Source organism: Ceratotherium simum, chromosome 22 (genome assembly GCF_057802395.1).
Source record: "Ceratotherium simum simum isolate JZ-2026a chromosome 22, ASM5780239v1, whole genome shotgun sequence".
NCBI classification, from domain to species: Eukaryota; Metazoa; Chordata; class Mammalia; order Perissodactyla; family Rhinocerotidae; genus Ceratotherium; species Ceratotherium simum.
The window spans coordinates 41,838,254-42,115,682 of NC_141921.1; the positions used below are offsets into that span (position 1 = coordinate 41,838,254).

General features: G+C 53.5%; 11 protein-coding genes and 1 long non-coding RNA gene across 34 annotated transcripts; 6 read left to right on the forward strand and 6 right to left on the reverse strand.

Annotated features, from left to right (window-relative positions):
• Positions 1-22,422: 22,422 nt before the first annotated feature.
• Positions 22,423-27,921, forward strand: NPPB (natriuretic peptide B). Of its 4 annotated transcripts, none has more exons than XM_087446808.1 (4): positions 22,423-23,264; positions 26,255-26,535; positions 26,782-27,037; positions 27,603-27,920. In XM_087446808.1, the coding sequence occupies exons 2-4, from the start codon at positions 26,401-26,403 to the stop codon at positions 27,617-27,619; spliced, it is 408 nt and encodes a 135-aa protein (XP_087302934.1). In that variant the 5' UTR covers positions 22,423-23,264; positions 26,255-26,400; the 3' UTR covers positions 27,620-27,920. The 4 variants fall into 4 exon arrangements, with proteins under 4 accessions (XP_087302934.1, XP_087302935.1, XP_004426146.1 ...); XM_087446809.1 differs by lacking the exon at positions 22,423-23,264 and adding an exon at positions 25,441-25,826; XM_004426089.3 differs by lacking the exon at positions 22,423-23,264 and having other exon boundaries at positions 25,909-26,526; positions 27,603-27,921.
• Positions 27,922-33,461: 5,540 nt separating this feature from the next.
• CLCN6 (Cl-/H+ antiporter 6) lies at positions 33,462-71,468 on the reverse strand. Of its 10 annotated transcripts, none has more exons than XR_015555855.1 (26): positions 71,246-71,468; positions 70,406-70,465; positions 65,554-65,619; positions 65,124-65,189; positions 61,954-62,020; positions 59,802-59,908; positions 59,035-59,161; positions 58,350-58,417; positions 57,084-57,142; positions 56,101-56,233; positions 55,412-55,525; positions 54,975-55,141; positions 54,287-54,413; positions 51,499-51,625; positions 51,070-51,223; positions 50,762-50,921; positions 50,567-50,673; positions 49,293-49,479; positions 47,991-48,148; positions 47,656-47,812; positions 45,824-45,931; positions 45,548-45,673; positions 40,470-42,882; positions 37,802-37,966; positions 37,560-37,599; positions 33,462-33,630 (listed from the first exon to the last, which is right to left on the reverse strand). XR_015555855.1 is itself a non-coding variant. In XM_004425587.3 (23 exons), exons 1-23 carry the CDS (start codon positions 71,330-71,332, stop codon positions 42,802-42,804), a joined length of 2,613 nt encoding a protein of 870 aa, XP_004425644.1. In that variant the 5' UTR covers positions 71,333-71,468; the 3' UTR covers positions 39,819-42,801. The 10 variants fall into 10 exon arrangements, 4 of the variants coding, with proteins under 4 accessions (XP_004425644.1, XP_087302936.1, XP_087302937.1 ...); XR_015555854.1 differs by having other exon boundaries at positions 37,560-37,602; XR_015555853.1 differs by lacking the exon at positions 33,462-33,630 and having other exon boundaries at positions 36,207-37,599.
• Positions 36,102-37,189, forward strand: NPPA (natriuretic peptide A). Its single transcript, XM_004425596.3, has 3 exons — positions 36,102-36,227; positions 36,329-36,655; positions 37,178-37,189. The coding sequence occupies exons 1-3, from the start codon at positions 36,105-36,107 to the stop codon at positions 37,187-37,189; spliced, it is 462 nt and encodes a 153-aa protein (XP_004425653.1). The 5' UTR covers positions 36,102-36,104.
• Positions 71,469-71,527: 59 nt separating the features above from the next.
• Positions 71,528-87,652, forward strand: MTHFR (methylenetetrahydrofolate reductase). Of its 3 annotated transcripts, none has more exons than XM_087446813.1 (13): positions 71,528-71,710; positions 72,072-72,246; positions 74,106-74,351; positions 75,510-75,748; positions 76,545-76,655; positions 79,158-79,351; positions 80,090-80,340; positions 80,619-80,753; positions 80,958-81,138; positions 81,421-81,603; positions 82,604-82,705; positions 83,588-83,707; positions 84,068-87,652. In XM_087446813.1, exons 3-13 carry the CDS (start codon positions 74,119-74,121, stop codon positions 84,284-84,286), a joined length of 1,968 nt encoding a protein of 655 aa, XP_087302939.1. In that variant the 5' UTR covers positions 71,528-71,710; positions 72,072-72,246; positions 74,106-74,118; the 3' UTR covers positions 84,287-87,652. The 3 variants fall into 3 exon arrangements, with proteins under 3 accessions (XP_087302939.1, XP_087302940.1, XP_087302941.1); XM_087446814.1 differs by having other exon boundaries at positions 71,573-71,710; positions 71,899-72,246; XM_087446815.1 differs by lacking the exons at positions 71,528-71,710; positions 72,072-72,246 and adding an exon at positions 72,325-73,831.
• On the reverse strand, positions 85,663-107,319 carry C22H1orf167 (chromosome 22 C1orf167 homolog). The gene is given in 16 exon segments (XM_087445762.1): positions 85,663-85,742; positions 85,745-85,802; positions 86,711-86,843; positions 87,060-87,216; positions 88,211-88,316; positions 90,432-90,705; positions 91,326-91,739; positions 98,859-99,045; positions 99,531-99,706; positions 101,205-101,355; positions 101,822-101,937; positions 103,087-103,223; positions 103,905-104,112; positions 104,567-104,619; positions 104,822-106,050; positions 107,153-107,319. Coding segments are annotated over 16 exon segments (3,549 nt in total). The 5' UTR covers positions 107,223-107,319.
• Positions 107,320-118,080: 10,761 nt separating this feature from the next.
• AGTRAP (angiotensin II receptor associated protein) lies at positions 118,081-131,835 on the reverse strand. Of its 2 annotated transcripts, none has more exons than XM_004425594.3 (5): positions 131,749-131,835; positions 124,687-124,721; positions 122,368-122,473; positions 121,308-121,482; positions 118,081-119,935 (listed from the first exon to the last, which is right to left on the reverse strand). In XM_004425594.3, exons 1-5 carry the CDS (start codon positions 131,773-131,775, stop codon positions 119,820-119,822), a joined length of 459 nt encoding a protein of 152 aa, XP_004425651.1. In that variant the 5' UTR covers positions 131,776-131,835; the 3' UTR covers positions 118,081-119,819. The 2 variants fall into 2 exon arrangements, with proteins under 2 accessions (XP_004425651.1, XP_087302942.1); XM_087446816.1 differs by having other exon boundaries at positions 121,287-121,482.
• LOC147914149 (uncharacterized) lies at positions 131,818-139,183 on the forward strand. The gene is made up of 3 exons (XR_015555857.1): positions 131,818-132,039; positions 133,186-133,300; positions 136,671-139,183. It is a non-coding gene; the product is annotated as an uncharacterized LOC147914149 (long non-coding RNA).
• A 1,211-nt stretch (positions 139,184-140,394) lies between these two features.
• DRAXIN (dorsal inhibitory axon guidance protein) lies at positions 140,395-167,914 on the reverse strand. Of its 2 annotated transcripts, none has more exons than XM_087446817.1 (7): positions 167,731-167,914; positions 154,855-155,315; positions 152,051-152,241; positions 150,668-150,779; positions 150,177-150,266; positions 148,529-148,618; positions 140,395-144,739 (listed from the first exon to the last, which is right to left on the reverse strand). In XM_087446817.1, exons 2-7 carry the CDS (start codon positions 155,303-155,305, stop codon positions 144,627-144,629), a joined length of 1,047 nt encoding a protein of 348 aa, XP_087302943.1. In that variant the 5' UTR covers positions 155,306-155,315; positions 167,731-167,914; the 3' UTR covers positions 140,395-144,626. The 2 variants fall into 2 exon arrangements, with proteins under 2 accessions (XP_087302943.1, XP_087302944.1); XM_087446818.1 differs by lacking the exon at positions 167,731-167,914 and adding an exon at positions 155,585-156,224.
• Positions 167,915-168,078: 164 nt separating this feature from the next.
• MAD2L2 (mitotic arrest deficient 2 like 2) lies at positions 168,079-179,691 on the forward strand. 4 transcript variants are annotated; one of them, XM_087446825.1, is made up of 9 exons: positions 168,079-168,181; positions 174,929-174,980; positions 175,077-175,195; positions 176,489-176,560; positions 177,097-177,197; positions 178,013-178,107; positions 178,420-178,493; positions 178,990-179,082; positions 179,342-179,691. In XM_087446825.1, exons 2-9 carry the CDS (start codon positions 174,941-174,943, stop codon positions 179,381-179,383), a joined length of 636 nt encoding a protein of 211 aa, XP_087302951.1. In that variant the 5' UTR covers positions 168,079-168,181; positions 174,929-174,940; the 3' UTR covers positions 179,384-179,691. The 4 variants fall into 4 exon arrangements, with proteins under 4 accessions (XP_087302951.1, XP_087302950.1, XP_004425641.1 ...); XM_087446824.1 differs by lacking the exon at positions 168,079-168,181 and adding an exon at positions 174,368-174,434; XM_004425584.3 differs by lacking the exon at positions 168,079-168,181 and adding an exon at positions 174,424-174,504.
• LOC101404958 (F-box only protein 6) lies at positions 179,084-188,579 on the reverse strand. Of its 4 annotated transcripts, none has more exons than XM_087446820.1 (7): positions 188,468-188,579; positions 184,112-184,402; positions 182,130-182,256; positions 181,541-181,636; positions 180,463-180,598; positions 179,826-180,225; positions 179,084-179,645 (listed from the first exon to the last, which is right to left on the reverse strand). In XM_087446820.1, the coding sequence occupies exons 2-6, from the start codon at positions 184,374-184,376 to the stop codon at positions 179,986-179,988; spliced, it is 864 nt and encodes a 287-aa protein (XP_087302946.1). In that variant the 5' UTR covers positions 184,377-184,402; positions 188,468-188,579; the 3' UTR covers positions 179,084-179,645; positions 179,826-179,985. The 4 variants fall into 4 exon arrangements, with proteins under 4 accessions (XP_087302946.1, XP_087302948.1, XP_087302947.1 ...); XM_087446822.1 differs by lacking the exon at positions 188,468-188,579 and having other exon boundaries at positions 179,826-179,995; positions 180,137-180,225; positions 184,112-188,072; XM_087446821.1 differs by lacking the exon at positions 188,468-188,579 and adding an exon at positions 187,716-188,070.
• Positions 188,580-189,429: 850 nt separating this feature from the next.
• On the reverse strand, positions 189,430-195,245 carry LOC101392870 (F-box only protein 44). The gene is made up of 6 exons (XM_087446827.1): positions 195,187-195,245; positions 194,007-194,294; positions 192,483-192,609; positions 192,241-192,336; positions 191,998-192,133; positions 189,430-190,567 (listed from the first exon to the last, which is right to left on the reverse strand). The coding sequence occupies exons 2-6, from the start codon at positions 194,269-194,271 to the stop codon at positions 190,424-190,426; spliced, it is 768 nt and encodes a 255-aa protein (XP_087302953.1). The 5' UTR covers positions 194,272-194,294; positions 195,187-195,245; the 3' UTR covers positions 189,430-190,423.
• Positions 195,246-195,672: 427 nt separating this feature from the next.
• FBXO2 (F-box protein 2) lies at positions 195,673-201,044 on the forward strand. The gene is made up of 6 exons (XM_004425582.2): positions 195,673-195,760; positions 198,799-199,167; positions 199,583-199,712; positions 199,781-199,876; positions 200,262-200,400; positions 200,618-201,044. The coding sequence occupies exons 1-6, from the start codon at positions 195,739-195,741 to the stop codon at positions 200,750-200,752; spliced, it is 891 nt and encodes a 296-aa protein (XP_004425639.1). The 5' UTR covers positions 195,673-195,738; the 3' UTR covers positions 200,753-201,044.
• The last annotated feature ends 76,385 nt before the right edge of the window (positions 201,045-277,429 follow it).

Consider the following 277,429-nt stretch of genomic DNA (forward strand, 5'->3'; position numbering starts at 1 on the left):
AGTACAGTATTAGCATTAGTCCCTCTGGTCATTTCAAGCCTTGGCACCCCCTTCTGGCTGAGTAAAGGCCCCCTCTTCTTCCTGCTCCTCCCTCTAGCCCCACGTGTGTGCCCACCCACCTGGCACCAAGCACTGACTCTGGAGGTGGCAGCATTTAAGAAAGATGCCCGTCTCTGGCTCCCTTCAGAAGAGTGGCTCTTTATCCACTCAGGTAATAAATTGCACTTTTCTATCCTGACAGTCAAAGGCTGCTTGGACGAATCTAGACAGTTGGGGGTTTGAAGGAGCTTCCCAAGGCCCTGATGCTCTGGCTGGGTGGGCGCAGCAGGCCAGTCCCATCTGACTGAATGCACTGCTTGCCCCATCCACTCCATCTCTACGTCCCTCCACCCCACCCTGGTCACCGACGAGCGTGGTCAGCGTGATCAGACTCTCAGGATGCAGGCCAGGAGCCCACCGCAGGAGCCAGGCCTCGGGGCACCAGGAGGGAGCTCCTGCCACTCACAATCCCTGCGGGGAGCCCCTGGATATGGGGTTCGGGCTCTGACTGCAGCAAGAGGAGGCTTGGGAGGGCCCACTCTGGCTTTTCTCCTGTGTGATGTGTCCATTTCCCAGCAGGACTATGAGTCCCGATGGGCAGTGTCCCTGGGCGCCTGCCGAATCTGCTTCCCAGCCACCAATCACTCAGCCTGCTGGTGGCCCCTTTAGAAAGGTTTTCTGCTGCTGAGGACATGGCCCATTAGGGAAAGGGCTGCTGGCTGAGCCTTCCCAGGCTCAGATGCACACGCCCGGCTGTTTCCTGGAATCACCTTCTTTGTCTAGGTGTGGGCCGACACACGACTGTCCCTCAGACTCATCACTTCTAGGCAGAGCTGCAGCCTTCTTCCGACTGTCCCTCAGACTCATCACTTCTAGGCAGAGCTGCAGCCTTCTTCCAGGAATGCCGTCTGGATCTTAAGACATCGTTGTTGGGTGTCTTCATCCGCCACTAGTGTGCTGTGTGACCTCAGGCAAGCAGGACGAGCCCTCTGGCCTGCTTGCTTAGGAGGCCTAGAAGAATCTGAGAGGAGTCCTCTGGGGAAGGGGCTGGACAGAGGCTGTGGAGAGAGGGCTGCGTGAGGATCACAGGTGACACCGTGTGAACAGTGAAGTAGAGGCTGCGGGTCAGATTTCCTGAGTCCAAATCCCAGTTCCACCCCTTGGTGGCTCTACAACCACGGGGACAATCAAGTTCCCACCTCATAGGGCACTTGAGAGAGTTAAATGAAGTCGTGCATGAGAAGCACCTGGCACCATGTTCAGTGCTCAGAAAAAGCTTAGCAATTGTTATTATTGATGCTAGAATGACACAGAACCTGCAAAATGGAAAATAGCAGCTCCCCAGGGGCGAGGTGTCAGCTGACCCGGGATTCCTACAGTGGAGGCTGGGGTTGGGCCTGATTTCCAGAGGTGTGGGGACCTGAATGAGAGTCACGTGAGTGTGTGCCGACCTGAGCGTGGCAGATGACAGGGAGGAGGCGGGGCGAGCTCTGGCAGCTGCTGCTGCTGCGGGACCCCTGGCATGGCGGGCACTGTGCGCTGCCCTCTCCCGAGCCGAGTCCTCTGGGTCTGGTCACCCGGAACACACGCAGGGACACGGGTCCCTCCACCGAAACCCATACAAGGCCTTGGGCCTGTGCTCGCCAGCTCAGATCATGGGGACGCAGGGGGTTCACCTTCTCCAAGGAAGGGGCAGGGACTAGAGGGAAAACAGGGAGCTATTTTGAGAAGGTGTCGAAGGCCGGAACACTAAAATTAAACCCTTGGTTCCTAAAAAGACATTGGCGCCAACCAAGGCCTTGGAGAGGGGCTCTTCAGCACGGAATGTGACCCCAGGAAGGGCTCCCGCGGGCCTGGGCAGTGAGGTCAGCCTGCAAGACCAATGGGGCTGCCCAATGGCTGGTGGTCATGGGCACCTCTCCCCGGGCTGGCCCCGCCTGCAAAATTCTGGAGCTGGTTCCAGCCGCTTCCTGTCTGCGCCAGGCGAGCGGGAAGGCCAGGGGGCAGAGCCACCCATTCCCCACGCGGTCTGACCTTCCCGGCTGCGTTTTGCCTTTTTTGACTGTCGTTTTGTCTCCTGTGCCTTCTGCTCCATTCTGGGTGTGTGTGTGTGTGTGTTTAGGGAGGAGGATGCTCAGAAGAAGCTGCTGTCTTGGGGCCTGGCGCTCCAGGGGCTGGCTGAGAGTGTGAGCCAGTGAGGGGACAGGTGTCCCAGCCCAGAAGGCCCCCCAAGGTCCAGCCCTGCCTACCTTTCACCGCACACCCCAGACACACACCATCTCTCCGGGTCTCCAACATGCCAAGTTCTTTGACCAAGGCCTGTCCACCTGCTGCCCTCTCCTCCTTGCCCTGCTGAGCCCCACTCACTCAGTTTCAACTGAGAAAGGCCTGCCCAGGCTGACACCAGGTCAAGTTTCCTTCCATCTATGTCCGTATGACCCTTTGCTAATACTCATCACGCTGTATCTGTGGATCCCCACTAGGATGGAAGCTCCTCACTATTCTAACTCCAGGCCTTGGCACATAGTAGGTGCTCGAAAACACACGTTGAGAGGAGCTGAGATAGAACCTGTGAGGGCAGGGCCCTGGTCACTCTTGGGCAATGGGGCCTGGAAACCCGGGGTAGTAGCAGTGCCCCTCTGCAGACAGGCCGCCTGGGCAAAGAAGGATGGGCCCACCAAAGGAGGCAGGATGGGAGGTGGAGGGGAGCAGCGGGAAAGGGCCTGGGGGCAGTGTCCATAGTGCTTACCCACAAGGTGACTCCTTGCTTACTGGCCAGCCCAAGTGGGCTTCCCGTCCCTGTCATTGCTCTGTAGCCGGGCCTGCTGGAGACTCTGAAAGACTAGGAGCCTGCTGGAATTCTCGAAGCAGAAGTAGGGGAAAGCCCTGAGGAAAATGATGTGCATGTCTTCCCCAAAGCCTGGCGCATTCGGCCCCCCTGAACCCCAGGCCGTCTCCCTGGGAGTCGCTTGGATGTAAGGATGGATGGCTCAGAGCCTGTGGGGGCTCAGAGCCCAGCCTAAGGTGTCTCTCACGCCCAGGCCTCCTGTCACACACTTAGAAGACGCATGGAACACTCAGAAAAGATGTGCTCAATTGTTGAGCTGTGTTCAACTTCCTCCCAATTCCTCCTAAGACACATGTGTCTCGGGGGTCCTGGCTTATATCCACTGCCTGGATTTTGACACCACCCCCATTTCATGCTCAGAAGCATCCTGGTTTGGACTTTGTGTTACATGATTATGCTATTAGGTCTATACATGTTCACATAGAACTGTCACTAAGATAATTTAATTTAGTAATTGAATAGCTTAATAACGTAAGTAAAAAAGGTGAGAGATGCAAAATACCGGATGCATCATCAGGCACAGGCACAGGCACGTACGCGCTTGTGTGTGGACGTGAGGCCCGTGGAAGGAGATGTCGGAAATGGACCGGTGTGCGCCGGGAGGGGAGCAGACTGAGGCATGGGGTCCAGATGGGTCACCCTCTTCAAAGTTCAATTTCCTTTTCATTACTGTGAGCATGTGTTACTTTTTCTCAAAACATAAAATTAAAGGAAACCGAAGGCTGGTCATCTACCACCCCCTTCCCCTAGCCTGCACTTGCGGGTTTTTGTTATATGGCTCAAACTGTCTCTTCTGTTACTTTTTTTCTTTCTTTTTTTTCTTTGTGAGGAAGATCGGCCCTGAGCTAACATCTGCCAATCCTCCTCTTTTTTTGCTGAGGAAGACTGGCCCTGGACTAACACCCGTGCCCATCTTCCTCTACTTTATATGGGATGCCGCCACAGCATGGCTCGACAAGCAGTGCGTCGGTGCGCGGCTGGGATCCGAACCTGCCAACCCTGGGCCGCTGCAGCGGAGCGCAAGCACTTAACCGCTTGCGCTGCCGGGCCAGCCCCTCTTCTGTTACTTTATGATCACTTATTTCTGGGTTTTGGAGGAAAACTTTGTGAGGTCTGGCCTTTGTAATTAATAACATAGCAAAGCAAAATACAACAAAAAAGTGTGTTGGTTTTTCCCTCCTTCTCCACTGCAAATTCCTCGAGGGCAGGGACATTTTGGGGTCCCCTTTGCCCAGCAGAGTGTCAGGCTCATGGTCGGTGTTCACTGAGTCCTGGGGAGTCGGGGGAGCCCCAGCCTGTCTCTCAGAAGCAGGAGGGCCCAGAGGATCTCTTAGGGGCGTCCGTCCTGGGCTGCCTCCCTTCTCTGAGCGGTTTTTCTAGCTCTCCTACCAGGGCACACACACGGCCAGTCTTGTGACAGATTCTGGGGGGTTGGTGGAAGTGGCTCCAGGCATGGCTGGCAGTGCCCGCTGGGACTGGGATAGGAGGACCATGGAGCCACGTGTGGGGTATCAGTCGCTCTGCACCGGGGCGAAGACGTCCTGCGTGATGGCAGCCCAGGCTCTCACTGCAGTCGCATGCTCGCACACTCCCCTTGGTCCTGCAGGGGTTGAAGAATTCCCGGAATGTGGCGGGGCTGCTGACAGCGCTTCATGCTCCGCGTGTGACCGCCCATGTGACTTCCTCTGGGAACCGCGTGAAGAAAAGTATGCCCCGGCAGGCCCCAGCACCCCTTTCCTGAATCTCCAAGGTCCTCTTAGCGCCAGCTCTGAGAAACACAGCAGGTGCCGAAAAACAGGGCAGGGAGGCCCCGGAGACAAAATTCAATGATCGTCAATAGCCACCCCCTGACCGATCTTCCTGGGACCATAAGATAGAGTCACAATAATAGTAATGATCATAATAACAGCTAGTAATTGAGGAGATACAATGTGCCAAGAGTTGTGCTGAGCAGTTTACAGGCATCTTGTCACTTAATCTCCATGAAAACCCATGAGGTAGACACTATTGTTACACCCATTTTATAGATTGGGAAACCTGAGGCTGGAAGATCTTGAGTAATTTGCCTAAGATCACACAACTGGAGGGTGGTAGTGCGGGATTTGAATCTGAGTCTGCCATTTGGACCTCCAGGGCCCAGGTTCTACTCCTAACGACTCACCTACTCACCAACGCTGCTTAATGATGGGGCCCAGCCGAATTATTCATTAGACAAGCACCACACAGCCTGGGATGGTGCTTGCCTATACTGATTAAGTGTGTTATTTAGCAGCGTTATTTTAGGTATTATGAGCAGCAACAAATGAAGCTTCTGGAAGCTGAAGCCTTACTTGAAGGGACCTGTTAAGTGTTAGGATTCCTACCCCAGAAGGAGTAACAGAACCATGGTCAGAGGCTGTCTGGAGTTGGAAGGTCTGAGCTCCGCTTGGAGCCCAACCTCAGAGCTTTGCGACTCTGTGAGTTGCTGGGGCTCTTGTACAGAGGACCACAAACTGGGGGCTCAAACAACAGAAACTCCTTGTCTTACAGTCTGGAGGCTGGAAGTCCAAGATCAAAGTGTCAGCAGGGTTGCTTCCTTCTAAGGACTGCGGGGGAGAGTCTGTTGCATCTCTCCCAGCCTCTGGCAGTTTGCTGGCAATCTTTGGCATTCCTTGGCTTGTAGAAGCATCACCCTCATTTCTGCCTTCATGTTCACATGTGTGCATGTCTCTGTGTCCAAATCTCCCCTTTGTATAAGGACACCAATCATATTGGATTAGGACCCACCCTAATGACCTCATTTAAATTTGATGACCTCTGTGAAGCCCCTATCTCCAAATAAGGTACTTCTGAGGTCCTGGGGTTTGGAGTTTCAACATGAGCAAAGCAGTGACCTTGGGTAAGCCAGTTAACAGCTCTGAGCCTCAGTTCCATGTCTGTAAAATGGGGTTGGTAACAATCCCTCCCTCCTGGAGTTGCTATATAGAAACACTAGGAGGCAGAATAACACTCGGCACAGTGCCCAGCTCACGGCTGGCGCTCAGGAAAACAGCAGCTATTTCCCATGTCATTCCTAGGATGAGCATGGCCAAGAGGCTGCCTGGTCAGGAAGTACCTGCATCTGATGCCCGAGGGAAGGGAAGGGCCTGCTGGGCGCATAGGGAGCCAGCCCGGGTGAGATGCTGGCATGGTCTGGCCTTTCCTGAGCCGTTTAGAGCTGAGGGCAACCTCTGGTCCACGCCCAGGCTCCTGGGCAGTTCTTGGACTTGGCTTTGCATCTCCGCGTGGGGCATTTGGAGGCCTCACTTCCAGGCTTCCTCCTGTGCTGTCCAGCTCGGGGTTTCTCAGCCTCAGCCCTGTTGACATTTGGGGCCAGAAGCTTCTCTGCTGTAGGGTTGTCCTGTGCATTGTGGGATGGTTAGCAGTTCCTGGCCTCCACTCTCTCCCTAGTTATGACAACTAGGAATGTCTTCGGCATTGCTAAGTGTCTCCAGGGGTCAAGATCGCAGCCCTGGTCTAGCTGCTGCCTTAGGAAGGGCTGGGGTGCTGCTGAGGCTCCGTGTACAATCTGAACCTCACATGGACGAACCTGGAAATAGGGGCCTGAACAGAACTCGGAGCAGAAATTCTCCATCACGGTGGACCCACTCCACAACCTGAATGGACTGTCCTTCCCAGTCCTGCTGCTGCAAGCCTGGCTCCCTGGGTCACCTCAAGGTGACTGTGGCCTGGCCTAGGCACGGTGGCCGGGGCTTGGCTGAAAACAGGCAGCCGGAAGCCCAGAGCAGGGGTGGGCTCGGGGAGGCCCGGCCAGGAGCAGGTGTGGACACGGTGCTGACAGGCCCAGCTTATCAGGCCCAGAGGCCCAGGCTCCAGGCAAGCAGGTCCTGGGGCTTTATCAGCCGTTAGAGTGACAGAGTTTGCAACAATCCTGCTGGCCGCGGGTGCTGACAGCCAGGAGCCAGGCTGGGCGCAGCTTCTGCTCAGGGCCTCCCGGTTCCCACCGCAGGCGGGCGGCGCATGGTGCAGGAAGATCTGAGGAGGGGAGAGGATGGCCGGGAGAAGGAGAGAGAAAGGGAGGAGCGCGGGCTTGCTTTTCTCCCATGTTTCTTTCCTTCGAAGATTTAAAAATATGTTTACAGTTTCAAAGTGGAGGCCTGCTTACTGCAACAAATTATTTTACAAGGGGTGGGGAGTGTTGCGGTGCACATTAGAGGGAGAAGGGAGGGGGTGAGCCAGAGAAGAGGTGCAGAGATGCACCAGGAGCAAAATCCGAACTCCGCACTTCCGCCGCCGCCTCCCTGCCCCGTCTCTGTGCCTTTCCTCCTTCCCTCGCTGTCAGTGTCCTGCAGCTGCTGGAACAAATCTCCAAAAACATGCTGGCTTCAAACCACAGAACTCTCCCAGTTCTGGAGGCCGGAAGTCCAAAATCAGTATCACTGGGCTGACTGATGTCGGAGGCCACACTCCTTCTGGAGGTTCTGGGGAGAACCCGTTCCTCACATCTTCCAGCTCCTGAGGGCTGCACCACTCCAACCTCCACCTGTGTGCATCAAGACTCCGGGAGCGGCTTAGCTGGGGGGTTCTGGGGCAGGGTTCCACAGGTGATCACTCTCAGGGTGTCAACAGGGCCTGCAATATCTGAAGGCTTGACTGGGGTGGAGGATCAGTTTTCCTGGCCCCCAAAATGGGTACAACTGATTTCTTGGTGGAAGTTATATCTAATAACTGTATATTGTATAGTTATATGTAGTTATGATGGGCGTGATTGCTAATTTGTTTTGAGCACTTACTTGTGCCAGGCCCCGTGATAAATTCTTTGTGTATATTATCTCATTTAATCTTTCTCCACGAGGTGGGTGCTGTTATTACAGATGAGGCAAAGAGAGGCTACAGTAGCTTGCCCAAGGAACACAGCTAGCATTCAGGTATCAATTGCTCTGTAACAAATCAGCCCAAAACTTAGTAGCTGAAAAGAACAACAGCAATCATTTTATTCTCTCATGATCTCTGCGGGTAGGAAGTTTGGGAATGGCTCATGTGGTTTCTGGCTCAGGGTCTTCTGTGCCACTGTCGTCAAATGGTGGCTGGAGCTGGAAGAAGGGGGGCAGGCCAGGCATTTCTCTCCCTTCCTGTGGCCTCAGCACTCCTCCAGGTGGCTGGTTTGGGCTTCCTTGCAGCATGGCGGCCTCAAGGCAGGCAGACTCCTTACAAGGTGGCTCAGGGCTTCAATGCAAGTGTTCTGGTGAGCAAAGCAGAAGCTCCTAGCCTGAGAAGTTCCAGAATGTACTTCTGCCATAGTCACAAGCCCATCCAGATTCGAGAGGAGGGAACGCGGACCTGCTTTTTGATGGGAGGAGAGTCACAGACCCCTTGTAGGAAGAGAGTCAGGTGGGAGATCCTGTGACCATCTTTGGAGATTTGTCTGCCACAGCCAGTAAGAGGTGGGACTGAAGTTTGAACCCAGGCAGGCTGACCCCAGGACCCCAATCTCTGCCTCACTGCACAGTGTTGCCCCATGAAAGGCTGAATCCCCCCGAGACCTGAGACATAAACCTAAGGACATGGAAGGCCCAGACCAAAGACGCTCTGCAAATGCAGGGTGCCTGTGTTCTTTCCTGTGCCTGCCGTAACAAAGCACCGCAAACCGGGGGGCTTAAAACAACAGAAATGTCCTCTGTCACAGTTCTGGAAGCTGGAAGGCTGAGATCAAGGTGTGGGCAGGGCCGTGCTCCCTCTGACGGCTCTAGGGGAGGATCTTTTCTTGCCTCTTCCAGCTTCTGGCGGTTGCCAGAAATCTTTGGCGTTCCTTGGCTTGTAGACACGTCACTCCAATCTCTGCCTCTGTTTTTGCGTGGCTTTCTCCCTGTACGTCTGTCTGTCTCTGTCTCTCCTCCGCCTATAGGGACACCAGTCATATTGGATTTAGGGCCCACCCTACTCCAGTATGACCTCATCTTAACTAATTATATCTGCAAAGACAATATTTCCAAATGAGGTCACATTGTGGGGTTCTGGGTGGACATGAATTTGGGGGGACACTATTCAACCCAGGACAATGCCCCTTTCTGATTTTCCTGTCACACCCTGGCTACCTTCCCAGTCCCTCACACTGTTCCACACAGCCTTTTAGATGAGGGAGCACAGCCTCGGGTCCCTACCACGCCCAGGAGATGCAGACAGACCTCTGAGCCCACGCGGGATGGCCGCCTTCACTGGGGAGTAACGTCCGGGGAGAGGAGCCAGCCGGGGCCTTCGGGGCCTTGCCAGGCCACCCCCACTTCCCGCGGTGGGGTGGTCACAGGGCCTGCTTCCCACACACTTGGCCCTGCTCCTGTGCTGACCCTCCCCAGGCACAGACTGTCCTCTTCTCCAACAGCTCTATTAATATCCCTCATGCGGACGTTCTGGGACGGCCATTCATGAGCTCGCCCTCACGTGTGTCCCCCACTCCAAGCCATTCATGAGTGTGGCCCTCCAGGCTTGCTGGCTCCCCCACTCCTGTGCCCTCTCTCTGATCTCTGCTCCTTCCCTCCCTCCCCTACTCCGTTTCCAGAGTCCGCAGGATCTCAGCCACTATGTGCTTATTCTTCACAGCGACCCCCACCCAGGCGGAGGCGGCTGCGTTCACAGCGTCGCCTGAATGAACTCGGTCTGCCTGGAGACGTGCTCTGCGCAGCCCCTCCCAGGGTCTGTGGTGTGAACGGCGCACCCGCAGGTGTGCCAGCAGCAGTGGAAATGCACTCTCTGCGCCGGGTGTAAGGTCCACTCTTTCACAGGCGCCCCCACCGCTTCCACGAGGGTCCCTGACTCCCTTCTCCTGATCCCCGTGACAAAGGCTGACCTGCTACAGTCTGTTGGAGGTCCAGCGACGCATCAGCATTGAGACCCGTAAACACTCTCATACCTTTTAATTCAGTAAATCTCACTCTTGGGCATTTATTCTGGGTAAAATATCTAAAACAGTGCTTCTCAACCAGGCGCATTTTTCCCCCAGAGGACATCTGGCAATGTCTGGACACTTTTTTGGTTACTACATTTGGGTGAGGGGGTTCCTGGCATACAGTGGGTAGAGGCCAGGGATGCTGCTTAGAGTCCTACAATACACAGCACAGTCCCCCTGGCCCCAGTAAAGATTTATCTGGCTCCAAATGTCCATAGGGCCAAGATTGAGGATCCCTGATTAGTGGTTGCTTAGGGCTGGAGGTGATGATGGGGGTAGGGGATAGTGGCTAAAGGGCATGGGGGTTCTTTGAGGGGAGGAAAATGTTCCAAAACGGTCTGATGATGGTTGCATACATCTGTGAACATACTAGAAGCTATTGAATCATACACTTTAAATGGATGAAATGTATGGTATGTGAATTATATCTCAATAAAATTGTTTTAAAAATGCATATATATATGGATTAAAAGATGTCAATGCAAAGAGAAAAGTAAACATATTTATGCATTGCTCAGTCAATACACATCTGGTGAGGCCCCCTCCACGCATCAGGCCTGCACCAGACATTCCAGGTACGAAGTCTGACTCCTGCCCTTGAGTAGCTCCCACCACAGCGGGGGAAACAGACAAGCCACTGAATAACTACGCTACTGTCAGTGGAGGTTCCTACATGTGCTCTCGGAGACACAGGAGGGCCTCGGGAGGCTGGATAGGAAGTTTGGGTTAAGATGAGCAGAGAACGTGGATGAATAAGACCAATAGTTGGCAGTGGGGGATGGTGGCCTCTGGAAGCCTAGGTCCATGGCCTAACCCCTGGAACCTGCAAACGTGATCTTACTTGGAAGAACGGTCTTTGGAGATGTAATTAAATTAAAGATCTTGAGATGAGGCCATCCTGAATATGGGGTGGGCCCTAAATCCGACGACAGGTGTCCTTATAAAGGAAAGGGAGAAGGAGATTTGAGACTGACACAGAGGGGAGAACGTGATGTGAAGACAGAGGCAGAGAGTGGAGTGATGCATCTACAAGCCAAGGAACACGTGGAGCCACCAGAAGCTGGAAGAGGCCGTGAAGGAATCTTGCCTAGAGCCTTCAGACAGGCAATTTTGGACTTCTAGCCTCCGGAACGGAGAGAGAATAAATTTCTGCTGTTGTAAGCAGCCAAGTTTGTGGGAACTTGTTATGGTCGCCCCGGGGAACTACTGTAGGGGTGGATAGGAAGGAAGGCGTTTTCTTTCCCATCACCTTCCCGGTCATCCTCGAAGCTGGGGACCAGGTCTTGTTCACAGCGGAAGGCCCACCACTGAGTGTTGGAGACAGGAACTGTACCAATTATTTTAACTGAGAGAATTTAATCCATAAAATTGTTAATTGGTGTTGAAAATCTGAAAAGACAAAAAAAGACCAGTAGGTGTCAAGAAGGGAGAAACCGCAAGAAGTAACTCCCCCCCTACCCAGACCGGGGTAAGAAAGGGACAAGGTTGCAACTATTAAAACTTAGAAGTCAGGAGGAGGAGCCCACAGGGCTGGGACCCAGACTGCTGAGAAGGATGGAAAAGCAGCAGAAGAGGGCTGGGGCCAGCTCTCCAGAGCAGGCATGGCCACACTTAGGCCAAGTCATAAGTCAGATCACATCCCTCTTGGGCCTTAAACACTCCAATGGCCCCCAGCTTACTCGGGGTAAAGTTAGCCAGGGTCCTGACTAGAAGGCTCTGCTCTGTGGGACCCTCACTACCTCTCTGGGTTCATTTCCCATCACTCACTCTGCTCCCCAACGCTGGCCTCTTTGCCATCCCTGGACACTTCAGATGCGCCACAGGGCCTTTGCACTGGCTGTTCCCGTTGCCTGACCCATTCTTCTCCTAAATATCTTTGAGGCACCCTCCTCACCTTCTTTGAATCTTTGCTCCATTATCACCTCCCTAGTGAGTTCTTCTCTGACCTTCCTGCTAACAACTCAACAACCCCTACACGCCCCTCCCTCTTCTCTGGTTTATTTTTCCTCCTTAGCATCATCCCCTTCTAATACATTAAACATTTTAGTTGTTTGGTTTGTTGTCTGTCTCCGCTCCATTAGAACACAAGCTCCCCAAAGACAGGGATTTTTTTCTCTTTTGACCATTTCTAGGTCCTCAGAACCTAGAAGAGAGTGGGCATTCCATAAATGTTTGTTGAATGAATGAGTGAATTAGAACATTTCCCAGCTTAAATGCAGCTACTAGAAAAAGAGCCCATGGTTGCTCACCTCTGAATGGCCCGGCCTGCCCTCCCTGTCCCTGTCAGGGAGCAGACCACTGGGCTGTTCTGTCCTGGACGGAACTGGAGACTGGCCAGTCACTCCTGACCTGTGGTCACCTAGAGCCTCCAAGCCCCCTCCGGCCTCATCCAGCAGGAAGGGGGTGTGGTTTCCTGATGGACCAGCCCCAGTGCCACTGGCCGGAGCCAGCCGGGCCAGGGAGGAGAGCTCGGCACCTGTCACCCTCCCAGCCTGCAGGTCCTGGAAACTTTGCGGGAGATAGTGGCTGAGAGCAGGTGACAGGCCGAAGCGCTGTCTCTGGCAGGGCCGTGTGACTGTCCCGCCTCCTCCCTGCCCCATTTTCAGGCCCGGAATGCCCCCGTCTCCCTCACACAGAGGGCTCAGCTCAACCAGCCCCGACCTGGACAAACCATGAGAATCATCTGAAAAGCAGGCACCTCAGCCGTAACCAGGAGGAATAAGCACCCACGCGCAAAAACATTCTATAATGATGACGATGATGACGATGAAGATGAAGATGGAGGGCATCAGTGAGGGTCGTAGCAGAAAACAGCACCGTCAGAATAATTCAAGGAAGTTTAATGAAGGGGCCTGTTTATGAAGGTGGGCATAGAGTATAAAGGCGTGCACAGAGAGAAACCACTGGGAGTTGCGCCCAGGGAAAGCAGCAGCCACTCTACTATCGCTCCTGAGCCAGAAGCATCCTGAGACAGAGAGGGCTGGAAGAGGCAGGTGCCAACCCCAAGTGACAGGGCAGGGTGAGCTGGCATAAAAAGCACCCTGGCCCCCCTCTCTCTTACCCCCTCCGATATTTTGCTTCCCGCCTCCATTGGTTGAATCCAATGTGAAACCAGGGAGCCCATAAACCAGGCCATATAAGCCATGAAAGTCAGCCTTCTGGGGCACTGAGCAGAGTGAAGGATGAAGGGTGGATTTGCGAGGGCAGACTGAAGATTCCCAGCGCAAAAGGCAACACCATTTATCGAGGAAATGTATCCATCCAAGGGACTGAGTTAATACACCTGAAGCGTCCTGGTGAGGATAAAGTTGACCACCTGAATTCATATCTCTGCACACATCCTCTCCTAGAGATGCAAAGTCAACAAAGGATGCAAGTGAAACCACACGTGACCCGCGCCTTCAACGTGCTGGGAGACGGAGGACACAACAGACGGCCAACACCTGTCAGCCCCAAACACCCGACTCCCACAGAGCTGCCGCCGCCATGGTGAGTCTGTGGTGTGGAGGCTTAAAAGATTCAGTGAGAAGAAGAAGAAGGAGGAGGAGGAAGGAAGGAGAAGGAAGAAGGAAGAAAGGAGGCGAAGGAGAAACCAGAGGTCATAGACAAAGTCATTCCCAGAAAGAGTCCGTCCACCTAAGTGTCCATGTACTGAACACGGGTCTGGGACTCACTAGTTCACAGCTCCAGCCACAGGGAAGGGGCTTGCAAGTGAGTAGGTCAAAGGTGGCGGCCTCCATAAAGCTTCCGGGAGAGAAGCCCAACAGACACGGTGGCTTATCTCCAAGATGGTGGCCTCCAGTTCCTCCTCTTTTTACAGATTCCCGCCATTCTGCCGTTGTACTGGTTTGCTAGAGCTGTTGTAACCAAGTACCACTGACCAGTTGCCTTAAACGAAATTCGTTGTCTCACAGTTCTGGAGACTAGAAGTCCAAGATCAAGGTGTTGGCAGGGAGGGTTCCTTCTGAGGGCTGTGAGGGAAGGATCTGTTCCAGGCCTCTCTCCTTGGCTCGCACATGGCTGTCATCTCCCCATATCTCTTCACATTGTCTTCTCTCTGCGCACATCTCTGTGTCCAAATTTCCATATCCCGTATTGGCATAGGACTCACTCGAATGATTCCATTTTAACTTGCTTATCTCTGTCAAGACCCTATTCCCAAGTAACGTCACACACTGAGGTATTGGGGGTTAGGACTTCCGCATGATGAATTTTAAGAGGGACCCAATTTAGCCTATAACTCCCCCGCACTTCCTTTTTTCTGTTATCTGCCACATCTCCAAGGAGCCACACGACTTCTCTATTGTTTTGTTATCTTTTGCTACATAACAAACCACCCCAGAACTTAGGGGCCTAAATAACAATCATTTTATTGTGTCTCACGGGCCTAGGGGTTGACGAGGCTCAGCTGCCATGCTCTCACTCGGGGTGAGGGCAGCCTCATGTGGCTGTCATCAGATGGTGGCTGAGACTGGAGAACTGAAGAACGTCTGGAAACTTCTTCGTCCCCTGCCTGTTCCCTGGGCTGGGATGGCTGGAACAATGGAGGTCAGCCGATCACATCTCTCTCCTTCTGGGCCAGCTCGAGCTTCCTCAGTGGCGGCGGCTTTCCCACAGCAAGTGGGAGCTGTCTGCCCTCTCAAAGCCCAGACCTGGAACTGGCACTGTGCATCCTCCATCACTTTCTACCAGTTAAAACAGTCCCAGAGCCACCCAGATACAAGGGGCCAAGACACAGGGAGAGGACGGTCATCTGCAAGCCAAGGGGAGAGGCCTCAGAAGAAACCAACCCTGCCCACACCTTGATCTCAGACTTCCAGCTTCCAGAACTGTGAGACAATAAGTTTCTGTTGTTTGAGCCACTGAGTCTGTGGTATTTTCTTATGGCGGCCCTAGCAGACTAATAGAGGGTGGGGGAAATTCAGGACCCTGCAGAAAAACTGCAGAGAAACAAGATGTGCCACCCCCTCCCCTTTCCCCCACCCCATACCAACATCATCCACTTTATTTTTTTATTTTATTTTTTATTTATTTATTTTCCCCCAAAGCCCCAGTAGATAGTTGTATGTCATAGTTGCACATCCTTCTAGTTGCTGTATGTGGGACGTGGTCTCGGCATGGCCAGAGAAGCGGTGTGCCGGTGTGCGCCCGGGATCTGAACCCAGGCCGCCAGCAGCGGAGCGCGCACACTTAACCGCTAAGCCATGGGGCCGGGGCTGGCCCCCAACATCATCCACTTTAAAAACTGCACTATCCTGACAGAAAGAGGTGTTCCTGAACTAGGAATCCTCTCCACGTAATACTCAGGAATATGAAAAAGCAAACCTAGTTTATACAATTTTTTGAAATCCTAGAATCAGAAATTTTAAAACTAAGAAAAAAAATGGACACAAAACAGGAAGAAATGCAGTGAAAGTTGCTTGAATTCAGGAAAAACGTTGAATATAAATACAAAATAATATTGGAAATGAAGAATAAATAACAAGATGCCCAGGAAGGAATAGACTCGAATATTTTAAAAGCATATCGAGGAAAGGAGGGAGAGAGAGAATGAAACAAAGAGGTAAAAAGGAAAAAAAGTGGTTGAAATAGAGGCAGGCAGAGAAAGTCCAACACAGAGATCATTGTAGTCCCTGGAGAATAAAAACAAAACAATGTGGTGTGATTAATATTTAAAACTATAACACAAGAAAATCTTTCTGAAACAAGAGAAAACAAATTCCCAGAAAACTGAGAAATTGACTTGAAACTATCAACTCCAAGACATATACTGATAAAATTATTAGAAGGAAATCAGGTCACCCAAGCTAAAAAAAATACATCAAATTGTTTATAAGGGTAATAAATTAGGCTACGATCAGAGATCCCAAGGCAACAGCAGACAGAGCAACATCTTCAAGAGACTCAAGGAAATGAAGTGTGAGCCAAACACTTTCTATCTAGTTGAGTTGTCCTTCAAGTGTCAAGGGTGTTGAAGAACAGGTGTGAACTCAAGCAATACTGTTCACAGGTGCTTTTTCAGAGATATCGACTAGAAGATGAGCTTGATCCAGCCAAGAGGGAATTGGGGAAACGCAGGTTAAAAGGCTGATGGTGAGTATTTAATGTATTTAGATGCACAGCAAACACTAGAACGAAGTTGGGGATAGAGGTGGGAAAGCTGTACCTATTGACAGAGAGGAAGTTTAAAATATCCAAAGACACTATTTTGTAGACCTCTCTGCACATTAATGTGAAAATCTAGACCAAATAGATGAATTATTAGGGAAATACGGTTTTCCAAAATTAACTGCAACTGAGATAAAATGAAAATTTAAATAGACCTATTTCTGTAGAAGAGGCAGAAAAGTTTTCCAGAAACTACTCCTGCAAAAAAAAAAAAAAAAAACCCAAAACAAAACAAACAAAAAACCCATCCCAGGTGGTTTCATGGGGAAATCCTACCACAGTTTTAAAATCAGGTAGTCCCACCGCTCCATTAATTGTTTCAGAACATAGAAAATTAAGGGAAGCTGTCCAATTTTTTTATTGACATAATTCACCTCCCTTGTTTTAATCATACTTATAGTATATTCACAAGGTTGTGCGACCATCATGACCAATTCCAGAGCATTTTCATCACTCCAAAAAGAAGCTCTGTACCCACTAGCTTCCACTCCCCGTTTCTCCTCTCCCTCTAGTCTCTGGCAACCACTAATCTGCTTTCTGTCTCCATGGATTTGCCTACTCTGAACATTTTATATGAATGGAATCATACAACATATGGTCTTTTGTGTCTGGCTTCTTTCACTTAGCATAATGTTTTCAAGGTTCATCCACGTTGTAGTGTGTATCAGTACATTATCCTTTTCATGACTAAGTAATATTCCATCATATAGCTATGCCATGTTTTCATTATTCACTCATCAGTTGATGGACATGTGAGTTGCGTCCACTTTTTAGCCATGATAAATAATGCTGCTATGAACATTTGTGGACAAGTTTTTGTGTGGACATATGTTTTCCTCTTTCTTGGGTATATACTTAGGAGTAGAATTACTGAGTCGTATGGTAATTCTATGTTAAACTTTTTGAGGAAATGCCAAAGTGCTTTCCACAGCAGCTGCACCATTTTACATTCTCATTAGTGATGTCTGAAGGTTCCAATTTCTCCACGTCGTCACCCACACCTGTTATTTTCCTTTTTTTTATTATAGCCATCTTAGTGTACAAAGTGGTGTCTCATTGTGGTTTTGATTTGCACTTCCCTAATGACTAATGATGTTGAGCATCTTTTCATGTGCTCGTTGGCCACTTGTATCTTTCTTTGGAGAAAAGTCTATTCAAATCCTTTGCCCATTTTAAAATTGGGTTTGTGGTTTTATTGTTTGACTGTAAGAGTTCTTTATATATTCTGGACACTTAGATACATGATTTACAAATATTTTCAAATGTGGATTTTCTTTTCATTTTCTTGATAGTGTCCTTCGATGCACAAAAATTTTAATTGTGATGAAGTCTAACTTACCCATTTTTTTCATCGGTTGCCTGTGCTTTAGGTGTCATATTTTGACTAATCCAAGAGACAGAAAACAAATATGGCAAAATATCTAAAAATGGTTTTATCTGAGGAGGGGGTATGTGGGAGTTCTCTTAATTATTCTTGGAACTTTTCCATCAGTTGGAAAGTAGTTAAAAATAAAAAGCACCGGGACCCTAGAAAGCCTTCAGTCACTGAGAGTATGGGTGTCACCCCGGGTGATGTGTCCTTTGTATACACTGGTCCACGTAGTCCCTACAGCCACCCTGCAGCCAGATACTGGCCTTATGCCCAACTCACAGTCGAATCAATTGAAACACTGACCTCCCGTGTGGCCCTGGAAAAGGACCTGTATCTCCTCGGGCCTCTGTTTTCTCATCTGTAAAATAGGCAGAGGGACCAAGGGTCGTGTTTTTTAGGGCAAGGGCTGAGACGCCCTGGGAGAGGGGGAGAAGGAAGAGAAATACACCGCGGGGCAGAGGCTGGTCTAACCAGAGCAGCCCTGCACATCTCTCTCTTACCCACGGGGCTCTGGGTTAGAGTTTGTGTAAAAGATTCTGCTGCTAAAACAGAGCAAAACAAACCCCAGGAGAAACTCGCATCGTATGTGCCTCTCAGGACTCTCTCATCCATCCCTAAAATCCCAGTTCTTTGGGGCTGACCTGACCTGGGATCAGTTTTAAGGGAAGATGCGCTTGGACTCCATCCTGCCCTTTTTTCAGCGCTCAACCCATGACGTTTCCTCTGCCCGGTGGGAGTGGAACACGCCCCAGCCGAGAAGGTGACTGCGCAGGGCAGCGCTCCATCTTCCACGAGCTGAGCGTCTGCGAGAAAAGCAAACTCCACCCTCCCTGATGCCAGAACACAAAGGGCGCCAAGTGCCAAGGAGGAATTAAGCTGCTTGACTCCAAAACTTTCAGAGGATGCCGGTGTGCAAAAGGAGCCACCCTCGGACAAGGGCCAACCGTACTCTGCAGTTTAATAAACGTCTGGTGGTGAAGAAGGCAAGTCCTAATGTGAAAGGTCTCCAGGGAAAGATTCCACAGACTGTCCCGCAAAGTCAGGCTCCGAGTCCGGTCGCCTAAGAACGCGCTGCCCGAAACACGGGGCGCAGAGAGAAGAGGAAGAACGAAAAGAGCCGCCAAGATTTCTGAGAGCTCAGTATCTGCCAGGCGCTGTCCCCAAGCGCTGCATGCGGGTTAATTCCTGAACCCTCACAAAAGACCATATTGTTCCCGTTCTATGGATGGGGAAACAGCGGCACAGAGAGGTTCCGTGACTTGCCCGAGGTGGCACAGCTGGCAGCTGGTAGCTCTAGGGGAGGCTTGGTGCTAGAATCTCACCCATCCCTTGGCGCCCCCTCCTCGGGTTGGTGGGGAGACTGAAGCTCCAGAGCGGATGCGGCTTCCGCAGAGCAGGGAGCTCAGGGAAGAGGCAGCGCTGTGCTCTTTTCCCTGACACGGGAGGAGGGATGGGAGGGTGGCGAGCAGACCTGGGCGGGGGGGCTGCGGAGCCATGACGACCACGGGTGGGGGAAGGAGCGGGCCTGCGGGGCGGCGGCTGCGGCCGTCCGTGATTAGCCGCCCGGGCTGGGGGTCTGCGCCGCCAGGTACGACCCTCTCAGCCCAGGGCCGCGCTGCCCCCGCCCAGGGCGGCCGTGAGGTGGTCGGACACGCAGCCTCGGCGCCCCTGAAGGCGGGCGGCGGGGACCGGCGCAGCGACGGCGGGTGGCGAGTGCCTGAGCGCAGGGAGGTGGAAGAGGGGGCGCTAATGAAATTTGGGGAACGCCCCTCACTCTGGATCTTGCCTCCAAGTCCCTGCGGACAAGGCCCCTCTAGGAGGGAGAAGAGTGGGCTATCCCCGCCCAACCCTCCCCAGCGAAGGTTGCCAGATTTAGCACATAAAAATACAGGACGTCCAGTTAAATTGGAATTTCAGACAAACAGGGATTAATTTTTTTAGTATAAGTAAGCCCCGGCTTACTCGCCATAGATGTGCCAGCGTCAAGTGCTCTTGTGGCAGAATCCTTGAGCACAACCTGGCTCCAGGCGGATGCTCAGTAATTCTGTCTCTCCAGGCCAATCCAGGTAGGAAGAGACGTTAGTTAGGGAATCCCAGCCTATGGGAACAGACTCTCTCAGCTGAGGACCAGGGGGCAAGCCTGTCCAGGGTCAGCTCCTCCCTGCGAGGTCAGCTGCTTTCCCCAACTCAGCCAGTGTGGGCCGTGGAGCATCTCTCCCGGGGCTCCCCTACATGGCTCTGTCTCCACTGGAGCCCAAACCAGCTCTGTAGTTGGTGGCTTATGCTGAGTTAAGCCAGTGCCCCCCTGGCCTGCGGAGATTAAGAGCAGCGTCCCCAGGCCGGCTGTTGTGGTGGTGAAGTTTGCATGGTCCGCTTTAGCAGACTGGGGTTCGAAGTTTGAAATCCCAGGCGTGCACCTACACACCGCTCATCAAGCCATGCTGTGGTGGCATCCCACATACAAAATAGAGGAAGATGGGCATAGATGTTAGCTCAGGGCTGATCTTCCTCACCAAAAAGAGGAAGATTGGCAATGGATGTTAGCTCAGGGCCAATCCTCCTCACCAAAAAAAAAAAAAAAAAAAAAAAAAAAGAGCAGCATCCCCTGAGGTCTCACCACTACCCACCATGGGACGCTGCACACAGACTCCATCTCCCTCCTGGACTAGCAGCGTCAGAGAACGATTGTCACACCGTTTCCAGGCTCTGGGCTCCGAGCTGAGATGTGCCTCGGCCTCTTCTCCTGCAGGAAGGAGGTGAGATTCATGGACCAGGAGGCCCTTGGGAGGGAACCTCCTCAAGAGGCAGAGGGACCACTTTCTCATGGTGTCTCTGGCACAGCAGTCACAGGCTGCAAAATGCCCGACTGGTGGAGGGGTCTCGAGCAGGGGAGGGGCCCGACCAGGGGAGCGTGTGCTTAGCCTTGCTTCTTAAGGACCCCTGTCAGCCTGACGAAGGGGCGGGGCTATCGACCCAATTAGAGGATAAGCAACTTGAAGGCCAGCTTTAGACCTTCTAGTTCCTCCATCTCTCCGCACCGTGCCAGGACAGAGCCCCTGTAGGGTGTGGATTCTTGGGTGCACCTCTCGTCCTTCCTCCTGCGTCTCCCCCACCTGCTGATCCATGCCTGCTGTTTGGATTTGAAGAGAATCAGCCTTCTGGGTTTCTCTCCAGCTCTGATGGCCTTTAGGAAAGTGATTGAACACATGCTCTACTTCCTGTCTGACCACGGGGGATTAACTCACATTACAGGAGCAGAGAGTTAAATTAGGCAGTGTTCATAACATTCGTCTGCAAAGGCTCTGGATCTTGGGCTGTTACCAGGGGCTGAGATGTCTTGTTCTCAAGAAACATTTCATAATTTTATTTATTTATTTCTTTTCCCCCAAAGCCCCAGCAGATAGTTGTATGTCGTAGTTGCACATCCTTCTAGTTGCTGTATGTGGGACGCGGCCTCAGCATGGCCGGAGAAGCAGTGCGTCGGTGAGCGCCCGGGATCCGAACCCGGGCCGCCAGCAGCGGAGCACGCGCACCTAACCACTAAGCCACGGGGCCGGCCCCTCAAGAAACATTTCAAAGAAGAAGGCACGCAGTTTCTTTTGGGAACTGTGTCGGTTAGGAATCTTTGGGATGGAAGTGACAGAAATCTAACTTAAATTGGTCCAGGCAAAAAAAGGGGGGGCAGATTTATTGGCTCACATAACTGAAAAATCCGAAGTAGACTGACTGCAGGCACGGCTGGTTCTAGGGGCTCTAATGACGTCACGAGGATATGTCCCGCTATGGGGACAATAGGAGTCCAGTCCTTTCTGGGGGTGGTGGGAGGATACGGTGACCCTTTTGGAGTTCCTTTTTTTAAACATCAGCCCCTTAGTTCATTTGGCTTACACATATAAATAAGGACCAAAGTAAAATCAGATCAATTGTGTCCCCTCAAGTCCAGTGAATGTACATCAGAAGGAAAAAAGAAAGTATTCTGTGAAGTGTCTGTAGCCTAATAAAGGCTGACCATTCTGCCCAGGAAGAGAGAACAGCTCATGCGGCACTGCTCTCAGAGTTATATGAGATAAACCTTATGTATAACCTTATGAGGTTATAGCAGTGGGAGGAAGGGGAGGGGGAGAGAGGGAGGGATGGATATACATATATATATATAGAGAGAGAGAGAGAGAGAGAGAGATGGAGAGGGAGGGAGAGAGAGAGAGAGGGATGGATATACATACATATATATATAGGGAGAGAGAGGGAGAGAGGGGGATGGATATACATATATATAAAAAGAGAGAGAGGGAGGGAGAGAGAGAGAGGGAGAGAGAGAGAGAGGGAGAGAGAGAGGAGAGAGAGAGAGAGAGAGAGAGAGAGAGAGGAGAGAGAGAGAGAGGGAGAGAGGGGGATGGATATACATATATATAAATAGAGAGAGGAGGGAGAGAGAGAGGGAGAGAGAGAGAGGGAGAGAGAGAGAGGGAGAGAGAGAGAGAGAGAGAGAGAGAGAGAGAGAGGGAGGGAGAGAGAGAGGGAAAGAGGGAGAGAGAGGGGAGAGGGAGAGAGAGAGGGAGAGGGGGAGAGAGGGGAGAGGGGAGAGGGGAGAGGGAGAGGGAGAGGAGAGGGAGAGAGGGAGAGGGGAGAGGGAGAGGAGAGGGAGAGGGGAGAGGGAGAGGGGAGGGGAGGGAGGGGAGGGGAGAGGGAGAGGAGAGGGAGAGGAGAGGGATGGATATACATATATATAGAGAGAGAGGAGAGGGGAGAGGGGAGAGGGGGAGAGGGGGAGAGGGGAGAGGGGAGAGAGGGGAGAGGGAGAGGGGAGAGGGAGAGGGAGAGAGAGGGAGAGGAGAGAGGAGAGAGAGGAGAGGAGAGAGAGGGAGAGGGAGAGGGAGAGGGAGAGGGAGAGGGAGAGGGGGAGAGGGAGGAGACTATTACCCTGCAGCACACAAGCACCGCCTCCACTACACTCAGATGCTCCGGTTGCTGCTGGTGAGGCTGGACGTGGGGTGGGAAGGGTTAATAGCTACTTCCTTCCAGGCTGCCGAGCTCAGACCTCCGTTTGTTAACCATGCGTCTAGAGATTCACTTCAAAGGCAGAGAATATCTACGCACTCAGGCTGGTTTCCAAAGCACCCGCAACACACACACACGTGTGCCCGCGTGCCTGCCACAGCTGTGAAGGATCTGACGGCCCCTCTACAGGTGGTTTCTGGCTTTTGGAGGACGTCTAAGGGTCACAGAAGATGGAAGTACTACAGGGGGCTGGGGGCTGGCAAGCAGACCTGACCATGAACCAGGGGCAGCTGACTACAATAGAGCTGTGGTCCCTGGGAGAAATCCTGGTCTGATTTCTTCATTCTACACGAGAAGAAACAGAGTCCCAGAGCAGAGAAACAACTTGCACAAAGCCACACAGGGAGTCAGCAGTGGGCAGAGACTCACCACCTGCTGACTCCCTGTGCAGTGCTCCCTGCTTCCTCCTTCCCCTTTCCCTGTGTGCCCAGTGCTCTCATGCTGCCCCATGGCTGCCCAGGACTGGACTGAAGACCAGAGGGGGAGTGGAGAGCTCAGCACACCTGTGGCCGAGCCGTGCTCCCTGACTGGGCCTAACTGCCCCCAACTTCTCCTTTGCTGTATCTTCGTTCTTCTGCCAAGAGCCTGGGTGCTGTAGACTGAATGCTTGTGTCCCCCCAAGATTCATATGTTGAAACCCATTCCCCCAGTGTGATGGTATTCGGAGGTGGGGCCTTTGGGAGGTGATCAGGTCACGAGGGCAGAGCCCGCATGAATGGGATCTCTTTTATAAGGGATCCAGAGACCCAGAGAGCTCCCTTGTCCCTTCTACCAGGTGAGGACACAGTGAGAAGACAGCCACTTGTGAACCAGGAAGTGGGCCCTCACCAGACACCCAATCTGCAGACCTGTGAGAAGTAAGTGTTTGTTGGGTAACAACAGAGCACCAGGACTCACTGCTGTACCGGGGGACACATCATCCCGGGGGGCCTGTGATTGCATCTCTTTCTCCCTGCACTGTAAGCTCCTCAAAGGCGGGGTTTGTCTTGTCCATTGTGTATTCCCACCTCCTAGTAGAAAGCTTAGTTTTACCTGCACAGTCCCACTTCATCCTCATAACAACCCTACGAGGTAGACATGAAAAAACATGAAGAGAGATGAAGTAACTTGCCTGAGGTCACAGAAGTGGTGAAAGGCAGCGGTGGGATTGAATCCAGGCAATCTGATTCCAGAGTCTGGACTCCAGACCACTGTGAATCCAGGCCTTCAACGAAGGTTTGTTGAATGAATTAAGGGTCTTCTTTCTTTCTTTGCAGCCAGCACCTAGCACCCAGCACCTAGGGTTAGACGTGGTGAAAACCAGTACTTCCACCACAACCACCCTTACTGAGGGCTGACTAAGAGCCAGGCACTGTGCTCAGCATTTACACACACTGTTTTAGTTTCGTATTGCCACTGAAACAAGTTGCCACAAACTTAGTGGCTTAAAATAACACAAATTAATTTTCTTACAATTCTGGAGATCAGAAGCCTGAAATTTGTTTCATTGGGCTAAAAGCGAGGTGTCAGCAGGCAGGCCTGTGTTCCTTCTCGAGGCGCTAGGGCAGAATCCATTTCTTTGCATTTTCCAACTTCTAGAGGCTAACGACATTCCTTGGCTCGTGGCCTCTTCCTTCATCTTCAAAGCTATCTTCAAAGCAGCAGTGTAGCTTCTTCTCTCCTCTCTGACCCCTGTTTCCATCCTTCCATTTCTCTCTCTTCCTGACGGTCCTGCCTCCCTCTTATAAGGACCCTTCTGACTACATTAGGTCCTCCCGGATAATCCAGGATAATCTCCCCACCTCCAGATCCTTAACTTAATCACACCTGCAAAGCCCTTTTTACCATGTAAAGTAAATACTCACAGGTTCTGGGGATTAGGACATGGACATCTTTGAGGGGCTGTTATTCAGCTGACTACATCTACCGTCTCATTTAATCCTTGGATGGTAGTGCGGTGACATAGATGGTATGATTAGCTCCATTTATAGAAGTGGAAAGTGCATGGCATACAGTAGGCACTCAATAAATGTTTGTGGGAATAATCTGGTGTGGGAGCTGATTGATGATGCATCATCTTTCCCTGGACAGAAGGCCCTGGAGGATGTATTAAGTTGTGTGTCCTCCCTAAAGTTTTCTCCCACAATCCCCTCTGCTGGGGGCAGGAAGAGGCTCTGTCAGAGTGCTTAGCACTTAACTGTTTCCCCTGGGGCCACTCTGTCTCCCCAGTGAGATCACAATCTTCTTCGTGCACGCGCGCGCACACACACACACACACACACACACACACCCAATGCCCCAGCCCCCAGAATCTTCCCAGGACTGGCATCTTTACACAGCCCTTCCCCTTCCCCAATCTTCATCTGCAAAATGCTCATCTTAGCCGTACTTTACATCCTTCCCTGTGCACACACAACCACCAGACTTACACAGTCATAACTGTACAGCTCCCTGTAACTTCAGAGATGACAAGAGATTAATCTAATTTTTCTTTTAGTAGAAACACCTTGCAATCACCCTGGCAGTGATTAAAAGCTTCAGGTTTGAAATCAGACTGCCTGGGTGGGAATCCAGACTTCACCACTTGTCAATTGTGTGACTTTAAGAAAGTAGATTAATTTCTCTGAGCTCAGTTTCCTCATCTAAAAAATGAGGAACAAGAACAGTATTTTTCTCACTCCATGTCTGGCAGATGCTATTTTTTAGGTAAGATTTGCTTAGAGGTCACAGCTTCTGCCCTTTGCTTCCCCTTTCTCCGTTTCTGTCATAACTTATCTCCCTCCCTGGACAACCCTGCTCCCTCCTCCTGCTGCTTGTTAACACAAGTTATCTGGAAGGGGTGGTGACATGGGTCATGCACACTTTAGGGGGGATTTAATCTGCTGTGTCTCTTCCTAGGGTCATTTTTCTTTGGAGCCTCATTTGTAACCACAGATGGGAGGTCCAGACCATCTGCTAGTGGGAATTAGATCATGGATGATCAGATGAAGGAGGCACTCCCCACACCTCTGGTGTCCCACCAGATAGATAACCATCGTCCAGTCATCCTTGCTTTTTCTATCATATATTGGCTTGGTGGGAGAGAGGAGGTGTTGGCACCTGGAGGAGATTCGATAGAAGGCATTCCTGGATGACTTCATCCCTGGGCCTTGCCTCTCAAAATTCCAACCAAATCAACTCTACCCTTTTAGGGATGGAAGCAGGGTCAGCATTCCAGAAGTTCCTTGTCATACCCAGGCTTTTAATCAGGTGACATTGGAGAATTAGCATCCTAGTGCCGAGGCTTGTGAGAAGGTGGGGAGGGGTCTCAGATGTCTCTTGCCCCTGCCCCACTCTTGTCTTTCTGGCTAGACCTGCGTTGAAGGGAGCAAGACCTCTGGCGTTGAGTTTGCTCGCAGAGATCAGAACCACGGACAGCGGCCTGAGGCCCGGGAGACTGGGTGGGGAAAGTTACTGCGGGCGGGCGGGTGCTAGTGGCAGGCGGGGAGGGAAGACGCGCAGCGGTGGTGGGGTGTTGGCTGGGGCTGTTCTCACTCTGAGTCACCCTGTGCGTCCTGCACTTGCGTCGGGGCTCAGAACGCTGGAGTTCTCCCTGCCCTCTCCAGGAATGGTTGCGGGTGGGGGGAAAGGGGAAAGCGCCACACTAAGACCCCTGGATTTTTGCAGGGAAGGAGGAAACGGGAGGCGTCCCGTTGGTGTCCCCCGCGTGCTCCCGCCCCCGGCCAGGCCCATTTCTATACAAGGCCTGCTCTCCCCAGCCTCCACCCCCGGCGGGTACTAGTCGCAGGCGCGAAGGGGGGCATTCCCCCTCCCTGAGCTCAGCGGGGCGGAATGCGGCCGATAAATCAGAGATAACCCCGGATGGCAGGTCCGGCCCGGCCCCCAGACCCGGGATAAAAGGCCGCGTTTACCGGAGGATCCAGGAGAGCGCCCGCAGGCCGCCAGGAGGTGAGACGTGAAGCCAGACGTAGCCCAGCAGCCGCAGCCACGACATCTGCCCGCCCCTCCAACGACATGGCCCCGCAGACAGCGCTGCCCCGGGCACTCCTGCTCCTCCTGTTCTTACACCTGTGGCCGCTAGGAGCTCGTTCCCACCCGCTGGGCGGCCTCGGCCCCGCCTCGGAACCATCCGGAGGACAGGTGAGCCAGGTGAGCGTTGTGGGACTGCTTAAACTGGCCCGCCTGGAGGGCGCCGGCAGCAGCAATGAACCGGTCCCCACCTACCGTCCCAAGAGGCCCCCACCCTCCCTTGGGAATTAGTGATAAGGGAATCAGAAAGCAGCAGATTGGGTGCCAGGACCCTGTACCCAAGGCAGTCGGTTCACTTTGGCGCCATCGAGGGCAGCTGGGCCCAGGCGCAGGTTCCTGAGGCTCGGGCTCCCCCACCCATCGCAGGAGCTGCTGGACCGTCTGCGAGACTCGGTCACGGAGCTGCAGGCGGAGCGGATCACCCTGCAGCCTGTCCAGCAAGGCCGTGGCCCCGCAGAAGCCTGGGAGGCCCGGGACGCAGCGCCCGCGAGCGTCCTTAGGCCCCGCAATACCGTCCTCCAGGCCCTGCGGGGGCTACGAAGCCCCAAGATGATGCGCAACTCGGGCTGCTTCGGGCGGAGGCTGGACCGGATCGGCTCCCTCAGTGGCCTGGGCTGCAATGGTGAGCACCCGCCCATTTGGGAGGAACGTTCCCATTGCGTTCCACCATTAGAGTCACTTCTGGGTTTGAGGTCTCTGGGGACCACACTCTGAGAAAAGGACCCCTGGACATTACTCCCTCTTGCTGACAGTCCGTAGGGCCAAGGAGTGCCTTTCTGGAAATATTAAGTGTGGATGCCATTCATTACCATGCCCGTGAGTCCCCACCCACCTTTATCCACTCCCTGCCTCTTATCAAAAGGGGCAGAATCACCTTAGGGTGGAGACTAGTCATTGTCTGGCAGCCCCTCCTTGGAGCAGAAAGAGTCCAAAACATTTTTCTCCCAGTTTCCCCTAAACTGTCTTTTGCTGCAAAGGCAGACGGCAGGATCACTGGGGCAAAAATAATCCTCAGTTTACTGATGAGGAAACTGAGGTCCAGAGAAATGGATTATTCTAAAGCCTCAAACATCCAGATCAGCTGAGGATGGGGGGCGGTGGCAGGGACGACACATGGTGAGGGGAAGCTCAGATTCTGCCTCGGTCTCCCGCCCTAACCATCACCATCCTCTCCCCCTCCCCCACAGTGCTGAGGAGGTATTAAGAGGAAGTCCTGGCCGCAGACATCTGCATCTGATTCTCCATCAACTCTCTGATCCCCTTTGAAGCAACTCCTATTTATTTATTTATATTTATTTATTTATTTAGATTGTTTTGTATAAGATGGTTCTTACCTTTGAGCACGAATTTGCCATGGTGAAATAAAGTCAACATTACGGCTTTTTCTTTTGAAACTGATTTGTCTGAGTGCATTAAAAATAATCCATCATTAAAAAAAACAAAAACAAAAAACCTAAACCCTGTGTTTTCTTGAAGGTCCCAAAGGTGTCTTAATGGTGAACGGACATGGCCTCAAGGGCTGGTCAAGTGGCGGGTGGGGGGGGCTTTCTTTTCTTTAAGGGTTTTTCATGCTCTGAAATGTCTATAAGTACCTCAAGCACTTGAGACACTTTGCAGAAGCTGCTTTTCAAAGCCTGGCAGCTTCTCCCTGGGATTGGAGTGGGCCCTGAGGTACTCATGCAACGTGAGGGTGTGAGGGTGTGTGTCGGTGTTTGTCCCTCTGGTCTTCCCTCTGCCTGGAATTCTGCCCTTAAGGACATTCTCTCTGGTGATTGTTGTTTCCAGAAGGTCTAAGCTAAAATCTCAGAGGTTGGGACAGTGTGTGTGTGTGTGTGTGTGTGTGTGTGTGTGTGTGTGTTACACTCTGGCTCATGTGCATTCCTGAATGGGGATGAGCCCTCCATCCCGCCCTAAACCTCAGCTTCAAGCCATCAATTTCTGATGTCATCCTGGAAAAGAGCCTTTGAAACTCCGAGTTTAATAGCATTTTCATTTCCTGAGCCCACGAGTTTAGAAGTGTCTGACAAAAGGCCCAGCATTTCAGGGTGCCCCTCCCTGGGGCCCCACATCTCCACCTCCTCTCTGCCCCTCATTCTAAGGCAGAAAAGGAGACAACCACCAGAATCCTGCTGTGTTGCCTTGATCAGCAGGGAGTCCTGGCAGAGGTCACTGCCTGCTCTTCTATGGGCCCCCCTCCCCTCACAACAACGCTATGAAGTAAGAACTCTTATTACCTCCCATTTTCCAGATGGGGAAACCGAGGCACAGAGAGGCGATGTAACTTGCTCAGGGTCACGCAGTTAGTAAGTAGCAGAGTCAGGATTCAAGCCCACACAGCCTGGCTGCAGCACCCAGGCCCCTAACTACTACACCACCTGGCCTCTCTCAAGTCGGTAAATTAGGCTTGCTGGTGGGATGGAAGATTCCCCTCCTAAGGGCATCACTCAGTTCAACATTTGGTGCCACTGTCTGTTGGCAACGTTTCTCCTCTGCTCGGGTGATGAAGACAGACCCCTTTCAGAACGCCCACTCCCCCAATCCAGCCAGCACTTCAGAATTCCTACAGGTGAGCCTGGCTCAGCCATGAACAGGGCTCAGGTGGGGAGTCTGTACATTTGATACATCCTGTTACTTGGGCCTTTTCCCCAAGCAAATGTCCAGGGAAGAGAACCCCAGAATGAACTGCAAAGGAGCCAGATGTGACTGCTGGAGGATGGGGAGTGGGTGGACTGATGGACCCAATGGAATGACATCTCACTGACCTCCCCCTGTGTTTGGTGTTTGTGGCAGCATGGCAGCAGGTGCACTGTCTATGGATGCCCTTTAAAACCAGCCCTCTGTGACCTGTGACCCTGGCCCCTTCAAACACTCCCCACACAGCTGTAGCCACGGCCTTAACCTCCCCGACTTCCCTATGGTCAACCTCATCCCCCAACAAAGCTGCCAGATTATATATCTCTGTGGATACTCGTCACTGTAATCTTCCCAGAAGGACACGTGAGTGAACACAGACCCCGGAGGTCTGGCCACGGCTGCAGAGCTGGGAGGAATTTCAGGAGAGGGTGGGCTGCCTTTGCTCCGTCTCAAGTGTTGAGGTTACAGAAGTCAGGACAGCGCTGGGCCTGAATGCTTCATCTCCTGTCACCGATTCTGCACCTGGGACATTCCCACGGAATGCTGAGCCCCTCTCCCTCCCTCTTGCGGCAGCTTTGACCCTTCTGAGGATGATTTGTGGCAAGAAAAAAAATTCATTTCTCTTGCCACAGAGGCAGGTGTAAACAAAATCATGAACTTGGTCATTTGTTCATATTGTAGTTCTCAGCCTTCTATCCCAATCTCTCCAGGATTTTTTTTTCTTTTTCTTTTTTTGGTGAGGAAGATTGTTTCTGAGCTAACATCTGTGCCAGTCTGCCTCTATTTTGTATGTGGGTTGCCGCCACAACATGGCTTGATGAGCCGTGCGTAGGTCCACGTCCGAGATCTGAACCCGTGAACCCTGGGCTGCCGAAGCAGAGCACACGAAGTTAACCACTACGCCACTGGGCCAGCCCCTACTGTCTCTGTGGGATTTTTTCTATTCTTTTTTTTTTTGTGAGGAAGATTGGCCCTCAGCTAACATCTGCCAATCCTCCTCTTTTTGCTGAGGAAGACTGGCCTTGGGCTAACATCCATGCCCACCTTCCTCTACTTTATATGGGACTCCTGCCACAGCATGGCTTGACAAGCGGTGTGTCGGTGCACCCCTGGGATCTGAACCGGCGAACCCCGGGCCGCCACAGCGGAGCACGAGCACTTAACTGCTTGCACCACCGGGCCAGCCCCTCTGTGGGATTTTTATGCACTGCCTTAGTTTTAATAATCAGTGCTATTCCACTAAGTAACTTGTGTTGCCCGTGGGGTCAGGAGACAGCCCCATACAGCTGCCTGGATGTCCTGGAGCATTTCTAAAACCAAACTCGGTACCTGCCCTGGGACACTTGCTCCCACTCTCGTGCCCCAAGCTCTCCTGTCTCTGGCACTGCCGAGCACAGCCCCTGCCCTCGCCGCTTCAGGGCATGCCAGCTCTACTTCCATCCAGCAGCACCGCACTTTCCTGTCCAAGGACTCTCTCTGGCAGCTGGAGCCCACTTGGCTCCCCTTGGGGCAGGCAGGAAGTGCTGGGGAACTGGCGTCAACCAGGAGGAGCACTCAACCAACATCTAGCAGGAATCAGCATTTAAAGACCCCAGCACCCTCGATTCACAGGTGGCGTCCCTCTTACACTGGTTCCCAGAGTTCTCTGTGGGGGGCGGGGGGAGATTAAGCTCCAGTTGTCCGTGGTGGTCACTGACTTCCTTCTTTCCCTGGTCACTTTCTCACTCTCCTGCCAATGTTTCCTGGGATTGTCTCCAAAACAAGCTGCCTTGTACTTGAATCCTCGTCTCAGCTTCAGGAGAACCCAAACAAAGACACGCCCAAAGGATTAAACCTTCCCCCAGGGCCCCACCCTCGATGATTAGAGTGCTTGGAATCTTCTTGGACTCGGTTCTCTGGCTGGACCACCCAGGCTGGCACCGTATCCACTCCTCCTTCCTTCCCAGCACCTGCTGCACACAATCCTTCACTTCCATTCCTGGCTTCGAGCCTCACCACTCACGCCGACATTGACGCACTGGCTTCCTAACTGGCCTCTCCCCACCGGGCTCCCTGGTCTGGCTCTTTCTGCACCAGGGAGGGCAAGGTGCAGGGCGGACACTCACGTATGTGTCGTGGTGGGGTGGTGGGAGAGGCACTGACGGCAAACTCATTGATTCAATCATTCGGAAAATATTTTCCAAAGAATCAGTATGTGCCAGCTCTGTGCTAGGTGCGGGGGTATGGTGGGGTGCCTCATACCTGCTTGGCCTGCACCTCTGGCTTCCTGGAAAATGCGGCCTTAACAATGGCTGACCTGGTTCTCATGGCTGCTATCTGGCCCCGTCTCCACCTCCATATACCACCCCCCACCCCTGACTCTCCCCCTCCCCTCGCCAAGCAGGATCGACTGGCCAGGAGAGATTGCGAAGCCAATGCACGGGTTTCATGGGTGCGCTGGACAGCAGTCTCCAGTTTCCTCGGCCACTGCCTGAAGGAACTGGGTAACTCAGCCCAGAAGTGCAGGGGAGCTCACGGCCCTGTAGGAGTGGGGTGAGGGTGAAAGTGACGCTTTGACTAGCGAGAGACAAGCGGTGGCAAGGAGCCTACAGATGCAGCGCTTGTTACAAGTCCAGTTATGTTCCCCTAAAAGACGTGTTGAAGTCCTAAACATCCAGAGCCTCAGAATGTGACCTTATTTGGAAACAGGGTCATTATAGATGTGATTATTTAAGATGAGGTCATCCCGGAGGAGGGTGAGCCCCTAATCCAATATGACTGGTGTCCTTATAAGAAGAGGAGAAAGAAACACAGAGTGGAAAGACAGCCAGGTGACGACAGAGGCAGAGGTTGGAGTGATGCCTCTGCCAGTCGAGGGATGCCAAGGACCGCCGGCGGCTACCGGAAGCTGGAGGAGGCAAGCGAGGATTCTCTCTCACAGATTTCAGAGGGAGCATGGCCCTGTGACACCTTGATTTCAGACTTCCAGCCTCCAGAACTGTGAAACGATACATCTCTGTTGTTTTAAGCCCTCCAGTTTGTGGTACTTTGTTACAGCATCCCTAGAGATCTAAGGCAGTTCCCTCATCTTTTTCTCTACTCATAGGCTGTTCCAGGGTGCCAGGTTCCAGGAAGCTCTCTGGAGATGTGCAGCGTGACCAACCAACCACTAAGGTGTTTTTGCAAAGCTGTGGCCGGCTTGGTAACGTATCACTTTGTATCAGCTCTCCTCTTTCCCCACCTGTGGTGGGCAGCCTCTCAGATGGCCCCTGATAATCCCCATCTCCTGGTATTCATGCCCTTGGGTAATCTCCACCCTCTGGGTGTGGGCTGGATCCAGTGACTCACTTCTAATGAACACAGTACAACAAAAATGAGGGGATACCACTTCCAAGATGAGGCTCCAAAGAGACCGTGGTTTACATAATCTCTCTCTCTCTCTACCTAAAGGAAGTCAGTTGCATCTCTATGGAGAGGCCCTTGTGGAAAGGAACTGACATCTCCAGCCAACAGTCAGCGAGGACCCAAGGCTTGTCAACGGACACAGGAGTGAGCTTGAAAGCAGATCCCCCAGCTAAGCCTTGAGATGACTGCAGCCCCAGACAACACCTGAATGGCAGCCTCTGAGAGCCCTGAGCAAGGGGCACCCGGCCAAGCAGGGCCAGATTCCTGGTCACAGAAACTACTAGATAATAGATGTGTGTTGTTTTAAGGTGCTGAGGTTTGGGGCAACTTGTTATGCAGCAATAGTTAAATAATACACTATCTCACTTCCTTTTTCCATCACTCTTGCTTCCCTTGAACTGGAGCCCCCATAAAGCTTTAGCAACTTGACTTTTCCTCAGGCTTTTTTTCTAGGGAACCAGCCCCTGACTTCCAGTCCAGTGATCTCCATATTGTACCAAAGAAACACAACATCATTTTCAAAGTCAGAAACAACAGTCCCTAAGTACGCACCAGTGTCCTACCAGTTTCTCCCAACTGGGGCTTCTGCTTTAGACCATCTGGGTCTGACAGATTGTGCCATGAACATGGTGAGCTTTTCACACCAGTTCTGCACACGTGCAACATTGCTGGGACCTTGTGGTTCCCCAAAGCAGCCCCCAGCATCCCCATGGAGGGTTGTGAAACCAAAGTGGGCTAGAAACTGGAGACACCCCAGTTCTGGATTCATCCACCCATCTGCAACGCTCATTCCATCACACGACTAAGATGACTTCTTCCCAGCGATACGGAAAGAAAGGCTTTTGGTTTTTCATCTGGTGGGAGAGGTGGGGGTGGGGGCGGATCTGGCTTCCTGCGTCTTTTGCTTTTCTTCTCTCTCACTCCTACAGGCTGGCTTCTAAACACCCCTTTAAATATTAACTCCTCCACACACACCCCCCAAAGTTGAGCAGGGGCTTGGAAATGAAGAGAAACTTTACATCAAGTCATTTTCCATTTCAGGCTCAAATCAAAGGCTTTACTGGGATTTGGGGTAACAAGTATATTTGGGGGTTGTCTGTGTTTTCACTGGGTCCAGTTAGTGCAGGAGGTGGTGCTGGTTCTTCACAAAGTCCTCAGCAGCAAACCTGAATGTTCTTTTTTCTTGTCACCGCCCTTCTGCAAAACAAAAAACGGAAAACGAAAAAAACCCCAGCTAATAGAAGAAACTCAACAAATGACACTCACGGCCCACTCCGGTTTCACTCTAGAAGAGGAAAAGTGACTTTAATAAAAGGAGGTGGGCAAATTCTGAAAGTCCCTTTCTGGAACCTGGGGCAGGACTTCCGCTTCTCCTCAGGCCACCTACAGACTTCAGAAGTAGCTCAGGACAGAGGAGCAGCATTGGCCCTCAGAGGCCAAGCCACGGCAGGGGCCACCCGCCACGATGCCCTTCCGGAAGTCTTCGCCTGCATCAAAGGCCAGTCTCAAAGGGCATCTCCAGGAGACAGGCTGTGTGACGCAAGCAGCAAGGAGCATCGGTTCCCCGCAGCGTGGCTGCTCACTGAATCCTCTTTGCTAATAATAACCCTGCCAACCGAGCAATTAAGCTGTGAGCACATTCCAGGGATTCGTCAGGATACGATGGTTTTTTGCCCCGGGAGCGCTACCCAGAATTGCACCCACCTTGGATTTCAAGTTGAGTTTGGCTGACCCAAATCAGTGACTGAAGAGGGCTTCTTTCTCCTTTTTAGAATAAAATTGCCCTGGACACCTCTTGTGACCTCTGGCCACGTTCTGCCCTGGTTTCCTGCCCTCTTGCCGTATAACAGCCTTTCCACCTGATCAGCCAGGGAGTCAGCTCAGCTAGGGAGGGGTCTGGCAGGGGCGGAGATGGATGTTCCACACGCACACAGACCTGCCAAGTACACGAAGTTGCAGCCCCGAGGCAGGGGGCAGGAGAAGGAGCTGCTCAGAGTCACCCTGAGAGACTGGGAATGGGGGTGTGTTCAATCAGGGACTGCCAGAGGGCTTGTTAAGAGACCATCGCGCTACGCAGCAGCAGTGTCTGTGAAATGGGTGAGGACTGTGTGTATTGGTGTCATACCTGGGGTGCAAGTCCTGGTTCTGCCGCTTATGAGCTGAGTGACCTTGGGTAAGTGACAAAGCTCTCAGTCTCAGTCCTGTCCCTCTGTAAATGGCAACAAGACCACCAGCTCCTGCGGGTGGTGACGAAAATGAAGTAACCACATGAAGCTCTCAGCTCAGTGTCTGGCACGTTACAGCTGACCAATAAAGGCAAGCGCGATTACCATCTCGCAGTTACACAGCACTTCACACTTCAAAATGCATCCACACATTACTTCTGAGCCTCAGGATAACCTTAGGTTTTTACACTTTCCTCATTTTACAGATGAGGAAAATAAGGCCCAAAGACATATGCAGCTTGGTTTGTTTTGGGCTACAATGCAGGTCTCTCATCCCTTCAAATTTAGTGTTTCCCCCCAGCATACGCTCTGTTGAATAGCATGCTAGGGTTGAGTATGTGCTTAGCGAATGGAGGCCACTCATTAAATGTGGCCTCGCTGCCTGTTATTTCTCTTTTGGGGGCCAGGAAAATGGAGGCGTTAAGGGAAACAGTGTTACATTCGCCTCCCACCTCACTCCATCAGCCAACTGGCCGTGGGAGCTTTCCAGGAAAGGGCAGGGGAATTACAAGCTTCATACTCAAAGAGTCTGAGTTTCTATAAGCAGCAAGTTGAAGAAACGAAAATGCTGCATCCTCTCAGTGTCTACCTCCCTCAGCACCTTGGAGGGGGGTCGTGGAGGGGTCGAAGGAGGAGGAGCTTTGCAGAGGAATGATTGTGTTCCCAAAACTTTCCTTGGTGTTGAAATTTGGGAGCCGAATTCCTGGGTCATTCATCACATTTGGTTCCCGGCTGACTTAGTACTCTAAAACATAACGCCCTCTTCACCTGACTGCGGAGAGTGACTGCCAGAAGGCCAGCCCTTCTGGAGCGAGAGGGCTGCCGTCGCCGCTGATGAGTCAGGTGTGAGGCCGGCTAGAGCATCTGGACTAATTTGTCCCGAGCTGCCGGCTGCCTGCCATTTCCTCTTCTCCCGCCCTTATTCTCCTCTTCTCCCGCCCTTATTTGGAGGCCCTGACAGCTGAGCCACAAACCAACCGGGGGAGCTGGGTGCCCGCCAACTGTCACCCTCTGCTTCCCGGCATGAGTCCCGTTGCCGAGGAGAAAGGAGCCCGAGGCATCGCTGTGAGATAACCAAGGACTCTTTTTTGCTCTTCTCACACCTTTGAAGTGGGAACCTCTTGAGGCAAATCAACAAGAATGTGGCTCTTGCAGCCGAGGGTCCCGGGGGTTGTTGGGGCTGCTCAAGGCGGAGGGGCTGTGACAAGCTCCGCTGGACTGATAACTTTAAAAGGGCATCTTCTGCTGGCTCCTCACTCAGCTGCTTTATCGCTGCAAGTGACAGAATGGGGAGGGTTCCATCCCTCTTGCGTTCTCGGAGAGCCGGGGGCCTATAAAAAGAGGAGGCGCAGGGCAGCTGGGAGACAGAGACGGACGAAGGCCCAGAGAGGGAAACCAGGGAGGAGAGGGAAGAGGCGGCGAGCACCAGACCACTCTGTGACCAGCATGGGCTCCTTCCCCACCGTCACCACAAGCTTCCTTCTCTTCCTGGCATTTCAGCTCCCAGGGCAAACCAGAGCTAACCCCGTGTATGGCTCTGTGTCCAACGCAGACCTGATGGATTTCAAGGTAGGGCTGGGAAAGAGGGCACACTCTGGGACCAGGGGGCTCTGTGACATTGTGCCCGTGGGTGAGACCTCTCCCTTTCCCTGTGTTTTCCTTTTGTAAAGAATTTGCTGGACCGTTTGGAGGACAAGATGCCCTTAGAAGATGAGGTCCTGCCCCCACAAGTACTAAGTGAGCAGAGTGAGGAAGGTGGGGCTGCTCTCAGCCCCCTCGCTGAGGTGCCTCCCTGGACCGGGGAGGTCAACCCAGCCCAGAGAGATGGGGGTGCCCTCGGGCGGGGCCCCTGGGACTCCTCTGATAGATCTGCCCTCCTGAAAAGCAAGCTGAGGGCGCTGCTCACTGCCCCTCGGAGCCTGCGGAGGTCCAGCTGCTTCGGGGGCAGGATGGACAGGATTGGAGCCCAGAGTGGACTGGGCTGCAACAGCTTCCGGGTAAGAGGAGCCGGGGATGGAAATGGGATGGGGAGGAAGGAAGTTGTGGTTTTGTTGAGGCTCAAACCTTGTCAAAGTATACCACCAGGGGACGCCTTCTGCAGGAAGGGACCAGCATAGAAGCTTACTCCCTTTGAAATTTCTGCGCCAACTTGGTGGGTGCCCCATGAATCTTGGGACAATGACATCATCCTCAGCTACAGGCTGCTGAGAAAATGCTAAGAAAAAAAGTTATGCCACGAGCACTGAGCACTTTAAATGTTCATGGGGCAAGTTGCCTTCGTACTGCTGATTGGCAGTTCATGTTCCTCTCCAGATTCCAAATTTGTCAGATCCCAAAGGATTGAAATTGACCAGGGATGACCTTTGAGCTCCTAATGAGCAACTTGTGTACCAGTTCATGAAACTCAGGGAGTTTTCAGGCTGGAGTGGGGTCTATGGGAAGTGACCACAGTCCTACGAAGTTGATTTTTCCAGTAGAGCCAGGTCACCAAGTCAAACATGTCTGTGTTCTCTTTGTAGTACCGAAGATAACGGCCAGGGAGGACAAGGCGGGCCAGGCCCCGGGCAGACTGCGAGAGACCCTCATCCCCCGGGGTCTCTCACTCAACTTTGTCCCATCTCATTGCCCTCAAGCTGAGTTGTGACGAGCACCCTATTCAAGCTGCAGCCTCCTGTCCACATTTCTCACATTTTATGCTAAATGTAGATAAAGTGGCTTAATTGTGGCTTCCCCACTTCTCCCACCCTATGCATTAAATTTTAGGGCAGACCCTCACCTGTTAACTGGAAGCCATTTGAGAAATGAATAAACTTCAGCACCACGGACAGAAGCCGAAGGCTCGGGTTGGAGTGATTTGTTTCGCTTCCCGGGAAAGAGAATTCAGCCTGATTTTCATTTTACCTTTTGTCCCAGAGAAGAATGTTCAGTTTCTTTCTTCCTCCTTCTTAAAAACAATAAAATTTATTTTTTGGAGAAGTTTTAGGTTCATAGCAAAATTAAGCAGAAAGTACATAGATTTCTCATATACTCCCTGCCCCCAACACATGCCCAACCTCCCCCACTATCAACATCCCCACTAGATGGCACATTTGTTACAGTCTATGAACCTGCATTGACACATCGTCATCACCCAAAGTCCATACCTCACATAGGGGTTCACTCTTGGTGCTGTACATTCTGTGGGCTTGGACAGATCCTTCCTCCTCTCATTCTTTCCTCCTTCCTTTTTTTGCGGGGGTGGGATGGGGTGGGGCTCACACTGCAGTTCTCTGCCTGCTCTGACTCTCACTCCAGCTTCATCACAGATCCTGAAAAAGCCCCAGGAGACCAAAAGGGCACTTATTTTTATTCAGATTTGCTCACATTCAGGGCACTTATTTATTAAAAAGAAAACTTACAGACATCTTTTTTTTTTTTTTTTCTGGTTATATCTAATGTAGCTTGTACTCAATAGACAATTTTTGCACACCTAGTACTTTTGGCTACAGTTTTTATTTTTTTTTTTAGAAGCAACTTTTAAAATGAGGACACTAAAAATTTTCTGACACATTTTGAGAGAGTTAGCTGCTGCAATGGAGCGGCCTGCACTTTAGTTTTAAGAAGATGAGGCAGAGCATTAAAGCTGAGCAAAGTGAAGACAGAAATGTTTGCTATGCTGACAGACTGCAAGTTTATGTGCCTTTGGGGCACTAACATATGTTTAAAAAAGAGCCATCAGCTTTTTCTAATTCAGGTCCAAGCTTCCTGACTTGTAGATTTTACTGCTGTGAGAGCCACTGGAGGAGACTCGGTCTCTTTCTACCAGCTTCTGAGAAGGGTGCTGCCCTGAGCAGAAAACACCGGGCACTGAGTTCACCCACAACAGGGAGCAGTACTCTGACCTGTCTTCCCACCCCACACACTTCACTCTCCCCATCAGCCTCTGTGGTGCTTCCTCCACCAGCCCCCCACCCCCCAGCTCACTTTTCCATGTCTTTATGTTGTTCCTTCCACCTAGAACGTCCTTTAGCCAGTGCTACCCAGAACATTCTTATTCCTCAAGGCTCATTGAGAATGCCACTTCTTCCCTGAAGCCTTCCCTGATACCTCGTGCCTAGTGCATATTAAGCTCTTTACCAGCAGCATTCTGTATGTAACTATTAAGACACAATTTGCCTTGGTATGCAGTTGTGTCTGTGTCCCTAGATTGCAAGCTCCTTGAGGGAAAATGCCCCTTCAGCACGTGGCACAGTTGATGCTCTATATATTGTCAAATTGTCTTGGTCTCGTACAAAACTTGGAAACAGCGGTAGAAACATAGCAGTCTGCTCCTTGCAGAGGGAAGTGGAGGCCAGAAGTGAATTGACGGTTGGGGAGCAGACGTGGGCAAAGACTCCAATCAACCACGCCAGTGAACGTGTTCCTATGTGCATGCGGAACACAGAAGGGTGGAAACCCAAGAAGCAGAGAGGGGCTGACCAGGACGTGGGTGGAGGGACAGGAAGAAGTGCCTGTCCCAACCTGGCTCCTGAGGCCCGGCACTGGGCGAGTGGCCGTTGCTAGAAGGGGAAGAGCGGTCAGCTGTGTCACCGGCACAGAGTGGGTCCTCACTGAATGGCATCAGCTGAGAGTGCCAAATACACAGAAAATGCCCCTGGAACTTGGGGACGACTTGGGGTCAGGGGGAGGGGCCTGAACCCCACCGATGGAAGCCAGCCCCCAGTCTGAACGTCCACAGACTCAGCACCAGTTTCACTTCTTCCAGTTGGATATGAGGGGACTCTGCTGATGGGGCAAATTCCTAACCACCACACTGCCAGGGATACAAATGGATTCTCCCTCTAGTGCTGTAGATGGGAAGCAGCAGCTGGAAGGACCAGGTAGGTTTTTATAGGAGCAAAGGATCAGTAAACAAGATCTAACTGTTAATCTCAAGGGAGAAAGACAAGAGTGGTAACCTCGTGCCTTTTGCTCAGATCCACAGCACTACACTGATTCTCATTACGAAGGTAGTAAGTGGGCCCCTGTGAAGGAGAAGTCCTGCTGGGAGAGCTGTAAAAGGAGAGATGTGAGACTATAAAACCACTTTCTGGATTTGCAATTTTTACATATTAGAAAGAGAGGGAACAAAATAAACACCAAGCACCACTCTAAAGAAAGAGCACCGTGGAGACAAGAGACTCAAGAAGACAGATGAGGACATTTTATTCTGACATGTTATGGTTACAATGAGAACTTCCAAGTTCCAAAAGTTCAAATAAAAATAGAATTTTACAAATTAAAAAAAATACAATTTATATACACAGTGGAATTAGCTAACATTACTGTATAAACAAACAGTGCAAAGGGAAAAAAGGAAGCTGCTACTGTTGAAATGACTGAGGTCCACGGAGCTGTGGGGCAACACTGCACATCAATACTGCAGGCCCATGAGGGCGCTTCCCGCCTCCCCAGAGCTCTCGTCTCCGAGGGCCGCGTCAGTGCGCAATTTTGCATCAGAAATGTTGTATGGTCAGCTGGGTTCAAGCAAGCAAGTGTCCATTCCAGCAAAACCGTTAGCTAAACAAGGTCACGAGCACACCACCCCCCCGGGGCGCAAAGGCCCTGCAATCAGGAGGGACTCTCGCCCCACCTCCGGTCACCCTGGCTGGGGAACACAAACCACCCAGCTGGAGCTGAAACACAGAAAGCCGCCTCTAGCCCACCCCGACCTCCTCCGTGGGTTTTTGTTTATTGAGATGCCGTATCACTGGGAGGTGATGGGGCCGGTAATAGGCAAGATGGTGAACATTTGGGTTTCTACCTATCAGAAATCAGAGGAGGGAGGCTTACGGTTATTCTGTTACACGGGAGCAGTGGCTGTCTTCGGGTTTCTCCAGAAACGGCAGATGCCAACAGAGGACAGGAAACAATGCGCCTTTCCAGGGGGCCTGGGTTTGGGTCATCCTTGGTGGCCATCCAGTCAGGTCAGGTGGAGGGAAGCATTTGCATTCTACCATCTGTCTCTGAGCTACACCGATGGGAACAAAATATCTGTTGACTTAAACTCAACAAGCACGAGGGGTAAATTCCAATGACATTCACCCGGGAGGCCTCGAGGGCCCTGGAGGCCAGAGGTCCTCCTGCAGAACTTGAGTTCTGCCAATTTCAGTGAGGCTGGGGAGAGGGGATTCAACTTCTGTGACCGGCAGTCACTCCATTGTCCTGACTTGGGCAATTGGTTTCCTTCTTAGAAAAAGGAAGAATTTGTGTAGCCAAGCTCTGAATGCTGCCTTAAAATAAAGCGGCAGCTGGCTGAAGGCAATCACATTCAGGAAGGCTTGCCTTGTTGGTCCTCGTGATTTCCTGAACTATTTATTGGGAGTTTCATCCACATTTCACAAGTCAAGCGCATCCAGGGAAGCTGAAACATTTAGAAGTCAAAGTACTTTTGGTCAAAAAGAGAAGACAATGGGAAGAATGGAGGGGCCACAGTCAGTTGGGAAAGATGCTGACGCAGCCCTCACTTAAGAGGAACAGAGTGTTGAGCACAAAACGGAAGCTGGCGAAGCCGGGACTGACCGCCCCCCCAGGCTGAAAGGCAGTCTCGGCAAGCGAAGTCAGTGGGGGCTGAGGGGGGAAGAAGAGTGCTGCCAGGGCCAGGCAGAGACACCCTCAGGCGACTTCCATGATTAAAAAACCCACTAAACGCAAATGAAGGCCATCTTGAGTCCCAAAGCACATCTGCCCCAGGGCTGGCCGACGGGCCTAAGGTGCTGATAAAGCAGAGAGCACAGAAGTAAAGGGAAAGTCAGGGCCCGTGCCTGACTCCCGAATGTCCGCTGGGTGCTGTTCAGAGAGGACCAACCAGCCTGGGAGAAACTAAGTCACTGAAAGACAGAGGGAGGCCTCCTAGGTTTAATGCTGAAACCTCAGGGCAGGTGCTGGCAGGCGCCCCTCCCCACCCCAGCCCCTGGCAGCAGAGCAGACCCTGCTGAAGTTTCCATTTCTGAGCGCTCAGCAGGCTGGGGACGGCTGGCAGCAGGTGACTGAGAGACCTTTGTGAAGGCCAGACGCCTCTTCCTTGAATAACCCTCTGCTTTACTGTGACACTGCTTCTCAGGCCACATTACGTACCTGTGAGTGGTCACCGCTCAGGACTCACTCCTTTCTACCTTATCAATAGCTGCACTGTTCCCCAGAGCTAAGCGAAGCAGTGTTATCTAGCGGTGCCCTGTTTGCAGTTAACTCGGGCGGGGGGCGGGGATGGACACTGAGACCCTCTGGGCTGTGGCAGCTTCACCAGGAAGACGAGGTAAGAACTTAAGGAAAGTTTAGTCATTCATAGAGATGAAAAGGACCAGGGATGGATCACAGTACAAATGTGTCACTAGGAGACCATGAATAATTTGGGAAACGGAGAGAAAGCTGAATGTTAAAAGTGAAAGCAGATGCAAATCTGACCCTACTGTCAGACTTATCGTTCACAGATTATTAGTGGAATTTTAATGCTTTGTGCTTCTGGAGGGTGGTGATTCTAAGGAGATTCAAACCCCAGGGGCAAGAGCAGAGCGCTAGCTCACACCCAGGAAGCAGAACATTCTCGAAAATGAACTGTTGAAGACGACGAGTTAAGACTCAATGATGGAAGGCCTCCCTGAAACATGGACCATTTCCTCAGTGCCCAATTCCTAAATTTAGTGATTCACTTATTTTTGCAACTGGTCTCCCCACAGTGTTTGCCTTGCCAAAGTCCCTCCCATAATGGTTTAAGGCAACAGCTGGGCTCCCTAGGAAAGCAGCAAAGAGGGGGCAGGAAACCTGCTCTGGGTGTCCCCCCAGTGGGCGAGGCCTGCCTTCCCCCTCTGGTCCTGGCGCTAGCAGGGTGGAAGGGACTGAGGCCTGTGCCCAAACTGATGGCAGGAATGCAGGGAGCAGGAACCAGGAAGATATTTGCTGGGAAAGTCAGACCAGTCCAAGTTCTGATGGTTCAGAACCATCCTTGGGATCTCTGACCAGCAAAGTGTGTGATGATTGTAGGCTTTCCGAGCGAGCGGGTAACCGGGAATCTTCCGCGCCCCTGGACAGCCCCAGGCAGCTGTGACGGCGGACCATGAGCGAGCTGCCTGGGGAGGCAGCTCTGGGAGAGAGGGCCGGCCCATGGAGGGGCAGCGAGGCCGAGCCATCACATGGTCTGGTAGTGCTGCCGCAGCCGGGCCTGCAGAAACTCATCGGTCAGGTTGTGTCGTGTGATGATCCCCACGATCTAGGGCGAGGAGAGAAAGACCCACGTCACCTGCAGAGTAAACCCAGGGGCAAGAGCCCGAGGGAGCAGAGCTCGCTGGCCGGCACGGAGAGCAGAAGGAGACAGCACCAGGCCTGCACAATGCCGGAACTGACATGACAACATGATCAGGAGACTCATTTCAAAGGCCTAATTTCTAGGTGGGAACAAGACAAACAGATAACCAGAGCTCATAAACTGGAGGCCAATGGGACAAATTTAGCTCCAAAAAAGGCTTTAGTTGGGCCAGCTAAAATCTGAATTTGCATGTCTTATGTTTTTTTTTTTTTTGGTGAGGAAGATTAGCCCTGAGCTTTTTGCTGAGGAAGACTGGCCCTGGGCTAACATTCGTGCCCATCTTCCTCTACTTTTACATGTGGGACGCCTGCCACAGCACAGCTCGATAAGTGGTGCGCAGGTCCACGCCTGGGATCCGAACCTGCAAACCCTGGGCCACCGAAGCGGAGCATGCAAACTTACCCACTTAACCACTATGCCACCGGGGCCAGCCCCTGCACGTCTTTTTAAACAGGGCACACGCTCTCTAGCTTTGTCAGTTGCCACCACACCCAGCCTGCTTCATGTATGTGAGCGAGAGGCACAGCCCAGTGCAGGTTTCTCAGAAGCTGTGACTTTGCTATGGCTCATAAATACCAACTACCTGGGTCAGTGTGATAGTGTGGTTTATAGTAAGAAATATATACTTCGTCCTTGTCCTAGTCCTTGGCACAAGCTCTTAAAACCCTAAGTGATAAGAATAATAAAGTTGTCTTTCGTTATTTATAACAAGCCCCTTTCAACCACACCTGAATTTATGTTACTGATGTAACTTTCAGAAAGCCCCTAAGGATGGAGCCTGGAGAACCATGGGACCAGAGGGCTGGAACTATCAGTCCCACCTGATACCTGTGGGGGGAGGGGCCGGAGGCCGAATCCATCATCAACGCCAAAGACGTAATCAATCACGCCTATGCAGTGAAGCCTCCACTAGATCCCCGAACTACAGGGTTCAGAGAGCTTCCAGGCTGGTGACCGTGCAGAGGTGCTAGGAGGGCGGTACACCCAGAGAGGGTATGCAAGCTTGGCGCCCTTTCCCCACACCTTGCCCTCTGCGTCTCCTCCATCTGGCCATTCCTGAGTGACATCCTTTTATCACAAACCAGTAATCTACTAAGTAAACTGCCTTCCTGAGTTCTATGAGCAGGAGGTTGTGGGAACCTCTGAGGTATAGGGTACAGCCAGCTGGTCGGAAGCACAAGTGACAACCTGCACTTGCAATTTGGCATCTGAAGGGGGGAAGGGGGGCAGTCTTGTGGGATTGAGCCCTTAACCTGTGGGATCTGGCGCTGCCTCCAGGAGGATCGTGTCAGAATTGAGTTGAATTGTAAGACACCCGGCTGGTGTCCAGAGAATCAGAGAACTGCTTGGTGTGGGGAAAACGCCCCCCATCTGGTGACGAAGGACGGTGGAGTGTGCGAGAATGGAGAAACGAGTTTCTCCTGCAAGGTCATTTTTCACAGTCACTGCAGTGGCTCACCTTGGTCACCGACGTGGGTACCCCACACTGCAAACTGTGAGGACTGTCAGCGCAGCTGTGTTTCAAGGGACACAGTCTGGTCCACTGCAGCTAAAGTCAGGTGGGAACGAGCTGTGCTGTGCCAGCGTCCTGCTGCGGGTCACTTACTGCAGAGAGCTGTCGCTTCCTGGAGGGCAGTCTGGCGACATACAAGGGTGCCCGCTACAGGGAAATTGAACTCAAAATTCCACAGTAGAGGACTGCTGAATAACTGACTGGACAGCCACACAACAGAATGCTATAGAGCCCTTAAAATATTATAAGTGAATGTTTTCTGCCATTGAAAGTCATTGCCTATAGATTAAGTGAGAAATTAAGCTGTTGAACAATATAAATAGTGATAACATTTTCATTAAAACTTGATATATAAAACCTCCATTTCTAGATCCGAAGAAAAAAGACTGAAAGGATACACCTTGAAAAGTTAACATGGCTACTACCTCTGTGGAGATAAGGGTTTGTTTTTTCTTTCTGTTTGTTTTTGCTTATCTGTATTTTCTTATTTTTCTACAATCAAACAATAATATTCATGTAGTAAGAAAAAAATGAAGTTCTAAGAAACAGAAAAAATGGAAAAGTCTGTAGCAATAATTACTAGGTGTTGTATCTTTTAAAACTCTCCAAGTATTTTCCTTGAAATTCTCTCATATAATGTTACAAATTCCCATAACAGGAGGGACAGAGGAACACGTAACAGGCTCCTCCCCTCAAAGGCGAAGGGAAACCTTTTAGAAGAGTCTGCCCTAAGCTTTCCTGGCCTGCAGAAAGGAAGCCACTGAGACACTGGCGCCATCTGCTGGCCACGCAGGAAACAGCGTATAAGAATCAAAGGAGACACTAGGGCAAAGGTTCGGGGGCTACACCAGTCCCCATCCATCCACTCTCTCCCCTCACTGCTGGTGGGAGAACAGCAGAGCAGGTTTTAGTCTGAGAAACCTCCCTGCGGGATTCTGATGTCTCCTCCGGGTTGAGAAGCCCTGACTCACAAACGGCACCTTGATTAGAGGATCCTTTCCAGAAGGTGGGTAGATAGACAACCGCCTCCTTCCTCCACCTGAACCTCAGACTCACCTCTCCCACCGCATTCACCACGGGCAAGTGCCGCAGGCCCATCGTCCTGAACAGGTTGAACACTTGGGAGACGTGGGTGTTTGGTGAAACAGTGAAGGGCGAAGGGTTCATGTACGGGGTGACATCCTGCAGAGGAAGGGTAACACAAGTTACCTGTGGCCAGTTTTGCCCTAACCAGGATGAGACGCAAACGGTACAGACGAGCAGCAGTCCGTACAGGACGGGCCCTTGGCCTCCTTTCCCAGGGCCGTGTCCCAAAGGGGCAGCCCTCCTCACCACGATCATCCGCGGGTTCAGCAGTGTCAGGTCCAGGTCGTGGATGTCAGGGTACCGTGGGTAATCCTCGGCCATCTCGGCGTAGGAAAGGCGCGGCTGGCTGGCGCTCTGCAATCCCAACCAAGACACTGTCCTTGCACCAAGCACAGCAACTGGCAGGTCCCATTTAGAGGCCCCCCGCTCCCTTTGTGTCTGTATCTGTCCGGCCACGGCACCACCAAGAGCGAGGCGGTACAGAGCAGGGCCCAGAACAGGTGCTTTGGAGGCAGACATCGTGATCCAAAGTCAGTTCTCGGCTGATTCCTAGCTGTGTCTCCCTGGGCAAGTCCCCTAATCCCTCTGAACTTCCCTTTCTTCATCTGTAAAAGGGAAACGGGTCATCCTGCAGTTTAAACAAGAGAAGTGCTAACTCACAGTAGCTGTGTGGGTAGACCCACACAGACACCAAGTCCTAACCCCGGGTGCTTGTGGAGGTGACCTTATGGGAAACAGGGTCTTTGCAGATGGAACCAAGCTAAGATAAGATAAGGTCATACTGGATTAGGGTGGGTCCTAAATCCCATGACTGGTGTCCTTATCAAAAGAGGAGGGACATACAGGGAGAAGGTACGTGACGAGGAGGCAGAGATGGGAGCCACGTCTACAGTCAGGAAGGCCAGGACTGCTGACGACTGCTGCTACCACAAACCAGACCCTCCCCCGGAGCCTCCAGAGGGAGCACGGCCCTGCCCACGCCTGGATTTTGTACTCTGGCCTTGAGAACTAGGAAAGAATACATTTCTGTTGTTTGAAGCCACTGGTTTGTGGCGAGTGGATACAGCAGCCGCAGGACTCTCACACAGTGGCTTTGCTCCTCTTCCTCCATTCGGGGTCCCCTGGATCTCCCTCTGCTTCACTGCTGCTGGCCTTCACTGGGCACCTGGCCGCCACCACCAGCTCTCAGGCTGGGCACAGTGACCACAAGTGCTGGTCACTGCTCCGCCCCCATCTTTCTCCCTCAACTCCACCCTGCACACTGCTCTCCGTCCACTGCCTGCCAAGCAGCACCGACTGCCCGTGCTTCATCAGGCCAGCCCTGGCTGGTTTCTGGCCTTCTGGCAAGACCCTCTGTAATATGGCCCACTTTGCTCCTCCAACTCCCTTGTCCCCTGTGCTCCACTCACTCAACCCCACTCCAGCCAGGCTGGTCCTCCCCACAGAGCACACCCCCAAGCCCTGCCCCACCTTAGCTGCTCTTCTGCAGGCCAGCTGGACTGAGTGACCTCAGGCTGGCCTCCCATGGGCAGGACCTAACCAGGAGAGTCAGTTTGGAAACTAGGTCTCTGGGCAACTTTCTCAGGCTCCAACTAAAGGGATGAAGAGTGTGAGGGTGAGTGGGTCCCAGGTTGCTATAGGGACCGCTTTGAACAACATACCCCACCTACCCCTGCTTATCTCTACAAAAACCAAACAAAAGAGAAAAAAAGAACACTTCCAGGGAATCAGTGGGAAGAATGGTATTTCTTTTGATAACACATGTAAGAAAACTCATTCATACCAGAAATTAAAGTGTAGAAACTGTATTAAAAGCCTCCAGGCCAGAAGGACGCTTGACAACAGGTACAGAGACTAAGTGGAAAAAGACCCGAGCGAGACTCACCCCCTGCTTTGTGTCACCTGGACAGACGCCGTCAGAGGCCGAGGGAACTGTGGGGCTGCACATGCCACTCGACAGCAGCCTGCTGGCCCACGGACTCACCAAGTACCACCTCTCTCTCCCTGAAGTACAGGGAATGTGTTCCCACCACCCTCGGGCCCTCCAGCATCCCAGTGCGAACAAGAGAGAGACTCACCGATTGGCTTTCAGAATAACAAACCCCTCGCACGAGCAGAGTGACCAGTTGTGACCGAAGGATCAGGCCGTGGAAGGTCAGAGGGCGGAAGCGTTCCTCCATGGTCCAGTCTTCACTTGGGGACTGGTCAGGGTATAGGTTGGGGTAGGGAGTGTATCTGATACAAAAACCAGACGCTGCCTAGTATACCCTCAGCAGGGAGGCTTCTCGTCCGCGTCCCCAGCCCACTCCCCAAATTCCCAAGATGCTCAGCAGCAACATCGAGCAGAGGGCTGACCGTCCCCAAAGGCCGCAGGCAGCCGGCGCCTGCGTGGGGGGAGGAGCTGCGCTCTCACCTGCGCTCCAGCATCTGCTGCAGGAGGTCCTCCTTCTCGGCCGGCTCCTCGGAGGTGACGTGCTCATCGCACATGTTCCGCAGCTCACTCGACGGGTAGGACTTCATGGACTGGCTCCGTCTGCGCTGCTCGCCGGCTCGGGTGAGGATGCTGGACTTCTGTGGACGGGGAAGAGGTGACGATGACAGAGGCTTCGACCAGGGAGGCCATGGATGGCTGTGCGTGGGCACACCCACCAACACGGCAGCTACTTAGCTTAAGGATTTGGGTGACAGCGAGGGTCAAGACCCACACATGCGGACACAGGAACCGCAAGAAACCTTCGCAGCGGCTCAGGGGCTGGTGATTCAAAGGGGCCTCTCAGGGCCGGCCCCGTGGCTTAGTGGTTAAGTGCGCGTGCTCCGATGCTGGCGGCCCGGGTTCGGATCCTGGGTGCGCACCGAGGCACTGCTTCTCTGGCCATGCTGAGGCCGCGTCCCACATACAGCAACTAGAAGAATGTGCAACTATGACATACAACTATCTACTGGGGCTTTGCGGGAAAAAAATAAATAAAAAAATAAAATAAAAACAAAAAAAACAAAAACAAAGGGGCCTCTCAGAGCCCCAGGGCTCACTGGCGACCCCCTGGGTTTTGCCGGCCCAACATCCTACTCCTCTGATTTGGGACCAGCACCTCAGTCCTCCAGTGGGGAACAACCCCACCCCTACTCGTGTCTTGGTGGGACTGTCAATCTATGTGACCCCAACCCCTAAAGCCAAGGGGTAGGCACATGACCCAAATGAGGCAATGGGACTCTCTCTGCCTGGATTGCACATCGGGAGTGACCCAAGGGCACAGAACGGCCAGCGCCAAAGCCTCCTGGGACCCTTAGGGGTGCCCGTTAGCCGCCTGCTTGCCCAGAGCGCAGCACTTCCAGTTCCTCAGCTGTCCTGTCGGTCCTGTAACTTCCAACTGATTGCTTTTCCTTTTCAAGTAGACCAAAGTCCATTTCTGTTGATGGCAACTCTAGAACCCTCCTGGATACAGCCTGCACACCGTAAATGACAAATACTGAAACTGCCGGTTTAGAAAATGCTGTCCGTGTGCTTATGGGGCGGAATAGACGCACGTCCTGATGGTCTAACAAAGTCCACACTTGCTGTCGCGTCTACACTCACTGTCTCATACCGTGAAGAGTGCCGGTTTCCCTAAGACCCAGCCGGGGCCACCTACCTAGCGGCTGTGCCGGCACTAGATCAGTATGAGTATCAAGGACCACGTGTCTCGCACTTGCCTTTCCTCTGGGCTGTTTTCTTTACCTTGAATTTGATGTTGTTACTGATGAGCTGGTTGCCCTTCATGAACTCCTTCTCGTTGCCGCGGTTCTCTGTGACCACCGGGAAGGCGTGGTGGACCGTGGTGCGCAGGATGCTGACCAGGGACTGGATGCGGGTGTGCGGGTAGACGTAGGTCAGGTTGGGCTCCATGATGTCGCTGGCTCTCAGTCTGGGGGAGGGAGGGAAGCCGTCCGGCCTCATGATGGAGCCCACAGCACCCTGGAGCAAGCCGTAACACGGCTGTGCTGGCACTGCCTGGACCACGTGGGGCCCCTCTTCTGAACCATCTCTAGCAGCTCCACAAACACATGCATTCCTTTATACTTCCATCCCTTTGCACATGCCCTTCCCCATGCCTAGAACACCCTTCCCTGCTCTGTCAAATTGGTGGGCCTTTACTCATCCCTCAGCTCCATCCAAAATGTCCTCTTGCCACAAACCCCATCTGCTTTCCCAGGGTATTGGCCATCCCCTCCTCAGCACTCCACAGCACATTCCACGTATCATCATTGAATGGCTAATTATACTACTGGAATAAGAAGTGTGGGTGCCCCTTTAGCCCAGGGATGGCAACTGTAACCCACAGGTCGAATCTGGCCATGCTCGCTCGTTTACAATCGTCTTTGGCTGCTTTTGCAGAGCTGAACTGTTGTGACAGAGACCACATGGCCTGCAAAGCTGAAAACATTTACTATCCACCCCTTTACATAAGTCTGCTGACCCTACATTAGACTATAAGGGCCTTGCGTGATACCCAGACACAGGAGGCCCAGACCATCCATGGGCTGGTGGATAACATGGTGACCATGCCCAGCAGAATCACCACTGATGGTGTGACATTTTGTTAGGCTCACACAAAGGGGCTAGTTCTCACTCACAGGGCTCAGCAGACCCTTAGTTTAAACATTCCATCGTAACACAGTCTCTATCCAGAGACCTCACTTCATATCTAACCAGAACGCCACAGCAGCCAAACAAAACCAGGAAGCGGCCCTGCTGACCTTGGCCCCCATCCCTCCCCTTTGTCCTCTGCCCTGCCTCGAGCTCCCAGCCACACCGAGCTGCTCAACATTCCCAAACATGATTGGGAACAAACACGTTTGCTGTTTGAAGGACCTTCCTGTTGTTATTTACCAGTTCGCCTTCTTCCAACCCAAGAATCTGAATTATCGCTTCCTACCCTTATACAAAGATCCCCCGGGCCCTTAAGTTTAAAAGCACTGAAACCAGGACACGAAGAGAAATCACGGCCTCACTTGTCCATTTCCACCTCTGTCTCCCACTCCAGAAGCGGCACTCCTCGCAGCCCCACGTGGATATCATAAATGCCCTTACTGAAGAAGTCCCCTGTCCATTTGGCCACCTGAAACACAAAGCGAAACGGGAAAAGAGGCCGCTGTGGGATGAACTCAGCCCTGAACCTGGAAGAGGCCTAGAGGGGGAGTGCTCACCATCAGGGTGATCATAATGGGAAGCCCGTAAGTAATCTCGTTGGTCGACTCAATCAGGATGACAGTGAGACTGATGGTCATACGGACGACCCCACCCAAGAAAGCCGCGGCACCAATCAGGGCAAAGGTCCCTGAATAGACGTGGCCCAATCCAATGTAGCTGGTGGAGAAAGAAACCGGGAACATGGCTTAGAACGACACTGGGGGGGGGGGGGGGTGGGGGTGGAGCTGGGGCTATGGTTCACACACTTGTGCATTATGAACACGTGTGCACACTCAGCACGCATGCACGCGCACACACACGGTACCTTTTGAGGACATTGGCAACCAAACGTCCAAAAGCAGCTCCACACAGCAGGGAAGGCACAAAAAGGCCACTTGGAACAGAAATGCCGTAAGTCCAACACGCCAGCGAGAAATAGAGCACGAAGAACAAGGCCAAAGTGATGGGGCTGAAAGTACCTGCAGGGCAAGAGGCGACCTGAGGCCCGCTACCGGAGGCCCGTGGAGGCCCACCAGACCGCCTCGGCTCCTGCCAGGCCCTTCTGTACCCAACACTGGAGGACAAACTCTAATCTTGTCTGGCTGGTATTACAAAGGAACAGTCCCGTTCTTGCTCAGAATGAAGGGCAAGCCTGGCTGGGTCTGAGGACCAACAGAAAGGGTGGAGGAATAATCCTCATTTGTTCCCTGGAAACAAACCCAATCACCCAGGAATGGCTGGCACAGATACTCACCATCCTGGTGGAAAAGCTGAAGGATGGCAGACTCCTGGGGATTGAAGAAGAGTGTGGCCATGTCATTGTAGGTTTCATTGGGACAAAAAAAGGTCTTGATACTTGAATTCACATCTTCTGATGTGACCTAAGAAGCAGGAATCAAAATGTCAGTACAAGGTCAGTACCAAGTCAGCACAACTGCCCAGGCACTCGAGTCTTCGAGTGGGAGGTCTCCCGCTAGGCTGAAAAAGTCTGGCTTGCAAGCTTTACCCATAAATTAAACAGGTGGCAAAAAACAGATCTATACCCAAGAGCAGCCAACTGTGCTGTCACGTTTTCTGCATTCTGAGAATGGAAGCGTCAGGATGAAGGCCCTTTTCATCCACATTCATAATGAAAATGTACCTACAATTGTGATTCATCATGAACTTGGCTCTGCTTCCTTTCCCAAGGCTAATTTTGTAAGTCACGCAGCTGGAAGCCTGGCCGGAGAGCCCCATGGGCTGTGTAAAGAGGAGGCAGGTGACAGACAAGTGGCCAGGAGTGTACAGGTGTTCGCGGAGGAGTCCAGGGTACTGTTTGGCCTGATGCCTTAACTTTGGTTCCAAACAGAAGAAGCCTCCACCCCGAATTTGCTGAAGAAAACCCACTTCCACGTGAGGCTGGATGCAGATAACGTGTCCCTGGGCACCTCTCCCCCCGAGACCCACCCAGCTGAATAAACCCAAAGTGGGAAAAGACGAGATTATCTTTCCACACTTCAGACCTCTCACTCTCTCCACTATTTTGTGTGGGAAGTGAGACCCTGGTGGGGCAGGACTCATGAGAGGGCAAGGGTATGTGGAGGTCTTGTTTTCTGGCTGATGGTACAATAGCACAGGGGGTGGACTTCACATCTATCACCAGGCATACGATACAGAGTGTCACTACAAAGTTCATTAAGGATACGATCTGTCCAGATTCAATTCTATTGATGACACTGTAGAGATGCCCTTATGTGGACACTGTAACAAGACCAGGAGATGGGTCTGTGTAATTCTACCAGGTGAACCTGGCAGGCCATAGGGCTGGATGAAGGCTGCCGTAGGAAACAGGACAGCGGCCCCTATCCCCTACAGAGAGGAGCTGGCACAGGAGAACAATGAATGGTGGACAAGCTGAGACCAGATCGTAACAGTCAACATATGCAACGTTTCCCCAACTACGTCTAGAGGAACAGCTGGCCTGGAGGCTCCCTGGAAAGAGTCCTGCGGTCAGATGCACTGACAAGCACCACATCACTTGCTGCAAATCAGAGTATCTGCTAAAAGGGGCTCCATAACCAAACGGATTCGACTGTCACTCTGCCCCTCTCTAGGAACCGTGGGAAAGGTATTCCACTTTGTGAAGCTTCAGTTTCCTCATCTATAAGATGGGAATGATACCCCCTCATGTTATATATCACCAGCTGAGTGATCTTGGTCAGGACCTCATTTGCCCTCAGTTGTTTCATCTGTAAAATGGGGATAATAATACTAGCCAACATGGCCGTGGTAAGGATTACCAATGAGATCATGTGTGTCAAGTGCTTAGTGGGATACCTAGCACACAATACACATGCTAAACATTCATAACCCTTACTGGAATTTCAAAGGCCCTGTGAAGTCCTGTATTAAAGAAATATATTTAATTCTGGCTAACCCATTTGACCACAGAATCCTTTTCCATCTATTTTTGAATCATATATATGACTGTTCCTAGAACACATTTTGGAAAATACTGGTCTGGTAATGAAGTGGCCTTGAGAATCACCAGGAACAGGGCTCAGCAAATGTTCTCTGTAAAGAGCCAGACAGTAAACACCTTAGACTGTACAGTCTCTGTTGCATCTTCTTCTTTTTTTCCCAACTCTTTAAAAATGTAAAAGTCATTCTTAGCTCGGGGGCTACACCAACACAAGTGGTTGCCAAGAGCCAGATCTGGCCCGTGAACCGCAGTTTGCCAAGACCTGATCTAAAATGTTCTAGCTGTTCTGGACTGCTCCTGGGGACACTGAAGAGGCAGCCACCCAAGACAAAGGCCCCACAGGGGCCCTGAGGGACTCGAGGGGCTACTCAGGGGCAACAACAAGACCAGGCACTTAGTGAACACTCCCTAGCCTCCACTTAGAGGCCAGAACCACCACAGTCTAGATCTCAGACCCACTGGGTTGGACCAAAAACACAGAGTAGAGTAAGCTCCAACACCTACCTCATTGACTCTGCTCTTTCAGGGAAAGGTTCTGGAAAATACCACATTCTCCTAAGAAGGGGAAAGGAGAAACGCAAGAAGGACGTATGCCAGGAATTGACCTACACCCAGTAGAACCACAGAAAGACAGGAAGAGGCAGGATCACCGCTCGCCCTGAGGCAGACATTCCTTTCTCCTGGCTTACAGGAGGCTCTCACAATCTGGGGGCTGAGGCTGGAGGCGCCTTCCAGTCGTGGAAAGGTAGAAGAGCAAACTGGGGCTTGGAGAAGAGGCGGACGGTACGCTGCCTGAGCTTGTTTCCAATTGATTTCGTTCAACAGACAGAGAGAGAGAGAGAGAGAGAGAAGAGCTCCCCTCTATGATGGCCAGGACTGTGCACAAAAGGAAAAAGGTAGAGGGCACACACCCTTTCTTAGGTAAAAAGACTACTACACACTCCTCTGTCTCTTAGCAATCTGACACAGGTGTGGATCAATGAACCCAACACGTCTATTAGCTCTAAATAGAGGCAAGTCATACATTTCTGGATCCTTCTTTGTGGGCACAGGGCAAAGGCAGCAGGTGCGCTGGGGTTACCTGGAGCTGGAATGAGTCATTACCGATTTGACTCGAAGAAGGTATCTGTCGGCATTCTCCTAATACCATCGACGCCACAAACACCACCACGGTGGTTACCAGAGACACCAGGAGGCTCTCTAAGACTCTAGGAAGCAAAGCACAGCTGTTACTAGGTGAGAAAAAGACACCCTGGTCTTGGGAACGCGAAAACACAACACTGCCTACCCCCACCCTTCATTTCCCCACAGAGCATGCACAGCAGCCCCAGTCAGTCAGCTCATGCGCAGAATTTGTCAGCGACTTGCTGCGTTCTAGCAATTTGTACATAAAAAGTAGGCAGCCAGTAACGTGGGCTGTGCGTCCACATCATCTCTCTCCGAGGAATGGAATGGTCTTCCATTTTGGGTCCCAGAGGCGAGAGTCTCACTGACCCTTTGGACTTGATCACGTGTCCTAGAGGCAAGTCAGGAGAGGCTGGGCATCAACCAGCAACTCTCATATAAATTAAGCTCAGACTCAGCCTTTCGGCCTGTCTGACAAATAGAGATTTATGAGCCCGTCTACATTCTCGGTCTTAGACGAGACATCAAAGCTGGTGTGGGATGCAGGGTCTGCCCACATAACCGCCTTCCTCGGGAGAGATGGCCTGGTCCACACAAAGCTCAGGGAGCCACGGCAGGCTGGGGGGAGGCGACTGCACAGGTACCTGACGAGCTTAGGTTTCGGGTGCACGTTTCGCATACGGTACTTTGCAAGCCTCTTGTTCAGACAGTTGAACGTGGCTCCCAGGAGGCCCCCAATGACCCCCATCACGACGAAGAAACCCAAATCCATAGCTGTCCAGAGATGACATTTTTTATCAGAGTCAGAGCACTGAGAGAGGGGGCAAGGGAGAGAGAGAGAGAAAAACCATAGTGCCCATGAGAACAAGAAGGGACAGAAGCGGAGAAGACAGAAACAAGGGCCAGTGCAGTGCTGGAAGCCTGCCCACACCAAGCACGCGGCATGCACGGGAGACTAACGGGGCAGAGACGCCCCACTGGAAGCTGTACCTACCCTTCCGATCTCTTCTCTCTGGTACTTTGCTTAAGAGCAATTTTCATGGCTCAAGAAAGAAATTCTGGGGGAAAGGACAAAACATACCTTAAACTCGCCGAAGTTCAGCAATCCAGGGAGCTGGAAGGAACCCCAACTTCCAAACTGAATCCCAGAACGAAAGAAGTTGAGGGTGAAGGTGGCAGACATGGAACAAAAGAGCTGGGGGACAGGGGACAAAAACAAGAGCACTCAATAGTGACAAGTCCTCCTTTCTCCCCGACACATCCTCATAAAACCTACTGCTCCACACAGAAACCTGCAAACTCTAGGTTTGGGTACAGGGAAAAAAAGTGAGCAAACCTGTAAATGAGGCAATAAGAAGTTCTCATTCACCAGCCTCTTGTGAGAGCCTATTTATTTAGAGCCTATTGTGGACCAGATCCTGTGCCAAAAAGGAACAGTAAACACAGAAGGAAGAACACGCTACCCTGAGGTAGGAGACTGGGGTTCGAGTCTTATGACCACAGTGAGTTTCATGTTTTCATGTCAGATGGTTCATCAAGAGAGGATAACAGGAGTTTGATTTGGGGATGGGGAGGCCATTAATATGAAAAGTATAGAAAAGTCTCTAGTTTGGGGGTTAGAGGTGTCTAGAGAAAAGGAATTTCCAATAAAGTCAACCCTCGCAGTCTCATCAAAACAAAAGGTAAATGTATCGAGTAAGACACGTCCAATTTAAATTCTGGGGGTATGGTTAAGTTTAGGAGAAGCTTTTCACTACACGTCCTCCTCACCACTTTCCATGTGAGCCCTTGGTTCCAGAAGGATGAGCCCTCCTCCAGACTGAACAAGGTACCGCCAATGGGAGCCCCGAAAGCTGCAGCGACTCCAGCAGCCGCCCCTGCTGATACGAAGTCCCGCTTGTCTCTGAGGAGAGGAGAGAGAGATGGTTTATCTAAGAGCAGGCCCTCAGGCTGCAAAAGGCAGTTCTTCACTTCCTTATCCACCAGCACATCATCTCATGACCCACGAAGTCAGAGCTTATGAAGCGCAGGTCTCAGGTGAGGCAGACTCGGCAGCAAATATGGCTTCCCTAAGAGCCAAACCCTCTCCCCAATCGGATGTCCTCCAGGTGGAGGGTTCCTCGACGCCAGTCTACTCTGAACACGGAATCTCAGCCCCAGCTCAGGAGATGGATCCAAGATTTGTGGCAATCACTGCTGAGCCACATTCTCACCAGATCTTCCTTTCAGAAAGCCAGAGCATCAGAGAAAATGTCAAGGTGCTGGTGACATGCAGAGGTGCAAGTAACAATGACTTGCAGAAATACCAAGACAAGAAGGTGGACCACAACTCTGACCCTGGGCCCCTTGCAAAGTGTGCAGGACAGTCACCCACACAAATCCCACGTGGCGAAAAAGTACCCAGAAGAGCACTGTCCAACCCAGGAAGGCAGCTGACCAAGTGAATTGCTTTGGAACACAAAATACATTCTTGATAACATGCCTGTGGACTTTCTTGGTTATGTTTTTAATCTTGGACTGCCTTCTTCATTGCCTGAGATGCTTCTAGGCCTTATGTCACGACAAAACAGAAACAGTGATGCCAGCTTGGCCCTTGTGCTTATTTTCAGAAGAATAATTCAAAGCCCACCTCCTTTCCAACGGTTTGGTTTCGCATGCAGCCTGCCTAGATTATGAGCAAGTATCGGGTCTGAGCGGCTATAAATGAACAGGTTGTTGTTTTCAAAAAAACCCAATTCCTAACGTTTCCATACCTGTCACTTCGGAAATAGGGGAAGTTAAACTGGATCTTCCGTAAAGAGATGCTCTGAAACTAGAGCAAGAGAAAACCAAGTCAGAGCACGGTCCACAGGGACCAAATCTGCAGGAATCCACAGCCCTGGGGGAGTCCCCGTTGCTTGAGCACACCTGGGCAGACGTGCTGCAAGAAGGAAGAGTCCAGAATAACAACCTGGAAAGAAAGAAGTTACTTTTGGGAGGAACTTCTTTTCCTGCCCCCAAATTTCTAGGACCTTCAGCAATTGCATTTTGTACGTAGTCAACAAGTCAGACAGAAAAAGGGGAAATAGCCGAGCGAGGGGCTGGAGGAACTGAAAGCTGAGAAGACCGAGTCAGCTCTGCTCAGGGGAGGCGGGTAAGGAAGGGCCTGGGGCACCGCCTTCCAATCTGTCCAGCAAACCCTCACGCTGCGCCCAGTCCTTGCTTGGCCTCCCCCACCTCTTAGGTGACTTCTGGGAGGCTGCAGCTCGACGGGAAGGAGATGAGGCAGTAGCCAGAGAGAGATCAAAAAGCAGCTCTGGACGAAAGTCTTCTCTCCTTTGCTTCGACAACTCCCAGTCACAGGAACGCCCTCCCCTCCAAATATGAGAGGGAACCGTCTAGAAGTGACGCTTCACAAGGAATTGAGACTTCTCAAGCTTGCAGCCTGGGAGTCTGGGATAGCCCATAAGAAGGGCTGCTGTGGAGTCCTGAGCTAGCTCCTTAGCCTCTCTAAGCCTGTTTCCTCATCTGAGAATGAGGACGATGAGGACCACTAAACCCTTGGGGTGGCTTCAAGGAAGAAAGGAGTCGGTATACAGTCTGGCCCAGACAGTACTTAATGAACAGCAGCCGTTATTCCCGCGCTGCTTCAAACGGAATCCACACAGACCTGTGAACCTCGGTCAATGCTTCCAGCCTCTTGGGATCTGGCAGCACCGAGATGCTCCACCAAGATTCCGCATGTAGGGGTGCTCGGCAATCACTGAGGGAACCCCAGGTGACTTTCATTTGAACAGACTTTCTCTACGTCCCATTTCTGCTCCTAGGACACTGCAGGGCCTTGTTAAAACCTCGAGGTACCAGTTACCCGCTCTCCTGGGAGACAGACCACACAGTTTTCACGTCAAACCAAACTGACATCAGATTCCAAAGCCACGTTAGGGAGCTCCCAATGGATTTTTTCTGAATTCAACCACGGACATGCGCCTGCCAGGAGGCCCACTCTGATGGCGGCACCCTCCCAGCCCGTCGCCCCTTACCTGAGGGAGGCCAGCTCCCACCACTGCTCCACTGTGGATCATGGGGCCTTCCTTCCCCACAAAGAGCCCTGGGGACAGGGGGAAACGGGGGAGACCATCAGCACAGAAAAGTCTTTATGTCAGGAGACCTTTGCTATGCAGACCTTTCTCTTGACAACTATAAACCAGGGATAATCACATGACTTTATAAGAGAAAGAATGGGTGAAATTCCCAGCAAATAAGAGAAAATACTTTTTAAACTCTAAATCAGAGATCAGTAAACTATAGCTCGCTGCCCGTTTTTGTACAGCAGGAGAGCTAAGAATGGTTTTTACCTTCCTACATGGATACATTTAAATGGTTACATAAGTTTAAGTACCTACATAATATCCTCCATTTTGCCTCTTGGTCCACAAAGCCTAAAATATTTACTATCTGGCCATTTACACAAAAAGCTTGCTGACTTTGCTAAAAGCCAACTCCACAAACCAACTAGATGGTTGTTCTACTTCAAAAGGAAATGTTGTGTTTGTCAGATATCTCTGGATGGTAACTTACTAATAGTGTCTGCATTTAAAAAAGTGCAGAGATCTGTCTGACGGCAGGACCTTGAAATCCAAATCTACTTAATTTATATACATAATGCTTCTTGTCATCTTCACCCCTTAAACATTTGAAGGACAAAAGTCAGGAAACCCCCCTTACCTCCAGCCACACTGAATAGCACCCCAAAGACTTTGCAGAGCAGGGTCCGGAGACGGACGATTCCGGGCACCTTCACACCGTTCAGATAGCACTTGATCTCGGGTATCCCAGAACCTGCTGCCACTGGCTGCCAGGGGAGAGCAGGCACACCATGACCTCAAAATCCACTGGTTCTATGGCTTACCCTCAACAACCTCCCTAAAGAGGGCAAACCGACCCTCCTCATTAGCAGCATCAGCATCAGCTGGTGGGCCTGTTAAAGCACAGATGCTGGGCCCCACCTGGGTTTCTGACTCACTAGGTTGGGGGCAGGGGGAGATGGAGGAGTTGCATTTCTAATAAGTTCCCGGTGATTCAGCATCACCTGGGGGGCCTTTCAACACTCAACAAAGGCACCCCACTTCCGGAGATTCTGATCTCATTCGTCTGAGCTGGGTATCAGCCATTTTTAAAGTTATTTTAAAGTATTAAAAGTTTAAAGTATTTTAGAGTTATTTAAAGTCATTTTTAAAGTTCCCCAGGTGATTTTAATGTGCTGCCAAGGTTGAGAACCACTCTCCTAATCTAGGTTTTTCCTCTTTAATCTCATCAGAGGCTGAAATCTTTCCTTTCAGAGACATCTCTAAGTGAATGAGAGGCCACTTTCTGCAGGAATCTATCTTCTAAGTCTAACTCAGTTTCCTGACATGCCAAAAATGGAGATGGAGAAAATGAGTGCAGGAATCCAAAACCTCATAAGCGAAAAGGCAACACCCACACCACCTCACCTCGATGAGGACCAGAAGGCTCGCCAAGAAGGCAAAGGTCAAGTTGAAACCCAAAAGTTCAAGGAGGGACAGGGCGAGGCAGCCTTTCTGGCTACATTCCTCCACCGCTGAGGACTCTGGGTTAAGGACACAGTGCTCGCCAGCCAGGGGTGCTCCTGCAACCCCGTGAAAAGGGGCAGCTTCTCCTAAAACATGTTGGCCGCTTACTGCACATCTTCCTGTTCTCCATACAGAATTTTTAAAAAAACTGCCTGGGATGTCTTCTGCATTAGGAACCATTTGTAAATTATGAAATACTTCACACATTACAGAAAGCAACCAACACCATCCCTCCACAGCCCCAGCTTTAACAAATCTCAAGGTTATGCCATATTTGCTCCAGATATTTTTTAAATATTAAAACATCAGGGGCCGGCCCTGTGGCGTAGCGGTTAAGTGCCTGTGCTCTGCTGCTGGCAGCCCGGGTTTGGATCCCGGGGGTGCACTGATGCACCGCTTGTCAGGCCATGCTGTGGCGGTGTCCTATATAAAGTGGAGGAAGATGGGCACAGATGTTAGCCCAGGGCCAGTCTTCCTCAGCAAAAAGAGGAGGATTGGCATGGATGTTAGCTCAGGGCTGATCTTCCTCACCAAAAAAAAAAAAGAAAAAAATCAGATAACATTAAAAAAAAAAACCTGTTTCCCTCTCTTACTCCCCTGGGAGAAACCACTAACCCAAAATTATTGTGCATCCTTCCCTGTATATTTTCATATGTAGCCATACTGTTCTATATGTTTCTAAAATAAAACAATGGTATTGCACTTTATGCACATTCTACTACTTCCTTTTTTGCTCCCTCAATATTAACTTTTTGAGAATTAGCCATGTTGATACACACAGCCCTCGTTCGTTCATTTTAACTTCTGCATAAAATTATATCATATGAACATACTACATTTTTTCCATTCTCCATTTGATGTGATTTCAACTTTTCACAATCACAAGGCTGCAATGAACATCTTTGAACACGTCTAAGGCCCACATCCTGAAGTGGAATTCATGAGTCAGAGAAGGTGCACTTTCCTATGTATTTAATCTGCATTCCCCTGGTTAGTGGTGAGGTGAGCACTTTTCCACAGGTTTATTTATTGGCCGTTTTCCTCTTCTGAGAATTGCCTGTTCACTTCCTTTGCTCATTTTTCTATTGGGCTGTTTGGGCTTTGTTCTTATCGAGATGCAGTTCTTCCTGTATTCTGGATACTAATTATCTGTCTCTTAAATGCATAATGAACAACCTCGCCTAGACTAGGAACTGTCTTCCACTTTGTTTACGGAGACTTAATGTTGTTGTTCGGGGTTTTTTGCTTGTTTGATTAAGCAGAATACTTACTTAGATGTGGTCAAGCTTATTAATCTTTTCCCTTTCATTCATGCCTTCTGGAGTTTTAAGAAATTACTCCCTACTCTTGACATCATATAGTCTCTTAAAGTTTGGTTTTGCCTATTTACATCTTCAATCCGTCTGGAATTAACTTATAGTACAAAGTAGGAACCTAATTTTATATTTTTCCAGATGGATAACCCATGTCCCAGCATGTTTTATTAAATAATCCATCTCCTCCTCACTGATTTATAGCACTAACTCTGTCATTCACCGTACATCTGCAAGTGTACGGGCCAGTCTCTGCTTCTCTATTGTTTTCTGCTGGTCTAACTGGGTATTCCCGAGCCAACATGATGCTGTTTCAATGACTATATCTTCAATCACATAAGTCTTGACATCTACTGGAGCAAGTCCCCCATCTGTTGCTCAAAGCTGCCTTGCCTACTTTCGGCCCTTTACTCTTCCAAACAAATTTAGGAAGAGAATTTTCGAGTTCCACGAAAAATTCTATCAGAATTCTGATTGGAACTGCTCTGAATTTACAGATTAATTGGAGAGAACAGACATCTTTGTGGTATTTGTGTCTCACCAACCATGAACATGAGTCCCTCTCTATTTATTAAAGTCTTCCTTTTGTGTCGTTCAACGATAATTAAAAACCTTAAAGCCGAATGGCTAATAAATAGCTCTTCAAAGATCATGTCTAGCGCTAAACTCATTTCTAGACAAGAAAGCAAAGGCAGCGAGTGCTGACGGCCTGGGAACACCAAGAACCGTGAAAAGGATACACGCCTGTACCACTCCAAACTTGAGCTGGGTGAAGAGGCGCACGAAGAAGTCCACAAAGAGACCCACCTGTGAAGAGCAAGTGAGCGTCACATGCCTGTCTGTGCTGTGTTACAGGCACTTCCCTCGACAGCATCGACTTCCCCACTGCCTTCACAGGGCACTCGCACCCGTGTTACCAACAGGCAACGCATGATGGTTGGTCACTGACTCTCTCTGGGAGATCGTCCTCCAGCCTGGCCCCACCGCCCCTCCAAAGAACAAAGGAAGGGGGTACAGCTGAGTGAAGGAAAGTAAAACAAAGGGGGAAAAAGATGTGAGACCAAGGAACACCATCCGTGATCAGAGAGTAACAATATGGAGTTGTGTGAGGAACCCCTCAGCTCTTTCCCAAGGCAGTTTCAGAAGAAGAATTCCAAAAATGTCTTCAGTGATGCTTCGGTGGATAAGCATACAGCCTAGGGCATTACTTGGAAAGACAACATCCACTTAGGTGTATATGGCTTTTGCATGTTTGTTATTAGTATTTTATATTTTGTAAGTCACTATTTTGACTTATAATCATCTTATAGCTAATGATAACCCTGGTAAACAAGAGAAAACCACTCATGTTCCACTATTCTACTCTCATAAATTCTTGCTTGGGGCTTAAAGGAGAACTAGAAACACTTGTGATTTTGTGGATTCAGGATCAAAGGCTTCACACCTTTAACTCTGGCCTTTCCTCAAGCCAATGCCTGGAGGCTTTTCAATACTGAAGCAATAAATGGTGACAGATCAAAGGATATGAGGCCAGTAGAAAGAAAAGCTGGGTGCTATGTTATAAAAGCAGGTCTCCCTTCCTAGAACATCAGGGTGCGAGGTAAAGCTGCTAGTACTGATATATAGCAGTTCAAAGGAGTTTGATATGAAAGTAACAGAAAGACTAACAACTAGAGAGCTAATGACTATGCTTATTACAGGGAAATTTGCAACCAGAAACATATACAGTCATGTGCCACATAACAATGTTTCAGACAACGATGGACCACATATATGATGGTGGTCCCATAAGATTAGTACCATATAGCCTAGGTGTGTAGTAGGCTGTACCATCTAGGTTTGTGTAAGCACACTTTATGATCTTTGCACAACGAAATAGCCTAACAATGCATTTCTCAGAACACATGCCCATCGCCAAGTGACGCTTGACTGGATAGCAAAAAAAGACACTTTGAGACTTCAATAAAACGATTAAATCAAGCCAAGTTCCGCCCACAATGGTACCCATCAGAATGTTACCAAAGAAGCCTTCTGAATGTCATTAGTCTTAACTAGTAGGATGTTCTTTGACTTCTGAATTTACTACAGTAAAAATTTGACAAGCGCTGTGAAGACAAACGTTGTGGTCGCCTTTGTGGCTATATTATATTAAATAGGTATTTACACACTATGGGTATACCATGTAGAATTAAGTATGAGACTTGTAGTCAGTTGTAGACAAGAGTGATAAACAGGCTGCTGCTTAGGAATATACAGAACCCCTGTTACGGACTGAATGTTTGTGTCCCCTCAAAATTCATATAGTTGGAATCCTAACCCCCAATGTGATGGTATCAGGAGGTGGGGCCTGTGGGAGGTGATTAGGTCATGACGGTAGAACCCTCATGAATAAGATTAGTGCCCTTGTAAAAGAGGCCCCAGAGAGCCCTCTTGCCCCTTCTGCTCCATGAGGACACAGTGAAAAGATAACTACATATGAACCAGGAAGCGGGCCTTTACCAGACACAAATCTGTTGGCACCCTGATCTTTAACTTCCTGGCCTCCAGAACTATGAGAAATAAATGTCTCTTGTTTAAGCAACCCAATGTATGGTATTTTTGTTATAGCAGCCTGAATGGACTAAGAGAACCCCCTATTCTAACACGGTATTGATGGTGTGGGGGATCAGAATTGGCCACCTCAAAATATGTCTCTTTACCTTGATTATTTTCCTCTGAAAGAAACTTTGATCTCCCCCAGCCCCCTAACTGCCTAAAAGAATTTAACTCTGGGTATGGATAAACTGGGAAGGTCATTGCTAAGCCCATTCCAAGTAAAAGTAGAAGTTATCCTTTGTAAGAGACATTTACATTTATAAGAGAAATCTCCATTTGTAAAGGTTTCTCCCTCTCTGTAGCAGGAAGAAGGAGAGATGACCTTATCTCTAGAAACTGTTATCAGTGCAGAAGGTGAGGACTTAAATCTGAATACTCTTGTTTACTGTGCTTTCTGGTAATGTCCCATAGCTGACTCCCCCCACCCCCAACATCCTCCTTTGTCTTTACCTGAATATGCTATTTAAAGATGAGAACCTCGGCCATCTTGTGGAGATACTCAGTTTCCCTGGGTCTCTCCCATGTATACATGTTATAAAGCTTTGTTTGATTTTCTCCTGCTATTCGGTCTCATGTCAATTTAATTTGTAGCTCAGCTGGAAGGACCCAGAGTGGGTAGAGGATAGTCTTCCTCCCCTTCCATGGAAAATCAAATGTGACATATATCATTTTGACTTTCCCAGCTTCTCTTCTCCAGGTTTAACTGTGGTAAGTCAGCAGTTATGGTCCAGACCTCGTGCTACTACACTCTGGCAATGTTTCATAATCTTTTCTTGTCTGTGAGTCATCTGTGAACGTGCTGACCTCAGAACCCTGTGCGTTCAGGCACATTCTTCTACCCACAACCCCCAGCTCTGCCTTCTAAATACAATGAGCAATGTGTAGGGAAGAAGCCCAGGAGAGCACAATAAATCCACTGAGATCTACAGTGTCCTGTTTACTGGCATGCTATGCTAAAGGAAAGGGCAATGTTCACAGCTTTGTTCCCACTACTTTGCCTTTTCCCTACAGAGCGACCTCAATATCCACTAAGTACTCTCCCCACTGTGTATCTACCTGATGGGACCATACCATATCATAAGAAACTGGTTGTGACCAAGCCTTTAAGTGCTTTAAACAGCACTAGAGTCCATGGCTCACCATCATCTCATTAAGCGAAAGCAAAAGAAGTTTGAAAAGCAGTGACAGGATTATTACATTATAAAAAGAAAAGGCAGTCTGTTATAACGACAAACAACTTCTTTGCCAGGCTAGAGCTTGCCCTCTGACCCCCTCCACCCGAGGCCCACCATCTCCCCATGTCCCGCCTGCTCACCAGCCCAGTGCAGACTCCAATGGCAAACACCACCATCCACTTCACCGCCTCATACCTGCGACCTTTCTGTTCACACAGGAAAAGAATGACTCAGTTTGGTACCGGGTTATGATGGCAGCAGGGAAGGAACACATCTTGGCCAATCAGGTTTAGACTGAATTCCACCTGGACGGCAAGCATGGTGAAGATGATGGCTGGGATGGAGGGTCCTTTACGATGAAAGGATGATGAACTCTAAGGGGCTGGGCCAGGTGCACTGACAATGGGTACTCTGGTTGGCAGGGTGAAGGTCTAAGGAATAAATGCTGATATCTCACAAAACGGGTTAAAAGACCAAGGGTTACAAGGATATTTACTGGAGCATTTAGACCAGAAAAATAAAGCTTGCCTTCAGACCTACCCAGTCCTAAGAGATGGATAAGGAACTCACCTTATTATCCATGGTCTCCAAAACTTCCAGGTAGGGGTCATTGATACAGCGATCATAATCCAAACTCTGAAAGAGGGACATGGGAGTAAAAACGTCACAACCAGAGAGGGAGATTTACCAAACCTGGAAAGGGATAAAACTCTAGGCTGCTGCTACCAGAATTGTGGATGCGCAGTGTAGTGGCACCTGCAGTGCCCAGGAGGAGCTCGTGAGAAATGCGCTCAGACCTGCAGCGTCAGAATCTGCACTTTTTGTGCATTAACATTTCAGGAGCACAGCCTCATGCTTTAGGAAAAGCTTTAAATTACACATCTTTAAACGCCCTGTTTCTGCAAAACATTCAAAGACCTTCAACTATCACCAGAGTTACCCAACTCACTCCATTAGATGAACAAAAGCTTCAATTAACCAGAACCAAATTCATTTAGAAAGTCAATTAATTGTAAGTATCTTCTATAGTTAGCGTCTATGAAAAAGGGGGTGGTCACGAGACAAACTACTGTGGAGACTATTTTGAAACAACTTCCACTTTATGTTAGGAAAAGGCACAGATGCAGCCCAGCTCCTAAAGCTACGTCTACACCAGCGTTCTTTAAACCATGCTTCACAGAACACAGCTACGAGAGGCAGCAGTGTGGCAACAAAGGAGAACGGTCTGCTGTGTGCTCTCTCCTTCCCATAACCTGTTGCCACTTACACGTCAGCTGGTAAACAACCTGGACTCTGGGCCGGCGGCCACACTCCCAGGCAAAAGTCAGCAGTCAGCACACACCAGTGCGGCATGTGGCAACTGATTCCATCTATACGACTATCCCAAGTCCAAATTCTATCTTTAAAAGGGTCCTCGAGCATCAACAGGCGACGGATTAAATCAATTATCATACATCCAAATACGGAAGACTGCGTAGCAGGAAAACAATTATGACAGGTCTATACAGAAAGACGTGGAAAATGTGCAAAAATTATCAAGTAAAAACGGCAAGATGCAAAATCAATCAATCAAGCCAGATGCAGAATAAAATGTATAATATTATCCCATTTTGATTAAATAAAATTAAGATTATTTGTATGTCAGTATACACTGCAAAACATCTGGGAAAATTTAACAGTGGTTCTCTGAGGTGGTGTTTGAGGAGGTGTTCACATCGGGGTGCTGTATAAAATTCTCACGGCAAATGTGGTGTAGTTTTTATAATAATGTACAACTGGAATTTCAGTTATAAACTATTATGACATTAATAAAAAAATGTTTAGAACCCCAACACAAATGTTTAGAACCCCATTATAAATGTTTAGAACCCTGTCATAAGTGTTTAAAACCTTACCATAAATGCTTGAAGCCCACCAATCAAAAAAAAAAGAAATTACTTTTTTCTGATTACAAAACAAAAAACGACAGTCAGTAAAAAATACTTCTACTGGGAAACTAGACTCATCCATGAATGATTAAGTACATATGTATGTATATATACGTATGTAAACAAAAACGTTGAAAAACATAAATATCCTTCATACCAAATATGTACAGAATTACTGGCTAATTATTTGCTTGATGGTTTTGTTTAATAATGCTACGGCTCCACAAACATTTAAAAGGTTTTTAGATGTCTAGAATAGGCAAATCTCCAGAGGCAGAAAGTAGATTAGTGGTGGCCTAGGGTCAGGGGCGAGGGGAAAGGGCAGTGACTGCTAATGCGTATGGGTTTCTTTTTGGGTGACGAAAATGTTCTAAAATTGATTTGGTGATGGTTGCACAACTCTGTAAATATACCAAAAAAACACTGCACTGCACACTTTAAATGGGTCAACAGTATAGAATGTGAATTATAGCTCAATAAAGCTGTCAAAAGGGATATTTAGAAACAACTGCATCACCAGAACATCAATCTTTTCTTTTTTAAATAATTGGTTGAGAGTTTGACACTTTGTAAATATGTACCAATGGACTATATGATCTGTCATTAAAACCAGATACTGTTACTTCCCCTTTGCTGTGACTAACTTTCTTTTATTTCTGCTGTATATGTTGCTCTTTGGTTTGGGGGACTAACAACTTTGCTTTTTTTTTTAAATAAAATGTGTATAGGTGTCCTGCAGGGCTGCTGCCCATAGTTATGAGCAAAGTGGCACCTGGTTGTGGGGGCAAGTAGGGGCTGAAATGCAGCCCAAATTCAACCAGGAAGGGCCCCTAAGTGCTCACACAAAAAGCACCTTCAATGGGCCATGAGCTAGGGGCGTTGCTAAGGCCCACAGTGGGGAGGCCTTTTATTCTAAGTCTTCTGCTCTAAGGAGTGCCTTTTCCTAACTCAAAAGAGCAATACAGGCTCTGTGACCTGAAAACATTACTGTTTGGTAACGGCCTGTCCCCAGATAGGCAGTTATCATTATTCAAACCACCTATAATGAAAATGGATGTTGAAACGGGGATTCTAACATCTTGAAAGACTCCCAACTTATCAAAGAAAGAGTGAAGTATGTGCAATGAACTCTTAAAAAGGCAAGAAGAAGGAGCACATTTTAGAAAGATGTTCAACAGAAGGGTTTTCTAGTCGATCCCTAATAAAATGAGCAGACTTTTCTGAGTAAGTGCCTAGCTGAATTTGCCCTTACACAAAGCAAATGCTCTCAAGAAGCTCATATGAAAAGACAGCTAATTGAGAAATATTAATGCCTCACATGAAAGAACATTAACCCACAACATTTACATAAACATGCATATCAGCTGAAAGTAAATGCATTACAAATATAAGAGCAATTTAGTGAAAGGAGTGAAGGAACCTTGGGAACAGTAGGGTCAGTGGAGCAGAGAAGCCATGATGAGCTCCCAGGAGTAGGCTGAAGGCTGCGAGAGAGTTTCAGAAGTGGTTACACAGTCAGGATGATATCACTGGATTCAATGAGGGAGTCTTATATGTACTAATTCTTGCAAACTTCTCAACTATGTACAAGCAAACAAATATTCAAGAAATATGAGCAAATACATCAGTGGATACTTTTTGATGCATTAAAAATACTCCCAGCAAATTAGCACATTAAACTCTACCATGGTGTGGCAATTGGCAAATTCCAGAGTCCTGAAATTATTGTGTCAAGTAAATGGCAAGGGAAAAAAAAAAGATGGAGGAACCTTCAGACTAAAAGAGATTTAAAAGATATATCAAACAAATGCAAAGGGAGGACCTTATTTGGAACCTTATTGAAACAAACTATTAAAAAAATACAGTCAAGTGTCGCATAATGACGTTTCAGCCAATGACGGACTGCATATGACAACAGTCCCATGAGATTAGCACCATATAGCCTAGGTGTGTAGTAGGCTATACTGTCTGGGTTTGTGTAAGTACACTCTATGATCACATAACAACGAAATCGCCTAATGACACATTTCTCAGAGTGTATCCCTGTCGTTAAGCAATGCATGACTGTACATATGACATTTATAAGACAACTGGAAAATCTGAACGCTGGATATTTGCTATCAAGGAATTACTGTTAATTTCCTAGTTGTGAAATGGTATTGTTATGCTAAAAAAAGTCCCTATCCTCTAGAGATGCACGTTGAATTATTTATGGGTGAAATGATGTGACATATAGAATTTCCTTCCAAATAATATGAGAAGGGGGAAGTAGCTAGGAGCACAAATGAAACAGGGTGGGCATGAGCTGAATGACTCTTGAAGCTGTGTGATGAATACGGGGGGTTCCAATATACTATTCTGTCTACTTTTGTATATGTCTGAAATTCTCTATAATAAAAGTTTTTTAAAAATTTCATGCTACACTACAAATTTTAATAGTTACACTAAATTCTACAGCAAAAGATGAAACATAAAAAAGAAAATTAGTCTGGATATGTTATTGCTCTAGAATATTATTTTTGAAGTCTACATTAAAAACAAAAGCATGTAACATACATGATTAATTTCACTTCTTGGAATTAACCCTAAGGAAGCAATTAAGGATGAACAAGAAAGGATGGTCACGACTATGCAGTTTATCATACAGAAAAGTCAGACTAAATAAATTGTGGCACAATAAAATACTATTCCTCTACTTAAAAAGATATTATAGAAAAATATCTAGCAATACAAAAATTGTTATAAAGCAAGGGGAAAACATGTTAAAATAGTATATTTAATAAAATCTCACTTTTGTTACTTAAAAAAAGCATGTATGTAAGTATGGACAAGGATATTTAGCACAGTTAATAATCATCTTTTAACGAGTCGGGTTATGGGTTTTTCTCTAGCTTCTTTTTGTAAATAGTTTAAGAATTCTCTATCACAACCATGGCTTGTTTTCTTTTCAAAAGTCACAGAAATGTCATCATGAGCTGATTAAACGATAAAAAAGCATGCATGTTAAGTTTCACCCCAGGAGCGTTGGCCTTACTAAACATACACACACTCTAAGATGCCCATACTTGAAACCGGGAACTACAATCAAGAACGTTTCAAAGAGGAAGCTGCTCAGGTACGAAACAATCATCTGAAAACGAAGTTCTTTCAGAAGAGAAGCAAGGTCTCCCGGTTCACGCCTGTTATGAGCACACCCTGTCAGTGGCTTTGACTCAGGGTCTTTACAAGTGGTAAAAGCAAACAGTTTCATGGCAAATGCATACTCTAACCAGGTTAAGGTGCCATAGATCTATGAAAGCATGGAAACACACCCAGACCCTGTTTTGGGGTTCAGGTGAGAAAAGGGTTTGTTAAACAGACCCTTTCCCAGAGGGAAGTTACCTCTTACCCACTCACTCCCTGGGAGAGGTCAAAGAGCATCTCTGGTTGGACTCTCAATGCTTTGGTCTAAAGTGACCAGGTCAGGTTACCCAAAAAGCATCTAACAATCTCACCTCATAGTCTTTCCTTGGAAGGATCTCATCCTCCTCCTCCTGTGTTTCTCCAAGGATGGTCTAGAAAAACAGATCCACAGAAGGAAGATCCTTTTAATGGTTAAAAGTGGAAAGAGGCAGAAGTATTTACTGAAATCAGTTGCTAGCATCTAAGTCATCTGAAGCCATTATCATGAAATGGGAACAAGACTTCAAAAAAAACTTTTGGGATGGGGGTGATGTGGGTGGGGACCTACAATCATCCAGCTGAGCTCTTCATTTCTATTGGTACATTCTCCAAATAACTACTCTTGTCTCCAGAACAAGTCAAAGATGTCCCTTGCCAGCCTATGGGGAAAAAATTCAGGTTCCATCTGACAATATGCCGAATCTGCAATCAGAAGAGACCTGTCAACTCTGGGGACACAGCAACTCAAGTATTCCCAGGATGCTTTGCAGAGGGAAGCCGGATTGTCAGTGACCCAGGAAGGGTGAGGGACAGAGAAAGGGCTGGAGAAACTGAGCCAGCTGCATGATAAGCACAAAGTCCAGTGAAGGGGCTCATTCTGAAAACGCCTGTTTCATTCAAAACTCCTTTCAGGTAGAAATAAAAGAAAACATGGATGAAATTAACTGGAGTTGGCCTGGATTCTTCCTCAGATTCCAGGGACGGGTTATGAGAAAAGCGCCTAGACTTGGGCAGGTGAAGAGGGGCAGATGCTTCGAGAGCCAGGCTGCAGTCCCCAGACCCCACCCGCGGCCACCTGCGGGCCCAGCTCAGCCCGGCCCCACCCCCGGCAACGCCTCTCGCCATCCCTTAGCAACCGCCCCCTCCCCAGCCCGGCTCCGCCCGCTCCTTACCAGCTCCTCGGGGGTGCGGGTCTCACGCTCACCGCAGCAGCAACACCACCGGCAGCAGCAGCACAGGGACCCCCTGCACCCCGCCATCTTCCTCCTTTACTGCCAGTCCAGACCCCTCTGCCAACCCCTTTCCACCCAGGATCCGCGCCTCACGTGACTGGCCCCGGCAGAGTCAGGTGGTCCTCTCGAGCTTGGGGACGGAGACAGGGAGTGGCTGCAGACGGGTGAGGCGACGGCCCGCGTCACATGATGGTGGAGGAACGGCTTCCGACGAGACCTCTGGGCGCGGCCATGTTTGGGGCGGAGCTTCCGGTCGCCCGCATGGGAGGTTTCCGCCCTCTCGTCCCGCCTCCCTCAGCGACCTGAACGCCGCGCCCCTCCCCCGCGCGCCGCCTCCGCACACGCCCCTGCAGCGGCCACGCGGTAGCGGTGGCGCGCGCGTTCTCAGTCACCCGCGACCAGAGGGTAAGTGACAAGGCGTGGGGTCGCCGGGGAGGGAGACCGGGAGCCCGGTGCCACCCACCCAGGGGCGGGGACTTGCTTGTGGGCGGGGAGTGATGGAGGCCGCCCCGCCCCTTCAAGAGGGGGCTGCCACCCTGTCTGCGCGCGCCCGCCGCGGAACTAGTGTAACCCCCAATGGCTGTCACTCTCAGCGAGTCCCTCAACCGTGAAGCGAAGACTCACTTTCGACCCCCGGCCTGGACGGAGGGACCGCTGGGATGAGACGGCCCTGGGACGGGGATGGTGACCAGTCCCCCCACCAGCGGGCCTGGGCCCGCATCCCCGCCCCCGCCGGTGACCCAGTGACTCGATTCTCGGCCTTCAGCCACCCGGGCGCCGCAGGCGTCTTTCCAGCTCCAGCCTTTTAAACCTGCCTCCCTCCAGCCCCTGGAGGAGAAGAGCGTGAGCCGCTGGCGTTGCTGTTCCCGGTGCCCACCTGGACTCTTCTGGGAGTGGTGGGCTCCGTCTCCCCCGACTGCTCGGTGCTTGGCACAGATTAAGTAAGTGGGCAGTAAATGGCAGAGGGTTATTTTGAGAAGGGAGTGACAGCGCCTAGCCCGGTGGCGCTGGCTTTTATTACCCTGTGCCAGGCACTGGGGATACCACAGGCAGGGGACTGGGCCCTGGTCTCAGGGAACTGGAGCGTGGGAGGGGAGGCAGACCTGTGAGCCCACAATTGTAACGCAGGGTGCTATGGGAGCCTAGCCTAAAATGGATAAGTAGTGGCACGTGAAAAAAGGCTTGTGCCTGGCACGTACTAGGGATGCAGTAAGTCTTTATTGAGCAAATGAAAGAACAGTCTGTAGGTGGTTCAGCCCCCTCCCCCTCTCTTGGCTTGTCCCAGCAGATGGTTAAGGCACTCTATTGAATTTGGGACAAAGGCCAGCAACGCTGATCTTGACAGTCTCCCCCTTCTCACTTCTGATGGCCAACCTCGCTGAGAAACTGGAGTTTTAGGTCAGAATCAAAATGGGCATCTCTATGGGGAGAAAGTGTTCGCACAAGTGTTCTTAGTCTGCTCTTGACTCCTCGACTTCAGATGTACCAATGTGTGTTATGTGCACTTGAGCATGTTTCAGGGGAGAGGAGCAGTGGATTCCATCAGTTTCTCAAGAGTTTAGCACCCCAAAATGGTTAAGAACACCAGCTTAGCAGTCGATGTTCCCTGAAAGGAATCAACTTGGCAAGGTTGTTCCTCTAATGCTCCCTGTCACCACACACCTGATTTTCACTGCTAAAAAAAGTGTGTTTGCACATTGCTGTGCAAGACTAGTGTTTTGTTTTGATTGTAAGTATTTGTCTTATTTTCCCCACCAAACCGCCCAGTGGTACTGAGCCCTCTGTTGGCCTGCCTGTGGTTGCCGTGGTTCAGGGCTTCGTATACAGTGGCTGTGCAGTTACTGTAATTACTTTAACTGACCTCAGTGGTGTGTGTAAGGAGAACAGCCCAGAAGGCAGGCCCAGATGGGGCATCCTTTGTTCTGAGTTGGACGTAAATTCACGCCCTTACTGAACTTGGGTCTAGCTACTTTGGGAACCCAGCCAATGTCAAATTCTAATCATGACATGGTCTTTTTGGAGTAGCATGAACTCAGGAGAAATCTGGCTCTTTGTCGAGCCCTCACCCCATCCATCCTGCATGCAGACTGTTCCAAGTAACAGGAGATGTTCTAGGCAGGGCCACGCCAAGCTATTCCTTCTTTGGAGAGTGATCCAGTGACACTGAACGTCTGTTGGCCGCCTCTCCCCAACGCCTGCAGTCTCTGGCCCCTGAGTGCCCCTCCTTCCATCCGCCTTCTACAGCTAGAGCCTCAGCCCTCCCTCTCGCCTGGAAGCCTTTCCCCCGCCCCCTTGTGCTGCCTCCAGCTCTGGCTCTAGGCTCTTCCTTTGTCATAGCTCCGCCCAGTCGGGACACACTCGCTGGGGAAGTTTTCTGTGTTTCTTCCCCACTCACGCTGGGTCTAAGCTGGCAGAGATGGACCATCCAAAACCCAGGGTTTTCCTAGCCAGGCACCACTGCCCCTTCCTAGGAATGCGGGCCTTGGGGGCTGGCAGTGTGAGGTTCTCTGTGCCGCCCTCCATCAGGTAGATGTCATCAAGGATCCATGGGCTGAAGGAGCATGTTTTTGTGCCGGGTGGGGCTGTCATACATGGAGCCAGGCAGCAGTGGAGGGCAAAGCTTTGAGTGAGGCAGCACAGACAGTCGTAACTATGGCGTGTGGAGCCACTGGGTGGGGACATTTTCACCCTCACCGTCACCAGCCTTCTGCCTGCGTGGAAATGCAGCAACTCTCACTTGACTGTCACTCTGGAGCTTGGCTGCCTGCCCTCTGATGCCTCTTGCCCCTACCCCGTGCAGCAGGAACCCTGCCATGGTGAACGAACCCAGAGGGAATGACGGCCCCCACCCCCGCTCGGAGGGCAGCAGTAGTGGCAGCGAGAGCTCCAGGGATAGTTCGAGATGTTCCACCCCGGGGCTGGACCCCGAGCGGCATGAGAGACTCAGGGAGAAGATGAGGCGGAGGATGGATTCTGGTGACAAGTGGTTCTCCCTCGAATTCTTCCCTCCTCGGACTGCCGAGGGAGCTGTCAATCTCATCTCAAGGTGAGTTGATGTAACAGTAAGGAGGAGGGCCAGATTGGGGGGGGCTGGGGTTGGGGGAGAAGGTGCTCTGTCAGCCACGGGGGCTGGGCTGCACTTTGACCTGGCAGAAAAAGGCAGCCAGAGGGGCTGGAAGAGAGCAAAAGCAGGGTAAATCTTTTGATCCAAAGCTTCTCAGTTGTCTGTAAAAGTCTCTGCAAGCGTCTGGAACTTGTAGACACACTTCAGGGGGTTAAAACTGTTGATTCTCTCAAACTTGGGCGGAACTTGGGGCTGGCTTGTGAGTACAGTTAGGAAGTCACAAAGCGGCTTGGAGAACATTTTCAGCAAGTTAGGAATTTGGATTACGCCTCTTGAAATCTAGAAATGCCAACTGCATTACGTTAGCACACTATGAATTGCAGTTCCTTTTTTAAAGTTTATCCTTTTTGCTGTTTGCATGTCTCAGGTGTCGCTCCCAAGGTTTTGAAATTTAAAGGCACAGGGATGTTTAAATACACCATGTTACAGCTTGTAACAAAGCGGTGTGCACGTGCACACTCATGGCTCTAGAGTCTAGTTCAGGAACTGTGGCCTTGCTCTGCAAGACTGCTGGCTGCTGCACCGGGACTGGGGGGCAGCATGAAACAAACTTGTATCTGCTCACCCTCTTTTTTCCTGTTCCTGTAATGATCCTCTGCTTGCCACTCTGAGGCTTCCCCGAACCTTTGACCATTGAAATGTCTTAACTTACCCAAGATAATAAATGTGTGAGCACTTTGCAAAGTCTAAAGTGTTGCTGTCACACAAAATGGGTGCACTGTTGTTACATGTTATCTCCACAGTAATAGCAATCCTCGTAATAGCAGCTCGATTGACTGAGTGTCGACTGTGTACCAGGCACTGTGCTAAGAGCTGTGGAGCCATCTAGCGTACTATTTCTATAATGTATTATGACGTAGGTACTGTTCTCTGCCACATTTTAGAAATGAGGAAATTGAGGCTCAGAGAGATTAAGTAATTTTCCCAAGATCACACAGCTAATAAATAGCAAAGCCAGGATATGAATGCAGGTTGGTCTGATTCCATTCTGCATGCATCTCTAACTCGCAGACCCCATGGGAAGGTGGTGAAGGGTGTTGTGCTCCCGGGAGGCCCTCTTCAGAAAGAAATTCCCTACAGGTTTGACCGCATGGGGGCAGGTGGCCCCCTCTTCGTAGATGTGACTTGGCACCCAGCAGGGGACCCTGGCTCCGACAAGGAGACCTCCTCCATGGTGATCGCCAGTGCCGCTGTGAACTACTGTGGCCTGGAGACCATCCTGCACATGACCTGCTGCCATCAGAGCCGGGAGGAGATCACTGGCTATCTGCACAAGGCCAAGCGGCTGGGCCTGAAGAACATCTTGGCGTTGAGGGGAGGTGTGGAGCCAGCACCCTACTCTCGGGGCTCTGCCTTCCCCGAAGGCCTCTTCTGTCCCTGGAACGGTCCATTACTTTTCTCGGGGCCCACACTGAGCATGCTCAGGGTCTCCTCCCTGCCAGTAGCATCAGTGGGCATTGTGGGTAGTGAGTACCCTGGGCATTGCACAGATGGAGCCACCTCTTGACTCTTGACCTCGACGTAGGGGTTCAGTCGGGAAGGCAGCTGGTGACTGATAACCCTCTGCCCTGGCTATACTTAGCTTCATCAGTCGCTGGCTGCTCCCAGCTCCTGGCCCAGTCAAAGAGTGTGGTTCTGGCGTTTGTCCCAGGAGTGAGAATAGCTGCTTATGCCTCTGGTGCCTGCTGTCACCGAGCCACCCAAGTGTGGGAAGAGGGAGCCTGATGGGTGGGATCTTGTGGCCTCTGCTCCCCACCGCAAGACCACTTCTCAGTGGGGTTGGGTGAGGGTGCCTGAGCACATGCAGGTCTGAGTGGGGAAGGGATCTCAGAAGCTCCAGGCTAAACAAAGAGCAGCAGCCGTCCCCTGTGCACCACTGCCAGCGCAGTGCCCGCAGGGTTGGCACTCGGTAAATGTTTGACAGGTTGGCCGCTGTCTTCCCTCCCACTATTGACCAAGTGCTGTGCCAGGAAGAGGAGACACAAACTTAAATAATATGAAGGCTCTGCCCTTGAGGAGCTCACAGTCCTGGGTCTAAGGGGAGGGAGAAGGAGCAGAAGGGCTGTCTGGAGGTTGGGTGAGCCCCAGTGACTGTGACCTCCACCAACTCTGCAGACCCCATAGGTGACGAGTGGGAGGAGGAGGAAGGAGGCTTCAGCTATGCTGCAGACCTGGTGAAGCACATCCGAAGCGAGTTTGGTGACTACTTTGACGTCTGTGTGGCAGGTAAGTGGCTGGAGCATCCCGGTGGGTGGGGACAGAGAGGGGAAGGAATGAGACGCCCAGAGAGGCATGGGGAGCCCGCCGGTGTTCAGGTCAGGCCCTGGTAACCCAGTGCACCGTGGGCCTGAGTCTGTACCAGGTGAGGAGGGGCAGAGGTGAATTACACAATGTCCTTGCCCTCCTTCTATCACCACCACCCTCCCAGGCTGCCACCACCCCTCAAGTTTTTGTTGCTCTGCCTTATCGTGCTCTCAGCCTGCTTTCCAGCCCTATTCTGCTTCTTCTTCAAATAAAAGAGGGATATTTATTAAGATTCCGGGGGGCAGGGAATCTCAGAACCCAAGGTCAGGAAGTGGCATCAGACCTCACCAGGTGCTGGCACTAGAAACAGCCAGGAACCAAGGCCCCCTTCATTCTCTCTGGAGCCAGAGTTCCACATCTCTGCCTCCCACTGCACGTCTGCTCCATGCTTAGTCCAGTAGACGTGGGTACACATTCCCACACATGAGCTTCTGCCTGCTCCTGAGTATATGTGGTCAATTACAGCCAACAGTGCAGACTGCTTGACAGGTCTCAGTGTCAATTCCAAATTCTCAGGAGAGAGAATTGGATTGGCTCAACTCTAGTTCCATTGGCTACAGCCAGGAGGCAAGGCTCACCTTCTAGAAATGGATGGGGTGGCCTTCTCTCTTACCCCCACTCATGGGGATCCGGCCTTCAGCTTCTCAAATAGGGGCTTGCATATGGTGAGGCAGCATGTGCCAGGGACACAAAAAGTCTGGAGATTAATTTGGCACATCATCTTGGTGTGACAATTTTTCTCAAATATTTTGGGGAAAATCATATCATTTTTATATTAAAATAAACATGGCTACATTTATGGGATAGCAGGTCAAAGTGATCTGAATTAAAAAAAATAAGCCATGTGGCTTCAAGGAAATCACTTTTCTGGGTGACTTTGGGCTTAGTCCCAGGCCCCAGGTACGTGTCCACTCTCCTCAGTCAGTGGGGCTGTTGAGGTGGATGAGTCTGGGAGGCCCTGACGAGGAGTTAGGAACACAGCAGGCATGTGCAGCTGTTGGAGTGTCCATGGCTCGCATGGCCACAATCCAGTCAGTCACTTGGGGAACGTGCACGCGTGCAGCAGGCCGTGGATGATCGCGAGGGGCAGCCGGCAGAGCCGTGAGCGTCAGTGGCTGAGTGGTTTGGTGCTTTGCTGATTGTAAAGGGGGTGAGAAAGAGGATGGGGGCTTGGAAAGCACCGAGCTGACCAGGGCAGAACGAGAATATAGGAAACTGGGAAAGTCCAAGTGTGATCAAGTGCTAGACTTGTTTGGTGATATTGAGGTTTTAAAGCTATGGAGTTTCAGCTAGTAAAACTTCTTTGTTTCTGAAATTCCTGCTGGAAAAATGGCCTTGCTATTGAAAGTGTGAAATCCAGGTGCTTAATCCTCCCACCCCTTCACCCCTGGAAACAGTAGTTTTTACATCTATTTTTGATGACTTGGGGTTTCTTAAGAACGAAACTGCCTTATCATAGCAAAGCAGCTTGGCTTCCCAACAGCCTGGCCCTGGGGTCTACCCCTTCCTGGCGTGGGGTCCTGCCCTGGGCTCAGGCTGAGGAAGCCAGCACCCTGCCTGCAGTTTCATTAAGGCCTGCGGTCTTCCTGTGCAAGCAGGGCTGCTAGTAAGTTCAATTGTTTAGGGAAGTGGTCAGAGTTCATGGAGCCAGGGAGGAGCCTGCTTCCCCTCCCAGACGATTCCAGAATCCCACCTTCAGCATCCCCGGCGCGTGTCATCCTGGCTGCCCCGGTGTTTTCACACTCCAGGAGCTGCTTCCTTTGCGGGGCTCCTCGTTCTGTTGTCAGGCCACTGTCTGAATCTGACCCTGGTTCTGCCGTCAGAAGCAGCACAGTGTGACTAATAAGGAACTCGGCTGAGGTGAATCCTTTTCCCTGTGACAGACCTTGGGTCGTTCTTTCTGTTCTTTGTGTCAAACAAAAGGTCTCTGCTTTCTGCAGTTCTTCCTCGTGTAACATGGTTTCTAACTTTTCACTATCTTAGACCCCGGAGTAATTTTAATGCTAAATTAAAAGCCCTGTTTTAATCCAGTGCCCAGACTCGAGCCTAGCACCCGGATGCTGCCCAGCCAGTGCCGAATGTAGCATTTTCTCTTTTCCGTGGCCACAAAGTGCAGGCCTGATTGGCCTGGCTGGTTGCAAGGGGCGTGAGGCAGGACAGGGTGGGGAGTTTGGAGCAATCCATCCCCCCTACTCTTGGGAGGGTGGCTCCAACCCGCATCTTACCCAGGGTCATGTCCAGGGTGAGGGGCACGTCAGCAATGAGCCCAGCCACTCACCGTTCAGCCTGTCCACGCCGTGGGGGTGGAGGTACGAGTCCGGAACCCCCGAGGCAGAGAACTCTCTGTTCCCAGCTCTCTGGTTTCTTCATCACTCGCCTTGAGCAGGTGGAGCCAGCCTCTTGTACTGTCATCCCTATTGGCAGGTTACCCCAAAGGCCACCCTGACGCAGGGAGCCTTGAGGCCGACCTGAAGTACTTGAAGGAGAAGGTGTCTGCGGGAGCCGACTTCATCATCACTCAGCTTTTCTTTGAGGCTGACACGTTCTTCCGTTTTGTTAAGGCTTGCTCCGAGATAGGCATTACCTGCCCCATCCTCCCCGGCATCTTTCCTATTCAGGTGAGGGTCCCAGGAGGGCTAATGGACTCCCTCCAGCCCCGTCCTGGCACAGGGCAGGGCCCTGGGTGAAGTGCCGAGTTCATGGTAAAGTTCTTGGATGCTCGTTAGAGTCCCCTTCAGACAGATGTGCCAGTCCTTACAAAATGCCACCGAATTTTGGTTATCTCTAACTGCCCCCTAAGACAGCAGAAGTGCCTATTGGAGGGCCTTGTTGTAGTTTGGCTTACTGACAGATGTCACTAAAAGGGATTAAATCTCGCATTTAAATTTTGCTTAAATCAGTGTTTCCCAGACTTGGCTGTCTTCAGAATCATTTGATAAGCTTTCTTCAAAAGATGGATTTCCAGATCCCATGCCCAGAAGTTTGATGCAGTGGATCTGATGTGGGGCCTGGGAAGTTGTACATCACATCTTAAGTTTTGCAGGTGATTCTGATGATCTGTGAGGCTTGGGAACCACTGGGTTAGGTGACCACATGTCATCAATAAATACATCTAGGTGCTAAAGGGCTGGCTCAGACCGCTGGCAGGGATGCTACAGTCAGCTGCTGTACTCTGCAAAGAGCGGGAGAAGCAGGACTGGGCAAGGTCCTCGTACAATGTGGCCTGACTTTCCTGGGTCCCTTTGTGTTGCACTCCACTTGGCCAGGAGACCTGCTGGGGGACAGGGTGGGGAGTGAGTATTTAGGGTGAGAGAGGGCTGGGAGTTAGCCCCACAGCCCCCTCGTGTCTCGGACAGGGCTACCACTCCCTTCGGCAGCTTGTGAAGCTGTCCAAGCTGGAGGTGCCGCAGCAGATCAAGGATGTGATCGAGCCGATCAAAGACAACGACGCTGCCATCCGCAGCTATGGCATCGAGCAGGCCGTGAGCCTGTGCCGGGAGCTTCTGGCAAGTGGCTTGGTGCCGGGCCTCCACTTCTATACCCTCAACCGCGAGGTAGCCACCATCGAGGTGCTGAAGCGTCTGGGCCTGTGGATCGAGGACCCCAGGTGAGGCCAGTGGCCCGGATTCAGGCCCAGGAGCTGCGGTGGAAAGTCAGGTGGGCAGAGAAGTCAGAAGGAGCACGGCCTCGTGGTGCTGGCTACCACGGGGTACAGAGTGATGTCTACGCTGTGGCTGGTGGCTCACTGAGGATCCCAGTCTTGGGGGATCTCCACGTGTGGCTTGACATTTACGAATCAGACCGAAGAGCCAGGCTCAGTGGTGCCCTGCGCCTCCCTGCTCCCTCTGGCCGATCCCTTACCATTTCTGTCTCATTCTCATCCAGGCGTCCCCTGCCCTGGGCTGTCAGTGCCCACCCCAAGCGCCGGGAGGAAGATGTACGTCCCATATTCTGGGCCTCCAGGCCGAGGAGTTACATCTACCGCACCCAGGACTGGGATGAGTTCCCCAACGGCCGCTGGTGAGCTGCAGACGCACCATGGCGAATGAATCCTATTTCTTGGGAGGAGGGAGGCAGGAGATGGCATGCTTATGGTTGAGCCTTTGGGAGGAGCAACGGGGAAAAGGATTCCCAGGAATGCCCCCCAGGCACGTGGGTGTGACTGTCCTGTCAGAAGCCCAAGGTCAGGAGTATGCCTTGACCTCTGGACACCTCCTCCACCAGGGGCAACTCCTCCTCACCGGCCTTCGGGGAGCTGAAGGACTACTACCTCTTCTACCTCAAGAGCAAGTCCCCGAGGGAAGAGCTGCTAAAGATGTGGGGCGAGGAGCTGACCAGTGAAGAGAGTGTCTTTGAAGTCTTTGCCTGCTACCTCTCGGGAGAGCCCAACCAGAACGGCTACAAAGTGAGTGGGGCTGAGGCGGGATCCAGGTGACCTCCCCCGCCCTGTCTCCCCGTGGGCCAGACCGCGGGGCTGTGACTTCCCCACCCTGAGCCTCATCTTTCCGTGTCTGGACATGGCACCTCAGCAAAGGGAAGGGTGAGTTGGGACATCCCCACCTAAGGGTGCCTGGAAGGGGCTTATAGAGGCAAAGACAGGCTGGGTCTCTGACAGAGCCCATGAGAGGGAGACACCCAGGGCGCCAGATCTGATCGTGGCCCCCGCCCGGCTCACCCTCTCTCCCAGGTGACTTGCCTGCCCTGGAATGACGAGCCCTTGGCAGCTGAGACGAGCCTGATGAAGGAGGAGCTGCTGCGAGTGAACCGGCAGGGCATCCTCACCATCAACTCCCAGCCCAACATTAACGGGAAGCCGTCCTCCGACCCCACTGTGGGCTGGGGCCCCAGCGGGGGCTATGTCTTCCAGAAGGTATGGCAGGGACACACAGGGCAACCCCACCTTGGCCGGCACGCAGGGGTTCTCCAGAGATGGGGACAGAGAAGCCTTCCTCTCCGGGGGCTCTTTATTCTGAGTGGCAGTGGACCAGAGGGGACGGGAGCTCACACTTTAAGTCAGATAGACTTAGGTAGGCAGGACACTTGACTGCTCTGAGCCTCAGCTTTCTCTTCTATACAATGGGGCTGTGTCCTATCACGTTCTGGGGATGAAAAGTGACCAAGCGTGTAAAGCGCCTTGCACGTGGGAAGAACATGGAAGCGTTCACTGAATGAGAGCTGTTATTACTCATCTGAGCTGATGCTGCTCTCCTAGGGCTGCTGGAGTTAGTTAAGACTGCGTTCTCAACTGGAGACCCTGGGCTTTGGAGTTAGAGACCTGGGTTTGAGGACCAGCTCTGCTGTTTACCCTCATGCAGCCAAGTTGCTCAACTGCCTTGAACTTAGTTTCCTCATCTGTAAAGTGGGGATAATGGTGCCCACCCGGCAGTCTTATAAGCATTACTGCAAATGAATTTAAATGAACCCAGCTTAACCCCCATTTGGTGCTAGAGAAGCCCTCAGTGTCATTGTCACATCCAGTGCGGGGGAAGACGGGATGTGTCAGGCCTCTCTCACATGCCTGAGCTTGTCAGACTGGGCCTCCTGTACAGCTTTGGAAATGGCTTCTCCATGGAGCCTTCCCCAGTTGGATGAAGGGTGGCAGATGTCCCTCAGACCTGTGCAGACTGAGAGATCTCACATACCTGCTCCCCTCCCCTTTGCTCGTGTATTTGCCAGCTCTGCAGTTCATGATTCCATCCACATGGCCACCGCTAGTCCCGATGCCTTAAGTGTCTGCATGGGGGCCTCCCTGGCCGGTCAGGAGGGCAGGCGTCTGGCGTTTCAGAGCACACGGCCTGCTCAGAGCACACAGAAGAAGGCGTCTGGCAAGGACTTGGCTTATGTGACAGGTGCCTGTGTTGCTCCCCCAGGCCTACTTAGAGTTCTTCACCTCCCGCGAGACAGTGGAAGCGCTTCTGCAAGTGCTGAAGAAGTATGAGTTCCGGGTCAACTACCACATCGTCGATGTGAAGGTAGGCAGCTCCTGGTCCAGACGGCGCGTAGCAGGGCCGGAGCCCAGGGCTGAGGGCACCCGTGCTTCTGCCTCCGTTCAGTCACCGAGCACCTAGCTTCCAGCCAGGGACACGCAAGACAGATGTGCAGACAGAGCTAGGACCCTGCCTCAGAGAGCTCCCAGCCTAGTGAGGGAGACCACTGGGATAACTGGGACTCCGTGTGAGCAGACAGTAAAGTTCAGTGTACAGTGCTGGGGACCCCGGAGGGACGTCTAACCTGGGAGGTCAGGGAAGGCTCTTGAGGCCTGTGTGGCCTGAATCTTTAAGGCCAAGGAGGAGAAGGGCATTTCAGGGAAGGGGCAGAGGGCGTGCAAAGGCATGGGCCGCACAGCCTTTGGGACACTGCTGAATGGGGTCAGAGGGAGGCTGAAGTGTTAAGCAGGGGCCACGTCCTTGTCCTACTTGGAATTTGGGTTTTTCCCTAAGGGCCAGAGGGAGCCTTTCCCAGCCGTGGAGTGACTTGGCTCCGTGTTTTGTTTTAGGCAGGTCACAGGGGACAGCTGTGTGAATAGTGGGGCCGGGGAAGACTAGAGTCAGAGGCCCTCGTGGTAGTCCGAGTGACAGAGAGCAGGGGGCTAGACACAAGGGGACAGGTGGGAGAGTAAGCCGAGCACCAGATGTGGAGCTGATTGGGGCACAGAGAGGAGGAAGGAAATGCCCAGGATGGCCTCTAGGTTTGGGGCTCACGTGGCGAGTGCCACTATTCACATTGCTACAGAGTGGGAGGGGCGGGCAGGGGGCATGAGCAGAGCGCTCCCCCTGAGTTGAGCCCCTCAGGCAGGAAGAGGACTGCAATGTGTTTGCCCCAAGTCTGCTCTTGCCCCCACCCACGCCCCTCAGGGTGAAAACATCACCAATGCCCCTGAGCTGCAGCCCAACGCCGTCACTTGGGGCATCTTCCCTGGGCGAGAGATCATCCAGCCCACAGTGGTGGATCCTGTCAGCTTCATGTTCTGGAAGGTAAGGGGGCCGGGAGCTGGCCTGCCCTGCTCCTCGAAAACCTTGGGCAGGCAGTATGGCTGGGTCCTGAGTGTGGCTGGAGGCCACACCCCTGGGGCTGACGGACTTGGCCTTCCCACCTGCGCCTTGATTCTGACTCATGGTATTTATTTCTGGGGTGGGGGGTGGGAGGTGGCACTGGCAGTAAGTCTTGTTCTATTCCTGGAAATGTCCTGCTGGGCAACGGCAGAGGCCCTTGGGGCATGGAGCATGGAGCACGGAGTCCTGACCCGAGGGCAGCTCTGTTAACCTTGCGTGTGTGTGTGTGCGCGCGCATGCGCGTGCGCTGGTGCATGTGTGCCTGTGTGTGTGCATGTGCAGGATGAGGCCTTCGCCCTGTGGATCGAGCAGTGGGGCAAGCTGTATGACGAGGAGTCCCCGTCACGCATGATCATCCAGTACATCCACGACAACTACTTCCTGGTCAACCTGGTGGACAATGAGTTTCCGCTGGACAACTGCCTGTGGCAGGTGGTGGAAGACACATTTGAGCTTCTCAACAGGCCCATCCCGAATGAGAGGGAGATGGAGGCTCCGTGACTCTGCACCAACATCCTTAATTTGAGGCTGCTATGTCCCACCTCCCTCCTCCCCAGTCCTGGTTCTCCTGGGGACCCCTGTTCTCCTTCATTTCTCCCCAAGCCCTGGCCTCCACTTCCCCACATGATGATGGCAGCTAGACTGGTGTGAGGCTTCTGGGCTCTGGCTGGACCTGAGTCAGCCCCACGCGGAGCCCTGTGTTCCCTGCTCAGCCAGGACTTGTGCTCTTTTGTGGGGAGCACCTCCGTCCTGCAGAGGAGCACGGTGGGCGGAGCAGCATCCTCCCTGAGAGGGGAGACCAGCTGTTGGATGAGCCCTGGCACCAGGGCAGCCCCTGGGAGCCTGCCTGGGACTGCAGTGACCTTGCACTTAGGACCTGTGGAGGACGGGCAGAGTGAACACAGGCAGCAGGCACGGTGGTTTTCCGGGGGGACATGGCGAAGCGAAGGTGCTGCACCCTTCTGCCTCCTAGACATTGGCAGCTGGGCACTAGTTACTTGTGACTGAGGGGCAGACCACTGCACTGCCTACCTCCTGCCCTGCCGAGGTACCAGCCCCCGGACAGGCCTTGGGCTGAAACCTAATAATGCATTTCTTGCCCCCTTCTACCTGAGCTCAGCTGGGTTTCACCTTTCTGCAGTGCTGCTGCTTGAAACCGTCATCTCTGCGTCCTGGAGGCTGGAGAGGCGCGCCTCCCAAGGGTTAGAGGCGTCTGAAGCCTTGTGCTTGGTGGAGCCCTTGGCCTTCCCTGTTTGCCCTTTTTCCCCTGGCCATGAAGAAATACCCTGTCCCTTACCGTCAAGGGCAAAGATGGGCTCTCCCGAGCAGGGCTTCTTCCTGGCTTATGTTTTAGGTGGGACCCCCTCCTGCCAGCTGCTCCCTTCCTCTGTGCACCCCGTCCCAGAGCTGTCTGCCTGGCCTTGCTCCCCAGGAGTCAGCCCTCAAGGCTCCTGCCTAGGGGCGGTGACTGGCGGATGCACGTAGGCTGGTCCCTGCCTGCTGGTCTTTGCTGGCTCAGTGGAGGGGGCCGTGGTGGATGTCCAAAGAGCAGCCTGATGACAGGAGGCAGCAGCGTCGTGGGCAAGTTCTCTTCACTTCCTTCCCAGACGGGCGGGCTGGGGCCGAGGGGCCAGCCTGGAGGGGCAGCGGGGCAGCTTTAGGAGAGACTGAGCAAGAGAAGCAGCCAGGACTAAGGAGGGCGTTTTATTGTCCTTGGGAGCTCCTAGGATGAGCGCCCCTGGGGCCTGATAGCCTCCACTCCCCCTCCCCTGGTGGGTGGGGCACGGTTGCTTCCCTGGGAAGGCTGGGCTCAGTTTCTGTTTTTCTTTCCACGGGAACAGTCACAGCTGCAGCTGGGCCCCTGCTCTGCCCCAGGTCTAGCACACACGGGGGCCCTGGCAGCTTCCAGCCTGCTCCCAGGGCTCCTGATGGCCAGCTTGCTCAGGGGTCTCAGGCTGCTGCTGTCTCCTCTCCTTGGGCCCCTGGCTACCAAGCACTGGTGCCACTTCTCAAAGGCCTGGAATCAGAGGCGGGGGGGAGGCAATCTGGCTCCCTCCTGGGTCTGTGCTCTAAGTGCTGGGCTAACACCTGTGCCCAGCTCTTTCTGTCCCCGGGGGAATAGGAGGCACCTCCCTCCACTCCCGGCAGGCAGCGTCAGGCCAAATGCAGGGCTCAGAATAGACCTGACTCCTGATCTGGGAAGCTATGCTCAGAGCGAAGCACATAAGTGAGTGAGGGGGCACTCAGGGACCCACACCCTACACCGGCCAGCGTGGGCAGCAGATGTGCCACAGGCCAAGCCTTGTTCCCAAACTTGAGTGATGGGGTAGGACTTGCTGAGCACGGGGCCACCAATTAAATCAAGGGCTCTAGAGTCCAAGCTGTTTTCTCTAACTGAACTGACCCCTTCCCTGAAAATGAAGGGGCCCTGAGGGTGGTGAGCAGGGAGCGTGCAGCTCAGAAATGTCCAGGTGTGGCACTAGTTTTGGAAGAGCTTACTGGGAGGTGGGGGCTGCCCCCCCAGTACCTGGGAAAGGACCCAGCTGTCGTCTTGTTGCTGTAATCGCTGAGCCACCCGCAGCCGCAGGACCTGCCTCCGCCACGTTCGCCAGGCCCATCTCAGATGCCACTGCCTGAGCTATGGGGACAGTTGATGAGAGGGCCCTGAGCTGGGCCCGCTGTTGCCTCTGGCAGCCCCAGCCCCTCTGCTGCCTCTCCCGCCTGCAGCTCTGTGGCACCAGGATGAAAGGGATGTGACAAAGCAGGTATCATCTGAGGTGCATTAAAAATGCAGATTCCTGGGCCTGTTCCCCAAGGGTTCAGGTTTGGTCGTCCAAAGACCATACTTTGTGAGACTTTGTTTCTAGGGGTTATGGTTGAGATGGGAGATAAGCACGAGGATGGGGAGGGGCTGCCCCCACTCACCAGTGTCCGAGCCAGCCGCTTTGCCCCCTGAGCATCTACCCAACGCTGCCACGTCACTGCCAGGTGCCTGGCCTGCTGGGTACCCTGGAGCCGGCGAAGCAGTGCCTCAAGGTGCCAGCGTTGCAGGTATTTCCTCCTGGGGGGAGAGGCCCTGGTGTGTGTCCTGAAGGCCAAGAGCATCATGACTCCTGCATGGCCAGGAAAAAGGGCAGAGCCATGGGCGTGGCCCTGCTCCTCCAGGATCCTGCTGGAACCAGCACTGTCCAGAGAGGGCCCAGCTCTCGCCGTGGCTCAGCCAAGCCCCTGGTCCCTGCCTCCACTCCACACGCATGCAGCTGCTCACCCCCACCGCCTCTCATCGGCCTCGCCTTTGCCCTTTGGGGCGCCGGTCTCAGAGCTGCGGTCCTCTCCGGGTCCTGTAGGGAGCTGGCCCTGGGCCCAGCTGCTGTGTCCAGGCCACTGCAGCCAGAGCTGGAAGGCGTGGTAGAGGGGAGGCTCTCTGTCGCCTGGAAAGGAGTTGTGTCAGAAGAGGTTAACACATCCTTGCAGGAGGGCAAACTCTCCCTTAGTCTGCTCCTAGAAGTGGAGGGCAGTGAAGAGGGGTGAACCTCAAAAGGTGTTAAGCATTGTGCCCCCCACTTCCACCACATCTGCCCAACCCTCCAGCAGCGCTGGGCTGCCGCCCAAAGAGAAATAACAGGCCAGGAGAAAACACTTGTTTTCTCACAATGGCTGAAATATTCCAGAAGAAGAAATGGGAGGGGGAAACGCAGTACAGTAGTCCCCCCTCATCTGAGGGGGATACGTTCCAAGACCCCCAGTGGATGCCTGAAGCTGCGGATAGTACTGAACCCTCTACGCTGTATATAATATGTTTTTTTGTGTGTGTACATACTTGAGATGTGACAGCAAAACTAGCACGAATTTCATTTTCTTTCTTCACATTTTCACAGAAGATTCATTCTTTCTGTAGATCTTAGCAACCTCAGCATACCATTTTTTTCTTTCTTTATTAAATCAAGAACTTTCACCTTTTCACTTAGAGGAAGCACTTTACAGCTTCTCTTTGGCATTTCTGAATTGCCAGCATTACCACTCTTGTGTTTTGGGGGCCATTAGTAACATAAAGATTACTTGAACACAAGCCCTGCGATCTGATCTGATACCCAAGACAGCTAAGGGACTAATGGGCTAGTAGTGTATACAGTGGGGACTTGGGACAAAGGGATGATTCACATCCCAGGGGTATGGAGCGGGACTACACAAGATTTCATGATACTCAGAGTAGCACACAATTTAAAACTTAGGAATTATTTCCGGAACTTTCCATTTAATATTTTCTGACCCTCAGAAAGTGAAACCTCAGATAAGAGGAGACTACTGTAAAGTCATAAGACAGATTTGCCAAGGAGCTCGAAGCTGATTCCCATTCCCTTGAGGGCTGGTGACTGGCTTACCCCGGCACTTCACAAGTCCGGCCCCAGGGGCAGGTCTCCTTACTCTGAGCCCAGGCTGCTTCTCTCCACTTCCTCTGTCCACTGAGGTTGTGGTGCTGGGTTGGGCCAGACAGCATGGGCCCTGTGGCCTGTGGCCTGCAGCTGCGGGCCTGAGGAAAAAGCCGGAGAGGAAAACCTGAACCAAATGGGTTTGGACTCCTGGGCCCAGGTGACCTGGCAGGCTTCCTTTCCTGTCCTGCCCCTGACTGGTAGTGGGGCCTTCTACCTGTGCGTGCACAAGTGGGACGGTTCACGTTGTCCCACGTTTTCTCTTGAGCCCCGAGCTCCCAGAGGAGACAGAAAAGGTGCCCAAGAGCAATATGGCCATCAGTACCCACCACTGTCTCTTCTCCCATCCTTCCATGTGGCTGGAGCTTCAAGCAGAGGGGTGGACCAATACTAGCTACCTCTCGGTGAGAGCTTACTTGTGCCAGGGACAGCCTGTGAGGCGGGTATTACCCTCCCCACTTAAGCTTTACAATGCTAGATCACTTGCCTGAGGCCCCGCCTTTTGGGAGTGGTCGTCTCCATAGCTGGAGCCCCCAGCTGCAACTCTATACAGACCAGGGGCTCTAAGGGACTCTGCCACCATGAGATGGCATAATACCTGCTCGCATCCTCAGATGAGGGCTGCCTGGGCACGTGTGTTTGTGTGGTAGAAAGGAGGGGCCTGGAATTCAGCACCCCAGCTACCATTCCCAACATTGGCTTTTGGTTTCTTTTTCAGTTTCTCCATCAGTAAATGGGATCCCTGCCTGCCCTTGCTAACAGGCATGGAATGAAAGTGTTTATAAACATACTCTGCAAATAAAATTGTCTTGTAATACAGATGCAGAAATAAAATACTCTAGGGGCCGGCCCGGTGGCGCAAGCGGTTTAGTGCACGTGCTCCGCTGCGATGGCCCGGGGTTCGCCGGTTCGGATCCCGGGCGCACACTGACGTACCACTTGTCAGGCCATGCTGTGGCGGCGTCCCATATAAAGTGGAGGAAGATGGGCACGGATGTTAGCCCAGGGCCAGTCTTCCTCAGCAAAAAAAAGAGGAGGATTGGCAGATGTTAGCACAGGGCTGATCTCACACACACACACACACACACAAAAAAAGGAAAGAAAATACTCTAAAACCCCAAAATCTGCTGTTGCCATAGCCTCATGTATGTGAAGATGTGCATTCTGCAAGTAACCAAATTCAGTCTTTCAATTCCATTTAAAAAAACACTTCAATCTTTTTCCTTAGAATCTTTCTAGAGGCTATTATATACTTCCTGGCATTCTGAAACAGGATTCTTGCTGATGCCAGTACATCTTGAGGAACATTAAGTGGCCTGCCAGTAACTCTGGGGCTGTGTGTTCTGCTATAACATGTCCCTAGACTGCTGTGCAGTGTCACTTCTTGAGCCTGGCTTTCACTGTGGCCTCGTCCCTCCTGCTGGGCCATCAAGCTCTCGTCACCATTTGCTGGTGTCAGAACTAACTACATCTCGTCTGGAGAGGGGCTGGCAGTTATCTTTGGGTAGAGAGAGTTATGAAAGAAAGCTTTTTTTCAGGGCCAGCCCCGTGGCATAGCCGTTAAGTGCGTGTGCTCTGCTGCTGGCGGCCCGGGTTCTGATCCCGGGCGCGCACCGATGCACCGCTTGTCAGGCCATGCTGAGGCGGCGTCCCATATAAAGTAGAGAAAGATGGGCACAGATGTTAGCCCAGGGCCAGTCTTCCTCAGCAAAAAGAGGAGGATTGGCATAGGTGTTAGCTCAGGGCTGATCTTCCTCACACACACACACACACACACACATAAAAGAAAGCTTTTTTCATTTATATTTTCTGAAATGAGCATGTTTCATCTTTCCGATAAGAGAAAAAATAACAGCAAAAATTTGCTACTGTCCCTGTGTACCTATCTGGATCCCAGACTGCAGCATGACATGTAATGAGTTCAGGTGCCCATCTCCCTAACAGACTGTGACCCTGGCATTGGTCTTTGCAGAGACCTGCACTGGGCTGGCACCGAGTAGGTGCTTAGGAACTGTTTGCTGACAGACTCGGAGTTGGCTGTCCTCCAGAGCCAGGAAGCTGTCCGAGAACGGGGTAGGGGTGGTGTCCACAAGGCCGCCGGGCCCCTGGAGAAGCATCCAGCCATGCTTGCCACCATGGGCTGAAACAGGCTGATTCTGAGGTCACCGGCCCTCAGGTCAGTTTTGGGCCTCCCGCCCCACCTGGCCCTGCCTCACCTGCTTCCGCGGGGCCGAGGCATCCATCAGCACCAGGAGGCGCCCTCTGCTGGCCAGCCTGGGGCAGTGCCTGAGGTCGGCCCTGGGCCTGGGGCGGGCCATGCTGGCCTCCTGGACCTTGGCCCCAGGTTCCAGCCGCACTGTGAGCAGTGCTGTCCGCCACTGGGCCCAGTGGGTCTGCAGGAGGTGCCTGGGCCCAGCCTGCTGGAACTGGGTGATGGCGGCTCTCTGGACAAGGCCCCCGGCCGCTGACTGTGCACAGGCCTCTAGGACCCTGGGGGAGAGGGAGGAACCCACACCCAGGCCATCAGGGCCAGGACCCTATGGCAGCCCCGTAGGGAGGCCTCCCAGCCCTGGCCAGGGCCCTGAGGGAAGGGGACCCCGGGCAAAGCCCCCGGCCTGTGTTCCTCCTCTCGCCATCCCTCTTCTGGGGAAACCAGGTTAAAATGGGCACAGAGCGCAGCAGAATATCACAGGGACAAGCGTCCTGTTCAGGGGACAGAGAGAGGGCAGTCTTGCCTGCTACACTCTGCCTCCCCTTCCCTCACAGGAAGCCCGGTTTATGGAGAACCTGCCGTGTGTCTGGCCCAGGGTGAGTGCTTGCTCGCATTCTCTCTAATCCCTGGGGCCACCGCACAAGGCAGGCCTGTTATGTTCCTTTGACCTTTAAAATTAGAAACGTGCCCAAAGAGGGGTCACACAGCTGGAAAGAGCAGAGGTGGGATCTGACCCCAGGATGAACTGCAGGGACCAGGACCGCCTCTCTCTTTCACCCCAGCCTCCTGAGCCCAGCCCTCTGAGCGGAGCACCAAATATCCTCTACTCCCACCCAAAATAAGCTCAAAGCCTAGCTGGAAGCACAGTGCGGGCCGCCCCCAGGCCATGGGCACCCACCTGGCGCTCAGCTTCCTGGCAGTGTGGGTTCGGCTGACCCAGTGTAGGCGGGACTCCCGCACCCACAGCGTCCAACACAGGGCCGCCCGGGCCTGGGCCCGAGCTCGCTCTTCTGCCTGCTGTCGGGCCTCACGACGCTGGCCCAGGGCCACTCGCCATGCTGTGAAGGCCTGCTGGGCCTGGGCCCCCCTCAGCTGCCTGGCTGCCCGGCCTTGCTGCGCGCTGCTTCTCCAGTGGACGATGGAGGCCCGGGCCACGTGCTGCTCCCGTGCCCGGGCTGCGGCCACTCGGGCCTCCTGCCATGTGACAAATGCCGCCCCCAGTGCCCTTCTCCTCAGGCCATCCTGGAAGGCTCGATGCTTGGCCCGGAGCGCACCCGTGTCTCTCACACCTCCACACCAGGCCTGGAAGTGGCTGCAAAACAGGGGCAGAGGAGGGGCCCAGCTGGCTCTCAGAGTCAAGAGTCACGTTTATTCAAAATTACACCCGCGAATCCCCCACAAAGTGTCACAGGTTATACACGGTTTTGCATACACAACCCTGTGCCTTAAATATGTGTGGACCGGTGTGTAACAGGTGACAGTGCTGGCTGTCATCTGGGAACCTCGGCACACACACACGCTGGCTCACAGGGCAGATGCTGCCCCCGGAGGGTGGGGGTTCAAGTCCCAGCTCTGCCAGGGGGACAGCACGCCCTGCTCCCCTCACAAGCCCACTCTGGGGCAGGAGGTCGGTGAGGAGAACATGGTCCCCCACTCCCTGAGGGGCCAAGAAAATGTCAACCCCCGTCAGATGGGAAAGTGCAAAAGTCAGCCACTCTGCGGTCAACGGTTCACTGCCCCTGTGGGGACACTGAAAATCTGTGAATTTGTAACTGAAGGGTGGGAGGAAGTATCGTCTGTCCCCTCTGCTTTTAAATATGCATTAAGGAACTATATACATGTTTAACTAGAACATCTCTATTTACATTAAGATTTCAGTCTCTTTTCTGGCCCCTGTGTACAGTAGAATTCCCCTGTGCTATGACTCCTCAGACAACACGTGGTATTGGAACACACATGTTATGGCAGCTGCTTGAGGAGTTGATTTCCTTCATCTTAATTGTATCCCCTGAAACCAAAGGACTGACCTGGGCTGGAGGTGGAGACCTGGGCTTGTCAGGGCATCAGGTGGGTGAGGGGCTTCCCATCCCCCACCTCCCAAAGCCAGCGGATAATGGAAGGTTGGTGGTCATGGCTCTACGGCTCCAGGCTGGGGTCTCCCTTCGTGACCCCTGTTTCCCAAGGCCCAGGCCTCCAGCCTGGAATGCCCCTAGAGCTGCAGAGGCAACTCAGCTTCCCATCCCCTGGGCTCTCTCCCTGCTTCTCCGGGGGTGGATGACCCTCACCTTCCCACCCCCAGGCCCACCCACCTCTGCAGTAGGTGCTGCTCTGGCCCGGCCACCATGCGTCTCCGACGAGCTGCCGCCTGCTGCCAGCGCCAGAACGTGGCCCTCCGCAGGCCCTGGAGGTGGACCTGCACCCACCTCTGGTACTTTTCATGCAGGAACTGCTGCCCTGTGGTCAGAGATGCTGAAGTGCCTGGGTGCTCATCTGGCCTCACCCCTGGGCCTGGGGTGACTGTGGGCCGCTGCTCAGCCAGCCCTTTGCCCTCTGCCCAGGTGGGAACAGAGGAGCCCACCCTAACTGTCTGGGTTAAAATACTGCGGTTACAGCTGCCCTACTGGTGACCAGGCCAACTCACAGTTTTTTGGTTTTTAAAAATTTGATGATGTTTAGGAATTAGGAAAATTCATGTGAAAATCTAGACTTCCAGCTTTTCTTTAAAAACTAGAAGGTCTGGCAACATTGGGCCAGCATTCCTGGGTAACTAGGCAATTGGGCTGGAGAAGCAGCTGTCCCAGCGGATAGGACATGAACTTTCCAGAACAACCAAGTCCCCACCTACCAGCCCATTGATAGGATGTATATTGGTGTAGGGGGACGCCTCTAAAATGGCCCCCAGTGATCCGCGCCTCCTGTGCTGGGCTCTGAGGACACCATGACTCTGTGCTCAGACCCGTGACTCTGAAGGCCAGGTGAGGATGATGAGGAAGAAGAAGGTGATGATGATGGTAACACCTACTGGGAGCTGGGTTCTGAGCCAAGCACATTGCGGGGATAGTCTTGTAGGATCCCCACAATCTCCCTAGGAGGTGGGTACCACTGTTATCCCCATTTTACAGATGAGCAAGCTGAGACTCAGAGAGGTTAAGTAGCTTGTTTTAAGTCCACACAGCCAGGGAGTGGAAGAGCGGGAATGTGAACCCATGACTACAGTGTCCACGACCCCACGCTCTGCTCTGCCACGCCAGTCCCGCTGTGCCCTGAGGGAGGTCCCATCGCTGGACTCTGTGCTAGGGGACACGGAATCCTGGATCTCCCTGATGGACCCTGGCCCTTCCCTCACCCTCGGTGCCCCGTCCCAGTTCCTGACTCACTCTGCCAGCAGGAGTGCCAGTGGTGCAGGGTATCTCGCACCCGTCTCCGGCCCCGCTCCTGGGCCCACCACTCCGCATCCTGCTGCTGCACCAGCCGCCGCCGCCACAGGCTCAGCACGGCCCTGCAGCTCTGACCCCAGGCCCAGCGGGCAGCCAGCTCTCTCTGGGCCCCTTGGGCTGTTGCCCAGTGGCTCCAGCCAAGGAGGATGCTGGGAAGGGGAGTGTCCACTCTGAGGATGGTCACTGCCACCTGGGGCCAGCCCAGCCCTCCCCTCCCCTCAGCAGCAGAGAGGGGCTTAGGGTGACTATTCTCCATTTCCATCATGAGGGGAGTGGGCTGCTGGGGGCTGGAGGGCCCAAATGCTACTCCGAGGGTCACCATGACTGGTGGTGGGGGTAAGATGGGACGCCAGACCCCCAATGCCAAGTGCTGTGCTCAGCCGCTAGTGACAAACATTGCTGTGAACTGAGTGCTATGTGCCAGCACTGTGCTAGGGGTGCACGGCCCCTTCCTCGCTGATTCCCATTGGAGTGAATACTATTATTACCCCCATGCAAGTGGGGAGACGGAGGCACAGAGAGGTTAAGCAACTTGCCCAAGATCACACAGCCAGTGAGAGGCAAAGCTGGGATTAGAACCTAGGCAGACTGACTCTTAAGCATTGTGCCATGAAGGAATAAATGAATGAACAACAGCTGTGAAATCTCTGAGAGAAACGATTACCCTGCTGAGTGCGTGCCCACACCTCCCAGCAGGGCAGGGTAGGAGGGCAGGAGGAGTTGAGAGGATCTGAGTCTGGGGGCCACGACTGGGGTGTGAGAGGGGAGTCCTCTGGGATGCAGACCCCAAGGGGATGCTGCTGTGAAGGTCAAGGATCAAGGGGAAAGGGGCTGCTAGGAAACAGAAAATCCACAGAGTGGTGGGCAGCACGGCCTACCCGTCCTGGGGAGGGGCCCCTACCGCCTCTGAAGGGTGCTCTGGTGCCAGCTCGCTGCGCCCCGGGACTGCTGGGCCCGCGCATGCCAGAACAGAAGGCACCGCCCCTGCTGCCGCCGCCCAGCTGCCAGCAGAAAGCTCACCTGGAGGCTCTCCAGGGGGGCGGGGGCCCTGGACGCCTGGGAAAGGAGGTGTGGAGGCCTGGGTCCCCTGGCCCTGTCCTGTCCCCACCCTCTCCCCCGACCTGCCCCCTACCTGCCCTAGCCCCTCCCATCCCCTCCACTCACCTTCTCCAGTGAGCTGCGGGGCGTGCTGCAGCCCAGCGAGGCCTCCCCTCCCGGGATGCCCCCCAGCAGTTCCGGGGCCCAAGTAGTCCTGGAGCTGCCTGATGGGGTACCTGGACCCCAGGCCCTCCAGCGCCACCTCCTCAGGATGCGCCGCAGCATGCGCCGCCTCATGCCCTGGAGGAAGGAGCTACAGGAGGGGGCAGGTGAGTCCCCGGGCCCCAGCCTCACCCCTGGCTGGGCGTGCTGCCAAGCAGGGGCTTCCCCCAGCCGGGCCCCTGTGAAAGAACAGAGCTGGAAGGTGCCACCACATGCCCAACACTGGGCTAGAGCTCTGCACCACGGCCTCCCAAACCGGCTGAGATCACTGGGGCTCTAAGAAATACCAATGCCACCGGGGTCCCACCCCCAGGGACTCTGATTTAATAGTCTGGGTGCAGCCTGGGCTTCCCGACTTTTCCTAAGCTTCCGGGTAACTCTCGTGAGCAGGAAAGGCCCATATCACCGCTCTCCCTGCATCACGTGGCTGATCCCCACCACACTCCCCAGGTGGGTGGGGTCCACGCAGCTGATGAGCGGTGGAGCCGGCCTCCAGGCCCAAGGACCTGAGACTCAAGAGCCCACATGTATAGTAACCACATCAGCACTCTGCCCATGCTCAGTTATAGATAGGGAAACTGAGGCCTGGCAGAAGGTCATTTCCCCAAACTCCAAACAGCAGCAGACCAGGGATCCAAACACTCAATCTCAGGCCACAGGGCAGCCCCAGACACATTGCAGGGAGATGTCAACTGTGCCCTGATGCCCAATGGCCAGAGGATGGATGGGGGTAGGAAGGGCTACATTCTGAAGGATCATGGTGAACTGAGTTTCCCTGGAGTTCCAGGGGTGCATTAAAAGAGACTGATGTCCAAGTGGACCAAGTAGATATGGGGATGATGGATGCCAGGTGTGTGACTTTGAAGGACAGAATTCTTTTTTTTTTAAATTATTTTATTGAGGTCATATTGGTTTATAACATTGTGAAATTTCAGGTGTACATTATTATATATCAGTTTCTGTAGAGACTGCATTGTGCTCATCACTCATAGTTTAGTTTTTATCTGTCACCATACATATGCGCCCCTTTACTCCTTTCACTCACCCCCCACCTGCTTCCCCTCTGGTAATCACTAGTCTATTCTCTTTATCCATGTGTTTGTTTATCTTCCACATATGAGTGAAATCATGCAGTGTTTGTCTTTCTCTGTCTGGCTTATTTCACTTAACATAATACTCTCAAGGTCCATCCATGTTGTTGCAAATGGGACGATTTTGTCTTTTTTATGGCTAAGTAGTATTCCATCGTATATATACCACATCTTCTTTATCCATTCATCAGTTGATGGGCACTTCGGTTGCTTCCATATCTTGATTATTTTGAGTAATGTTGCAATGAACATAGGGGTGCATAAATCTCTTTGTATTGTTAATTTCGTGTTCTTTGGATAAACACCCAGTAGTGGGATAGCTGGATCATAAGGTATTTCTATTTTTAATTTTTTGAGCAATCTCCATACTGTCTTCCATAGTGGCTGCACCAGTTTGCATTCCCACCCGTAGTGTATAAGAGTTCCCTTTTCTCCACATCCTCTCCAACATTTGTTATTTTTTGTCTTGGTAATTATAGCCATACTGATAGGTCAAAGTTCTGATTTGCATTTCCCTAAATAATTAGTGATATTGAATATCTTTTCATGTGCTTGTTGGCCATCTGTATATCCTCCTTGGAAAAATGTCTGTTCATATCCTCTGCCCATTTTTTGATTGGGTTTTTTGTTTTTTTGTTGAGTTGTATGAGTTCTTCATATATTTTGGAAATTAACTCCTTGTCAGATATATGATTTGCAAATATTTTCTCCCAGTTGGTGGGTTGTCTTTTCATTTTGTTGATGGTTTCCTTTGCCTTGCAGAAGCTTTTTAGTCTGATGTAGTCCCATTTATTTTTTCTTTTGTTTCCCATGCCTGAGTGGACGTGGCATTTGAAAAGATGCTGCTAAGACTAATGTCAAAGAGTGTACTGCCTATGTTTTCATCTAGGAGTTTTATGGTTTCAGGTCTTACATTCAAGTCTTGAATCCATTTTGAGTTAATTCTTGTGTATGGTGTAAGATAATGGTCTACCTTCATTCTTTTGCAAGTGGCTGTCCAGTTTTCCCAACACCATTTATTGAAGAGACTAGCCTTTCTCCATTGTATGTTTTTGGCTCCTTTGTCAAAGATTAGCTGTCCATAAATGTGTGGTTTTATTTCTGGGATTTCAATTCTGTTCCATTGATCTATGTGTCTGTTTTTGTGCCAGTATCATGCTGTTTTGATTACTGTAGCTTTGTAGTATATTGTGAAGTCAGGGATTGTGATGCCTCCAGCTTTGTTTTTTTCCTCAGGATTTCTTTGGCTATTCGGGGTCTTTTGTTGTTCCATATAAATTTTAGTATTCTTTGTTCTATTTCTGTGAAGAATATCATTGGGATTCTGATTGGGATTGCATTGAATCTGTAGATTGCTTTAGGTAATATGGACATTTTAACTATGTTTATTCTTCCAATCCATGTGCATGGAATATCTTTCCATTTCTTCATGTCATCATTGATTTCTTTCAATAATGTCTTATAGTTTTCAGTGTATAGGTCTTTTACCTCCTTGGTTAAATTTATTCCTAGATATTTTATTCTTTTTGTTGTGATCGTAAATGGGATTGTACTCTTGACTTCTCTTTCTGCTAGTTCGTTATCAGTGTGTAGAAATGCAAATGATTTTTGTAAGTTGATTTTGTACCCTGCAACTTTGCTGTAGTTGTTGATTATTTCTAACAGTTTTCTGGTGGATTCTTTAGTGTTTTCTATATATAGAATCACGTCGTCTGCAAACAGCAAGAGTTTCACTTCTTCCTTTCCAATTTGGATACCTTTTATTTCTTTTTCTTGCCTAATTGCTCTGGCCAAAACCTCCAGTACTATGTTGAATGGGAGTGGTGAGAGTGGGCACCCTTGTCTTGTGCCTGTTCTCAGAGGGATGGCTTTCAGCTTTTCACTGTTAAGTATGATGTTGGCTGTAGATAGAATTCTAAACCCTGCAACTGCTGGCTTAAGTTCCTCCTGACATCCCGTCAGGGAACCTGGCCCCTCCTGACCCTCACTACCCACCTCACCCACAACCATCAGCCTGGGCTCTGAACCCCAGCAATGACCATCTTGAGGAAAAGCAGCACCGAGAAGGTCTCACTACAGGGCCCTTCTTGCTCCTGACTCACAGCAGGATTTAGAGCCTCTGAGCCTCAGCTTCTCTAGCTGAACAAGGAGGCAAATGGAGGCAGGAGGATGAGAGTGCTGCTCCGTGGTTCCTCCACCTGTTCTTTCACAGTGTCTATTCCACGCCTACGGCATGCCAGGCACCTGCAGGGTGCTGGGAGACAGGCATGGTTCCTGCCACCAGGGGGCTCCCACCGAGCTGGAGATGGGCACGAGGCAGTTCTGGATTCTGGGGAGGACAGCATTAAACCAACTTCCCCATCAGGTTCCAGCCACCCTGGTAGAACGCCATGTCTGTGCCCCAGGCCGTGCCACGGACCCCATGGCTCTCTGCTCAATCGCTGTCTCAGTGTCCCTGGGCCACCTCTCCAGCCCTGGACCCACTGGGTACCATAGTGTGCCAGGCCTCATACTGGGGCCACAGGGAGGAGCAGGACATGGCCCATTCCCTATGGGACACTCCTCCCAGTGCTGAGCACTGCTCACATACCCACTCCATGCCCCCCAGGCCCTACCCCAGACCACAGGCTCGTAGACACCTACTCAGCCCTCTGGCGCTGGAAGAGCCGCGTCCTCCAGAGCAGCAGTGCAGGGTGCAGGGCCAGCCTCGGGCAGGCGTCCTGCAGGGAGCCCCGGCCTAGCTCCTGGGGCAGCCCCGGGGCCTGGGCCACCACCCCCAGGCCATGGTCTGTGGCCGCTCCAGGGGCTGAGCTGCAGAGTGCCATGTTCCCTGAGAAGCAATCAAGGGATAAGTCAGCCACGTCCCCAGTGAGCTCCCTCTGCCCCAAGCCCCTCCTAGGACCTCTCCCTTCATGGGCACTGCCCCCTCCCGCCGCCTCCAAACCCTCCCCTCCAGGACACCTCAGAGATCCCATCTTCCCCGTCAGGTTTTGGGGTGGGGGCAGGGGCTGTGTGTCCCCCTCAGACCAGGAGCTTCCCGAGAGCAGGGAGCCCATCCCTTCCTGGAGGGAGACAGAACAGTCTCTAGCCTGGAAGAGCTCACCATGGGGGTGAGGATGGTGCCCAATGAAGGCCTGCCTCTCCAGGGACCCCCACAGGGCCCTCCCAGGCCTGCCAGGCTGCACCACCGAGAAAGCTCCCAATTCCATCACAAGAACCCATAACCTCAACCGGGCCCACTGCAGAAGCAGCTTAAGTGACACTGTCTGCTGGGGTGGAAGGGAAAGCGAGCCCCTCCACCCGCCACTCACTCACCTGCCTTCTGCCAGCAGAGGGACAGCTGAGTCACCTTCGCCCTTTCTGAGGCCCGGAGCCACTTCATCTGCATCCACTGCTGCAGGCACGTCCTCAGGGTCCTTGCCCGGCGGTTGGCCATGTGGTCACGGTACCGGGCCCCTCTTTTCACCAACCGCTGCCAGGCCCCAAAGCACCTGGGAGAGCCGAGAGAGAGTGTTAGTGCCAAAGGTAATGACTGCAGCCACAGCCGCCTGCCACCTGCCAGGCACACTCCGTGGGCAAGCCACGTCACCTCTCTGAGCCTCGACTTCCTCATCCGTGAAATGGGGCTGCTCTAACCATCACCCCTGGCTGCCTGGATGGCCTCAGCAGCCTCCTCCCTGCCTCCCGCATGCACTCTTGGCCCCTCCAGTCAGTTCCGACTCGGTAACCAGAGTGATTTGTTTCAAATCTCAAATCAAACCATTGTACTCCCCTGCCAGAATCCTCCAGAGGCAGCCCCCTTGCTCTTATGATAAAATTTCAACTCCTCCCCACAGCTTACAGGGCCATGCCTGATCTGCCCCGCCCCCACATCTTTCCAACTTCATCTCAAACCACGCCGGGGCCCCCGCCCCCGACTAATGGCGCCAAGTTGACCGCTGTTCTTGGAGTTTTCTCTGTCCCCCTGTCACAGGCCTTTCACATACTGTTCCCTCTGCCTGGTGCTCTCTTGTTCACTCTCCCTCCGCTAGTCAACCGTTCATCCTCACATCTCCGCTGAACCCTGGTGGAGGTCAGCTCCCTTTGTTCACAGTCCTCAGAGAAAACTACCCCAGGGGGATGCAATCAGCAAATGCAGACCCGGGAAACTCTACCAGACCAGCAACCTGGTGTCTTCAACCGATAAATTGCAAGGAAAAACACGGAGGGCAGCCCAGGGCTTAGTAAGACTTTAACGACCCAGCAACCACTTACAACATGTGGAGCTTATTCAGATCCCAATTCAAATAAAATATATGCTCATAAAACACTTGAAAATTTGAATGCTGACCAGCTATTGGCTGGTCTTAAGGAATTATTGTTCATTTTTTAAGTGTGATCGTGGTATTGTGGTTACGTGGTTTAAAATAGGCCTCATCCTTTAGAGATGCTACAGAAATATTTACAGATGAAATGGTATGATGGGTGGGATTTGCCTCAAAATAACGTAGAGGGGGAAGTAGTTGGGTACAGAGGAAACAGGTTTTCTCAGGAGGAGATTTTCTTGAAGCTGAATGATGGGTACCTGGGCTTAGTATCCTATTTTCTCTACTTTTGTGTAAGATACAAATGTCCCAGAATACAAAGTGATGAATGAGGAAAGAGAAAACTCTTATAGATCTGTGTTCCTTCCCTTCACAACAGTTCACTCAGGGGACATTCACACACGCCCTTTGTGACTGCTGGTTTCCTGCCTGTCCCCCACCCAGCCATGGGTGCCATGAGGGCGGTGACGGCCGGCACTAAGCTTTGCTCATAATCGAGTCCCAGCCCCTGGGGTGCTGTCGAGCATGTTTTAGGCTCTCAGTGAACGGCAGCTGTTGCATTTCTTATTTTCATCGTTGTCTCTCAATACTAGAAGGAATCAAGAGCTGACTTAAGGGCACCTCCCAGCTGCATCCCACCCTCTGCCTCGGGGCGGGGGGGTCCCCACTCCCACACTTGTCTCACCTGCAGAGCCAGGCTCCCTGGGGCTGGGTGCCCAGGGCAGCAGGAGAGCACCTCCCCATCCTCTGAGTCCTCTGTGTGGCCTGGGAGGCCTCTCCCTGGAGCCCCTTCTCCCGCCTGGCCCATTCCTTCTGATAGCGCCACAGGAGGGAGACTGTAAAGGGAGGGAGGAGAGAGAGAAGAGAGTGAGCAGAGGGGAGGATCAGGGCCGAGAGAGTCCACTGACACCTGGGACCCCAGGCTGTGTGGCCTCCAGCCAGTTGCTCCCTGTCTCAGGGCCTCAGTCTCCCCATGAGTGAGTGATGTTAACGGACTTTCCAGTTCTAACACTCAAGCTTCTGCCAGGCCTGTACCAGCGTCAATGGCACACAAATGCAAGATGTGCACCTCTCATTCTGCGTGTCCTCGAGCTGGTCATGAATGTCTCTGTGCCTCAGTTCCTCATCAGTAAAATGGGCACAACGCCTTGCCGAGGTCACCATGAGGCTCAAATGAGAATGTGTCCCGGCAGTTGCCAGAGTAGATGCTCAAAAACACTCCTTCACTCAGGACCCCCTGCCCTGTCCAGTGTGGGGGCTCAGGCTCCGTCTCCCCCGCTTTCCCAGCGCCCCACATCTCACCAGCCGGTTGTTGCAGAGCCTGCAGGATCTGGATGCCCCCGTCTCCTCCGTCTGGTCTCAGCCCAGAACGCAGTGGAATTGACCAGGCTCCTGCCTCTTCCCTCAGACTTCCTGGGCTGAGAGAGAAGTTGCTCAGAGAAACCGATGCCCAGGCCGAGGGAGGGCACACTGTCCCACCCTGTCCTCCCCAGCCCCAGGCAGGTGTCGTCCGCCCGCAGGAGCAGAGGTGTGCTGAGCCACCCCCGTTCTCTTCCAGACAGTTCATTTATTCCTGATTACATCAGTGACTGGGGAGGGGGATCTGCTTTTGCTTCAGTCTCTTCAACAGTATTTGGATTTTTTACAACACACATGTATTAAAATAAATATTATTTAAAAAATTATTTTAAACACATTTGTTTAATTTGAAAATAAGCACAAAAACAATGCATCACTGTAACGGAAAATGGAGGAAATGAAACAGAAAATAACCAGCTTTAACTCCACTGCTCCCGAGAGAAGCACTATTCGCATTTTAGCATTTTGTGGGGGACGAAATATTTATTTTTATTTTTAATAGTGGTAAAATACACATAATATAAAATCCACCATCATAACCATTTTTAAGTGAACAGTTTAGTAATTCACTGTTGTTAAGTAATTCACATTGTTGTGCCACCCTTTAGCATTTTTCCTTCGGGTCTTTTTTCTATGTACTGTGTTACATTCATAGAAAAAATACCTTGGATACTGTTTTTTATGGTTCTTTTTTTTTCATTTAACATTGTCATAGCCATTTTTCCTTGTCATTAGAAATTCTATGCAAATATCCATAAAACTGCTTCCAGGAAGGGGGATCCATGGGCAGGGAACTTCCAGGTTAGTTGATATACAGTACTCCCCATTGTTTTGAATGTTTTTCAAATCAAGCATGCATTACTGTTATGATTAGAAACAACACCAATAAAGATATTGAAATGAAAAATAAAGAAGAAAAGAGTGGGGAGGAATTTTTAAAGTCTTGATCGACATGATATTGAATGGTTGTGAAATGTCCATCTCATGGTTAAACCACGATTTCCTCTCTCACTGCTGGGCGTTGACACTGTTCTGAAGGTTTTATGAGTATAAATAATGCCGTGATGGACATCCTTTTGCACAGATCTTTGTCCACATCTGCTGGTTTCGTCCTCATTCTCTTGTGGGGGAGGGGATATGGGGGACAAGGAGGGAAGCCACCAGCACTGCCCGGGCCACACCAACCAACCTGGGGTGTCCCAGACTACCTGCTTCTCGGGGCGGGGTCCACGGCTGGCTTCCTTCCCGAGGGACCTCGGCCCTGGCCTCCCTCAGAGGGTGGGGGTCCTGGCCCAGCCTGGACGTGGGGCTGCCCCCGTTTCTCCTGCTGAGTCAGGTTTCTCCACTGGGTCAAGAGAGAAGGGCAAAAGCGATGTTGGCTGCAGCCTCGAATGTGCCCCAAGAGGGGGCACCAGGAAGGGGCAGGGACAGGAGTCAAACATTTCTGTCAGACTCTAAAGCCTGTGGTCCTAACCATTAGACTACCCTGCCTCTTTGGAATGAATGCATGAATGGAAAGTTGGAGCCCAAGAGACAGGGCTTTCCCTGGGAGAGAAAATCTGGAGCTGGGCCCTCCCACAGCATCCTCTTCCCAAGGAGAAAAGAACACAGAAGTGCCCTTCCAGTCCTGGTTGGCAAACCACTAGTGAAAAATAGCAACCATTTATACGGTAGAGTGCTTGCTATGTGCTAGGCAGGGTTCTAAGTTCTTTATATTTATTAATTTAACCTCACAATAACCCTGAGAGGTATGTACTATTATTATCCCATTTTAGAGCTGAAGAGACTAAGGCACAGAGAGGTTAAGTAACTTGTCCAAGGTCCCACAGCGAGAAAGTGTGAAAAAAAAAAAAAAGGCAGAGACAGGATTTGAACTCAGGCAGAGCTGGTTCAGGCATCTGGGCTGACAACCATCCCCTCTACTGCCAAGCACTCAGGAGGTACAACCTGGGCCCCAGTAGAGCCTCCTCCCCAGACACACCAGTGTGTTGTCACCTACGCACGACCCAACCTGGAGGCCCCTGACCTTTTGGAAGCTCCGGGCCAGCAGGGCCTGTGTGCGTCGTCCCCACGCCACCTCCAGCTGGGCCTCCCGGAGCCACAGTGCCGACCGCAGCGCTCGCAGGCCCCTACGCAACAGCTGCTGGCGGCCCAGCGCCAGCGCCGCTGCCACTGCCTGCCGCCTCCGCACCACGCCCCTCCAGGCTCTGAAACATCTGGACAGCAGCTGCCAGCTGGGGAGGGACCAGGGCTGATCAGGGGGTGGGCCCAGCCCCTCAGCCCCAGGGAGCAGCTGGGGGCTGGGCACCACCCATGTTGCCTTTCCAGCAATGACGGGAGTGATGCTCCACACTGCAGCAGAAGGACTAGCTGCAGACTGGAAAGACACCCCTCTACTGATGGCTAGCCTCGAAATCCCGGACAAGAGAGCCCCTAGGCAGGAGCATGCCCCAATTGACTGCTGAGAGTACAGGGCGGCCTTAGGAGTTTAAGATTCCCAGCAGCAGCCGTCCCCATGTTCCTGTCCTTGGGCCCAGGAGGCCCCTCATTCCCCAGCAGGGACAGCGTGAAGGACATTCCCTCCCCTTAAATCCTCTGGGGATCTGCCAGCAGGGCCCTATCTCTATCGGGCCCTCATCTCCATTCCCCCAGGCACATGGCCCCCCACCCCACAGCCCCCGGCCTCACCCAGCTTTCTCAGGCTCCAGGCTCACAATGTTTCTGGCTTTGTTCTTGGAAATCTAAGGACGCGACACAGCTCTCAGGCCAGGAAGCAAGCAGGACAGGACGCGCTCTGCTGAGCCTGCCCGCCCAGGGCCTCCCTTTCTGGGGAAGGGGGTGTGACAGCGTAGTGACAACCAGCTTGGAGTGAGAATTCCTGGGAGGAGGCAGTGGGGCCCCCTGTAGCCCCCCAGCTTTGCTCCCAGACTCCTCTGGCCTCACCTGCCGGGCACCCCTCGCCGGGGCCGTGTCTGGGGGACTGGAAGCCGTCCTCTCCTCCTTCCTGCTGACCTGCTCCCTCGGGGCCCCCTCCCCTCCTTCCCGCCCAGGGAGGACGCCCCAGGCTGCGTGGGAGAAGGCTGAAGAGCAGAGTCTGGCCCCTCTGCTGCCAGCCCCTCGAGGAAGCAGGGGCTCCCCCCTCCACCCGCTGCTGAATGCAGTCTCTGGGGAGCAGTTCCCTCCCCGTCCTAGGGGGTGGGCAGGGAGGACGCCCTGCTCAGGATCCAGGACGTCCCCAGTCAGCATCCCCAACGTGGGCTCTAGCGATGCAGGCTTACTGCTTGCCTGAGAGTCTGAGAGATCAGCCTGGGCCCCTGGGGTCTCTGGGGAATCCTCGGTTTCCCTGAGACCTCGAGGGTATTTCTTCCTCTTATCCCGGGAAGCAAGAACAGGCAGGCCGGGCTGGGGGCAAGCAGCGAGTGCCCGGCCACGGCAAGGGCCCGAGGGTTCCTGGGATGCCCGGCACCCGAGACGGGCTGCCTTGTACTCCAGGCGCCGCACGGAGGCCAACAGCTGGCAGACAGCAGCCTGGGATGGGGCCTGAGCCTGGCTCTGCACAGGGACAGCCAGGTCCTTCAGGGTGAGGGGTTCCCCCGTGAGCCTGGAGGTCCAGCTCCCCAGGCCACACCAGGATCTGGGGCCTGGCCATGTGCAACCACTGAGAAGGACACAGCCTGCAGATGGCCTGAAGCCCTGGCAGGGGGTGTCTGAGGCCAGCCACCAGGACTGCCTCAGGCTGGAGGGTGGGTGAGCCAGTGGTCCTCGGGGTAGGGGGCTTCCCTGGGCCATCATGTGGGGCCGGAAGCTTTCCTGAGGCTCCGACCAGAGATGGGGGCTGGCATGACTTCCACACTTGGCCAAGCTGGTCTCCCTTATGCTCAGGTTACTCTGCTGGACGGCAAACTCTGGGGCTTTCCTGTGGGGCCTCCCAGCCAGGGGCTGCAGGTTGCTCTGCTGCCGGAAGCTTGAGTTGATCAGCCGGCCAGTCGTGTCCTTCAGAGCAAGGCCCAGGCCGGGGCCGGGGCTGGCCAGGTTGGTCTGGACTCGGCAGGGGTCCTGGCAAAGCACTGCCCCTGGGGAGGGTGTGGCGACAGGCCCTCCTCTCTTGGCCTGGCACCTGCCATGTCCACTGCCCAGGCTGACACTCAGGCTCTTCAGGAGTCCACGTGGCTCTAGAGAGAGGAGAGACAGTCATGCCCTGGGGGAGGATTCTGTAGTCAGTGCTCAGGTGGGATAGGTGGGGCCCAGCAGGCCTCAGAACCGGGAGGGACAGGGCCCCAGGTGGGAGGGAGCCTGAACTTCAGGGGTCTCTGTTAGCTCTGTCTTCCCGGGTGGACCGATGGGCAGTGCCTGGGGTCTTCAGCAAGAGCAGTGACGTGGTCTGAGCGGGTGCCTGGCTGCATGGAGCAGGGCCGGGCAGGGGCTGAGAGGAGGGCAGAGGAAGCGGGGAGATAGTTAGGCTGGTGAGGGGGTCCCAGGTGAGAGATGACAGGGCTGGGATCAGAGGTGGCAGGGCAGGCAGAGAGAAGGAGGCAGATTCAGATCTGCTGTGGAAGTGGAGGCTGAAAAGAGGGGGTGAGGAAAGAGGAGTCCAGGGTGACCCCCTGATTTCCAGCCTGAGCACAGAGGTGATGGCGGGCAGCAGCTGGGGGTGAAAGCAAGACCCAACATATCAAAAGGCTCAGGGGACGGGGCGGGGGGTGGGGTGGTGGTGCTCAGAGCCCCTCCCTCTCTGCTGGTCTCCCCAGCCCCCAAGGCCATTCCACAGCTCGGGAGACGAGGCCTCCTGGGGGCTGGTGAGGTCCTGGCGGGTAGAGTGGGCCATAAAAGTTTGTAGATAGGAACTAAAGCTCAGAGAGGTTAAGCAATTGCCCCAGGGTCACACAGCTAGAACACAGAGAGAACTGGCGTGTGAATGGGAATCTGAATTTGTTCTTGGGCTGCTCCCACTTTTGGCTGCACCAGCTCTGTGGCCTCCTCAAGGCCCCAGGTCCCTGAGCAGGGAGGTTCCCCAGCCCACCGCCCCCTTCTCAGCCAGGGGCCCTGGCCAGGCCCACTCCTAGCCCCTCCTCCTCCTGACCTCACTCCTTGACTTCCCCACCCTCCCTCGGCCCCAGCCTGGGAAGACCTTGCCCAGGCCCGGCTGGTTCTGCACAGCTAATCTCTGGAATTAGCGGGGCCCTGGGCTGACCTGAGGGGAAAGCAGCTCTGGGCCACTACCTAGAGGGCACCCTGCTCCTGCCACCTCCCACTCAGACCCACTGAGCCCCTTGCCTGGCCTCAGGGGGCTTGCAGGCCTGAGGGGCAAATTCTCATTGTGGCTGGTGTCAGGTCTCAGCTCCATGGCGTCCAGGGCAAAGCCAGGATGGCAGCGTCCTTGGTCTGCACCACAGCCAGCGGTCTGGCCTGTTTGATGGGATGGGCTCTGGAGGGTGAGAACAGATCCCCACCCCCACCCTCACCAGCACCCCTGGCTGCCCCAGGGCCCAGCTCCAGGTGTCCTGGTCACGCCCCTTGGGGTCCCTCTCCCCGCCCCCTGTACCACCCTTTCCCTTGTAATTTTCTCGTGTCTTCCAGGGCCCGCTCCTTCTAACACTGGCTACAGATCCCAGCCGTCCCCTGTGGACCCTGCTTCTCGGGCAGCCCTCTCAGATGGGGGCTCTCCTCTCAGACCACTGGGCCCAGAGGAGGGGTGGGGCCCTCTTTGCTTCTTGTCGCCATTTCCGACCCTTCTGCCTCCCTCCTCTCTAAACTCTCCTGTCCTAGGCTCCAGGAAGCTCAGGTCATGTCACTCACTCCTGAAAGATTTCAGCTGCTGGCTCGCTGTCACCTTCTCCAGCACACACCTGTCTAAGTCCTTGGTGATCTCTCCATCCACACAGACGGTCCCCCAACTCCCATCCTGTGGGGTCCCTGACCTTCTCCCCTCCCACCACCTTGCCCTTCACCCGACCTCAGCCATCCACTCCCACGGTCCCCCAGGGTTTGTCATCCTAATAGCTGCACCCCCTCCTGCTGAAACTGAAAATTTCAGTTTCAGAGCCCACCCCAACTTTCCAGCTCACTGCCTTTAGTGTCCCAATTCATGAGACCCCCACCCTCTGACCCCACCACGTTTGACTGTCCCTCGCCCCTTGATGTCTCTCTCCCCTCCTTCTGCAGTGTTATAATCACCCCCTGTGCACACCCTCGGCTCCCCCCCTTTGCCACACTCGCTCAGTGAAATCACAACGCTGGTCAAAGAAAACCCTCCAACTGCACTGATGGCCCCGCCCCCAAATCACGACCTTCTCTCTCTAGGGCACAGAGGCCGCAGGAGGATCCGGAGGATCCGGCTCTAGCCCCCTCCCCCTCCCTCCTAGATACTATTCACCAAGTCCCCTCCCCATCACCAACACGTCCCCCTTCTTCACTGAATCATTCCCACCAGCACTTAAACAGGTGGTTATTTTTTCCATCTTTAAAGACAAAAAGCAAAAACATCAAAAAAACACAAAACCCTCTCCTCTTGCACCTCCAGGTCCAGGCCATCTCTCTCCTTCTCATCACACCCTGATCCCAGTTCCCCACCTCCGCCTCTGCTGATCTCACTGCAGTCGGGCTCCCCACCCCAAAGCTGCTGTCCTCCAGGCGGCCTCCCGGTGCCACCCCCCGGGCCAGGTCTCAGCCCTGCGTTTTCCTGAGGCGGCAGCGTTAGCAGCACTGTGGCCTCTCGCGCTCCTCAGGGCCCTCGCTCCCTCAACTCCAGGACACTCCCTCCCGGGTTCCCTCCCTCCTGCCTGCTGCTCTTTCCCCGTCTCCTCTGCTGGCTCCTCCTCTCCTCCTGAGTTCTGAGTGTTGGAGGCCCCGGGCTCGGCCCTCCCTTCCCTGATGCCCAAATCCGGTGATCTCAGCTTCAGACTGTCTAATGCAGATCCTACCCTCCCCTTCTCTGAGAATGGCAGCTCCAGCTTCCCCGTGGCTCAGGGAGAAATCCTGGGGCCACCCTGATGCCGCTCCTCACACCACGTGCAATCAATCCATTGGCTAATCCCATCAGCTATACCTGCCAGAGACGTCCAGAATCTGCCCCCTGCTCACCACCTCATCCCCACCTCCCCAAGTCAAGCGACCATCACCTCTTACCTCCTAACTGGGTCTCCACGCTTCTGCCCCCATCCCCACACCTGACAGTCTACTCCCCAGTGGCTAGAGTAGTCCTGTGAACACTGAAATCAGATCAGAGTCAACTCAAACACCCCCAAACCCTCCCAACCCACTCAATCCTCAACAAAGGCTTCACAGCCCTACATCAGGACCCTGTTTATTATGTAAATATAGTTCTATTGGAACCACGTCTATTTGTTTATGGCTGGTCTATGGCTGCTCTCTCCATACAATGGCAGAGTCGTTGTAACAGAGACCCTATGGCCCACAAAGCCTACAACATTTACTCTCTGGCCTTTAAGAAAGCTTGCTGACGCCTGCCCCACATTACCTGGCTCCCGGTTACCTTACCAACCTCATCCCTACTCCTCTCCCCTGCTCTCTCTGCTCCAAACACACCTGCCTCCTCCCTGTTCTTCCAAAATGCCATGTGTGTGTTCCCACCTCAGGGCCTTTGCACTCGCTGTTCCCTCTGCCTGGCACTCCTTCCCTCTCTCTCTCACTCCTTCAAGTCCTGCCTCAAACATCACGGGGAGCCCTTCCCTGACCACGCTCTCTGACCGCAGCACCCTCCCCACTCCCTCCTCTCTTTATCCTGCGTGACTTTTCTCCATGGCTTACCACCACCTACAGACTGAAGAAATCCGTCTTTGCTTTTCTCTCTCCAGTGGACTAGGAGCCACTGCCTCTCTTCCCTGCCGTGTTCGCAGCACATGGAATAGTACCTGGCACATAACAGGGGCTTATTCACCGCGTTAAATGAACGACTGAACCCTGTTAGGCATCATGCAGCACCGCAGCCCTAAAAAATAGGTCCCCTGTTTTAGAGATGAGGAAAACTGGAGCTTAAAGGGGCTACCTGCCCAGTCCAAGGCCCCACAGCTGGTCAGCGGTGCAGAGAAGCCACCCTGGGGGGCTGACTCCACAGCGCATGCTCCTAACCAGGACCACCCCGCCCCCACCTCCTTCCAAAGGAGACTCGAGACAGCTCAGCCCACAGTATCCCTTCCTACCCCCAATGCTCCCCACCCCCCACCCCCGCCTGGGCTCATCTATCTGCTCCTCACCCCCCACCTGTCTGCCCCTTCACCACTCCACACTCATCCGTCCAATTCAGGACAGCAGAGCCTCCCTCCACCTCCCCCAGAACTTGCGGTCAGTTTTGCTGCCCTCCTGGACCTGTCCCCCAGTGCGTGTGTCTTCCTCGGGTCCTCCTTCACGTAGTCGAATTTGAACCTAGAGGGGATCTCGGGCGGGCGGCACGGCTAACGACCCAGGCAGGTGGGGGAGGGAGGGGGAACGTCCGAGGGCGTGCCCGGCCTGCGCCCCGTTGCTGTCTCGAGGTGCCCGGGGCGCCCCCACGCCCCGAGTCGTGAGCGTGGCCGCCGGTGTCTGCGCGAGCGCGCGGGCTGAGAGCGCGGGCGGGGGGCGTCCGCGGGGACGCTTGGTCCTCCGCGAGGGCTCTGGCCCGGCGCCACGCATCGGTGGCGAGGCACGTGGCCTTGTGCAAACTTCTTGCACATGCAAGACAGACAGAACTCTGCTGGCCTTCTGGTCCCTCCGAAACTGGCTGGAATCCACCCTACCCCTCGTCTCCGTGCTGTGTGCTTGGCCCAATCACGCTTCCTTCTAGGCACTCTCCACCGGCCAAGCCTTTGCTCGTGCTGTTCGCCGCCGAGCCCTGCTGTCCGTGCCCTTTCCTCCCTCTGTCCGGAGTGGATGCTTTCTCCTTTCTGAACACCCGCTGGGACAGGAAAGAGCACTGGGCCGGGAGTCAGAAAACCTGTGATCAAGATGAGTTCTACTGCTATGTGACCTTAGGCAAGTCCCTAACTTCTCTGAACCTCAGGTTTTATATCGAACCTGAAGTTTCGACTTCGCTCACCCCTAGCGCAGCAAGCCAATCTCTGATACTGGGTGTAGTGGAAGAAAATAGGAATTTTATTGCAAAGTGCTGAGCAAGGAGAACCGGCAGCTAATGCTGTAATCCCGAACTCCTGGAAAAGCTACAAACAGGGTTTTTATTTGGGGTTTTAGGTAGGGGAGGGGGAGCATGTGGCCTTGGGGGCTGAAGTTCTAAGAGTCCTCGGCACAGGTGTGACTGTCTGTTCTATGTGTTGCATGTGGTGGATTTTCAGTCTTTGACATCTAAAGTTTATAGTCAGTCATTTTAGCTTCTCAATGTTCCTGCAAGAGGCTTAGTCAGGCAGGGGGCTGTTACCAAGTTCCTCTCTTATCAGCGGTCCGGCTGTTCTGCAAGGCAAGCTCAGAAACTTGGGTTATTCTGTTTCCCTCGTTAACCTTGTGGGTACAAGGCACAGTTTCACCCTAGTCCAGGGAAATTTTAACTCTGTCAACCTCAGTTTCAGCTTCTTATCTGTAAAAGGGAGGTGGTAACACCTCCTCTACTGTCTCACGCTTTGATGTGAGAGTCAGATGTTTAACAAATAAATGCCAAAGAGCCTTTTAAACTCTAAAGCAATTCATGAAGGAGAGGGTGATTCCTTCTTAAGCCTATGCATATAATATCTGCTCCTAAACCTGGTGGACTGACCCTTTGTGATTTCCGTCGCAGCCCTTTTTATCTCTAGTAATACCTTTGCCTTAAAGTCAAGTTGGTCTGATATGAATTTAGCTACACCAGCTCTGTTCCTTCTTTGCCTGGTTTAACTTTTTCTTCCTCTTACCTTCAGCCTTCCTGTCTCCATATATTTTAGGTGTGTCTCTTATAAACACTATATGGCTGGAATTTTCTAAAACAATTATTTACAAATGTATGATTATGACATATTTATATAAACCATCTTATTTTTGTGCTTGCTAAGGGTCAAACTTCATGTTTTTTTCTCCTTTCTTGCCTTTTTTAGAATTGATCAATTTTCTTTTTCATTCTTTTTTTGCCCACTACTGGCTTGGGAATTACACATTTTATTTCTAGTCTTTCAGTGGTTATCCAAGACATTTTAATATGTATATTTAATTTGATAAAGTCTAAAGTTAATGCAGTATTTACCCTCCTTCCAGACACAAAAGGGCTTTAGAACACTTCGTGTCTGGTCAGCTCCTCCTGAATATATCATTATTTTCTTGATCACCAAACCACATGGTTACTATTTCCTTCGTGTAGTTCAGATCTTCCTTATGGAAAAATTTCCTTCTTCCACAAAAAGATTCTTTAGATGTTTCTGTATTGCAGGTCTGTTGGTGATGAACTCTGTTGCCATTTCTCTGAATATGTCTTCATTTCACCCTCATTCCTGAAAGATACTCACTAGTGCACAATTTTAGGTTGACCGGTATTTTTTTTTTTTATTGATGTTTTAATGGTTTCTAACATTGTGAAATTTTGGGTTGTACATTTTTGTTTGTCCATCACCACATATATGACTCCCTTCACCCCTTGTGCCCACCCCCGACCCCCACTGCCCTGGTAACCACAGTCCAGTTTTCTCTGTCCATGTGTTGGTTTATATTCCACATATGAGTGAGATCATACAGTGTTTGTCTTTCTCTTTCTGGCTTATTTCACTTAACATAATACGCTCCAGGCCCATCCATGTTGTTGCAAATGGGACGATTTTGTCTTTTTTTTATGGCTGAGTAGTATTCCATTGTATATATATACCACATTTTCTTAATCCAATCGTCAGTCGAGGGACACTTAGGTTGCTTCCACTTCTTGGCTATGGTGAATAATGCTGCAGTGAACATAGGGGTGCATAAGCCTCTTTGGATTGTTGATTTCAGGTGCGTTGGATAGATTCCCAGTAGTGGGATGGCTGGATCATAGGGCATCTCTATTTTTAATTCTTTGAGGAATCTCCATACTGTTTTCCATAGAGGCTGCACCAATTTGCATTCCCACCAGCTGTGTATGAGGGTTCCTGTTTCTCCACATCCTCTCCAACATTTGTTGTTTTTTGTCTTGGTGATTATAGCCATTCTAACAGGCGTGAGGTGGTATCTTAGTGTTGTTTTGATTTGCATTTCCCTGATGATTAGTGATGTTGAGCATCTTTTCATGTGCCTATTGGCCATCTGTATATCTTCCTTGGAGAAGTGTCTGTTCATTTCCTCTGCCCAGTTTTTGATCGGGTTGTTTGTTTTTTTGTTGTTCAATTGTGTGAGTTCTTTATATATTATGGAGATCAACCCCTTGTCAGATGTATGTTTTGCAAATATTCTCTCCCAGCTGGTTGGTTGTTTGTTCATCTTGATTCTGGTTTCATTTGTCTTATAAAAGCTGATAAAGTCCCACTTGTTTATTTTTTCTTTAGTTTCCCTAGTCTGGGTAGGCATGTCATCTGAAGAGATTCCTTTAAAACCAATGTCAAATAGTGTATTGCCTATATTTTCTTCTATGAGTTTTATAGTTTCAGGTCTCACCTTCAGGTCTTTGATCCATTTTGAGTTAATTTTTGTGAATGCAATAGCACATGGTCCACTTTCATTCTTTTGCATGTGGCTGTCCAGTTTTCCCAACACCATTTATTGAAGAGACTTTCCTTTCTCCATTGCATGTTCTTAGCACCTTTGTCAAAAATTAGCTGACCGTATATGTGTGGTTTTATTTCTGGGCTTTCAGTTCTGTTCCATTGATCTGTGTGTCTGTTTTTGTACCAGTACCATGCTGTTTTGATTACTATTGCTTTGTAGTATGTTTTGAAGTCAGGAATTGTGATGCCTCCTGCTTTGTTCTTTTTCTTTAGGATTTCTTTAGCTATTCGGGGTCTTTTGTTGCCCCACATAAATTTTAGTATTCTTTTTTCTATTTCTGTGAAGAATGGGTTGACCGGTATTTTTCTCCCCATTTGAAGATATCATTCCTCTGTCTTCTGACTCCTGTTGTTGCTGCTGAGACATCAGCCTCTGGTGTAATTGTTGTTCCTTTTAGGACAATGTCTTTTCTACTGGGCTGCTTTGGGATCTTAATGTTTGTCTCTGGGGCTCTGCGGTTTTCATTCATCCATCCATTCTGTGCCTTTCATAAAGCACTTCCTGGGTGCCGGTGCTGTTCCAGGTGCTGAAGTGAGCCAAGTTCCATTAAGATGATTGTAAATGTGGATTTCGTCTTGTTTATTCTGTTTGGGAATCATTTGGCTTCCTGAATCTGAGGTTTTGTGTCATTCCACTTTGGAAAATTCTCTGCCCTTGTCTCTTTGAATGTTGCCTCTCCCATTGCCTCCTCAGGAACTCAGACTGTATTTATGTCTGACCTTCTCACTCTATCCTTTGTTTCTTAACCTCTCAGATTTTCTGTCTCTTTTTTTCCTGCATTTTGAGTAATTCCTTCAACTCTATCTTCAAGGCTACTGATTCTCTCTTCTGATGTATCTATTCCATGAATTAACCTGTCCATTGAGCTTCTAATTTCAATCACTGTGTTTTTCATTTGTAGATGTTCTAATTATTTTCTTTAAACTCTACCTGGCATTCCAGTCTCCCTCCACATTGTCACATTCAGGCTCTAAATTCAAGATCTCTCTGGGAGCTCTAAGTTCCCTTCAAGTTCAAATCTATGATTCTGAGTTTAGACGTCAGATATGACAATGTTTTATAACAACTTCTTGACCCTGTTGATAGTCTCTGGACTGACAGGTGTGCACACAAGCCCCCAACCACCTGGAGAACTGGACCCTCACAGTTCTGCTGTTGCCGAGAAGGAAAACCTCTGTTTTACTTCCTGACAATTTTTTCAATCTTTTGAAAACTTGTAGGAAGCACTCAATAAATGTTCATAGAATTAATAATAGATGAATAGATGAATGGATGGTCAGACTGGTGATGGGGTTCAGGACATGCTGCCCCAAAGTATGGTGCCCTGGCTTGTTGACTATCTTAAGCAGGAGTTTGAGAAAATGGCAGAAGCAGGAAGGTCGCTCTGACCTCCCCCTTCACTCCCACCCTTCTTCCCTGAAACAGGTCATAAATCTCCCATGCGACAGGTCCCCTCCCCATCCTAGGAGGAAAGAAGACATTCTTATCACCAGAGATGGGGAAATTACAGCTGAGAAATCTGTATGAACAATCTTGTTAAACTCACCCTCATCTTTCCTAGTCACTTCTTCACCATTTAGCCCAAACCCTTCTGTCTTATCAATTCTTCACACATTTGCTGTTTCTCTAAAAAGTATAAAAGCTTCCTGTTCTGGTTACTTCTTCAGGTCTTCTTTCTCTGTGAAGCTCCCAAGTACATGTAAAAATTCAATAAAATGTGTATGGCTTTATCCTGTTAATCTTTGTCAGTTTAATTTCAGACCCAGACAGGTACCCTAAGAGGGCTGAGGAGAACCTTTCCTCCCCTATACTGGTCTCCCTCCCTCCCTCTGAAAAATTCACACGGTAACACAGGTAATGAGATCTAATATTTATTAAACTCTATGTTACACATTTTCAGACTCCACTAATTCCCGAGCCAGGCACCATTATTATCCCCATTTTTCAGATGAGGAAACTGAGCACAGTGAGGTGAAGAGACTGTCCAGTCTCTTACACAGCCGGTCACAGGGTGTGGTTCAGATTTGAACCAAGGCTCGCTGGCTCTAGAGCTGGTTTGGAGGGAGGCTGTGAGTTGGAATTTCTAGGCCTGTTTTGGAGACTCTGAGGGGACTCTGGTCCAGTTTTTTTTTTTTTTTGGTGAGGCAAATTGGCCCTGAGCTAACATCTGTTGCCAATCTTCCTCTTTTTGCTTGAGGAAGATCGTCCCTGAGCTGACCTCTGTGCCAGTCTCTCCCCACTTTGTATACGGCACGCCGCCACAGCATGGCTGCACATGAGCGGTATGTAGGTCTGCACCCAGGATCCAAAGCTGTGACTCCCAGGCTGCTGAAGTGGAGTGTGCAAACCTAACCACTAGCCACCGGGTGAGGGGGCTCTGGTCCAGTTTTGACCAACAGGAGAAGACAGTGACCTCCCCTGGGGCAATTTCTCTGGTTTCCTCCTCGGGAAAAGCTCAGCTTTGTGAAAACAAGAAATACAAGGTTTGCAAACTAGACGAGTGACTTCAGCCCTCATCAGCAGGAGACCAGAGGCAAGAGAAATTTGCTTCCTGTGGTTGACAGTTTCTAGAATGTCAGACACTATAGACTAAAATATAGACTATTTCCAATTGCCTACAGAAATTGGCCTTTTTGTAAGAACATGGTGGTGATAGTCTGGTTGGAAGCCCCATTGCCTCAAGGGTGGCCCCATTGCCTCAAGGGTGGCCGCATTGCCTCAAGGGTGGCCGCATTGCCTCAAGGGTGGCCCCATTGCCTCAAGGGTGGCCTCTCTGAGACTGCGCTCGTGGCTTTGCCCTGGACCTGGCCTTCCTGCTGTCCTCCCTCCTTGTTAGTGGCAGCTCCAGCCTCCAGCTGCTGAGTCCCACAACCTTGCAATCCTGGACTCCTCTTTCTCCTACATCCAGTCCATCAGTGAATCCTGCTGCTCTGCCTTCAAAACGTACCCAGGAGCTGCCCTGTTGGGACAGGCAGTCTCCTGGACTTGGAAAGGCGGTCTCTTGCATGCCTTTTCCACCCCACTTAGCTGCATAACAACAGGCCTTGGGCCTGAACACTTCCTTACCAAGAGATAAGGAGCCCACACAGCCTGTGCCAAGTCTGTCCCCTTGCGTGGGAATCTCTCTCCCTGTCTCTGGCCCCATGTCTCCCCTTTAGTTCTGCTTAAGTGTGTATCACATGGCACGTGGCCAACCCCCCTGACTCTGTCCTTCTCGGGGAGGGGACAGTGTCCTTCACTGCGGCATGAGAGGGGGGAGAGTAAGCACACTGCCACCATCAGCTGCCGGGGGACACCCGCTGGCCATGGGGATGGACGCCCACTACTGAAGCTGGTCTTGCTGTCTCTTCGGCGTGAGTAAAGCATCGTCCATCCAGTACTCGGCTGCACTGTTTTCTCCTTAGCACCTCCACTACCAAGATGCGATGGGCAGAAGTGTCTGGGTTCCTGCCCCAGGAGTGACAACCAGTGCACAGTGTTCTGCTCAACAAGACCACTTGTCACCACCCCACCTCTACCTCCTCGTCCAAGCCGCCAACATTGTCCTCTGGTGTCCTCTTAAAATGTGAGCCAGACCATATCCAACTCTGCCCAAAGCCCCCCAGGGGCTCCCATCTCACTCAGTAAAGGCCAAAGTTCTCAAAATGACCTGTTAACCCTGCGCCATCCGAGCTCTGCTGACTTCCCGACCTCATGCCTTCCCCTCCCCTCACCTCCAGCCACCGTGGCCTCCTGACCTTGCCCCAAACAGGCCAGGCAACCATGTGCCCACTCAGGCCTTCCTACGACCTGTTCCCCTCTCATGGAGATGGAATCTTCTGGGTACTGGGGGTGCTTTTTCCACTCTGGCATCTTCAGCATCTAGAACACTGCCGACTTCCCACAGGCTCTCGATTGCTTGTTGAATGAATGTTAGAAGCTCTCTCTGATGAGACCGGCTGTGTGGAAAGGGGGTGGCCACACTGGTGGTCCTCACCGATTCTGTATGCCTCTGACGGCCCTCTCCTTGCAGGACGGTGCTCGGGCTCCTGGGGCCACTTTGCCTGCATGGTCAGGGAGCCGGAGTAGCCTGGAAGTTTAAGTCACCCACCCCCAGCCCCAGAGCAGCCCTTGGCCAATGACCAAGAAATCCCGGCTCCCTTGCTCTGCACCAAGTCACACACTTCATCTCAGAGTCTGCTTCTGGGAACACACTTAAGACAGGAGGCTTCCTCTATCCCCTCCACAAAGATCCGGTCCAACCTGGGAGTCTGGGGCTATGAGGAACTGGGGTCTCTGAATACACTCTCCCCTCTGCTTGGCACAGGCTCTATTATCTGTGCCCCCACTGCTCCCCCCCCCGACCGCCCACCTTTTCATTCCCTCTGGAAATCTGACGTGTTCACGACACAGATGCAGCTTGTACACGGCATGCCTCCCATGTGCCAGGAACTTGAGTTCTAGTCCCATCCCCTCAGGCCACACCCCTCCTCCACCACGGCCACCACAATCCTGAACTTGACATGTGTCCTTCTAGTCCATACGTGTACATTTCACCACATCAACACCCAAGAATAATATACCGTATCACTGTGAGGTTTTAAATACACACTAATGCTCTCATATTGCACACGCCATTCTGCAGTCTGTTTTGTTCACATCTGGGGGGACCAACGTCAACAGAAACAGGTCTGGTTTATTCACTTGCACTGCTCACAGGATCCCATAGAGTGAATGCACCACGGCTTATCTGTCCGTCCGCTTCTCGCAGTGAGGCTGTCTCCAGTTTTCCGCAGCTGCAGCCGCTCAGCATCCCTTGGCCCCAGAGCACGAGTCCCTGCCCAGAGGCCCGTGTTCCCTGCTTTTAGGGCTCTTGTCTCCCAACGGAGGACTCTTAAGGTCTGTTCCCCGAGAGCAGGCGTCGGAGTTCACCCCTGTATCCCTAAGCCCTTGCCCACTCGTGGGAGGTGCTCAGCCTCTTCGGATCGATGGAAACGGTGGCACGGTGGGGGATGTGCGCTAGGCCTTGACCTCTTCGTGCCGAGGACAAGCCAGGATGGCCTGGGAAAGCCCAGACACCTGGGGCGCAGTGGCCAATGCCCACCCAGTCGAAGTGGGGTAGGGCCCCGGTCATGGGACCCTTGGAGCTTCTGGGCAGGGGTCAGTCCCAGTCAGCTCTGAGGCCAAGACACAGGGCCCACCAGGAAGAGGTCACCCCATGCCTCCTGACCCAACATCATCACGGGCTCAAGGAGCAACCCCACTAACAACTTTGCTGTCGTTTACAGAGCCCTTCCCCAGGGGAGGCACTTTACATTTCATTTGCATCATCACCCTCTGGCAGGCATCAGCCCTTTTCCAGAAGACACTGAGGTCAGAGACGTTAAGTTGCCCAAGGGCACATGCCAGTCAGTAGCAGAGCAGGATTCAAACCAATACCCGAGTTGTCTGATTCAGAGAAATGGAGACCCATTTGCCACACGGAACAGTGTCCTCCTCTGCTGGGGCCTCAGCCAGGCCAGAGCCGGGCACAGGGCAGGCCCAGCTAGTCACGAGCCCCTGCCCCCTCCTGCCACAACAGAACAGGCAGCTAAGCCCAGGTGCCCTGGGGATTCACAGGAGAAATCTTCCTAGGAATGGCAGGTCCGGGCCCCAGCCCAGCCGGGAGATCAAACAGGCCTCCAAACACAGCCAGCTACAACATTCCCCAAACTTTAATGCCCTGGTTCTGAGAAGGGCAGCTGGAAGCTGTGGTGGGTCTCAGGTGCTACAGACACCCCCTGCCTCCAGCCCCAGGGGCTCCACGTACCAAGTGGCCAGACAGTGAGAAGCACAGGGAGTTGACTCCCATGCTGGTCTGCTCCCGGGGCTGAGCATGACCCGAAGCTCTCAGAGCTTCTGCAGAGGGCTCCACAAACTGCGGGGAAGGCCCGGGGCAGGGGCATCACTGCCCTTAGAGGCCTGGCCCTGCAGGCTCAGGCGTGGCTCGGCTGGGGCCTGCATGGAGCAGCTAAGGGTGCAGGTGAGGAAAGCAACCAGGGTCCCCAGCCTAGGACCAGTGGGGTACCTGGAAGGGAGGGGAGGCTTCGGGGAGCTTGGGACGGGTGTAGACGGGGACTCCTGGCCTCTCAGGGCACTTGAGTCAGGCAACGGCCGATACGGGGAACAGAAGAGAACATTCCAGGTTAGGTCCAAGAAAGCGGGGTCAGGTACACCCCTGGAACGCCATCCAAGGCACAAGGAAGGCGATGCAGCCCAGGCCTCCCCGCAGTTTATCTAACAGGCTCCTGGGCTGGGGCCGAGGACAGCGGGGCTGCCTTCAGTACCCTTGGGAGGTGTGACCTCTGCCATCTGGGCTGGCAAAGGGCTCCGTGCGCGCCTCTGACGAGTCAATTGTCTGATAGGCGCTGTGCTCCTGTGAAGGTCCAAGGAAACCTAGGGGCAGGGAGATGGGGAGAAGGAAAAATGAGGGGCGAGGACTCAGGACATTCCACCAACTCCAAACCAAGATCCACCCTACCCCCTCCAAGCAGGCCAGAGCCAGGCGCCCTGCACCCAGGACAGTGACGGTGGCAGCAGGCCCATGCACCGAGCCTTCAGCACGTACTGTTCATTCCATCCTCCCCTGACCCTACAGAGCAGGTATTTTATTGATGAGGTGTTTACAGATGAGGAAACTGAGGGGTAAAGAGATGAACTGACTTGCCTGAGACTGCACAGCCCTAAGCTAGGATTCAACCCCAGGGCACGACCCCAAAGCCAGGGCTCTTAGCTGCTTTGCCCCCGTGCTTCCCTGGGCTGCATGTGGGCAGGAATCTGGGCCCCCAGGCTCCCCTCCAGTGCCTCTCCCAGGCAGCATGGACGCTGTGTTACTGTGTCCAGAAGGCCCCAGAGCCTGGCACAGTCACAGAGCCTCGAGAGCTGGGGCCAGAGAGCTCTGAGTGTCCACGCCCCCTGCCATCCCTGTGCAGCACATCTGTGCTGTGATCCTGGAAAAGTCCCACGGGCTCTGGACCTCAGTTTCCTCATCTGTCCAATGGAACGAATGTCACTGGATTGCCCTCACCCCGGGGCAGGCCTGGGCCACTCTGGGCCTCTCTTCTCAGGAGTGAGGGGTAGAGGATCATGCTTGCCTCCTCCACGTCTCTCAGAGAGACAGGAGAACGTGTGTCAGAGAGCGGGGAAAAGGCTCGGCTCCCACGGGAAGGGGCGCAGCTCAGAGAGGGTGTGTGGGGGGGGGCAGCGAGGGCGGGCTAAGGCGAGAGGGCCGGTCAGCAGGGACAGCGCCCGCAGGTCAACGCTGTCTTCAGCCGAGGCTCCCAGGGCTCATGGTAGCACCACCTCCCCTTGGCCACCCAGACCCCATGGGGCAGGAGAGGGGGCTCCAGGGAGGGGGCCAGTGAAGCTGCAGGTGCCAACCAGCGTCAGACTGCAGACTCCCCAGAGCTGCCCTTGGATCACAGCCTCAGCTGCACCTGTGCTCGGGCTGAGATGGGGGCTTGGCCGCCACCCTCAACTCTGCCTGTAGCTTGAAGTCACGAAAAGGTCACACCAGGCTGGAACAGCTGGGGGACCCCTGGGCTCCTGCAGCAGAGATTGGAAGCTTGTGCACCCTGTGGCCTGGTGCTCAGCACCCATGTCATATCCCTCCCTGCAGTTGGAGCCCTTGTCCCATGGGGCGAGGTCGGCTCACTGGGGGAGGGGCTGTGGGTCAGACAAGGATGGCAGTGCCAGCACCGGGCCAGCAGGAGGGGATTTGGGGAGCTGGCTGAGGTGGTGGCCTCACCGGTGTGGAGTGGGAGCTCACCCCCGCGCTCCCGGTACATGTGGTAGATGAGGCAGCAGGAGAACGGCTTGAGGAGCAGGCTGAGGATGGCCATGCCAGCGCCAAAGCGCTCCGTGTCCGTGAGGCCATTCCGAGGGTAGAAGATGCTGATGTGGACGATGTCCAGGAAGATGGTGGCCACCAAGCCACCCAGAAACTGCAAGACAGGCCGGCAGGGCCCAGGGGTGACCACATGTCATGGGAGCACATAAGCACACTGACGCCCTGTCATGCCCCCATCGCTCCCCCACCATATATGCCAGACCAGAACCTCCATCTGCGCCCTCCTGTCTCCTTAGGGTTTGCTGGAAAACAGATCCAGCAAGGAGGCGGGACCCTGTGGATGAGAGGCCTGACTGGGGACTACAGGACAGGGAGCAGGGACGTGGGGGCCAGGTCTGGACCCCGCAAGCTGGCTCCACCAGAACCCTCACCCCCCTTTCATCCCCTGTTACCCTTGAGGCCATGACAGGGCACAAGACTTGGTTCCAGAACCTCCGAGATGGAAGGTCCCTCGGAGTTCACCCAAACCGTCTCCAGCACCAAGGAAATCCCTGCTCAGTCACCTGAGAGGCCAGGGCTGGAGTGCTCACTCCCCTCGGGGCTTAGGGGGTGTCGGAAGCCCCCCATGGGAGAGGGCAGCAGGGCCGCGTCCACTCGGACCTCACAAAGTAGTGGGGTTCCCTCTTCACCGGTCTCCCGGCCACATCTGTCCCTACTGGAGGGCCCCAGAGGCGGGTTATTGGGTGCCGGCTCCATGCCCCTGGGGGGCCCATCTGGGGCACTGGGGGGGGGCCCCCACGCCTTCCTTGGGGAAGACAGTGGAGACTCCGGGCTCTCGGAGGCAGGCAAGCAGACAAGCAGGCCAGGCTAGTGAAGCCAGGAGGGCTGGCGCCTGGGCGGCTTATTCACAGGCTTTAGAGACGGAAAGTGGGGCACAAGGAAGAGGGAAGATTGGGACGGGTGAGGGGAAGACAGAGTGGGGCCCGGATGACCCTGAGCCAGTTCCCCGCGCAGCTTCCCCCTCCCGCCCTCCGCTCACCATGCTTATGGCGTCGATGGAGTCCCGCTGAGCAACGGCCCACACGCCCAAGGCCAGGATGGTGAAGTTGGCCCAGGTGTAGGGGCCCGAGAACACGATGCAGCCCCTGCGGGAAGAGGCACCTGAGTCACGTCAGGAGGTGACCACCCCACAGGCGCCCACCGCCTCCCGCAGGTCTCAGGGCCCCGCGGAGACGAGGCCCCAGTGGGCCAGGCGCGAGGCCCTTGTTCTCCTCCCCATCTGCATGTCAGCCAATCCCACTGGCTCTGCTTCCCAATGGATCCCGAATACGGCCACGTCCCTCCACGTCCAAACCATCATCCTCTCCTGCCAGGATTTATCAGCACAGCCCCTCCCGCTGTTCTCCTTCCTCCCACTCCTGCCCCCTGCAGGCCATCCTCTGTACAGCAAGCAGTCATGGAAACCAGGCCATGTCACTCCTCTGCTAAAACTCCGCCCAGTTCTCTGTCCCGCTTGGAATAAAATGCAGACTCTTCGCCACGGCCTAAGGGACCCTGTGGGATCCGGCCCACGACACAGCCCCCTAACCTCCCGGCCGCTGCCCGTGCTGCTCCCTCTGCCCTGAACACTCGGCCCCTTTCGTCATTTGAGTCTTAGCTCAAATGTTAACTCCGAGACTCCTTCCCTGACCGCCCAATTTTAAGTACTACCTTGTCACTTTCTAACACAACGCCCAGCCTATTTTATTTTTTAGGGTATTCCCACTAACTGATATGTTACTTATTTGTTTGTTAATAAAAATAACAGTTAACACAGAGCCCTTACTATTATCCAGCACAGTTCTAAGTGCCTTAAATTAACTCATTTATGTGCATTTGTGTTAACAACTCTAGGAAGGGGGCACTATTATTATCCTCATTTTACAGAGGAGCAAACTGAAGCACAGAGAGGTCAAGTAACTTGCCCAAGGTCACAGAGCTGTTAAGTGGCAGAGCTGGGATTTGAACCTAGGCAGTCTGGCTCTAGAGGCCATGCTCTTACCCACCACATCCACTGGGCCTCGACTGTACCAGCACGCAGTGGGGCACTTCACAAGTTTAAATGACATTCACTGAAGCGTAGCACACAGAAAACACGAGCAAAGCAGTGGAGTGTGGATAGCAACCAGGCTCAACAGGCTTTGATAAGTAATCTCATCCTTCAGATTTAAGAAAGCAAGTGCTGGGGCCCCGGCCCAGACTCACCAACTCAGAATCTTGGGGCGTGGGCCTGCGAAATCTGTAGGTCATTACCCAGGACTATGACTGTTCACATTATTCACAACTGTTCACACGTGCACCACACTTGAAAGTCTGCAACATGCACGCATGCACTCAGTGGTCTCCAACCTTGTTGGCCAAGAAATCTCCCCAGAAGCTCAACAGAAAGAACAGATGGTGACACTGAAACTCAGCGCCGCGCTCCTCGGCTCCCTCTGCGGCAGGCCGGGGCGTGTAAGGGCGCTGCCACGCTCCTCCCTCCCGGCTCCTGAGGGGCATGCCCCCGACACCCATTTCACAGATGGGAACCAAGGCCCTGAGAGGTGGAGTCACTTGCCCAAGGTGACCGGCTGGAACGTGCAGAGCCAGGACCGGAGCAGGGTCGGCCTGAACCCTGAGTCTGCCGTCTCTGGGCAGGGAGTGTGATGTAAGAGTGAGGGTCCCCCCAAGCAAGTGACCTCACCCTGTGTCTCGGGCTCATGTGCATCTACTTGCCGAGCCGATGAGCTAACCCACAGAGGCGCTCAGCCCGCGGCTGGCAGCAGGACCCACTCAGGGAGCGTTAGTGGTTACTAGTCTCTAAAGTCACGCTTCACCTCCAGTGACCTTACAAAATAAGCGAGAGGGTCAGTAACGCTCTCATTTTAGCCGAGAAAATGACTAGGGAGCAAGTGACTCAGTCAAGATCACAGACACACAGAGCTCCACTGGTGTCCACCCCGTGGCTGCTCGGGGACGCCGGCACTGCGTGCAAGCCCGGCCCCCTGGCTTCAGCACCTCAGGCCTCCCAGATGCAAAGGCCTTGGGGAGGAAGCAGAGTCGTGCCCCCTCAAGGGGACTTGGGCAGTGTCTGGAGGATGCTCTGAGCTGTCAGCACCGCCCCGGGCCCGCTGCTTGCCCTGGGATGAGGGCTCGGAACTCGCACGAGGCAGGGACGGCAAAGGCCTCTGGGAACTGCCTGCCCCTCTGACAGTCCTGGGACATGGGGAGCTTGGTGACGATGCTCTTGACGAAGGTGCTATTCACTCTTGGAACTGCTCATGAGACAGGTGGATAAGACCCAGGAGACAGGTGGACACAGAACCAGACACTCACTCACCAGGTCGTCAGCAGCCAGTGAACCAGGAGGATGGCCTGTGGCACAAAACGGGAGGAGAAGAACAGACCTGTGAATGTGACCACCATGGTGGGGGAGGGCAGGGCGGGGAAGCTTTTGGAGCCAGAAAACCCAGGAGGCCCCTGCCTAGCATCTAAGAGGCCTTCACAGATGTCTACTGAAGAGAAACACCACGACAGCGATGAACCAGAGGTGGAGGAAGAGCACAGGCCAGGGGGCGCTGCCACGCCACCCCTCCCCGCTCCCTTGGGGCAGCTGACACCCACGCCCCTTCCTGCTTCCAGAGGCTGGAGGCTCCTGTGGGGACCCCGGGCATCTGCTCTGCAATCAGAGAGGCCTCGATGGGAAATGGCTGGGGGTGAGGGAGGGGGCTCACACAAGGCTGATTTCTTGGGACACTGGGGCTGGGGTGCTGTGCGGGCCAGAGGGGACTTCCTCCTAAGCGCCCTGGGGGACGCCGTGCGGGGCTTTTCTGCAGGGAGGTAATGTGGTACGATTTATGTCAAGGAAAAAATCCCTCTGGCTTTTTTCTAGATTTCTGCAGTATTCCACCCTTTTCATTGCCCTATATGCCCTTAAAATAACAGCCCCTTCACTGCACCTGGTCTCTACCCCTGGTAATCAGAAGGGCCCTGCGTGGAAAGCAAATAAAGAAGGAAGGCCCAGATGCTCCGGGGAGGGAGGGCAGCTGTCAGCCTAGCTTCCTTCTAAGGAGGAGGGGACTCCGGAGCTGGTGCTGAAGGATCAGCAGGGATCAGCCAGGCAAAGGGGAGGGTGAGCGAGGCGTTCCAGAGTGTTCCAGGCCGGGAGGAGGGGGAGTGGCAAGGGCTGAGGTTGGGGGTGGCACTGAGACCATGGGGGGCTCAGGAGCCCCAAGTCAGGAGTTTCTGCGGGGCCCAGTGGCCGACGGGTACCCTTGAAGGAGTTTACTCAGGGGACTGAGGAGTCAAGCTGGGAGGGGGAAGCCAGGAACCGGGGGCAGGGGCGGTATGCCTGGACCAGAGGGCAAGGGCGGACACAGCAAGGATTGGAGGGAAAGGCCCAGCTTCCTGTCTGGTGAGAGAACAGAGGGAGAGGCTGCCACCTGCAATAACAAACTCTGCTGAGAGAGAAAGCACTTCTAGAAGAGTTACTCTTCACTGCACACCTACTATGTGCCAGGCCCTGTGTCCAACGCCCATGTCACCTCTGAGCCTCACAACAGCCTCTGGAACAGATACTACTATCATTCCCATTTTACAGACGAGAAAACCAGGCTCAGAGGTAAATCAAGTTGATTGAGATTTCTGCAGGCAAGGGGCAAAACTCGAACTAAATTATGACTCCAGAGCCAGTGCCCCAGGCTTCACCCTGGAGGACTGGCCTTCAGCTGAGGGCGGCTACGTGGGCTGGGGACAAACGGGGACGTTTTCTGCACACGGGCCAAAGAAATCCGGAGCAGACGGCGGGGACTCTACCTTCACCCCCAGTGCCCAGCGTGAGTGAACCAAAGGGGTCCTGCTCCAGCTACAGAAGACCAGGAACGTAATTCCGTAAGGACCGATGCGCCCGGCTCCACGTGGGCCCGGGACCTTGAGAAGCCGAGTCTATGCCTCACAGGAGGCTGGCTCCGGGACCTCCACGTGCGTTTATCACCAAGCAATTCCCCTGCATTGGGCTCCAGCCTGAGCACTCTCCATACAGGAGCGCATCTAGTCCTCACAATCCTCCGAGCTACTATTTCCCCATTTTACGGCTGAGGAAACTGAGGCTCAGAGGTAAGTAACTTGCCCGAGGTCGCACAGCTGGTCGGCGGCAGAGCCAGGATTCACCCCGACTTAGCCAGCTGTCATGGGTCCAGAGCCTGGGTGGGTGTGCCCTCCCCATTACAAAGATGGGTAAGCTGAGGCAGAGGAAGCTTAGTCTTCCATGGGTGTCTTTTCCCAGAGGCTCAAGAGAAGTGCTCAAATGGTGCTAAGTTCTTAAAGATTTACAGTTTAGCCGGCATCGCTGGCACCCGCTTCACGCCCACCAGGGATTCAGCGGTGAGAGAGCAGACACAGCGCTGCGCTCCCCTCCCAGAACTTGTGTCCAGCGGAGACACCCACCAATCAGATATCACCTCAGGAATGTGGGATCCAGTGAGGGAAGGCAATTCTGAAGGACACTTACAGCCAAGGAAAAGGAACCCCATGCTACAACAGGGAGGGGGGAGTGGGCTGGTCCCGAGACTTCTCTGCTGGGGTGACATTTCAGCCAAGAGGAAGGTGGTGGGCAGGGGGTTAACCAGGATAGAGAGGAGAGAAGAGCATTTCAAGCAGAAGGGATAGCACCGGCAGAAGGGAGCATGGAACATTCTGGAAACTGAAAACAAGACAAGGTATCGGCTGCAGGGGAAGGTAAGAGGGTGGAGGAGGGACAGGAAGCTGTAGGGTAGGCTGGGCCTGGGATATGTGAGGAAGAATTCTGATCTTTATCTTGAGAGCAAACTACCCTCCCCTCTAACAGGAAACCCTGACCACAGAGGGGAAGGGACCTGCCACTGGCCACGCCACGTCGTCAGCCACAGCGGTCCCGGTGTCTGCTTGTAGACTAAGAGAAGACACCGAGGAAGAAGGCCCCGGAGGACAGCTCACAGCACCGTCCTCCTGAAAATCAACACCTAGTCCTCCCCACTGTGGGCTTCTCTTTCAGAAAGTCTTCATGGCCCAGGGCCCCGGTCCTACGTCTGGACTGGGCACACAGTAGGCCTTTAACACATCGGTGCTCCTTATCCTGCAGAGCCCTGCTTTATAAGAAAGACGAAAGGCTGAGACGCAGGGCAGCTGATCTGCATGGAAGCCTCGGGAAATGACTCCCTACAACCAGTGAGACACAGATTTTTCCTGGAGCCAGAAGGGCCTGTAACCTGGAGTGAGCACCTGGCTAAGGTCCAAAACCACACCGTCTCTTAGGGAAGAAAAGAGTACGACCTGGAAATACTGCAGATCCCCAAAAGACATACAGTCCCCTCTGTGTGACATCACTTTAGTTTTATAAATATTTAGAAACTTAGCACCATTTGATCGCTTCTCTTAAGCCCCTGGGAAAAGAAACCCATGGAAGACCAAGCATCCCCTGCCTCAGTGTCTGCATCTTTGTAATGGGAGGGCACACCCACCTGGCCTGGAAAGGGGTAATGTCCAGGAAAGCTCCAACAAGAAGCCCAGCCAAACCGGCCCTGCCCTTCCCGATAGCCCTCATCTCAGCGCAGACCTGTCTGCTGGTTCTGCGGGAGGTTTCTGGTGACCAAGGGGAAACCCGGGATTCTCAGGTGCTGCCACAGGGAGGCAGGAGCTGGGAGCAGGGGAGGGACCGGAGCTACTTGGGGGAGGGAGAGACCAGGATCTGAGGATGTGCCTGGGCAGCCCGACCTTTCCTGTTTGGAAAGAGGAAAGAAGGCCCTGAGCTCCTGGACTCTTCACACAGTGCTCGGCATCCAGTCGGCGTCCAACGTGTCAGAAGACCGGGAGAGGGGAGGGCCAATGGGCCAAGGCAGCAGGGGGTTGTAGGATGCCGGAGTGGGGGATAGGAGACCCGGGGACCATGTCCTCTGTGTCTGAGCCCCGGTGGCTTCTCTGAAATGGAGGCGGTATCCATCACCCACATGTCTCACAGGGGCGCCTGACCGCAGACAGACTGCCCTCTGACGGTCACAGTGGGTACCCGCTTCATAACCACAAGTCCTTGAGGGGACAGGCATCCTGTAACAGCATCAGCAGCAGCTCCTGCCCCTGATGAGGATCTGCCTGCCACGTGTCTACACTGCCCTGAACACTGGGCCCACATCCTTGCAGCTGTATGGGGTAGAGTATTTATCCTGTTTTACTTCTGAAGAAACTGACGACATGAAAGATTAAGTAAATGGGCCCAAATCGTAATGCTTATAAACAAGAGAGCCCAGATGCGTATCTCAGACTCAGTCTGTCTGGCCAGAGATTTTACGCTAATAAAAATGTAATGCCACACCGCCCCCTGGACCACTGGATCCTCCTCTTATCACCCTAGAGGGCAGGGCCTATTTTTAGCCTCTTCTTACAGTGAGAAAACTGATGCTCAGAGAGGCAAAGAAACCTGCTCAAGGGCACACAGCTAATAAGTAGCAAAGCCTGGCCTTGAACGCAGGTCTGTCTGGCCCCAAGGCCCGTGCTCTGCCCTCTGTGCTACACTGTGAGGATTTGGAAGAGCAAGGGGAGGGTGGATGGGAACGAGGAAGTTTAACCTGGAGGAGGGGAAACCAAAGGGTTACGTGGACCAGGCCTTAGACCCTTTGTCCAGCCCTGAGGGCCCATGGGGGATGGGGGGGCCTTCCCACACAGGTGTGGACAGACCTAAGGTTAACAGACAGATCAGCACACAGAATATACTCCTACCGGTCCTGTGCAAACACCCGGTGACCTGCTACATGAGGTAGTGAGGTCCCCGAGGGTGGCAGAGGCTAAGGGACACCAGTCAGGAATGCCATAGAGGGGACGCAGATTCAGGCAGTGGCTGACTGCGTGGGCACTGGAGCCAAATACACGGATCTGAGCCTGGCTCCATGATGCAGAAGCTGTGTGACCTTTGGCAAGTAGCCTGACCTCTCAGAATGCTGCCTGCTCTTCTGTAAAGTAGGGACACTGGTGCTTGTTTCATAGGGTCGCTGTGGATCCAACGGCACAGGGAGGTGCACAGGGGTATGCAACACTCGACAGCGTGCCTGCCAGGTAGGTAGCCCTGATGCGCCATCCTCATCACTACGATTATGAAGCTGGTGTCCCCAGTTCTTAATTCTAATGCTCCATTACCCCCTGGACCCTCCTCCCAAGGGCCTTTTCTCACCAGACCTCATGAACCCAAGGCTAGTCCTTTCAAAGCTTGTCACAGTGTTATTCCTGCAGCTCAGGACTTGGCTCATGGATGGGGCTCAGTTAGGGACTGCCCTTTGTGCAAAGGGCCTGGAGCAGCTGTTTCTTCTCACTTGGCACCACTGCCCACTCTGGCTGGGCTGGGCACAAGTAGGCATTCAGCCAATGCCCAAGAAATGTATGAAATGAGGGAGTGGGAGGGAGCCCAGGGCCACAGGGTACCCTTCCCCAGTTCCGGAGGGGCTTTGATCTCAGAACATTCCACTCACCTGCCTCTGAGCAAGGAGGCAACAGCTGCCCTCCTAGGGTGGCCAGATTTAACAACAACAAAAATACAGAACACCCAGTTTATTTGGAATTTCAGATAATGAATAATTTGTTAGTATGTCTCAAATATTGCCTGCGATATACTTATACTTAAAAATTATTCCTTGTTGATCTGCAATTCAAATTCAACGGGATGTCCTGCATGTTACCTGGCAACCCTAGCCCCTCAGGGCCTCCCAGCACTTACTTGTCTCTGACTGGGAGCAGCTAAGACCCTTGGAGACATGGAGTCTTGTTTCCCAAGTCAAGGGAAGGACCAGTCATTTTATCCTGGGCACCGGAAGCCAGCACAGCTCACACCTGTGGCCGTGAAGGCCCATCAAGTGGCTCAAAACAAACTAAGCCCTCCCACTGGACATAAATTGTGGAGGCAGAAGTCAGCCCAACTAACTGGTGGCCAGGAGAGGACACGGCTTGGAAGTCTGACCCTGGTGGGTTCAAATCCTGACTCTGCCACTCAATCCCTGTGGGACCTTGGCAAGTTACTGACTTGATCTGAGCTGAAGTCTGCTCATCTCTAAAAAGATGACAATATCAGCTTTCTCAGAAAGCTGTTGTCATGAAATAAATAACCTGGCACACCACAGATGCCCCACGAGTGAGAGCCCTCCGCCCTCTCAATTCCTGCAGCTCTGTCCCTCACCTGATCCCCTCTTAGCAATTATTTTAGGCAAATCTCTAATGAGAGAAACGGCAGTCGCATTAACCCCACACTGCCTGGAACACAGTATTAATAACAAACTTCAGTTGCCCTCACATAAATTTCTTCCCAGCTAAATGTCCAACCCAGCTGTTGACTGGAAGTTTCGGGGCGGTTTGCTGGAGCCAGTATGATTAAGGAAATCTGCCACGTGAAGTCACAGCGCAGACAGTGTCTAATCATCCAAATATGGATGATGCATTGTTTTGTAGTCATCTCTCTTAGTTTCCTTTCGCACCTGACACCGTGGGTGCTAAACGCTTTGTCACTCCTGAGTAAAAGGACATTCCTGGACATAGTCTGGAAAGAGCCTGCACTGAGACCCAAAATGGCAGCTGTGGTCCAAGGTTCACACCTTCTTGGCCAAAGCTCAAGGCCTCGGTCCCTCTGTCCACACAGAGCAGGGAGGCACAGCCGGCTGGGGGTGGGCGGGGAGAAAAAGCAGAACAGCCTCTGGCATATTGACAGCTGACAAATCGGCTCAGGAAATGAAGACATCTCAGGAAGCCCCGCGGTGCCGTCCCAAGTGCACAAAGTTGGGGTTTTCTGCTTTTAAGTAACTTCCATGGGGCTCGTGTTTCTTAGGAAATAAGGACGCGAGATCTATAAACTTTGGAAAACCACCTGTCTGGGAACATCTGATTTTCTTAACCAGATTCAGCAAACAAAGGAGGCTCCTGGGGCGGTGCTGCGCGTTCAGGTGACCGATCTAGCCCTTCTCTCTCCGTGGAGGGGAGGTGGCCGCCTCCAAGCCCCACCTCCGGCTCTCGGTGCCTCCCCCTCAACGCCTCACCCCCAGCGCCTTCCTCTTTCTCCAGGGGACTTCTGGGCGCACAGGCCAAAGCGATCCTCAGGGGCCGGGCGCTCCCAGCTGGCGGGGTCTGACCCGGGAAGGCGCGGCCCTCTCGGTCCCCTATCGCCTCCAGTTCCCTCTCGGTCTTCCCAGCTGGCCTTTTCCTGGATCTCTCTCCCTGTTATGGTCTGTCTGCCCGCCTCCTTCTCACCTGGGGTCTGTACATTTCCTATCTCCCTACCACCGCTCTTCCCCAAACCCTCGGTCCTCTCACCTCTAAAATCTTTGTTTAAAAGAGCAAACGCCCAACACACGCCAGGAGACCCGCCCCGCGCCCGCCCCGCCCCACCCGTCGCCACCTTCAAGTTCACCGCGGGCAGCTCCATCCCGACCAAGGCGGAGGGCACCTGCGCCACAGCCTCGGGGACTCCTGGGCTCCGAACTCGGGAAAGAAACTTGCCGGCCCCGCCCCGCCCGCCGCGGCAGCTCCAACCCCAGTCTGGCTCCGGACCGCGTGAAGCGGATCACGTGACCCAGGCCCGGTTGCTAGGAGACGGCGTCGGGCTTCTGGCGCTTTTCTCCAGCCCAGGCAGTTCCCGGGCGCGCCTGGAGAATCATCAGGATTTATGTTGCAACGGGGCAATATCTTGGTAGGTTAATATCCCAGCAGGTGGACTGATGGGACCAGCTGTGTCCGGGAAATCTGAGGGGAATGTCCAGGTGCAAACTGCGGATGCGGCAACAGCTGGAGTCTCATCCCTTAGGGCCTCTCTCCTTCCGTGTGTTCGAGTGGAGACATTTACAATACCTACCTCATAGGATCCTTGTGAGGATAAATGAACTAATTCACGCTGTTAAAGAAAAAATCATTCTGACACTTGTTAATACGTAAGGAAAACTTTATTCAAGTCTATTGCAATTGGGATATTACAAGACGGGAGAGACGTCAAGTTCAGCTCCGGGGAGACAGCAAGCACAAGTGGGGATTTCTAGGCGAGCGGCAGAGTGAGGGGTCAGTGGATGGACAATTGCTAAGAGGAGACATCAAGGCAAGGGGAATTCTTGCTAAACTGACCTAACAGGATTCTTGCTAAAGGCAGACCCAGGGCTTAGACATCCAAGTTGGGGGATGAGGAGCTTGATCAGATCTCAAGAGTAGGGGGATTCTCGCTAAGCTGACTCAGCAAGATTCTTGCTAAAACTGGGCTATGCATACGCAGCAAGGACAGGAGGGTCAGAGAAGGCCAAGGTTTAGGCCTAGTGGAGAAGAGCGCTCAGAGGGGCCTACTAAGGTTGGGTCAAGGAGAGAGTCTTTGTCAAGGTGAAGTGCCCAGAACAGCGCATGGCACTCAGGAAGTGGGGAACACACATAAGATATTGTCGTTATCAAGACACAAGGACCAACTGGTTGGAGCCCACATGAGTTAATATACCAGAAGCTTTAGAACAAATCTAGCTGAAGAATGAGCAGAAAAGCTATGGGACACACTGTCTCCAGAAGGAGGAAGATTGGAGAAGAAAAAGCTTCTGTCAACGCACTGTCTGCCCCTCGGCTGTGAATGGAGGGAATTGGGGAAGGAAAGGGCTGTCTCACCTGGGATGTCTCTCAAACACTGTTGACCAGCCTCCACCCCCAAAAAGGAACTGTAATTCCCACTACCTCCATCCTCCTCCCCACCCCATCCTTCACCCATAACCAGAGAAAACGTTCATTTGGAGAACATCAGCTTTCATTTAGAGTCACCTGGGGGGAGGGTCCCCTCGGGGTCCATCAGAGTGCTTGTTCTTCCTTCCAGGAGGGGAGAAACCACATGGAAACAAGCCAGACCGCCTGCTGGGTCCTGAGAGCACATCAACATGCTCAGCGTATCAAATGGGCTCTCTCCAGGAGCAGAGAAAGGATTTTTCTGGGTGAGTGAGGGGACTTTTGCTGGGTTGCAGGGCCCACCCGCCTAATTGAATGGCCTCCAGCCCAGGGGACAGAGCAGTGCAACATCTGCCGTTGGCACTGAGAGCTGGTGAGCTCTAGAGACCGGCCAAGAGGCGACATCAAGTTTGGTTTTTCGGGATATAGAGCAGAGAGGACTAGCTCTAGACCAGAGCAGCAAGAATCTGAGTCCTGGCTCTGTCCGCGTCCTGGGTGACCTTGGGCAAGTCGCTTTCCCTCTCTGTGCTTCAGTTTTCTCATCTGTACCATGAGGATAGCAATAGTATCTTCCTCGAAGTGTTGTTAGGATTTGTTAATATACGAAAAGCTCATAGAACAGTGCCTGGTATACAGTAAGCACTAAATCAGGATTGACTACTATTTTTATTATTAGTTAACTATTGTTATTGGCAGAGTACCTAGAAAAGAGTAATTCCTCCATAAGTGGTGGATATTATAACATTATTATCATATTACTATTTATCAATTCCTTCTAAGAAATGTTCCCCATCCACCCCAGATCCTTGAGGTGTTTAATTCCAGTCTGTAGTTGTGTAATAAGACTGTGATTACCTTGTAAGGAGAAAATGCAAAACAAACAACTGGGGTTACAGGGACATTTATTAAGTACTTATTTTGTGGCAGACAGTGTGAAAAGTCATTCATAATAGATGCTCACAAAAACCCCATGATGTGGATCCTCATCTTATCTTGATTTACAGTGAGGTGATTAAGGTGAAGAGAAATTCAGAGGCTCCCCAAAAGGCATACCACTAGTTGGGTTGAAAGTGGGCTGGGGACCCAGGAGGTCTGGCTCCAGGACCCTGACATTTAGCCACTCAGCTCCAAGCCTACATTGCAGGAAAACGCAGCCTGAGATGCAAAGGATGGAGCGAGGAAGGAGGGGAAGACAGCTTGGAGCTGAATGAAGCACAGGGCTGGGTGTGTGGAGTGTCCCTGCAGCTCACACAGTGACCCTGCCTTCATCCCCTCCAGCTGGGGCCAGAGACACGGGGGAGGGGCAGACCCAGCGCGGGGTGCGGTGAGGGGTGAGAGAGGCCAGAAGAACAAAGGAAAGAGAAACTATCCGTGTTCTCAAAGGAGCCAGAGTTCCTGCCATGACCAGTCCTGACTATGGAAGGACACATGGACTCCACAAAGCACACTCCACAAGGCTTTGGGGTCATGTTTTCAGTGAGTACACTTTTGGAAGTGAAGTTTAAATTTTTCATGTCCCTCACCCATCCTGTCTGTCTCAGTCAAGTTTTATCTTTGTACCTTCAACAAAGAAACTGACATGCGGAATAGATTCATTCATTCGTTCTTTCATTGGGAATGGTTACCTACTTGGGTAAATATCTGGGAGTGGAATGGCTGGATCATGTGGCAGGTGTATATTTAACTTTTTACGAAATTGCCAAACTGTTTTCCAAGATGGTTGTACCATCTTCTTAGCACTTATCAAGATCTGATGTTATTGCCCTATCAGTTGACTTGTTTCCTTGTTTATGGTCTGTCCCCCTAACTAGACTGCAAGCGTTGGGAGGGTCTTGCGACCTCAACACTCAGCCCCGTGCCTGGTGCACAGCAGGTGCTCAGGGAATGAACTGACGTAGACCAACTGAACAATATGTGTGTGCCACTTCCTCCCATCACAGGCACCTGGAGGACCTGCCACCCGACTCTGCTTGTCCTCAGGATGCCACTGTAGTCCAGGCTCTGCCCTGGAAGCCATTCAGTCAATGCCATTTGGTTATGAAGCCATTATGCAAATGGCTGATGAAGCCATTGCTTTCTCATGGTTGCTTCTGTCCTTTAGATAAAGGTATATTTTACATCCTGCCTTGCCTCCTCCCGGCAGAGTGATCTGGGGTAAGTTATCTAGCCATGCCCAGCCTCAGGATGCTTCTGGGGCTCATGTGGGATAATTTACACAGCATGCCTGGCACAGCTCCTGGCACTTCATAATGCTCAGTGAGCAAATAGCTGTCCTGCTCCTATGAAAGAAGGCAGCATCCTTCAGCATCTCTCAGCATCTCCTGGCCCACGACAAACGCCTGTTGAGCTGGAGCAGCAGACAAAACAGAGAGAAGACACCATGCACCTTTCCTACTAGCAAAGCCGGGGAGACGGACCTCAGCATGTCTGCGTGCTGCTGCCTCCCTGGCCTCAACCCCCAGCGCTGCCACTTTGTAACCATGTGGCCTTGGGTTAGCACTTAATCTCTCTGAATTTTTTTCTGCATCTAGACAATGAGGACAGTGACAATCAGTTCTGGGGCTGTGTGAGTCATGAAGGAGGCACTGAATAGGGAAAGGCTTTGAAATGGTTTCCAGCTGTCCTTCGGGCCACAGCGTACTGGACAGCCCACAATTCTGATGTGGTCCAGCCACTTCCTTTCCCGAGTGGGTAAATCAAACCGGAGGAAACAGGGCAGAGAAAATAACCAAAACACTGTCTGAAAGGCACCTGTGGCTGTGAGAGAGCATGGCCCTCCACAAGAAGTATGACAGAGAAGGGCCTGGGAGGCAGAGCCGTGGCCTCTTGGTGGCACAGGGATTAATGCTGGGATTCAGTCTGGAGCCCTTTCCTCAGTGTTTCTGCTCAGCTTGTCACAGACACGCAGGGCTGTGTGTCTTGGCCTGAGTCTGGAGGGCTGAGAGCCCTGGTGTTCTGTTGGTTGGTGGTGTTCTTTGTATCTGTAGATGTGATCTTCTCTCTCTTGCTGAGCACCAGCTGCCGTGAGCAAAGACAGCGGGAAAGGGCGTGGAGAAGGTGAAGGAACCCCATGGGACCCTGTAGGATTGGAGTCGGGGTGGCTCTCCTGGACTCCCAGACTTCATCCCCTGTCCTCTGGCCTGGCCTCTGGTTGATGCCAAAATCCTGAAAGTATCAAAGCCGTATATCTGTTTAGTAAAATCGGCCGTGTCCATGGCACCGTTCACTCAGAGCCAGGAGGGGACGTGATCCTGGGGAAGCACGGGCCTAGAGGGAGTGGAGGGCGATTCTGCTACTCCCCTCTTCCTGGGTTTTCTGGAGGAGCCTGGACATTGTGGGAGGGGTGAGAGACCCCTCTCCAGAGGGGACGTTTGTTTTTGTGACTAGTCAGAGGAAGGGGGGCTGATTCTCAAATATTTGTCCTCATGGCACAGAATTCAGACCTACAGCAGCATCCATCGCTGACTTTTATAGGCTCCTAGAAGACTCCTCCCTGAGCCTTGAAATACAGCCAGTAATTCCTAATGTTCCTGTTGCTTCGCCACCTCATCAGAGTCTTAGGAAAATTAGTGCCGGGCAAGCCCCATCCTGGCAAGGCGGCCCCAAACACTTAGTGATATTTCCTTGTCTTTCCAGAGACCCGTGCACTCAAGTCGGACACGAGAGAACCCATCAGAATGCCCGGTGAATGCCTTGGTGAGCGTGGAAAAGGCACAAAAGGAAACTGCCTGTGCCCTGTTGTTTCCAGGAAACGGGTTGTGTTGGCCACCAGCCAGAAAGAAAGTGGATGTGAGAGGCTGTTGCCCAAGACAGAGACAGCCCCGCCCCCACCGCTGTCTGAGTCTCTGTCCTGTGGCGTTGTCCTCGTTCCTCTCATCCTACTCCTACTCCCGCAATCCTCTCCGTCATTACGTGTCTGTGCGTCTGCACGTGGATGCGCGCACGTGTGTGTGCGTGTGCCAACTGCCTCCCGCCTCCCACTGCCTGTCCCGGATCTGTCCCTCTGTCCCGGGTCTGCCCGAGTTCAGGCTGCTGCCTCCTTCCCTCTGTCAGGCCTCCCATCTCCCCAGGTGGACGGGGTGAGAATTCCAAGGGAGGCGTCTGAGGGCTCAGATACGCAGACAAGGCCAGTTATGGCCGCCAAGCCCCGCGGCACCCAGGATGCCTGTCTGTGTGAGGCTATCTCAGTGTTTGCTTTCACCCTCTTCTGCTAGGCCGGCTCCCAGCCGTTGGCTTTTGGGGCTGGCTCTGGGGCCGGTTCCATGAGGTCTCACCTCCCTTGCTGAGGGGCCTCGAGGGAGCCTGTGCCCAGGCAGGCGGAGAGATCGAGAAGAATGAGGAAGCAGATGTGGGGTCAGGCAGGGTGCTTCTGTGGGTTCCACCAGCTGGGAAGCACCTGGGAGGCATCCCGACCCCCTTCCTCTTGAGGAGCCCTCCAGGAGGGGCCTGAAGTGAGTGCAGGACTCGGTGCTGGTAGCTCAGGGCCCAGGCCTGCCCTGCGAGCTCCTGTCCCCGCTGGCCCCGACAGCAGCCTTGGGGATCCTGGATGAGCTCACAGCTCCCGTCAGCTGGGGAGTGGGTGGGGGCGGGGGCGAGGTAGGTGACCGACTCCTAGTTTTCGCTCAGTAAACTTGAGGCATCTGAGAGGCAACCTGGGGTCGGGGGACTGAATCAGGTTTTGGAGTCAGAGAGACTTGAGGGGGCCCCTGGCACTGCCACTAAGTGACTGCACCACTTTGGACAAGTGGCCTGTCTTGGTGCCTTCGTTTTCCTCCTCTGGAAAATAGGGTCCAACAATTTCCGTCTACTAAGAGGACGGGTGCCTCCCGTGTGGACGCAGCTCAGTACACAGGGGCCAGGGTGGTGTTCAGATGACATGTGTTCTGCTCCATGCCAGGCACGAACACAAGGTCAGAGCTGGGGACACGGAGAGACAGTTCAGGAGCACAGTGTGCAGAGCTGACCAAGCTGCCCTGCTGCACTCACCCGTCCCCAGTGTGGAAGGAGCCGGGTTTCCTGTCCTGGTCCCCAGGCACAAATGTGTGGATTTCAGGATACACCATTGTGGGGGTATGATGAAGGGCACGGGGCACCCCTGGTAGCCACTTGCCTACCCAGTCACGAGTCCATTCACATCACCCTCCCCCACCCCACCCAACCGGGATTTCATGTCCCGACACTGAGTAGACACTCATCTGGGCACACCAGGGCATGCCTGCCCACGTCCATGACAGATGGTGACCACTGCTGCCAGCTTATGCTCGAGCTGGCAGGGGAGTCAGGGGGCCCAGAGCTTCACCACATGCCAAAGACAGCGCAGCCACAGGCTTGGTACTGTGATCTGGAGCGGAAGCTGAGGCGCTGCGCCCCAGAAGCGCCCCTGTGACGGTCAGTTTTCTGTCGACTTGGCCAGGCGTTGGTCCCCGAGGATTTAATCACACACTAATCCAGGTGTTGCTGTGAAGGCAATTTGCAGATTTGGTCAACATCGACAAGCAGTTGACTTCAAGTAAAGGAGATTACCCTTGAGAATGGGGGTGGGCCACATCCAACCAGTTGAAGGTCTTAAGAACAAAAACCGAAGTTTTGGAGAGGAAGAAATGTGGCCTCAAGCCTGAGTTTCTGGCCTGCTGGCCTGCCATTCAGATGTCAGACTTGCTGGCCCCTACAGAAGTATGAGCTGATTCCTTAAAATAAATCCATGTGAATATGTATATAAAGAAGAAATATATTAATCCATAGACATTTAAAGATATATAGATAGAAATATCCCATTGGTTCTGTGTCTCTGGAGATCCTGGCTGATACCCCCCAGTCCAGCCCTGGATGCCTGAGGGCAGCACCCAGGCTGCCAGCACCAAGAGCCGAAGTCCCGGTGGCCTTGGTTCTGACTGGGTGACCTCTCCCTCCGGCTCTGCTCTGAGCCTCGTTAGTGAGATGGGTTTGACCTGACATCCCGGGACAGACGGGGTTTTTACAAGTCCGGTAGGCCTTCTGCAGCCACTGACCCAGGGGTCAATAGTATAGATCAGAGGTTGGCAAACCACAGCCTGTGGGCAGATCCAGCCTGCTGCCCTTTTGTGTAAATAAAGTTTTATTGGAACACAGCTGTGCTCATTCATTTGTGCTCATCCGTTTGCGTGCTATCTGTGCCCACTTCTGCACTGCAGTGGCAGAGTTGAGCAGTGGGGACAGAGAGGGTCTGACTTGCAGAGCTGACATGAAGGGGGATCTTCTGGGCCTGATTCCTCAGAACCTCCCCAGAGAGAGCTTCACCAGCTGCCTGGGGCTTGAGCGGGGAGGAGAGTGAGTTCTCAGGAAGGGTTGGTGCAGCGGTTCTCAGACCTGGGGTGGGGGACTTATCACACATGCAGATTCCCAAGCCCACCCCAAGAGATTCTGTGTCAGAGACCCAGGGGGACTTAGAAACCCGCGTTAGCTCCCCAGAGGATCCTGAGGCTGGGAATCCCAGGCCCACATTCTGGGAAACCCTAGATTAGGGAGTTTCCCCCATCCAGGCAGGAGCCAGTGCCTTGGTGGCGCCTGGACAGGGAGATCCTCACAAGGACATCAGGCCCTTAAGGACATCCCCTGTCGGTGGTTACCCCGGACCCCAGGAGAGCCAGGACCCTGCCCTGGCTTTAGGTCACAGAGCCACTGAGACCCAAAACAGCCTTGCTCTGATCAGCCCCGCTTAGGAGGGCCTGGTCAGGGAGCTGGGCGGTGCTGGCTGTGGCTGCCACTGAGATAAGAGACATCACTCCAGGTGCCAAGCCAGGCCACCCCCTCACCAGGTCACACCCTTTCCCAGGATGGCATCTGAGCCCACCCAGGCCCGGCTTCAGGCGGCCCTTTGATCATTTGCTGAAGTTGGCGTCTGCTTTTCTCTGCACTCGGCCATCCAGGCCCGGGATGAGGCTGCTGGAGGCTGACCTGCTGTGACAGCCTCGTCATCTCTTTGACACCTCATAGGGATTTGAGGTGTCCCAACTCTAAAAGGGAGAGGGAGATAAAAATGTGAAACTGCCCCCCAAGAGGACTGGTTGCAGGACCATGATGGGGTGCAGGGGAGGGCAGAGACCCTGCAGCCATGTTGACTGCTCAGCTCAGAGCAAATGCCCAATCAAAGGTGTGGAGTGAATGAATGAGAAGCAGCAGGGGACATGCCAAGATTAGAGTCCCCTCCACATGCCCTGACGATGCCCACTGCCCGCACAGACGACCGTCACCTGGAGGGGCAGAGAGAGACGACAAGTCAGCTTCGTAACCATCATCTCTTTATTGACAGCTCAAGAGAGCACATGCAAGCCGCCATCACGGGACTACAGGGCGTAGCCCCTCCCCCCTCCCCCACTCCTGCCCCCACACTTTAAGAGGAACCTCAGCCTCCAGGGAAGTTCCTAAGAGTCAGAGAACCCAGTGACTGAGGGCCTAGGCCCAGGTGCTCCACTTGATTTCCTCTAAAAATAAAGACCAGTTCCAGCCAGGGGGCAGGGCCGCGGAGCTTGCGAGGTCGCCATTGCTGGTTTAACTGGGCAAACTGGATCTCAGATCTGCCAACTCACACCTGAATGCAGATGTCCCCGAATCATCCAAATGTCCCTGAAAGTCCAATATTTCTGTTTCCCCCTCTGTATCCTAGACCTGTGTCTCTCAAACTTTATTGTGCATGAAGCTAGAATTGTTAAATCTGGAACTTGTTAGAACCCACAAGGCTGGGCCTCACCACCAGAGCTTCTGATTCAGCAGGTCAGGAGTGGGGTCCAGGATCCGCATTTCTAACAAGCTCCCAGGTGATGCCATGCTGCCGGTCCAGGACCACACCACAAGCAAGAAGGGTCTAGAAAGCCTCTTGAACCCAGAGGAGGCCGCTGATCCTCTATCAGAGCATCCGTCCTGATTTAGGTTCAGAAAATACACTCCCTGCAAGGTAAGCCCCTGGTTCTGTAAACCAGCAATTCCTGCCACCCCCCCTGCACAGCACGCACACACACTCCTCACTGTCTCCCATGACGGGGAAGGTCATTGTAGAGGTGATGGCGCCCCTTCAGCCCCAGGAAACCCCCAAGGGGGAGGCTGCATGGTTTGCTTTTCTGGCCTCTCCCACTATCTCTCCCAGCGCCCATCTTTCCTTGCTGTTCTGTTGTGTTATAAACATGTTCCTTGCAGGTTACATGTATGTTCACTGTCTCTCCAGCTGCATAGCGAATCCCATTCCAGGGAGCTGTGTGCCCACCATCTCGACATCAGATTTTGTTGGGTGTATGGAATATGGCTTGCAGTAAGGATCCACCTGCAGCACCTCGGCGGTGGAAGGGGCTGTGACTGTAGGATTTGATGTGTGTCTCAGTCACCCCTCAAGGGACAAGTGAAGCTGTCACTTTCCCGTGAGGCTTGGTCCTCACGTCACCTGACCCTCAGCCCATTCCCAGGAGGCTCCGGAGCCACTCTTGGCATCATCAGACAAATCCAGAAACCGCGGGTATCTCTGGGGAATGACCGTGAGACTCCTGCAAGGGGAACACAGGAGGGCACAGGCGACCATCCCAGCAGCTATTGATTTCCACTTGGCGCCTGCTCAGCTCTCCCCGGGGGGGCATTTTTAGAAAGTCGTGAACCTGTTATTGCAAAGCCACTCACACCTCCCGCTCTGCCTCAGTGCCCAGAATCTGTACAGGCTGCCTTGTGCTGAGTCCAGAGCAGTTTTCCAAACCTCTTTGACCACAGAACCCTGTCCCCTCTTTTCTAATAGAGCATCTCATGGTCCCAGTGTTCTGGGGAAGGAGCCTGAACGGTGACTTCACAATGATCTTTGAGCATGTGATGGATCATTGTCAAAGAACAGACCACCTACCAAAATTATCCTAGAAGATAAATCAGCTCACGCCGGGGGCTCATATGTGACTGGCACTGTTCCAAGCACGTTAGAAGGATTTTGCGTCTACTTCTCACAACACCCCTATGAGGGGAGACTTATTATCCCCATTTTGCAGATGAAGAAATCAAGGCACAGAGACCTTAATTAACTTTTCCAAGGTCACCAAGGTGGTGAGAGGTGGAGCAGGCCGCTTGTCACCTGCTGCCCTCCCATAGCAGGCGGCACGAGAGCGGAGGTCTCAGGCCTGGCTGCACATTGGAGCCCCAGACAATTCTTATGTGCAGCCAAGGTCGAGACCAATGGACTAGAGCAGGGGTCTGCAAACTCTGGCCCGGGGCCAGATCCACCTCACTGCCTGTTTTGTGTAGAGAGGTTAAGAGAGGTTTTTACATTTTTAAATGCGTTTTAGAAAATCCAAAGAAGGATAATAGTTTGTGACACGTGAAGATTATATAAAATTCACATCTCAGTGTCCATGAATGGTTTTACTGGAAGACAGCCTAAATTATTTTTCTGGTCCTTTATGGTAAAATTTTGCAGAACCCTGGATTAGAGGAATTTGGCTTCTGTACGAGCAAGAGAAATTTAAGATAGACCTAAGGAAGAACTTCCTGGCAGAGAGGTTTGTTAAACACTGAGGGCGCTTTGGGACACCTAACTCTGGAGTTAAGAGGATTCCACCCAACCACCCCCCTTTGCAAATGCAAGATGGATGGAGCTGGGGCAGAGACAGGCCCTGAATTTCCAACCACGGGACTCCCCTGGGAGGCAGTGACAGTTCTGAGGGGACTTTCACTTTGCCCTACCTTCTGTGTCTTCCATCGCTGATGTCCCAGGGCCATCCTAACCACTGCCCTCGACATAAGTAATGCTCGTTCCCTGCCTGCAGCCACCCCCTTAGGATTCTGTCACAGTCTCAGGTCAGCCACCCCATGAGAGGTGCACACAGCAGGGGGGTTGTCTGGTCTCAGACAAAACTGTTGGCGGATTTGATTTCCAAACAGGCGGCTTTGATCTCTTTCAGTTCCCCTGACCCACCCCCCAAGGTTCCCTTGCCCATTTAACTGGAATAGGGAGAAAAGATTGAGCATGTTTGGTTTCTCCTAGATCCTTCTGCTCCCTTGGTGCCAGACCCCTGACTCCCACTGATGTTCCCAATGGAGTCAGCAGCCCTGGCACCCTGAGGGCACGGCCCCTCCTCCAGGTGTCCAGGCCAGCAGGGAATTGGATGGGGAAGGCTTCTGTCATGTGCAGCCTGCTTTGCCCTGGACCAGAGGGTTGGCCAGGAGTGAAATGGCAGGTGGGGATGTAAGCAGCTCTCCTGAGGTGGTCCCCAGAGCCAGATGTGCTGGGAGGGACGTTCTGGGTGGGCATCACGGTCTGGCCTGCGGGGGGCAGTTAGTTTCAGACGGCACCTTGACCTCAGAGGTGCCCCAGCAGTGGGCTCTGCTGCAGAACTGGGGGATGGGCATCCCAGATGGGCTCTGGGAGGCCTGGGGACCACTGAGACGTATGCAAAGTGGGTGCACACAGCAACGTGTGTATTTTTTGAGTTCATGCTTGCCTTCGATTCTCACAGGGCAGGAGCTACAAAAGCGAAAGAGCCCCAGGGGGAGCTATCAGGGCCCCTCCAAAGGGCGTGTCCCATGGCTGGTCCAGCAGGGCCACAGAAACAGAAGGATCAGCATCATCGTTTCCCCCAAACACGAGGTATCTTGGAACACCAGCTCCTCTAGGGGAGGAGCCCATCTGCCCAGATCGTGCCTTACAAGCAGGCGGGTGCTTCAGGCACCGTTTGTTTTGTTGTTAAAGATGGTCCACCTTTGTCCAGGGAAGGAAGAGGACAGTCAGGGACTGCAGCTTCCCCACAGCAAAAGGAACTACCTGGGAACATGTCACTCTCGCCCAGAGCGGAGGAGAACCTGGATTAGTCCTCGGTTGTGGAGGAGGAGCAAGAACGCGGGGCTTGGAGCCTGACAGGCTTGGCCCAGGTGCGGATCCCGGCTCCACCACTCACCCCCGCCCCCCCAGGGCCTGGCCGCTCTCGGGGTCCCCGGAGCAGCAGCAGCAGCAGGCCCCGGAGCTTGTTAGAAATGCAGCATCGCCTGAAGTGGAGTCTGCATTTTAACCAGATCCCCCGGGGATTCTTACACCGGTTAAGGTTTGAGGAGCATCGATCCGGGACCCTGGGCAAGTCATATAACCAACCCTGCCTCAGTTTCCTCGCCTATAAAATGGTGATAATGCCTGCTTTAAAAGATCAGGTGATCACCAAATGAGACAACGTGTGCCACGCGCCTAGCCCAGGGCCTGGTGCGTAGCAGGTGCTCAGTATTCATCCCCTGCCCTCGGGTCCCTACCTCTCGAGCAGTTTCCATGTCTTTTCCGTTTACCAACCTCTTCGTTTTTTAACTGGAAGCTGTTGCAGTGGTGCGGGCGGACAGTAGAGGGCACTCTCGACATTGCCATGGCGGACAACCGGGACCCCGGCAGGCGCAGGCCGTGCGTCCCCGGGGCCGGGTGGTGGGCGCAGCTGCGCCGCTGCTGGGCTCCTGGGCTGCCCTCCCGGGGCTGCGCGTTCTGGGCCCGACCTGCAGCCTCAGTCATCTGGTCCCCCTTTGACCTCCCGCCGCTAGTTATGAACAGATTGCCCGGCTTCTGCAAACCTCCGCGCTCCGTCCCCGGGCCGGTGGGAGGCGCCTCGCGCGGGGCCGCTAGACGTTGATGAAGGATCCCTGGTCGCCGTCGGCCGCCTCGGGCTCCACGCAGCGCCCCTTCCTCCGTGTGACCCTGCGGTTCCGGTGGAATTTGGCGTAGCAGCGCAGCCCTGAGGGAGGGGAGGCAAGGGGGTCAGGGGTGCGCCCGGCCAGTCCCCTTCCCTTCCTCCTCCTCCCCCACCCCGCACCCTCCGGGACACCCTGCCCCCTCTCCCCACCACCCCCTTCTTTATCCTGCCCTACAGCCAGCCCACCCTCATCAGAGGGGACGGGAGACACGACCAGATGGAGGACAGGGGATGTTTAGGGCCCTGAAACTATTCTGTGTGATGCTGTAACGGCAGATGCGTGTCATTACGCGTTTATCAAAACCCGTACAGGGGCTGGCCCGTGGCCCAGTGGTTAACTTTGGGCCAGGGGTCGGATCCAGGGCTCAGACCTACAGCACTCATCCTTGGCCATGCTGTGGCAGTGACTGACGTACAAAATAGAGGAAGATTGGCACAGATATTAACTCAGGTCAAATCTTCCTCAAGCAAAAAGAGGAAGATGGGCAAGAGATGTTAGCTCAGGGGGAATCTTCCTCAGCAAAAAACCCCCCAGAAAACAAGCAAAAAAAACCACAAAAAAGACCCCATGTACAACACCAAGAGTGAACCCAAGTAAATTATGGACTTTAGTGAATAATGTAGCACTATTGGTTCATCAGCTGTAAAGAATTACCACACTAATGCAAGAGAATTCTAAGATAATGCAGGGGGAGAGAGGGTATATGAGAACTCTCTTTTCTGTGCAATTTTTCTGTAAACGTAAAACTGCTCTAAAAAATAGTCTATTGAAATTTTTTTAAAAAGGGGTGCAGATTCTGCCCTCCCCTATAAAACCTCCATGGCTCCCCACTGTACTCAAAAGGAAATCTATACTTCCTAATGTGGCTTACAATACTGTCTGGGACCTGGACCCGCCTCCTGTTTGCTCTCTTTACCTCCTACTCTCCTCCTCAGTCTCTAGTTCCAGCCACACTCAGTCTTCTTGCTTTCCCTCATATACCTAGCCATTTCCTGCCTCAGGGCCTTTGCACTTGCTGTTCTCTCAGCCAGAAATCCCTTCCCCAAGCTCTTTGCATAGCTGGCTCCTTCATGGCCCTCAGGTCTCTAAGAGAACCTCCATGACCACCCTCATTAAAGTAGGTGTGGCCCTCCTGGCCCCCCAATGGGAGGGTTTCCTGGCTGTGGCGCTCTCTCTCATGGCCACAGGCATCCCCTGAGGTACATGGGTAGATGTGTTTTTCATTTAAGGCCACATTCTCCTGATGGTGGGGGAAAGTGGTATCAGTGTGACCTGAGCAATCCCTACATTTCAGGCTAGGAGTGACCACAGAGAGAGGACATCGCTACTTTAAGATCCACTTGTGTCACTGTCAAGAGAACAAAGGGGTGGTTGTGATGTCTGTGCTCAGCAGCCTAGAATTTACACCTGGGTCACACGTCATTCAGACCTGTGGCCACTCCAGTCACGCTCGGGAGGGGGCAGGGGATTCATGAGCAGGAGCCCTTCTGGAACCCTCCAGAACCCAGGCTGGCCTTGACTGCTGGACTTCAGCCCTGGGACATCTTGGGATTTCTCGGAAGTCTTCAGGACCCCTGGGCCTTATGAGGGTTCCTGGCATCCCTGGATCCCTCTGGTGTGGCATCTTGGTGACAACCTCCTCCTGGACCATCTTTAATGAGCTGCTGAGCTGTCACTTCCTCTCTTCATTGTTTTGGAGCCTGAGTCTCCAGGGAGGAAGCAAGAGTTTCGGTGGGACCAACAGTATGAGAGGGATCGGAGGAAAGGAGTATGTGGGCTGCGGATGTGGACATGTCATTCAGGTCCCTGGAAAGCTGCCCCTCCCACCTGAGCCCCAGGGGAGGAAGGGAGGAGGAATTCCTGGGCAGAGGGGCCGCCCACGGGGTGTCCAGCCGGGCACTGACCAGGCGTGTGCAGCTCAGTGGGGCCACGTCCCGTCACCCGGGCGGGCTGGACCTGGACGCCAAGGACTGAGGTTCAGCCCCAGCGCTGTTCTGGGCTCCCTGGACTGGAGTTCCCTCCTGCCTGCTCTGCCTCAGTCTCCTCGTCTGTGAAATGGGGCCCCCACCTGCACAAGGTAACAAAGGCAGCTTCCCCACACCCCCCACCGCCACCCCTGCCTGCCTCCATCCCTCTCACCTCCCGGGTGGTCCTCTGTCTCCACTCCTGCCCCCACCATCCTGCAGCCAGAGTGAGCTTTGAAAGACCATGTCACCCCCCTGCTTCCAGTCACAAATGAGACAAGGCCGACAAGGTCCTGTGTGATCTTCCCCGCCACCTTCTCCCGCCTCCCCCTGTGCCTCCTTCCCCGATGGCCACTGTGGGCCAGGCCCGCTCAAGCGCGCCAGCCTGGTGCTGCCTGGGCTCCTGGCCTCCGCTCCGCCTCTTGCCTGGGACTCTCTCCCTCCCCCCACCCGGGTCTTCAGGTGGCTGGTTCCTCAGTCCACTCCTGTCCAACCCTTCTAAAACGACTCCCCGACTCCTGATCCGACCACCCTGGGTTATTTTCTCTACAGCCCTCGTTACTTTCCAATGACGTCTTATCTATTTATCTGCTCATCGTCTGCTCGTCTCACTGAATGGAACCCACGGGTGCAGAACTTGCCGGTTCTCTTCGTCGCTGAATCTTGAGCATCCAGATCGGTACCGACACATAGCAGGGACTCAGTAAATAGTTATTCCTGACTGGAGGAATGCATAACTGGACCTAAGTAGGTTTATTGCTTTCATAGCAGATAATTTTGAGGTTAATGTGAGTGAAAATAGGGCCTTTGTCTCAAGATGGTTAATAGAGGGACTGAGACCAAATTCCCCCACTCGGGAGATGTGGACACTGATTGGACATTGAATGATATTGAGTCATTATTGTTCATTTTTGGTATTTTGTTTTTAAAAGAGTACTTATCTTTAGATCTATATACTGAAATATTCACAGATGAAATATCTGTAAACTCCCAGGAGTGGCATCAAAATTGTACGGGAATGGGGAACCGGGCTGGGGAGAGATGACACAGATGGACTGAGTTGGTAATTATTGAAGCTGGGTGACGGGCAATGGGGGCTCATTATTCTGACCTCTATTCTGACTGCTTTAGTATATGTTTGAACTTTTTCAGAATACAAAATTAAAAATATTCCCCTATTTCCTAGCTGTGTGAGTTTGGGCAAGTCACTTAAGCTCTCTGTGCCTCAGTTTGCTCGTGTGTGAAATGGGGATCATAATAGCTCCCTTCCTGGGGTGGTTGGGAGGATTACAGGAGATAATGTGAGTCAAGTGCTTAGCGCAGAGCCCGGCACACCTGTGTACACCTGGGCAGGGCTGCTCCAGTGGGAGCTCGGAGGAGTTAAAGAGGTAGCTGGCCAAGGGCATCCTTCCCTGGGATGGCGCTGGGAAACCCACCCCCACGCCTTGTTATCTCGCTTGGAAAGCCTTCCCTGGAATAGAATTTGGGGGTGAAAGCAGCAGCCTTCTCAGATTCCATCTTATTTAAAAAGACACTCTCCTTCCTCCTCCCTTCTCCCGCCTCCAGATCATAGGAGATCGTGCCAGCTTGTATTTCAAGAGAGGAGAAAAGCAGATCTGAGAAAGCATGCCAGGAAGCAGGGCTAAATGAATTCACAGATTGGGAAGGCACCGCGCAAAGCTGTTCCTGCTCATGTATTCAGCTCCCAAGGGATTCTCCCACCCCCTCCTTTGCCGCAGACCCCTCCGCCCACCCTCTGCTGGGAAATCTTGTCCCCCACTCAGTGCAGAACCAGCGTCTAGGAGAAAGGGAGGTCTCGTGGTTCTGGGAGCACAGGGAGTGCCCTCCTCCGGGAGGCGGGCTCACCTTCCACGCACATGCAGTCGTCGAAGCATTTGTTGTTGAGGCCTCGGTTGTGGGGCGTGCAGAGATGCTCCCGCAGGTCGCAGCAGGTCCCTGCCGGCACAGCAAGCACATGTGGTCAGCCAAGCTGAGCGGACCCTCCCCGCCGCCCTGCACACGGTCCCACCGGACAGGAGATCCATCATTTCCGTGGCAGGGCCGTGCCCTGGCAGGGTGGGCCATCTGGTGCGCAAGGCTCCCAGCCGGAACCACCAATATATGTCAGGGCCGAGGCCCCCGAGCTGGGTGGCAGAGACCCCAGCTGCCCCAGATGGGCAATTGATTGATCATGGGAGGAGCGAAGGCTGTGTGGGATCACCTCCCAGGGATAGTGGGTGGAACAGCTGGGGGCTGCCAGGTGTGGCATCAGCTTGGAGCCGGGAGGGGCCTCAGGGATCATTGACGCCAATGTCCTCTTGACAGATGGAGAAACTGCAGCCCCGGGGAAGCAGAGGGATTGCCCAGGGCAGGCCTGAGGCACGGCCTCACCCACCACGGAGCCAGCTCTCAAAGCAACTGTCCAGTTGGCCCAAACTCCAGCCTTTTCTTTCCGCTCAGGGTCAAAACAACGGCGTGGAAAGGAAACAGCCCATCAGGGAGCTGATGGTGCGGCTTACACAACGCCAAATTGCCAGTTTCGTTGCTGCTTTGCAGAATATTCTGGCCATTGAATAAACAAGGAAGGTGCCACGGAGGTGTGCCACGTGGACCTCCCTCTGGAAGGCACTTGCTGTCCATCGGCCAGGAGGGCAGTTAGCTGATGGCCTCCAGGTGTTAACACCTTCAGGAGCCACCTGGACCGATGTCACGCTGTTCCCGAGCAGCCCAGCCAGCGACTGGCATGGCAGGGATACCAGGGCCTGGCCGTTTCCGCCCAATGGGGGCCTCTTCCAACAGGCACTCTGCTCTGGAGCTCCCCACTGGGCTGGCCGAGACCGCGTCACAGGCTGCCCTGTCCATTCCCGCCTCCCCCCACTTTCACTGCTCATAGGCCTTATGCCCCCCACCCCACAAACCTCCTGTCCTTCTACCTCCACCTCAGTGTCTGCTTCCCGGAGGACCCCACTGACCCAACAGGAGCCAGCAGTTTAGGACATCAGTCAAAACATCGGTCCCCTTATTTTCAGACTGTCTTGATGGGCGCGGCTGCTGAACAGGTGAAGATGTCATCGAAAGTATCCCCAGAAGCCCAGTAGTGTTGTGATGGGACAAGGACAGGGTTGAGCCGGACCAGATGTTAGGAGGAAGGAGTCGAGAGAGGGGTCATCCTGACTCAAGGTAGTGTGGGGCAGTGGTTAAGAACCACTCGGACTCAGGTCTGAGCCACTTCCTGGCTGTGTGACCTCAGCCAAAACACGTAGCCTCTCTGAGGCTCAATTTCCTTGCCTGAAAACTGGAGATGACAGGGTCTCTTTGTCTGGGTTGCTGTGAGAATTACATAAGGTATGACAGCAACACTCAGTAGGGTGGTGGCTGGGGTTGTTATTATTCATCATCCCTAAAGGATCATGGACCCGCAGGCCCTGCTCGTGTGCCTGGGAATGTCACCCCGCCCCACACTGGTCCCCACCAGCGTCCAGCCTAGTGCCAGAACACGACGCAGGTTCGGTACCTGGCAGGCAGTCCTGGTGATGGTCGCACGGCTCCCCTTCAGCTGGTGATGTTTCGTTACCATCGCTGGAGAGTTTCCCCCGGTGTTTCTCTGGGGACAAGGAGATCTGCCATCAGAAGCTGAGGCCCAGCCGAGCTGAGAGACTAAGCACAGGGACTCGGTGTCCGAGTGCTCCTACTGCCACTGCCGCAGTGTGGCTCAGACAAGACTCTATACCTCTCTCTGCCTCAGTCTTGTCTTCTCTAAAATGGATCAACACTAGTACAGGCCTAACGGATATTTTTTTCTGGGTAAAATGGGTTGATACATGGAAAGTGTTTGGCATGTGATAAGCATCAACGGCATTTTCCATTTAGGGCATCAGTTGCAGTCTAGACTCCATGCCCCCCCAACTCTAGACTCCGTAGGTCAGGCTGGGCTCGCTGGGACCCCCAACAACAGATGGTGGGGGAGGGATCCCGGGCAGGGGGTCCGGGGGGGGGTGGAGGTACCTTTCTTCTTTGCGGAGGGCCAGACCTCCGGTTTTAAGTCTTCATAATCGGTCCAGTCGAACAAGGCCATGTCCAGCGTGGGCATCACCTCCCCGTCAGGCCTGGGCTGAGCCTGCAGAAGGCGTGGAGAGGAGGGAAGCTGGAGCTCCCAACAGGTGGAAGCAGGAAAGTGGTGCTCCAGGACCAGAGGGCAAAGGAGGGGCTCCCAAGAGGCCAGCTCATCCTCTGCTGGGCAGCCTGGAATCCCAGCCTGGGGACGTTGAGATGGCCGCCCAAGGCCCCAGCTCCAGTAGCCACTCGGGCAGTTTCCTTACTGTGTAGCCACCACCCTAGCGGGGTGGTGCCCACAGGCAGCAGACACAGGCAGGTGAGTAATGCATCAGGCCCTCTGAGGAGGGGCTGGGAAGGCAATGGTGCCTGCTCTGGGTTTCTACAGCCACAGAGAGAGAGTGGGATGAAGCCTACTGCTCTCTCCCCTGCCCTTCCCTCCCCCACAGCGATTATCGGCTCTGCCCCACGTGGCACCGTTGAGGCCACGGCCACGGCTCAGTTCCCTTCGCAGCCCCGGCCAGCGGTCTCAGGGCTGGATCTGTGCACAGGAGGACGTGGGCAATAATGGCACCTTCTAGGGCTGGGTTCTCAACGAATGGGCTTCAGGGGGCCTGTGACGGCGTGGATAGCCACGTATTCCTCGGAGATGGTCTACAGCTTTTAATGGAGTGTCAAGGGGGTGCAAGACCCAAAAAGAGAATAAGATCTACTACTAAAAAAAAGTTTTATTTCTTCTACGTATATATTTTATTGACCACCTTAAATGATTTTATTTTGAAAAAAATTTTAAAACCACAGAAGAGGTGCGATGATGCCCTCTTGTTAATTGCAAGAATGCTGCAATTCACTGCTCTGCACCCCTTGTCTGGAATCACCAGTGGTTAGCGTATCTGCCACATTTCCTCGCTCGCTCTCCCTCCACAGGTCTTTCTTAAGATCTGAAGCAGATGGGTCAAAGTGTTAACTAATGTTTGTTAATGCTGGGTCGTAGGGACATGATTTTAAAAATTATTATTCTCTGTACTTTTCGGTATGTATAAAATTCTTCCCCATGGGCCTTGCTCTTCTCGGTGCAGAGACGGTGTGCTGAGCTGACGTTTGCATCCTTGGCTGTCCCTAGAGTGAGCTCCCAGGACCACTGGTGGGACAGTGGCAGCAATTCAGGACAGAGTGCCCACTGCATGGGAGACCTGGCTTCCATCTAGCCCCAGTGGCCTCCACCTACTCCCTCCCACCCCATGCCTCGGTCTCCCTAAATGTACTAAGAGGGGTTTGCACGAGGTGCTCTCAAGATGGCCCTTCCAGCTCTGAGGCCATCCCAGGGCCCCTTACCTCGGGCCACAGGGATGTGACAGGCAGGATCAGGGACTCTTCCGTGGCAGGCGCTGCCTCGAAGGTGGTTAGGTAGAGTATGGTGGGGGCCAGGCTGGTGGAGGATTCCTCCACTGCAGCATCCAGTGCCTGGTCTTCAGAGGGCTCCGCCTTCTTCATCAGGGAGCTGGGACCTCGGACCAAGCCTCGGCCTGAGACACAGAGTGGGAAACACAGGCGCTTTATCTGCTCGCCCCCCACTATCAGCCCACAGCAGAACCCACATTTCTTGCTGCAAAGAAGGCGGCAGCAGGGACCATGTGACAATCCATTGGCTCAGCCAACATCCCGCTGCCCACCCTCCTGGGGAGGTGAAAACGGGGGACTAGGGGAGAACATCTTGGATGAACTTGCAGTGTTGTTGGGGAGACGGCCCAAGGATTCTCCCTCTAAACCAACATTCCAGCAAGTCCAGATCTGGGTTGGCTGGGTGTAGCCAGGGGTATAAGTGCAACAAATGGGAACTAGTAGGCTTAACCGTGGAAGGTTTCCTGGAGGAGGTGAAGTTTGAGTAGGGGAGCAATGTGATGAGGCTGAGAGGCACTGCAGTGCAGAGAGGCCTTTGAAAAGGCTGGAAGGTGAGAGCTGAAGCTTGTCACACACTAGTGAGTGCTTCCTATGTGGTGGTGATCATCACCCCGTGTGCTGAGCACCTGCTGTGTGCTGGGTCCTGCTGTACAAGCATTATTTCACCTAACATTGCAGGAGCTCCAGGAGGTGGGTGCTCCCGCAGCCTCATCTACAGGGGAGGAAACTAAAGCACAGAGAGGTCACGTGACTTGCCTGAGGGCACACAGCTGGTGAGTAGCACAGAATGAATTCAAATCCAGGTCCTTCTGAGTGCAAAGCCAATGCTTTTTATTTTTATTTTTATTTTTGTGAGGAGATCAGCCCTGTGCTAACATCTGCCAATCCTCCTCTTTTTTTTTTTTTTTTTTGCTGAGGAAGACTGGCCCTGGGCTAACATCCGTGCCCGCGTTCCTCTACTTTATATGGGACGCCGCCACAGCATGGCTTGCCAAGCACTGCGTCGGTGCGAACCGGCGAACCCTGGGCTGCCGCAGCGGAGCGCGTGCACTTAACCATTTGCGCCACCACCAGCCCCGCAAAGCCAATGCTTTTAACCACCAGTGCCAATTCCAAGACACGTGGGCATGAGGCAGGGGGAGGGGGAGAGTGTGCAGGTTGGTGGGGGCGGGCAGGAACAAAGGGGCTTTGAGAGCATCTTGAGGGCCCGGCTCAACCTTGCCTCTTTTCTCAGGCAAGATCTGACTTTAAGGTCGGTGGGGTCAGTTGGGGTCACCCCACCCTCCAGAAATGAACCCCAGGGCATAGACAGGGGACTTAGGGACCACTGAATCCGCTCCATGCACGTTGCAGATGAGGAATCTGAGGCCCCAGCAGCCTGAGGCCTCACAGCTGGTCAGCAGGGCTGGGCCGGGCCTCCAGACCTCTGCCGTCCCCTCCTCCCCTCGCCCACTCTCTTAGGAGAGTCCAGTTGGTCCACTGCAGTTGGGGGCTGGAGCTGAGCCGGGATGAGTCCATGCCCATGTGTGCCTCTGTGTCCTCAAGGATGCCAGATCCCTCCCCAACCCGACACACGACCTCCAGGGCTGGGAGGCTGAGTCTAAGTGGGGGTCCCCTGACTGTGTTCTGCCCACTGGGGGGTCTCAGTAGGCCTGGTAGGGAAGCAAGCCCCAGCTGTTTGCAGGAGAGGGGGGCCTGAGGTTCCATCATGTCCCCCGCAGAGCCGCAGCCCCATCCCTGTTTGTGGCGCTCCGCCTGCCCCTAGGGGCAGTGTTGTCACGTGAAGAGACTTGGAAGCTGAGGTTGGCTGTGTGGGCTCAGTGCCAGGGGGACGGGAGGAGCCATCCGGGTGGCGCTGCTGGGACACGTTTGTTCAGAGACTGAAGGGGCAAAGGGAGGGGGCGGCTGGGCCATTGGGCGGCTACGCTCCCAGGGCTGCAGGGGGAGGGGGCACCCCATGAAACAAGCAGGGCAGAGGAAGGCGGGATAAGGAGACGACGCCTCTCCTTGGGCCACCTGTGTCCAGGTCGGAGGACACTGATGCAGCCTCCAGAGAGAGCGAGAATCAACCAGTAACGACTGCTCCCTGCCCCTGACACTTGCCGGGCACTGTTCCTGGCACTCTACACATCAGGTCGTCTCTGAATCTACTGAGGGTAGATGGGCCATTATCCTCATTTTGTAGAGGTAGAAACTGAGGCACAGAAAGGTGACTCACCCAGGGCCACACAGCTAGGAAGTGGTGTGTGGCCACTGAACGTGGGCAGATCTGACTTCAGAGTCTAAGCTCTTAGGCCCTGCTCTGTCCTTCCGAGTTCATTAAGTGATGTGCTTAGGGGGCACTGACCTGTTCCATCTCCACTCAGGACTTACAGATGGATTTAGGTCAGATACAAGGTAGAACTTCCTGACTCAGGAAGATCATCTCCTGATAAGACTGGGCTTCTGTTGCCACATATCCCTCTCCTCCTCCCGTGTTCCACCCCCAGGCCTCTCCCAGCCTCTTCCTCTTACCAGACCCCTCTGACCTTAGTGAGAGCCCTCCCCTCCTGTGGGCGTCCCCTGCCTGCCCCCTTGGGGCCTTGGATGTCCTCCCAGGGATCTCACAGCATTGACACCTGCCTCCCCACCTCCCTGTCCTGCCCCTGAAGTCCCCTTGGCCATTTGGTCTGAGCTCTCTCCCCGCCCCCCTCCCCCTTCCATTGCAGGAGCCCACTCCCTCACAGACCCCCAGCTACCTCTGTGCAGTTTCAACCTCTCCCTGCGTCTCTTGTGCTCCCTGCCGCGTTTCTTCGCCCTCTCAGACCTCGGAGACCGGTTCTCCTTCTCAGGGTCGGGCAGTGCCAGCCCCAGGAGCAGATCCTTGCCCTGCAGCAGGCCTGCAGGATTCTGCCCAGGCAGCAGTCCCCCCGCCCCAGGCAGCCTGGAGGCCTGCCTGGTGGCGGTGACCACAGACCCATCCTGGGCCAGGCCAGGCATGCCTGGGCCCCGCTCCTTCTTGCCCAGGCCACGCCGGCGGTGGTGGCTGGCCTGAGGTGTCCACAGTGCTGGGCCCTGGAGGTCGATGTGATTCTCAGGGAGGTTCTGAGCAGGGGCTCCAGGTCCCAGGGAGCCTGCCAGGCTCAGCTCCAGGAGCAGCAGGAGGGTGAGGAACAGCATGGAGGCAATGTGGGCAGTGGGCCCAGCCATGGGCTCCTCCCTGCAAGAAAAGCAGCACTGTGAGGGGCGGCCCAGCAGCCCCCCTCCTCCTCTCCTGCACCCCCAAATCCCCTCACTCACATTATGACATCCCAGTGTTTCTCAACAGGGAGGGAGGGGGACTTTGCCCCCCAGGGGACATATGGGAACGTCTGGAGACATTTTTGGTTGTCAAAACTGGGCAGTGCCACTGGCTCTAGTGGGTGGAGGCCAGGGACGCTGCTAAATGCCCTCCAATGCACAGGACAGCCCGCCACGACACAGACCCACTGGCCCAGAAAGACCACGGGGCCGAGGCTGAGAACCCCTGGTTTAAAGAGTTTAAGCAGCATCCAGGTTCCAGATTAGTCTAGAATTCCCTTCTCTGCACAAACCTCTGCCCTTCCCCAAGTCCCCTGGAATGTGCTGAACCCTCCAAGCTCAGAAACACGCCCATAGTCCCCGAGACTTCACTCAAAGCCTAAATTCAAACAAATGGAATAGCATTTGGGCACATGCCATACGCAGGAGTCGTGTTCAGGGCTTCACGGGAATTTATGTCACGGCCCTTCAACAGCTCTCTGACGTGGCTCCTAGTCTCTGAAGTGGAAAGTAAGGCTCAGAGAGGCTGAGTCACACCTAGTAAGTGGCGTTTATGTAATTGCTAAGCGTGTGCTCTGAACCCCACGTGGCTGTCCCGGGCCTGTCCCGGCTGACTGGTGTTCAGATGTTCTGTCCTCGCCCCTTTCTTTTCCTCCGCGGTCTGGGCAGGTTCTGACATGGCTTGTCCCTCTGGGGCTGAGGGCTTGGGCTGGCTTTGGAAGCTTAACTCACCCCTGCAGGGTGGGACAGGCCCTCATTCTGCACCAGAAGTGGGGCCTCCTCAGGGGACCCAGTGCTCTCCCCCTATACCGGGGGAACGAGTGGACTCCTGATGGTCCAGAGCATCTCCCAGCTAAGGCCTGTAGCTGGGGCATGGTAGGGGTGTCTGCTGAACTCTGGAGATCGTGCCCCCCGCCCCGACCCCGCACCAGCCTCACTGAGTCCAGACAAGTTCGGCACCAGGTTAGCCAGGCTGATTGCATTTTTACGGCCTCCCCGGGCCTCCTGCGTATTCCGTTAGGCTCGCAAAGGTGCTTACATGACCATTTCCTTGTGATTTGTGGTCACGGAACTGCCCAGGGCTGAGGAAGGTCGGTGGGCTGGTGATGATTCTCCCTCCAGCCCTCTCAGTTCCCGCAGCCCCCACCCTGACCATCCCACCCCGGGTCACCTTTAGCCAACCCCAGGTGAGGGGCCCTTGAAACAGGCAGGGAGGGCAGGCGGGGCAGGGAGGCTGGAGCCCTACCAGGTGACCCACTCTGAGGTGGGGGGGCGCCCAAGGGAGGGAAACAGCTCCCCTCGCCTGGCCTGGTCACCAGCAGCCCTTCATCCTGCTCTCTCCTCCTCCCGGCCTGGCGTGTCCTGTTCCCCTGGGAGGCCAGGACCCTGGCCTCCACTGCCCACAGCTCTGCCCTTCCTAGGGCCAAGGGCTGGGAGAAGGAGGCTTTCCCATCACCCCCCGTCTCGTCCCCCATCTCAGGAGCCAACTGTGCATCCTGGACGAGTTGTGTGGGATACAGGGCTGGGCTTGTTGTGACAACCCCGTCTCATCACACATGCATCCATTCCCGAGACTGTCAACTCTGCAGCCCTGCTCTCTGTCCACCACTGGCAACAAGAGGCTTCTGCCCCAGCATCTCACCTCCAGCCTTTCCATAGCGAGGGCCCCGGAGGCCGGTGCTCTTGCAGCCAGGCCGGCACTCCTGAACTCCCGGGGTAGCCGGTGGGAGGAGGGGGCCCCTTCGAAAGGCCTGTCAGTGGAGCATTTTTCTGCTCCCAGGGACCCCGCAAACTCTGTTTCTAGGCCTGAGGCAGATGCGGACTACTCTCCAGGCTGGCATTTAGCAGAATTTACCCTCCTCTTCCTGTGACTGAGAAAGGCTCTGAGTCTGGGTCGGATGCTGTCTGTGACCCAGCCCTGCCCTTCTGTCCTGCAGGGACATTGATAGCCTGGGAGAAGCCCACAGAGCACCCCCATCAACGGGAACCTTTGGGACATTGGCCAATGAATGGGATCCCCCGTTGTGGGGTAGAGAGGTGCAAAGCAGGCTGCCCAAAAAGTGCAGGCAAGAGACCCGACGATGGAGGCAGCCCGGTGGCGTAGTGGTTAAGTTTGGCGTGCTCCGCGTCTGTGGCCCGGGATCGTGGGTTCAGATCCCAGGCGTGGACATACACCACTTGTCAGCCATGCTGTGGCGGCATCCCACATATAAAATAGAGGAAGATGGGCACAGATGTTAGTTCAGGGCCAATCTTCCTCAACAATAGCAACAATAAAAGAGACCAGATGAGGCTTGGCAGAGGGGTGAGGGGTGGGCAGGCCCACGGGCGTGTATGGGCAGCTTGCTGTCCCTATGCACACACATGAGGCCAACCAGTGACTCTCAGAGCCAACCTCTGAGCTCAGTGACCGGCCGGGCACTGGTCTCAGAGGACAGCTCCTCCCCTACGGAGCCAGGAGATGAAGGCCAGCCCCACAGCCCCGGCCCCACACCCCCATGCATCGTGACCCCACCCGTACTTGCCATCTCTCTCTTCCACTGAAATCCTGTTGCCACGCTCCTGCCAATGGCTGCGGGTCTGTTCACTGTACCCAGGAACCCCAACTTCAGCACCGCCTTTGTTCCCTCCTGCCCTTTGCACCCCACAAATCATGCACATAGTGAGCCTGGGGCAGGAAGAGATTTCAGTGTGCAGTGCTGATGCATCCAGGGGGGCACCATCCCTCTCCCCAGACCTTATCAGCACTGTTTTGCCCCGGACCCAGCCCACACTGCTGCCAGATTACTCTGATCATGACCCTCGCCTGCTCAAAACTGTCCTTGGCTCCCTATAGCCTTCCCATTACCCAGAGACCCCTCACTTTGGCACTCCAGACCTTGGACAATGTGGCTCCAGCCCAGCTCTGCAGCCCTGACTCCTACTTCCTCCCTTCACAGCCAACAGAGACTACTCCCCGGGCCCCAGACACACCCCATCTTTCGTGTCTCTCTATCCTCACTTAGGCTGTTCCCTCTGCCCGGAACAACCTCTCCTCTCCACCCCTATCTCTCTCTGTCCAAATCCTGCCCATCCTCTGAGACCCATCCCAAATGTCCTCTCCTCCAGGAAGCCTTGTTCAGTCCCCCAATTAGATGCGCTTCCCGCTCCGTACCCCCACACTGCTTTGCTCAGCTCTTGAAGACCTCACGTGCCATTTCATGCTGGACAATCAGCATTTTTTTAAAGCCCCTGACTAGAAAGGAAGATCCTCGGGGGGTCCATCCTACTTTCCCTCTGTTCCTATCCTATCTGTAGGATCCTGTGAATAAAAGGCACCGATAACTACGGATTGGAATGGAAGTGGGTTGAACACAATTGAACTGACCCCTGAGCAGAAAATCATAAATAAATTCCCAGGGTGTATGCATGTGTGTGCGCATGTGTGTGTGTGTGTGTGTGTGTGAGTGAGTGAGAGAGCTGGCATGAGGGCGGGGGGTCCTGGCACCACTTTGCCCTGAAGACTGCAGGGAGCCCTCTCTCCAAGCCCACAGCATTTGTACACGGATCTTGGCACAGCCCAGCAGCCAGGACGCCAGCCTGGCAAAGAGCCACTCAGGAGACGTGGGCTGCTACAGAAGTCGTGCCAAGCATCCACAGCGACAAAGGGCTCCAATCCATTTCTATCTCTCTGGAAGCCAGTTGGAGGCTGCGTCACAAAGCGCCGAGCATCCAGGCGAAAAGGGGCAGCAGGTGCCCCACTTCCCCCGTCCCCCGTCGGCTCTGGATGGTTCTGCCTGTGGCTTGCTCACAAAGCCTGCTCTCCTGGGCCTGCGTCTGACCAGACTGGGGACATTCAACAGCCTGGAGTTGCCCCGGACAAGAGTTGCTGAGAGACACCAGGCCCGTCCACAGCCCAGAGATGGCTGTCTACCACAGAGATCTAAGAGCGGCTCTTTAAACACAAACCCAATCCAGAGCAGTTGTAATAAGAGGGGCTGCCACTCCCCAGGCGGCTGGGAAGCCCAGGCTCTTACACGCTTCTTTCATCCATTTCTTATTTTGCATCCTCTCAACTGCCCCGTGTGTCAGGTTGTTTTCCACATTTTTAAAATGAGGCACCCAAGGCTCTGGGAGGGAAAGCCAGAAGTCCAAGGTGACACGATGGGTGAGTGGCAAAGCCCCACCTCCAGGCCTGGGTTCTCTCTGCACCCAGTGCACACGGGACAGTCCTTGCACTCCATTGCCCATCTTCTTCAGGGGTCACCTGGTGCCCCCACATAATCTCCTGTCATTTCTGAGTGCGGTCAGGGCCTGGGGAGAGGACCAGGCACAGGCAGCTGGGAAGAGAGAGCTGACCAAGGAGGGGAGAGGTGCTTTCTCTTGTCCCTATCTGTCCCCATACTGTGGGGAGAGTTGGGCTATGGAGCAACATCCATCCAGAAGGCTGCGGGGGAAGCAGCGTCGTATGCAAATGAAAGCAATTAATCGGGCCTGGAGCCTGCTTTGATTCCTGAGCCCCCTCCCCACAACAGCCTTGCATTTGGGGGCCAGGAGACTGGGGGGGCTCCTGCCCCACCTGCCGGGCAGACAACTGTGGAGCGTGGCTGCCACCGGGCATCCTAGGACAGCTGTAGGGCCTGAATTCCTGCCTTGCTGATCAGGCCACTGGCTGCATGGTGGGTTGGGGGGAAGCCGGTGGGGGTCGGGGGTGGGGGATGGGCCAGTAGGGCTGCTGAGGGGGGTCCGATGGGAATCCCAGGCCAGGGATATCAGTGATGCTCTGCTGGAGCCGAGGGACTGTGGTGCCAGGTCCAGGCTGTGAGCCAGACAACCACCCACCGGGAGGACGTGGGTCCATCAACCCTCCTCCCTGACCCTGGGTCTCCTCCTCGTGTAGGACCGTGACACATTTGAGTGATGGCATTTGGTAGGGACGTTTCAGGGGTTCTCTAAGCATTTGATTCTAACCACACCTTTAAAAAATATTTTTAAGACTATTTTGAAAATTGTAGTAAAAATAAGATACTCTCAAATGCCTTCTCTACCTAATTTTAAAACCAGCACAGCACATCACATCGTGGGCTTCTCCCGGATCACTGACGAGTGTTCTAGGGATGCAAGCCAAGCAGTTTGAAAGAACTCCTTCACCGTTTGTGACGACTTATTTACACGCTCCAGGATTTTCTGGACACAAACCACCAAAGCCAGTTAGAGGCTCAGTCTGATATCGACAAGTGCAATCGACAGCCATTGCATTCTTTTATAACACTGAGGACAGCTTCATTTTTCCCACTGATTTACTTTAAAATAGGGCAATATTGTAAATTGGGGCATAACAGCCTCTCTATGTAGGAGAGGCTCGCAGTTGTGTCTGCATAAGATGGAGAAAATTTTGATTCAGGGAACAGATGACTGGTGGTGGCGGCGGGAGGGGTTACGCTGCTCATAAGACACTGCCTTTATTGGCTTTATATGTTGGGATTGAGGGATAGATTTCACGGGAAAAGATTTGCACTGCTCAAAAAATTTTTGTGGGGAGAGTATAGTGGAGGAAGACCACTGGGCCGTTGGGTTAGACGGTCTCAGGGCCTCTGTCAGCCAAGGGAGTCTGGGAATTTATGATCCACAGTGACAAGAGTCCTCCATCTGTCTGTCTGTCCAACTGCCAGCCCCTTATGGGGAGGGGTGACAGAGAACATCCTTCAGGATCTGGACTGGGGACTTAGCCTCCAGGGGCTAAGGACATATATTGAGGCAGCATGGATTCAGAGGAAATATTTTTGAATGTTAAAAGATAAAACACAACAATATATCATAATGACCCCATTCCCGGGCCAGCCCTCCCTCTCACCTGCTCTTGGAGGAGGCCTGCCTTGCTCTGTCCATCTCTCCACCTGTGGCTGACTCTCGGACACAAGTGAGGCCCTAACCCGCCAAGCTGCTGGGATGGGCACCCTGAGACCAGCACGGGGGTCTCTTTGGGACAACTGGGGCACTCTCATTTTTCAAGGGCTCTTCAGAAAGGGATGCAAGGTGCTGGGGTGGTGGGGGGCTGGAGACAGAGGGGTCCTAATTCCTGCCACTCTCCTGGCCACAGGAGCTCAGGTCTTGAAATGACCCTCCCCGTGGAAACACCTTAACCCTCTTCAGCTCATAAGGAACTTGAAGGCAGCCACCCTCTGCTAAACCTGGACCGGAAGGGACCTCTGACCCCTGAGAGGCCAAGAAACATCTCCAAGGAGATCTTGCTCCCTTGAGAGAAGCCAGCTGGGAAAGAACATGCCGAACTCGCCCCGCACACACTGCCTTACCCTGGGGCAATCTCAGGCCCAGGAGATGAGCCCTCCCGGCTCATGCAGAAATGGGTCTGGGGTTTCTTGGCCTGCTGGGCCACAGCTGGGCATCTCACAGCTTCCCCTCCAGGGACCCTGGGCACTAAGGGCTGACTTCTGTCCTTCAGAGCAGCAGGCTCAGGCAGGCCCGGCCTCCGTGCCGGTGCCCCCTCCTCACAAGTCTCTCGCCACGCTCCCTGCCGGGTTTCAGGGAACCGAAACAGCCTCCCACACTGCTCTTCTGCCTCGCCCCTGGTTTTCACCAAACGTTCTCCGCTTGGTGGTCAGAACAAATCTGAGCGCTAGCTCTCCGGCTTAAAACTCTTCAGTGGACATTTCTGCAACACACACAGCAGACAACAGATCAACTCCTTAGTACACAGAGAACTCCCACGCCCTCTCAGCCTTCGACCCGCCCAGCCAGGGAGCCCTGGGGGCAGCGACTGTAGGCCCAGAACCCGGCTCAGTAGTGCTCAGGACAGATTTGCTCAATGCAGAATCACCTCTGATTTCATGTTCCCATACTTCCATGAAGATTCTAGGAATGCTCTGACTTGGAATTGCTCTGCCTGACTCTTCCCTCTGGTCCCAGCTCCTCACCCAGGTAGATGCGTCCCGGAACAGCTAGAACTGGAGAAGGGAGGCGGCTGACCACAGGCCCCTCTTCTGTTCCTAGAACAGTGGGATCGCCCTGCCTATGATCCCTTCCAGCACCACACATCTTCATGAGTCCTCATTTCCCTGTCTGTGAAATGGGATTATTAGCCTGTCAGATTTGACTTTTTAGGAAGTCAGTACCTCTGGGTGGTATGTGTGTGGTTGGGGGAGGGGGCTTCCAGGTATGGATGGGACCCAGGCAGTATAAGCGGGATGAAGGTAGGGGAGATGAGCTCACTGGTGGGGCAGGTGAGACTCGAAACAGCTGCCATAGGGGTGCTCACTAGCATACTGAGGTCTTGACAGTCCTGAGCTCATCCCTACCTATCTCCCTGCCTCCATGCACTCTGCACCCCGCGAAGTGCCACCTGTCCCACAGGAAGGGCTCGCAGCTCTCCCTGAGGCCTCAGGACAGCCAGAGCCCCGCCTAGCCCTCCACAGACCTTTGTGCCAACCTGGCCTCGTGTAGAGAACTCTGCCTCTCAGCCCACGGAGAAGCAGGAGCTTCTTTGCAGTGGAGACTGCTGGGGAGACTGAAGCCAAGCGGTCACCACTTGCTAAGCCCCTCTGGGTGCTGCCACGCAAGGGAACCTGCTCCAGTCTGCAGGGGGAGACCTGGTCCCCACTCCTGGAAATTGCCAGTCCCATTGGGGACAACAGCCCCCAGGGTGATAGGGGCGATCCCAGGCCTTGCTTGGAGGACACCTAGACCTAGAAAGAGACAGCTTCCGCCCACAGGGAGCTCTCAGTCTAAGCCAGAAAAGGAGCCTCTGCCCCAAGGAAGTCTCCAATGTAAAGGAGGAGACCGAGCTGCTGCCCTTAGCGATTCTCAGTCTGATGGGAGAGACACAGCTTTGCCTTGGAAGTTCCAGAACATGGGGAAAACTTACCCTCTGCTGGAAGGAGCTTCTAATCTGCAGGCAAAGACACAGCCCTGCCCTCCAGGTGTTCCCCACTCTGACCTGGCGAAGAGGCCACAGGCCTTTGGAAAGGTTGAGGTACAGACTAACTATTACCCATTCAAACACACAGATGTCAGCCCAAACCCATGAAGCTGAGCCATGGGAGAGCCCCACTGAGCAGAGTGGGAAGAGCTGTGTGACCTTGGGCAAGTCATTCAACCTCTCTGAGCCTCAGTTTCCTCTCCTGTAAAGTGCCAGTGGTTGTGAGGATGAGGGGAGGGAAAGGTATATAAAGTGAGTGGTTCCCAGTAAGGGCACAATAAATGGTAGCTGTCATCATTATGGGGAGGAGGAAGGGGGGTTCCCAGAAGCATTTGTGCATCTGTGCCTGCGTGTGCGGGAGGCAGGCGCAGGTGGCCATGTCCTCAGTCCTCGGTGGAGTGATCGATGGCTTCCGTGGGGTGGGGCAGGATGGGCCCAGGCCAGCCTGGAGGGGACCATTGTCTTGGCAAATGAGGTTTGGCTTCCCCACAGGGGCGGCCCCATCTGTTTTTATTGTTTCCAACAGCAGCCTTGGGAATTCCCACCCTCCAAGCCCTCACACCTCAGAAAACCTGTATAGGGGTGTTGTTGGCGGGGCGGGGGGGGGGGGGCGGTCCTCAGAGGCCCCACCCACCTGGAGGCTTCAGCTCTGAAGTCTGCTCTCCCTGTATCCCACACCCACCTCCTGAGCCAGGGTCCCACCTCCTGCAATATTACAGGTACTCGCCACCCCTCCTCCTCCTCTCCTAAGCAGTCCTCCTGCCCCCTACTCCCCAAACTTCATTATCTCGGTGCCCAGACAATTTAACACCACTTGCTGTTTGGTCAGACCCATTGCTTAATCATCAAGTGACAAAACGCCTGCTGTCGGCTCTGGCAGAGGCAGTCCAGTGTGGACTGGAAAGTATCTGGAGTTAGACAAGCCTGGGTATGAATCCTGGCTCCAGCACTTAATAGCTGTGTGACCCTGGGCAAGTCAATTAACTCCTCTGGGCTTCAGTCCCACATCTGAAGGGTGAATATGTGTGTTTGGGCATCATTTATTGGGCATTTACTAATTTAGGCCTAGAGCTTTCTATGCATTATCTAATTTAGCCCTTTGAAGTGGACAATATTTTCAAGATGGTGATAACAATGGCTCAACATCAGGATGTTGAGATTTGAGGGATTTGCCCAAGGTTACACAGCAGGGAAAGTGGTGGAGCTGGGATTTGAACCCTCGGCCGTCTGACTCCAAAGGCAGGGTCTTTGACCACACCGTATGCTACGCTCAATGACCGATACCAGCGCAGATGCTGGGAGTCTCAGGGACACTGTGCTGGGGGCCTTCACCCGTAGTCTGGCGCAGAGCGGGCCCCTAAAAATGCGTAGGTTCTACAGTTAGTTCTTCCCAACTGGATTCCGACAGGGGCCTCATCCCTCATACCCCCACACCCATCCAAAGATATGCACCAGATGGTCAATGCCAGGCCATGGCGTTGCAGTGTGGAGGGCTGCCAAAGCAGGGCCTCTAGTGGCAGGGACTCAGCCGCCTCCCATGTCCTTCCTGGGGAGGGCCTGTGCTCCATTGGCTACAGTGGTCAACTTGACAGGAAGGGCTGGGGCAGGACAGGCTGAGGGCCTGGAGCAGCAAGAGAGGTGGGTCTCATCTGAAAGGGCCAGAGAAGGGATGCTCACATGACGCCTCTCCCCTTGGGAACATGCCCAGGACCCCTCTCTGGAGGGAGCTCCTGCTTTCCCAGGCTGAGGAGTCAGGGAGGCCAGGATGCAAATCCCTGCTCTGCCACATTCCTGGCTGAGATAAGTGAAGAAATTCCCTCTCCAGGTCGCATAGCTGCCATGCAGTCAGCTGGGGTTCATGCCCACCCTGTTGGACTTAGGCAGCAGCTTCCCTGTCTAGTCTCAGCTTCTTCTGCTATAATCAGCCACAGAAATCATCCTCATCTTCCGGCGGGATGCAGTACCACAGGGATTTTCCAGGCGGCTTGCTCCCCTCCAACTTCCCCAGCCCTGGTCCTTTGCTCCAGGGCCAGCAGGACAGAGTGGAACCCAGGGATAACCTGTGGCTTGCAATTTTCAGTTCATTCCTATCCCCTGGACCCAGGACTCCATTCAACAGAACCAGTGCGCACAGAGCACCTACTGTGGGTCAGGCACTGGGACCACAAGTAGAACAAGACCCAGCCCCTCCCAGGGAAGTGCAGACCAGGAGAGACAGGGAGGCAAGGGGGAGCAGGAGGGCTTCCTACAGGCAGGGACCTTAGCCTGCAGGATGGGCAGGCTTTGACTCACCACGGGGCAGGGGAGACATTTCAGATGGAGGGAAGGAAATCAGAGGGCATGGAGATGATCCACCCTCCATCACGGCTGAAACCCAAGATGCCGATGGGGGTGTGGTGGGAGGCAGGCAGGGCACTTAATTTAGCGGCGACAGGGAGCCATTGAGGAGGGGGTGGATTGAAAGGTGAGGAGGAAGGCAGAGAAGGTGCCATCATTCCCACGTGGGTGAGGGGCAAGGAGGTTCTGAGCAAGGTTCCTAGGGGGTTGCAGGTGCTGCTGAGCTGGCTGTCCTGAGGAAGGCTGTGGCCCGAGGAGGCCGGGGGCTGGGATGGTGGGAAAGCCCTGGGTTGCCAAAGCAGGGCCTGTCTGCCAGGCAGGATCATCAGCAGGAGGCTGGACGTGGTGGCGGGGGGGATCCCCAGTCCCTTTCTTGTCTCTCTAAGGAGAAAGGCTCTAGTTGCCAGCTCTGGCTGTGGCTGAAAACAAAACCTCAGCCAGGGGAGCCCAGAACTTGCCAGCTGGGAGAAGGTTTCCTCTTCTGGAGTTGCTCTCATTAAGCCACTTAGCCCACATCACTGTGGACTCCTGGGGTGGTTGTCACCTCTTATGACGACGTAGATGATGGTCAGAGGGTGTGGACCCAGCAAGACAATCCCCCCAGAGGAAAGGAAATAGCTTGTGAGCTAGCGCCATAAAAAAAGAAATGGGTGCAAGACAGAGGTTCAGAGCTGGGAATGAGTCATGCGGATGCATCATGATGAATGACCAGCTGTTGGCAACATCGATGCAGCCATGCCGATCTCGTTTTGAAAGCAGACTCTTTTCACCCTGATTTTTTACTTTGATTTCAGGACAAGTAGAGAGGAGGAGGGACAGAAAGACAGAGAGTGCCTGTAAGAGTAAATGCCTTATGGGCAGGGGGAGGTGGTGGTGAGGTGGGAGGGGGCCATAGTCAGGTTTCTGCAGTGCCTGTAAGCCTTGTATTTTTGATCCATTTCCCCCTTTCTGTAGAGCCCCCAGCCCCACCCCACCCAGGGACTGTAGTCTCCCCCATGGCCACAAAGCGTGTACTGGGCTGGCATCCAGTGTGCTTTTTTGGCTGTTTCCTATAGGCAGGTTCTATTATCCCTGTTTTATGAAGGGGACACTGAGGCTCCAAGAAGTGCCTTCCTTTGTCCAAGATCTCTTCCAGAGCCTCTGTCTGCCTGACGCCAAAGGGGTGGTACTGAACCAGTACCGGGACGCTTCTTGCGTCCCCCCAGGCCTGGAGGCGGGCAGCGTGGAGTGCGCTGGGCAGGAGAGACCCGACAGAGGTGAAGGCCGAGGGAGCACCCAGTGGAGGAAGGCAAGAAGGCTTGGCGGGAAACCCAAGAGCCCTCACGTCTCAAACCTCGGCTCCCGCAGGCGGCTGAGACCTCAGTGCGCAGAGGGAGAAAAGTGGGCAGTGGAGAGGGAGAGAGGCTGAGCCGGGGCCAGAGGAGGGAGCCCAGCGCCGTCGAGGTTACTAGGGCGCGGTACCTTCCCGGGCCCGGATGGGAGAGCGCTCGGCCACCGGCGGTGCTGGCGGGGGGCGCACCCAGAGCCCCTCTCCCCCCGGAACACACCCTGGTCCCATGGGCAGCCTCAAAAGGGGCAGGAGGGTACTCCTGCCAGCTCCGCCCGGGGCTCAGGGAGTCTTCGAAGCTTCTTCAAACAGTGGCAGACTGGGGTCCCTGGCCTGAGAGACCACCCGGAGACTCAGAGACAGAGAGACAAAGAGAGACCAGGTCCCAGAGGGAGAAGGCTAGTGCCGAGGAGGAGAGTGGGCGAGAGCAGGGACAGGGAAAGATCGGCGAGGGCGCGCTCGAGGCAGAGTGTCAGAGCGTGGAAAAGTGAGCGTCCGGCGGAAGGTGGGCGGACGAGGAGGCCGGGAGCAGAGCCAGGAGCGGAGGGAAGACTCGGCGGGGAGCGGAGGCGGCGGACAGACGGACCGTCGGGTCCGAGGGCCAGGAGGGCAGAGAAGAAAGCAGCATCCTCTCCTCCAGCCTCAGTTCCCCGCGCGCCCCGCCCCTGAGCGCACCAGCTAACCCACCTTTGTCCGGACGCACAACCAGGTGAGGCGAGAGGGCGGGGCCAGGGGCGGGCCAAGGCCATACCTTACCTGTCCAGCCGGCGGGGCGGGGCAGGGGCCGAGGGGCGCGGGGCTGAGCGCCTGCGGGAGCCGAGCGCAGCCAAGGGCCGAGCCGCGAAGTGGGGACCGCGCGGAGACGTGCGCGGGCGGCAGGAGGATGTGCCCAGGCTGAGCAGGGCTGGAGGGAAGGAGGAGGGGGCGGGAGGGATTGAGGGGGGCGGGAGCGAGGGGAGGGGACAGGGGAGGGGCAGCGAGGAGCTGGCTCGGCTGCCCCCAGCCGAGGGGCAGCCCGGGGCCAGCCCAGGCCCCGCGCGCTCCCGGCCTGCGCGCCCTCGCCAGCTGCGCTCGGCGTTCTGGGCCGGCTCCCCAGAGGCCTAGCCGCCGCCGCCGCGAGGGCGCGGGGCAGACAAAGGAGGCAGACAAAGGCGGGCGCAGCTAGGCGGCAGTGCGGGTACCGGGCGAGGCGGGCCCACTCCTCCCGGTGCGTAAGAGCCGCCTCGGCGCGGCCTGGGGCGCGTGAGACGGGTGGGGTGCGGGCAGCAGTGGCGCATCTGGAGCGGCCCCGCTGGGATCCCGCGACAAAGGGGATCCCTGGCGGACCCCAACAATGGATCAGAGCTGAGCGCTCAGCTGCGGCCGCGTATGACCGGACAGGGGCCGGCCGGTCCCCAAAAGGATTATTCCGCCTAGGCTGTGAAATGGGACCGAAGAAATGCCCGGTGCGAGGGAGGCGGGACGGGGCACGGCGGAGCCTTTGTATCCTCCTCAAGTGCGCGGAGTCGTGGGCGGGGTTCTAGGAGAGGTCGCTCTTTGATGTGGGGGTATAACGGGTTTTCAAAGCACTACCAGGTGAGAATCGGGGGTGCTGACGGCCGCACTAGTGCCCCGCCCCAAACACACTCTGAGAAGGAAGGGAGAAAGACAATCTCCCTAACACATACACACACACACACACACACACACACACACACACACACACACACACCACGGTCCGCCTCTCGCCACACCCCATCCAAAGTGGGTCTGATGCTCGCCGGGCCCAGCCGGGACAAAGCCAGCCCGGGGCCGGCTCATCCATCACCGCGCGGGGCGCCGCGTCCTGCCGACCCTGGGAGTCCGGGAATGCTGTGTTATGGGTCCCTCGGCCCTCATAACTCACGGCGGGGTCACTGGGGCCACGAGCGCTGCGAAGATCAAAGAGCGGTGGGGCGGGACCGGGCGCGCGGGAAGCGGCAGTCTCCACCGGAGCTCAGAGCTCGGCCGGTGTCTTCCATTTCGACTGTTTTCTTCTTTTTCCAGAGTGTGGCAAGTGATGGCTCAGAAGTTTAAGAGCCATGCTCTGTAGTCAGGCTCGATGCCTGGGCTCCTCTTCCGATGGCATTCCTTATCCCCTTGGGCAAGTCGCCTAACCTCTCTGAGCTCACCATCGTCCCTAACTCTAGGGTTCAAGGATTAAGTGCCATGAACTGTGTAAGGAGATATGTTTCTGAGGTCCCGGCCCCATAGGAAATGCTCTAGAAAAATTAACTGCTATTGTTACTGTAATATCATCAGCCTGATGGGCACCAGGATGGATTGGGTTGTGAGCAGAGCAGAGACATGATCTGTCAGGTTTTAAAAAATTCGTCTGATTTCTAAAGTTGAGAATAGACTGCAGTGGGGCAAGGACAAAAGCAGGGAGACTAGTTAGGAACCGTGGCAGAAAAGAGGTGATGGTGGCTTGGGCCTCGGAGAGGGACAGTGGTCCTGATTCTCCTTTTCAAGGGTGAAGCTCTGACCAGGCATTCAGTGAACCAGAAGCAAACTATTGGAGACTCTGGTTCAAGTGCTGCTGCTATGGCTGTTCACCAGCGGGGCTGTCTTTTGCAGGGCGTGGACTCTGTTCCCCCAGAGTGATGTGGTGGGAAAAGGTGGATGTTAGGAGAGGCCCAGACTCCTAGCCCACCCATGTTATACTGACTTTGGGCCTTAGTTTCCCCATAGTTGAATGGCCAAAGTGGAAACAACCCAAATGTCCATCAACTGATGAATGGATAAACAAATGTGGGATATTCATACAATGGAATATTTGGCCATAAAAAGAAATGAAGTACCAATACTTGCCACAATCTGGGTGAATCTTGAAAACATTATGCTAAGACATAAAAGCCAGACATAAAAGGCCACATATGGTATGATTGCATTTATATGAAATGTTCAGAAGAGCTAAGTCCATAGAGACAGAGAGTAGATTAGTGGTTATGGGGGGCTGGAGGAAGGGGAGATTGGGGAGTGATGCTAATGTGTGTGGGGTTCTTCTTTTTGGAGTGATGAAAATGTTCTGGAATCGGATAGTGGTAACATGCACAACTTTGTGACTATACTAAAAACCACTGAACTGCACACTTTAAAAGGGTGAACTTTGTGGTTTGTGAATTATATCTCAATAAAGCAGTTATTTTTTAAAAAATGGCGGTTGAGCTGGATCCAGAGTTCTTACGCTGTGGTCCAGGATGACTTCAGAGGGAACCTCTGAAACTGTGGAAGACATTTAGTATCTCTGTGCATTTCTCTGGGTAGAGGTTCAAAGTTTAAGAAGAGATGATCTGTAAGGTTCCCCTGACCAACAAGGGGTCAACGACATTGGGGAGTCAACACATCCCCCGGAGGGAATGGTGTGTGTGGACTCTGCCTGGCTGAAGTGTTGGAAGCCGCCCAGTGTTACTGGCCTAAGGTCAGGGCTCTGGCTTGGGTCTGAGGTCAGCAGTGGACCCCAGGATCTGGGGCAGTTGTGCGGGTCAGGCCTCACACCAGAAGGCCTGATGAGACAGGAGAGGAGCATCTTGGGCCATGAGGATGCATGTCCTCCCTTAGGGCAACTTGGGGACTGCCTGTTGCCTTGGGAAATGGAAACGGGGAGGGGAGCACAGCTAAGGGTGTTTTGGATGGGGTTTTGAGAAGTCTGATGTCTGGTCCAGAATGTTTGCTCAAGGGGCTTAGATAGTGTGTATAGGTATTAATAGCATTGTCATAACAGCCGTTAATTGAGCATTTATGTGCCAGGCATTGTGCACTTTATTTTATTTTATTTTTTTAGAATAGCAGAGCAGAAACTTTATTCGTTAATCAAGAAATATGGAGAAGGTGAGCTCGTGCTCTAAAGCGCCTTCTCCTGTGCACTTAATATTTTTACAAAGATTATCTTGTTTACTCCTCGCTCAACCCTACAGACTTGGTACTACTATTGTCCTATTTTACAGATGAGAAAACTGAGATTCAGAGAGGGAAGAGCCTCACAGCTGATTACGGGGCAGTGGCAGGGAGAGAAACAGCAGGTTGGGCACATGAGCAGCCTGGTGGGTGGGGGGCACCAAAGTGAGCATTCCACATTCCGTGCTTGGTTTTCAAAAGCAGCTCTTCTCTGCACACCATCACGTGTAGCCCAAGCACTGAGATCTGAGGTCTTTGCTCCTCATGCAGACTGAGTTAGGATTCAAGTCAGGCAAGCGGCAGTGAGCCCCTGTCTGCCATCATTTCAGTCCTCCATTCGTTCTTCACTCGTTTAACACACACTCATTGAGAATCTGGATTTGGCCAGGCACTGGGTGAGGTGCTGGGCTGAAAGAATGAATGAGGCTGGGTCTCTACTCAGGGGGCATCCCAACTGGCTGGGTCCCTGAGCTTTGGGGTATCAGTGGGATTGTCACCAGGCTCTATGTGGCTGACTCTCTGTGGCTGCCTCTACCCCCTATGTTTGGTGTCCTGGGAACCTCAGGCAGGGATGGGACGATATGTCCTGTGATCAGCCTGGGGGGTATGGGAGGGACTTTCTTTGGAAGCATCTTAGGGGTCTGGATGCTTCATTGCCTGTTGTTTTACTCAGTTCACTCATTGTGTGCTTGTTCAATGAATCCCAGAAATCCTCCTTTGCCCACACACCTTAGTCTTTGCAAGACTTTCTCGCATCTTGCTTTCTCTTAGTTTCAAATTTAAATGTCCCTCGGGAGTGATTTTCTTTCTGTCCCCGTTGCAGACCCTTGGGGACCTGCTCCAGTTGGCAAATAAGCTCTCTCTCCTCCTAAACATCAATCCTTCCCTCCCAGATACCCTCCTACATATTGTCATTATGGTAAAAAATATGCAAATAATTTTGAAAAACGGTCTCCCAGTAAATGGGTATTCAAAAATGTAATAAATTAACCCCATAATGTAATCTGGGTCCCATGACCATCCATCATGGTGACGCGATTAAGACATGAAAAACCAGATGCCGCAGAGCCCGATGGATGGAAATGATGGATGAGTCTTCACAGAGCTCCCCCATGGCCCCGTGCTGATGCGGCCCCCTGCCTCTACCCCATCCCCAGCTTCTTGGCCCCCATGGAACCCGAGGCCATCAGAGATTCAGGGAACATCTGTCCAGCCTGTTCATTTCACAAATGAAGAGATGGAGGCCTTTTGGGGGTCGGGGGTCGGATCAGTTTGAATCCTCATCTGTCTCCCAGCCCGCGTTCCTCTGTTTATGGCTGGCAGTGAATCCAAAGCTCCAAATTCAGGCATTTTTATCCATGGGTTTCTAGTTGACAAGATGGGTACCCCAGTGTCAAACAAAGGCTGTTAGGACCTCAGTTTCCCCATTGGAAAAATATGAGTGTTGGGTTGTACGTCTGCCAAGGTTTCTCTGAAGTTCTTTAGCTCTGTGTGTTAGGAGACATATGAGTGTCTTCTCAGGGCAAGGAGCTGGAGCTGGGGGCCCATGGAAGGAGGGCCTGGCATGAGCCCCCACGTCGCTCACATGGTGCCCTGGAGGCCACCTCACAGGACTAGCTGAGTTCTGAGCTTCTCCACTCCAAGCCCCAATCCTAAGGGACTCTTTACAAGGAATTGCCCCCCTAAGACTGCCACTTCCTGTGACCAATGAAAAAGCTTTGTGAGCAGCCTCCAGAGAGGGGCAAAGGAGGACCCTCGCTTTCCCCAGTGACCAAAGCATCCACAATGATTAAATCTCAAGGAGCCAGGGGACACTGTCTGCAAGCCAGCGAGCTGCTCAGCTGACGCTGTGTGGAAATGGTCCTCTCCTATATGGCGTGACATGGGTAGAGTCCCCAAGTCTTGAGAAGGGTTGCTGTGTCCCAAATGTGCTGCCAGGTGCATGAGTTCCTGAAATAAATCACCCATCCCTTTGGGTTAAGGATAGCAATTGTATGAAATGCAGACTTTCCTTGGGGACAGCCCAAGGAAATCGCTCTGGCAATTCCCACACTTTCTTGGGCATCAGGGCCCCTGGGGAGCTTATTAAAGGGCCCGTATCCTCCTGTGCACCCAGACTGATCCAGTAGGTCAGGGAGGCCTCGGATCCAGGTGTTTAATGGGCTCCCCAGGGTTCCTGATGCAGATTTACAAAGACTGCTTTTGAGAAATGCTCTGCTGGCATTCCTGGCTTAATGGGCTGGGTTACTTATTCTATCCCCTGCCCCCACCCCATCAGAAGTCTGTAATTGCAGGTTTGGAGGCATCTGGGGTAAAGGGGGAAGGGTGCAGGTCTCCAATACCGAGCTGTAAACGGTAAATATTCCTTGTCAGATCTCTTTACCCACAGATGGGCGTGACTCCTAACAAGCTCTTCTGTCCCTGGAGGTTAGAGACAAGGGCCCCAGGCTTCTGGTCCTGACTTGTTGCCCATAACTGTGTGGCCACTTCTCTGACTTTATTTTTCCCACCTGTAAAATAAATGGCCTGAAAATAAGTTGAAGGCCTTGAAGTCAGAACTGGGTTTGTATTCCAACTGTGTGGTTTTGGCAAATTACGGAACATTTCTGAGCCTGTTTTACTATCTACGAAGTGGGCTGTAAAAGGGGTGCTTAGCTCCTAGGGTTAATGGGGGAATTAAAGAAATCAGTGCTTGACCCATAGTGCTCGATCCATGTTAGTAATTATTTTAATATTAATATTATCTCCCAGAGGACTTTCAGCCCTTCCAGAGTCCATGGGGCAGAAGCGGTCCAGAGCTGTAAAGCTGTAAAGACACCTCTGCGCACCGCTCCCCCAATAGCTGTGTGACTCGGGCAGGTTACTTTAGCCCTCTGAACCTCGTTTGGTTCATTTGCAAGATGGGGAAAATCAGAGTAACCGTCTCATGGAATTGTTTCGAGGATTAGTGAGATAATCCATGGACACACTTAGCCCAGTGTCAGGCACACGGTTGGACCTCTATAAAGGTCAGCTATTGTTATGATGCATGGGTCCGGGAGGTTTTATCTTCTTGGGAGATAAAGCCAGGCTGCATTTAGGTTCCGGATGAAGGCGTCCCCGCCGCGCAGCCGGCGTATTCAGTTTCGGTTGGGCAGCTGAGGGTGACTCCGGAGCAAGCAGTAGATGTCGCTGTCCATAGTCCCCACCTGTGACCTCCAGCTGGTCCTCATCGGGCAACACGTACCCGCCCCCTTTCAGCGCCTCTTAAAGCAAAAGAAATGTCCTGGGGAGGAAAAGACGTAGCGATCCGATATGGAGACCCAGTTATCTTTTTTCGCCCCCACCCAAAACTGAAAGGAGGCAGCGCGGCGCAGTCTCAGCCCACTCCGGCTCTGGGATCGCCGGCGTCGAGGCGGGGCCCCGCCCCAGGCCCCGCCCCCTGGATACCGCCCCTCCCCCGATTGGCTGCGCGGGGAGTGGGCGGGGCCGGCGGCGCGCGCTAGGACCCGCCCGAGCGCCGGGGACGTCACGGCGCGGCGCCTCGGCCGCGGGTTGAGCGGGAGGTGCGAGTGGCCGGGTGGGGGGTGTCCCGCGCCGGCCCCGGGCCCAGAGCGGGAACGGAGGCCAGAGCCGGTACCGGGAAGGGGAGAGGGGCGGGGTCCCTCCGGGGAGGGATCCAGCCGGGCAGGGGCTGGAGTCTTATTCCAGACTAGTTTCGTTTTCCGGGTGTCCCGCTTTCCGCTCCCAGCCCTGCGCATCCCGCGGGTTCTCTGCGTCCGCAGCCGTGCCCTTTTCGCGGGCACAGCTCAGGCCTTCCCTACCCCCGAGACAGCGGGGCGAGGCGGCCAGTGGACAGAGGCTGATCGAGGCGCAGCTGATGCCCCCGAGCTAAGACGCCAGCGTGGGGGTGGGGGTCGTTCCCAGCTGCCCTGATTCTGTGTGAAGGGGGGTGTCCTGCCCCGATTCCCCCCGGACGGAGGGGAGGGGCGGTGGAGGCGGGCGGGCCCTGCGGCTGCCTGCGCCTTGGAACTAGCCCCACTTCTGCCCCACCCCCTAGGTGGCGGGAACGATGACCACGCTCACGCGACAGGACCTCAACTTTGGCCAAGGTAGGGAGGCTGGACCTGCGGCCCCGGGTCGGGGGGGGCGAGGGAGGGCAGGGCCGGCGGGCTTCCCCGAGCGCACCGCGTTCTGCCCCCTCGCAGTGGTGGCCGACGTGCTCTGCGAGTTCCTGGAGGTGGCCGTGCACCTAATCCTCTATGTGCGTGAGGTCTACCCGGTGGGCATCTTCCAGAAGCGTAAGAAGTACAACGTGCCTGTCCAGGTGAGCCCCCACAGCCGCGCTGGGGCCACTGGGTCACCCCCGAATCACAGAGTGGGTAGAGGGTGGGTTTTGAAACTGTCTTCCACCTTCAGGCCCGGCCCCCTCATTCACCAGTGGCCTGGCCTGGCCTTCCATTCCCGGTGGTTGCTGACAGCCTGACAGCTCCCATCCCTCACCGCAGTGGCCTTTCCTTCCATCCCTTCTGAACTGCAGAGTTCGCCTTGCCAGAAGTTAGGGACCAGGCTCATGGACTAGAGTTGCCCCCGGGGCGTGGTTGTATTTTAAAAGAGGCCCTGAGGCTGGTGAAGGGTTGGGGAGCGGATTCCTGTAAACCTCAGGCACCACCTTCTCTCTTCCTTCATTTACCCACATTGTAATGGGTTGTTTTAGATTAAAAGGCAGACAAAGCAGTAAACATACGCTACTCTATCCCATCTCTAGAAGTGCCTGCCCCTTAGAAGGCACTCAGTAAACAGTAGAATAAATGAGCTTAAAGGATATACAGAGAAAAAGAATCAGTGCTTACTGGGCACCCACCGTGTACTAGGTACTTATCTCACTTAATCGTCACTTTTTCTTTATGAGATCTTCACAGATGACTAATTGAAGCTCAGAGAAGTTAAGTGATTTGCCTGAGGCCACCCAGCTCCTTAGTTCTAGACTCTTAACTTCTGAAAATTGATTAAATTTCTGGATCCTTTCTCTGGAAAAATGCCCAGATGCCCAAATACACACAAATCGATTGTACAATTCAGGGACTTCTCCGACTCTGGAGGAGGCCATGGACTCCACATTAGGAACCCCTAAAGCTCTATTAAATACTGAGATTGAATTCTTTTTTTTTGAGGAAGACTGACTCTGAGCTAACATCCACTGCCAATCCTCCTCTTTTTGCTGAGGAAGATTGGCTCTGAGCTAACATCTGTGCCCATCTTCCTCTATTTTGTATATGGGACGCCACCACAGCGTGGCTTGATGAGTGGTGCATCAGTCTGTGCCCAGGATCTGAACCTGCGAACCCTGGGCTGCCGAAGCGGAGTGCGCACACTTAACTACTGTGCCACTGGGTCGGCCCCTCTGAGATTGAATTCTTAATCTTCTGACTTCTCCTTCTCTGTAGAGAATCCAGAGTTCTGAGCCCCATGAGGGGAAGTCAGTCTCTTGGGTAGGCAGCCCTAGGGAACAGCTGGGCCTCTTTGCAAAGGCAGATGGGGCCTTGGGCTCTGGGAGGGGGTGTCAGGCGGTGTCCCTGTCGGTGCGCGGGCCTCACCAGCCATCGTGGGTTGTCTGCAGATGTCCTGCCACCCGGAGCTGAACCAGTACATCCAGGACACGCTGCACTGCGTCAAGCCACTCCTGGAGAAGGTGAGGGCAGCAGGCCCCCTGTGCACCTCACCCCGTCTGCTCTTCCAACTCCGGGATGGGGTGATGTTGAGACCATTCGAGATCCCCATAACTCTAACACCCAGAAGCCTGTTCCCTGGACAGCCACCCCACCCCCACCCCCCAGGGACAGGCCCCAGGGCATGTGGGCCTTGTGTTCAGGGTGTGCTGGGCCCCAGAGCCCTGGTTAGTGGGATTGGCTCTCTGAGTGGGGCCTGTCCTGGAGGGTTCTGGGTTCTTCTCAGATCTGTTTCTCTCTTCCCCTGGTGTCCTGCTCCTATCTTGTCCTGCTCCCTGAGACCCCCCACAGGGCCCATGCGCCCTCTCCTCTCAGCCTGTACTACTCATGTATGAGGGTGCCGACTTGAACTTCTCAAACCTGCTTCCTGGGCTCTCAGGGAGCTCGGCCTAGAAGCTGAGCAGGGCTGAGTGCACCCTTTCCTGCCCTTCCTTGGCAGGGAGTGGGTGGCGGCAGGGTGGGGCACCCGGTTCTGGAGTAGGGGCTTTTGGTCCTGCAGAATGATGTGGAGAAAGTGGTGGTGGTAATTTTGGACAAGGAGCACCGCCCAGTGGAGAAATTCGTCTTTGAAATCACCCAGCCTCCGCTGCTGTCCATCAGGTGAGCCACCTCTCCTCCGTCCACCTGCTAGCGGGTGTGAGGTCCCTAGAATACCTCCCATCCCTCCCCTTTCAGGCAGCCCCTGAGTACCTTGGTAAAGGTCTGAGAGGAGAAATGGCAAGGCGTGCAACCTCACAAGGCCTCCTAGTGGCTGAGTAACAGCTGACTGTGGACAGCACACAGGTTACACGGAGACCCTCCTGTTTCTCGCCTGGAGAATCAGCATTGGTGAATGGCTAGTCCCAACCTCATTTTATAGATGGAGAAACAAAGTCTAGAGGGATGACATGAGCTACCTAGAGTCATCCAGATGGTGGCAGAGCCAGGACACAGACCCAGTTTCCGGACTTCCCAGTCAAGCAGCCAGTCCTTAGTCAACTAGAAGTTGACATTGGGCAGGTGTGTTGGCTCGTCAGCTGCCGGCCTCCTGTGGTGAAGCCGGCACTAGAATCTGTCCCTACCTGCTGTGTGGCCTCAGGCAAGCCCTTTCCCTTCCTGGCTTGGAGTCCTGGGGTATGAAGAGGCTTGGGCTCTCGTTCTCAGACCAGGCTGCACATTAGAACCACCTACGGGGGCTCCCTATGTCCCCTCCCCCTTTATGACAGTCTGGGATGGAGCTTGGCATTGGCTTTAAACTCCACAGATGATTTTAACTGTGTAGACAAGACAGGTAGCGAGGCCCCTAGAAGCCAACACTCTCAGAAGCACTGGAGGGGCTCCGACCCCCAGGTCTGTTTCCAGGGTTGCTTGCCTGCTGGTGGCGGGGTGGGGGGGGACCGGTGTGATGGGAGACCCCCCTCCTCTCTCCTTCCCAGCTCAGACTCCCTGTTGTCTCATGTGGAGCAGCTGCTCCGAGCCTTCATCCTGAAGATCAGTGTGTGTGATGCTGTCCTAGACCACAACCCCCCAGGTGTGCTCACCCCCACCCCCTCTTCCCTGGGCGTTCCCATAGCTACCTTGGGTTAGTTGGTGTTCTCAGGTTCCTATTTGGCGGCCCCAGGCCTCCTCCCTTCCTTCCTGCCTTTTAGAACCCCTCTGAAAGTCCACTTCCTCCAGGAGGCTTCCCTGATTGACTCTACCTGGCCTCAGTCTCCCTGTTGACTCTGGCTTGGTTTACACTCGGCTCCGTGGGGCTGCTGAGCCAGTGAGGGAGGTGGGAAGAGGCTGTGCCCAGTGGCAGGTGTGGGGTGGCCCAGCCTTGACCAGACTCTTGCCTCTTCAGGCTGTACCTTCACAGTCTTAGTGCACACAAGAGAAGCTGCCACTCGCAACATGGAGAAGATCCAGGTCATCAAGGTGAGATGAGACCGGTCTGGGAGGGTGGCCAGGGAGACAGCTGGGAGGCTCTGAAACCCGATGCCACAGTACTGAGCGAGCAGGGCTTGCCCAGGGCCAGTGCACTCACTACACCACTTATGGCAGTGCCTGGCCCCCAGCAGGTTCTCGTGTGTTCACTGTGGCCGCATGCTCATCATTGCCCAACCTGGGCACTCAGCACTGAGAGGAGTGGGGAGCCACATGCTGGGGCCGCCGGCTCAGTGGGGGTTCTCAAGAGAAGGGGTCCTTGCCCACCGGTTTCAGAATCGGTGCTTGGAGCTTGTTAAATCACTTGGGTTCCCAGCCCAGCTCAGACCTACGGACTCGGCCTCACTGGTAGAGAAGCCTGGGAATCTTCACTTCCCTAGTGATTCTGATGCTTCCTGAAATCTGAGGACCCCAGCTCTGAAGGAGGAAGGGGGAGCTAAGTGAGCACAGGCCAGGGTCCAACCCCTTACCTTGGTCCCCTCCTTAGGACTTCCCCTGGATCCTGGCAGATGAGCAGGACGTCCACATGCATGACCCCCGGTTGATACCCCTAAAAACCATGACATCAGACATTTTAAAGGTGAGCGGCATGGGGCCCAGGTTAAGCTTTATTTAGGGTTTGAGGCCTTGCCCGAGGGCTTGTGTATCAAGGCTTGGGGCAGAGGACCAGGGGATGCCTGCTGTAAGCCTCCTCCCGTTTCTCCCCGTTCCCTTAGCCCCTGGGTGTGGCCTCAGAGCCCCACCCTTGGTGGAGATGTGCCTGCCAGGGGCTCGAGGGCCCTCCAGAGTAGGTGCCCAAGCTGTCCGTCTGACGGTGGCTGTTTGTTCCTATCCATCAGATGCAGCTCTACGTGGAGGAGCGAGCTCATAAAGGCAGCTGAGGGCGCGCCTGCTGTCCACGGATGCCGCGACTGAAGGACTCGGGGGCCCCAGCCTGGGGCGGCGCTGCAGGGCCACTGATGCCAAGCGCTCTTATTGCCTCTGTGTGTGGACCGCCCTCCTCCAGCCTGGGGCTGCTCAGGTCTGGTTGCCTTCACTGAGGGCTTCTCCAGAGGAGGGCAGGGAAGGGTGCTGGGACCACGATGTCTCAGCCTCCTGGATTCGGCCGGCCAACACTGTCTGTCTCCAATACTGTGCTGTGAGCTGTTTCAATAAAAGGGCCCCAAGGGCTGAGCTGGGCTGTCAGTAACCAGAGTGGGAGGGCTGCTTCTCTGCCAAAGTGCCAAGGACCCCTATACCCCCCACCCCTAGACCCACCCCAGCCTGGTTTTACTGTAAACGTTTGTTATGACAAAATGTCAGAGCTATGTGACAGTACGTTACCAGACGCTGGTGGGTCTGCCCAAGGTTGGAACTAGGGCAAGAGCTCCCAGGGCAGGGGCCCTCGCTGCCCACTACATGCTCAGCTCTTGCCTGGAGGGAACCTTCGGCATTCGGCTGGCCCAGACAGAGGACGGATGAATGGCTGTCAGATGATGGACTGTCAGAAGGGCCTGTGGAGATCAAGTGGGGAGGGCAAGTGGGCAGCTTCCTCCTGCCCCTGCGTGGTCTCCGGCTGACCTCTGGAGGGGGCCTGGTTCCGAGTCATCTTATGGCTAACGATGATGCTGCTGTTGGTGACGCGGGGCCCGTACCAGCCTGCCCAGTACTGGGTGTCCTGGCCTCCGTGCTGGAAAAGGATGTGGCGGACGCCTGGAGGGTAATCCGAGAAGGTGTGGGAGACCTGGGGAGTGGGGAGAGGAAGTGACCACTGGGAATGGGGAGGGGACGAGATGGGGTGACCCCTCACCTGGAGAGGGGGAGGGAGGAGCCAGGTCCTGTAGGGGAGAGCCGCCCAGGCTGGAAGGCAGGAGCTCCAGGCGGAGAGCTGGGGGCATTCTGGGCCCTGAGGCTGCCCTGTGCTTCCTGCCACCCTGGCCCTGGGAGAAGTGAGTGGCGAGGGCAAGCAGGGAAGCCTCACCTCTGTCCACCTGGCATCGTTCCACTGCTCAATGGTCACAGGCGGGGGCTCGAAGGAGGCCAAGATGATGTAGTCGGCCGAGGCCAGCTGTACTCGGATGTGGTAGGTACAGCCACAGTCTGCTCTGGCAGCGAACCTGGAGGAGGGTGGGGCTCAGGACTGTGCCCCCACAGACTGAGGGGGGCCCTGGAGGCAGGCAGGCAGCAGGCCCACGAATTGGAGGTCAGAGTTTCATTTCCCTGCTCTGCCCAGGAGGCCCAACTGGCTTCAATGGTCCCTGTGCCCCATGGTGCCCCAGGGGTAGGCAGTCTATTCGTGCTGGGCCTCAGTTACCCCATTGAGAAAAGGGACAACCCTTTTGGGTGTATCAGTGAAGAGTCACCTTAAAGAGCAAAAGGCTCTGTACAGAGATAAAGGCCCGGGCTGTCCAAGCTATGTCACCTGTACATTATAATAGACAGGGCTGTGGATTCAATGGGAAATTCAAGGGGTGGCCTGTGTGATGGGGGCTGACACAGAGCTCACCCTTTGCTCAGCTCTGTTGTCCCCCTGCTGCAGCTCTGCACACCCATCAAGCCCCACCCCTCCACCCTCGGAGTGGTGGCCTGGCTGGAACTGCGGTCCTGCTTCGGCCTGGGGCCAGGCCAGAGCCTTGCACTGCTCTGTGCACAGAGTAGGAGCTTGGAAGAGTTGTGGGACAAATCTTGAAAAGGGGCAGGGGAGGCAGCTAGGCGAGAAGACATGTGAGTGTCTGCAGGGTCCAGGGAGGCCGGGTCCTGGTGTCTGCCACTCCGGTGCCTGTTTGTGACGACTCATCTGTAGGCCTCAGGCTCCCCATCTGCAAACTGGGGCTAAGGTCTCCTGCTGACACAGGCAGGGGGTGGGGGCAGGAGGCGCTGTTGGATGAGCAAGTGCTGGCTCTGTCAGCAGTGGGGTGGGGCAGGGTCAGCCTGGCTCTTGGGGCAGCCCTTGCCCCAGGACACTGCTGGGCACAGAGTGGACACTCCCCACAGGTGTTCTTAGGAAGAGAAGAGGGAAGGATGCAGAGTGTGGCACTCAGGCCCTGGGCCCCACTCACCAGTCCTTAACCACAATGTCGGGCCGGAACGTGTCCAGCAGCTCCTCCCAGTAGCCCTCGGCTTTGAGGTCCACAAGCTGGGACTTGAGGCACATGCTGGGGAGCAGAGGACAGGCTTGCTTTCCCGGGCGTGCACCGCCAGGGAGGTGGTTCAGGGGACAACAATGTCCCCTGACTGTTGCAGGACAGCCACTGGCTGATGCTGACTCTGGCTCTTACCCTGGTGCAGGCCCATGAGAAACATGCAGGGAATTTGACCTTGGGTGGCATCTGACCCAGACCACAGGCCCAGTTTCCCAGGGCCCCAAGGAGGGCACCTCTGAGAACTCGCATTCCTGGATTAGGGACAGCCTGTAGACACCTCTGACTTACCCTAATCACCCAGTGGGTTCTGGGTCTCCTTAAATTGATCTCCATCCCCCACTGCCACTGAGTTCACTCCCGCTCCAGGAAGCAGCAGACTCTGAATGGGTTTTGGAACCACCTCCCCCGAGCTTCACAGGGAGGCCCTCACTGAGGCCTGGAATCCCGCACAAGGTGTCCTGAACCTCTTCTCTCAGCACAGCCTGCTCCGTTCTGCTGGTCTTACCCATAGGATGTGACAAAGTACTTCTTGACTGTGGAGTCAGGAAAATCTGTCCCGTGTGCTCCAGGGAGGCTCTCCACCTTCCACTTGTCCCCCTCATTGGAGTCGATGTGCCATGATGTCATATCCTCTAGGAAAAACAAGCCGCGGTGAGATCCCCTGTGTAAGTGTACAGTGGGTCCTCCCTACCTGGGCCCGGGAGGGAGCGTGTAAGGCCAGGCTTGCTCCTGCTCAGATCTCAAGGCATGCACCCCAACCGTGCCTTGGAGCGTCCCTACAGAGCTCCCCTCCAACACGTTCCCACCTGTTCCCACTGTCTCAGCGCTGATCTGGGACCCTCTCCCTCCCACTTTCTCCCTGACTGGCTTGACTCCTAACATGAAGCTGGAAAAAAGAGTATTACCAGAAATTCTAAACCAACCTTTCCTCACTTTCATGTAGCCGAGGGGCTCTGGGAAATACCCGAGTTTCACTTCTCAAAACATTAAATTAGGATGTAACTGACAATGCCCCTGACTTCGATGGCCGGGAGGTTAACTACGTAACAGATCTGAGGGGGCCTGAGGACCGGTTTACGGGTTTGTTGGTGGGCCGTGGGAACCTACTGTACCGACTCAGATCCCTCTGCCCAGGGCGGGCAGGATTACTGGGGGGATGGGATCCTCTGGGTTGGTAACGCTGTATTCATGGAAGGAACCCCACCAGGTTGGCTCAGCAGGTTCGGAGGCACAAGGCTGTCCTTCCCAGTCTCCCCCTTCAGACTGAGCTGCGAGGACCTCAGACAACAATAGTGCTTCTGTACCAAGGCTTTCCAGAACAATCACTGTGGGAGCTTTTCCAAATTACTCCCTTGCTCCCTCTACTAGGAGCCCACATCTATTCCCCAGGTGCCCTGGGGGCCCCTCATTAAAGAATCAGGGCAGCAATACAGAAATTCAAAAGCTGGGCTGGTGCTGAGCACAGGCCTGAGGGGAGGTTCGAGCAGGGCTGAGGCTGAGCTGCGGGGCCAGGGCCCAGGGCAAGGCAAGGCTGCAGGTTGGCTCCGTGAGGCTGTATGAGCCGGGCTGGCGGCCCAGCTGGGCAGCTTCTGAGTGGAATCTGGGGCAGGCGGAGAGATTGAGTGTCTGGGGCGCTGTCTGTGGGGCCTCCGAGAGGGGCCTGAGGGCCTTCAGCAGTCAGGACCAGGCCCCAGAAGCTGGGCAGTTCTGGATCGTTGGGCAAGTCACTCATCTGGGGGCCTGACGCTCTCCATTTATAAAATGGAGCCAACTCTTCTTATCTGGCCAACTCCTGGGATCCTCAAGAGAAAACAGACAGGAAAGGGATTTGAAGTGCACGAACTACATCTCGTAATCACTCTGTGCCTCAAAAAGAAGCACAGTGCCTGGTACGTGTAGGCACCGAACAAAGAAAAAACCGCTCAACATAAGCCAAACAGGGGCCTCCAATTATATGATCACAGTCACCTCTCAAAATCCTCATTTTCTTCATCTGTAAAATGGGGGATAATTACATGTGTAAAGACCTCAGACTGGTGTCTGGCCAGAGGAAGCCCTCCATGAACATGAGGCAGCTTGGACTGAACTCAAGGGGGAAGGTGGGTCTGCCGTGTGTTCATTCAACAAACCTTTCCCGAGCACCTGCTGTGTGGACACTGGGTGTAGGGTGGCAAACAAGATCCATTAGGCCCCTGGAACTTGAAGTTTATAGCAGAGAAAAAAGTAAAGAGACAAGGTAATTATAGGTTATAAAAAGTGCTACAAAGGAACTAAATGGGGGTGATATGATAGAGGTAGGGAGCACTGTTTTTTAGATGGGGGACCAGGGCAGGCCTCTGAACTGAGATCCGAAGAATGAGGAAGAACCAAGAGAGTGGTGGGTGTTAGGGGTGTGAGAGAACATTCCAGGTAGTGTGGGGACAGCAAGTGCAAAGGCCCTGAGGTTCAGGAAAGAGGGAACCAGCCCAGTGGCAGACTCCAGCCCACCTTCAGCACATGGGTTGCGCAGGAGGTTCCTGCGGAGACTGCAGAGAAAGAAGAAGATCTTCCAGTCTGCCACGGGCTGGTCCCAGTCCTCGGTGATGAAGCCCTTCAGCAGGCTCTTGCGCTTCCAGAGCGTCACGACGTCGATGAGGTCACGCCAGAGGCTGCAGACGGGGCGGCAGTTCAGCAGCAGCTGGCGGGCGGGCACGTGTGTGAATACCTCCAGCAGGATGTTCTCAGGTAGCTCGTTGATGCTGACCTGGGCCATGGCTGGGGTGGGGTGCACACACAGGCCTGAGGGGGGCAACAGTGGTTATAAGCCCTGACCAAGGAGATGGACCCCTGAGATACCCAGGGACTTGGGCCAGCGACTCCCCTAATCCTGTTCCTTCTTTGGTGAAACAAGAGGGGTTAGACAGGAGCACATGAGCATCCTTCCAGGATAGAGCAGGCCCTTGAAATATGGAGTGGTCGCATGTTATGCACATTTGAAAAAGTGCAATAAAAATATTAATAAAGTCTTTAGCAGACCTACACAATGAAAATTATAAGACATTATTGAGTGAAATCAATGATGACATAAAGAAATGGAAAAATATTCCATGCATTTGGATTGGAAGAATAAACATAGTTAAAATGTCCATACTACCTAAAGCAATCTACAGATTCAATGCAATCCCAATCAGAATCCCAAGGACATTCTTCACGGAAATAGAACAAAGAATACTAAAATTCATACGGGGCAACAAAAGACCCCAAATAGCTAAAGCAATCCTGAGGGAAAAAAACCAAAGCTGAAGGCATCACAATGCCTGACTGCAAAACATACTACAAAGTGATAGTAATTAAAACAGCATGGTACTGGTACAAAAACAGATACACAGATCAATGGAACAGAACTGAAAGCCCAGAAATAAAACCTCACATCTATGGGCAGCTAATCTTTGACAAAGGAGCTAAGAACATACAATGGAGAAAGCAAGTCTCTTCAATAAATGGTGCTGGGAAAACTGGACAGCCACAAGCAAAAGAATGAAAGTAGACCATCTTCTTTCGCCATACACAAAAATTAACTCAAAATGGATCAAGGACCTGAAGGTGAGACCTGAAACTATAAAACTCCTGGAGGAAATATAGGTCGTACACTATTCATCATTGGTCATAAAGGGATCTTTTCGAATTCCATGTCTACTCAGACAAGGGAAACAAAAGAAAAAATAAACAAGTGGGATTTCATCAAAGAGCTTCTACAAGGCAAATGAAACCAGGATCAAAATGAACAGGCAGCCCACCAGCTCAGAAAAAATATTTGCAAACCATATATCCGACAAGGAATTAATCTCCATAATATGTAAAGAACTCACGCAACTGAATAACAAGAAAACAAACAAACCGATCAAAAAACGGGCAGAGGAAATGAACAGACACTTCTCCAAAGAAGATATACAGATGGCCAATAAGCACATGAAAAGATGTTCAGCATCACTAACCATCAGGGAAATGCAAATCAAAACTACACTAAGATATCTTACACCTGTTAGAATGGCTACAATCACCAAGACAAAAAGCAACAAATGCTGGAGAGGCTGTGGAGAAATGGGAACCCTAATCCACTGCTGGTGGGAATGCAAACTGGTGCAGCCTCTATGGAAAACAGTATGGAGATTCCTCAAAAAATTAAAAATAGAAATACCATATGATCCAGCTATCCCACTACTGGGTATCTACCCAATGAACCTGAAATCAACGATCCAAAGAGGCTTATGCACCCCTATGTTCATTGCAGCACTATTCACTATAGTCAAGACATGGAAGCAACCCAAGTGTCCCTCCATGGATGACTGGATACGGAAGAGGTGGTATATATATAGAAGGGGACACTACTCAGCCATAAAAAAAGACAAAATCGTCCCATCTGCAACAACATGGATGGACCTGGAGGGTATTATGTTAAGTGAAATAAGCCAGAAAGAGAAAGACAAACACTGCATGATTTCACTCATATGTGGAAGATAAACCAACACACAGACAGATAGAACTGTTTGGTGGTTACCAGGGGCAAGGTGGGTGGGTGGGGGAGTGGGCTCAAGGGGTGAAGGGATGCATTTATATGGTGACTGAGAATAATGTACAACAAAAATTTCACAATAAAATATTAATAAAGTCTTTAGAGACTAATTTTTTTTTTTTTTTTGTGAGGAGGCTTGGCCCTGAGCTAACATCTGCCAATCCTCCTCTTTTTGCTGAGGAAGACTGGCCCTGGGCTAACATCCATGCCCATCTTCCTCCACTTTATATGGGATGCCTCCACAACATGGCTTGACACGCCTCCCACGGTGCGCGCCAGGGATCGGAACAGGCGAACCCCGGGCCCTGCAGCGGGGCGCATGCACTTAACCACCTGCGCCACCTGGTCGGCCCCTAGGGACTAATTTTTTAAAGAGGCCCCTCCCCCAATTAAAAAAATAATTGCTTAATTTTAAGTTGGTGGGCCTGGTGAACTGTAAGATTTTGCCAAGACCACGCTGTTGTCTGCGAGCTGTGCTAGGGTTTGCAGTGATGTTATTTTAAGGCTGTGAATTCACTCTTAAAATATAAAATTTTTATTATATCCCTAGACCATGTCACAACTTCTTTAAGTGGGGGGGCTAGTGCTGAGAAACCAACTTCCTCCCCAATGGCTCACTTTGGCCTGGAAGTGAGATGTGATAAAACACCCCAATGAGGAGCTCCACCCCCAGTTCCGGAGTGGGCGTCAGGCCAGTGCCCACTGCGAAATGCCCAGAAGCCAAAAAAGTAGGTTAAGGGTGCCACAACAAGACTATCTGGGTTTGCAGCCTGGCCTGCAGTGACTAGCTGGGAAGCTGTAAAAAGGAAGTGACAACTGTCCCAGCCTCAGAAGCCTGATGACAAGCATTTAGCACAGGGCTGGTGGGGAAGTGCTCAATGCACCATCACCCACACTTCTATCGTCAGAGCAAAAACACTCTCCTCTAGTTGTAGTTACCTGCCCTGGGGGAACACCCCCTCCCTCTGCAGCTGAATTGCACAAGGGTTTTGGAAAATTTACAGTGCCACCACCCTGAATCTTGCCTGGGGGGGTCCTGGTTATCCAGATCTCTAAGGGGATCACCCAGGTGGATAGGGGTGGGCTGGCCACTGTCACTCAGATGGGCTTTAGCTGCTCACAGGTGGGGGAGGGAGGGAATATTCTCCTCCCATATGGAGAGAGACTGGGGGGACTTCTCATTTTCCATAGAGACTTGGCCAAAGAAGCAGTTCATGGTCTTGTCAAAGCTCCTATCCCAGAGAAAATGAGGGTGGGTACACACTCTGGCTTCTGCCCAGGGAGGAGGGTTTTAGCATGGCAGAGAAAAAACATAAATAAGGAACGTGGTGCAAAATGCTATAACGGAAAAAAAACTCTGCGTGGTCAGATCTTCTGATTTTTCAGGAGGAACTCTAAACATTTTTTAAAAACATGAAACCTGTCGATTTTTAAATTTTGGCAACTTCTAAAAGCACCGTCTAGGCCGATTAAAGGTCCCCGCGCTCCTAGTCAGAGGCGTCTTAGGTACGAATCCCAAGTACGACTTCGGACGCTCACCTGGGCGTCCAAAGTCTGGTCCTTGGCTCTGGTCGCATGCTATGACCCCCCCACCCCCACCCCCGGCTTAGTTCCTGTCATTCGTGGGCCAGGGCTCAGTCTGACTGCGCAGGGTGGGGCCATCCCGGGGCATTCTGCGGTGGAAACGGCCCCTCCAGCCCTAAAGAGCCACCTCGCACCGGCTGGGCTTCCCACGCGCCCGGCCCGGAGACACGCGCTGGCCTTTTCTCCATGGACCCCCCAACACCCACTCGAGGCACTGTTACTGTGCCCATTTCTGGAAAGCAGAAGCCGAGGCGTGGGGGTGCCGGGGGGGCGGGGAGGTCCCAGATCGCCCCCAGGCCCGGGCGCCGCCGCGAGGGGTGGCCGGGGTGGCCGCGGACTCCGAGCTGGGTCAGAGTCAGGGCCGGACGGTGCGGGACGAGCGCGGTGCGCAACAGACCGGGGCGATCGGGCCCGCCCCGGCCCCGCCCCGCCGCCCCGGCCCCGCCTCCAGCCGGTCCGGAAACCCCCGGCGCCCCCGGCGCCCGACACTCAGGCCCCTCCCGCGCCTGTCGCCCCTGCCCGGCCCCGGCGGGGCCTCGACCTGGACCCGGGGGCGGCCTGGAGCCCGCCGCCCCGGCTGCGCCGTCCGCGCTCGCCCCGCCCCGCGTCACGCGCCGCGCCCGGCCCGGCGCCGGGAGCCCCCCGCCCAGCCGCGGAAAGGGGGTCCGCGGGCCTCGGGGCCGGGCCGCGCTGCGGGAACCCCGCACCTCGTTCCTGAGCCTGTCTCCCCTCCAGGCGGCGGGCGGCTCAGCAGCCGGGACCCAGCTCTTGCGCCGCCGCCTCCTCCCTGCGGGGACGCCGAGTCTCCTCCTAACCGAGCCCCCGCCCCTGCGAGGCCGCTTCCACGACGCGTCGGGAGGTGGGGCCAGCGCCCCGCCGGGGACCCACGGGCGCCTCCGTGGAGGCCGAGCGCTGGAACTGTGGGTCTGAACCTGGCTCCGCCCTTCCCTAGGGTTTTACTCAAAGGTAAAATGGTCTGCGTTTTTGTCAGGATTAACTTCATTAATTTCTTTCTTCATTCAACAAATATTTAAGCACCTACTTCAGGCAAGCATGAAGGGTTGTGCAGGCCGTGCACTGCACAAGGGTGCCTGGCCCAGGCCAGGTTGTTAGCTCCAGGGCTTCGTCTTCTCCAAGGAAGGGTGTTTTTGCTAACTTGCCAGACACCTAGTGAGTGGTAGTCGCTGCCCTGGGTGAGGCCCTAATTTACCTCACTGTTGAGTGAGATAACTAAAATTCACAGAATTTATTGAGCACCTGCTGTGTGCCAGGCATCGTTTTAAATTCTTTGTCTTCATCTAATGTCAGTAAAGCTCTCGGCAGGGTAACACCAGTAAGGAGTAACACCAGTGCCCTGGGTTACACTGGGACCCAGCAGGAGGTGCTTGCAAGGGTGAACACGTGGGGCCCAGAGATATCCACACAGCCCACCCCCTGCCTGGTGGCCGGGCCTCCAGGGGAAGCTAGCAGTACTGGAGGGCTGCTGGGGTGATGTCTGCAGCTCCTTGAGGGGTCTCTCCCATGACCCTGGTTCTACAATGGCCTGGCTCCTAAAACCCTAACCCCTCTCTCTACCTTGGACAGAAGCCATACGTGTGACACCTTCGGCAGTTCCAGGGCAGGACCTCCCATGAAACTTGCCTTCCCCCCAGAAACCACAGGGCACAGGTTGCGCTGGGAACACATTTTATTTGGCCGCATGCAGCAGGGGCAGGATCGGGGCACTGCTGGAGGCAGAAGGGTGCTCGGTTGAGGTGGGGTGGCCCTGAGAGTGGCAGTTCCAAAGGTGGGGTGGGGGCTCGGAATGCTCTCCAAGCCACGGGGAGCCTGGCATAGGCATGGAGGTGGACAGGCGGTCCTTGCAAACCCCGCTCATCCAGGGCTCACACGCCCCAGCTCTCAAATCAGGGCCCAGTCCTGGCCCTCCCCTGCCCTGGGTGACCAACTGTGCACAGGATTCCAGGGGTCTTCTGGAGAGCCCTGCTCCCACCTGGTACCCATCTGGCTTCTGGGACTTCATTGACAGTGAGGACAGGCCAGACCTGGCCTGGACCCTGCCCCACCCCAGGCCTGCCCATCTCAGGCAAGGCCTGAGCCTCTGGGCCAAAGCCTCTCTGAGCAGGCGGGCAGAGTGAGGGAGCTGGGGAGTGGTGGAACGGGGCAGAGGACGGGCCAGCAGATCTTCCACTCCCAGATCTGTCTGAGCTACATGGTCACCTCCCAGTGTCTGCACCACAGGTTTGCCAGACATCCTGACTGTCCCTGCCCCAAGGGCCCCCAAAGATGACAGAGAGAAAGGGCCCAGGAGGCGGAGGTAAAGACCCACATCTGTGTTGCCATCTGAGACCCACCCTCGGAGGAAGCTGGGGGAGGAGCCTGGGGGAACACCCTGCACCTCCCTAACCTCAGGGGCCCCTTCTCTTAAAGGGGCCCATGCAGGCCTCCCCTACCATCATTCAGGGTGAGACCTCGTGTGGAGAGCTGGCCCTCCACAGCACGTGAGTGCTGCACAAACCGAGAGGTTCCACAAAGAAGAGGTGACTGGGAGGCAAGGATGAACTAGGAGGTCAGAGGGAGCCTGGCCTCTACCTCCCATTCCCAAGTCCAGCCTTCTCAGATAGCAGTTTACCAGTCAGGGTTCGGCGGATTGGGGCTTGAGGGCATCAGGGCAGCGGGGGCCTGATGGTGATGCTGCTGTTGGTGACCCTCGGGCCGTACCAGCCGGCCCAGTAGTGAGTGTCCACGCCGCCGTGCTGAAACCAGATGTAGCGGACGCCGGGTGGGTAGTTGGAGAACGTGTGGGAGACCTGGGGGGGCAGGCAGAGGGAGGGAGAGAGGTCAGGGGAGCTGACCCTGAGGGTGGCACTGCCTGAGGGGCAGGGGAGCAAGGAAGGGGCTGAGGTCTTAGTGCTGGACCAGGAGTCGGCAGAACTGACTTCTAGTCCTAACTCTGATTTTGGGCAGACCACCTCCCCTCTCTGTGCCTCAGTTTCCTCATCTGTAAAATGGAGCAAAATCCTGCCGGGTCAATTCCACAGAATTATCTAAGTTAAGCTCAAAGGAACTGAAGGAAACTTTGCAAGCTGCCAAAGGATGTCCAGTATGGTCATCACTAGGCACATGTGATGATTTAAGTTAAAATTAATTAGAATTAGATAAAATTAAAACTCTACTCCCTTAGTCGCATGAGGAACTGGCTCTTATTAAGTGTTGAACGGTCACATGTGGCTAGTGGCTACCGTACTGGGCAGTGCAGACACACACTATTTCTATCACTGCAGAAAGTTCTGTTGGACAGCACTGGTCTAGATCAGGAGTTGGCAAACTGGCCTGTGGGGGGGGGGGCACTGCCTGTTTTTGTAAATAAAGTTTTATTGGAACACAGCCGTGTCCATTTGCTAAAGCTATTTTCACCGCAGAATGGCAGAGTTGAAGAGTTGTAGTTGTGAGGCAGTACGGCCTGCAAAGCCTAAAAATTTGTATCTAACATTTTTTTTTTTGTGAGGAAGATCGGCCCTGAGCTAACATCTGCCAATCCTCCTCTTTTTGCTGAGGAAGACTGGCCCTGGCCTAACGTCCATGCCCATCTTCCTCTACTTTATATGGGATGCTGTCACAGCACGGCTTGACAAGCGGTGCGTCGGTGCGCGCCCGGGATCCGAGCCGCCGAACCCTGGGCCGCTGCAGCGGAGTGCGCATACTTAACCGCTTGTGCCACCGGGCCAGCCCCTGTATCTAACATTTTAAGTATACATTTGCTGACCCCTGGTCTAGAGAATAATAATAACTGATACTAGTAATCAGTAATAGTTGACCTTTTTTCTTTTTTTTTGTGAGGAGATCAGCCCTGTGCTAACACCCGCCAATCCTCCTCTTTTTTTGCCGAGGAAGACGGCCCTGGGCTAACATCCGTGCCCATCCTCCTCCACTTTATATGGGACGCCACCACAGCATGGCTTGCCAAAGCAGTGCGTCGGTGCGCGCCCGGGATCCGAACCAGCGAACCCCAGGCCGCTGCAGCGGAGCGCGCGCACCCAACCGCTTGCGCCACCGGGCCGGCCCCAATAGTTGACCTTTTTGAACATGGCTTTCCCAGCATCATTTCTCTGACATCTTCAGAGCTCAGAAAAGCCAAAGCCCAGGTGAGCAGCGGCAGAGCTGGGATGTGAACCCAGGCCAGTCCGACTGCAGTCTCAGCCTCGGGCGGCGCCCCTCGCCCCCGTCCCGGCACACACACCTCCCTCCACTTGGCATCACTCTTCTGCTGGATCGTTGCCGGGTCTGGCTGGAAGGTCCCCAGAGGCGCATGCGCTGATGACAGGAGCTGAACACTCAGCTGGTACTTGGACCCGCAGTCCGGCCTGGCTGCGAACCTGCAGGCAGAGGGAGGGCCTGTCAGGGCCTCAGAGATGGGGGGCAGGGTGGGGGTGGGGCGCCTGAGTGGCAGGCCCCCCCCCAGACCCTCGCCCCAGGCACTCACCAGTCCTTGACCTCGATGTCCGGCCGTGTGGTGTCCATCAGCTCCTCCCAATACCCTTCAGCCTTGAGGTCCACCACCTGGGACTTGAGGCAGGTGCTGGGGCGGGTGGAGGGGTGGGAGGGGCTGGGGCTCACCACGAGGGCACTGGGGGGCTCGGACTGCCCCTCCCAGAGCAGGAGCGACCCCAGGGTGCAGTGACTTAGGCTTCCCCCCACCCCGAGACCCCCAGCCTTGGATCTTACTAATAAGAAGTCACGAAGTATTTCTTGACCTGGTCATTGGGGAATTCCTTCCTCTGGTCTCTAGAGAGATCCTCCACTTTCCACTCGTCGCCGCCGTTCACGTCCAGGCTCCAGAACTCAAACCCCTCTGGTGGGAAAGCAGAGTTCACATTAAAGGGAAGCCAGCCACTGGTCACCTTCCCCCAAGTGCCCCTTGTTCCAGGCTCCTCTCCCTGGATCTCGGCAGCTGCTCTCAAGCCCCATGCTGTGGGACACTGCAGACCAACGGTGCTCGCCTCGTGTTAGGTGCTTCCTGTGTGCCAGGCACCATGGTAAGTGATTTCCACTGGGAATCCTGAGACCCGTGATGATGTGAACGACCAGCCCCATTCTGTGATGGAGAACACTCTGACACCGGCCAGATAGATCTGGGTCTAGTCCGAGCTCTAGTCTGGGCTGTGTGACCTTAGGCAAGTTGCTTTCCCTCTCTGAGCCTTGGTTTTGTCCTCTGTCAACTGGGGTCAAGAACAGGAGCTGGCAAACTTTTTCTGTAAAGGGCCAAATATTTTAGGTTCTGTGGGCTACAGACTGGCTCTATCACATAGTCTTTTTTTAAAAAAAATAACCCTTTAAACCCGTAAAAACTGTTCTTAGCTCCTGGGCCAGATCTGGCTCATGGACCATAGGTGCCAACTGCTGGTCCAGAACATGGCTGTTGGGGAGTCAAGTGAGGCATCTGAAAGCTCTGGAGAGCTTGGGGTTGTCTCATCATTCTGCTCCAGAAGTGGCCACAGAATGGAGAATGAGATTCCCATCCCAGTGTCTAGCTGACAAGTTATAACACAGCAAGGGAAACAGGGAACTCTGATGACTGTAGAAGTCCTGTTTTACCTGTTGTTGTAACGTGCTGGAAAGAAGACTGGATCTCTCATTCTTCCATAAGCAAAGCCCGCTTTGCCCTCTGGGACAGTCCTACTAGCCTAGCCCTGCAGTCAGGGAATGAGGCCAACAAAATATGGCTCTGACTTCCTGGTCTTGTGTCTTGGGCACAGTTAGTCCCAACTGGCCAACATTCCCTCTCCCAGGTCACTGGGGAAGTAATCTTAAGAGTGGAATAAGAAATGTTCCTCTTGGGCCGGCCCTGTGGCTTGGTGGTTAAGCGCGCGCGCTGCGATGCTGGTGGCCCGGGTTCGGATCCCGGGTGCGCATCGAGGCACCACTTCTCCGTTCATCCTGAGGCCGAGTCCCGCATACAGCAACTAGAAGGATGTGCAGCTACGACATACAACTATCCACTGGGGCTTTGGGGGGAAAAAATAAAATAAATAAAATCTTAAAAAAAAAAAAAAGAAATGTTCCTCTTGGCCTCCGTTTGCCCTTCTGAAAAGTGGGTACACTAACAGTACCCACCTCTTAGGACTATTGTGAGAGCATTAAAGGAGTTAAACTGCCCAAAAGCCTGGCTCATAGTAAGTGCTTAATAAATGTTAGCTGGTATCCTGACAGTGTGTGTTGGGGGCATGCCAGACCCACTCTGCACCCCACCTTCAGCACACGGGTTGTGCAGGAGGTTCCTGTGGAGGCTGCGTAGGAAGTAGAAGGTCTTCCAGTCCGCCACGGGCTGGTCCCAGTCCTCGGTGATGAAGCCCTCACGCAGGCATTTGCGCTTCCAGAGGGTCACGAGGTCGATGAGGTCTCGCCAGAGGCTGCAGACCAGGCGGCAGCGCAGGAGCAGCTGGCGGGCGGGCACGTGCGTGAACAGCTCCAGCAGGATGTTCTCAGGCAGCTCGTTGATGTTCCCCGCGGCCATGGCTCTACCTTCTGGACACTCTCCTGTGGTTATTGAAAAGCTACGCTACAGACCCGGCCCCCTCCCCGGGACCTGGTATTTGCAGCACCCCGTGGTGGTGATGGAGGTTCCCATTCCAGCTCTGCCATCTACTCTCTCAGGAAAGTCACCGTGCCTCCCTGAGCCTCAGTTTCCTCCTCTGTGAAACGGGGCCAGGAGCAGTACTCACTCCTGGAGAGGGGTCAAGGAGCCTGTGACACAGCAGACGCTCAGTAAAAGGTGAGCTGTGATTTTTTTCCTGGCACCTCACAACAGCCTCTAAAGGAGGCTAAGGAGGCCAGGAGAGGTGGAAGGATCTGCCCAAGGACACAGAGACAGGAGCAGAGCGGGGAAGGAGCTCGAGTCTTCTCTGATGCTACAGCCAGGCTTTTTCAGTAGGCCAGACAATCTTTAGAGTGGAAATGACCATGCGCAGCCCCGTCCGGTGCCTTCTCCGCTCTCTCTCCCATCCTCAAAACGGAGGAGGGGGAGAGGTTCGGGGGTGGGGGTAGACGGAGGTCCAAAGGGCTCAAGCGACTTTCCCAAGACCGCGGAGGAAACGATCTGCCCAGCAGGGACTGGAGAAGGGGTGGACTAGGGGGCAAGGCCTTTCCTATACCTCCACCCCCACCCCCGTGGCTGGGCTCCAGCCCCAGGTCTCCCTGCGGCCTGCCATTTCGCGTTGTGGCTTCAAAATGTCCCTCAAAGCCGGGGCTCGGGTCCCTGGGCATCGATGGCGACCCCAGCCCGGCTCGAGGCCGCGCCGCGCACCCGGCGGCCTGGGCCCTGTCCGCGCGGGGCCGCCCTCCGCGCACTGCGGCGCAGCCGGGGACCGCTGAGCGCGCCCGCTGGACCCCGCGCGCCGCCGCGACCCCCGCGCCCACTCCCGCCGGTCACCTGCGCTCAGTCGCCGGCGCGCGATCCCGCTCGGCCGCCGGGGCTGAGCCCGCCGCGGCTTGCGCTCGCCGGAGGATGCGGCCCCGCCCCGGCCCCGCCCCCACCGTGACGTCAGAAAATCCCCCGGGGGGGCGGGGACGGAGGAGCTCTGCCCCCCTCCCCCCTTCCCCCGTCTGGGCCGCGCGCCCCGCACCCTCCGCACCGCGCAGACTCTCCCTGCCCCCTCGCCTCCTCTTCCCGGCAGCCACCCCCGGAGGGAGCTGGGAGATGCCCCAGATCGGAACCCCCCATTAAAAAAAACCGACTCCCGACCTGTCCCGGCCTCCTGGGTCGGCCGAGGAACCGGTAGCCTCAGGCTTGGGGCCGACCGCTCCGGCCTGCGGGGCGTCCGGGCGCGGGGCCAAGGCGGGGCGGGGGCGGGGGCCTTTAAGAGGCAGGGCCGGCCGGGGCCCGACCCAGACGCGGGCAGCGCCTGGACTCGCCGCCGCCGCGGGACTCCGGCAGCCCCGCAGCGCTCCGGCTCCTCCTCCTCTCGCGACCGTCCTCGCAGCGATGGACGGAGACGGTGACCCAGGTAGCCGCCGCCGCCCGCACCCACTCGCTCCAGCCCGGGAGGGGAGGCAGGGGCAGGCAGGCGAGTGGACAGAGAGGGGGCATCGGAGAGCGAGAGGGATCCCGAGACCCAGCGCCGCAAACTTTCACCCAAGCAAAGCCCTTGAGACAGTCTCAAAGAGCACGATCCTCTGGTCCCTCGGTCTGGCAGGAGGCCTCGAGAGGTGACAGGCAGGGAGGGAGGACTCCTGGGTCCCCCTTACGCAGGAAATAGCATGAGAGTAATCCCACGTTCCCACCTCCCAGCTCCTGAGGGTCTCTGGGGCCGGGGTCTGGGACGCATCTGGTATGAAGGAGGCTGCAAGCCTTCTTCTTGTATCAACTTCTTCCTTTTGCCAGCTCTGATCTGTGAGCTGCCTGAATCCCCACGGATCTCTTGGGGTTCCTGGTCTCTCGCCACCCCATCCCAGCCTTCCTCCTGGGCTCCGTTGTCTGGAGGGGCTGCCCTTTCATCTGGGTGGCTGGATGCCCAGTGGGGACCAGGCCAGCGGTGAGGGAGAGTTGGGACGCCAGCTCTTGCCGATGCTCAGGGCCCTCCGAGACTGCCCAGTCATCTTGCCTGGCACCAAAGATGCCCCCTCCTCATCCCTCAGTGTCCCCCTGGGCCTGTAGGGGTGGCCTGCTGAGTCAGGGTGGGAACAAGACCTGCAGGCGGAGTCCCTGGCCCCTTCCTCAGCAGGCCCATCTGAGAGTGGGCATGGCGTGGGGGAGGCAACAGGAGACAGACCCATGCCCACTCAGGTAGCCCAGCCCTCTCTCCTGGCCCTGAAAATCCCAGCTCCTTCAGGCCCTGGCCCCAATCCGAGGCCCCCTGGCCATACCCTTTATAGGGCCCAGAATGGGCTCCTGCTCTTTCCCAGGGCCCAGCTATTCCCTGGACTCCGGGGCCCAGTCCAGGTGAGTGATTCAGCCGCGGAGGCGGCGTCCAGGGCCCAGATAACTTTCTGACAGCAACAATGTGGGGAGTTGTGTGTGTTTGAGACAGGGTGGGGGGGCCTGTAATCAGATCTGGGGCCTAGTGTGCCAGGCCTGGGGCCAGGAGAGGGGACTGGGGGAGGTGCACCTTTCGGGGGAGCATCAGGTGTCCACCTGGGCCAGGGCAGGGCAGGGGGAGGGGTAGAGAGGTGAGGACACTGGGCCTGGCTCCCCAGAGAGCTGTGGGCAGCAGGACGGGCAGGTGATGTGGCTTCAGGGCCCAGCATTTTCCCCTCTGCCTTCCCACTATTCTGCGGAGTGACTTGGGGAAAGCCATTAGGCCCCTCTGGGCCTCAGTTTCCTTTTTGCCAAAAGGAAGGGGGTAAAGCCCCACGTCATTAAGATGTGGCAAGAAAACGCTAATAATGGAGGGAAAGTGCTGAGCGCAATAAGATTCACTGAATGAGGTTTCCTGAGGACGCACTGTGTGCCCCGGGTCTCAAGAAGAGGTACACCCTGACTCAGCTCTCGGGGGGTCTGACTGTGTGGCAGGGGGAGAAAATGCTGCTGCATGGGAGGAGGTAAAGGGCTGGCAGGCTGGGGTCCCGGCAACGCCCACTTGGGTCTGGGCCCTGTCTGTTCCCTCCCCCAGTGCCCGGCCTGTTTCTACTACCGCCTCGGCCTTCCAGGCTCTGGCCCTTAGGAACCCCCCATCCTAGGTCTGAAAGCGGTGGCCGCCCCCCTCACCCAGAGTGGCCCTGTCTCCCCCCCACTCTCTCTCCCTCCTCCAGAGACACTGGGCACTTGGTATCTGCTTACTCAAGGCTTTGATGGCCCAGCTGAGGCCGGCTGGGATCCAGGGGCCAGTCTAGCCTGAGGCTCCTGACACCTGTCCACATCCTTACAATTCAGCATGCCCTTGCCCCTCCTCGGGGGAGTGAACATCAGCACTGTCCAAATGGTCTGGCACAATGATTACCCCACTTTACAGATGAGGAAACTGAGGGCCAGGGATAGGAAAAGGAGGAGGAAGAAACCTTCCTTCCCCACGCACGTATTACATGGTCTCTTTTAACAGCCCCTCTTCCCCATCCCCAAGTCACACAGCTGGGGCTGGTGGGGTTCCACCCCTGTTCTCCCTTCCCTTCAGGCCTCGGATCCCATGTCCCCTGCCCTAACACTAGCAGTGTGACTTTTGGCAAGTCACTTCACGTCTCTGAGCCTGAGCATTTTCATCTGCAAAATCACAATCCTCACAGTGCCTCCTAATTCAATGGATCATTTTATCGAGGCTGGTGGTTAAAGGTGGCCCTGGAGCCGGACTGCCTGGGTTCAAATCCAGGCTCCAACTGCTCATTCGCTGTGTGATCCTGGTCGTTTCCTCCGCCTGTGCCTCAGTTTCCTCATCCGTGAAATAGGGATGGCAACAGGAACAACCTCACAGAGATGCTGTGAGGATTTAAAGAGTACATGACGTTAAAATGCTTAGAGCAGTGCCTGACACTTACTAAGTGCCCAGTAAACATTAGCTGCTGCCCGTGTGCCAGGCAGGGTGCCAGATGCCAGGCACTGGGGATGAGGCAGTGAGTTTCCCAGCCCCCGTTCCTGCCCTCATGCCCTCAGTCTAGTCCTGAGAAAAGTGTTCATAAACCATCACACCCTGGGACAAAAGCTAGGAAGGACGGGAACTCGGGATGGTGAGAGGATGTCATGGGGGAAGTCTGGAGGGCTCCCCTGAGGAGGTGACGGGAGCAGGGATCTCGGAGGGTGGTTGGGAGGATGAAAGGAGTTCCTGGGTGAAACGTGAAGGCAGTGCTGTAGATGGATGCCGTTAATAATATTATCAGTTGCTGTCATCTGCTCAAGTATGGGGTTTACAGCCCCTGCAGGGGAAACTGAGGCCTCTGAGGCCGCTCTTCGGACTTGGGGCTGGTCTGCGCCCCGGCCCCCGTAGGCCTCCTCCGAGGGGCCCCAGCTGCGGATGGTCCGAGGGTGGGTGGGGGCGGATACCCGACACTCGCGGTTCTGGGCCGTGGAGGGGGACAGTCTGGGGGGCGTCACAGCCCTCCCCCGCCCCTCCCGCAGAGAGCGTGGGCCAGCCGGAGGAGGCGAGCCCGGAGGAGCAGCAGGAGGAGGCGAGCGCGGAGGAGGCGAGCGCCGGCGAGGAGCGGCCCGCGGAGGAGGAGGAGGAGGCGGCCTACCTGGACGAGCTGCCCGAGCCGCTGCTGCTGCGCGTGCTGGCCGAGCTGCCGGCCGCCGAGCTGGTGCAGGCCTGCCGCCTGGTGTGCCTGCGCTGGAAGGAGCTGGTGGACGGCGCCCCCCTGTGGCTGCTCAAGTGCCAGCAGGAGGGGCTGGTGCCCGCGGGCGGCGCCGAGGACGAGCGCGACCACTGGCAGCAGTTCTACTTCCTGAGCAAGAGGCGGCGCAACCTGCTGCGCAACCCGTGCGGGGAAGGTGAGGGGTCACGCCCCGTTACCTGGGCTGGGGAGCTCAGTTTCTCCATCTGTAAAATGGGCCAGCCTGCTTGGAGGGTCAAGTGAGATAACGCTCTTGGCGCAGTGCCCAGCACAGAGTAGCCCCAATAAATACTGTACTGTTATCTCCCCGCCGCCTGCTCCCTCGGGGTCTCTTTCCCGGCTCCTTCCACCCTCAGTGAGCTGGGGCAGGACAGGCCCTGTGGAGGACCGTCCCAGGGGGCAGAATCTGGGGACAAACGGGAAGCGCTTACCATTCCCCCCCCATCACCTGCCCACCGCGACACCATGAGATAGCACGTGCGCCCGGCCCCCCACTACAGGGGCGAAAGCTAGCGCCGCTGCACCGTCAGCGGGGACTGGGTGACCAGGGTGGGGCTGTCGTGTTCCTGCAGAGGACTTGGAGGGCTGGTGCGACGTGGAGCACGGTGGGGACGGCTGGAGGGTGGAGGAGCTGCCCGGAGACTGTGGGGTGGAGTTCGTCCACGACGACAGCGTCAAGAAGTTCTTCGCCTCCTCCTTTGAGTAAGGAGAGGGTCATGGAGGGGAGGAGGGGGAGGGGCCTCCACTCCGTCCTGACTCAGTTCCCCCAGGTGGTGTCGCAAAGCGCAGGTCATCGACCTGCAGGCTGAGGGCTACTGGGAGGAGCTGCTGGACACCACTCAGCCGGCCATCGTGGTGAAGGACTGGTGAGGGGCGGTGGGAGCCGGGCTGGGGCTCTGCGGGGCTTTGGGGGAAACAGGGGGAGGGGCAAACGAGCCACGGGTTTTCAGGAGAAGGTGGAAGTCCACCGCCCTTCCTGAGTTTTAATGTTGGCATGTTTTTTGTGTTTTAATATCCATCTGTGGTCCAAACAAAACGTGTCTCTGTGGGCTGGCTTTGGCCCCAAGGTTGGGTCTGGGCCACCTGGGGTTTAGTCCTGGGGCGGGTCACTTTCTCTCTCTGGCCTCAGCTTCCCTGTCTGTAAAATGGGGCCATGGGCAGTCGCGGCCGGCAGGGCTACCTTCCGCAGAAGGCCGGCCGCGGTACCGCTCGGCAGGGCTGAGGCCGGCCCGGCTCCCTCCCCCGGGGCAGGTACTCGGGCCGCAGCGACGCCGGCTGCCTGTACGAGCTCACGGTGAAGCTGCTGTCGGAGCACGAGGACGTGCTGGCCGAGTTCGACAGCGGGCAGGTGGCAGTGCCGCCGGACAGCGACGACGCGGGCTGGATCGAGGTGAGGCGGGGAGGGGGGGCGGGGGCGGCGGCGGCGGGGCGGGGCCTGGGCGCGGGGGGCGGGGCTCGTGGGCCCCGCCCACTGGAGCGGGAGAGCCGCGGTGGGCCGACCCGGGGCTCAGAAATCCAGGCGGGTGGAGACGGGTCGTCGCGCCCGGAGTGGGGTCGCTGGCGGAGGCCTCAGGGTCCGAGCTGACCTCCCTACCCGGCCCCCCCAGATCTCCCACACCTTCACCGACTACGGGCCCGGCGTCCGCTTCGTCCGCTTCGAGCACGGGGGGCAGGACTCCGTCTACTGGAAGGGCTGGTTCGGGGCCCGGGTGACCAACAGCAGCGTGTGGGTGGAGCCCTGAGTGACCCCTCCTGCGGCCTCCCCCAGCTGCCCTACCTGGGCAAAGGCCCGGGGTAGACAGCCTTAGTCAGTAGCATCCTCACCTTCCCCACCCCCATGCACTCCTCTCCCGCCCCTCACTCCAAGCCCAGCCCCCACACCGGGAGAGAGGGTTTGGTTGGCATATATTTGCGTCTAGAACAGGAGATGGGTGAGGGCGTGGGCCTGGTCCGGGCCCACCGCTGAATCCCCCGCACCTAGCACAGTGCCTGCCACAAAGTGGGCGCTCAATAAATATTATTTGTCCAAGGAAGGATGAATGAACAAACGGATGAATGAACACCCTTCCCTACCCATCCTTCTCTGTCTCCTGAGGGCCCCTGGCCCAGCCTGGAAAAATACTTGGTGGGGCTCCAGCTGCTCGGGTTTCCAGGCGCCCTTGGGCCAGTGCAGAGCTGGCCAGGCCTGGGCTGGCCGGACAAAGGCTGGGATTGTGAGGCCAAGGAGCCGGGAGCTGGGCCTGGCGCCTGACTGACACCCAAGCTGCCCAGAGGCCAGAAGAGGGTGTGTGAGGGGGGCTGGTCTCCAGGCCTCTCTTGATCCCGCTCTCCATTCCTTTCTGAAGGCGGGATGGTGGGTGGGGCAGCATGCGGTCTGGGTGCAGATTCTCCTGGGCCCGGGGATGGATGCCAGGGGCCCAGTGGGGGATGGGGGGTGGGGGATGGGGGAGCACAGAAGGGGTCAGCTTGTGTCCCTCTTCAGTCCATGCCCGCTTCGTGCTGTCCTCCCTGATCTGGTATTGGATTGCACAGGAGTCATTAGCACCCGGTCTCATGGGTCATTTTCCAAGCCCTGCCCAGAGGCACTGGTTGGAGGGGAGGGGAGGTAGGACGGGTGTGGGGCCAAGCTCTGTGCCAGGCTCTCTCTTTCTGTGCCAGGCTCTGTGCCAGGCCTCCCCAGCAGCTCTGAAACCCAGCCCCTCCCCAGGACTCTCGGCTGCTGGTCCTGGGGGTGGTCCAGCGTCTTGAATCTGCTCTCCTCTCCAAAGTGGTGACCAATAAAATCCCCACGCCCCTTCGACTCTCCTTTGATTCTGAGCCCTGGTGCCACCTGCTGGGGCCTGCCTGCACTTGCTCACTGGTTCATTCATTCCCTCATTCATTCATTTACAATTCCTGAAGCCCCAAGGCCAGGCCAGGCTCTGTGCAGGGCCCTGAAGTTGCAGGGGTGAGTAAGACACTTCTTGTCCTGGGAAGAGTCACCAGCCTGGACACATCGAGGATGGGGCACCCTGGGAAGGGGTCTGTCCAGTGCCCTGGGGGCTCCGGTCTAATGGTGGAGGCATAGTCCCTGCTGTGGGGGCCATCCTCAGTCTGACAGGGGAGAGAAGTCCCTGAGAACTCCCAGCCTGAAGGTGGAGGCACAGCCCCTGCCCTGTGGGCCCCCTCAGTCCTTTCTAGGGGATGTCGCAGTCCGGGGGGCAGGCATCGTCCACACCCACCCAAGTTGCCGATCTGATGGGAAGAGATGCCTGGCCCTCAGGGCCCAGTTTGATGAGGAGCCATGAAGGAGGAGGGTGACCCCTGTGAGCTCCCAGGTTTTAGTAAAGGAGTAACAGGCAAGGCAATGCTTTGGGGCAGGGGACTAGGACCGGCGTGCGGGCAGCCAGATGGGGATGAGTCGGGAGAGGACCAGAGCCCACGCTGGGGCTGCAGGAGGAGGCTGGACGAGAGATGCAGTGGGCGTGAGAGCCCGGAGTCCGGGTCCGGGTGCCTGTGAGGACTAGATGTCAGGGCAGGAATATGGGTCATGAAAGGTGCTGCAGTGGGGGGAGCTCTCCCCATGGGGCATTCAGGAAGGAGGCCTGTGAGTGGCCTGGGGCCCTGGGTTGGAAATATAGGAGCCGCAGTGTCTGTGGCCAGCAGCAGAAGCAGAGGGCACTGGTGAGGGCGGGGAACAAGTGTGGAGAGAGGTAGGGGAGGCCCAGGGAAGCCTCGGCCTCTGGGGCCATGACGGGGGAGCCAGAGCAGCCAGGGGGCAGGGGGTGCGGTGAGTGGGAGGGTGCAGGCCCAGCAAGGCCACCCCCAGCCAACTACCTGCTCTCAGAGGAAGGAGCCAGAAGCCCAGAGGCCGGATTCTTTGTCCTGAGGCTGCTGTGGTCTCTCTGCAGGGCACGGGGCTCACCGAGGAGACCTGAGGGGCTCGGATAATGGGTGGTCCAGACCCCCTGTCCCTGAGTGTTTCTCACTGGAGGGACAATTAGATACACCGGTGGTATTTAGCACGGGAAGGTGAGACAGCTGCTCCCGGGTCACCAAAGGGCTGCTGCTGTGGTGGGAGGGGGGCCTGCAGGGCTCACTGCACAGGGCACGTCCTGTCACGCCACCCCCGGAACCCAGGGGAAGATGGGGAAGGGGGAGAGGGCACTGTTCTTTCCTTCTGCACAGGAGACTGAGGACAAGAGACTTTCCTGGCATGTGACACACAGTAACTGGAGAAGCACCAATTCCGATCCAGGCGCATCTGGCTCCAGAGCACGCTCTCAACCCCTCAGCTTTGTTGTCCCCTACTCTAGAGGGCAGATCCACCCGGCTGGAACCTTGACAGCCATAGGACGGTAGACACCAGCTTCCTTCAGGGAGAAACCTGCACACTGTCCAGCAGGGGGCGCCTCAGGGCCCTCTCCGACAGTGGGGATGTGGAAGCCAGAGACAGCAGACAGGCTGGGCACTTCTCTCAGTGGCACGGGGACATCAGCTAAGGGGAGAGAGGCCTGCATGTCCCCTAAGGTCCTTTCTAATCAATCGATACTGAGCACCGACTGTCTGCCAGGCAGGGATAGAAAAGACAAGGCCTCCACCTTCCTGGAATATGCAGTCTAGGGGAGAAACGTGAACACGAGCAGCTACATAAGTGAATAAGATAATTACCAACAGGATAGAGGACTTATACACACCAGGCACTACGCTAAGGGCTTTATATATATTGACTCATCGTCATAACCTTATGAAGTGGGAACTATTATTACTTCCATTTTTACAGATGAGAAAACTGAAGCACAGAGAGGTTAAGCGACTTGCCTGAGGCCACACTGCCAAAAGTAGTGGAACTGGAATTCTACTCAGCCACTTAGGCACTTGACCTCTGTAGTACAGCAAGCAAAGCAGAGAGGGAGGGTGGGAGTGCTGCCTTGGTCAAGGTGAGCAGGGAGGACCTCTCTGAGGAAGTGACATTTGAATGATGAGGAGAAACCAACCATGCAGATATCTGGGCAAAGAGCATTGCAGGAGCAGTAAGTGCAAAGGCCCTGAGGTGGGAATGAATTCATTTACAGATCAGAAAGGGAGCTAACATGGCTGGAGCTCAGTGAGCAAGTGAGGACGTGGTTTGACGTGAGGTTGGAGGTGTAGGCAGGCAATCCTGAGAGCTTCCTGAGCACCTACTGTGTGCTCTGTCTCATAAGGTATAAATGTTATAGGAAGCAGATATGGTATCAGTGTCCTTTAAGGAAAAACTGTGCTCTGTCTGGCAGGAGCTGGGGATGGGGAGTAAGTCATCGGCAGCTTACAGTCTTGTTGATGAAACCAAATTTCCCAAGAGTAACAGGATGAGTGATGACGCTGACAGCGATGATGGTGACAGTGTAAGGCATTTGCTTAGGACTTACAGGTGCCAGTCCCTGTGCTGAGCACGAAGGCTCGTTTAATCCACTCCACAGCCCTCTCTGGTAGATCCAGATGTCCCCATTTTATGGATGAAAGAGCTAAGACTTGGAGATTTAGGGTAACTCGCCCAGGGTCACATGAGGAGTAAGTCACTGAGGCTGGGTTTCCAGCTCAAGTCCTAGCCACGTCACTGTGGTACAGGACCAAAGATGGGCAAAAGCCAGGGGACAGAGCAGGGGCAGAAGCTGGGGGCTCCGAGGTGAGAAAGAGTGGGAAGAGTTGAAGATGACGAGGACTGTGGGGCTCAAGGACTTCTATGCGTGTCATTGTCCCAGGCAGGAGGAGGGGGTGCTAAGTGTTTCTGGGCCATTTTGGTTAATGGGTCAGGGGATGTAAGATGCATTTTCATTTATTTTTCTTGGTGGAGCCCTCCATTTAACCGTTTTGCAATGGAAAATAGTGTCTTTTCCTCTTTCTGGTTTATTGTGAATCTGGGTTTACGTAGGCGTGGTCTGTTCAGTTGTAGACCGAGAGGAGGGAGGGAAGGAGCAGTTCCTACAAGCACCACTAGGTGTCAGCCTTGTCAAGGGAGTCCCCAGGCTGGGCCGGTCCTGCCCAGTTCTCTGCAGAGGAAGGGGCCTCAGAAGTTGGGATTTGAATCCAAACCCTGATTTCTTTGCATTGACTGGGGCTTTGTCTGGGTCTGCAGGCTGGGCGCCCTGCCCTGCTTTGGGCTGCTCTTATGCCAGATACTCCTGAGAAACGTTTAGGAGGCTGGGTCCTCTGAGGCCTGAGTCCTAAGATGAGGAAGGGCTGGTGGTGTCCAGGGATCCAGCCCCAAACAGGTCTGGGGACCTAGACCCTCCAGTCTGTCCCCACCTCGGCAGCACCCTAGGCCTTCCTCGTGGTCTCTCGCCTGCAGTGAACACAGAACACCCAGGCAGATCCAATCCTGCTCTCCTGGTGAGTAATGACTTGGCTATTTTTCTCCGTAAATTAAAGCTAATCTTGTGTTGACTCTGCTGAACAAGGAGAATAATGAAGAAGATTAAGATGAGATGGTATTCATTCTTCTCCAACAAAAGCCAATTAATCGTCAGCAGGATTATTGCCCTGAGCCAGGAAATGTCACCAGCTCTGCAGACAGGGTGGGCAGGGTGGGGGGCATCTCCTAGTGCTTCAGCTGGGGACTGTTGGGGATGCAGCAGGGAAGATTTCAGTTAGATGTCAAAAAGAACTGCCTATATTAGGGAGGGGGCTGGAACCACAAAGGGAGATGTGAAGAGTGTGGATTCACCCACGCAGGTCGTGTTTGTAAGACACGGAGGACGACTCCATGGGGATTCCTGAACCCCCGCACATACTGGGCATATGCTCTCTGAGGCCCTGGACCACTTGCCCCTCTCCATCCAGGCCACCTGGCACCCTCCCTGCCTTTCCTCCCTCAGGGGATCTCTCTGTGACCTGTGCCAGCTCATGGGCTCCATTCTGGGGTTGCCTTTGAGAAATGAACCTGCATCCAGGGGTCTCCAGCCTCCTCTGCACCCTGCTTTCCCTCCTCCCTTCCTCTCCCAGGAATCAGGGAGGCTGCTTATCTACCTGGATTTGGAGACAGAAACACCTGGGTTTCCCCTGACTTTGCCCCTCATCCTCATCTGTAAAATGGGACCTGCAACCCCGCCTGCCAATCTGCTCTGCTGCTCCTGGGAGCTAAAGCCCCCGAGGCCCCAGGCCCCGCACCCGGTGCCTGCGAGGCTCTCTGTGTGGGATGGGAGGCTGAACGGACTGGGCTGACGGCTGCGCCGCTGGGGCCGCTGTGGTTGAGAGGCGGGAGGGGCTGACGTTTGTTCATCTCCTACCCCGTCTACATTATCTCATCGGCTCCCCCAGCAGCACCTGGGGAGGCTTCACTGTGTCATCCCAGTTTATGGAAGAGGAAGCCAAGGCTCAGAGAGGAGAGGAGGGTCCGGTGGTCGAGGTCACAAAGCTGTAATCTGCAGAGCTAGCTGGCGTGGGGCTGGGTCCGAGGGGCCCCAACGTGTGTGCCCCTCCCGGGCTCCACGTGACTTCCTGCACGTGAAAGGCATTCAATACGCACTTGTGAATGAACGAAACACTCCTCACTTGCTTTCCTGGTCCAGTAAGTCTCTGTTTCAGGCCCTCCCACATCTTGGTAACTCCCAGAAGGAAACGGTTTGTGTGTGATTTGCAAAATTCTTCTTGGTAATTCTAGGCAACTCACCTGTCTTACTACCACTATTAAGAAACATCCATCCTTCCATCCAGATCTCAGAGCTCGCTTCATTCACTTGGACTGATGAGGCTTTGTTGTTTTCTGAGCGTGGCAAAAGTGTCCCCGTAGTCCACATTGTTTAGTCCATGCTGTTTCACACCTATGAATGCTCACCACGTGCCAGGTGTGTTCAAAGCACTGTTCGTGCATGATTTTGCTTGATCCCCCAGTGCACCTCTGTACTGTTATCATTTCCATTTGAGAGACTGGCCGAAACTGAGGCTCAGAGAAGTGCAGTCTCACCCAAGGTCACACACCTGGGACTTTGCAAGGCTCGAATCCGCCTGAGGGCTGTCTTGCTCCAGAACCGGAATTCTCTCCACACTAAAGGGCTTCCCCATGATGCGACTTTCATGGGGGATCCAGTCCTGTGGGGGGTGGGATTGGGGGAGGGCATGGGCCTCGGGGTTCCGTTGGAGCTGATGGGATTTCTGTGTCCCCCAGATCATATATTTAAGCTCAGCTTCAGAGAGAGACCTGTGCTTCACATGTGACAGACTTAGCATTCAAGCATTTGTTGAGCACCTGCTGTGTGCCGGGCACCTCATATGCTCCGAGGACACAACAGTGAGCCAGTGAGGTCCTGGTGCCCTGGGAGCTCACAGCCTATAGGGGGAGATTCCCAGTTCTGACCCGCCCTGCCTGTGTGACCTTGGCCAGGTCACTTAACCAGTAGGTGCCTCAGTTTCCTCATCTGTAAAATGGGGCTTGTCATAGTTCCTACCTCAGAGGGTTGTTATGAGGACTAAATGAATGAATATTCATAAAGCACTGAGATCAGAGTCTGCCCCTAGAAAGTGCTACATGTGAGTTCGTTAAATCAATAAAGTGAAAACGTCTGGCAGCTAAGGTCTGATGGTAAAAGGGCTGTGAGGAAGGAGTCCACTGTGTTGGGAGCACAGAGGAGGGGCGTTTACCAGGGCCTTAATCCAGGCAGGCTTCTTGGAGGAGGCAGTGAGTGGAATCTAAGCCTGAGGAGTAGTAGGGAGGTAAATTACTTCCCTAGCCAGCTCCTAGCTTCCTGTCCCGTCTGTCAGAGCTCTGATATTAAATCATCTTTTCCTGAAGCTTATTGTCATAATATCAATGTGCTAAGCACCATAGTGGCAGCTGAATTCGAATAGTAATCTCTGTCCTCAGAGACCCATGGTTGAGGGGGGTGGGAGGAGAGGGTCCTGAATCTTCTCCAAGATGGAAGCGGAGGACCCTAGGTGGGGTGGGCAGGGGCGGTGTAGGCTGCAGAGAGGCCCAGAGAGCGTGCATGAAGACAAAGATGTCTTTGAAAAAACTAAAAAGAAAATAATGAGGGGGGAAGCAGGCAGGAAAATGATTTTCTCGGCTGGCGTTTCTCAGGGAATTAAATCTTGATTTTCGTCACCACCGAGTGGGATAATCCAATATATTACAGCAGAAGCCCCTCCTGTTTACAGCTGTGACTGTGCCCCACCAGTCTCAGGGCTGCGTGTGGAATCAGATGGTCCGGGGAGGAAGGGAGGGGGGAAGGCATCAGCCCCCTGGATCAATTACTCTCCTCCCCGACACCGGAAAAATGAATTATTCCCCGAAAAGCATGCTCCTCATCTGATGAATTCTGCACTGCGGAGCTGGCAGAGTTATACCAAATTGAACTTGGTCTTTGAGAGACATTTAAAACCATGTGGAGTGTGTATGTTGGTGTGGGGGGTGCGTTTCTAACAGCCCCCCGGGGCCTCCGTTGCCTGGCTGGGGAAGCCCCCTGCTCACAGTCGTCTGGAATTGGCGGAGGGGAGCGGGCAAGAGGCAGCTGCCCTGCCTGCCCCAGGGGGCACCTGCACTCTGCAGGGTAAGACATTTTGTTCCCAGCCTGAGGCTCAGAGAGGTGAAGTTGCTTGTCTGAGGCCACACAGTGAGATGGTAACCATGGCAACCTGTTACCTTTTTGTCGCTTGTCCTCTGGGTCCTGCTGAAAATGGCCTCAGAGTCCCATCCCCCCCCAACCCCGGGAGCCTCAGGGGGATTAAGTTGTGGCTGGGAGCTTCTCACTCTGGAGCGCTGGTTCTGCCCATCTATAGCTATGTGACTTGGGACAAGTAGCTTAACCTCTCTGGGCCTCAGTTTCCTCATCCAAAAAATGGGGTTTACTGAAATCCTTGTACTGGTTGCAACTCTGTCAGATAAAAATGACAGAAATGCAATTCAAAGTGGTTTAATTAAAAAGCAAATTTGGGGACTCACATAACAGAAAAGTCCAGTATAGATCTCTTTCAGGTACAGCTAGATCCAGAGGCTCCAGCGGTATATTCAGAACTTGGTTTTTCTTTGTGTCTCTCAGCTCTGTGTGGCTTCCTCCCAGGCAGGCTCACCACAGAAGGGGCCGGGCTCCTTGGGTCTATGTCTTCCTGGCATCACGTCCGGTGGGTTCACACGCCCAGCTCTGAGCAGCTGCTGTGGCGAGAGAGATGGCGCCTGATGGGCAAGGCCTGAGATGGAGTCACCCAGTGAGAAGCAAGGCTGGGAGAAGGGGGCGATGCTGTGGGGCTGGAAGAAGGGGGCCAGGTGCTGGAATGGAAGCCTGATATGGAGTCCCGCCCCACACAGGCCCTGGGCGGGGGGACCGGGTACTTGGCACAGCCCTTGGCACAGGGCAGGACTCAGCCAACCACAGTCTGCTGACAGTCACCACTTCTGATTCTCACGCAGGGGGACGCAGTGTCCTCCTGGGCAGGGTGTGAGGGGCTCTGCCCCGACTCCCTCATGGTGCACCCTCCCCCAGCCCACCCCCAGGCCAGATCCCAGTCTTTGGCTCTCTGCCTGGCCAGGGGTCCCCGAGGGGGTGGGGGGGCGTTCCTCACCCCACACAGCCCTGGAGCTGCAGAAGCTGTAGTTTCGCTAATGATGTGGGGAAGAGAGGGAAGAACAGGCCTGAGATGGAGCTATTTCAGCTGAAAAACTCTCCCTCTGGATTTGAGCAGGTTTTTCAGGACTAATGAGCTGGGCTGAGGAAACTGCCAGGGAGGGGACACTGCTTCCGGTCCAGGCTGGGGTTCTGCAGGGGCTGGAGGCCTGGCCAGGGAGAGAGGGATGGCGGGCTTGGGGAGGGGGCGATGGGGGCCGCGTGCCCCTGAGCTGAGAGGAGCACACCCCACAGCAGCACTGCTCGCTCTTCGGTTACCCTGCCCTCCTCCCGCCCCACCACTGTCTCACCCGCCTAGTGCAGGAGATCTCCCCAGTGGCCGAGACAATTTTGCCAAGTTTCATTATCTCTAGCCTGGATTGTGAAAATGCTGGGCATCAGTTTTATTTACCCCCAAAATATAAAATCATATTGTAATATTGCGGGTGCCTTTTTATAGTACAACCCCCACCTCCCAACCTTACCAGGAGAGAGTCTGATCCACTCTATGGATTGAGCGTCTGCCCCAGGGATCAAGGAGGGGGGAGGAGGAAGAGGATAGAGAAGAGCAGTGTCCTGTCTCACACCTGCTACGGAGCTCAGAGCTCGGCTTGTTCTTAGGGGTTTTCCCTCAGTGCACCCCTTACCCCACGCCTTCCTGGTTACAGATGAGGAAACTGAGGCCGAGTTGGGGGAGGGGATGAATGTGCCTCTCCTGAGGGTCAGCATCCTTCTGGGTCCTGCCAGCTTGGTCCTGGGATCAGGTGTGTGTATGAGGTGTGGCAGGGAAGTCAGCATCCCGCCCCTGTTTCCTTCGGGTGGAGAGGAAGGGCTGGGAGGAGAGCCCAGGCTGGGGCAGGGGAGCAGAGGCATTGGGAAGGCTCCGGAGCCAGGAAGGAAATGGGGCGAGAAGAGGGCAGAGCTGGCGGAGGCCTGGCTTCTAGGGGGTCCTCAGGTGCCTGATCTGACCGCCTGGCCCCTGCCCACCAGGGACAGGGACCTCAGGAGCCAGAGGGAGAGGTGCTGACGAGCACAAAGCAAGGGACTTGGAGTCGGGTTCTGAGAGGCGGCAGAACCCCGAGGTCCCCAGCTCAGGCCTGGGTGCAGAGTGACCAGCTCCATGCCTTCCTGGCTGTGTGGCTCTGCGTAAGGACGCAGACCTCTCTGAACCTGTTTCCTCACCTGTCAAATAGAGAGAAAGACTGGGCCCACCTTGCTGGGCGGTCGTGAGAATGAAATTGGAAGCTGTGTGTAGAGCACTCTGTGCAGCCCCCCCAACACCCACACACAGTCAGTGCTCAAAACAAACATCAGATTTTATTAGGCTTTACCCTGCAGACATAGAGGCTACTCCAGGCCTCTGGAAGAGGGGCCAAGACAAGGGGCGACAAGGCCTTGTCCGCGCTTTGTCCGTGCCCAGATCCAGGGCCCTGTGGGGAAGAAAACCTTGAGTCGGGGACTCAGGAGGAACCCTCTTACCACCTCTTGAATTTGTGGGGGGCTATTCAGAGAGGGAGAATTGTTTTCACCTTGTCTGGGCAAGAGTAGTTGAGGAAGGTAGAGGGGGCATTTCAGAAGAGAGATAAAGAGGGAGGGGTTGGAGAGAGGGGAGAGGGGTGTGGCAGAGCTAGGGGTGCTCTGGGGGGATGGCCCCTCACACCTTTCCTGGACATCTCTGAGCCTCCATTGAGGATGGAAATTTCTCTTCTAGGGGTGGACTGGGCTCCTTCCTTTTCTGATGTTCTTAGTGGTTCCTAACTTGACTTCCTCTGTCTCCTTCCCCCACCGCCCTATGTCTCACCCCCTCGCCCTGACCACCACCTAGCGGCTCCACCATTGCTTCCCTCCGTCGCGCCCCTTCAGGCCCTCCCCAGCCTGTTCATTCCCAACGAGGAGGAGGCGTGTGGGGGATGGGAGCATCTGCGGGGCTTATGGACCCAAGGAGGGGCTGGGTGCCCCCAGTGCAGAGTGGGGACTGGGTCTGGGGGAATTCAGAAGTACTCTGCCTCCAGGAAGCCTTTCCAGAATTCCCTCAGTCTTCTCTGCCCACACCTACCTCACAGCCACCAGCCTGGGCAATGGGCATGGTTGGAAAAAGGGCAGGCAGGACCTGGGTTCCAATCTGATTTCTACCACTACCAAGCTGGGTCGCCTTGGGCAGGTTATTTACCTCTCTGAATCTCAACAAAGTTTTTTCCTTAAATGGACTTACTGCCTACCCCACAGAGTTGTTTATTCTGTGTAAAGCATTGGGCACTTGCCAGGTGTCACTAAAGACTTTGGTATTATCTGGTTTTGACATGCGCGGGGAGGGAGATCAAATCCCCTATTGGGTCCAGCACACAGTAGAGATGTGGAGGCCTATAAGTGGGGCCTGGCCGGTAACAGCTTCCCCTAAAGGCTGTGGCTTGGAGGACAGAGGGCAGGGGCTTGGATTAGAAATGATGAAAAGGACAGCAAGAGGGTGAGAGTAGATGAGTTGCCTGGGAAGATGGTGCTTCAGCCTTACCTGTGGCCAGGTGTGCCTAGTCTTGAAAGTGTATAGGGTGTAGGGGTGTGTGTGTGTGGGTGCACACAGCCATCTGCCTCCTTGAGTCTGGCCTGAATCCCTGTAACTTCGGTTTCAGGCTCCCGTATTTTTGCCCCAAGAGGCAAAATGCTGTCTTCTGCCAGCTCCCTTTCCTCCTGACTAAGGTGGCCTGGGGTGTGAGGACAAGGAGAATGGGACTTCCCGAGTTCAGAGTTCAAGTCCACATCCTTCTGCTTTTTCCCAGGGTGACCTTGGGCAAGTTACTCCACCTCTCTGAACCTCAGCTTCCTTCTCTGTGAAATGGGATAACAGCACTTACCACGTGGAGCTACTGCCAGAGCCAATGGTGGGAATGGGTGAGGAAGTGCTTTGTGAACTATAAATGTTCTGCAAAACAGGTTCTGCCAGAGTAGAAGAGTTTTCTCTCTTATAAAATCCTCTCTTGGAGATCTAGCCATGCCCCAAACACCCAGCCTTGGAAATGCTGTTTTAGCCAGATTCTGGGCTGCAGCCTCAAATCTGCCTCCCCACCCCCCACCGCCATTTCTAATGTCTTGGGGAGGACAGTCACCTGGTTTGATGGCTTCAGGGTAGGCTGGAGCTCTAGACCTGACCTGACACACTTGGTGGATTTCTGGTTTCCTCTGGGCCTTTGTTGGCTGGACTGTAAAGTAGGGGTGATAACCTGCCTTCTCCTTCCCTGAACCCTAATTCCACCTGGTCAGAAGTTGGTCTGGGGGTGAGGGGACAGGCAGTGCATGAAATTGCACTCTAACTGGCCACTTGTGTCTTCTCCAAAGCACTTCTTCAACCATTCACATCATTGGCTCTGAAATATTGGAACCAGCACAGCCTGTGGCCAGAGAAGGCGGCCTGTCTATACCTTGTCCAGAACCCAAAAGGAGGGCAGGGATCAACCTGGGACGAGAGTAACCTCAGACACAATCTGCTGGGCCCAGCGGCTGGACTTCTGCTTGGCTGAAGCTGGGAATTTTCCGTGTCAATATGAGCTGAGGTCAGGGACCAGTCATGCTGTTGCTTTGGATACCTCTGCCCCCACCCTGGGTTTTAGTCACTTTGGGATACGGGGAGACAGAAACTTAGGGGAAAATTTGGCCCTTCTCACCCAGGTCACTTGCAGTGGCCGCCTTGGGTTGGGGGAGATTCTCAGAGCAAGCCAACCAGGCTTGGGGGAGGGAGAAGCCCATCTGCAACTGAGAGCAAGCGATAGGTGTGGTTCAGCACTGCGGACAGCGCCCCACTGGCGTCTAAGACCAGAGACGGAGGAGTGGAAATGCTGGATGGGAGAGCTTTAAGTTACAGGAGTGACAGAGTCTAAGGGAAGGAGGGAGAGGAGGCACAAGGATTATTGGGCACTTACATCAGCCAGCACCAGTGCTGGACACTTTAATACATTATTCCATCTCGGCCTCATCTTCACGCTCATTTTACAGCTGAGAAAACTGTGGCTCAGCAAGGTTAAGTTGCCCCAGGTCACACAGCTAGTTAGTGGTAGAGCACAGACCTCAATCTGAGTTTGTCTGGCTCCCGAATCTCTTCCTGTTTCTCTAATCAGATGGGAGAAGTGCAGCCTCTGCACACGTGTGGCAACAATGACCCCAAATCTGCTGAGTTTGTAGCTGGGAGGCTAGGTCTGTGTCAGTGTGTGGCTTTGTGAGTGCCTCTGGGTGCATGAGGGTGAATCCACTGGAGTGACTGTGTACAGGAGGCTGCAGGAGTCTCCCTGGGAATTAGAAGATGAGAGTTTGTGTCACATCTCGGAGACCCTCCCTCCTCCTGGAAGGAGACCTGGAATTCACTGTTGGCCTTTTTTTTTTTTCCCCCACAGCACTTAAAGAACAGACCAGAACTGATAGCTAAATTAAACCTGCTGAGAGTGCCTGTTTAATTGAAAATGCCATCTGTAATTTAAATGTCAGAATCGGGATGGTTATTACGGCCGCCTCGAAGACAGGGGCTCATTTCACAGTTTCAAAACAGACCAAGAAAAGCAGCAAATGGACCATGGCCTGCGGCGTCGTGGAGCGGTTAATGACTTCTCCGGTCCCGCTGAGCTCCAGCTCTGCCTGCGGTCCCCACGGAGGGAGGCTGGCCAGGAGCCGGGAGCCTGGGCTCTAGGACTCAGCCTCCTGCCTCGCCCCCTCCACACCTCTGCTCCAGCCTCTGCTCAGGGAAACCTTTCCAAAGTGCAAGGCTCATCTTGTCCCTACTCAGGATCTCCCTAGCACTTCTGGGATGAAATTCCAACCTCTCAGCCTGGCGTTTAAGGCCTCTGGAGGGCAAGGCCCTGTCCACCTCTCTGGCTTCGGCTCCTGCCAGTGCCTGCTGCAGACATCCTGATGCCTCCAGGCCTTTGCACAGGCTGAGCCCTCTGCCTGCAAAGCCATTGCTTCTCTTGTCCGCCTGATGAGCACCACTTATCATTCATGACTCAGCCTTACTGTTACCACCTCCAGGAAGCCTTCCCTGACTGGCCTATGCCTCCCCAAGGCACTGAGCCGGCAAGGTTAAGGGCTTCCTTCTTGGTCTTCCATGGCCCCTTGACTCACCTCCATAACTGACTTACCACAGTGCTGCCTTTTTCCTTACATTGTGAGCTCCTCAAGGACAGAGATGGTGCCTCATTCATCTTGAGAACTGGTGCCCTGCTCTGAGCAATCGCAATAGTTAACATTTGTTGGGTTTCTACTATGTTTCAAGCACCATCATTAGTCCCATTTTAGAGATGGAAAAACTGAGGCATGGAGAGTAACTTGTCAAAAGCCAGATGGCTACCAGTGGCGGAGCTGGGACTTGGATGGGGGTGATCTGCCTCCAGAGGCCAGGCTCTTAGCCGCTGTGCTACAGCGCTGTGTGCCGGGCCCTCAGCTTAGAGAATGTTTGCTCGTTGAACACATGAAGAGCTCTTCGGATATGTTCAGGTCTCTACCTGGGGAGGAGAGGCCATAACAAAGTGATGGGTCGTAGACCCCAAAGAGAGTTCAGCCAGCACCCACGATGACCTTCCTGTTCCTGGAACTCAGGCCTTGGTGCTTCCTTCTTGCATGAGGGGTCTGCAGGAGGGGGTCCCTGTGCCCAAGGTCCCCATGGCTTCAGGTGGGAGTCCTTGTCCCCTCTTCTACCCCCCCATAGGTGACTCTCTGCCTGCCCATGCTTTGCCTATGATCCCCCGGTTGTATGTAATGAAGCAGTGGGGTGCAGTGGGACAGCCAAGGTTGGCATCTCAGCCTTCTACTTACAGCCATGGGACCTTGGCAGGACATGTCACCTCTCTGGTCTCCTGTTTTCATCTTTGGAATGAGGTCATAATAGTATCTAACTCAGAATGTTGAGGATTAAATGAGAGCATGGAGGTACAGTGCTCAGTAGAGGTGTGTGGCAAAAGTTCAATGTATGATGGCTGTAACATTCATTCATTCATTCATCATCTTTTCATTCATTCATTATTTCCTTCTTAGCCCATGTCCAGGGGTAAGAGACTGTGCCTGCTCTGTGTTCCTAGGCCCCCACCTTCAGCTTTGGGGGATTTTAAACTGCTTGGTGGAAAGAGAATTTCCAAGATCACACTTTTATTCTGTGCCTTGTGCTCCACCCAACAGGCTGACCTCCTCTGGCCCACACCCCATCTTCGTGTTCTGTCTGCCCTCTGCCCTGCTCCGTCCCCTGGCCTTCTCTTCGCTGGGGTTGTCACGCAGCAATTTATTCCCTCGACCAAGAGAAAAACAGAGAAGCTGACTCCTAATTAGATGAGTTTCAGTCTCCCCAGGTCTTCACTTCTTGCATGTTCTCGACTTGTTAGAAGAAATCGTATATCGACATCAGTATTGATTTGCATAATCCAGGTATAATTAGAAGAAAGATTTGCCAGAGTGGCAGGCAGTGGGTGAGAGCCTGGAGCTGGGCCTTGAACCCTCCCCAAGTTCATGGCTCTCGTTCTCTGCAAAGTCCCATGGGTTCGTCTCCAGAACTTTACTCCTCCATGAGTTTTTAAGGCAACAGGAAAGCCCTCTTGCCGCCAAAGCATCTCCTTGCCTGGCCCAGGATCTGTAATTCTGACCATGAAGGCTATCCCGTGGGGGCCTGCTGGGGATGCAGGAAGACATCACACTGGCCAGGAGGTCAGCAGACACAGAGGCCAGTTTATTTATGATGCACACCATCTGGAGGGGGAAGGGGACTTCAGGGTATTGTCATTTTGACAGTAGGAGGGCAGGAAGCAAGACCAAGCAGCGCTTGAAGCAAGAGACTAGAAATTAGTGTGACCCAGTGAATTATATTGCTGCCGTGATGAAAAGTGGTGGTGTGGCCTTGGAAAGATTAGGAACATAACGAGGCAGAGAAACAGATGCAAGATGCACACCCATGCCTGTTCTGTTCTGTAACCATTTCTTCATGGCTTCATTTATTCATCTATTCATTCAACAAATATTTATTGAGGGGCTATTACGTGCCAGGCAAACAGTAAAGAATGAGGTGTCGACACTGGGAAAGCAGACATGATCTCTTGTCCTTGTAACTGTGGATCTGGTTCCCACCCACTCCAGCAGAGGAGGGTGCACTTTGGTCTTGGATTTGGGGTCTGGAGGGCAGGCTCTGCAAAGGACTGGTGCCCAGAAGACCACATGATGCTTCATTTGAATTATGCCTCTGTCTGTTTCACCTGTGAGCCGGTTCTGTCCCAGGAGAGTGAGGGACAGGCGGTAGGATGGGGGCATTCCCACTCAGGTGAGAACCTGGGAAGTGACAGCACAGGGGTGGGGGTGGCATTGCAAGTCAGGTGAGCCTCACAAGAAGTAGAAAGATGGGCAGGAGTTTCTTTCTGTACCCTCCCCTGCCCCTACTCCTGTCCCAAAGCGACCCCTCCTCCTCCCACACAGCCCCTGCCCAGAGGCTGCATCCAATCTCCGCAGGGAGCAATGCCCGGGCCACTGATTTACTCATTAGCTGTCACCACAGGCACTGAGTAATAAGGCCTCTTCCCATGGAAAGGATGTTAGAGGCTGAGACGGGAAGGGCTAGGGCAGTGTGATATTTACGACCCGAGCATTTGCTGGAATGAATCACGGGGCTGTCTCTAATCTGCTCTCACACAGCACCACAGGCTTGTCTGCATGCCCCGAGACGCTTTCCCAAGTCCTCGGTTCCAGAGCCTGACCCATGACTCAGGCCGCCTGTTGTGCCTGTGCATGGCTGAGAGAGGGAGGAGCTTCCATCCTTCATTTGGAGAGGACTGGTGATTTATTCCTTCACTCATTTGGCAGACACTTACTGAACATCTGCTGTTTCCTGCTGCACACTGGGCTGGGGGCTGGGCACACAGGGTGAACCAGCCAAGCCTGGTCCCTGTCCTGGGGAGCTCACGTCCTGTTACATTTTCCACCCCTCTGCTGCCACCCAGTAGGCACACCTCTGTTCTGAGCGCTGGCTGGGCGGGAATGGATTCCTACATTCTCTGTCCTGCCCCCTCCCCCTCAACCCCCACCTCACCGCATCTCTGCTCAGGTGGTTAAACAAGATATTTAATCTCTAAATGCTCCGGTGATGTCTCCCAACTTTGTGCCGGGACTCCTATGCTTTCCTGGGCAGGAGAAGGAAACCCTTACTTTATCAGCACCAACCTCATCAGGCCCTTCCCGATGGTGTCGGTTACTTACCTTATCTCACTGAATCTTCCCTTTGCAGAGGAGGAAACTTGCCCAGTGTCACCCCTGGAGCAGGTGTGCGGGCACGCTTGCCCCGGTCTGCCTCTCTTCCCAGCTTGGCCTTCAGTGACGTCAGGTTGGTAGTTTGAAATTGGCCACGGTGGGAGTATTCACACCGTGGAAATGGGCAGATGCTACAAATCAGAGCTTTTCCCCTTTGGGGAGCTGGTTGTTAAGCACTTAGCAGCACACCAGTGCACCTAATGCTTTGACCGATACTGTCCTCTGGGGCAGTAGCAAACGATGGGGTCACATTGGAGCAGCCAAGGGTGTCCCTCCTGCCGGTGAGGAGCTGCTTCGTCCTGGGATAGCTGAGGAAGAGCAAATGAATTCCCCTGGAGGAGTCAGGAGTTTTCAGCCTCCATTTGGCCACTTTTCAATATCACAGGCCATTTTGGGAATGAGATGCAGTTCCCCCTACCCTCTGCTCCCATGCCCAGGCTGATGATGGAGTTAAGACCTTGTGGCTAATTGAGGTCTCGCTCAAGGTTAACCGGTGCTTTTATTGGTGTGAGTGATAGCTCTTTGCTGGGCTCTGAGGACGAGGCCAGAGTCTGGCCGTGGGGAGAGCAGTGAGGCCCCTCCTCAGAGATACACAGACGCATCCTTCAGTCTGTCTGGCTGGGTTTCCCCCGCTCATCCTTTTGATCTCAGCTTAAATGTTGTCTCCTCAAGGAGACCCTGGCCATCCTATCTACAGTGTGTTTCTCTGCCCCCCAATCTTCTCTTTTAGTTTATTTTCTGTTTACTTATTTCTTTGTTTCTTTCACTAGAATGTAAGCTCTGTGAAGATGGGAAACTGAGGCAAGAGGGGCTTAGCAATTTCAGATGCTTCTTATATGTCGTCTCCTCATTGTGGCCTCCTGATTCCTGATCTGGGGAGACTGTACCCCCAGATGTGTTCTTTCTATAACCCAGCTTGGTTCAGCATTAGGGTCGTGGGTCAGCCTTAGGGTCGTGGGTCAGCGTTAGGGTCGTGGGTCGGCATTAGGTCCCTGGGCTTGGAGTGAGAGCCTGATTTTGTGCCTTGGTTTAGGTGCTTACTAGCTGTGGGGTCATGGAGTGGGAACAGAGAAAACAACCTGGAACAGAAGCTGTGGGAGCAGATGGAGCCCACTCTCCTTGGCCCCTAGCCCAGCACTCTGTGGCTCTGTTCTCCAAGGCACAATTTTCCTAGACACTCTAAGGTTTAAATTTTTTTTTTTACTTCTGATATTATAAAAATAATACTTTCCGTTGGAGAAAATTTAGAAAATGCAGAACAGCGTTAAACTCATCTTTTAGATGAGAGAATTCTGTCTTTACTCCCTTCCTTTCCTGAATTAGCCCCACCCACCTGAGCCCAAGACCCCACCTCCTACAACAATTACAAGTAACATTAAAACTGCCTCCTGGACCAAGTTATTACTTCCAAGAATAATAGTCTCTGTTACTACAAGAAACTAATTAACAGCATGCAATGAGGAGGAAAAATTCAATTAATTAGTGGCTTAATAAGCGCTAGCAATGACTCCAGGCTTGGCTTGGGAGTTGGGGTGGGGGAATGGAGACCCCCAGAGGGCTAGGGGTGGGGGCTTGAGCGGTTGGGCTTCAGAGCACTGGGCTGGGAAATGGGGGGGTCCTGAGGGAGCCTGAGACACTGTGAGGGCGTCGTCCAGGAGGAGAGAACCCCATTTCTGTTTCTGCGAGTTTTCTGCTCTGCCTCTGGGGCTGAGGCACTGGGTGGCATGGTAGTTGTGGGGACGTTCTTAGTCTCGTCCCAATGTGGTGGTTTGGCGGCTGCAGGGGAAGTGAGGAAAGACTTTCCCTTCTCTATCTTGTGCGCTGGGGGTGGGAAGGGGAGGAGAGCACACAGAGTCCCCTCTGCTCCCTCACAGCCCCTGCTCCTGGAGCCCCCGACCCCTCAGGTCCTCCCATCTCTCAGCCAGAAACTTGGAGTCACTCCTGACGCTGCCCCTTTCTCAAGCCCCACCTCCAACCTGTCCCAGTGTCTTGTGGCTGTGACCTTCCAAGGGGTTCCCCCACCTTCCCCTTTCTTGCCCCACATCCCCACCAGCCTCCATCGAGCTCTTCCTGGGGCTCCTGCAATAGCGTTCCCAGTGTCCAGCTCCTCCCCCTCCAGCCTGTTCACCACCCAGCAGCTGCCGTGATCTCGCCTTGTCGCTGTCTTGCTCAGCACGGGTAAACTGGACGGGTTCAAGGCCCTGCCTGGTCTAGCCCGGCCCCCTGGCCCTCCTCATGCCCCCATCACTCCTCCAGGCCCCCTGTGCCCCAAGCACCGCCCCTGCTTTGAGTTACTTGAACGGAGCAAGTGTGGATTTGCCACAAGCTCAGGCACTCAAGGCTCAGGGGTCCTTCTGTTGCACAGGCCCCTTCCCCCCTGCGTTGTGTCCACACAGTCAAGTGAGTCTGTAAAATTTGTCAACGTAGGTGATGTTAACTGCAATCCATTAAGACCGTTGTCTCTGTCCACTCAGACTTCTCCGCCTTCCCATTCAGTGGGATACACGTATGTGGTTCATAGTCTCTGAGTCTAGTGAAGGAGAGCTCCCACCACCCGCCCACGACTCACCCAACGTCGTGACACGAAGACACGGGGCCAGGGGTCCACGCACGAGGTGAGCACGTCCTACGGTGCCCGGCCCAGAAGGTTTGACACGTGCGGAGTGGGAAGCTGATCATCGGACGTGAACATTTTTAAGTGGAAGATTTGGTTCTCATGGAGGCCTCATCAAAACAAGAGTTCTCTCCAGCCGGGAACACACTTGAGATCACATCGTATACAAATATAAATGCACTAAAAATGTCTGCACGCACACACATACATGTGAAATCACGTGACGTGGAGTTGATCAGAGTTCCTGTGTCTGTAGGTGTGTTAGTTTCCTGTTGCTGCTGTGACAGATTACCACAAGTTTAGTGGCTTAAACAATACACATGTATTACCTTACAGCGCTGGGGGTCGGAAGTCCAAAACGGGTCTCAAATCGAGGGCTGACATCAAGGTGTCGGCAGGGCTGCGTTCCTTTCTGGAGGCTTTAGGGGAGGAATCTGTTTCCTTGCCCTTTGCAGCTTCTGGAGGCTGCCTGCATTCCTTGGCTCGTGGCCCCTTCCTCCGTCTGTGTCTGCCCGAGTCCTTCTCGTGCTGCCGTCTCTCTGGTTCTCCCCGTCATGCCTCCTCTTCTACTTTTAAGGGCCCTTGTGATACATCGGGCCCACTCGGATAAGCCAGAATAATCTCCCTGTTTTAACATCAGCTGATCAGCGATTTTAATTCCATCTGCAACCTTAATTCCCCTTTGCCCTGTAACCTAACGTGGCCACAGGTTCCAGAGTTTAGGGCATAGACGTCTTTGGGGGCCATTATTCTGCCGACCACAGTAGGGTACAAATCTGTAGCAGCTCCACAGACAGTGAGCGTGTGTGTGTGTGGAGCCACGTGTTTTACGCATCTCATATGACAAAATATATTCATGATATATGTATGTAAATTAGTATCGGTGTGTGTGTGTGTTTCACTGAATCATGCTAAAGGAATTATCTTTCTGTCTGCTCTCTAGAAAAAGATATTTCAAAATCCTGACATATGAAGAGGGAATCCAAGAGTATGCAGCCAAAAATGTAAGAAGAAAATATTACAGAGGTGTGTTAGGCAGTTAATAAAAATATGTTTTTCCGTGGATTTTGTGATGTTGGTGGCATTTGTCAGCTTTAAAAAATGTGTAATTTGTAACATCTTTTCATTCTAAGTAAACATTAACATTCACGCCTAATTTTGCATTCTTTCTAAAAAGCCCCTGCACCCCACCCAAGTTGTATAGACTTCAAATCCAACAAAACTAGGATCCCCTGCTGCTCTCACCCCAGGGCCTTTGCACATACTCCTCCCTATGTGGAGATCTCTTTATGCCTCCCCCACTCTCTTCCTTTGGCTCAACCTTCAGACCTCAGCTCAAGGTTTAGTTCTTCACAAAAATCTTCTCTCACCGCATGGCACCCTCCCCAACTTGGCTTTTCCTTTGTGGCCCCTCTGCAATTATAATCAATTATTCATGAAATCGCTTGCTCATATCTCTCTCCTCCATTGGAACGTCGGCTCGGTGACCTTGCATGTCTGGCTCACTGCTGCTTCCCCCAGTGACTAGCACAGAGTTTGGCACTCAGTTGGCACCCCGTAACTGTGAGCAGAATGCGAGAGTGGGTGGATGTGCCTTCAGGGCGGGAGGGAAGGTGAATGCTCCGAACGCAGACCGCTGTCCAAGGTCGTGGCGCCTGTGTGTGCTGGAGCTTTAACTTGGCCGTGTCCGAGTGTGTCCTTCTACCACACCGCACATCTGAGCCAAAGGCTGTTTAACGGGTGCCCGTGCGATGGGGGCAGAGGCGGGTGTCAGCAGATTCAGAGGCAGGAAGTTGGCAAAGAGCGAGGCTGGATTACATCATGGGGGTGATAGGGAGCCACTGCTGGTTCTGGAGCCCTGTTGACTGTTGTGGTCTGCCCTCGTGGGGGTGTCCTCTGGAGAAGGGCCCCCTGCCCAGGCCCCATCAGCTTGGGCTGGCAGCGGGGCGAGTCTCCCCACCTGCAGCCCGCGTGGTCACGCTGACCCGTCTTCCCACTGCCCCTCCATCATGCCTATCAAACCAGCCGCTGCGGGCCAGCCGTTTCCAGAGGGAGGCCGATAAGGCGTTTATTGAATTTATGATTTTAATTTATGACAATTCCAATCCCATTATGGGTTCCCTTTTGTCTGCAGCCTGAGCAGTGGTGGAGTTTAATTACGGCCAGGCGAGATTTCCCCAGCTCAGGGGACCTTTCTGCCGGTCCCAGCGGTCCATCCCCAGTTGCTTGAGCGAATTCAGCAGCCCTGGAGTTGGGGGGCACAGTGGAGGGGATGGAGAGGCTCCTCGGGCTGAGGGAGTGGCAGGCCGCCACAGCCCTTCCTGCAGTCGGCAGCTGCACCGCGTAGGACATACGTACAGCCATGCCCAGGGAGTAACAATTAGGACTGCAGCATGTGGTGTGTTGGCGGAGCAGTGCGCAACCTGCACAGCTGTATGGCCAACGCTGAGAGTATCCGGAGATCAGCAGGGTCCTGGGTAGGAGGAGGGGGCAGGAGCACTGGGCTCTGCCAGGGCCTGTGTGTCAAAGGCTCTGAGAAAATGACTCTCTCGTGGGTGGGTCCAAGACTCCACTGCCCACTCCAGAGAAGGGGATGTCTCCCAGGTGGTCAGGGCCCCTAAAGGGAGAGCCAAGCCCGGGGAATGGTCACAGTGATGTTGCGGAGTCCCTCCCTGGCTCTGTGGAGGGTAATGCAGAATGGAGAGGGACACTGAGGTGTCAGGGGTCAGGGGTTGGTCCCAGCTCTGCCAGGAGCAGCTGTGTGACCATTAGCCTCTCTTTGATGCTCCTTCTTCAGCTGGGAAATGGGGGGCAGAATCGAGGCCCTGCCTTGGCTGGAAGGAGAGTGTAGCAGGGGTGGGAGAAAGGGAGAAGGCAGAAGGAAGGGCCCAAATATCAGGGGAGGAGGGTCAGCAGGGGCACCAGGCTCGGGCCCCCTGAGGCCTGTGCCCGGGTGAAGGCGAGGGGGTCCCAGACCTGGTCCTGGAGCTGAGGGCCTAGTAGAAGAGTCAGGAATCACGAGAGGGGAAATAGCCTTGGCTCGTGGGCAGGGGGACCTTGGAAGTGAGAGCAACCTCACAGGTTATCAAGAGAGACCCAGCATCCTGTCTCATTTTCCTCATCTGTAAAACGAGCACGAGAACGACACCAGCCCTGTGCCCCCACAGCCCACGGGCAGGAACGAGAGGGGGACCTTGTTGGTGGGACAGGGCTTGATGACCGGGTGAGGGGGGAACAGCATGTCATGGCTCTCTGGGCCTCCGTCTCTCATCTGTAACCGATGGGTGAGGACCAGAAGATCTCCAAGAATCCTCTCAGCTCAGAGGTTTACAGAGTTGATGATTAAACAAGGCAAGCTTCCAAGAGGAGTCGGTCTGAAGGAAGGGGAAGGGCGGAGATTTTTGCAGATCTGCAGGCCTCAGATCCTGATTCCTTAAGACCCAGAGGAGGGCGGAGGAAGCACAAGGGAGGAGGCAGTGTGGTGTGGGGGCTGAAAACTCAGACACCTGCAGGGGTGGATAAAATGACTTAAATGAGCCAGGCAGACAGGGTGTAACACAATAGGGAGTGGTGGGGACTGTGGCAAACTGGAGTGTGTGTGTCCCACCTAAAGGGGCAGTCATTTCTCTGCTCCAACGATCATTGCCACGTGAGGATGCTGATCTTGGATTGTCAGATGGTCTCAGTCTTTGCAATGTCCCCATGTGTAAAATGGGCACAATAATAATACCTGTCTTGGGGCTGGCCCGGTGGCGCAAGCGGTTAAGTGCGTGTACTCCACTGCGGCTGCCCGGGGTTTGCCAGTTCAGATCCCGGGCATGCACCAACGTGCACCAACGTACCACTTGTCAAGCCATGCTGTGGCGGCGTCCCATATAAAGTGGAGGAAGATGGGCATGGATGTTAGCCCAGGGACAGTCTTCTTCAGCAAAAAAAGAGGAGGATTGGCATTGGATGTTAGCTCAGGGCCGATCTTCCTCACACACACACAAAAAATAATAATACCTGTCTTATAGAGCTGGTGTGAGGACTAAATGAGCCAATAAATGCAAAGAGCTTAGAACAGCGCCAGGCATACCGTAAGCGGCAATTACTTGCATTGACAAATACTACGATGGTCGTTGTTATTCTCTATCTGCACAAGAGACCAGACATCCTCCTTCCCCGACCCCAGCACGCTCCAGGCGGGAAGGTGGGAGGAGTCTAACCATCGTGGTCCAGTTGTTTTGGGGTCTTTGGAGTGATCGGCCTCTCCGGCTGTCCTGGGACTTGGCCTGAACGACTACGGTAGGTGAGAAATGTCTGTGATCTGGGAAGAAAGCAGATGCTGGAAACACTGCTCTGAACAGAAGCCTTTGAGTCGCCTGGAATCACTTCATCAGGGTTTTTATTTTACTTTGGGAGGTTGTGCTGAGCCGAGACACATGTTTGCAGGAAGGAATTGTCAGGCTTCGCTGGGCTGAGAGGGCTGCGACTGGAGAGCTCGGGGAGAGGGGGAGTCACGTGGTGAGGCGCAGAAACAATGCCACTTGGAGAGGGGGCCTAATGGTGACCCTCAAAGAGACTCCCAATTGTGTCCAAGGACGAGGAGGGGAAATTAGGAGCGGCAGAGACAGGGTGATTGTCTAGCCAGCCCTCCACACTGCGTGCATTCTTAATTCTGCCGGGGCTGGCGGAGAGAGAGGGTGTGAACCCGTGCACGTGCTTACATGCGTGTGCCCGTGTGTGGCGTGTGTCTGTCCACCAGCTGCTCCACTTCCTCCAGGATACTCTCCCTGGTTGACCCCAGCTGGCCTGGATTACACTTCCTCCCATTTCTTGATTTCCAGTCCTGGACCTTTGGATAACCAGATGTGTGTCCTTGGGTAAGTCATTTACCTTGCCCTGCCTCAGTTTACCTCTCTGGAGAGGGCTGATCATTCTGGCCCTGCCTCCGGGGAGGGATCTGAGGGTGGGTTTGGATTTCTCTTCTCTCGTCTGCAGGGCCTCTGCAGTTTCAAGGCCCTTGCCGGCATCGTCACGTCTGACTCCTGCCGAGACCCTGGGAGGCGGGGTGGGGGGTGCAACCCCAGGTTACAAATGGGGCCACTGGGATTCAGAGGGTGTTTTAAAATATAGTTTTATTGTTAGTTGGTGTGGTGAGATGAATAGATCAGAAGGCAATTGCCATTGAAAATATAACTTGTTACAGATCCCAAGAGCGGGGAGCATGGTGATCAGGAGATAAGAACCCTGGGCAGCCGGGTCCAGTCCCCCACCCACTGTGTGTGCATGTGTGTGTGTGTGTGTGTGTCTGTGTGTGTGTGTGTGTGTGTGTGATGTGTTGCACAGAGCGTTGTGACTAAGCTCCATCGGGACCTCATGGAAGGGGCAGAGATGGGTGGAAACAGGCGCTATCTGTCCCCTATTCAATGCTCTTCGTTCCCATCCAACAATCTCTGTGAAGGTCTTGCTCTCTGCTGAGCATGGCCCCCAGCCCTGAGCTAGAAGGATTTCCTGCTGTTCCCTAAGGCGGCTTCACAGAGGGCGAGCCTCCTGCTCTGGGAGCCAGGACCCCCGGGTTTGAGTCACAGCACTGTCAGTGAGTCACTCTGTGGCCCAGACAAGCCCCATAAGCCTCAGTTTTCCCATCTGTACAATGGGTGGGCTGGGCGAGAGCGTCCTTAAGGTGTCGCCAAGTTTGGCCCTCTGTGAATAAAGTGCTCCGAGCAGTGGTTCCCAAGCCTGCTTGCCAGAATTAGCTGGGGAGGGGGGGGACAGGGAGATTTCAACACAAATTCCTGGGCCCTCTCCTAGACCTGCCAGATCACACTCTCAGGGGTGGGGCCTAGGAAGCTGTAGTTTTGAGAAGTGATTCTGATGTAGCTGGGTCATAACCTGGCCTTTGGGAACCACTGTCTAAGTAGTCCAGTTCCTCAAAAGGGACAATGAACTAATTCCTGTTCGAGGCCCTGCTTGCCTCCTCTGCTAGCCGGAGAGCTACGGGCATGTCCTACACACAATGGGAAGAGAGAGTAGCTGCGGGGCCCAGACTCCATCACAAGCCTCCTGGTGGTGACTGTCCTGTGTCCACATGTGGTAGGTGGCGCACATGGGGGCCGGGGCCTGCCAGCTGGTGGAGCGTCTTGGAGCTGAGAGCTCTTCTTGGAGCATCGTCAGGTCTCACTCCATGCCTGTGCCCGGGGATGAGATGTGGAGAGGAGGTGTGGGTACCGGCTTGGGGTGGGCACCAGGAGGCCATGGAACAGACTGCTCCAGTCCAGCGGGGAGTGGGAGGAGCGTGTGACCTTGGGCAAGTCGGGTCATCCTCTCTGGGGCCTCGGTCTCCCCACCTGCAGGGTGGGCGTGGGAGTGGATGAGATGACTTGCCAGGTCTTTACAGCTCGGACGTTCTGAGTCTAGTCTAGCCCTTAGAGAGGGCTCGGCTGGGGAGGGGGGCCGCAGAGGGGGCTGGTGGGAGGGCGCTGGCGAAGGCAGCTACTGTTGGAGCAGGGAGGCGGGGCTCAGCCTGCAGGAGCCAGTGGCCAGCTGAGTCCCCCAACCAGTCTGGTGGGGTGAGTGTAGGGGAGCAAGAGCTCAGGAGGGAGGGGGTGACAAGGCAGAAGTGCTTCTGATGGGCAGCCTGGGAGAAGCCACAGGACGACTCTGGGGTCCCTTTGTCACTGCCGTGAGGGGGAGGGATCTAAAAGCACAGTCCCCAGAGCTTCTCTTTCTGGGTTCAAATCTCAGCTCAGCCTCTTGCTGTGTGACCTTGGGGAAGCCACTTCACCTCTCCTATATAACTGGGGACAGCTATGGCATTTCCCTCTGGGGTCCTTATGAGGACTGGGGCCTTAGAACATGAGCCTTTAGCTGCTCTTGGCCTTGCTGTTATCAGTATTGGAACGAGGGCAGTGTCCCCCAGTGGTTATGAGCAGGCCTCCAGAGGCTGAGCCACTGACTGGCCCCGTGACTTTGTTGCCTGACTTCCATGCCTCAGTTTCCCCATTCAGTGTCTACTTCATTAGAGTGAGTCTTCAGTGAGCTAACCCAGTGCCTAGCCCATGTCCACGATCTGACAAGAGCAAATTTTGCTGTCGGTGTTACTATAATAGAGTTGAGCTGAGTTAAGTTATGTCAGTGATGCCCCTGACAGTTTCCTCCAGGCTCCAGGGGCGGGGTGGATGTGGGGACTGGACCTCCAGGCAGCCCCAGGCCCAGGTACCACCTCCAGGGGCTCAGCTGAACTCGGTGTGTTTTGGTGCAACCATTGGCTTTCCTGGTGTTTGTGCCCCTGTGTGAGGCGTGCGCTGGACTTTGAGTCCAAGGCCTGGGTTCAAGTCCTAGCTGCAGCCCCGGCCAGGACGTGCCCTTGGCTAGCCCGAGCCTCAGTTTCCAAATCTGGGAAGTATGGCGACGATGTCTACTTCACCAGGATGCTGGGAAGCTTAAAAGAGAGGGCAGCGGGGAGAAAGAACCCAGCCGAGCCAGCTGTGCCAGCGGAAGGGGCTGGTGGCCGCAGTGGCTCAGCCTGGCAGGCAATCAAAGGGACTTGAATTTGCTTCGTGGCTGCCACTCACTGGCTGGGCGACCCAGGGCGAGTCCTTCAACCTCTCAAAGCCCCCTCTCACCTGTACAAAAATACGGGTTATTCTGTGAGGCTTGCAGGTTATTGTGAGGCTAAAAATGAGATTGCATGTGCCGAGTGTCTGACCCTCAGGATGAAGGGGCCAGAGGGCAGTGAGCCACAGGGCTGGGTCCTCAGCACGGGAGGAAGGACACGACAGTTCACTCCTCTTCCTCCCCTCCTGCCTTAAATCCTCCCTCCCCAGCCTCTCATCTGGCCTCTGCGTCTCCGTTCACTGCCTCTGCTCTCTCCCTTCCGGCGTCCCCTGTAGTTAAGATTAGACTTCATCGTCTGGTCCTGAGGACACAGACATGACACGCTGGCGTCTTTGCGTATTTCTCCTCTGCCAGCCTCTGCCCCCGACGTGACCACAGGCGCTGGATTCTCTGGCTGCAATAGAGGGGCAGACACCTGGTCCAGCTCCCCACGCAGCTGTGTAGACCTGCAGCGACACGGGAGGGAGTTTTTCCTTCTGATTTGTATTTCTTGCCTCCTTAGCCCCTGTGCTAGATACGGTCTCCCTGACTTTTCCTGTGATGTTCAAGATTCTAATTAAGTGGAAAAGGCTTTTACTCCTTACAATTCTCTAGTTATGAATAATGATACCAGCTCATAAATGAAAATCGCTTTTCTATTTAAATTTTGTGGGGTTTTTTGTTGTTGTTGTTTAAAAAAAGAAAGTATGAAACTAGGGCTCTCGGGTCATTTGCAAGTTATTAATTTCCACCGGCACTCTTAGCTAGCTTATTAACGGTGAAGGTATTACAGCCGAATTAAATGGCTGGGATATTAATTACCTTGCAGTATTTTATGTATGGAGAAATGGCTGATTTCCGTGTTGCTGGGTGATCTGGGTGGGAAAACATGTCCCCCTTTCTGGGAGGCATGAGAGGAAGTGGGTCCTGGAAAGATGCTCCTTTGGTGGATGCTGAGTTCCAAGAACTGGTGCTGGGCCTTTCTCCCAGGGCCTACAGGATTCTGGGTAAGGTGGCTGGCCCTGCCCTGGTACCCGGGCAGGTGTGTCATAGACACAGGTGGGGCAGTGAGGCACTTCCTCCCAACACACGGGCCTATGTCCCCTTGGCCTTCACCTCCACTGAGGATGGGCCAAGTAGCGTTGGTTCGACATGGTGGCAGGAGACATTTCCATTAGTTCAGTGTTTCTAAAATCTCAGTCATTTCATCTCTGCTTTGGCCATATTGATATACTGCATGTTCTATTATCTACTGACTATTTTGATTTCCATTGACTCACTTTTAAAAAACTTAAATTTAGTTTAAAGGGAAACTTTACATCAGCGCCATAAATGGGAAACCAGCATCCCTAGTCATAAATTCAAAGCAACATAAAAATGAATACATGACTATTAAAATAAAAGATGTCCGTTCCTGTACCATCTGAAGTGACTCCCACAGGGGCAGTGGTGCGTTTACCACACAGTGGAAAACCTGGATCTGTCGAAGAAAGGAACTCCTGACCTCACGGCCCCTGCACCCCGGGGTGGGGGTCAGGAGACACGTGAAGGGGAAAGGACAGTGGGCGGGTGGGCAGGTGACCAGCCCACAAGAACCAGTGCTCTCTTTGGTCTCTCCAAACAGATGCAGCTGAAGCTAGGAGGCTGGAGGGAAAAGATAGATCCGAGGAATCTCTGTTTATTTTGAACTTCAGGGAACAGCGTGTAAATGATATGTAAATTCCACGCCAGCCAGCGTTTGCTCTCATGGGCCGATGACTCAGATGTGCAGGGTTGGCCATGTGGCTAGCCTGCCTGTGGCTCCTGCTCTCATCTGGTCCCTGGGTTCCCAGGAGCCACCACAGGAGTGAGTGGACTGTCTAGAGACCACTGGCCTGGGAGTCAGATGGTGGCAGCCAGGCTCTGCTGTTACATTGCTGGGTGAGCTTGGACAGATCATTGGGCCTCTCTGGACCTCTGTTTCTTTTTCTATACATGAGGGGGTTCAACAAGATGCACCTGGAGACCCTATGGTTGTTTATTTTATATGTCAACTTGGCTTGGCCATAGTGTCCAGATATGTGGTCGAACATTATGTGGACGTTTCTGTGAGAGTATTTTTGGATGAGATTAACATTTAAATCAGTGCAAAGTGGACTGTGATTGAAGCAGATTGCTCTCCATAATGTGGGTGGGCCTCATCCAATCAGTCGAAGACCTGAATAGAACAAAAGACTGATCTCCCCTGAGCAAGAGGGAATTCTGCAGCAGACTCCTCTGGACTTGAACTGGAGCATCAGCTCTTCTCTGGGTCGGTGTCCTGCCTGCCAGCTCCTCCTGCAGATTTTGGACTTGCCAGCCTCCGTAATCATGTGAGCCAATTCCTTAAATAAGTTTCCTTCTCTATATACATACACATCCTACTGGTTCTGTTTCTCTGGAGAACCCTGACTAATACAGGTCCACTTTAGCCATTGTGCTGCACCGCCCCCCCACCACCACCCCGGCATCAGGCAGAACAGATAGATGCTCAGCGAGAGGATGGTGGCTGGTCTCCATTTCTCTCAGCTTTTCTGCTGCCCTTGCATAAATGTGATAGAAGAACTCAGCTCAAAATGGCTTAAACCACCAAGGGGATTTATCAACTTGTGTCTTTGGGAGTCCAGTGGTAACTCTGCCTCCAGGGTTGTTTGACTCAGCAGCTCAGTAGTGTCACCAATTGCCCAATTGTTTTCTCATCTCTCTGGTCTTTTCCATCCTGGTGTTAGTTTTGACTAGAGGGTGGTTTCCCTCTTGGGGGCAAAAGGGCTGCACAGTTCCAGCCATGCCCATGCCTGCTAGTACAGAAGGAGAGAGATGTCTGCCCAGAATTCCAGCAACAGTCCTTAGCCCCAATGTGGACAGACTGGCCAGAGTAATGATGTGAACAGATTGGCTCAGACCTGGTTTATCTAGAGTGACCACTGTGGCAAGGGGCATGGGATTACCTTGTGGCATGGGGACTGGGGCTAGAGTGGGGTTAGCCACATGCAGACAGGGTGTTTGGGGCCTGGATGGATGCTGAGCTCAGAGGTTCAGCCCTGAGTGGTCTAGGCACCATCCCTTCCCTTTTCTGCCTTCCACTTCCTTCTCCTCTCCTCCCCTTCCCTCCCCTTCCCCTCCTCTCCTCTCCCCTTTTCTCCTCTGTGGTCACAGGCTGCAGCCCCGCCCTGGCCAGCCGCCCAGTCACCCTGCTGGGAATCCCTGATGCATCCATGTTGGTTGATTCTGCCCAGCATCCTTCTCCCTCTTCTTCTGGTAACAGGGCCCCTTCCTCTGGGGGAACATCCTCCTGTCCACTCTGTTCGGTTGTGGGAGCTCTTCATCACTGGGCCCCTTCCAGCTTACATGAATGGCCATGAGATCCAGGCTGGGCCAATCAGAGTTCTCTGGGGTTTTGCATCCTCTCTTTCCTCTGGAGTCACTAGTTGGGATGATGTAAGCTGTAGCCCCATTCTCCCTGCCGCACAGAGGAAGCTGTGTGCAGACGAAGAGAACGAGAGAAAAAGAGACACAGAGAGAGAGAGAGAAGAGAGAGAGGGAGGGAGAACACTAAGAAGTTGAAGGACATTGTTTAGTACCTGGATCCAGCTGTGTCTGAAGCTAGCTCTCTCATCCCTGGGCTTTTCAGTTACTGGGTGCTAAATAGTCTTTCTCCAGGAACTAGCTTGAGTTAGGCTTCTGTTTCTTGTGGCAGAAAGTGCCCAACTTGCATACCAGCATTCATTCCTTTATTAACTTAATCAGCATGTATTCAACACTTCCTTTGGGCCAAATAATTCTGGAAGATGAGTCCTGTTATTACCCCTGTTTCACAGGAGGGAGACAGAGGCGTGGAGAATTTAAGCAACTTCCCCAAGGTCATTCATTTAGTAATGGTGGAGCTGGGGTTTGAACTTGGCTCCTCCTGTTTCCAAACAATCAGCCGGCTCTAGCCGGGAGCTGCTGTGAAGCCGTCCATATGGGGTCTGGGTGGAGATGAGAGGCCAGCTCCAATGAGACATCAATAATAATTATTAGTATGACAACAACAGCCGCAATGGCATGTGATGGAAACTCACTAAGTCCCAGGCAGTATTGCAAACGCTTCCCATGGATTATATTCTTGAGGTGGGTATGTTTATTCGTTTTATCCCCATTTTACAGATATTAAAAACTGTAAAGAAGATCAGAAAGATGAATTAACTTGCCGAAGATCGCGCAGCTAGGAAGTGGCGGGGCTGGGATTTTCTTATGGTGACAATTTCCGCTTGAGGGTCAGAGCCTTGGACTGGGATTGGATCTCTTCTATTCCTGAGGGATGGCAGAGCCTCCAGGCCGCCTGTGGCCATAAACGCTGTTGTTGATTGCCCGCTGACCTGGCCCATGCCTCCCTCCTTGGCGTTCAGAGCCCCTGGGCCAGGGGCCCAGCCGATTTCCCGGAAGCAGAGTTGGTCAGGCATAGGGTCCAATAAAAGTGGCCTTGGCCTGTGTGTGACTGACCTCCACGGTGGTGAGGGTCGGGGTGGGAGTGGTGGTGGACGGGGAAGAAAGCAGAGGGGTGGTGCTAAGGAACCCAGCTCTGCTGCAGGCTGGAGGCAAAGTTTAAGTGTGGTCTTTGGTGACGCACCCTTGTGGTGGCGCTCTCCAGGGTCCTGGTCTCTCTGCTGTGTCAAAGCAGGTGGGAGGCTAATCTTAGTGTCAACACTCTATCCCTCTTGGTAAGAACTGTGCATTGTAATAGGCCTTCTAGAGCCAAGATCTCACCCCAAAGACGAGGAGGGGCAGGGCTGAAGCCACTAGGATAACTGGGGGTCCCCACAGGGGCCAGGTCCGTGGATGACCCCAGAAAAGCTGAGCAGTTCTTGTGGGGTGAGGGGGGAGCTCCCCCCTCTCAGCTCCTCCCCATGCTGCTTCCTCCCTGCCTTCACCTGATCAGGGTGAAACACTCAGGATGAAACCTGCTGCCCCCTCTGGGATGCCCTCTCGGACAGGTCCAGTCCACTCTGCTGTTCACCCACCGGGACTGGCTGAGTCACTCCTGTCAACATAGTAAATGATCAGTGACACTTGATATATTCCATTTGGCCCTTGGGAAAGCACTGTTACTTACCTTTTCTTGAATTGCTTTCTCTTTTCCACCTGATTTCAACCCCACCTCCCCCTCTGCTCTGGGACCACCCATTTGATTGCACCCCACAAACACTTCTTGGGTCCCAAGTTGCTTGGGCACGGAAGGGTCCAGACTAAACACTCGAAGGGTTGGCTTGAAGAAAATCTCTTCCTTGCCTCAGCTCGGTGATCAACGCTGTCGTGCCCTCAGGAGTGGGGGCCAGGGAGAAAAGTGGCCGATGTCTCCGAGGCATCTCATGAGTCAGTGTGGATTGGGTTGTGCTGTAATAACCACAGCCCCCACGTCTCGGTGGTTTACAACAACAAAGGTGTGTTTCTCTCTCACTAAACATTCATTGTGGGTCCACTGGGGGCCTTGCTTGTGTCTTCTCGCTCCAGGACCCAGGCTGGTGGAGCAGCCACCATCTTGAACGTGGTTGGCCACCTCGGCACAGGGGGAGTTCTGGAGGGTCTCGTTATGCACTTCACTTCTGCTTACAACTCACTGGCCAGAACGGGCCACGGCCCCACCCCACCTCACGGGGGCCCAGAAGAGAAGGGCTGGGACTACATAGGGGGCAGCAATAATGACCACCTAGCACCTGGAACCTAAGGAATATGCCACAGAAGCCCTTCCTCCCGGATCCAGCCTTCCCCATCCTGGTGGATGGTGGCACCCTCCACCTACACGCTCAGGCCCAGACCTAGAAGTCATCCTGATCCCTCTTTCCCTTGTCCCCAACCAGCCCACCGGGGGTGCAAGTACCTTCTCACTGCCACAGCCAGTCCTGTCACAGGACTGTTCCTCCTGCTTCCCCACTCCCTTCCTGTCACTTACCCTCCACAGCAGCCAAAGGATCCTGTCTTTTTTATTTTTAAATATAATTCTTATAACATAAAAAGCACCATTTTAAGGTGTATAATTTAGTGATTTTTCATATAGTCACTATGTGGTGCAACCATCACCACTATCTAATTCCAGAACATTCCATGCCCCAGAAAGAAACCCTGTAACCCATTAGCAGTCAGTCCTGATTCTCCCCTCCTCCCTGCCCTTGGCAACAACAAATCTCTATGGATTTGCGTATTCTGGATATTTCATAAAAATGGAATCATGCAGTATGTGGTCTTTTGTGCCTGGCTTCTTTCACTTAGAGTATTTTCAAGATTCATCCATGTTGAGTGTACATCAGTTCTTCAGCCCTTTTTATGGCTGAGGAATATTCCATTTTGTGGATGGACCACATGTTTAGAGGCATGGATCAGCTCCTACAGCATCCCTGCCCACAGCTCTCCAATGGCTTCTGGGCAATTAGAGGAAACCCCACACTCCTCCGCTGGCCCCAAGGCTCTGCATCGTCAGGCCCCTCCTGTGTCTCTGACCTCGTCTGACTTTGCTACCCATCCTCCACCATCCTCTAGCCACACCAGCCTCCTTGCCTTCCTTTGAACTGGCCAAACTCATGCCAACCTCAGGGCCTTACCAATGGCTGACAACCTCTGCCTAGAAAGTTCTCACCCCAAGTCCTATTTTGTTTGTCTGTTTTTACTTTTTATTACAGAAAACTTTCAAACAAATAGACTGGGAAAAGCAATATAATAATGAACCTCTGCTCTATCTCTCACCCAGATCCAGCAATGATTGATTCATGACCAATCAGTCTTGTTTCATCTGTAGCTCTACTCACTATTATTGTGTATTATTGTGAAGCAAACTCAGGCATGTCATTTAATCTGTGGATATTTTAGCATTCTCTCTAAAAGATAAAGCAATTCTTCCCAATGACATAACCACAATACTATTACACAGCTAAAAAATAAAATATTCCCTCAGTATCATTCAACATCTAGGCAGTGTTCAAATTTCCCCCATTGGCTGATACATTTTTTTTTTAAATAGAAATGTTTCAATTTAATTTTATTGAGTTTTTGCTTGGAGCACCACGGCTTCCTGCCCATCTCCAGATTCAGGTGGCTTCTTAATTCAGTGAAGTATTCTTTTAGTTTACTCTCGATTATGACTTCTGCCTCATTTGTTCTGTTTTCTTTGAGAACACATGTTATATTTAGGTTAAAGTCTTCATGATTTACATGATCACTCCCTCGTCTCATCATTGTCTTCCTGATCCTTTCCTTCTGTGGTCTGGGAGGACCTTCTCCAGAGCTCAATTCTGCATCGCCAATTTGATTCCCCGTAGTGATCAGCCTGCCGTATTCCCTGCCATCCAACTCTTGGTCATGCACCTTTTAAAAGTCTGTAAATCGTTTGTAAAGTAGTCTAATAAGATAATCTGAACATTGCAATTTGTTGCTATATCTCTTAAGTCCTATTTAGTTTGTAGATTAACCCATCATCTTTCTCTCTCTCTGTCTCTCTCTCTCTCTCTGTCTCTCCCCTTGCAATTGATATGATGAAGAAACTGAGTTGTGCACACTTTAGAGTTTCCCACTGTCTGGAGTTTGCTGATTGCGTCTTTCATGGTGTCATTGACTGTGTACCCTTGTCCCTTGTCTCTACAAAATGGCAGTTAGGTCTAGAGGCCTAATCAGAGTCGGGTGAAATATTTCAGCACGAATACATCAAAGGTAACACTGTGCACTTTCATCGAGAGGCCTACGACAGCATGCTCTCTCTCTTTTTGTGAGTTTCACCACCACTGATGGTCCGTCAATGATGAGGATCATTGCACAGCTGCAGTAACTCATTAGGGATGTATGACAGTGGTATTCTAACCCAGTGGTCTCAACTGGGGTGGTTTTGCCTCCAAGGGACATTTATCAATGACTGGGGACATTTTTAGTTGTCACAACTGGGAAGATGCTACTGGCATCTGGTGGGTAGAGGCTAGGGATGCTGATAAACGTTGTTTGATGCACAGAACAGCCTTTCCCACCAGTTCTCCAGCCACACGTCAGTATTTCCAAGGCTGAGAAGCCCTATCCTCATCTAGCACCTTCTTTGTGGAGATTGAATTGTTAGTCCCAATCCTCCATTTTTCTGCAATGAAAGTATGTGTCCACACAAGCTGTGGGCTTGTGGCAAGTGGAGAGGACCTTCCACCTGGTGACTTTGGGCTTGCGGGGGCCGATGGGGCATTAGCAGGCCTGATGTGAGCAAAGACTTGAGCTGTATCCTTCCCGCACTTATTTGTGTTTAAATGTCAGCACACACACGATTTCTTACATAAATGGCTGTGTATTATACACACCTTTTTCCACCTTAACTTTCCACTCAATAGTATATCTTTAACAATAGGTCACTGCATAGTGAGATGCAGAGATCCTCCTCACTCCTTCTCACAGGGCATTGCACTCCATCGTGTGGCCGTCCCACCGTTCGTTCAACCCCTCCCCGATAACACGTTCTCTGGGCCGTTTCCAGTCTTGCTTTTACAAACAGAGCTGCAGTGAGTGACTTGTGCAAACACCTTTTCCTCTTTTGCCAGCGTATCTTTGTTACTGCAGATATTTTCTCAACTACCTTCTTCTGATCATTCAGGATTCGGCTTAAATAAATGTCACTTGCTCAGAGAGGTCCTCCTTGATCACACTTGCCAAAGTGGCCACCCCCATCCCCAGGTCACTCTTGAACCTACCCAGATCTGATGGGGGGGCCAGGGAGACTTTATCTTATTGCCCCCTGTAGACCCAGAGCTCAGCACCTGGCTAAGGGACTGAGGGGGTTCCCAGCGTGCGGGACTTTGTTTTAAAACCGGAACAGTCTTGGGCACACTGGGACGACGTGGTCACCCTGTCGCATAGTAGGCGCTCATTAAATATTTGTTGAATGCATTCATGTAAACTAGGGGTGGATATATCTTGTTTGAACTACACAGCATCTAATTAAGTGTATTTTCATTAGATAACTTTCACAAGCCAGAGTATTTCATATAAAAATTCAGATTCCTGTTTTCTGGAAAAATCAGATGATCTCACATCATGGGCCTACATTCCCACATAGCAGCTGTCACCTGGAGCAGAATGTTGGCCATCTGTGTGGATGGGGCCTGTGTTTGCTGGACCCCCCAGCACCCACCACTCACATTTCGCTCGTCTCCTGACCTGCTCAGCCCCGGCCAGCCTTTGTGGATTTTGTGGCCTAATGGCCCAGCAGTCGGCTGCACAGAATTTGGAACTGGACAGATTTGGATTCAGGTGGGGGCCGGGACGCCTACTGGTTCTGCAGCCTTGCCTGCTCCCCCAGCTCTCTGGGCCTCAGTTTCCTCCACTTCTCCTTCCCCTCTCCTCAGGTTACGGGTTACAACGTTGTTTCTAGACACTCCTGTTACAATGGGAAGGTCTTACCAGGTTGGAGGATGTATTAATCTATCCTTCCACCTTTCCTGATCCTGCCCTCCAAACCAGAGAGCTGGGCCCTGGAGGGCCTGGCGTCCCTCCTTCCCCATAGCCTTGCGGGGACACTGAGCACAGAGCCTGGCTCGGCCACGGCTGGGCTGCTGTGTAAGACCCAGTGTGCTCCAGGCTAATAGTGAGGGCGTAAGCCCCGGTGTGGGGGTCACCATGGCGATCACCCCACAAGGTGGATGTCAGCTGCTGGGTGTGGAGACCAGAGCGGGGAAGGGAGAGGAGGCGAGAGGCGAGAGGCTCGCTGGCAGAGGATGGAGAGCGGGAGCTGATGCAGGGGGTGAGTGTTTCCATTTCAGGCTCTGCTCCCTCTTAAAATGCAAATCCTCTGGGAGGGCCCGGCACTGGCTGTTTGTGGTTTCTAGAGCTGCTGTGGAAAGAGGAAGATTTGGGAAGATTTGCGGCCCTAGCAGCCTGAAATCGGAGACTTAGACTCGCTCTGTCAGCTCCCTTCCTCATCCCTGGTGACCGTGTAGATGCTGCAGCTCGAGGCACGCCTCAGGGGTCTGGGGCAGCCTCTGCCCGTCCTGGGCTCTGCTGGAGCTGAAAGATGCACCACCCTGTGCTATAGGCTCTCTCTCAGAATCCCCTCCTCCCTTCCCAGCTGAGCTGTCCCCTCTTCCAGGAAGTCTTCCTGAATAATCCCCCCAGTCCTGGTGAGGTGCAGCCACTGTGCTCCCCAGAAGCCTGCATTTCAGAGCTTCAGGTCATTCCCTGGGACTGCTGTACTCGTCTATTTCTCCAGCAGTGTTGTGAATTCCCAGGCGCAGGGCTGTGGTCGCCCTTCCACCTAGGGCCTGCATGTAGTAGATGTGAATAAATGCGTGTGAGTGACGGAGGAAGACATGATTGAGTCACCACTGCACAGTTTAGCCAGGGCTGCGGTGGAGGCGAGAGGGGCATGGGGGGATGGAGGGAGAGCTCAGGGAGGAAGAGGATTTCCTCAGTTTGGACAGGGGCTTGCTTGCTGAAGCCCCACCCCTCGGCAGCCTTGGAACGTCACCTCCTGCCTGCTGCCCTTGCCGTTAGTGACCGGTGAGGGTGGGGATGTCCCCAGCTGGGGCAGCGGTGGGGTGGGCAGCCGAGGTCCTCCCCAAGGCTGGGGTCTCGGGCTCCTCTCCGGAAGGTGGTCCAGGGAGTGGTGCTGGGCTGGGGGAAGGAGAGGGAGCCCGTGTGTGTGTGTGCGTGTGTGTGTGCACATGCGTGCATGCATGTGTGTAGCTGGAGCCACTGGTTCCACCAGTCATGGATCATTCAGCCCCAATTTCAGTGCCCCCATGGGTGGACAAGTCTTCCAGGCGTCCCTTCGTCTCCTCTTCCCCTTGGCATGCAGTCTCTTTGGCCTTTTCTCCGAAACCTACTTACCTAGAGTAGAGAGCGCTGGGCGTCCTCCAGCCTGCCTGGCAGAGGAAGGTGGCAGACGCACCACCTTTACCTAGGAAAGGTACCTGGAGGTGGGGGTGGGGGTGGGAGGGGGCCTCCCTTCAGCAAGCACCCTACCCTGGAGACTTCCCCCTAGGGTCTAACCCGATCGCTTCTGCCGTGTGTATGAGCGCTGCCCCCGTGAGCTTGCCCGTGACCAGGCGGTTAGGGCCCCAGCTGTGCAGCCCAGCCCAGACCTGCAGCTGTCAGCGGCCGGCTGTACGGGGAAAATATTGCAGCCTTCCCCCCTCTCTTTTTCCCCTTTCTCTCCACTGAATTGAAACAGGGAGGTCATAAATGTGGCAGGTTCATTAACTAGAAAATACACTCCAAACCACACAAATGAAATTCAACTGACTGGCAAAATAACACTTTTTATAGCTTTGCTCTTCATGGGTGAGAAGGAGATCTTTGTCTCCGTCTGCGTGTGGTTCTGAGCGTCCCTCCGTCATGGGCCTGGCAGCCCCTGTTGGGCTTGGCCTTGGCCTGACCAACTGCGGTTCTGAAACGTCGCCCCTGGGGGTAGGTCAGCTCTGTGAGATTCGCCCATGGCTAGCGGGGCCCCTGGAGAGCAGGATGGGGAAACTGAGGCCCAGAGAGATTCAGTCCCCTTTTTCAAAGTTACACCAGCCCTTTGGGCCCATGAGCTTTCAAGGATCCTGTAAACATATCTGAGACCTTAAAATATTTATTGGCTACAAAATGGGAAAAGAAAACTGTGAAATCGAAATTAATAAATGTTAAACGCCTAGGAAATGTAACATTAGGTCTACTGCATTAATTACGACATCTGGTATTCATAAAAGTGTCATTACACGTGAATGCGATTTGTCAGCTACATTTCCTCACTTGGTAAGAGTCCCGGCTAGGCAAGAGAATGGATGGGAAGGCAGAGCCAACTGCCAATTAAATCAGCGTCTGGTAGCCAAACAATTCCAAGGGCAAAATTATAAAAATCTTTTAAAAAATCGTTGGCAAGAATGTTATATTGACGGTGAGCTGTTGGTGCTCTTCACTCCGAAAGAGGGGAGGGCTTTAGAAGTCCTCCTGTCTTGGGGCCTGACCCTGGCGTGTGTGAAGTGTCAGCCAGCGCCTTTCTGGCATCTTCACCTCCAGCAACCCCTCACCACGAGGAGGCGGGAGGGAGCTGGCGGAGGCCCCTCCTGCCCCTCTGATTCTATCACCAAGGTCACTCTGCTGGGCTGGTTGCCATCTTCCCATTAAGAAAAGCTGCTTGGAGTCTGGGAACATAGCTGCAAGCCCAGAGCCTGGGCAATGTTGGGACTAAAGCCACAGGCTTGATTGGGGAGAAGCGGGGTCTTGGGAGAAGGCCAAGGGTTGTATTTGGTGGGCAGAGGTGTCTCAGAACTGGCCCATGAAACGACACCTATGACTGGACTGGTGGCCCATCTCTGGTCCAGCATCAGATCTTAGCCTGGCTCTGCTGCAAAGAGCTGTGTGACCTTGAGCGAGACACTTTCCCTCTCTGGGCCTCACTCAGTCCTTCACTTGACAACTGAGGGTATTGGACCATCCCTTTGAAGTCTGAGAGCAGGAAGAGGTCTGTTAAGGAAATCTCCCCATTTTACAGCTGGAAAGAATGAGGCTCAGGGCAGAGAAGGGATCCAAGCAAGGCCACACAGGGAGATAGGATCGAAGTGCAACCAGAACCCCTCCTGATTCCCACCATGCCATCCCACTCCCAACTCCACTTCCTCCACCACAGGCCTTCCTGCAGGTGGACCAAGGGAGCCAGGCCCCCCGAGGGCCAAAGCATCCAGGGCCCCTGGCCGCTGGGAGCAGCTGATGTGAAATCATTCCCCCAAGAGCTTCTCTCTCCATCCCTTCCCCACCGTGAGAGAGCACTGGACTTGGAGTCAGAATCCTGGGCCCAGACCCTCCCTCCCACATGTAAAGGGTGTGTGACCTTGGGCAAGGCACCCAACCTCTCTGATTCTCAGTTTTCAAGTCTGTAAAATGGAGCAGAGACAGGTTCTACCCACTCTGTAGGGTGACAACAGCTACTGGTGGCCATTTCTTGGGGGCCTGGACCTCCTCTGGAGGAGGCCCCCTGCCCACCCAGGAGAGATGTCATTAAGTCTACGATTTGTCACATAGAAACCACTCTATCTGGAGAGAGGAGAGAGCAAGAGCTTGTTCCTTTCAGAGGCTGTGGAGGGAGGGCTCCTGGTGCCAGGAGGTACAAATACCATCCAGCAGGACCCCTCCCTCTCCCAGGGCCCAGGGAGACCCAAGGGGACCCAAGGGGACCCAGGCTTGAGGTGGCACTGCTGCTGCTGCTAACTGGCTCAACTCTGGCTCCCTCCTGCCCCCATCCCCCCCCTCAGTCCCCTCCCTCTCTGATCAGAGAGCTGGAGGGTCCAGAGTTCCTGGATGTGGTGGGAACCAGGGGTCTTTGCTAGAACGAGGGCTCGGCTCCCTGGAGGAGGAGTTGTGAAGGGGCAGGGCTTCTCGGCTGGGGGCCTGGGCGTCTGGACACACCTTTTCTGGGTGGATGGTGGCAGCGAGCAGCAATTCCAGCCTTTGGGGAGCTGACTCTGGAGAATGGTCTGGACAACACTGAGCACAGGCTCCCCTGAGCCAAACAACCTGGGAGGAAATGAGATTGAGGATTATTCACTGGGGAAACCTGTGGCCCCTTTCCTGCATCTCACCTCATTCCCAAAAGGATTCAAAGATGAGATCATTACGAACACTGATATTTCTGGAGCACTGTCCTGAGCATCTTGCATGTTTCGTCTTATTTAACCCTCACCACAGCCCTGCGAGTAGACCCTATTCATTAGCCCCACCTTATAGACGGAGAAGCTGACGCCCAGGGGACCGGCCTGAGGCCACCCAGCTAGAAAGTAGCAGAGCGGGTATTTGAAGGCAGATCAGGGGCTTGAGAGCCCAAGTCCCTAACCACTAGGTGACAATGTTCTTGCTGACACTTTGGCCGTCAATACCCTGGGAACCGAGGCTTCTCCTGGGACCCTTGGGACAGCCACCTTCCCCCTCTGGGGCCTCTGTGCCTGGCCCTTGACACCCACCCCAATGTGCTCCCCACTCCAGCTCTCGCTAGCGGGGAACCAGGGACGAGGAGAGATGAGGAGCCAGAAGCCTGTGGGCCGAGGCCAAGCGGAGGCTCCAGGAGAGGCCCCTCAGGTTAACGAAAAATCCGTCCCTGCAAACTCAGCAGCGACACCACCGTGACAACCTCTCCACCTGAGGCCCCCTGGCCCTGCCCTGTTGACTCAATTCAGTGTCATCGATTAGCAGGGGCTTGTCAGAGGTGAGGGACAGGTGAATCAATGTCCCAGAGCCGGTGGGGCTGTCCCCGTGGAGCAGGGTGAAGAGGGGCGCCAGCTGTGGTCCTGATGACATTTCAGACCCCCGTCTGCAGAAGGAAAGGGGATGGGTATTCTAGGAAGGGGATGGGTATCCCGGGAGACTATGTGATGGGGGTCCTGCTTTTGTGGCTTCCTCCCTGTCCCCCTCTGCAAGGCCTGCTGGGCAGGCTTCCCAGGGCACAGGCCCTGCTGCCCCATTGGCTCATCCAACCAGCCCCTTCTCTCTAGGTCTCCCTGCCACTTGCTCAGACCCCGCTGTGGCTCCCAACTACCTCTTGTGTGAATCACATCACTTCTCACTCTTCACTCCCTTCTCAGGGAGCTTATCCAGATTCCCGTCTCTGACGCTGAACACTTTCCTGAGTTCCAGACTCACAAATCCTCCTGCCTGCTGGGCACCCACACCTGGACAACCCCAGGCCCCTCAGACTCAACAAAGCCAAACAGGACTCGCCTCATCCTCTGACAACCTCTCCCCATCCGGTCTCTCTGCCTAAGTTTCCCCATCCCGGCGAAGGGCAGAGACGCACACTTCATAAACACACAGGCGAACACGAGTGTTTCAGACAGTGTTCTGTGTGATGGAGGGAGCCAGAGGGGTAAGGGGGGAGATGTGATGGGGAGTGGGGTGGAGTGTGTCTGGTAGTCAGGGGTGGCCTCTCCGAGAAAACGACATTTGACCCGAGAACTGAATGAGGAGACAGAGCTGGCTTTGCAAGGATCTGGAGGAAGAGTTTTCTGGGCAAGAGAAAGAGCATGTGCAAAGGCCCTGGGGCAGAAACAGTGAGGCTGGTGTCTTTGGGAAGCACCAGGAGAGCCAGTTCAGGGTGAGGGTGGTGGGTAACATGGAAGGTTGTGTGGGATGAAGGCAGAGAGGTCAGCAGGCAAAGAGTTGATTATGTTTTCTAGGTGCAGTGGGAGCCATTGGAGGCTTTTAGGCAAAGGGAGTAATATCATCTGATTTATGTTTTAAAAGGATACCTCTGGCTGTTAGGTGGGCAGAGGAGCTGGAAGCATCTAGAGGGTTGACTTGGAAAAAGAATGTAGGGACGGGGGGTACAAGGAAGCAGTCAGACTGGGATATATTTTGGAGACAGAGCCAACAGGACTTGCCAACTGGACGCAGGGGGTGCGACAAAGAGAGGAATACAGGCTGGTGCCTGGACTTTTGGCCTGAGCCGCTGAGATGGGGGGAGGAGGAAAGAGCAGGTGTAGAGGGAAATTGAGATTTCCGTTTGAATTCCACCCAAGTGACAATTTCAGGTAAGCAGCTGATGTATGAGTCCAGAGCTCGAGAGAGACGTCAGGGCTGGAGACACGAATATGAGCTGATAGATGTGGGTCCAACCGCCTGGCTTTGTGCCACCAACGTCTCTGCTTCCAGCTGGACTGTGACCCCCTAAGGGTCTTGTTACTGTTATAGCTCCAGTGCTCTGGGGCAGAAGCCACTCAGTAAATTGTGGAGGAAGGAATGAAAAGCACAAATATCTATTTCAGGTATTCATTTAGAAATACTTGCTGAAGGGCCGGCCCGTGGCTTAGCGGTTAAGTGCGCGCACTCCACTACTAGCGGCCCGGGTTCGGATCCCGGGCGTGCACCGACACACCGCTTCTCCGGCCATGCTGAGGCCGTGTCCCACATGCAGCAACTAGAAGGATGTGCAGCTATGACATACAACTATCTACTGGGGCTTTGGGGGAAAAAAAGGAGGAGGATTGGCAATGGATGTTAGCTCAGAGCTGGTCTTCCTCAGCAAAAAGAGGAGGATTAGCATGGATGTTAGCTCAGGGCTGATCTCCCTCACCAAAAAAAAAAAAAAGAAATACTTGCTGAGCACTTACTCTGTGTCTGGCTCTGTTCCACGAGCTGGAAATACAGTTGTGAGAGAGAGAGCGCTCCTGCCTTCTGGGAGCTTCGACTTCAGTGGGTGAGATGGGCCAAACCAAACCAATGAAGATATAATGTAATGAGGAACAGTGACAAGAACTAGGAAGAAAGATAAAGCAAAAATAAGGCAATAAAGAGCACTGGGGATGTTCTTTAGGAGGGTGGCTGGGGGATGTCTCTTTAAGAAGAGGACATTTGAGTAGAGACCTGAGTGAATGCGGGGTAAACTGTGTGGATATCTTGGGAGGAAAAGCACACAGGCAGAAGGAATAGCATGTGCAAGGGCCCTGAGGCTGGAACACAGATGTCCTTGTGCTGGAGGCTAACGGCACCTTGGGACAGTACACTTGGGGGCTAAGGAGAGTAGGAAAGAGACTTCTTGTTTCCCACACTCATGTGAGGCAAATTCCCTTGACTAGCAGCTAGAGATAGAGGCTTGAAAATGCGCTAGTGGGAACATTTTTTTCCTTTCCCACAAGTTCTAGGTTTAAGAAGGAGCCACTGAGTGGAAAGGTCAAGAGCCTCTTTCAGGGAAAGAGAAAAGGAGAGTCCCCCCCATCCTTCAGGCAGGACTCTCAGCACCCCAGGGGTACTGGGGTACTGTCATTGCCAGGAGAGTGTGAGTTCAGTTCAGGCACAGGAAGTACCTTAACGGTAACCTGTATAAAAACCTAGTGCCTTCAGAGAGCTGTTCTCTGTAATCACAGAGGCGCCCCAGCGCCGCGGCCTGAGCGCGGGAACGCCCCGACCACGTCATTGTAGCCTCACGACCTTCCCACTTAGACGCGGCGGGGAGGAGTTAACAAGGTCGACTTCAGGGGCGGAGACAAACTGTGGTCAGAGGCTCACACTCCCCGCTCAGGCTGTTCCTCCTCCCCCAGCACCCTCCGGGTGTTTTGGGGAAACTGAGGTCTCTGCCAGCTCCCATCTCAGTGGAGAAGCCTAGGCAGGCTTGGGCTCGCTCCTCGTGCGCTCAGCCCCGCCCCCAGCCCGTTTCCGGAACCTGGGTTCGTCTAGAGGGCCTCCCATGGGAGGCACTCTGATCCGAGGGCTGTCCGGCCAGAGCGGGCCGGGAAGGAATGAACTGTGCAGCAGCAGGGGCGGGGGATGGGGGACAAGGGCCTCCCGACTTCCCAGAGGAAAACGTTGTTTTGTCTCTTGGTAACCGTGACTCTGAGTACACTGTCCAATCCCGTGTCCTTATCTCATCCGGCCACGCCTCTCCAGCAGCCTCTGCCCCCGGCTCTCGGTCTGCAGCCGGCCTCCCCTCCAACCTGCCCTTCCTGTCCCTGGGGCAGAAATCCTGGGGGAGGCTGAACACGAGTCACTGGGGTCCCTGGGTTGGGAGAGACAGCGGATCCAAGTGACAAAATTCATAACCATGGACAGAGCCCACTCTCCTTCAGGCTCCTCAGGCCAACAACAACAACAGCAATAATAATAAAGCACTCGTCACATGCCAACCACTTTTCATACACAGTCTCCTGATCGACTGCAATCACTCCCATTTCCCAGAGGAGGACACCGAGGCTTGGAAAGTTTGAGTGATGTGCCCAGGGCCACACATCAGTAAGAGGCAGAGGAAGGATCTGAACCCTCATCAGCTGACTGCATGGCTCCTCTGCGCCAGAGCTCCCAGCCCTGTCACTCAGCCGGGGCCTTGCCTGCTGCTGCTTCTTGGCACCTCTGGGCATGGCGGTTCCTTACAGGGGCCTCTGGCGCTGGTTTTCCCATGGCGGGCAGGCCAGCCTCCCCCTCCAGCTGGGCAGGCTGTTGATGGGGAGGAAGCCTGGCAGTGGCCTCCCTCCCAGCTGCTTTCTGGAAACGCCTGGAACTGCAGAGAGACGGTTCCTGGGCAGGACAAGCCTCACGCTCCTGCACAACCCCTGTCCTGGGGGCCCAGAGCCAGCAAGGCCCCTTCTGCCTGCAGGGGCAGGGGCGGGTGGCACGGAGACGTTATGAAATGTCAGATGCTCTGGGAGCCCCCAGGTTGCTGCCCTCTGTGCCCCTTCCCTGTGCCTGCCTCCACCCGCCCCCTCCTTCTCATCTTTTTAGACCCTTCAATGGCTTAGCCTCGGCCCGGGAGGCCGGGAGGCCAGGGAGCAGCACCTCTGCACTGTGCTCCTTCTGGGATGTGTAGTTCTCAGCACTTTCTCACACTCCCCCCCAGCCCCCCGACAAAAGCCCCAGGAGAGACTCGGGTGGGGACATGCACAGCCCATCTGGAGGGGTCTGAGGCTCAGACAGGGAGGTGCCCAAGATGGCACCACATGTCAGGGAACAGCCGGGACCTGGTCTTCCAATGGTGGACGGGGAGTGCTGGTAACGGCTCCACCCCTGGCCTCAGCCTCCACCAGCTGTCCTACCCCGTGCTGAGGCTGTGTCCCCTGGCGGGAAAATGGAAATGACAATATCCAACACTTGTCAAACAATTATTGACGTGCCTGTTCTAATGGCTTTGCGTGTATTACTAATTCACTTAATTTCACCACCACCCTGTATGGTTGGCACTGCTATAATCTCCATTGTACAAATGGGGAAACTGAGGCATGGAGAGGTTACCATCACACAGCTAGTGAGTGGCATGGCCAGGATTCAAATGCAGCCTGCCTCCAGAGAACTGCCAGCCCAGATGCTAGCATATTTGGTGGTGATTTATGGAAAAATATTTTAAGTGTAAAAATTAAATGAATTGATATGTACATTTACACAATTGTACAACTGTACACAATTGGATGATCTCAGAGCATCTGATACATATTTTTACCTGTATTGGGAGGCTATGAGGGGCAGCCACTAGGGCACAGACTCTGGAGTCGTACCAGGAGGTCTTGGATTTAAGTCCTGCATCCCTACTCACTAGCTGTGTGCCCTTGGGCCAATTACAAAACTTCTCTGAGCCCGTTTCACCCTCTGTAAGACGAGGATAATAATACTCTCCACCTCACGGGGTTCTTGGGAGGATTAGATAAGAAACCACATACAAAATACTTGGCACAGCGCCTGACACATAGTAAAAATTCAACAAATGGTGGCTTTTATTATTTTAAAAAATCTGCCACTTGTTTGTGGTGGTTTGGTGGGGCATTCAGGTGGTGTGGTGGGAGATCTCTGGGGTCCATGTCCTCAGAGTGCCTGTTATCTCTTGCTGCATAAAATATCACCCCCAAACTTAGTGGCTTAAAATAACAGCATTTATTTTGTTCAAGATTTGGGCAGGGCTTGCGGAGGGCAGTTCATCTCTGCTCCCTGTGGCGTCAGCATCAGCAGCGGAGGCTGGACCGGGGCTAGAGCATCCAAGTTCAAGATGGGCTACTCACATGCCTGATGAACTGGTGCTGGCTGACAAGCTGGGGTGGGCTGGGGGCCTCACTTTCTCTCCACATGGCTCTCTCCACAGCCTGCTGGGGCTTTGTCACAGCACAGCGGCGGGATTCTAAGTGTGAGCATCCCAAGAGAGCCGGGTGGCGGCTGTCTCACCTTTTACGACCTAGATTTGGAGGTAACAGAACATCACTTCTGTTGAAGCAGCCAGGAAGGTCCTCCAGATTCAGCCAGTTGCAGACAGGTTACAAAGTAGGCAGCGAGAAGATACTCCATAGATCCTCCATTAATTTGGGAAAAAAGAGAAGAAACTCATAAAGCATCTGCACGTTTATTAATGAAAATAAAAATAACAATTGCAACGTATTGAGCATAAGGAACCACCTACTTGTAGTGAGTAATTTATGAACATTTTTCTTACTTAATCCCCTTGTAGGTAAGGCATCCCAAGGAGGCTTGTCATGAGTCGTCTCCTTTGAGGTGGTCTGGCCTGGATGGGGATGTGGGAGGGTGGCCTCTGCCACGTCTCACCAAACCTGGTTTTTCCAGTCAGAGCATTCGTCTCTGTAACTAGACCCTCACCGTTACTTGACTGGTGTGTTTTTCCTGCTGGACTGTAATTCTCAGGACAGCGAAATCAGCGTCGGTTTTTCTCACACTTGTATCTTTACCTCTCACATTGTGGAACTTATGTCATATTTGTTGAATAAATGAATAAATAAACCAAAGTTTTCTCCAGGACCTCTGACAGGCTCCGTCAGACCTGGGAGTGGTGGTTCTCGTGGAAGGTGTGGAGTTTGAATTTAACCCACATTAAACTCAGACGGAGGAGCCTGAAACCCTGGTCTCCCAGGGCTAGAGGTTTCTGACAACTCTGCTTCTTTTGAAAGTCAGTTATATGCGGATTATAAATTGCTGTGTAACGAACTGTCCCCAGACTTAGTAGCTGTGTTAGTCAGCGTTCTCCAGGGAAACAGAGCCAATAGTATGTATATATATATGAAGATTTATTATAGGATTGGCTCACACCTAAATCCTATAGGATTATAGGTGGAGGCTGATAAGTTCCACCATCTGCCTTCTGCAAGCTGGAGACCCAGGAGAGCCGGTGGTGTAATTCAATTGAGTCCAAAGGCCTGGGAACCAGGAGCTCACGGTGTAAGTCTGAGTCCAAAGGCCCGAGAACTGGGGGGCTGATGGTGTAAATCCTGGTCCAAGTCTGAAGCCCCGAGAACCAGGAGCACTGACATCCGAGCTCAAGCAAAGAGAGGAAATTTGCCCTTCCTCTGCCTTTTTTGTTCTGTTCAGGCCCTAGATGGATTGGATGATGCCCACCCACATTGGTGGAGGGCGACCTTCTTTACTCAGTCTACCAATTCAAATGCTGATCTCTTCTGGAAACACCTCCACAGACACACCCAGAAATAGTGTTTTACCAGCTCTCTGGGCATCCCTTAGTGCAGTCAAATTGACACGTAAAATTAACCATCACAAGTCCACCCCTTGTCAACTTGGCAGCCATACGCATCTCCCTAAACCATACTTAATCTCCAAATAAAGACAATAACAAGGTTGTAATTCCACCTGACGTGACAGAATTATGCTGCGTACAACCAAAAATGCACCGACCCCTTCCCCAGAGGAGGAGGTAAAGTCCTTGAGTGATATTTTCTCCTCTCCTGGTGTCCCAGGACTTCAGTACTATGATGTAGAATTAACAATACATAAATACTGACATAAAGTCAGTGCATCTTATGTTACATGGTAAGGGAATAGGAGAGGAAAGAAAACAAAGATATTTGCTTAAATATGTATATATACAAGCAAATGTATTCATAATAAATATGGAGGAAATACTCATGACAATTACAGTCCTCCTTTTTTGTAACTGGTCATGTGGTCCTAGCTGATATTTATAACCACCTTCCTCTGGTACCCATTCTGTATTCCCTCTGCCTTCAGGAATCACCTCCGCTGAGGCAGTGCTGCCTGGATTGGGTTGTTGTAGTTTTCTATTGACCTTAATCACGGGACATGGTAACACTGAGAGATGCCCTGAGGGACCTCTTGTATTCCAGATAAACTCTTCCTTACATCCATTGTGTAGTGGCAGTTCAATTTCCCCATGGTAGTCAGGATCAATCATCCCAGCCAACACCATAACTCCCTTCCTTGCCTGTTGAATGAGCAGCATGAGGAGCCCAAAGTGACCGGGTGGTAGTCTTAACTTCCAGTTCAATGGAATCATTGTTGTGTCTGGTGGTGGAAAGATTCGTCCCTCTGTAACTAAGACCTCTAGGCCAGCAGAGCATAAAGACGTGGGATCAGGAAGCAAAAATTTTGCTAGTGGGTCACTAGGGGTAATCGTGAGAGATGCCCCCCTTTGATTCCTGGGCCATCAATCCTGGCTGTGAAGAAACGGCACCAGATACTGGATGCTGATTCAGAGCATATACAGCCTTCTAGAGAGCCTTGCCTAAGCCCTGCAAGGTATTGCCCACTAACTGGGGCTGTAATGGAGTCTTCAAAAGGCCATTCCACTGTTCTACCAGGCCAGCAGCTTCAGGATGGTGGGACACATGGTAAGACCAGTGAATTCCATGAGCGTGGGCCCAATACCACACTTCTTTTGCTGTGAGGTGAGTTCTTTGGTCAGAAGCAATGCTGTGTGAAATATGACAGTGGATAAGGCATTCTGTAAATCCACGGATGGTCGTGTTGGCAGAGCATTGCATGCGGGGAAGGCAAATCTATATCCAGAGTAAGTATCTATTCCAGTAAGGACTCTGCCCTACTGAGGACACTGCCTCTTCCACAATGGAAGCAGTTTAATGTAATCAACCTGCCACCAGGTAGCTGCCTGTTCACCCCGGGGAATGGCGCCACGGTGGGGGCTCAGGGTTGGTCTCTGCTGCTGGCAGATTGGGCACTCAGTGGTGGCCGTAGCGAGGTCAGCCTTGGTGAGTATAAGTCCATGTTGTTGAGCCTGTGCATAACCTCCACCCTGCCATGGTGGCCACTTTGTTCATGAGCCCATTGGGTGATGACAGAGGTGGCTGGGGAAAGAGGTTGACTGGTATCCATAGACGGGTCATCCTATCCACTTGATTATTAAAATCCTCCTCTGCTGAGGTCACCCTTTGGTGAGCATTCACATGGGACACAAATATCTTCATGGGTTTTTTTGCCCATTCAGAGAGGTCTATCCAAATACTACTTCTTCACATTTCTTTGTCACCAATTTTTCAGTCATGTTCCTTTCAAGTCCCTGACCATCCAGCCAAACCACACGCTACAGCCCGTGAATTTCTCCTTCTAAGAAAAGTGAATACAGGTGCGCTGCCCCAAGTTCTGCCCACTGGGAGGATTTCCCTTCACCACCGTCCTTCAGGGACGTCCTGGAGGGGGCTGTAGTGTTGCAGCTGTCCACTTCCGGGTGGTACCTGGATATTGTGCAGACCCATCTATGAATCAGGACCAAGACTTTTATTCTTCTGTCAACTGATCATAGGGAACTCTTCATGAGGGCATAGGTACAGGCTAGGAGAGAGAATTCAGAGTAGCAGGAGTGGGGACCATGGGTATTTGGGCCATTTCTCCATGTAACTTACTTGTGCTTGAACTCGATCTCACGTATACCACTTGATGGAGTGTTGCTGTTCATGCCCAATTTTATGGCTTGGTGGATCAGACAACACCCAGAAATAATGTTTTACCAGCTATCTGGACATCCCTTAGCCCATTCATTTTTTTTTTTTTGTAAGGAAGATCAGCCCTCACAGCATGGCCTGACAAGCAGTGAGTTGGTGCGTGCCCAGGATTCGAACCCAGGCCGCCAGCAGCGGAGCGCGCACGCTTAACTGCTACACCATGGGGCCGGCCCCTGGACAAGTCTCTTAACCTTTCTGGGTCTCAGCTTCCCAAGGTATAAAATGACAGAAGTGGACTAGATGATCTAGAAGGTTCCTGCTGGCATCGACAGACCTGGGCTTGGCTCTCTGAAGTACAAGGCTGGCCCTGCTTTCCGGCTGAGTCTCTAGTGGAGTAAGCGGGCCGGTTGCCCACCTCCAACTCCCAAAGCCCGTGACTCCAGCGAGGCCCCTAGACGTGAGAACTGGGAACAGCTGGGGCTCGAAGTCCTGAGCTTCAGAAAAAAATCGCTCTCCCCAGCCATCTCTAGGTACATTATTCACAAGTTCATTACTGTTTAATTTAACCACCAAATGCATTTATTCTGCCTTCTCACCAGAGATTTACCTATTTATTTTACATTTCAATGAATTGCTCATTATTCTGTCAATTGGGTCTTTATTTTGTAATTCATTTGGCAAGTTCGACAAGGTGAAAAGGATGCCCTATGGAACACAGTACCTTCTGGGCCTGTCTCAGGGGCCCCTTCCCCAAAAGGCCTCCCCTGAGTGTCTCTCCCCAGGAGGCCATCCCCAGGCCCTTTCCACCTTTCCGGTGGGTAATGGAGAGAGATGCCAAATTCTGCTCTTCCCTTGAATCCAAACCCTGCTTCCACGAGACTCTCAGATACGTGCTGAGGGCTGCAGCAGGTGAGTAAGACGGCTCAGGACGGGCTCTGCAGCAAATACATCTTGGTTCAAGTTCTGACTTTGCCACTTGTTATCAGCCTCAGGCCGTAATTCCCTTGGGCAAGTGGCTTAACTTCTCCAAGCCTCAGTTTCCTCATCTGTGAAATGGGATGGTAATAGGTATTGGCAACTGCAGTTGTTGTGAAGGTTCAACAGGATGAGGCAGGTCTGATGCTTCCCCAGCACCAGGCACATAGTTAGCACTCCTTATATTAGTTGTGATCTCATTTTATCCTGAACTCAAAGTGGAACAGGATGGTCCCAATCAGCCCTTGCCAAGAAGCAGGGATTAAAAGTCAGAGGGTTTCAGGAATTGAATGCAACAGGCAGTTCTGGTGCACCTGTGGTGTGCACGGCCCTGTCAGCGTGCTGGCTGACCCTGTCCGCTCGGCCTCGGTCTGGTTGGGAGGCTCCCAGTGGTGGACTTCGCCCCAGCGACCCTCCCAGGTTTCTTTGCCGCTGCCTGAGAACGGGCGGCTGAGCCAGCAAGCCCGGAGGGGCCATTGGTCTAAGAGACGGGTGGCACTGCGGCCTGGAGCCCAAGCCCACGTCTGTACCACGAAGCTTCACTGTGCTTTCAGGCAGCTTTATGGGCTGTGCAGCAGAGCCAGAAAGGCTCTGAGCAGGGATCCCTTCAAAACTGGTGGGGAGCCCCCCACCCCAAAATTCTGATTCCTAAGCCTGGGCTGGGGCCTGGGGTGAATCCCAGAGGACTCAGAACAACTGCCTCCTGTGGGTCCTTCTCCAATCCAGAAGCTTCCCAGCCCTCTTGGATTCTTAAAATATATATATATTTGCTTATATATATATTTAAAATATATATATATTTGCTTTTCTAATTACAAGATCAGTACCCATACAATGAAAGAGACTGAGAAGGCACAGAAAAACCCACCTGGGAGAAAACAGCCATCTTGCTCTCCAGGGAGCGCGAACATTTTTGGTGACTTGCTCCCAGCCTTTTGTCTGTGCGTATGTGACGCCTAACATCCTGTTCACACTGTACTGCTGTAGCCTGCCGGTTCAGTTAAGGGAGCAATGCCGTAACACACCTCCTCAGCAGGAGTTTCATTGTTTGCCCCCGTCCTCCAACCCGCTCTGAGACTGGCTCAAAATATTCTTCCTGTCTCTGGCAGATTCGCCTTCTCTCTCGGACCCTCATTTTCAGCCAGCATCCTCAGATTCCCCATCCTAAAATACTTTCCCTGGACTGTCTCCTCCCCTCAAGCTGTTTTCCCTGTTCCCTCTTTACTGTCAATTTTCTGGAAAAGCTCCCTTCTCTCCCCACTCCGTTGTCTCTCCTTAATGTATTGACTTTTCTGACGCCAAAGCACAGGCTCTTGCCCCTCCCGGGCCCCTGAGATGCTCGAAGGCCACGCCGTCCCGTAGAAATAGAGTGCCAGCCACATATGGAATTTAAAATCTTCTAGCAGCCACATTCAAAAAGTAAAAAGAGACAAATGAAATCAATTTTAATAATATATTTCATTTAACTCAATATGTCCAAACTAGTATCATTTCAACCTGTAATGCAATCAATGTAAAAGTTATTAATGGGATATTTCACATTCTTTTTATTTTTTTGTACCAGCTCTTGAAATCTGATGTGTATTTTATACATATAGCACATCTTGATTGGGACTGAGCGTGTTTCAAGTGCTCAGTAGCCACGTGTGGCCAGTGACTGTGGTATCAGGTGATGCATGTCCAGGGGACTCACCCAGGACCCCATGGTCAAACCCAACCACCTCTTTTCTGGAATCAATTCCCAGAGTTTGTTCTTGTGCCCAGCCCAGCTTCTCATGCTGCCTCTTGTTACCTTCCCACATTACATCTTTATTTCTGAAACTTCTTCTATTAGATCAATAATACGTGATCGTTTCTAAATATCAGCAAAATCCAGCTATGGTGATCTAGATTTTCAAAATAAGATCTTTGTGACTTTCTCTCCCCCCAGGCCCTTGTAGGCGACCCTTCCTGGTCAGGCAGAGGGGTCACCTTGCATTAGGATGAATTATGGCCAGAGCACAGAGAGACAGGTGTCGTCACAGTTGGGACTTTCTGAGAATCAAACGGAAGGTCCCAAGAGAAGCTGGGTTTGGTTTGTGACATAAAAATAGGTCAGAGGAGAAGGGAGAGCCCGATTCTGCCTCTCCTCTCCCAGGAGTAGTGAGATGAGGACGCGCAGGCCAGTCTCAGAGCAGAGAAAAGGACATTTCATGGGGTCTTCAATGGCCTATAGAATTGTTGGGGCTGAAGGCCCAGATTCCAGCTTGAATTCTCAGGATTGATTCCTACAGCCACACAGCAGAGCTGGGCCACCAACGGGGAGGCTGTTACTCCTGTGGTCAGAAAGCCTCTTGTGGAATTGGGGGGCTGCGCTTACAGCTGCCAATTCCAGGTCCACACCACTGCCACCGTGACCACTGCCACCGCCCCTCTGACCCAGTTGCTGACAAGACACAGCTGCCACCATCCACACCAACAGCACTGCCAGGTCACTGGGTTTCAGGTCACAGGAACTTCCTAGAAAGGGGGCTATAGCCACCAGACACAAATAGCCAAAGCAGCCAAGGCCTGTGGAGGTCAGAGTGTTTAAAAGAAAAGGAGAAGTTTACCTTTAAGATGTGGAAGAGAATGGGACTTCAGAAGTCTGGCTTGCGTCATGAACAATAGAAATGGTATTTGTATTAGTCAGCTCGGGCTGCTATAACAAAATATCACAGACTGGGTGGCTTAAACAGCAGACATTTATTTCTCATAGTTCTGGAGGCTGGGAAGTCCAAGATCAAGGTGCTGGCTGATTCAGTTCCTAGTGAGGACTCTCTTCTCGGCCGCCTTCTTGCTGTGGCCTCACATGGCAGAGAGAGAGAGGGAGAGGGAGACAGAGAGAGAGAGACAGAGACAGAGAGACAGAGACAGAGAGAGAGAGGAAGCAAGCTGTCTGGTCGCTCTTCTTATAAGGGCACTACTCCCATCATGAGAGTCCCACCCTCATGACCTCATCTAACCCCAATCACCTCCCAAAGGCCCCATCTCCAGACGCCATCACACTGGGGATTAGGGCTTCAACACACGAATTTGGGGGGCACACAATTCAGTCCATAGCAGTATTTTAAAAACTGCAAGATCACTGAGGTTACTGAGCTGCAAGGGAGTCTGGGAAATATAATGGGTTTTGAGGGGGGACCTTCCAACCTCTGCAATAGGGAAGGTATCTTGGAAGGGGCTTAGGGGACACTGGCACCGTCTGGGGGGGCATCACCTGAAGGCGGCATTAGGGGCCACATGGAAGCTGACCCCCATCACAGACGCCCTCACCATCCGCCACGAGAGGAAGCCCTGTTGACGCTGTGTTGAAGTTCCTGTAGACTTTTAATCAATATCTATGAACAACCAGGAAAACAAAATCGAGAATGTACTCAACATATGGATCCATGACTTGTTTTCCCATTTGCTACATTGTTGAGTCTTCTTATGTCAACAAACACCATCAATGTAAACAGCTCCCTGATATTTCACTGTCTGGATAAAACCATAATCTATTGAGCCAGATACCTATTGTCGGGATTTTTTAGAATAAATGGAGATTGGTCCCAATTTTCCCCTATTAGAAACAAAATTATGAAGAACATTTCAGAAGTAAAATCTGATGATAAATGACTAAGAGCAAAATTGCTCAGAAAGGGTGTATGTGTTTTTTGTTTTTTGTGTGTGTGAGGAAGATCAGCCCTGTGCTAACATCTGCCAATCCTCCTCGTTTTTTTTTTGCTGAGGAAGACTGGCCCTGGGCTAACATCCGTGCCCATCTTCCTCTACTTTATATGGGATGCCGCCATAGCATGGCTTGCCAAGTGGTTCGTCGGTGTGCGCCCGGGATCCGAACCGGCGAGCCCCGGGCCACTGCAGGGAGCGCGCGCACTTAACCACTTGCGCCACCGGGCTGGCCCCGTGTATGTGTTTTAAAGACTTTGGATATGCGTTACTAAATCATCCTCCAGAAAAATTATATCAAATTACACCCACAAGCGTGTTAGAGAGTGTGTGTCTTCAACAACACTGTGTATTATCATTAAATTTTTTTCTAATTTGGTAGTGAAAAATCTCCCCACCCTGCCCTCACCTCTTTGATGTTCTTTTTCCTCTGATCTTCCCGGTGTTCCTGTTCACGTCCTTTCCACCTCTCGTTTGGCTCCTTCTCAACGTTGGCACATGTTCTCTGTTCCCCACTTGCCCTACAAACATCTGTGCTCCCAGCTGTCTGTCCAGCCACCTTCTTTTCTTCCCTGACATTCCCTTGTAAATTTGAGTGAAACCAACCTCTACAATTTCCCTCTGGCTGATACCCACTCAAAAAGCCCCCAGTACCATGTCGATCCCCTCCTTGGCCTCAAATAAATATGTGATAAATAAGTGAATGAGAAATAACACTCCTGGTCAAGACCTGTAACTGGAAATGGAGACACCATCCTCAGAACTTGTTGATATCTCCACCACCTTAAGGGGAAATTCTTCACGCTCAGTACAGTCAAGATTTCACCAGCAAAAACAAAACAGAAAGCCGTATCTTAAAGAATCAGCTTTCAAGTGGCTTCCTGCAGCATCCCAGGAGCACGAGACAGATTTGGAACAGAACTTAGGCGGTAGTTTTTAGGAACCACATTCCCCAAAGGATGGAGGAAAAGTGGACTGCAGATCTCGTTGTAAAGATCTCCTGTGATGCAGTACTTTCAGAGATGTGCTTTGGTTTACTCTAAACAGGTTTTGTTTCCATCCCCAACCAGGGTCTGACCAACTTGTTTCTGCTTCTATAAGTGTTTGGAAAACAAAAACCAAACAACAAAAAAACCCTCTCTCGTCTCTGCGGGCGACCCCCGATTGTCTCCTCCAGCCCTCTCTCCTGAGCTTGAGACTGGATGTTAACTAGTGTTCTGCTGGGATCTCAGACTCAAGATGCTACCCTATGATGACCCATCTTCTTACTATTTTAATAGCTGACCTTTACTGAGCGCTGTCTTAGGTTGAGTTTCCCCAGAGGCAGGCCCAGGGACAGAGACAGGAGTGGCAACAGTTTCTTTGGGAGGTGATCCTAGGATATGCTGGTTGGGAGGAGTGAAATTGGAAGAGGTGAGGGAAGAAAGCCAATACAGGGTGTGCTAAGGAGCAGGTGGCTGCTGTGGGCAGCTAGGCTCACTCCCCTTGGCACCTCTGGGAGCCTTTGTAGAGCAGACCTCAGAGTTGCCCCAGGCAAGGAGCAAAGAAGCCAGGTATTTATCCACCAACTCTTGTCCGTCATCCCTGTGAGAGAGCTGAAGGCGCCCATGCAGTGAGCGAGGCCTCTGGGAAAGGACCTGCAGAGGGCAGCTGTAGGAAACACCGGCTTTTGCGAGAAAAGTAAGTGCCAGCAGGCCTGGAGAGCGCCCACAGCATCCACTCTGAGAGCATCTTATGTGCCAGGCATTACGCCATTTGATTTGCACACACCAGCTCATTTAGTCACCACCTGCAGCCCAGGAAGTAGAGACTCTTATGACCCACATTTACAGATGGGGAAACTGAGGCTTGGAGATGTCAAAGGATTGGCTCAGGGTCACACGTATCCAGGAGGTGAGGAGGCTGGGCTCTGGAGTGCAGAGTCTGTGTGGTCTCCTCTGCACCCCTGCACCACATCACACGGCTGTGCTCCCTCCCGCCAGGCCGCTCCTTCGAGGGCGGCACCTGGTGAAGAAATGGGAGGCAGACAGAAATCAGGAGCTCATTTACCTCCTGTGCTGTGTTTTCCTTGAGTCACAGGGTTCTTGCAATTCTCTGAGCTGTCGGTTCCCCGTTTGGAGGGATTTTAGACTCAGGTGGGGGTTCTGTCTGCGAAGCCCTGCAGAGGGAAAATGAACCAGGAGTGGCGCTCGGGGGCTTGGTAATCACATTAGCTTGACCTTGATTAAAGAGAATATGTGTGCGTGTGTGATATGTCATCATGCTTTTCTTTTTTTTTTTTGCTGGAAAATAACCATTTTCTTGTGCTTCCTAAGAAGGTCTCTCCTCTGCCTACTGGGTTCAAAACCTTGGTTAAGCGCAGGAGAAGAAAAGCATTTTCATTCTGATTTCTTTCACCTCTTCACTCTATTATTCCCTTTAATATAATAATAATAACAATAACAGTAATAGCAGCTTCATTGACAGAGGGCTTCCTGCATATGCAAAATGATATGTATAGTGCTAAATCGTATATCTATAAATTCATATTTATATATACTATTATATGTGGGTGATTTTTTTCTATTTCGATTTCCATTACTCTTGCTATAGTGTAAGTGCCATGAAAAATAAGTAACAAAGGCATTTATCTTCTCTTTTTCTGTTCTCTCTCTTGGCCATCTCCCTTCCATCCTTTCTCTTCCTGTGTCTTGTCTTGGCCGTGAACGACCTTTCACCGGGACCAGCAGTGGCACGGAGCAACCCCCACCCCCTGGACACGGCTCCGTTTGGGGCCTGCGGTTCTCTCTCCACCAGTTGACAGGTGCTCCAAGAAAATCTAAATGGAGGTGGTTTTGAAAAGATGTTCTAAACATGTAACCAGCCACAAAATAAAAGGCACGGAGACCCAGATCCTGTGTCCACTTACTGAGCCGCAGCCGTGGGCGTGTTCCTGACATCGTCCAGGGCTGAGAGGAGAGGAGCGACTGAGCTGAGCACGGCTTCTCTCTCGCCAAGCTCTGCCGGGCCATTCGGTCACTCAACACACATCCACCGAGCACATGCTATGTTCCAGGCACGGTTTCAGGCACTGGGGATACAACAGGCAAGTATTCCTGCCTTCATGGAGCTTAGATTCTAGGGCAGAAAAAAGAAGATAGAATAAGATAAGTAAGTGAGAAATAAAAATGGTTTGGGAGATGGTGACAAAGGAAAGCAAGAGGTGGGGCTTGCTGGGGGGTGCTGCAGTTTTAAACAGACTGGTCAGTGAAGGCCTGTCTGAGGAGGTGGCCTGTGAGCAAAGACCTGAGCAGGGGCGGGTGTGAGCCGTGTGGGTCTGTGGGGCGAGAGCATTCCAGGTAGAAGAGACGGAGCAGGCCGGTGCGTTCGAGGGACAACAGGGATCCAATGTGGCTGGAGGCGAGTGAGTGAGGGTGCAAGAAGACCGGGTGAGAGAGTGACCGCGCACCAGAGCATGCAGGACCCTGGGGCCATAGGACATAAGGACTTTGGCTTTGACCTGAGTGAGATGGGAGCCATTGGAGGGTTTTAAGCAAAGCAGTGGCGTCAGTTAAATCTGACTTAGATTTAACTGGGTCCCTCTGGCGGCTGTTTCTGCAAAAGAGTCTGCAGGGGCCAGAAGGGCGGATGCTGGAGACCCGTGGGGAGACCCTGTCACGCTCCAGGCTGGGGCCAGCGTGGCTGGGGAAGGTGGGGAGGTGCCGGCAGATTCTGGGTGCATTTTGACGGTGGCACTGACGGGGTTTGCTGGTGGGCTGGTTGAGGGGTGTGAGGGAAAAAGTCAGGGAAGGTACTGAGAAGTTTGACTTGAGCATCTGGAAGGATGGAGTTGCCCCTGGCTGAGATGGGGCGGGCTGCGGGGGCTGCAGGTCTAGGGGGAAGAGGGGTCCACTCTGGCGAAGCAGGAAGAGCTTCTGCTGGGTAGGAAGACAGCCTGGCCCGAATCCCTACCCTGCTGCCCTCCCTGCTGCACGTGTGACTCTCTGAGCCCAGCTCCTCATCCCCATGAAAGTCTCTTCCACGGGGTTGTCATGGGGATGATAATAACGACTGACATTCTGCTGAGAACATTATGTGCCTTAACTCACTTTCTCTTCACAGCAACCCTGTGGGGAAGTATAATTATCATCCCCACTTTACAGATGAGGAAATCAAGGCACAGAGAGGTTAAGTAGCTTGCCCAAGATCACACAGCAAGTAGGCGTTGGAGGCAGGGCTCAAACCCAGGCGATGGGGCTCCAGAAACCGCCCCCTTTCCTGCCTTCCCTCCCTGCCGCTGGTGCTGAGTGAGACAGTGGATGAAGAGCACCTGGTGCTCAGTGGAAGGCCCTTCTCCCCGTTCTTGTCCCTTCTGACCCCCCAACCCTCTTTCCACACTTTCTGCATCTCAGATGGAGTGCCGACCAGTGGGGAGTGTGTGAGGAGTGGGAACGGGAGGGGGAGGAGGGGGCCCATCAGGGTGTGTCAGCAGGTGTGTGTGTGTATGGTTGTCTGCCTGTGCCCTGGGGACAGCTGGGTCACGCAGGCCTCACCCTGCAGGTGTGTTGACACGACAACACACTGTGTTTGTCCTATAACGAGAAAGGGAGTCAACCGTCTATAAGTCAACTAACGAAAGGTCTCTGATCCACCAGAGGCAGCAGGTGTGCGGGTGAGCGTGTCTGTATCTGCGTGTGCGTGCGTGTGTGAGTGTGTATTTGTGTGTGTCCGTGTGCACACGCACACTGGAGGGGGGAAGGGGGCACAGGAGCAGATTTGGATACGGGCTTCTCCTTTCTGTCCCTCCAGCGGTCACTGTTTTCTGGAGACAAATCGCCATCTGACCATTCCATTATTTTGCTATTTCCCCCTCTGATTCTTTGGAGCCAGAACTCAAGAATTGATAACGATGATGATGATGATGGTGATGATGATGGTGACATCCACCATTTATGGAGTGCTTTCTCGGTGCCAGGTGCTGTGTATGTGTCACCTCACTCATGCCTCCCGACAGGTCCTATCGTCACAGCCATGTCACAGATGAGGAGAACACAGAACTCGCCCCGGGTCACCCGCAGGTGAGTGAGCTGCCAGGATCTGGCTGCCTGCAGGGCCCGCTGGGCTGCAGTGGGGTCTCAGTGGGGCCTGGGGGAGGCCCAGACGCTGGCAGGACTGGGCCCTGCAGTGGAGAGACACCTGCACACACCTCTCATTGGGTCAGACGGGAGGGCAGCAGACACAGTGGTTTGGCTTCTATTGTTCAGTCTGCGGCGGGGCTGTGCAGGTGCACAGGACACCAGCTTAGAGCAGCGGCGCTGCGAGAGGGGCCACCGGACCGAGAGCATCGGCATCACTTGTCGGAAACGCAAATTCTCGTCTGGGGTAGGGCCCAGCCGTCTGCGTTTCTAACGACCCCCCCTGGTGACCCCAATGCTGAAAGAACCGGTAGCTGAGATCGAGACTTCCGCCCAGGGGCACGTGGTTGGAAGCTGGAGGAGCCAGGACTCCCCCCAGCCCTGCTGGGCCCAGGGGCCATGTTCTGAACCTCACGTAGGCTGCCTCCGACGCTATTAGCAGTCAACAGCTCCCAAACTCTTCTCGCCTCGCTCACGGCTTCCTCTTCCACGTCCAGCTCCCAGGGGCCCCTGGGCGGTGGCGGGGCCTCTCGTTCTTAAGTGGGTCCAAACATGACTGGCGAAGGTGGGCCCCAGAACCCTTGAACGGGCGAGTCCTGGCTGAAAGCCACAGGATGGCGAAGATACCGGCAATACATATATCCGACTGAGAACTCATATCCAGAATGTACGGAGAAGACCTGCAAATCACTACGAAGAAAGGGGCCATCACAAATGGCTACTGAAAATGTGACAAGGTGCTCCGCTTCATTAATTATCAGGGAAATGCAATTAAAACCATAATAAGATCCCACTGTACCCCCACCACAATTGTCAAAATGAAGCAAGACAACGGCGAGTGCCGGCGAGGACGGGGAGCCACAGGCACCCCCATCCACTGCGGCGGGGAGCGTAGACTGCAGGAACTACCTAGAAACATTGGCAGAATGCTGAAACTGAACCTCTCTGACTCAGCAATTCTCCTCCCGGGTGTCAGGCCACCTTGTGGTGTGTGGGGCCTCAGGCAAATATTTTTTGCAGGACCCTTGTTTATAAAAACAATTTTATTAAACATATATTACAAAGCTCATGGGTCCACGAGGCGTGTCCATGAGGCGTGATGATTTATTGATGAAAATTTAGAATAACAGATGGAGAAGAGTTATTTATGTATTTATTGTATGGTCGGTTTCTTTATTGTCAGGTGAAGTGTCTTTATAGTGCCCAGGCACCATCTGTTCCGTTTAGACCCAGGAACCCACTCTTCTTGTTCTTTATCATCAAACATGCCACTCCTGGCTCACTTCATTTCTCCCACCAGGAGGAAACAGTAGCAACGCTGTTCTGATTCACGGCGCTATGGCTCTCCGGAGCCCGCTGCTGCTGAAACAATGTAGATCTTCTCATCTCTGCAGTTCCCGGACGCCACTTGCTCAGCGCTGCGGAGAGCATCTCGCGTGTCGCCACGCGGTCCAGCACGCCACCTTGGAATCCCGACTTCTGGGGACTCTCTCAGAGGTTGTTCCTGAGCTTCGGCGATGATACAAATGCAAGTCTTATGCAGCGTGAGTGAGAATGAATTTTCTGGAAATGTTTGGACTTTTATAGCATACACATGGAACAGCACATCTTCTAACCATACCTTCTCTTGAATTGTGGGCTGTAATCGTTGCACTCCCAGAATGCGGTCTCTTTGAATGTTGACCGTACCCCTGCCTTCCACACCACCACCAGCAGGGAGAACCAGCGGGGGCCTGGGGGCCAAGCAAAAGAGAGGTCCCTTTCGTGCAAGGAATGTTCGTCCTTCGTCCAGCATGGTTTAAGACTGGTAGAGCACAACGTCCCTCACTGACAGACAATGAGAGGACACCGACGAGAAGGGCGCATTGGCCTCACGGAGCACCTGTCTCAGAAGCTCCTGGAGCAGACGGCAGAGCCACCCCCAGAGGACTGCATGACACGTGGAGTCACGTAGAGGGGGGCTGGTGACTGACCTGGGTGCCAGGGGCCAGAGAGACCCAGGATCAAAGCCGCTTGCTGCCAGCCCTGCCACCCTCGGTGCTGCAGACCAGAGGCAGCCCTGCAGCCAGAGGCAGATGGGTGCGAGCTGACAGCCCTGGGCAGAGCTCACGCCCCAGCGTGGGCCGTGGACCAGTGGTCGCCCAGAACCCAGAGCTGGTCCTGTGTCCAGAGTGAGTGGGTCACTCCAAATCAGCATGTCAGCACCATTCGAGTGGCTCAGTCTTGCACAGTCTCACTAAGGAAATACCACGCTGGCCAGCAGGAGTGGTCTGCAGGCCAGGCCACCTCCTAGAAACAGGGCCTCGCCATGGGGCCCCAGGACAATCCACAGGTGTGAGTCCCAGAGCCCAGTGGGGCATCTGCTTGACGGGTAGGAGGCCAGAGAGAACACCAGAGGAGAAATGGGGACCCAGGCCACACGGATCCTGGTCTGGGTTTAAGGTGCCCCACCCAGAAAGCACACCTCATCCTGCTCTGTCCCAGCCACTGGAGGGGGACTAAGGAATTTCAAGGAGAGTTCTCCAAAGTATGGGGCCCCCCGAGGCACAGGGCCCTAGTCTGGGTCTGAGGGTGGTGCTGACAGGGTCTCCCTTCGGAGGCACTGTGACTAGGAAAGGCATGCGGGGGAGCTCCGGGCTGCTAGGTTTCTGTATCTTGGCTGGGGTACTGTTTGTCTGGGTTACTTTGAGAAAATTCATTGAGCTGAACACTTAGGATGTGAGCTTTTCCATATGTATTTTAAACTTCAATAAAAAGTTTATCAAAGTAAAAAGAAAGAATCCCAGCCAAGCAGTTTCCCCCATCCCACCATGAGCTCCCCCTCCACAGGCCCTGATTCTTGAGAGGCTTCCCCATCTCAGAGCCCCTGGATACCAGCAGAGACCCCCGTGCTGGGGATGGTCAGGCTGCGAGGGTCAGAGGCGCCTGACTTGCTGCAGGGGAGCCAGGGCCCAAGGTGAACTGCATGGAGCTTAGGAGGCCCAGACGGAAAAATCCAGTTGAAGGTGACTCTTCCCTGTAGGACAGTGTTTATATAAGGTCTGTTTATCTACTAAATGCCTGATTTGGGGAGGACTTTTTTTTAAAACAACCCACTTTTGGGGGTGGAAGAAGAGGACTTTCTTTCCAAGAGGAGGGTTGTGGAGAGGGCAAAGGAGGAAAAATAAGGGGCCTTGTGCCAGTGCTCCCTCTGACCCTGAGCCCACTGTCGGAGGTGTAGTCAGGAAGGTCACCCTTTGGGGTTGTGGTTCGGGCATTGCATTAGTGTCCTGAGGCTGTCGTACAGAGGACCACAGGCTGGGTGGCTTAAACGACAGAAATGTATTCTCTCACAGAAGTCCAAGATCAAAGCAGGGCTGGTTCCTTCTGAGGCCTCTCTCTTTGGTTTGTAGATGGCTGCCTTCTCCCTGTGTCTTCAGATGGACTGAGTGGGCGTGCGGCTGAACGCAGTGATCCATCACTTGTAAAGCCCAAAAATAGGTTTGACACATTTTGTGGAGTAGTGGTCCGGGGCATGGACACTATAGCCAGTCTCCGTCACTTCCTCGTTGTGTGATCCTGGGCAAGTTATTCAACCTCTCTGAGCCTCAGCTCCCGTATCTGTACTGTTCCCGCAGAGGTCTGTTGTGAGTGTTTCAAGGATTAATATTTGTAAAGTACCTGGGGCATGGTAAGGGCTATATCAGTGTTAGCTAGGATTATTTTCAAAGTCACACAAATAAACTAAAGAAAATGTTGGAAATAGAGAAAACAAATTTAAACCATTACCCTATGCTAAGAGAACAATGGATTTGCTTTTTAACTGTGAGATATGCACACCTGAACATCCAGAGCACCTCGGGTCAGGACGGGTTCAGAGACCCCTGGTCCCTTGACACGAAAAAGCCCTAAATTGGGGGTGAGAAGTGTGGGAGGGCAAGGCTGGTGCCCCCTGCAGTGGCCAGAGCTTCCCGAGATGCCGGGACAGAAGCTGAGCTCCAGGTCTTCCAAAAGAAAGCCGTTTTCTCGCTGTTTCCTCTCCCACAGCCTCCTAATCTTTTCAAGCTTGTAATTTCCCTTTGTCTCCACAGAAACCAAAGCTACCCCATTAACCCACATTGCAGGGGACTCTTCTTAAGGATCTTTTGGGTTCTGTGTGGCCCTGGCTTCAGCTCCTGGGCAAATGTGGCCTCTGCTGTGGCCACCTGGATCAGGCTACACGGCGCTCTCAGGAGCTCACGGCGTGACCCCACGCGCACATTGGTGGTTCTGGAAAGCATGGGGGCAAGGGTCAAGTCTGCCCCATGGCATGTCCGCCCCCCCCTCCAGCCAGTTCTCCGCTGTCTGAGGAGGAGGTCAGGAAGGGGTTGTGTGTGTGTGTGCACGCGTGTGTGTGTGTGCGTGCATTTGTGCGGGAGAGAAAGCAGGAGTTTATAGCCCGATAAATTCAACTAGCTGTAACTCCGTGACGCTAACACTTAGGAATTTAACACTTACGGAGAGCACTCTGTGTTCCTCTCCAAAACCCTTATAAGTTACCTCGTAAGGTCGGTGCTTTTCTTTAGCCCTGTTCTTCAAATGGGTAAACCGAGGCACCAGGTGATGCAGTGAACTTCCCGGGTTCCACAGCTGGTGAGTGGCAGAACTGGGATCCGAGCCTACAGTCTGGTGCTGGACCTACGGGCTAGACCCTCACATCCACTGCCCAGAGAGTCACCACCAGCTATTCCTCAACCTCCTGTTCCATCTCGGTCCTTGCCTGTGCCTCCAGGCCAGATGTGGCCCCTGAGTGACATGTGTGCCCCCATTTTCTCCTTTCAGCCCGTGTGGTAAACCCAGAAAACTGTTCATGGCAGTCCTCCCACTGGCCTCAGACGTGCCTCAGCATCCGTCCCAGCACCATGTTCCAGGTGGCCGCTGCCCATCACGGAGAAAAAATCCAGCTCAATCCGGTTTACACCAAAAAGGAAATGAATTGGTTCCTGTAACGGTAAAGTCTAGGAGTACACCTGACTTCCAGCACCCGGCTCTCTCTCTACTTGCTGGCAGCTTCTACTGTGTTAGCAAGTGGGCTTCCCGTCGTGGTGGCAACACAGCTGCCAGCAGCCTCAGCCTCACGTCCTCCCAGGCCCCGGTCCAGTAGCTGCCACTCAAATCCACAGACCTCGGTGGCCAAGGGGATGGAATTAACCAATTGTGTTTCCCTGGGTCCCGTGCTGCACCTCTGGCTCCAGGTGGAGCCTTTTCGGGGCCCAGGGGCTGAGAGTGCCGAGAGAACGGTCCTCGGGGATCTCCATCTCTTTTCCCTCGGGGGAGTCTCACTCCTTTCTCTCTCTTTTTGGCCTCAAAGGCCCTGGCTGCCTTTCCTCAGAGGCATCATCTCTTCAAAGGGCTGGAACTTCCCCTAAAAGCCCGAGGGCTTCTGCTTCCTTCTCTGCACTCCCACCACCCACCTCAGGCGGGGGAAAAGAAGCCCAGCTACCTGGTCTGTGTGTGTGTGTGTGTGTACGTGTGTGTGTATAGCACACACACAACTCAGCATCCCAATAAATGATCCCGCCACCCTGATGGTGAAGCAGCGAGTGAACTGTCTCCACCCCCACCAGGACCCGAGGCCCCGGCACCTCTCAGCCCTCCCCGTGGATCCTCAGGTTCCTGGCTCTGTGCTTCATGGCGTGATTCGCTGGAACCTCCCTTCCGCTCGCACTGGCCGCCCCCAGATTTGCTGCTGCCCCTGCCTTTGTCAGCCTTTGTCTTCTATCCTCAAACTGCTAGAAGAGGAAAATGGTCAAGCAGACCATCACAAGGCCCCCTATGAGCCAGGCTCTGCGCTGCACCCTGAATGTGATTTTTTTACTGGATTTTCACGAGACACCTAAATGTAAGTTCCATGACGGCAGGGTTCCTGTTACCTTGAACGCAAGAGGCACTCCGTTAATAATTGTTGAATGAATGAATGACCCTATAAGGTGGGTACCCTTATTATGCCATTTGATAGATGAAGAAACAGAGGCTCAGAGAGTTTTAGTAATTTGCCCAGAGTCACACAGCTCAGAGATGGCAGAGATGAGATCCAGATACAGGCAGCCTCTGCTCTTAAGTACTACCCTGGCCTCGCCTGCTGCTCAGCTGTGAAGAGGCTCAGGATGAGGTGGGCTGAACCCCAAGTTCCCTGCCCTGGCTCCTGTGGGGGTGCAGCAGACTGCTGAGCCGGGCTCTTGGGCTGTGTCTGGTTCAGTCCATGTCTGGCTTCCCACGTCCATTCTTCCAGACATGGTGTGTTCTGGATCGTGGGCACCTGTGATTGAGCCTGAAGCACCAAATGTACTAAGCGACTGGCCCTGTTCTGCCACGCAGGTCATCACACAGAACGAGCCGAACTGTTCTCCCTTCTCCTTTCATCAAGGCTGACACGAAGCTCCCTCTCTCGGGGCGTTCAGGGGCGGGTACACGACGCTCCTTCAGGGGTCAGAAGACTGAGCTGTGCTGAGGATGTGAGTCAGGCAGGACGCTCCTTTAGAGAGAAGTCCGTGCTCTTTATGCCTTCAGGCCACCTTATCACACGATGTTCCCAGGCCTGGAACGTTCTCCCACCCTCCCTGCCCCCACCCGTCACCCAGAGAGTCCTGCTCGCCCCATTCCCCCAGCCAGATTCCCCAGAACACCCCCGTATCCCTTTCCCTTCACTGTCACCCTTGTCATTTCCTCTTCAACGACTGATCTTCTTACTAGACTGTGAGCTCCGTGAGGATGGTGACTCCAGGCCTTGTGTTTACAACTGTTTACTCAGAACCCAGCTCAGGGCCCTTTGTGCAAATTCACAAAAGGAGACCCTTCGGCAAGATATCCTGCAGCCTTCTGATAGACAGTCGTCCTCATTCATGTACAGATCTAAACACAAAATGGGAGCATTGTCCCCTAGATTCACGCAGTGTGCAGCCTGCACGATCTCAGAGCACCACATATTTGTTAACTGACTCTAGTTGTAAAAAAAAAGGTAGTTCAAACGCTCAAATATGTAAACTAAATAATTGAAATAACAAACTGAGTGTCTGCTGGGGGCTGAAGAGAATCCAACCTTTGGAACACAGGGAAGAAAACCAGGTGGGTGACAGAGAGAGAACCATAAAGAGGCTGTTTAGAAAGGCAAGACCCGGAAGTGGGTCAGGGCTGGAACCTTGCAAATTAGTGATTGTTTCTTTAGGGACTTTTCTGCCTTGTGTGTGGCTGCACAGTTGGAGACTTAACTCATTTGGGGATTTAGTTTCAATAGAATAACAAATTTTCTTTTTGGAAATAGCTTTCCATTTGTAAAGTGAAACATTTTCCTCTGACCTGAGGCTGAGGCTCGGCATAATTGGCATGCTGGCACAGTGTGGGCAAGAAGGGGACTGGAGAAACCTTTGCCGTGATTCCCTAAGGACTTGGAGTCACCAAACGCCACCCAGCTTCCCCTGGCTTGTATCTAGGCTCTGGGGGAAGGGAGCGGGGGCGTCGTGGTGCCCATGTGGTGGGGCAGCGGCAGTCGAGGGTGTGCCTGTGGAGTGAAGACTGCAAGAGGCAGGAAGAAAGGGATTCGCCGCTGTTGAGATTGGCCGGGTTCGGGGCACTCGCTGGCGCTCTACGCACCTGATCTCATTTCATCCCCACCACCGCCCCGAGAGCCAGCCTCGCTGCTGCCGCCATTGAACAGACGAGAAAACAGGCTCAGATCCAGGGTCAGCAAACCTTTCTGTGAAAAGCCAGATAGTAAATAGTTCAGGCTTTGCATGGAAGATAGTCTTCGTTGCAGCTACTCAGACTCTGCCCTTGTAGCATGAAGCCGTCACAGACAATGTGTAAACAAACGGGCGTGGCCGTGTTCCAGTAAAACTTCATTTGCAAAAATAAAATGATGTACGAATGCTCAGGACGATTCACCTGCCATCTTGAGGTCCAATAGAGGGATTGTTACCGGGGATGAGAACGAGGGGTGGCGCTTGAATTTGAATCCCTTCTCCCCCGCTTATCTGCTGACCCCGGGTAGATTTCATAACCTCTTTGTGCCTCAGTTTCCTCATCTGCAGAATGGGGATGATATCAGTACAACCCAGTTCATAGGATTATGTGAGGATGGAATGAGCAAGGCAGGAAAAGTGCCTGGCACGTGCTTGGCGCTCTACAAGAGTGGATTTGAGCCCGGGGCCTCTGACGGCAAACCAGGGCTCTTTCCTCTGCAGATGGGCAGGGCAGCGTCCTTCCCTCACCACCCCCATGAAGAAGCTCCTATCTGGCCTTGGGGAGACCTCCCGTTCACCGGCTCCTGAAGGAGGTGGGAGGCAGGCGGAACGCAGCGGGAGACTCACCCTCAGCCTCCAGGTCACTCCCCTGAGCCCCCTTGCCCCCGGGACCTGCCCTCAACAACCCCCTCCCCAACGAACCCCCATACAATTGGTCAAACATGTCTGAGCTTCTGTTGATCCCTCCAGCTTGGCTCTAATTTCTCCAGGTGAGGCTGGGGTGTGGGGAGCAGGGTGGGCTTTGTAGTAAAAGCATCGGTGGTCCTGTGTCTCAGGCCAGAGTTCTCTATCTCCCAGGGAACCCCCTCAGGAGGGCAGGGCCTGGGCAGGGGGCAGCCCCCACCCAGTTGTCACTGTGCCATTGTGCCATTGGCTGTGCTGGAAGCAACTGCAAGACGAGGATTTATGAGGTGAAGTGAGAGGGAGTGCACTGGCGGATTAGCCGCGCTCGGCACCATTTAGCACAGGAAGGAGAAGAAAACATAATGAATGAGATGCTGTCCTGGAGAGTCAGCTACCGCAGCCCATATATTTCTGCCTAAAAGAGTTTTTCTGCAGCCAGGCACTTGCTCAGCAGTGCCGCTGTGTGTTTACAGATGGGGTTTTTAAAAGAATGTCTACTCCTGGTCTATAAAGTCACAATTAGCTGAACCCTAATTTACAAGCACGATTTGCTGTTGCCATTAGAGCTGGTGCAGCCCCGGCCTGCTGGAGCTGTGAGCGTCTGGAGTGTGCTAACAGAGGAAGCCTGGGCTCCTGTCAGCCACTGGGGGGTTTCTTGGGAGCAGCCAGGGTACAGAGGGTGCCAACCTGGAGAGATGATCTAGTGCAAAGCTTCACATTAGTTTTCAAATCCTTACAATAGCTTCCAATATTCTCTCCAATTTGCAAATGAGGAAACTGGGGCTCAGAGACGTTAAGTAATTTGTGAGGGGTCACACAGCCTGTAAGTGAAGGAGGTAGAGCCTGGATCTAGAACTGAGGACCACGGGCGTAAAGCCTTAGCATCGTTAGGGACTCGGAAGGATAGCAGACCTGGGCTCCAGTCCCAGCCTCCCCGCTCACCGCTGTGTAACCTTAGGACGGTTACTTAACCACTCTGAACCTCATTTTCCCTATCTATCAGATGGGGATGACAGAGGAGTCTATCTCATTAGACAAATGATGAGTATAAAGGGCTTAGCCACGTATTACTTTCCCGGGGCTGCCAAAACAAACGGCCGCTGACTGGGTGGCTTCAACAGTAGAAGTTTATTGTCTCACGGTTCTGAAGGCCAGAAGTAGGAAATCAAGGTGTCAGCAGGGTTGGTTCCTTCTGGAGACTCTGAGGAAGAATCTGGTCCGTGCCTCTCTCCTGGCTTCTGGGGGTGGCTAGCAATCCTTGGCGTTCCTCAGCTTGTAGATGCACCACTCGGATCTCTGCCTCCATCTTTACACTGCCTCGTCTCTGTGAGTCTGTGTTCTGTTCCGTCTCTTATAAGGACACGTGTCATTGGGTGTAGGGCCCATCCCACTTAATCCAGGAAGATCTCATCTTGAGATTTTTAATTTAATTACATCTACAAAGACCCTTTTCCCAAATTAAACTCATATTCACGTGTTCACGTACCTTTTAGGGGGCCACTATTCAACTATAGCTCATGAAAGGGGCTCAGTAATGTTGCTTATTGTTACCATCATCAAGGGCTCGCTGGAAAACGTCTACAGCAGCTTCTCCAGCCACCCTACCCCCAACACCCTCACTAACCCAGATCTGAATTCATGTCTTTTGTCTTCTTTTGTCTCAGGGGCTAAAGAAAGACAAATGCTTTGCCATCTTCAGTTATCCACCAATGGGCTCCCCTCCGCTGGTGAGTGTGGGGTAGAAGCTTGTCCTTGGGTGTGAGAAGATGGGCTGGGAGGGGCTGCCTCACTCTCAGGAAGCCCCCTTGGGCCCAAAATGTGGCTGGAGTGCTAGCTGTGGAAACTGTTACCCGGGCTTCTGCCTCGGGCTTCCGGGGTGAGTAACGGGCTCAGGCCTCCAGCTCAGGGCAAGAAACATGGGTTTGGTCCTCAAGGAGGCCAGGCCTTGGGCAAGGAAAGCTGGGACTCTGGGAACACCACGTTTCCACCCCAGGCCTGTCCTTGTCCTGTGGATGGCAGGATGCAGCGAGCTCAGGTGGGGAATAGCCTTAAAATCTTATTTTAAAAATAAAGTTTGTTGCTGCCATTACAAAAGCAATCGTGCTCAGTATGGAAGACGCTCAAGAGGGGGAAGGAGACGAGGAGATCACTTAGCACCAGTGACAACCGTCAGTATTTTTTGGAGTATTTCTTTCCGGTTTTTTCTTCTTCTGCATAATTTTTATCTCACAGGGTTGATACTGTTCACACAATTTTGCATCTTGCTTTTTTTCCCACTAACTCTTAAAGCATGTAAGTATTTTCTCACGCAATGACAAGTTCCTTGTAAATATAATTTTTAATGGCCAGATAATATTCCACGGAGGGGCTGTGGCGTCATTTCTCCAGCCAGTCCCCTCTTGCTAGACATCTTGGTTGTTTCTGGGAGGTGAGTAGCCATGGGAGCCAGCAGACTGGGCAGCAAGGGCGCACTAAGGGGGGCCGGGCACGAGGTCTCAGGCCAGCTGGGCAGGGTTGAGGGTGATGTGTTCCAAAGGTGGGCTGGGCTGCGTTCACTGGCCACCTGTGAGGCCAGGTGCCCGGCCGGCCAGAGCTGCTGTCGCCACTGTCAGACCTCCTCATCTCCGAGCAGCTTTATCTTCATTTCTGACGGATCTGCAGCGGCCCAGGCCCTGACTCTTCCTCTTTATGTCTCTCGCTCTTTGAGCCTCTCTGTCAAGTAACTAATGAACTGTAAACAGACACTCCAGTGCTCCAGGGGAACCCTCGAAGGAGCTCGCAGACACTGCGTCTGTACAGCAAAGAAGCCTTCAGGGAGGCAGATAAAGCCCATCCCACACCAGCACTTCTCAGGCAGAGAGCAAGTGTCCCCTGCATGCGTCTCCCTGTGGAGGGATAGTGGAGGTGTTCCCCAGACAGCCTGGGCCCTCACCTCCTTTGCTCGTTGCTTTGGAAGACTCAGAGGGTCCTGCCCCACCCTCCCTCCAGCTCAGCTCTCTCCAAGCCTGGTTTGTGAGAGACTAGACTCATAGGGAGAGTTTTTGGAAAATGCAGATTCCCAGGCTTCCCATCCTAAAGATTAGGACTCAGTGAGTTGGGTGGGGCCCTCACTTGATTAGATTATCAGATCGCTTTGGGAAATGCTAGGTTAGGCTGGGGACACCCCAAAAGCTCTGCTCAGAAGCTCCCTCCTCATTTTGAGCTTGGTGCTGCTTGTGCTAGTAAGGAGCCCCAGGTCTCCACTCTTGGAGGGCGTGTTCCTTAAGCTCTGTCTTGAAAATCACTGATCTGATCCAATTCCTTCACTTTACAACTGAACGAGCTAAGTCCAGAGGGAGGGAGGGATGGACTCGTCCAAGCTGGACTAGAACACGGCTCCCCCATTCCTGAATACATGGCCCCGTGTCCCTGGAGGCTTATGGTCCCCACTCCTATTCACTGTGTCTCTAGCTCTAGTTGGGCTGTGTTTTAGGAGGGGGAGAGAGTGAGCCACCTGCTCCCGCCTGCCTCCCCCATGGTTCAGCTGACTCCTCTGTCACCTGCCTACCCACTGCCAAGCTAATAAAATCCTGCAGTTTCCATAGACTGTTGGGTCCCGCCAAGCCCTCGGGCGCCTTTCGTTACTGGTTGGTTCTGCGAGCAGGGAGAAGAAAGGCAAGCACCGATCACTTTGCCGGTGCACGGAGAAAATAAATAGCAGCTCCCTTATCTCTAGATCCTTTTCATGCTTGAAAATCCCTGATCTTGTCCTAGATCCGCCTGCCGGGACGGAGCTGGTCTCCCCCACCCCTGTGCTGATTTGCTGATGCCATCAGGTTTTTGACAAGCACAAGGGCCAGGTCCCTGGGGGAGGCGGGGACACTGGGGTAGGGGGGACACTGGGGTAGGGGGGCACCAGGGTGCCCTCCCTGGTGGGGGGGGTGAATAGCTCTTCTTCTGGCCCATAGGAAGGGACAGAAGTTGTGGGCTGGGCTCAGAGAGGGGCCCGAACCCATCATAGATCATGCGTAGGAGGGACTTAGGGCAAAGGGGCTGCCAGCTCAGGGACTGCATGTCCCTTTCAGTCTGGGGCCTCCTCCTAGGCAGCGAGGCGTCAAATGGGCCCACGGAAGGAAAGGATGGCAGCGGAGGGAGCTGAGTACCTGAAATGAAATATGGATGAGGCTTCTTCATCCCAGGAAATTGGTAGCTGGGGCTGTGGGCGGTGCCAGCTGGAGGCCATGAGGTTTGTCTAATCTGATAATGGCCATTTTCAGTGACACTCGCTCCCTCACTTCTGGTCTCTCATTTTGTGAGGTTCCTGGGGGCAGGCGGGTGGGGCCTGGAGAGAGCTGGTTCCCTGGAGCAGAGGCCCAGGGGGCCGATTAACTTCTGCTCTGAGGTGGGGCAGGGGTGTCCTGATGTCATCCCCACAAGGACAGGGGCAGTTCCGGCCTGTTCACCGCTGCACGGTGCCAGCACAGTGCCTGGCGTGCGGGCTCCACTAGCATTTGTCAAGTGATGAATGAACATCCTGTCTCCACTCCCTTCAAAAACCTGCTCTCCGCCAGGTGTCCGTGAGTAACATGACCTAACTCAATGTATGCTCTTGTATCAGTGGATGCTAATTTATTCATTCAATCTATATTTATTGAGCACCCACTGTGTGCCAGAGTTCCAAAGGACCACAGGACCAAAGAGAGACCACAGGACCACAGAGTTCCAAAGGACCACAGGACCAGAGTTCCACAGGACCAACGTTCTTGTGGTCCAGAAGCTCACACCCCAGTGCCAAAGGGTCCCTGCTCTCAGGGAATGTTTCAGAGGCAATTTCTTAAACTAAAGAAAGAAGCTGACTGGTAGTTGTGTGGGGCGCTGTGGTAGGTGGGTGGTGGAGAGATCTCTGGTTGGGGGAATGGGAAGAGAGATTTCCAAAATGCTACCTGGTTTGAGCCTCACATCGATCTGGGCCAGGCGGGGCAGGCAGGTGAGAGCTCAGTGACTCATTCCCATTTGCACTGGGCATTGTGGCAGGGCCAGTGTCCCGGCTGTGGACTGAGATTAAAAGCATCATCAGGCCGTTTCCCAGTGTTCTAGGCCTGGTGGTGTGAACAGCCTGGGAGAAGCAAACCCTTCCCCCCTCTGGCACCAGCCCCCAACTCTGTGATTTGCTGCAGTCTCTGGTGGACTGGACTCGGGGCGATGTGTAATAAACGTCAGGTCGGGAATGCTGATGCCGCTAGGAAGAAGAGAGATGCTAGCCACTGAGGGTTCTTATCACACTAATGGGGTGTGACAAGACAAAAAGGGTTAACCTGGGAGTGTCCTCAGCCTGTGGTGAGCCTACCCCTGCTCACTAAAGAGGGTTCCTTCCACCCCCAGGGAGGGCCCTAGTGTATCAGACTGGCTCTTTGGGTTTTTGGGATATAGAATCAGGGAGAATGGGGAGAGTAGCTGGAAAATCTGAAGCGCAGGCATTGGAGGCAGGGCCAGGGATTTGGGAGGAGGGGGCACTAGGGGAGTCAAATGCTCTAGGGATGTAGGGATGTAGGTGGGAGAGACAAAGAAACCGGGAGGTTTTTCTGACTACGTGTCCCCTTCAAAAGGCCTGAGATATGCAACTGAAGAACTTTATTCATTTATTTATTTATGTACTTTTGCTGAGGAAGATTCACCTTGAGCTAACATCTGTGCCAGTCTTCCTCTATTTTGCATGTGGGTCGCTGCCACAGCATGGCTGACGAGTGGTGTGGGTCCGCGCCAGGGGATCCAAACCCACAAACCTGGGCCACTGAAGCGGAACAGGCCAAACTTAACCACTACGCCATGGGGCCGGCCCCTGCAATTGAAGAACTCTAAATAATTTTTTGCTTGCTAGACTCTGTGTCCTCCATCATGGTGACACTGACCATTTGGATGGTGGCATTAGTCAGGTTACGTCATAAGAACAAAGACAAAAATAATACCTAATGTACTGAAGGTTATTATGTACTATGTATGAGTAAAAATCATCAAATACCCCGCATTTCATTTAATAACACTATTCTGCCTTTTTCTCTTTTATGTTGTATGTTTTGACCTCCTCAAGCTTGCTTTCTTCTTCTTCCACGCTGACTAATAGAATTTCGATATTGGGTCTTGAAACTGTAGGTCCTTATAACTGCTGGTGAAAGAAATCTCAGCAAGATAAGAGTGAAAACAGTGTTTCCACTTTCCCTGCAGCTATAGGAAAGCAGATTCTAGTCTGCATCACAAATCCGTCCTTGCAAATGTTATTTCTAACAAAAGAGTTTTATATGGTACCCTGACTTCAGAGATGGTTGCAATACTCCTTAGCAAACAGTTTTTAACTCTTAAAGAAAAACCCTATAATTCTGGTTGATTGTCTTACTCAGTAATTTATTAACCTGGTAATAACATTTAAATGAGTGTTTCTGTGTGTGAGTTGTCTTTGTAAAACCAGAGGAGGGTGATGGGTGCTGCCTCTTCTCCCACATGAGTGAGCAGGAACAAAACCTGCGATCATTAGAATTCTTATTTAAACAAGGAGTTTGAGAGCACTTGTCTCCTTTCAATTAACAGGAGAAAAGCGCAGAGTCCTTCACCTGGGTTATCTTGTCTAATCCTCATAACAAACCCACAAGAAGGACCCTATTGTTATCCCTCTTTTACAGACAGGTCAGTGTCTTAGACCAGCACATCTGACTCAGGTTAAACTTATCGGTCTGACTCAGAGCCGACTCAGAGCCCACGCTCAGCCTCCATGCTGTGCCGCCCGGGGGAGGGCAGCTTCACTTCTCCCTGTGGAATGATGACTCTGGGAAGTAGGTGATGAAGAAACTAGGGTCTTCTTGAAAATCTAAGCATTCATAAAATAGGAGAGGAAACTTCAGTGGCAGGGCAGCTTTGCAGAGCCCAGAAGGAGGGACTAAGCGCAGAAAGGAATGAAGAGGAGCAGAATTCAGAGAGTGCTCCTGAGTCAGGATCCAGGAGGCTGCAGGGGGAGCAGGGGAGTGCAGGGGAGCCTAGGGAGGGGCTAGAGGGGCTTCGAGAATGACTGGCCTGGGGCTGGTGGGTGAAAGGGACAGTCATTGTCAAAGGGGCATTGAAAGGTCAATGCCACAGACATGGTGCAACTCAGGGGGGACCATCTACAAGGAAAGCTAGGTGAGTGGTGAGCTCTGGACTTGGGCAGTGTGGAGACTCTGCTTGGGGACGCCTTGCTTAGAGGAGCAGCCAGCTCACTGGAGAGAAGAAGAGGGAATATACAGAAGAGTCTAATAAGTGTTTTAACACTCTGCCAAGCTCACTGGGCGATGTGAGGCCCAGCTCCTGAAACGGATCAACTTGTGCATTGCCTGTATCACACAATCCACTCCTCCCAGGAATGAAAGTTGGTACGTTTAAAAATGACAGCACTATGGGCAGTCCCTCACGTGTTAGATATAGTGCTTGTTTGTCTACTGTGCTTCCTCATCCTCTTTCTTCTAATTCCTGTGGGAAACTACCCCCTAACACACCACACACACATGCACACGCACATGCACACACACGGTTCCAGTTATCTTTTGCTGCATAACCCACTACTTCCAAACTTAGTGGCTTAAAACAGTCATTTCATTATGCTCACAGATTCTGTGGGTCTGGGAAAGGGCATAGCAGGGGTGGCATGTCTCTGTTTACACGATGTCTGGGGCCTCACCTAGGAGGACTCAGTCTGGGAGCAGGAATCATCTTGAGGCAATGTCACCCACATGTCTGGTGCTTGACGCCAGTTTTCCACTTGGACCTCAGCTGGGGCTGTTAGAACACTTGCACTTGGCCTCTCCACATGGCCTGGGCTTCCTCACAACACGGAGGTTTTGAACTTCCTAAATGGGGGCCCAGGCTTCAGAGATGAGTGTCTCAAGAGGCAGGAAGTAGAAGTTGCCAGTTTCTAAGGGCTGGACCTGGACATGAGGACAGTGTCACTTTTGCCATATTCTATTGGTCGAGGCAGCCACAAAGTCTGCCCAGATTCAAGGGGAAGGGACACGAAGTCGACCACGAGACCATGATATGGAGGAATGTCAAAGTTACATTGTAAAGGAGCACGAGGGATGGGGGGTATTGTGGGGGACACGTATGGAAAAATACAATACACACACACTCAGTCTTGGTGTGGTTGTCAA

Excerpts from the sequence above, each read along its gene's own strand:
- NPPB (XM_087446808.1), top strand. The coding sequence starts at position 26,401 with ATGGCCCCGCAGACAGCGCTGCCCCGGGCACTCCTGCTCCTCCTGTTC. Across the intron at positions 26,536-26,781 it reads CCGGAGGACAGGTGAGCCAG|GAGCTGCTGGACCGTCTGCG; the intron begins GTGAGCGTTGTG and ends CACCCATCGCAG.
- NPPA (XM_004425596.3), top strand. The coding sequence starts at position 36,105 with ATGGGCTCCTTCCCCACCGTCACCACAAGCTTCCTTCTCTTCCTGGCA. Across the intron at positions 36,228-36,328 it reads CAGACCTGATGGATTTCAAG|AATTTGCTGGACCGTTTGGA; the intron begins GTAGGGCTGGGA and ends CCTTTTGTAAAG.
- CLCN6 (XM_004425587.3), bottom strand. The coding sequence starts at position 71,332 with ATGGCGGGGTGCAGGGGGTCCCTGTGCTGCTGCTGCCGGTGGTGTTGC. Across the intron at positions 70,466-71,245 it reads CCCGCACCCCCGAGGAGCTG|ACCATCCTTGGAGAAACACA; the intron begins GTAAGGAGCGGG and ends CTGTTTTTCTAG. Across the intron at positions 65,190-65,553 it reads TGGAGACCATGGATAATAAG|AAAGGTCGCAGGTATGAGGC; the intron begins GTGAGTTCCTTA and ends CTGTGTGAACAG.
- MTHFR (XM_087446815.1), top strand. The coding sequence starts at position 73,722 with ATGGACCATCCAAAACCCAGGGTTTTCCTAGCCAGGCACCACTGCCCC. Across the intron at positions 74,352-75,509 it reads GCTGTCAATCTCATCTCAAG|GTTTGACCGCATGGGGGCAG; the intron begins GTGAGTTGATGT and ends AATTCCCTACAG. Across the intron at positions 81,604-82,603 it reads GGGGCTATGTCTTCCAGAAG|GCCTACTTAGAGTTCTTCAC; the intron begins GTATGGCAGGGA and ends TTGCTCCCCCAG.
- AGTRAP (XM_087446816.1), bottom strand. The coding sequence starts at position 131,775 with ATGGAGCTGCCCGCGGTGAACTTGAAG. Across the intron at positions 121,483-122,367 it reads CCATCGACGCCATAAGCATG|TTTCTGGGTGGCTTGGTGGC; the intron begins GTGAGCGGAGGG and ends CCTGTCTTGCAG. Across the intron at positions 119,936-121,286 it reads TGAGCTCCCACTCCACACCG|GTTTCCTTGGACCTTCACAG; the intron begins GTGAGGCCACCA and ends CCCTGCCCCTAG.
- DRAXIN (XM_087446818.1), bottom strand. The coding sequence starts at position 155,646 with ATGCTGCTTAAACTCTTTAAACCAGGGGTTCTCAGCCTCGGCCCCGTG. Across the intron at positions 150,780-152,050 it reads TCACATCCCTGTGGCCCGAG|GCTCAGCCCAGGCCTGACGG; the intron begins GTAAGGGGCCCT and ends CGCCTTCTGCAG. Across the intron at positions 150,267-150,667 it reads GCCCTCCGCAAAGAAGAAAG|AGAAACACCGGGGGAAACTC; the intron begins GTACCTCCACCC and ends CCTTGTCCCCAG.
- MAD2L2 (XM_087446825.1), top strand. The coding sequence starts at position 174,941 with ATGACCACGCTCACGCGACAGGACCTCAACTTTGGCCAAG. Across the intron at positions 176,561-177,096 it reads TCAAGCCACTCCTGGAGAAG|AATGATGTGGAGAAAGTGGT; the intron begins GTGAGGGCAGCA and ends TTGGTCCTGCAG. Across the intron at positions 178,494-178,989 it reads AGAAGATCCAGGTCATCAAG|GACTTCCCCTGGATCCTGGC; the intron begins GTGAGATGAGAC and ends TCCCCTCCTTAG.
- LOC101404958 (XM_087446820.1), bottom strand. The coding sequence starts at position 184,376 with ATGGCCCAGGTCAGCATCAACGAGCTACCTGAGAACATCCTGCTGGAG. Across the intron at positions 182,257-184,111 it reads GCGCAACCCATGTGCTGAAG|AGGATATGACATCATGGCAC; the intron begins GTGGGCTGGAGT and ends TGTTTTTCCTAG. Across the intron at positions 180,226-180,462 it reads ACGATGCCAGGTGGACAGAG|GTCTCCCACACCTTCTCGGA; the intron begins GTGAGGCTTCCC and ends CCCACTCCCCAG.
- LOC101392870 (XM_087446827.1), bottom strand. The coding sequence starts at position 194,271 with ATGGCCGCGGGGAACATCAACGAGCTGCCTGAGAACATCCTGCTGGAG. Across the intron at positions 192,337-192,482 it reads TACTTCGTGACTTCTTATTA|CACCTGCCTCAAGTCCCAGG; the intron begins GTAAGATCCAAG and ends CACCCGCCCCAG. Across the intron at positions 190,568-191,997 it reads GTGATGCCAAGTGGAGGGAG|GTCTCCCACACGTTCTCCAA; the intron begins GTGTGTGTGCCG and ends CTGCCCCCCCAG.
- FBXO2 (XM_004425582.2), top strand. The coding sequence starts at position 195,739 with ATGGACGGAGACGGTGACCCAG. Across the intron at positions 199,713-199,780 it reads TTCTTCGCCTCCTCCTTTGA|GTGGTGTCGCAAAGCGCAGG; the intron begins GTAAGGAGAGGG and ends CAGTTCCCCCAG. Across the intron at positions 200,401-200,617 it reads ACGACGCGGGCTGGATCGAG|ATCTCCCACACCTTCACCGA; the intron begins GTGAGGCGGGGA and ends CGGCCCCCCCAG.